This window comes from Lepidochelys kempii, chromosome 5 (assembly GCF_965140285.1).
Source record: "Lepidochelys kempii isolate rLepKem1 chromosome 5, rLepKem1.hap1, whole genome shotgun sequence".
In the NCBI taxonomy this organism is placed as follows: Eukaryota; Metazoa; Chordata; order Testudines; family Cheloniidae; genus Lepidochelys; species Lepidochelys kempii.
In genome coordinates this window covers 47,137,181-47,425,538 of record NC_136384.1, presented here as the reverse complement: position 1 = coordinate 47,425,538, position 288,358 = coordinate 47,137,181, and the positions used below count along the sequence as shown (strand labels likewise).

Genomic DNA, 288,358 nt, shown 5'->3' with positions numbered 1-288,358 from the left:
TTTATTAAAGCCAGGTAGAGGAAAATTACTGTGGTAAAACTCATTAATTTTAGTGGAAGAAAAAATATAATAATTTTTAATAATAATAAAAAGTTACTACTGGTAACTGCTCCATCTACTTTTTTACATGTCAGCATATATCCTAATGAGTCTGCATTACATCTATACTTAATCGTTGCTCTTTAGCAGTTTCTGCTAACACCACTTCTACAACAAAGAGTTTTCCTATTTGTCCCTTTAAAACAATTGACACACAATAACACTTGCCCACAGTTCCACCACAAAAGATGATTTCCAGCTGAAATTTATTGTACAAGGGCTCAACCAGAGAGCAAATATTTTTATATTACATAAAAAGGCTGGTTGGTAGAATCTGCTGATCTTTGACTGGCCATTCGCAATATATACTAAGGGCAAGATTTTCACAAGACCTCAGCTCCCAGCACCACCTGTAGCTGGTCGTGGGAGCCGTTGAGTAGGAACACTTTTGGAAATGTGGCCCTAACAGTGGCTTTCTGGGTTATTTATATGCAGGGCTGGCCCTATGGTTGCAGAGTTATGTGAAAAGTAACACTTGCGTGGACTCAATTTGCTGCTCCTTTTCCTGTAACTGGCCACCTCTTCCCCTCTCAGTGTGTTCCCGTGCCAATTCCTGCCTGTCTGTGATCCCTCTCTCCCTGTAGTGACACCTACCCTTTGCCTGTTTATGAGGCTCCATGGGCTCTGGGGTTCCATCTACATTGCCTAGGAAACCATGAGCAGAGAAGAAGTACAACTTCTAAAGAGGGACTATAGACCTAATCCAAAAACCACTGAAGTAATTAGACTCCTGTGGGAAGTAAGTGTTCTCTGAGAGTAGTTCCCAGAGAGTAGTTATCAGTGGTTTACAAGCCTGGTGGAAGGGCATAGCAAGTGGGGTCCCACAGGGATCAGTTCTGGGTCCGGTTCTATTCAATATCTTCATCAATTATTTAGATAATGGCATAGAGAGTACACTTATAAAGTTTGCGGACAATACCATGCTGGGAGGGATTGCAAGTGCTTTGGAGGATAGGATTAAAATTCAAAATGATCTGGATAAACTGGAGAAATGGTCTGAAGTAAATAGGATGAAATTCAATAAGGACAAATGCAAAGTGCTCCATTTAGAAAGGAACAATCAGTTGTACGCATATAAAATGGGAAATGACTGCCTATGAAGGAGTACTGCAGAAAGGGATCTGGGGGTCATAGTGGACCACAAGCTAAATATGAGTCAACAGTGTAACGCTATTGCAAAAAAAGCGAACATCCTTCTGGGATGTATTAGCAGGAGTGTTGTAAGCAAGAAGCGAGAAGTAATTCTTCCACTCTACTCTGCGGTGATTAGGCCTCAACTGGAGTATTGTGTCCAGTTCTGGGTGCCACATTTCAGGAAGGATGTGGACAAATTGGAGAGAGTCCAGAGAAGAGTGACAAAAATGATTAAAGATCTAGAAAACATGACCTATGAGGGAAGATTGAAAAAACTGGGTTTGTTTAGTTTGGAAAAGAGAAGACTGAGAGGGGACAGGATAACAGTTTTCAAGTATGTAAAAAGTTGTTACAAGGAGGAGGAAGAAAAATTGTTTTTCTTAACCTCTGAGGATAGGGTAAGAAGCAATGGGCTTAAATTGCAGCAAGGGAGGTTTAGGTTGGACATTAGGAAAAACTTCCTAACTGTCAGGGGGATTAAGCACTGGAATAAATTGCCTAGGCAGGTTGTGGAATCTCCATCATTGTAGATTTTTTAAGAACAGGTTAGACAAACACCTGTCAGGGATGGTCTAGATAATACTTAGCCCTGCCATGAGTCTACAGACTGGAGTAGATCACCTCTCGAGGTCCCTTCCAGTCCTATGATTCTATTATATGAGCTGCTGGTATATGTTATGGGAGTCAGATGGAACTACAGAGGAGCAATCAGAAACAGTGTTCTAGCTGAAAGATCAGGTGTGTGTTTGAGTGTGTGGATGAGTGTATGATTCAAAGAAAATATTATTACAGCAATTATTATTTATATAGCACCAAATATGTGCTAGATGCTGCATAATTTATTATTTTGTATTAGAAGTTGGTGTATAAAGACAATATTTTAATTCTAATAGTTCAAACTTTATCGGTTATTTAATAGATCATGTCTCACAATGTGGGTTAGTGCCCTGGGAATTTTGAGTCATCAAAAATGCACTTTCCAAAATGTTCTTCAAAATACAAGCTTTCAGGCTCCACAGAGCTCTTCTTCTTCTCTGTGGAGCTTGAAAGCTTCTCTCTTTCACAAACAGAAGTTGGTCCAATAAAAGATATTACTTCACCCACCTTGTCTCTCTCATTTACGGGAGACCAACACAGCTACAACAACACTGAAGACATCCAAGTACAGGCTGACACAATTGACACAACACAGGCTGACATACCAATTCTTTCTGTTATAGTCTATTAGGTAAATATTTATCTGTAGACTTCACATATACCCTTATCGTGTATCAGTCTCTAGATCATCATAAAGAGTTTCTTAACCTTTAGAACCTTCCAAATAATTGTTCTCTCATCCTTCCTTCCCCCGACTCTTCCATCCCTGCCTCCATCCCTGGTTCTGATTACCCTTTCCCTGTCCCTCTGAGACCTCTCAGATCTTCCTAATGCTCCTTTACTCTCACCTGACTGCACACTAGCACACAGGCCCAGTCCAAAATTGGCTGAGAGTCTTAAGGTACTGTCTTGCCTCTTCCTGATTGCCAGCCCTCTCCCCTGCATGGAGCCATTCTGTCCTATATTATCAGTTACTTACCACTACCAGCTGTGCACTGCTTTCTCTGCTGTTTCCCTGCCTGTAGGAGAGGTCAGGAACCAGAGGAAAGCAAGGTGCAGCTGGAGAGTGGGCTAGAAAAAAAGCAGGTGTTTTCCAGCTGTGGGAGGTGAGGCTTAACATAGGCAAGTGATCCAACCCAAGAACCCCTCCCTTCCTTCCAGCACAGCTCCTCAATAGGTCTTAGAAGCTAGCTGGACCCCACTCCTGACAATTTGCCAATGTCATGAGGGTTAATAGGTTAGATGTTTCATACATAAATTACTTGTAGTACAATTTAACATATTGGATGTAAATTTTTAAAATAATCAATGTACATGACATACAGTGACATCTTTTTAATTTTTCCCTGTGTTGGTATGACTACAGGATAGAGTGTGGGTTGTTTCAGTAACCTAACTGCATTTGTGAACCTTAACATGTTTAGATTTCTTTTAAGTTTAACCTTAACTGTGAGTTTCCTGGGTTTTCTAATGCTTGGGTTTGAGGTAATTACAATACTCCATTTAGTGCAGTTTGTCCTAAATGACTGCTATGTACTAACTCAATCTTCATACTTTTTGTCTGGACATACAGAATAAATCTTCATCAGAGCTGTTCAACTGCAAATATAAGAGACTACATAGAATGTGAAATAGGAGATACGCCTATTCTCTCATTAGGATTTTAAATGTACACAACAGTGACTGATACTTCTGGGTTTTTCTTTACTGCTTTATACACACATTTTTGTACAATACAATAATGATTAGCTGCATTAGTCCAGTTTATAACAGTTTATTTTCTGCATTAGTCCAGTTTCTAACAGCATAAAACAGGTCATTAAAGATAGTCACATGTTGAGCATTACCTTCCTTCAAGATGGGTTGCTCAGCCAAGAGACTGGTTCTAGAAAGCCTTTGATTAGTCTCAGACTCTCAGTCCCTGTAGTATCTGGCCCAAATCAACCTACAGCCACTTGAGGTCCTCCCAAACCTTCTCTCTTCCACACATTTAAGAAATATAGGTTCTGAACCCTTAAGATCTTCCCAGATTAATTGACAAGGAAAGTGCTGCCTTGTATTTTCATGCAATCTCAAAATATTTCTCCCTCTGTTCCATGAGATTTTTTCTTATCAGAATTGTATCTCAATTACACAAAATAAAATTATGTTAAAAGAACATTATTAAGGTTGCAAAGTCAAGCACTCACAAGTTTGGAAATGCCAGAATTAAGGTTGCTTAGCAACCTTGAATCTGCCCCTTATATTTATTTTTCTGATGGGACCCTGACTCATTCAGTGTACAGGATGGACAGTGTTCCCTCACTGAGCATGCTATCCAATATTTCTTTTATCTTTATTTAGCATGTGGTTCCAGGCATTATTTACTGCACACCATCCAAACCCTGCACTGCCTACGGAATTATTAATTTCCCCATGGTTTTTTTTCCCCTTAAGGTGCTCTACTGTAGTTTCTTAGTTCTTTGCAATCATTAATTAATTAATCTTCACAACATCCCAGTGAGGCACGGTGGTATTATTGTCCCCTTTTCACACAGGGGGAACTGAGGCACAGTATGGTCAGCAAATGAGGTAGGGGTCCTACAGACAACAGTGTCCTTCATTGTACAGCCCTGATTTATCTCCAGAGCAGGTCCATGTGCACTGTACACTGGATCGGGTAGGGGACCTGTGGGAAAAAATAGAATGCAGTCAAGTGATGAAAGACTGTACCATACTGCAGATGCACGACGAGGTAGAATTAGGGTTGCACAGGCAACCAGCTCTATTTGTAATACACATTTGAATGGAATAGGGCTAAAAGTCTCTTAGGAAGATTTTCTTACTTTAAAATTCAATTGCTACATTCATCTAAATGACAACAGCTTCTTGTGAACGAGTTTGGGGAGCACCAGGATTAGAAGTTAGAACTCTCACCCAGGAGTAGCTGTGACCAGATAAATAAGCCAAACCTAAGTGGACTTTGGAATAAGACTGATCAGTATGGTCATCTCATTGTACCTCCTTCCGGTCACATTAGATCAAGTAACCCAACAGTTCATTAACTTCACTAGAGCTGCCAGACATCTGGATTTTGATCTTGGCCAGCTAATTTAGAGTTCACAATGTACTTTAAAATGCAGTCATCACATCCTGCTTTTTCCCAAAGCATTTGAAAAGAGTGCATAGAGTTCGGTCAAAAATGAAAAATTACAGATCTACTTACTGCTCAGTGCACCCATACTTCGTTTCCCTTTCTGAGCCTGGAGAACTCCCCCAGAATGATAAACATCATCCACAGGATATTTTAAACCCTATGTTGTACTGTTGTTGCTGTCAGAAGAGAAATTTTGTATTCTTCTCTGACATAGCTTTGCAGTCACTGATTCACAGTACACTTCCTGGCAGTTATTTTCTACCGCCATCTTGTGGATGTGGTTCAACTGCACTCTGTTGAAACTCATGTTTGTTTTCTTATGACATAAAATGCCTCAGAAATTGCCCAAGTTTCTTCCCTCTTCTTTCCCAGTGGTGCAGGCATTCGAATAGTGAACTCATTCCTTTGTGTGTTGAACTGTAACTAATTCACTTCCTAATTACTGGGGTTATGATTCCTCATCAATTCATACTAAAGTCTCTTCCTCAATGCTGCAAAGATATCTAGTCTGCTATTCTCTGTCTGCTCCATTTATTTCACATCCATCACCAGAGTATCTGGTGGCCTTACAAAATTATAAAAGCACATGAATGATCTAAAACTATACTGGAATTTTCTCCTCTCCCCCACACTAGTAGCAGGTACAGTCACCTAGAACGTCTGTTCACCACTCTGACTCTTCTACTCATATTTTTTATTTGTATTCTGTTCTGCTCCACCCCAACACAGGCAGAGTAGTGGAATTTTTGAACCTGTTCTCCTGGCTAAAACCCTCACAAGTCTTTCTTTGCTGTCTTTATTTTTAGGCTACTGCTGTATGTTTTTGTTTCAGATATGATCTCAAGGAGGATTCATATGTAATATAATTCTGATCATTCCCTCTGCTGAATTGCACTTGTCCTGTCCAGCAGATGACTTCAGATAAACTCAGCTGGAAAAACTTTTTGTAAAAAGCACATGGATTTTATTAACTCACTTGATCTAGTTATCTAGGTACTTGTCAGAGTGTCTATCTCCTCCCCTTCCTCCCTCCCTCTCACTCTTTAGCATCAAGGATGTAAAAATCTAGGACCTCTAATTCTCGGACTGTAATTCCTTTTCTTATATCTCCAATTCTATACTTCCATGTTCAGTGGTGAAATGATCACATTTCAGGGATTTATAACCTGACTATACAATTGTCCTTGATGAACCATTAATCTGATGCAGAAAGGCAAATTCTGTGGTCCTACTTGTGGGTAAAATTTTGCACCTTGTTAGTCTAGGACATGAAACTGTGCCCTAATGTGAAAGGGAGGAAAAAACGGACATGCTTGAGTTGTTAACGTTAGAAGATTGGCCATAGCATATTGAGGAAAAACTGCTAGCTTCCATTATATCTTCTCACATATATTTCGGGGAGCCACGATAATGCTATTCATAGTCTTATGTGAAGACGTGGATGGAACCTGGCACTGGGTCTGGAAACTAAAGTGTCCAATCCCTAGCCTGTATAGACAGGTGCCCCTTCAAATGCTGCTGGGATTTCAGGAAGATACAGTCACTAGGTGCTACGGCTGCAAGGCCAGACCATTAAGTTTAATGGTACAAGTACCTGGCCCACAGAAGAATATACATGGCATTCAGGGAAAGAGCTCTGGTGATCTATAGGCTTGGGTCACTAACCTCCCATTTTTAGCCACTTTTTTCATTTGCGACTTTGGCTAAAGGAAGCCATTTCCCTTTGTCATGGCTTAACTAAACCAGGCCTCCCTTGCACCAGAATTAAAACCTACCTTCTAACTGCCACTGCATTGGCAGACCTGTCACACCCCCATATTGTTATTCTATTATTATTAAAAGATATAAAATAAATAATTTTTCAAGAGTTGAACAAATCCACCCCACTGCACTATAAGTATTGATGTGATGTGTTCCTGTCAATTTTCTAAGCTCTGCACAGGATTCTGACTAATAACTTCCCCGGTCCCTAATGGGAATCACACAGCTAATTCCTCACATAGAGTCAGAAAACAGGAGTTTGTGCCAATGATTTGCCCATTAACTGATCAATATAGTGCCGATTGGTACAATGTTTGGTAAAGACTTCATGCCTTCAGGCATCTGCATTTCAATCCACACTGAGTGCTTTGATGATTCACCAGGTTTCCTGAATGCATCTGATGAAGTGAGCTGTAGCTCACAAAAGCTTATGCTCAAATAAATTTGTTAGTCTCTAAGGTGCCACAAGTCCTCCTTTTCTTTTTGCGGATACAGACTAACACGGCTGCTACTCTGAAACAAGTTTCCTTGGTGATTCTTAGAATGTCAGTACATTTCATCTCTTTGAAGCACAGAAGCAAGGATTGCAGCTATACAGAGATACAGGGGCAAGACTGTGCCCTGTTGTGCCTGGGGATTAGGGCAGATACATACAACATTTCGCAGTGCCTCTGTCTTCCTAGAATGAGTTATGGGTGCAGTGAAGGGAAGTATTAATATGGGATATAATTGATTTGAATCTCAAATATTTTAACAGATACGTTTGTATTTTAAAGCTGTAGGGTCTGACTCTGCTTTCCTTGAGCATCGAAACTCTTGTTCATGTTTATTGGTGCACATGGCACGAACAGTCAGACCCATAGTTTCAAGGTTCAAGTCAGCGATCAGAGGTGATTGAAAATAGAACACTGTTCAGATGCAGCAAGAAAGGACGACATTATTCAGACATTTTTCTTCATTCTTTTGAACATCTTATTTTTGTTCCTGGTCACAATTAACAACATGGTATTTCATGCAACATTTTATGCATGGAGACTGCTTAAAGACCAAAAGATTGCATTTACTACAGGGGTCTTTGCTTTAAAACCTCGAAACAGTCAAGGACAAAGAAAAATGGGCTTATTTTAACCGTCTTATTCATCTCTCTTTATGATCATTTGACAACGTTAATGAGATCACAAAATTAGCAGCACCATCCAGTTGCGAAAGTTTGACTATGCCAATTAGTTTTTTGCAAAAAAAGAGCTGGGTTTTTTCAGTACCTGAATTCTGCACCAATTTAGTTCAAATATATGACATACCATATTTAAAAAGTACCTTCATGTCTGAGTTAAAATACAGAGACATCCACCTGATAACAGGCCCGGAATATACTGCAGGTTTGGAATGTGCTCGTTGTAGAGCACAGGATATGAAAATAAATGTTCCAAATGTTCAGGAAATTATATGCAGGCCCTTGTTATAACTAGATGATGTAAGCAGATATCATCTGTGAAGCAATTTACCTCTACAGAGTAATATAAAAAGTATCCCCATATGTTCCTTAGCATTGCCCTTCCAAAGATTTAATGTCTAGACATGTGTCTAAATTTGCATTAACTAGATCTATATTCTTTTGTTGGTTCTGTTAACTCTTATTCAGTTAGCTTTTACTGCATTTAGGCTGAGACCTGTTGACAGAAAAGGATTATGTTATCGCTTCATAAATATTGTTTTTCTCAGTGTTCATAATCTTTTGGGCAAATTTTTGGCTTTCGGACACTAGTGGAAGCTACAACAAGTGCATATGTGTGTGTAGGTATGCATATAAATATATATATAAAATTAGGGTTGTCAATTAATTGCAGTTAACTCATGTGATTAACTCAAAATATTAATTGCATTAATTGTGCTTATAGCTATGGAATACCAATTTAAATTTATTAAATATTTTTGGATGTTTTTCCACATTTTCAATATTGATTTCAATCACAACACAGAATACAAAGTGCGCAGTGCTCACTTTATATTATTATTTTTTATTACAAATATATGCACTATGATAAACAAAAGAAATAGCATTTTTTTAATTCACCTCATACAAGTACTGAAGTGCAATCTCTTTATCATGAAAGTGTAACTTACAAGTGCAGATTTTTTTTGGTTACATAACTGCACTCAAAAGCAAAACAGTGGGAAACTTTAGAGCCTACAAGTCCACTCAGTCCTACTTCTTATTCTGCCAATTGCTAAGACAAACAATTTTGTTTACATTTACAGGAGATAATGCTGCCTGCTTGTTATTTACAATGTCACCTGAAAGTGAGAACAGGCATTCGCATGGCACTTTTGTAGCCGGCGTTGCAAGATATTTACATGCCAGATATCCTAAACATTCGTATGCCCCTTCCATGTTTTGGCCACCATTCCAGAGGACAGGCTTCCATGCTGATGATGCTCATTAAAAAAAATAATGCATCAATTAAATTTGTTACATTCTTCCCTGCAAGGAGTACAGTATGTCTCCTGCTCTGTTTTACCCACATTCTGCATATATTTCATGTTATAGCAGTCTCAGATGATGACCCAGCACATGTTGTTCATTTTAAGAACACTTTTACAGCAGATTTGACAAAATGCAAAGAAGGTACCGATGTGAGATTTCTAAAAATAGCTACAGCACTCGACTCAAGGTTTAAGAATCTGAAGTGCTGTCCAAAACCTGAGAGGGAAGAGGTGTGGAGCATGCTTTTAGAAGTCTTAAAAGAGCAACACACTGATGCGGAAACTACAGAACCCAAACCACAAAAAAAGAAAATCAACCTTGTGCTGGTGGCATCTGACTCAGATGATGAAAATGAACATGCGTCAGTCCACACTGCTTTGAATCGTTATCAAGCAGAATTCATTATCAGGATAGACACGTCCTCTGGAATGGTGATTGAAGAATGAAGAGACATATAAATCTTTAGTGCATCTGGCACGTAAATATCTTGCAACGCCAGCTACAACAGTGCCATGTGAACACCTGTTCTCACTTTCATGTGACATTGTAAACAAGAAGCAGGCAGTATTATCTCCTGCAAATTGTAACCAACCTTGTCTGTCTGAGTGACTGGCTGACCAAGAAGTAGCACTGAGTGGACTTGTAGGCTCTGAAGTTTTATATTGTTTTATTTTTAATGTAGTTTTTTTGTACGTAATGCTACATTTGTAAGTTCATCTTTTATGATAAAGAGATTGCACTACAGTACTTGTATGAGGTGAATTGAAAATACAATTTTTTTGTTTTTTACAGTGTAAATATTTGTAATAAAAAATAAATATAAACTGAGCACTGTACACTTTGTATTCTGTGTTGTAATTGAAATGAATATATTTGAAAATGTAGTAAACATCCAAAAATATTTAAAGTAAATGGTATTCTATTGTTTAACAGCGCAATTAATCACAAGTAATTTTTTAAATCACTTGACAGCCCATATCTATCTATCTATAAGTACTGATCATAACAAATAAATTATATATCTTTAGGGTTATATTCTGTGCATAAATAAAGACAAAAATGAAACAATACCCACTTCTCTTACTAATCAATCCTTTTCTTCTACCATGATACTCTTCCCAGTACCAATCAAGCTCTCTGCCTTCACCACAATTGCCGCCAGCACCAGTCAGACTGGAGATACGGCTCGTCCAAAAGGTCCTCCTTGTACCAGTCAACTTCCTTCAAATACCACTATACTGATGCAGGAGAGGGATAGTTCAGTGGTTTGAGCATTGGCCTGCTAAACCTAGGGTTGTGAGTTCAATCCCTGAAGGGGCCATCTAGGGCAAAAATTGGGGATTGGTCCTGCTTTGAGCAGGGGGTTGGACTAGATGACCTCCTGAGGTCCCTTCCAACCCTGATATTCTATGATGCCCTATTTTGCACTATGGCACTCCCCTCGTTGTGAGCCTCACCTTACAACATAGACTCTCCTGGAGAGATAGAGAAAATCACATCCTGCTCTCTAGGACCCCTCTAAGGGTACATCTACATTGCAGCTGGGAATGGGCTTCCCATCATGGGTAGACAGACATGCACTAGCTCTGCTCAAGCCAGTGCACTAAATATAGCAGTGTGGCCGGCAGTAGTACGGGCGGTGGCTCAGGCTAGCTGTCCAAGCACGTATCCGGGGGTCCAGGCGGGTTTGTACTCAGGAGGCTAGCCCAAGCTGCTGCCCATGCTATCCCTGACTGTGCTGCTATATTTTAGCTCAGAACTAGCACCGGTTGAGCTGCCAGCCTCCCAAGGTTCCCATAGTCCTCCCCTTAATTGGTTTTTTCAACAGTTTTTAAGAATATAAGAATGGCCATATTGGCCAAAGGTCCATCTAGCCCCGTGTCCTGTCTTCCGACAGTGGCCAATGTCAAGTGCCCCAGAGGGAATGAACAGACCAGGTAATCATGTGATTATCATTCCTAGGGCTTCCTCAGTAGGCAGTGGCTTTAGCAGCTTTTCAGGCAACATTGCAGTAGATTCTTTGGTCCATCTCTCAGTCAGCGGGTTTCAATAGCTTCTTGGGTAATATATTTACAGGGCTTCCTCAGTTTCCTCACTTAAAAACTGAGTCTCACAGGTCTGCACTATTCCCTCTCTTGTGCCACAAATCTTGCAGCCTCAAAGGTTCCAAGGCATTTTAGTTTCTCCTCTCAAGCATAATTCTCAGCAGACTCTCTGGCTGCAGGCAATGCTTACATACCAGAGTAATAGCCACCTAAGGGACAAAAGGTACAATTCCTAGATTTGGTGGCCACTCGAAGTGGGCCTCCCAGGACTCTCCTGCTTACCCTCTCAAGCAGTATCTCTTGATAGCTTCTGCTTCCAATCCGCCTGCCTCTTTTCCCCGTAGACATATCACTGAGTTTTTTTCCCTAGTGTGGTATGTTAAAGGGGCACTATGTGTTGCATAAAAAAGAATAATCAATACTTTAATCAAATGGAACAATATTTTGCTAAAGTCCAAGTATTTTAAAGGTTGCAGGGGAATCATAAAACACAGCTGTTGGCTGCAAGTGACCTGTGGGCACTAGAGTACATGCCAAGGGTCTAATATAGCAATGATGGTTATAATCACACAGCAAGACTGATCGTGTGTCATGAGTTCAGAAAGTGCATAATTCACAGAGCTAATGTGGAAACAATAGATATCAACATTTATGATTTTTGTCCCATAAGAATTCTTGGAAAAGAAGATTGTTGACTTCAGCATTTGTACAACATCCCACTACAGTGTCGTCTTCTTGGCCATCAGGCTTCACCCTTGTGTTCCTCTGACTGAAGCCCCTGATGACACAGGACACCTCTGTCCAAACCCATATTAACTAACACTTCTGATACTCTTTGCCTTTTTTTGTTTCTATTAGAGGTTTTGTTCTCTTTGGGACATCCTGTGCAAAATTACCTAAGTAACAGTCTCCATAAGATATATTCATGATTAAACAAGGTTTATTAAAATCAAAGCAGTTTGCAGAACATATCTAGTTTTAACCTTGTCATCAGCTAAGCAGACTAGTTAGTTACTTTTGGACTTTGATACCGAATATTAATAGGATCATAGAATATGTTTCCATAAAGCAATGTCCACTCAGATGCATTTTTGTTAGATTCTCAGCTAGCAAACCACCTCCCTTCCCTGTCCTGCAGAATCTCTTGGGGCATGTCTACACTTCAAATTAAAACCTGTGGCACCAAATCTCAGAGCCTGGGTCAATTGACTCAGACTCCGGGGACTTGGGCTGCGGGGCTGAAAATAGCAGTGTAGAGGTTCAGGCTGGGGCTGGAGCCTGTACTTTGAGGCCCTCCCTGCTTGCAAGCTTTCAGAGCTGAGGTTCCAGGCCGAGCCTGAGTGGCTACACTGCAATTTTATAGCCGCACCCGCAAGCCCGGGTCAGTTGACCCAGGCTCTGAGACTCGGTGCTGTGGGGTTTTCTTTGCAGTGTAGTCATACCCTTACATCTCACCTCCAGCCCAAGACCCATTTTTCAAGCCCCCATTTGGTTCATGTCCAAAGTCTTAATGTTCATTATTATACGAGGCTGAGATCATATGAGCATTTCTACCAAGTACTGTTTGATCAGGTGTGCCAGCTGGAGGAAATTAAAGCTTTCTGTTCCCCATACAAAGATGATTGTCCCCTTGTTTTGTTGGCACACTATAAAATCAAGAGGCCAGATTCTCAGCTGATGTAAATTGGGATGGCTCCACTGAAGTTAATGGGGCTACTCTGATTTACCCCCACTCAGGATCTGTCCCAAAGGCTTTAATTTTTCAAGCATGTTTAATGTTATTCTTTTTTTCTTTTAGGGCAACAGGCTTTGGCTTTTTGAACGCACTATGCAAAGCAGCAGCTGTACTTGGAAACTTAATATTTGGTTCACTTGTTGGCATCACCAAAGCAATCCCCATTCTTCTAGCTTCAACTGTTCTAGTGTGCGGAGGTCTGGTGGGACTTCGACTTCCTGACACAAGAACCCAGGTGTTGATGTAAAACTGGAAAAAAGCCATTTATGATGTATTTCCCTCTCCTTTCAAGTGTCAGCTCTCCTAACTGAATGGTGCAAAGGCTTCAGATTTTAGAATGGTGATCAGATAGCAGAAATCTAACTCAAAACGAGATATTTTTCTGTGACAGAGGTTTAGAAACTTCCATAAGAAAGTTTTAAAGTTTCACCTTCTTTTGCATATTTTTTCTGTTTAATACTTTTTATCTTTCAAACTGCAAAGCTACCTCTTGAAACATTTTCAAAGACATATTCAGGAAGAGAAAACTGTGCTCATAGCTAGGTGTTTAAAATGCAAGTGTATTGTCACATCTAGGACATTAAAAAATAGGTCCTAGATTTTTGCCATGACACCATTGGCTTCCGTAGTGATACAGACAAGGAAGTCAATTATTTAACAGTATTGGTGCAGTAAATGTCAATCTTACACAGATCAATGCATGCAGCATTAAACAGGAAACTGCATATTCTGAATCCGTACTGAGAATATTAACGTTGTGTGACTATATTTAAGCAGTAGGGACTTCCTGCTTTCTCAGAAAAGGGCACAGCAGGCTTTGGCAGTGGCAATGCCTCTTTCAGAGGAAACCATCTTATGTAGATTCAATCAGGGGTAAAGAATAACAATTGCAATCATAACAGTAAAGCTGTCTATGCTGAGAAACAGCTCCTTCTACAGCAAAGCTTGTAATGGGTGACCAAAGTAAGAGAATAGGAAAAGAAGCACTTTCACTGCTTGCTGATCCTCAAGAGTGTATTTAGAGATACCAACACTTGGATGTCTGGAAATTTCTGAGCATTTTAGAAAACAAGGGCTTTGTCTGAACTGATTTGGTGAAACCATGAGTAGTTGTACTCTAGTCAATAGTTACACTAATGCAGGGGTCTCAAACATGCAGGGAAGGGGTTGGAATGGGGGCTGGGAAGAGGTGGGGCAGGGGCGGGGCCTCATGGAAGGGGTGGAGTGGGGGGCGGGGCCGGGGCAGCAGGTGGGGGTGGGGGGTCAGTGATGTGGCCCTCAGGCCAATGTACTAGTCCCCATGTGGCCCTCGTGGTCATTTGAGTTTGAGACCCCTGCACTAATATGGGGAGGGATAACTCAGTGGTTTGAGCTTTGGCCTGCTAAACCCAGGGTTGTGAGTTCAATCCTTGAGGGGGTCATTTAGGGATATGGGGCAAAAATTGGGGATTGGTCCTACTTTGAGCAGGGGGTTGGACTAGATGACCTCCAGAGGTCCCTTCCAACCCTGATATTCTATGATTCTATGAATGTGAAACTAGTGTGAGTTAAGGCAGAATAAAGTCCAATGACTGTATGAATAGTAAACAGCTTTAACAAAACTGCTTTTGCTATTTAACCTACTACTCTTACTCCCTTGATGACATACAATGTTTAGAAAAAATATTTTGTATCAAGAGTGCCTCCTACATGTTAACTTCGGCCTCTGTTTAACATGATCAGAATCTCCGGAACCAAATCATTTACCTACAACTGCTAAACTTTAAAAAAAAGTAACTTTTCTTAGTCCATCAATTTATACAATTGGCATGAATTTGCAAATATTAATCTTAACAATATCTCATCATTTAACACTTCCTAGTCCTCCCAGCCCTGCACACCTCCAAAAAAAACCAGAATGTTAGCCTTAGCTTTGAGTCTCGTGGATTTTATCTATTTGTCACAGCCTTAGCATTAGTGAAAAGCAGTTTCCTGTAATTAGGATAGTATCTAATTCTGGCCACTGTGTGCATCTCGCTCTCTCTCGCTCGCTTGCTCATTTTTCAGGGCACTCCCTTGTGTCATCCCTTCGTCAGATGACTGCCTTGTACTTATTGCACATCTCGTTTCGAAATCTGAAGCCTCTGTACAGATTTAGAGTGATGATCAACAACCAGTGGTAAATAGCATTTTTGCACCACACACTGTCTATTTCAAGCGGTATGTTGTGTTCAGTTCTGCATGTTACTTTAAAGAATTACTCAATTCCATATGTGCAGCGCTATGACCAGTGTGGGGAAGAGGGAACATAGGAAAGTAAGGATCAGTTACTGAGGGCTCCAATTCAGGGCTGCCATGCTAAAATCTCATTACATTCAAAAATGTGCTCAGTTTCTGTTAAAAAACAACAACTCCCCGCTATTTCACCATAATCCACAACACTGCTGGTGATTTTGCTAAATCTAGGCTACATCTCAGATCTCTTGCTTATAGCCACCTCATGCATGACTCAGCCTCGATACAGTGTAGCCAACATTAGAGCACATAGTGTGACTGGGCTATGGCAAGCAATATAAACTGGCCTACAGAAAAAGAAAATACCTGAGTGCATGGATGCAGCTCCAGGATACCAGTGAATGTTATAAGAGCCTTCCCCTTCCTCCGCCCCTCTCCCCCACGAAAAAGGTGAGATGGGGGGTGGGAAAAGAAGGGAGAGCAAAGGAAGAAGGGAGGAGAAGAGAAAGGGAAAAGAAAAGGAAGAATAGAAGGGAAGAGGAACAAAGAGAAAATAAGCGTAAGCCTTCCCTCCTCCATATTCCCAACGTGTTATGCTATGAGGGCCAGAGCAGAGAATATGATTGTAGCTGTGTACATACAATCAGAGGCTTGGTAGTACAGCCGCTTGGAGCACCAGTATTTGACCTTTGGAGGCTTTAGATCCAGGTGTTACTCTACTTCGTTGAAGAAGATCAATCACATGCAGCTTCATAGGAAAATGCCATATACTGTGTGTGTACATATTAGAGAAAACAAACCAAACTGGCTTAGGTTAATGTACCAGAGCCCACTAATGGATGAAAGCATAACTACTTATCTGTGTGTCATAGTCCTTATCCTGCTGTGAGGTAACAGAGATTCTCTTTCAGTTCAAGCCCTTGTTATTTGTGCAGGAAGATGCAATTTCTAGCCTTTTTTCTGCTTTAAAATTAAGAGGGTTCAACATAGTGATAATGCTTGTTCAAGGTAGTCAGAGATTTATAACTGTAGAAAGAGAGGGCTAGGACTAGAACTGCATGGGTCCTGCAGGGCGAGACTGAAGTGGGCTGGCACAGCGATGCAGGGAAGCCTGCCTTCATAGTGCCTGGTTCTAGCCAGTGCCTTCACTGAGGACAATCACACAGCCTTTAGTCACAGAAGAAAAGATGCCAGAGCTCCTTACCTGATAGCTCTTGCCCAGCCTCCTGCTCCCTGTTATTCCCAAGATTTCCAAACAGGCTATTAAATCTATCAAGTCTCCCTTCTTACTTTTTCCTTTCTTCTCCCTGATCCTACCATTCTACTGATTCCAAATTAACTTGCCTTCCAAAAATCCTCTTCTAAATTTCCTCACTTATTCCTCTCAATTGTCTTTAATTTCCTTATATCCTCCAGTAATAAGCCAATGCTCCACCCTTTGGGTTTGAGGTCAACACTTCTTTAATCCAGGAGGGAAAACAAGCTAAAGCAAAACAGCCCTTCAAGTTGACTCCATCATGGGAAGCAGATAGTCTCTGAAAGTTCATTTAATATCCAGGTGGCCTAACTAACACCCATAATCAAGGAATAAAGATCCTCCTGTCAGAAGCTCCACTTATCCCTTTAGATGTGGTGAATGAAGATCATGGAAAGTGCCCTGGTACTGTCACCAAGCTCAGCTCCACTTGGGAGGAAGTTTAATTCTTCTTTCCCAGAAGCCCCACCCTTTTTCTTTCATGGCGCCCCTGGAAACCTCACTTTCATATAGCTGCCAGCCCCGCTTTTGAGGCATATCTGGCAGCCCCACTTTCCCATAGCCTAATGGAGCCATAACTGTCAGCTCCTTTCTCTAGGCCTGACAGCTCAGGCAGTCTCTATTGGCTGGGCTTTAGCCCTTTCCCCAGTGAAGGGTTTTAAAACACTTCTTCATTCAGCCAGGAACAGTTACATACATCCTATCATAGCGCCCTTATCCAACCAAGGCAGCACTATTTTAGCCTAACTTGCCTGAACATTTTATTTTTTTATAACATTTTATTTTTTTATATTTAGCTGGAAATGGAACTACAGTTCAAACACAAGGTTAACAATGAATCCTCAAAACCATACAATCCGTGGGTCACATATACAGGAAGTGCAAGCAGAGCTGTTCCTCTTCCTCCAGAATGTGGGGAGAAAATGCTCAGCAATCAAATTCCAGAAGAAAACAAGTCAGAAGGACTACTTTCCTCAGCATTTCCTGCCTTCCTGTTCACCAAACTCACTGTCAAATGTCAGCCCGTGTTAATAAGATCCTTTACTATCAGTTCAGGAAACACAGCATGAAGAGAGAGCAGGTGGGTGAGGTAATATCTTTTATTGGCTCAACTTCTGTGGGTGAAAGAGACAAGCTTTTGATATCCAGAGAGCTCTTCTTCAGGTCCTGAAACTTTAAAGCTTGTCTTTCTCACCAACAGAAGATGGTCCAGTAAAAGATATTGTCTCACCCACCTGGTCTCTCTAATATCCTGGGACCAACATGGCTACCACAACACTGCAAACAGTATCAAAAGAGATACTTTAGCATGCAAATAAACACAAAACTGGATTTTTGCCACAATATGGCAAACACGTGTCAGACACGTGAGTTTGTAACACAAAAGCAGAATGACAAACTAATTAGAAAGCATTAGTTTGTAGTAGATCTTTTCAAGCTCTGTAGAAGAGAGTGATTAAATTATGGTCCTCGGGTTGACAACATCCTGCTGGTGTCTGCTACGTGGCCCAATTGATCTTTCTGAAAACTTTCAAGCATGGTGTGTGCTTGTGCAGTTTAACCAGTTTATGGAAAACATTTTTGGGCCTGTCACTGTTTTTATCCTTTATTTTTCTTACAGTGATCTGTTTTCCTCCACTTCTTTTCTTGGATCTAGGAGGATCCTTCAACATTTAACCCTGCTCTAGAACCTTAAAATTACTAGAGAGGACTCCAGGCCACTTCAGGACTTTTCTTTGATCCAGAGGTTCAGTAAACATGGCATAGGCCTAAGACTCAGTGTGCCTGATTGATTCTTCTCTTGCTTACACCAGTTTTACACTAATGTATTTCCACATTTACCGGCTTGTGCAGAGCTGCATCCAGCCCAAATAAAATAAAAGGAAGTAGAGTTTGTCTGCAGTCTTTTTTCACCTAAATTTATATAAAGTAGGGTGAAATTATCTGCTGCGCTGAGACTCCTCTAGTGCAGCAAAAATGTGACTTTGGGGAAGCCTGTCATGCCTCCCTTATTTTCAAGGCTGAGTAGATTTGTGGGACAAATCACAAATTCAGTTGCTTTCTCGGACTGGGGCTTTAATGATCTTCTCTATAGTGGAATTGTCTAGTACATGTTACTTTCTCCTCACCATACCCCTGTGGACAGTCTAGTATCTCAGGACGGGAAAGGGATTGCTTAGCCACGATGGTCATTGGATAAGAGTAACTCAGCACAAAATAGAACTGTCCCTCCCACCCACCTTCTCCATGGATATATATTTAATAGGACAGACTTCCTAGGGGGCATCTGGGAGTAGCTGACTTATGCATCTTGTCAGCTTCTCCCCCTTCAGTTCCTCCTCTGAGCTGCAGGCTATAACCAGGGACATCAGTCTAGTAATGAGAGGGAGGATCAACGTGGGGGACTGCAGTTTCACTTGATCTCTCCATGGCCAGTCAGCTCTGCTACTTTCTTCTTGGATCCTAAAGATCCCCGCATCTTCTTACTTCTAAGTTTGGCCACCTACCATAGCCTGGGCATCCAGGACCCCTAGATCTGAACCATGAGCCCCAGCAGTGCAACCGTAAACGGCAATGCCATAAATGGACACTGTACATCACTGCATCTAAACTGCTGAGAGCAAACCACTCTGCCAGGTGCTCTATGGATCTGTGTTCTGTAGCCCTGCTCCCATTTCATGGGTGTCTCCAGCTAGAACTGCCATCTAGTGCTTTTCTCTGCCAATCACTGCACACACTTTCTAACTCACTCCCATTATACTTGTCTGGCATCCCACTATCTACCTGGTAAATTCATGCCTATCTCCAGCTGAAGCAATGTGGCAGGATCAGTTTCTCATTCTCAACTGGACCACATTTGCTCAATTAAGAAAAAAAGATGGGGGAGGAGAGAAGAGGGGAGAGAGAAAGTGAGAGATTATGAAATAGAATAAAACAAAACCAAAAAAAGTCAGAACTAGTAGGTTAGAGACCTATGGTTCAGGTCCTAGTTTTTTTCTGCAGTAAATTTTCTTTGAATTCTAGTCACTGCCCTGATATAATACAGCTACGTGAGTATTGTTTATTGTAAAGGAGATGTACTGTACAGTGTTGGTGAAAATGCATGTACACACACACGCACTCCTCTGTGTGTGTACGAAAAGCGTAAGATTTTTATACACTATAAAACTTAATTCGAAATGTTTTTTAAATGCAGTTTCATTCTCAGGGCCATTGATTGCCATTTGCTGCATTATGCTTTGAATACACAATACACTCTACTCATTTCCTTGAGTAAAATTCTTTACTTAATCATCCATAATTTTGCTGTGGTGCCAAGTACTTTCTTAGTTTGCCATTCATTTTATGTCACTGAAAGAGAATGCCTGTAATTGTTTTAGGAGTAAGCTTTGATTTAGCTGCATCCTTCCCCCACCATGCTGTGCTAAACAGTGAAGCAACAAACCATGTAGAAGTATCAGTCACACGTGTTCCAGTGACTCAGCACACTAGAATATTCAAAATCCAGTATAAATTCTTGGGTTTTTTTTTCTTTTTCGAAGCAAAGTATGTTCTGAATAATGTTCCATATGGATCTCAACGTATTAACTTCTGTGTAATATATGGGAATATGTCTGTCTTCTTTCTGTACTGTATGTTTTTCATTGTTCCTGCAGACATAGCTGCTGCTGTTCTAATAATCTTCTTATGGCTAAATTGTTTGCCACTGCTCTTATCAGCATTCTTTGACCAACTAGAAGCAGAGCCATTGCCAGGGTGTCTTTCAATTAATCATTAACATTCACAAAGACCTAGCTCCCTAATGAGCGGTGTATAGTACTATTCCTGCTATTATTCAAGTGAAGCCAGTCTGAAAAAGCACACACACAAAAGGGAAGAGGGTGGAGAGAGTTCTTTCTAGAGCTCCGGCATTCATTATGCTTCTTCCCTAGATGCAAACCACTTCATTCTTTCCAATGTGTTTCCGGGGAGTGTGTGCCTGTGCATTGCAGAATTAAGGAGTCAGCAGAAAAAAAGGGCGTGCTATTCTCACAAGAATGAACAAAGCATGTTTGGTACAGGAAAACTAAGGCATTTTTAAAAGAAATTAAAACAGACAACACCACATGTCCATAGGTGGGAATCATGCGTATTGCCTGATTTACTTGAGACTCAAATTCATTCTGAACCATTTTGTTAAGTAATAACACACAGCAGTGCTGATGCAACAACATCATTGGTGAATAGTGGATATTCTAATACAGAGGGGGGGAAAATGTCAGTGGTGGGACACTGTAGCCTGCAGTTTCTTGTAGTTTTTCTTTAAAAAAAGAAAAATGCCTCTTTAGGTTTACAATGAACGTTGCTGACCTTATCATTATTGGAACTATGTAACAAACATGAAAATGAAATAATTTAGAAGAAAAAGTCATAGGATGTTAAACATTAACTTTAAATAGTTATATTTTTTAACAATAAAATGTTTTTGTAAGAAACTTAGAGCTCTCTCCTCCCTCCCTGTGTGGATCCCAGCCAGTGGGGTGGCCGGTTTCTGTAGCATTTCACCTATGACCATGAAGAATATACTTTCATTTTAAAAATTCCCCCAAAACTAGAGCAGCATACACCTACTGATTAAGGCCTTGATCCAGCAAGTTGGTCCATAAAGGCAAGCCTCTATGCCTATATAGTCAATGGAAATCAACGGAGCAGCTTACAGGATTAAGACCTGAGCTTTCGTATAATTTAAAAAAATTAAAAAAAAAAACAAAACAGTTAAATGCATGATCTTGTGTTACGCAGTATTGGAAGCAACTTCTTTACAGAGTCTTGGGATGAGAGGAGTTCTCTATAACATGTTGGTTTAATCTACCAATGTATGGATTGTAACTATTAATAATTTTAACCTTCGATGTCCTCATGCAAGTGACCGGGGTTTCAACCAATACACTGCATTGTAATATCATCCCTGGTCAGAAACCACATGAATCAACTGCTCACTTTATTTTCCAGTCATTTTATGTGTTTACAAAATGTGCATTTTGCTGTTATCATCTGTCTTGAGTTAAAAGTCTAACAAATTAAATTGTAACTTATATGTGGCCACAAATATATTTGACGTGTGAAGGCATGTAAACAAACAAAAATGGATGATTTCTTCTTCACACTTCACTGGGTTAATTTCAGGCCGGTGTATACAAAAATAACCATCCCACTGAAAATATAGTTCCATGCCTTGAATATAATTTACTGATATAGTCAAGGTGCTGATTCTTGGTAACTAATTTGTGTCTCCTAAATCCCAAAAAATAGCAAAAACAAAAGAAAAAATGTATGTGCTTTCTTTATGCTGAGCAAAATTCTGCTCTTAATTTTCCCCAGTAGACCTCAAGTAAAAGTAATGGAGTTGAAACAAGGCAACTGGGAGCAGAATTTGGCACACTGTCTTTAGCATACAAAACATGGTGTGTCTATGTGCCCTGATATTCTGTGTTTTGTAACATGACAACGTATATATATTGTATATAAAGTACGAAGATTTTTAAGTTAAATTTCCATTCCACACATTCATTTTCAGATCCACAATTTTGTACTGAGATCTTGGCAATGGCCCTGACCTTTTTGGTTTTTTACTGCTCTGTATGATCTCCTGTAATGTGGGTTACAGTTATCACTACTGTATATATGTGCTTGCATGTGTGTGCATTGATAAATTCTCACTTTCAGGTTTCTGGATTTTTCATTCCAAGTACAGCTGGTACAATTGTGAACTCATCTTTCTGGCATGCTCCTCTGTGTCAGATTGCCAAAATGCTTGACCAAGTGTATAAAGTCCCCTGAGAAAAGCTGTTTGTATAACTGTGAAAGGGCATGCTCTGTGTAGGATGACGATGTACAGTATAAATCTATAAAATGTGGAAGTGTGTATAAATTTATCTGCCAAATACCTATCATACATGTAACAAATGCAAAGATATTTAATGTACATCAAATTAATAAAGGGGCATTTTTTGCTCTACTATATTCCAATAAAGAGTTGTTCTTTGCAATGAATGTACACCAGGTGTATTGACAATTAAAGATGCATTCTTTGTTATAGCCACAAAATACTGAAAACAATGGCTTTGATTTAATCAGTGTGGTACTTTTAACATATTTTTAGTACTCTGTTGTTATGCCTGTGTATGTATTTCATCTTTAGTGCCCATTATATATATTGGGTGATAGAGATCCAAAACAGTGTTAAAAGAAAACCTGGAACAAGTTACTAACGTGAAAGAAATGTAAGTTGATATAACAAGGATACAAAATAAAAGCTAACGTTTGCAGGAGGTGAAGATCCTCTGTATTCAGCCATCTGGGATCCATATCTTTATACTATATAATGGCACAAAAGGAAGTCTGGTCTTATCACTACATAAACTGCACAATAGGGGTATGTGTTCATACAAAGGGCCCAGTCCTACCCTCTACTATGCACAGAGTAAATCACCAAAAGCTGTAATGATCTGTGCATTTGAAAGACTAACAGCAACTTAAACACTAAACTGTAGCTTCACAGGATCCTAGAAGCCACAAAATATCTGCACTTCAGAAATTACATCTCATTTTTGCCTCTCTGCTGAAAGAGCCTGAAAAAGAGCAAAATTTGGTCAAAAGTTTTGGTTGGTTTTGTTTGTTTTTTTATTGCTCTATTATTTATATTCTGGCATCTCAGATGGGTGGCGCAGGAATAAATTTCCAACTATAAATTATTCCAAACCGATGCTGGAATAAACCAAGCACATGAATCGCTTCAGCTGTGTAGGCAACAGAGAAAAGTCATTCTGTCAGTGAATTTATACCTTTTCAGCTAAATCCGACCACCTTCTGCAAAATCCAGCCGTTGAGGCTATGTGGCTTTGGACAGTCCCATGGCAACCACAGTTTATTCTGTTTGTGCCAGAATAGGAATAACATTCTTCACTTATGAAACAAGCCAAGTATAATGTAGAGTTATGAATGGAGGTTTAAAGCACTCTTCATTTTCATGAATGCCTTGTCTACATTTGAAAGGGTCTGCTGGTATAGATATACCAGGATAGTTATCCTGGCCAACCAATCTATGGGAGAGTGGGCCTGTATCACTAAAAGACTGCTTAAACCAGAGTAAGATGTACAGCAAAAGCACTATTTTGCCAGTATAACTGTTGTCTGCCCTAAGGCTTTTGCCAGCATAGCTGTGTCAGTTAACTGGAGGGAAAAAATCACGCCCCGGAACTGGTACACCTATGCCAGTAAAACTGGTACAGTGTAGAGCGGCCTACCTTTCAATACAATGTGTGAGAGTTCTGGAAACCATACAGTATGTAAGAGGAGGCTGCAGCATTTTGTGGCTTGGAATATGAAGTATTTCACCCCAAACTGTAAGGCATGGTACGGCCCATCCTCAGCAGGCCTTTCACTCCACTGCCCTGCTGACAATATTATCTATTATTGTTATTTTGTCATTTGGATTGTATGCATACACCAAGAGTGTGCATGGAGCCTTACAGAAACAATAAAGGATCCATGGTCAGGTTCTGAGCTCACTCCAGCCTAACGTGGCGTAACCCATTTGTTTACTGACAAATAGATGGCTGTAAGTGAGATCACTATCTGACCCTGGTCCCTGCCTCGTGTTGCTCATATTCTGCAACTCTTCCAGCTTTCTTTGGAATCTAACTTTCTGGTAACAACACTGAAAAATAACATTTGCTTAAGGGTCCCACATAGGAGATACAGGAGTTTCACAAGCCATATTGTGAATTGTAATAAATTGCAACTTACCCAGCAGAATCCTGGTCTTCTCACAGAAACCTACTTGGGCTTGAGATCACGGTATTTCCATTCGTTGAAGTGACTCAAGTTGGGGACCAAGTGAATCAAGAAGGTGTGTGTGCAGAATGACTGGGGGAGATTCCTAAGAGTATATGACAGAGAGATCACTAATGATATTGAATTGGAATGGGCAACAGAGCACAGGGAAGGAGCCCATTTACATCCATATCTGCAGCAGCTGAAACACTAAAATGGGTGGCCAGCTTGAGCCTGAGAAGGAGCCAGAGTTTACCATGTACATTGCTAAAGAGCCACAGTAATACATCAGCAGCCCCCCCACATTAGCTTCCCCCTCCCCAGCTCCCACCACCTCCTGTCCACTGGCAGCCCCACCAATCAGCTGTTTCATGGCACGAAGGAGGGTTTTGGGGGGGGGAGGAGTAGGGCACGGCAGGCTCAAGGGAGGGGGTGGGACGGCATGGAATGGGGGCAGGGCCTGTGGCAGAGCCAGGGGTTGAGCAGTGAGCCCCCCCCAGCACTTTGGAAAGTTGGCGCCTGTAGCTCCAGCCCCGGAGTCGGTGCCTGTACAGGGAGCCGCGTATTAACCTCTGAAGAGCCGTGAGTGGCTCCAGGGTCACAGATTGGCCACCCCTGCACTAAAACATCCAGGTGAGGGGGGCAACATCTGCAGCCCTGACAATGCTCAAACTTACCAGTCATCCCAGTTTTTCAGAGTTGTGCATGGCCTTCTCTTCAAACAGGCAGGATTCAGCACTTGGCCAATGCTTTCCATGTATTCATAATGGAACATGGACATAAAACTATGTGTTGTATTATTATTACATCATTAAATGATGATAAACAAGAATAGTTTTTAAGGATGTTTGCGCTGAGTTTGGATTGAAATTAATATTACTCCTTGTGAAGGTTCCTTCCCAACTCTGAACTCTAGGGTACAGATGTGGGGACCTGCATGAAAACCTCCTAAGCTTACTTTTACCAGCTTAAGTTAAAGCTTCCCCAAGGTACAAACTATTTTACCCTTTGCCCTTGGACTTCCACTGCCACCACCAAACGTTTATCTGGGTTCCTGAAAAAACATAGTTTGGAAACATCTTTCCCCCCAAAATCGTCCCAACCCTTGCACCCCACTTCCTGGGGAAGGTTTGGTAAAAATCCTCACCAATTTGCATAGGTGACCACAGACCCAAAGCCTTGGATCTAGAACAATGAAAAAGCATTCAGTTTTCTTACAAGAAGGCTTTTAATAGAAGTAAAAAAGAATCACCTCTGTAAAATCAGGATAGGGACTACCTTACAGGGTAATTAGATTCAAAACATAGAGAATTCCTCTAGGCAAAACCTTAAGTTACAAAAACAACACACAGACAGAAATATTCATTTTATTCAGCACAGCTATTTTCTCAGCCATTTAAAGAAATCATAATCTAACACATACCTAGCTAGATTATTTACTAAGTTCTAAGACTCCATTCCTGTTCTGTCCCTGGCAAAAGCATCACCCAGACAGACACAGACCCTTTGTTTTTCTCCCTCCGCCCAGCTTTTGAAAGTATCTTGTCTCCTCATTGGTCATTTTGGTCAGGTGCCAGTGAGGTTACGTTTAGCTTCTTAACCCTTTACAGGTGAGAGGATTTTTCCTCTGGCCAGGAGGGATTTTAAAGGGGTTTATCCCTCCCTTTATGACACTCCTATAGCCACTTGAAATGTTAGTTAAATACCTCATTAGCTTGGCTATATTATTCTGATTATATGTATTGATCTGACAGCTCACCCACTAGACTATAAAGGCTGATGGCTTTTCTATCTCAGAGTTTGTATTACAGGAAGGCAGTAGTTGGATTATAACAATCCACAAGCCTGTGAACCAGTGACCAGCATTGCACCATATTTACTTGCCTTATTCTATATTAACTATTCATCATTCAAACTTCATTAAACAAGAGAGAAAAAAAGGCCCCATATCAAAGAATGTCCTTGACGCACACAAATGAGACAAAAGCCAATAAGGAGGCAAAGGGCCAACTCAGTCTCAGTGTTCTCTCTCTCTCTCTCTCTCTCTCTCTCTTCTGCCGCTGCTTCTATTTGCTTAGGGGACAGGAAACAGAGTTTGGCATCATGGAGTGTTCCCCGGACTGCAGTGGCAAGGGTAAGTCTTGCTCTCTCAGCCGATCCTAGAACAGAAAGGGCTCTGGCCCCTGAAACCTGCCCTCCCATGCCCCATCCATGGATCCTGATCTCCTCAGGTTACCCCTGGAGGGGCTGTTCTGGGATTCAGAAAAATGGAGTCCTCTTTTGCTTTCCTCTGCACATAGAAACAGAGGAGAACACTTAGGTTGGGATTGTCAAAGCAAGTTAGGCATCTAATTCCAATTGAAATTCAATAGGAGCTAGGCAGCTAACACCCTTAGCCCCCTTTGAAAAGCCTTATTTATTTTATTTTAATTTATTTAACCTACGTGAAAGAAAAACTAAACATTCTTACAGCGAATAAAAATGTATTCCCCCCAAGTCCTGATTTTAAGCAGATTCATGCAGCTTTCAAACTCCCTTGCCAGTGTCAGGTGGTTCAGAATTTAAAAGGCAAACAAACAACAAACTTTGCTTCACAATCCAGCCTAGCTGGTGGACTTTATACAGAGTAGAAATATGATAAAGCTGTGAGTGATTCACCCGCAACTAAGTGGAGCCAATAGGAGCAACTTAGAGCAGAGGGTCTCAAACTTTTGTACTGGTGACCCCTTTCACATAGCAAGTCTCTGAGTGCAAACCCCCTTATAAATTAAAAACACTTTTTAATATATTTAACACCATTACAAATGCTGAAGGCGAAGCAGGGTTTGGGGTGGACGCTGGCAGCTTGCAACCCACCACGTAATAACCTCGCAAACCCCCCGCCCCTGGAGGGGTACCAACCCCCAGTTTGAGAACCCCTAGCTTAGAGTGACTGATTCTCTTTTACCACTGGGTGACATACTACAATAGGTTCCAACCCTGTGCTAAGTTTGTAACACTGGAAGAGGATGGGGGAGGGAGTCATTGTTTAGATGGCTCATAGAGCATTTTAAAGGAAGTAATATTTATGCAGTTATAGGGAATTTTATTTTAGGTTGTGTTTTAATATAGATGCATTTGCTGTTTGGTAACTTGGTGGACTTTTTTCTTTCTTTCCATACCCTTTGATTCTTGTAACAGGAGTTACAGATAACAGAATCTAAAAAAAAAAAATGAGGATAACTTTAAATGGAAAAATTAATATAATGGTCAAAAAAACACACCCTCACAGTAGCATAGACTCATCACCATGTCTCCTGAGACCCCAGATGCACCAGAAACTTGTTTATTGCTGAGACATCACTGATGTGACAATACTCACATATCAGACTTTTATATTAGAATTACAATGGGATTCCATTATGCAAAAAAGGACACAAACAGTACAATGGCCTATTGCCATTTAGGTTCTTGTTTGTAAAGATATAGAAAAGGGTCCAAGTAACAATACAATCCTGTTACTATTCTTTAGCTGGAAAGATGAATGTAGTCATGGTGAGTTTAAGCCATAATTTGCCCAGCCATCCCTTTTCTGTTTGGGGGACCCACGGCAGGTTGCAGTTCCAAGATCAGGCAATGAAGTTTTATGGTGCTAAAATTAGGTGACTGCATGAATCCACATAATAGTTCAGCACTGGACTCTTTAGATATGTGCTCTTTTACTCCCAGTAGCAAACTCTCAAATTTGAATGGCAAAGCCAACCCAGGAACATTGATTAACCAGAAACCACATCATCATTAGCACCAGGGTGGAGAATGAAGGAGTTGGGGGGACCAGGTGGTGTTCTCGACCATTCTCCCAGTTTAGGCTAAGGATCCAGGCAGGGCCACACGCATTCTGGCGATGAATTTATGGCTGCACAGATGGTGACAACATCCTCATGCCATGGCTTCCTCAACTATGGGATGCTGTTCTGGGAAGGAGGCCTGCTGGGAAGAGATTTCATCCACCTGACAAACCTAGTAAGGAGGGTTTAACTTAATTCAAAGCTTTCTGGATGGGGGGAAGCTATAGGCATGATATATCTTAATTTTAGTAAGGCTTTTGACACAGTCTCATATGACATTCTTATAAGCAAGCTAGGGAAATGTGATCTTGGTGAAATTACTGAGGTGGGTGCAAAAATGGTTGAAAGACTCAGAGAGTAGTTATCAAGGGTTTGCTGTCAAACTGGGAAGGCCTATCTAGTGGGGTCCCACAAACGGCTATCCTGGGTCCAGTACTATTCAATATTTTCATAAATGGGTTGGTTAATGAAGTGAAGAGTATGCTTTTAAAGGTTGCAGATGACACCAAGCTGGGAGAGGTTGCTAACAGTTTGGAGGACAGGATTAGAAGTCAAAATGACCTTTACAGATTGGAGAAGTAGTCAGAAATCAAGATGAAATTCAATAGAAACTATTGTGAAGTATTGCTCTTAGGAAGGAAAAATCAACTGCAAAATGAACAATAACTCTGTAGGCAGTAGTACTATGGAAAAGGATCTGGGGGTTATAGCAGAGCACAAATTGATAATGAATCTGCAATGTGATAAAGCTGTGAAAAAAGGATATAGCATTCTAGGATGTATTAACAGGAGTGTCGTTTGTAAGACTTGGGAGGTAACTGTCCTGCTCTACTCAGCATTGGTGAAGCCTCAGCTGGAGTCCTGTGTCCAGTTCTGGGCACCACACTTTAAGAAAGATGGGGACAAATTGGAAAAAGTCCACAGGAGAGCAACAAAAATAATAAAGGGTTTAGAAAACCTGTTTTATGAGAAAGGTTAAAAAAACTGGGCATGTTTAGGCTTGAGCAAAGAAGACTGAGAGGGGATCTGCTAACAGGCTGCATATATATTAAGGGCTGTTATAAAGAGAATGGTGATCAGTTGTTCTCCATGTCTACTTAAGGTAAGACAAGAAGTAAAGGGCTTAATCTGCGGCAAGGGAAATTTAGGTAGGAAAAACTTTCTAACTATAAGAATACTTTAGCTCTGGAACAGGCTTCCAAGAGAGGTTGTGGAATCTCTGTCACTGGAGGTTTTTAAGGACAGGTTAGACAAACACCTGTCAGGAATGGTCTAGATTTACTAGGTCTTGCCTCGATGGAGGGGACTAGACTTGATGACACATTACAATCCCTTCCAGCCCTACAATTCTATGGTTCTATAGTCAACATGAAGGTGAATCCCAAAGGGACATAGCTTCCTTGTATACTGACAGCTACCCAGAGCTATCTCTGGCTAGGTCCTTAACATGATCTGGTTGGATATTGTCTGTTTCAGTCAATGGTGATCTTATCACACCACTGAAGTTTTGGCAACCATGTGATCCATGTAGCAGCATTCCTTGATAAATGTGCTTCCTAGTTTGCTAATCTCCCACCCTAATAACATGTCTACACCAAGGAAGCTGCCCAAACCGAAGCTGTGCTGATGAAGACAGTTTCAGGATTTGGTTACAAATATTCTCAATGCTGATCTTGTCCTGCCACTTAATATAGAGCTGCTGACAAAGACAAGGAGAATTGAAAACATCAATCTGCCACTCTTCAACCTTCCTCAGGGTCCACATTTCACTGCCCTATGATACAGTTGGCCTAACCATAGTTCAATCGAGCCACAGTTTTGTGGTAAGCTCGATAACATGACATCTCCATAGAGCGCCCTGTGATGGGGCGTTCACCCCACACCAGCACAGATGGAGTTAAAGTGGCAAGAGAGGCCAATTAGCCTCAGGCTGCACCTGCTGGGTAGCTAAGGGACATTGAGACTGACTGAGAATGAAGCTCACCTGGGCAGGAACAGGCAGAGCTTCTATAAAGCCTAGAAGCCAAGGCTAGAGTAGGGGGCTGTGGTGAGGTGATGCTGCAGTCATGCTCCCTGATACAAGGGGGAGAGGAGGAGGCGGGGCGGGATAGGATAGGATAGGATAGGATGCAGTCCAGGGAGGGAGCAGTAAGGTCTGAGAGGGATAGACATGAACTGCAGGTTCAAGAGTCTCCAGATTGGAACCCGGTGTAGAGAGGGGTCCTGGGTTCCCCCACCAACCAGTGCAATAGAGCTGCAGTCAGCACAGAGGAGATGGCAACTGCCTGAGACTTTGAGGAAGCAGACTCTGATTATAAGCCAGCAGGGCTGGAGGACAAAGCCACAAAGGAGAGGCACTGCAGCTCCTGATGAGTGACAGAGGGGCCTCCGTGCGAATGACAGAGGCAACAGGCTGAGTGATTCCCGGATGGGGTGTGGAAAGTGGTGAGTTAATTCCCCAGATGAGCCATGAGGAGGTGCTGCCAAGCAGTGAGTAGCAGACCCTGTGACAGGCCCAGAACACAGCCATGGTTGCTGCTATAGAAAACCAGGTGCAAGAGACTATAACGCTAGAGTTGGAGGATTGACCTAACTTCAAAGATATTTCTCCTGTACAGTAGGAGGAGCAAGTTGTTCATCTAATTTAACTTATTGGGCGTAATCTGCATTTGATCCACCAGTTTGATTTGTGCACCGTAATTAGATTAAACATTTAATTTCTTGTAACAAATTACATCAGAGCCTTTCAAGAGTAATCCCCCTGATCCTGCGAATAGTTAAACATGTGTGTAACTTTACTCACATGAGCAGCTCCATAGAAGTCAGTGGTATTAGTTACAGGTGCAAGTTACTCACGTGCATAAGTGTTTGCAGGATCAGGGCCTATTGTAGAAAGTTGGTAGATTCAGGCCAGATCTTGTATCCTTTAAAGGCACCACAAGGCCTGAGTGCTAGCTGGAGCTCTTGGTGTTCCATCTAGCACTTACGGTAACTGTGTAGGTTATGGTTATCATAAAGAAATTAGAGCAGCGATTGTACATCACTGTAGTCAATTTTCAAAACAAAAGGTCCTAACCCCCATTTTCATAGAATATCAGGGTTGGAAGGGACCCCAGAAGGTCATCTAGTCCAACCCCCTGCTCGAAGCAGGACCAATTCCCAGTTAAATCATCCCAGCCAGGGCTTTGTCAAGCCTGACCTTAAAAACCTCTAAGGAAGGAGATTCTACCACCTCCCAAGGTAATGCATTCCAGTGTTTCACAACCCTCTTAGTGAAAAAGTTTTTCCTAATATCCAATCTAAACCTCCCCCACTGCAACTTGAGACCATTACTCCTCGTTCTGTCATCTGCTACCCTTGAGAACAGTTTAGAGCCATCCTCTTTGGAACCCCCTTTCAGGTAGTTGAAAGCAGCTATCAAATCCCCCCTCATTCTTCTCTTCTGCAGGCTAAACAATCCCAGCTCCCTCAGCCTCTCCTCATAACTCATGTGTTCCAGACCCCTAATCATTTTTGTTGCCCTTCGCTGGACTCTCTCCAATTTATCCACATCCTTCTTGAAGTGTGGGGCCCAAAACTGGACACGGTACTCCAGATGAGGCCTCACCAATGTCGAATAGAGGGGAATGATCACGTCCCTCGATCTGCTGGCAATGCCCCTACTTATACATCCCAAAATGCCATTGGCCTTCTTGGCAACAAGGGCACACTGCTGACTCATATCCAGCTTCTCGTCCACTGTCACCCCTAGGTCCTTTTCCGCAGAACTGCTGCCTAGCCATTCGGTCCCTAGTCTGTAGCTGTGCATTGGGTTCTTCCGTCCTAAGTGCAGGACCCTGCACTTATCCTTATTGAACCTCATCAGATTTCTTTTGGCCCAATCCTCCAATTTGTCTAGGTCCTTCTGTATCCTATCCCTCCCCTCCAGCGTATCTACCACTCCTCCCAGTTTAGTATCATCCGCAAATTTGCTGAGAGTGCAATCCACACCATCCTCCAGATCATTTATGAAGATATTGAACAAAACCGGCCCCAGGACCGACCCTTGGGGCACTCCACTGGATACCGGCTGCCAACTAGACATGGAGCCATTGATCACTACCCGTTGAGCCCGACAATCTAGCCAGCTTTCTACCCACCTTATAGTGCATTCATCCAGCCCATACTTCCTTAACTTGCTGAGAAGAATACTGTGGGAGACCGTGTCAAAAGCTTTGCTAAAGTCAAGAAACAATACATCCACTGCTTTCCCTTCATCCACAGAACCAGTAATCTCATCATAAAAGGTGATTAGATTAGTCAGGCATTTTAAATGCAAATTTTTGATTGATTTTAAAGGCAAATCAGTGGCAAATTGGCAGGTTTAAAAAAAATCAAAGCAACTACTGATTTACAGCAGCACAAAATATGTTTTTAAAAATCTCCACTAGACAAACATATTACTTAGCATTGCTGTTTCTACGTGCCTGTTGTATGTTAAGCCTAAGAAACTGTACTAGTTTATTCGACATGTTAGTTCACAAAATGTACCTCATGGACACCCTCTTGCTGGAGCACTAACAAAATTCCAAATGCTGGCCATGACCTGAGGGCTTTTTTTCATTACACTAGGTCTTGATTACACATTGCCTTGGGTCTCCAGCAAATCAGAATATTGGAAATATACAGATTCACTTACAGCGCAGTGCAATTTGCTGTCTGATCACCAGGGGGCATAGGGAAATACAGAAAAAAGTCTACCCGAGAAAAGAATACTTGCATTCAGCTTCCAGCAACCACTGAAAGTTCCAATGATCATTCACTTGTGCACTCAGGCAGGCTGCGATCCTCCCATAGACATGTCGGCATTTTTCAGCTCAGGTAACCACATGGGCTTTGTGAAACCTGCACACTGGCATTCAACACAGTGGGTGCCAACCGAAAGAACTCTATGCCAGCAGGTCAGCAGCCATCACTACTGCTGTACAATGAGCAGTCAGTTACTGCCAGGAAGCGTACTGTGCATAGAACCAAACTGGCGACTTCGACACACTCATTTTCAGAGGATTTATAGCTGCCAGAAAGATTTAGTGTTGAATGAAACTTTGCAAACATCTCTCAGCTAGTAGGAAAATCTTTAATAAATAAATCAATGATTCAAGGTGAATATTTTAAAATAAAATGCATGCAGAACAAATGGCTTCAGACCCTTTCATGCTTTTCTGCCATCAGGGTTGGCCACAGGCACATCTTGAGGAGTAACATGTGCAGCGTAGCAGCTGCCTAGAGAGCCTGGCTGGGGAGGTGGCAGCCGTCCACCCACCTGGGCCCGGCTGCCAGGGATAGGGGCCCAGCGAGCTGGACATGTCCTAGGGGAAGAGGGGACTCCGACTCGTTCAGCCCCTGTCCCTGGCAGCCGGGCCCAGGTGGGTGAACGGTCTGCCACCTCCCCAGCCAGGCTCTCTCAGGCAGCTGCTGCGCTGCACAGAGCAGCAACCCGGGTGTTCGGTGTGAGCAGTGGCTGGTCCCACCACCCCTTCAGCTCCACAACCAGGCCTGGCTGCCAAGGACAGAGCCAAGCGTGCCGGGAGGCAAGCACAGAGGGAGAAGGACAGAGCTCCTCTCTCTCTGCCCTGCCAGGCCAAGCAGAAATTGGGGTGGGGGAGCATTTGATCGCACATGCCCCCCCTTCACGTCGCCTCTAGGCTGGCTGCTGATCAGCTTCCATGTAGAATTTAATGTGTTATTTTTAACCTGAAAAGGTCTGAATGGTTTGGGACTTGGTTATCGGAGCAACCACCTCTCTCCCCAGCCAATACTATCATAATTGCTATAGAAGACACACTTTTGCTGAAGCCTTCTGGACTTAAGTGGGAGGATGCTGCTGGCAATGTGTTCTCTGTGAAGGATCATGGACTCTGGAATCTTCTTCTCTCCTTTGGCTTCCCAAAGTCTGGATTTGGGACATGCTGTAAAGCCCAGCTCTTTTCTCAGCCACTGGGGAGAAGGTAAACTGAGGGATAGAGTGGGCAAGGTCTGCTGAAAGGCCTGATCTAACTCCCATTGAAGTCTTTGGGCACACTTGAGTTGGGCCTGATTCTCCTCTCTTACACCATTGAAAATCAGGAGGAGCTGGACAAGTTAACGGAGCTACCCTAATGCAAACCTGATGTAAGCAAGGGAGATCAGAATTAGACTGAACTGAAGTCAATGGGAGTTGGATCAGGTCTACTTCGTGGGGTAACTTATTGCATTCATTTGGCATGCAGGCAGTTAGAGTTGTCTTTTATACAGTGTGGTTTCAGTGTTGCAAAGTGCCTACAGCATGGGTTCCCCAACTTTACTGGTTCACTTACCACCTTCTTAAAAGGCTGACGTTTGAAGGACCTCATGCAAATTTCTCCTTTTTGTGCCACATTTATTTTAGGTCTTAATAGGCTTAATTTTTATATTTCCACACTCTATAGTAAAATGAATGCCCCAGGAAACCTAAAATGTTTGCTCGTAACTAGTGTAGGACTGGAAATCAAGAATTCAATTTCACAAAAAGGTTTGAGGGTTGAACATTTGGTTTTGTTCCAGTGTGGAACAAAGCCAAGACCTTTTTTGAAATATTTCACCAAAAAGAATTAGAGAGAGACTAATCCCAGATTAGCCAAGCCCAGTAGCAAGGTCACACACCTGGGGTGCGAGAGAGTCAGGTTCCTGTCCTTGCTCTGGGCATCATGCAACTTCAATGCCAGGGGATCTTTTGTCTCTCAGCAGATCTATCTTCCCCCCACCCCAGAGCAGGGTCCCTGGATGCCTGCAATGCTGGGGAAACTGCACAGTGGCTCCCCCTGCTGGGAAGAGAATCAAATTCAGCCAGCTGCTCTGCAGCTGAAGAGCCAGCTGGCTTTCTTTAGTCCTGCCAGGCTTTTATCCACTGGACCCAACCAACCTCCATTAACTTTCCTATGGAGACAGGAGGGAATTCACCATGTAGCCCCTGGCTCTCAGCCCTGCAGTGGCCAGGCTGCACCCTCAGTAGGGGAGAGGGAGCTCCTGCTCTTTAGTTGCTTCCTGTTTGGGGCTCTTTGATCTTGGGGGGGTCACTGAGGCTGCAGGTTTTGCAGTCACTCTGAACAGCCCTGGATGCCTGTGTCTCATCAGACAAGAGACGTTCTGGTGGCATAACACAGAACTTTGTGAGTTTGCCTCAGTAGCTCAAGGTGTGCAATTCAGCACTAACTGAAGGCGATGTCTAGCAGAAAGCCAGCCAGGGTTTGCCAGATGAGAGGACAGCACCCATCTACACAAACATAGCGCACAACACTCCACTAAATAAAACTATGCCAGCATGGTTGATGAATGTTATCCACCTTTATGGCTGAAAGCAGCCAGGAGAGTGATTGACGTATATCTTACTGATTTTTCCCCCCCAAAAATAAGGCAGGAACAAACAAAGACAAAAAAGTAAAATAATGAAAAGGGTGAGAATAGAAAGCAGGGAAGAGGGCAGGGAGGGGAAAAGAGAATGACATCTCAGTTTCCATTCACTAGGAATTAATCAAATGGCTCTAAAAAGTTAGACCAAATCTTCTGAAATCTGTCTGAGGTCGCGCTTTTCTGAAGCCTTACCCAGTCTTTAGTAGCCGCCTCAGCCAAGTCACTGAACCAAGCTTCTATCCCTGGAGGCAGTCTGCTCTTGCATCTAAGCGGTAAGAAGTTGTTTGGCTACAAGCACTGCGCTACAGAATTTAATTTTTCTGTGAATCATAGAAATATAGGGATGGAAGGAACCAGGAGAGGTCATCAAGTCCAGCTCTCTGCACTGGGGCAGGAGCAACTAAACTTAGACCATCCCTGACAGGTGTTTGTCCAACTTGTTCTTAAAAGCTTCCAGTGATGGGGACTCCACAACCTCCCTTGCAAGCCTATTATAGAGCTTAACTCCCCTTACAGTTAGAAAGTTTGTCCTAATACCGAACGTGCTGCAGATGAACCCCATTATTTCTTGTCCTACCTTCAGTGGACACAGAGATCACCATCCTCTTTATAACAGCCCTTAACATATTTGAAGACTGTTAGCAGGTCCCCACACTTCAAGTCGTCTTTTCTCAAGACTAAACATGCCCAATTTTTTATAGGATAGGTTTTATAAATCTTTTGTCATTTTTGTTGCTCTCCTCTGGACACCCTCAAATTTGTCTACATCTTTCCTGAAGTGTGGTGCCCAAAACTAGATGCAGTATTCCAGCTGAGGCCTCACCAGTGCCAAGTAGAGTGGGACAGTTACCTGCTGTATATTAGCCTTTTTTTGGAACTTTGCTGGCTCCTCGGTTTTGTCTACACAGCAGTGTAAGACCAGGGTTTGAACTCAAGCTGAAGCCTAGCCCCTCTTCTGTCTAAATACAAATCACACCAGCCCAGGGTCCTAGGACCCCATGGGTGTGGAGGGTCCAAGCCTGAGTCAAGCTGGAACCTAGGGTTCAAGCCCTATTACTCTGCAGTGTAGACACAGCCTCACTAGATTCGCGCTCTGGGAGTCTGCCAAAGTATCACACAGTCTGACTTTCTTTGTCCTCTGGACTGTCCAGTTTTGGTGGGCAGTCAAGTTTTTCCACTCTGCATCATGAACAAAGGGCTAAACCAGCCACATTTTGGGAGGATACTGAATCTGGGATAATGGTGGTTGGACTTGGACTCACCTAATGCAGTGTAGACACGAGAGCCCCAGGCTGGGTCACACAGTTCAACAATTCCTAATGTGGGGTTACAAATAAGTGTAGATGCTCAAGCCCTAGGTTAACAAAGCCAGAGCATGCTAACTCTACTTCAACTAACCCTGGGTTTACATTGAAGTGTAGACAAACCCATAGTCAATTTGTGATCCACTATAGCCCTCAGATCCTTTTCAGTAGTACTACTGCCTACCTGTTATACCCCATTTTGTATCACTACAACTGTTTTTTCCCATCCTAAATGAAGTACTTTAACTTGTCTCTATTGAATTTCATCTTGTTGATTTCAAACCAATTCTCTAAACTTCAAGGTTGTTTAGAATTATAATCTGGCCCTCCAAAGTGCTTGCAACCTTTTCCAGATTGGTGCCATGTGCAAATTTTATTAGCGTAATCTCTACTCCATTAGCCAAGTAATTAATTAAAATATTAAATAGTATCAGACCCAAGACAGACCCCATCGGGGATCCCACTAGATCCATCCTCTCAGCTTGACAGTGAACCATTGATAATTACTCTCTGAGTACGATCTGTCATCCAGTTCTGCACCTACGTAAAAGTAATTTAATCTTGACCATATTGCCCTCGCTTGCTTATGAGAATGTCATTTGGGACTGTATCAAAACCCTTTCTAAAATCAAGATATATCACCTCTACAGCTTCCCCTCTATCCATTTGGTCAGTAACCCTGTCAAAGAAGGAAATTAGGTTGGTTTGGCATGATTTGTTAATGACTATTCCTTGTAACCCTGTTATCCTCTAGGTGCTTACAAATTGAATATTTAATAATTTGTCAGTATCTTTCCAGGTATCGAAGTTAGGCTGATTGGTCTATCATTCCCTGGGTCCTCTTTCTTCCCCTTTTTAAAGATAGGTACTATATTTGCCCTTCTCCAGTCCTCCATGAGATGTCAAAGATAATTGCTAACGCGATTGCTTCAGCTAGTTCTTTAAATATCGTAGGATGATTTCATCAGGCCCTGACAACTTGAATACATTTAATTTATTTAAATATTCTTTAACCTATTCTTTCTCTATTTTGGCTTGCATTTCTTCTCTCTTCTTGTTAATATTAATTGAAAAACTGGAGAGTGTTTAAGCTGAAGAGATATATCTCAAAACACAGTTCTAGGGAGTAACTTTTCAGGAGGTATCCATTATCATATTAATCCTCCTGCCTACTTCTAGCCAAAAGAATCATAACCTGGGATAGTCTCAAAGCATGTGAGCCAGAACAGCTCTGGGAGATCCATCTCGAGCAGCAGTCTGTTTTGCAAAGCCCAGGCCTGTAACTTACATGGGGAACCGCATGGATGAAATATAATTTTCTGATGAGTCAGCCTGAAACATAGATCAATAGTAGAATTTTTAACGTTTCATAAGATGCTTCCCCATTGGTTAGGGTTCCAGGATACACGCAAATCTTTGTCTGCACCAGGTCTGGAACAATCTAAATTAGGAGGGTCACTTGGCCAGGAAGTTGTCACAGGCTGCAACCTATGGAGCTCTCTCCGCATACAACCATAGTGTTAGAAGGGACTGCCAGGGTCATCTAGTCTAACCCTGGGGCCAAGACACAGAATTTGCTGGGTCTAAACCGTCCAAGACAGATGGCGATCTAGCCTCCTTTTAGAAACCTGTAGTGAAGGAGCTTCCACAACCTCCCTGGGCAGTGTGTTCCACTGTCCTACCATTCTTACAGTTAAGAAGTTTTTTCTGAGATTTAATCTAAATCTGCTATGCTGGAGTTTGAACCCATTGCCCCTTGTCTGCCCTATGTGGCAAGAAAGAACAACTTTTCTCCATCTTTTTTTATGGCAGCCTTTCAAGTATTTGCAGACTGCTATTGTGTCCCCCCCTTAATCTCCTCTTTTCCAAAATAAACATACCCAATTCCTTCTGCCTTTGCTCATATAGCTTGCATCCCATCCCTTTGACCATCTTTTTCTCTTGCCTCTGGATCCTTTCCAGTTTCATTACATCCTTTCTATACATTGGTGACCAAAATTGGACACAGTCCAATCAGACTACAGCTGAGGCCTAACCAGTGGCAAGTAACACATGATTCTCACCTCCCGAGATTTGCATGCTATGCCTCTGTTAAAGAAACGTAAAATTGCATTTGCTTTTTTTTGTTTTTTTGTTTTGGAAAAGCATCGGATTGTTGACTCATGTTGAGGTTGTGATCCTCCACAACTGCCAGATCCTTCTCAACAGTGCTGTATTTGTGCATTTGTTTTTTCTTCCCTAAGGGTAGCACCTTATATTTGCTTTATTTGAATTTCATTTTGTTGCCTATAGCCCAGTTCTCCAATTTATCAAGATCCCTTTGAATTCCAGCTCTATCCTCCAAAGTGTTGGCAACTCCCCTCAGCTGTGTGTCATCTGCAAATTTGATCACTGCTCTGTATTCCTACATCCAGGTCATTAATAAAGATGTTAAATAACACTGGACCCAAAACAGAGCCCTGTGGAACCCCACTTGAAACCTCCTTCCAATCTGACATCATTCCTTTAATAGATACTCTTTGTTTGCAGTTGTTTAATCAATTAGGTATCAACTTATTGGTAATTCTGCCAAGCCTGCATTTCTTCAGCTTATCAGAATGTCATTTGGGACTGTGTCAAAAGCCTGGCTGAAGTCCAGGTATATTATGTCCACTGCATTCCCCCTATCCACCAAACCAGTTATCCTGTCAAAGAAGGAAGTCAAGCTGGTTTGGCATAATTTGTTCTTAGTAAATCCATGCTGGCTGCTAGTGATTACCCCTTTGTCCTCCTGATATTTACAATCTGAATGTTTTATACACTGCTTTACTAGCTTTCCAGGTATCGAGGTCAGGCTGACTAGTCCATAACTCCCCTATTATTGCCAGTGACTCCGAGATTTCTTCAGCTCTTTCCTTCAGCCACCCTGGGGTGCATAGCATCACCAACAATTCTGGAGACTCTGGTGCTTCCAGTACATCAGGATCAAACATGTCTTTCAAGAAAAGCTTAAATTGCAGGTAATGCCATGCAGCTGGATCAGGTAGATTGTATTATTGTTGGGGCACTGAGAATGGCAGAAACTGATCCTCTGAGATCAATTGAGAAACGCAAACTATTCTCTTATCTATTCGCTCTCTCCACATGAGCGGCTTCTTGTGGATTTTCTTCTTGTGGGTTACTCCAAAATACAGCATCAATGTGTGAGAGGAGAGTGTATTGCATTTCTTGGGCATTTTCTGGTGTGCTGCAATGTATATGATGACTGTTTGAAACTGAAAGGTGTGTTTGTTCATTTGTTTTTGTTTGAGTTTTTGGTTTACCACTTCCCACAAGCTCATGTACTGCAGCGTAGATGTACCACAGTTTAGAATCCCCTGGCCTAGAGCTGTCCATAGGCACTAATATAAGTCCAAATAAATAAATAATAGGTAAATATTGTGTGTGGAGGAAATGCACATGTACATCATTGGACACATGCAGATCCTAAGACATCCAGGAACCACAGAAAAAAAGAAACAATAACAAGACAGTGCCTAATCCCCAGATAATGTGTAAGGAAACAATCTAAATCTCACCAAATCCACATGCTACTTGGTAAAGGGTGGTTCTCACTGACTGTGCTTGCAGCTGCAGAGCACAGATGTCCCTCATTATGCTCCAGATCTCGGTATTCAGTCATTCATCATGTCTTGATCTGAAGGTTTCTTCAATAAAAAATATTCTTTTAAATAAATAAATATTTAATCCAGGTGACAAATGCTTGCAGAATTCTCTGAAAAACACCATCAACTCCTCCTTATAAAACACTGCCACTATTACAGGATACTGGGCGTTTGTCCAAGACATTTTGAACAAATACTTTATATTAAAAAAAAAAAAATGCTTGTTCAAGCAGAGAAGTTGGTTGTAAGGTCCCTGGCAGACAGGAGTTGTCAGACCCTGCCGGGATTCCAGCTTTGTTCCGGGAAAAAGCTGAGGACAGTGGAGATCTGGGAGTACACTTTATACAAATTGCTGTTGGTATCTTCGCTCAATATCCGCTCTTATACAACACTATCTAAATAATACGAGTGCATGGTGTAAAAGTTACAGATTTAAAAAGAAGAGTATTATACCCGTAGTGCTCCTTTTTTCAGCTGAGCCCACCTTAGAAAAAGAACATAGCATTCCATTCTAATGTCTAGGGAACATCAGCTTTCCAACGAGCAGAACATAGATGCCACTTGAAGTTAGCCTTTCCACACAAGTTTTCTCCCCCCCCCCCCCATTCTAATGTGCAGTACAGTGCCTGGGCTGAATCTGGAGGGAGTCATTTAGCCACCATCACAGTCACAGTATTGCCATGTGTTCAATAGTCATGAATTGGGTCCTCCCAAACCATGAGGGTGGATTAAAAATCATGAGATTTTAAAAATGTTGGGTTCTTTTTATTTGTCATTTGGTGCTGGAGGTATAATAGCACTTCCCCACCTCACAGGGGTGTTACGAGGATGAGTACATTAAAGACTGTGGGGTGCTCAGATACTACAGTGATGGCGGCCGTAAAAGCACCTAAGCTAGATAGGCTTATTTAACTCATGACAAAAGATAATGTATAAAATAAATGCCATGTGATGCTGCTGCAATCTAACCTGGCTGTCTTCTCTATGCTAGTCTCTGCAGTTGATGCCTATCTCTTTTTATGTGAGAGAGTCCATGAGAAGCAACAGGGAGTGTGGTACTGCTGTGTCCTGCAGGATGTGTGGCAGCTTTAAACTTCCTGCTGAAGGTTAAGCCTTCATTGCACTCTAGAAACCCTGGAGAGTGGGGTGAAGAGGGTGCATGGCCATTGCTTACCCCTTTCTGCAGCAGCTGGGAAAACGTTGGCAGTGGATAGCAAACTACACCCTTCTATGGTGTGTAGCAAGTACTGCTCCTCCAGGTAACTAGGGAACAAAATGAGATTTGATTTGGAAAAATATATCTGAGAAAAATAATCCAAACCACAGATATTTGATGGGAGGGAGAAACCTGGGAAGAAGGAAGGTTGAAGGGGAGGTAGGAGCCATAATAGGCAGCAAATTAAACAGGAGTTTGATTTTTTTAAAAAAGTTAATACTTTTTTTTTCATATGCATCCCAAAACTGTATCACTTCACTGGAAAGGGAAGTCATATTCTCTTTCTGTGACCCAGATCCAACTCCCATGGAAATCAATGGTAAAATTCCTCTTGATTTACTAGTGCAGGATCAAGGCTTCTGTGCCTGGAACATCTTGTTCTGCTGAAGTGGCTGCCTTGATTGTCCATGGGCTTTCTTCACTACAATGTCAACTCCAGATATAACTTAAGTGTTGACCCAAACCTGACTCCTGTTGACACAAACAAATCTCTAACGCCAGTTAAGTGGTGCCTTTAACTCAAGCTAGCTGGAGAGACAAGGTGGGTGAGGTACTATCTTTTATTGGACCAACTTCTGTGGTGAGAGAGACAAGCTTTAGAGCCACACAGAGCTCTTCCACAGGTCTTGTGGGTTACGGGTTGAAGCTTGAGTACTGCTGATGCTGGAGCTGATGCACACTACAACTGGAGTTAGCACAATCAGATGCTAATCCAATCACTCTGTGAAACTGAAGTATTGTTCACTTGGGCTGCTCTCGTCAAGCTAGTCTGAGTGGAGTAATCTGAGCTATAGCTGGTTCAGTGAAGACAGGCCCCAGGTAATGGTAAAGCAGCTTTGATGGTGTTGGGGGGTGGTGGGAGGAGGGAAGTTCAGCTTTTGTTCTTCCTGCTATTGCTTTACCTGCAGATTTCATTTAAAAATGTACAATAAAGGTCTTTTCTGTCAAGAATATGCAAAATTGTAAATCTTGGTCCAGATTCTGATTGCATGTTAAAATTCTCAGCACCAGTGAGAGCAACAGAAGCTGTAGGTGCTCAACAGGGCCCAACCATGACTCATGTGAGAAATCCACAAACGCAACTGGACTACTCATGTGAGTAAGGGTTACTGGATCAGGCCCTAATGCTCAGCACGTCTCAGAATTTAGCTGTATTCTAGTTCTTAGGAGTGTTATTGTATTGCAATTTGTTTTTTGTAGTTATAGGAGTAGAAATGCTGCCAAAGTTGGTTTTGTTCAAATGCATTGTAATTTAGTCTGCATCAGGGCCAGCATGGGAAGAATAACTTCATCTTGCAACACTTTAATTAGCTGAAGAAAACAATCTAAAAGTTTTTTCTGAGAGCTGAAAGCTTGAATTACATTAATTACATTCCTTTATTGTTTTGCACAGAATCAAACTGGCCACACCTAGAGAGCAATTCTACAGCTCTGTTTACCAAACAAAATTACTGTATCTTTCTGCCTCAGGCTATGTCTACACTAGCACTATTGTCAGTAAAACTTTTGTTGGTCAGGGGTATAAAAAAACCCACCCCGACCGACATACGTTTCACTGACAAAAGTGACAAGTACTATGTTGGCGGGAGACACTCTCCTGCCAGCATAGCTGCCAGTGTTCACTGAGGGTGGTTTCATTATGCCAGCAGGAGCCCTCTCCCCTGCTGGCAGAGAGCAGTTACAAGGGAGACCTTACAGCAGGGCAGCTGCAGTGGTACAACTGTGCCACTGTGAGGTTCACAGCGTAGACATAGCCTCAGTCCCAGTGTCTTTCCCTCTTTCTCTCATGTACAAGTTAAAGCATAACCAGTTGCTCTGTAACATTTTTGACAGATCTCATTTAAAATAGCAAATGGAGTTTTCCTTTCTGTAGGACAAATGCAACTAATCCCAGCACATAATTTACAAATAAAAGAAATGTCTTGTCACAGGAAAAGTGACATCAAAGCAGCTATTTCCAACAGAAAGCCTAGTCTCTCTAATTACGTGCATGCATTTGCGTCACTTCTACTTAAGCCACCCAAGAATTTCAACTATCAATATCCTCGTTGTGTAAAATCCCTTTGTACACAACAGGACTGTCAAGAAACACACTGTAGCATAGACCACTCTGTTTTTAGACTTATGTGCCTACAGTGGGATTCTTGACTCTGATACTTGTATTTTCCCTCATCAATTTTCTGTTTCATATTTCTTCTGTTTTAACTCTTATCAGTTGCAGCTAAAAAAAAAAAACCAGAATAATTGGTGAACCTGTTACAATTTGTTCTCTATCGTTAAGTGTTGCTTCACATACAGCCATTTCTGAGCTGGAACATGAATTAGAAAGCAGTGAGAAATGTATGATCTGCAATATTATATTCTTGTAATACAACTTTTACATTAATCTGATTCTCATAGTCCTAAATTGTGAAACATTTACACTAGATTACTGACCAAATTGATATCTAAAGTGTGTGCTTATTAGACATGTAGGCCCAGATCTTCAAACATATTTTAGGTGCCTAATTGCATAAATAGTTTTGAGGAACTGGGCCATAGTCCTATATCTGAATCAGGCAGAATAAGTCTGTGACTTATTTATTTTATTTCATTTATTGTAATATGTTCTCTGTAGTACATTGGTATGATGTGTACGCTGCTGCCCTCTGTTGGACTAGTCTATGTGTAGACCCTATGATGATGTCCCCCTCTAGTGGCTGGTTTACAAAAGATATGTAAATCTTACTATGACATACACCTTAAGGGGTTTTTCACTTCTCTGAAAGCACAGAAACTATTCAATAGGCAAAGGGAATATCAAATTTAATGAACGGAACAAATATTGGTGAAATAAACTGCACCAATATTTGTTCTGTTTATTAAATTTGATATTCACTTCACCCGTTTAATCTACCACTGTGCCTAGTAATGCCTTTCTCTCACACATTCCCCCTCCTTCCCACCATGGGACATCTGCCTGTCCACCACACCTCACCACATACACCCTGGGTACTGCCTGTCTCTACCCAGGGCACTGTCTCCCCATCCCATTCCTGCTGCTGGTGCTGTCCTGGGCATTGACCTCACCATGTAGAATGTAGCACTGGCCAGATCAATTCCGCTGCCACCCTGTGGTGAACCCACAGCTGGTACCTGCATGGTGGTGACTGGTTGCTGCCAGCCGCACCTTCTGCCTGTCCCACTCACTGGTCCCAAACTGCCCCCTCCCTGTGGCTCCGAGACACATTGGAGCCAGAGCTCACTCTGTGCCAGTTATACCACCCTGCGGCTCCTGCCACTACAGCCATGTGGGACTAGAGGAACCAGCAAAGGCGTGACTGACAAAAACTGGAACTTAAAATGTCCTGACTAGACTCTCAGATTTTCCGGGATAGCTACCTAAAAATAGGGACGATCCTGGAAAAACTGGGAAGGTGGCAACCCTAAACCGTGGAAGGGATGGGTGCAAAGAACCTCACCCAGGGCTGGCACATTCCACCCAGGCATTGCTGAAGACGGAAAATAAGTCCCCAGTGGCATCTTTCCCGTAGAGTTCTGGGAGGTTCTTATTTATATCAAGTGGCTGGATTAAAATGTTGCTTGCAAAGAGCTTTACAAAAGAAGCCATTTGTAGTGCACCACAAGAAGTGTTATTGGTCCCACAAAACCCAGGAACAACACAACATATTCTTGAGCACCACCTACGAGAATCTTAGCTATTAGGAAGCTAATTACAAATAGAGAGACATCTTTTTTTATAGAACACTCTGTAACTATAAAAAAGATGTTTCTATGTTTGAAAATAGTTTCCCAATAGGTAAGACTGGTGTTCGTGGAGCAGAAGCTCTTGACTATAAAATCAGGGTACCCCCAGAATCATTTCAAGAGGTACACTATAATGCTGTTTGTGTACCATTCTTACCGTGTCCCATTGAAATTGTTATGCAAATGTTCTATTCATTTCAATAGGGCATAGAAATTAATATGTTTTTGCCTGAAAAATGTTCCATTTATCACGGTTTAGCTCTGCTAACTCAATATGTCTTAAGATAGCCAAAAAACTTTGTTTTAAACAAAAAGTGTTTAGAAAAGAAGTATATTTGAAAAGAAGATGTCCACATCAGATTTTAGACTGGCGCAATGGAAAGGGTTGAAACAAAGTTTCTTTCAATTAAATATTAAATACATTTTAAAACAATTCATTTTCTGATAGGACTATTTTTTCCATTTGGAAAAATGGAAGGATACATGTTGATGATTATTGAATATTTATAGTATTGTAGGATCCAAATATCCCAGTCAGGGTTGAGGACTTGGTGTTCTAGGCACTGCATAAATACATAGAAATTCATGGTCCCTGCCCCAAACAGTTTACAATCTAAAAGACAAAGCTGGACAAAGGATGGAAGGAATGGGATAACAGTTACGCAGAGTGGTAGAGGTGATCTTAAGTGCACTTTTTTGTTCTTGTTTTTCTACTCTATCCTCCTTCAGCTTTCCCATCCTGTACATCCCCCATGTTAACCAACATTAGTTATGTCCTTTGCTTCAAAGAATCTCTCTCCTGCCAAAGCCAGTCACTGCCTAGCCCAGAGGCAGGGAGTGAGGAAGCTAGAGGCCACAGCAAACAATGAAAAGACATCCTCAAATTAGTGAAATGTCTTTTGGAAAACACTGGACAGCGTCTCATAATCCTCACATCTGGTTTATTAGGAAATTAATTATTCAAATACAGATGAGACACAAAAAATAGGTTTAAAAACCTACTGTTCATAATAAAGTAGGTGCAGTACATTTCAGATTTCATCTGTGTGACCATTGGCCTCCGAAATGCAACAAAACATGAAGATTAAATCCACAATTTAATGTGATATGGTCTGGAAATCATGGTGCTACCAACTGAAGCTGTAAGATGCCTAAGGGTATATCTACACGGCAATTAAAAACCCATGGCTGGCCTGTGCCAGCTTACTAAGTCTATGTCTACACTACAAAATTAGGTTGAATTTATAGAAGTCGGTTTTGTAGAAAGCCTTTTTTATACAGTCAATTGTGTGTCCCCCCACACAAATGCTCTAAGTATATTTAGTCAGCGGAGTGCGTCCACAGTACCCAGGCAACCGTCGACTTCCGTGAAGCTGCCGCCTGCTTCTCAGCCCTCCCCAGCTTCCTGCACAAACAGCTGATTCACGGGAAGCTGGGGGAGGGGGCAGAGAAGCGGAGCAGGGCGGCACATTCAGGGGAGGAGGTGGAGCGGAGGTGAGGTGAGCTGGGGCTGGGCACGGGGCGGGGAGCTGCCGGTGGGTGCTCTGCACTCACGAAATTTTCCCTGTGGGTGCTCCAGCCCCGGAGCACCCACGGAGTTGGTGCCTAAGGCGCCACTTTTGATGTGATCAGTGGGGAGAGCGGCTGCTCCCCCTATTCCCCACCTAGCTATGCTCCCCTGCTCCTAGGAGCCAGAAGGAACCTCCAGATGCTTCCTGGGAGCTGCCCCAGGTAAGCACCGCTGGGACTTCCAACCTTGCCCCCTGGCAAGTCCCTCTGGCTCTTTGGGGCAGGGTGGGCACCCGTTACAGTGGCCCACGAGACCCTCCTACCCAGTTCTGGGGGCAGTCAGGGGACAGGGGAGGGGGTGGATGGGGCAGGGGTCCCGGGTGGATGTCAAGGAACGCGGGGGTTTGGATGGGGCAGGAGTCCCCGAGGGACGGGGGTGGGCCACAACCCCCTCGTGGGGTGAGGCGGGAACCGGTTGTTAAGATTTTGGCAGCTTATCACTGGGTGCAGGGTTAAATCGAGATAATGCTGCTAAATTCGACCTAAACTCGTAGCGTAGACCAGGCCTAAGGCTCACAGTCTGCTTAATTGCAGTGTAGATGTTTGGGCTCAGGCCCGGGCTCTAGGCCCCTGCAAGGTGGGAGGGTCCCAGATCTTGGGGTGCAGCCTATGCCTGAATTGCTATGCCACAATCAATCAGCCCCTGAGAGCAAGCCCAGGTCAGCTGGCCCAGGCCAGCTGTGGATGTCTAAGTGCAGTGTAGGCATATCCTAAGTCACTTTTAAAAATAGAAATTAAGCTCCTAGGTCACTTAGATGCTTTTGAAAGTTTTACCCTTAATTTTAAGTTGCAATATCATGAGGAAGCCAGTGCCATGTAGAAGTTTTATGGTTAACTTTTATACCGTCTCATTCCTTGATTTTACAAAGAGCTCGAAGTATTAAAGAGGTAGCAATGTTTCTTATGCCCCAATGTGGCCCAGTGACAAGACATTGGTTATTATGGTTTTTTGTATTATAGTAATATCTAAAGGCCCCAGCACTTTGCAGGATGAGTCCCACGTGGTGTCACACCTGTGTATGTTTGTGTAGGAGGATGGAGGTTGGGAGGCACAGTGCCTCATCTAGAAAAATGTTGAAAAGTGTATACAAATCTAGATTTCAGTGCTCTCTAGACATTTATTTTCAGTTCTCTTGTTTGGCCCTTTCTAGTTCTTGGCTTTTTTTGAGTATTATTATTATTGTAGTGCTTCTCAACAAGCTCTCCTTGATGAAGTATCCCTTGTCTTCAGCTGAAAAAGAGCAAGTTTCTAGATGGATAGGTATCTCTTTTATGCTGTGTTCTCCTCCTCTTTCTCCCCTCCTCCATATTCCTCCTCCATCCTCAGACAGGTAGACCTGCTTGTGTGTCTGCACAGTGTGGTAGCAGCATCTCAGTGCAGCATATGTCTCTGCCTAATACATGTGTAGAGGATGGAGTGCTAATTAGGGCCTGTATTGTAGGAGCAGCATATGGTAGGAAACCTCCTAGTCCCTAGCCTGGTGCACCCGCAGGATCTTTGACAGGGAGATGGATCATTGCTCATTTAAAAAATAATAATTTGTTGACTGCACCACTACCTGGTCCCCAGGATTGTAACACAAAAGACCCATAAAAAATGTGTTATGTGGCATTTACAAACCAGATTGTAACAGCAGGGTTTTAAGGTCCTGATTCCTAAATCAATCTCATGAATCCAAAGTGCAAAGTAAGAACATGGGGTCAAATTCTGCTTTCACTTACATTGGCATACAGCCAGTGGAGTTATTCTAGATTTGTACTGATGTTACTGAAAGCAGATTTTTGACCTGTGGAAATTAAAACCCTATTGGAATTTATTGTCACAATTTCCAAAACTGTTTTAGGATTTTAAATCTGTTTATTACCTTATAAATTAATACAATATTTGAAAATTAGGAATGACATCATTTCAAAGCAAAAAGGTTGCCCATTTAACCCAGTCCCATTAAAACCACAGGAAGAATGTGACAAAGTCACACTCCTGAGGTGCTGACTCAGGTTTTATTTTGTTCTTTACCTTTAGTCATGCAAGTTCCCATTAATTAGTCTGTTATCTTAGGTGAGCATTAGAAGGTCCTGTTAGAAAGATGGCATCTTGCAACCTCCTCTATTGCTTTACTTTTTTACTATTGTTGTTGTTATTGTTTTCCCAAAATGTATAAAACAACGAGATTTTAAACATTAATAAATAAATTTTGAATTAAAGTGTAAGTAAGTAGTCTCTTAAGAAATTTTGACCATAGTTTTCTAGTGGGCTTTGTGATTAAGGGCCAGATCCAAAGCCCATTTAAGTCAATAGAAATCTTGTTATAATAGCCTTAGACTTTGGTTCAAGCTTTAATGTCCCAGTTCAACACAGCCCTTAAGTACGTGCTTAACTTTAAGCACAAGAGTAGTGCTTAAAGTTTTAAACATAGGCTTAAGTGCTTTGCCGAATAGGAATGGGACTAGTCACATGTTTAAAGCCAATCACATGCTTAAATATTTTGCTAATTGGGGCCTATGGGACCAGTTCTGCTGTCTATTTGCAGGCAAAAACTTACTGAACTCACTGACTTTTATTCCTGAATAAAAACCAGAGGATTGCACAGTATCATTCTTTTGTAACTGAAGCGACAAATATTTTAGCAAATAGTGTCCTCTCTATGGTTCCAATCCTGCAATGACGCAGATGGACCCCCATTGCAGTCAATGGAGTTTTGTAATAACATTTTTAAAAACTGCCTTTAGCATGTCTAGAATTTTTCCAATGTCATCCCTTTCTTTAAAAAACAAACAAACAAACAAACAAACAAACCTTTTTAATGATCCATTAAAAACATTTCTTGCTTGCTGGTCTCACTTTTTATTTTAATACTCTTCTGGCACAGTTTCAAATGGAGGAAATGAAACTGGCACTTTGCCTGGTATTTATTGGTAGTTGTTTTCCACTGTCAAGCTGTAACAGAAAAATAGAATAGATCTGTCTTTCCACATCCTTCTTCCATGACAACATGACACCTGGAATTTAAACTATAGCATGATACTTACAACTTATACTGTGCTCCTGGGGATAAAAATCCCTGAAGGCATACAAGATGAATTCCTCCATCTATCATGAAATATGGCATATTTCTCAATGGTCTTTTGCATTTTTATGAGCAACTTGCAGTGGAAAGCACAAATAAATCACATGTTCTTTTAGGTTAAACTTTTTAAATTTAAAGTAACCGGTTTGTCTTTCTTCTGTCAGAATGTTGCATTTAAAATAAGTTGAATATATACTAAAAAAAACATTTAGTCAGAAAATAAAACTTCAGTGTCAGATATGTTAAAGTACAGTGAGGCTTCATGATTACAATGAAAACCAGCAATAACCTATAATATACATTCCATATTTGTATTTCCAATGACGGGGGGGAAAATACTGTAGGTGAAAGATTGACCCCCTTGAAGTCAGTGGAACCAGGATTTCACCTTTTTATGTCAAACAGTTTCTAGTGGTGTGTACTCTCCAGATCTTGGTCCACATCTTATCCTTTATGCATATTTGTAGATGCAAAATAGAAGACCAAGGAAATTCTGAAAGGTTCACCTAACCATTTCCTTATGCTCCCCTGAGGTTATGTCTATACTGCACAGTTAACCTGGGTGCTTGACACCTAGGTCTGAGCACCCAGGTTAGTCTAGCATGGGGGTGAACATCCCCATTGCAAAGCATTAACTGCATTACTGTGTCCTCCCTGTTTCTGCATCACGTGTGATTCTTTTTGCTGAGACACTTTAGGATTCTTTCCCAGTCAATTATGTCAATTGCAGTAGAACTTGTCTGTTCTTTGCAGGGAGGAGGGGGAATAGTGGGAAGGCATTGGAAGACTATCAGCCTGAATCCTTACTACAAAGTGGGTGGGTTCCAACCCAAGTTACAGTGGAGCCCTGGCTCTAACCTACACCGCCATCTGGATAAGCTAGCTCAGGCTTAACATACTTCCAGATCCGGGGCAGAGGATTTTGTGTGTGTGACTGTGTGGTAAGAGCCTGGGTTAACTTTGCAGTGTAGATACCCTCAGAAGTGAGAGATTTGGGATGGGAGGCTGCAGAGAAGTGGTGTTGCCTTTAAACCATGGGGATTCTAGAGCTCTGTGGAGAGAGGAAACTATGGGTGTGTCTATACTGCAAAAAATCACCCACTGTTGCAAGTCTTGCAGGCCTTGTGCTACTGTGCTAAACTAAAAACAGCCATGAAGATGTTCCCACTTGGGCTGTGGACTTGCTCGCTGAAACCTGGCAACAGGAATGGGTCTAAGAGCCAGAGTGGGAATGTCTACACTGCTATTTTTAGCGCTGTAGCATGAGCCCAAATCCATAGATCCAAATTCTGAGATGTTCTGCCACAGGGTTGGGGTTTTTTTGGTCATGTAGATGTACCCTGTACGTCTAGAGGGAGTCAGCTTCTCACTGGTGATGGCTGGCCCTTCTTCCTTTGCAAGCTGTGCTGCCATTTGCTCTTTTCACAGCACTTGGGCCTGTGCAAACAAGATTGCAAGCTTGAAGCTGGTATTAGTATTACTTGCAGCAGCTTAAGACTTATATAGATCTCTGCTGGGCTGATAAGGAACTACCTGGCTTGGTATTCTACAGAGCTTCAACTCTAGCTGCTGACTCACCCCCATGCTTTCCCTCTTCTGTGGTCCACACCCAGATCTGCCACTTTCTGCTCCCTCTGGCTGCCTTAATGAAGGGGAGAACATAGGCCTTAAGTAAGTCAATGGAACTGCTATGATATTAGTGAATGCACATGTATCTTCCCCCTGCCCCTGTTTACATTTTCTCCATAGGGAAAAAACAAGCAGATAAGACAAATCAGTTACACACTGTACTAAATAAGTGGCTTCCAGCAGCAAGGCCTGGCCCCAATACAGACAGGTAGGAGAGGTCACACATTCCTCAGAGCCATTTCTTACTCCCAAACAGTGCAAAAGAGAAAACAAACTTCATAATGAATAATAAACAAAACCTAAACCTACCTTTTAACAACTAAAGTTTCTTTACTCCTTTAACAGAATGGATGGTGTTGGAAGGAGTTTACAGGTTTTGGTTTGTTTGTTTGTTAAAGCGTGTTTTAGTTTTCATTTGGATTCTCCTGACTTTTGAAATAACAAAGTCTTTATATTTATTTATATAAACACCCACAAGCAAAAATACACCTACTAAATACATTAAATTTGAAACAAAGTCCAGCTCCCCAACTTTCATATCATCATTGCAACCCCAACCACAGTGTGCATACTGGCAAATGGGAACACTGGAAATGTAAATGGTGATGATTACACTCATCCAAACATGAAGGACTTATGATGAGTTCTGGCAACAGTTACAGAGGTGCACTGGCTGGACACATTCTCTGAGAGTTCTACAGGTGGGTTCCATTGCCGAGAGAGCCCAAATCAGACATTCTGGGGACTCTGATAAAGGACAACCCAACTCATCCGAGTTACCTTGGTGGGATGAAATATATTCCTGCAAGAACCCTGGTGTTAGTACCTGTATTTCCAGAGATATCCAGGACTGATTGTCAGTTACACTAAGGCTACCAGTCTGGCAGTATAAAGGGACTTTAATATGAGCACATATATAAGTTCCATCTACTTTAAGATCCCTTTGCTCAGTCAGTGCGGTGCTGAGTATAAATGACAACCAGGCCCATCTATGGGGCAAAACACATTATAATATGGTTTATTATGTATTACTTATGTGGATGGAAAATGTTATAAACATTTCAGGGAGCCATGCTTTAGCCTACATTTCTGCCATGGTTAAAACATGGCTCTCTACTATGTTTTTCCCATATTGTGGGTATTTTTTTGTCCATGCAGCCAAGGATAAATAGTATTATAACATGGGTTGTCCACCAACATGTTTAAATATGCTTATTTACACATGACACAACTCAGTAATGATTGTTTCAGTTGGGGGGTTTTGTTTTTTGGAAAAATATAACTAGAGAAGCCTGGTGTTCAATGTTTACAAGCAAACAGACGCTAATTTGCCCCTCCTCTCTGGGGCTGCAACCTCAACAAGTGAGCTGTAGCTCACGAAAGCTTATGCTCTAATAAATTGGTTAGTCTCTAAGGTGCCACAAGTCCTCCTTTTCTTTTTGCGAATACAGACTAACACGGCTGTTACTCTGAAACCTTTCTAATAAGAAGCGCTCACGTGCAAGAAAGGGCTTTGGAGGGAAGGGCCCCAAACGGAGAAGCAGGGTGTTTGCCTCTTTGTATCCGAGCGACAACCTGGGACAGAAATAGGCTGCACGTTCCTTTGCTCTTCTGTTTCCTCTCTAGTACTTTTCCTCTGTGCTGGAAACCGCACAAGCCGCAGGCTTGTCACCAGCAGGCTGTCAGATCACTAAGGGACTGTGCGCGGGCTGCAGCTCTGCCGCAGCTGGGGATGGCTGGTTCCTGCCGCCTCCTTCAGGACTCGGCTGTTGAAGTGATTGTGGGCGGACTGGAGGGCGGTGGGGCGGGGACCAGAGGGTTGGAGCCGGGGTGCGCTGGCCGGCTGCGGACTGTAGGGGTCGCTGCCCGGCGGCTCTTCCCCTCGGGTGAATAGCGGAGCTGGCAGGAGAGAAAGGAAACGGGGTGGGAGTGGGGGAGGAGAGCGCCGAGTAAGCGCACAGAGCAGCCTGGGCAGGAGGGAGGGTGCACCCAGGTGAAGGGCCGGCCCTCTCCGCACAGAGAGAGCAAATCAGAGCGCGGGAGGGAGCGGATAAGACAGCGGCGGCCAGGCATCAGGAAGGGCTGAAGTTGCACGGAGCAGCCTGCGCGCCCGAAGTTTAGGAGGCTGCGGCGGGACGCGGGACTAGACACAAGCCCAGCCCGAGCGTGCCGGGGAGCGGGGCCAGGCAGGCTCCCGCTGCAGGAGGGGGCAGGGCCGCTGTGGGGTAGCAGCTCCCCGGGCTGTGTACCGGCACCGCGCGCCCCCGTAGGCTCGCGCGGCGTGTGTGGGAGCCGTCTCCAGGATGTACCATGAGGAGCTGCAGAGACCCCGCTACGGCTGTAAGTGCCTGCACGCCGCTCCCAGCTGCGGCCGCCGGGTTATGCGGGGGGCTGCGGTGACCCCGGGGTGCGGGGTGGGGGCTGGGGCCGGAATGTGGAGGCTGGGGTTTAATAGCCGCCCCGGAGCTGAGGCAGCAGCTCCAAGCCCAGCGAGGGGAGTCAGGTGAGGGGCGGCCCCCTGCAGTGCCCCAGAGACGGACACGTGTGAGGGGAAAGCGCAGCTCCCTGCGCGTGACGGGGCAGGGCTGGGCTCGCTGCTTGGCTGCCGCCGAGGTACGCACCTGCTGGGGGAGGCGAGTTACCTGCATGTCGGAAATAGCCCCCCCCCCCTCCCCCGACCGCGGCTGTAGCAGCGGGGTGAGTCCGCCCTGTGGGTCAGGGAGTCCCGGGCGGATTGCACAGGTGTCAGCCTCTCGCCCGGCCCCAGCCAGCTGCCGTGCGCTCTGCTCTCGCTGCAGCCGCGGCCGGGGCAGGCAGCGAGCGCAGCCCAGCGCCATGCCCCCGTGCGCTCTGGTTTCGGTGGCATGCCGGAGCTGCCCGGCGCTGGGCAGGAGCTCTCTGACAATGAGTGACTGGTGGGATTACAGAGTGAAGCACGTGGCCCCGGGCAGGGGTTCAGAGTCCTTCCTTCGCGTGAGCCAGGAAGTGGCTCGCAAGGGGGAAGAGCAGAGCACCTTTCAGACTGACGGAGCGGCCGAGGGAGGAAACAGCAGGGCGAGAGTTAACGACGAGTAAAGAGGGCAAATCTGCAGGCGCTTAGACCTGCTGCTAGGGCTGTGGTCACATGTGCGTGAGGCGTGGTGTTGGCACTGGGGGAAAAGTGATCTGGAAGGGCCATAGAGTGAGTGGGGAACTGCTGAAGGGACCTGGAATCTAGTCAGATAAAAAGCACAAAGTTAAAACCAGTTTTGATACTGTCCCTGCATTATCCTGCCAACTTTCCTGGGTTTACACTACATTTTCCGGTAACTTTTTTTTGGGGGGGGGGGCGGGGAAGAAGTTCTTCACACCACCACATGTGGGTGGGGAGAGTTGACCATGCACAAAGAGGGTGGGGAGAACTGACTATGCACAAAGTAAACAAACTGGGCAATTTCAGATACATGTCTTCTCACCTTTGTTTCAGTAATCTTAGGTGTTCTAGCAATGGTAGGTAAAATAATTACATAGACGTCTCTGAATTTCTTTTATGTGATCATTGGCCCTATAATTGAAAGTACTACTGTTCTGCTTGTATTGATGTGCTAGATATCACTCAAATACGAGAGTGCTAGAATTACCTTGGTTTTATACATCTGTCTTCTCTAACAATCAGAGATTTCTCCTTTTCATTGAAGAGTGATAATATAAAAACCACGGAACCTCTTAAGGTTAGTTTCGTAGTCCAGTTTCACCGTATGAAGTGGTGGCACTAGTGCTATCCCCTTTCCAGAATTAAATAATAAATGCAAAAAAAAAAAAACAACAACTTCAAACTTCTGAATTTTATTAATTTTGTTTTGTTTCAGTTGCCACACACAGAATCAGCTCAGTTTGGCTGGCTTGCTTTTCTGCTCTTTAAGAGCTGGATGGTTAGTGTTAATATTTAAGAAAAGAAAATAATGCTAAAGGATAGATTTTCATTTGTCTGTATTTAGCAGTTTAATATTAAAGTGTGGGCTTTAAAAAATATAGCACGGCAGCATTAACCATAAACTGGAAGAATTACAGTTCTGTATGGGTAGTATTTTGTAATTAACTATTACATGTTTTGAACGCTTTATAATACAGTTGCTTTTGAAATTTTCTGATTTGAAGGCTAGTGTTGGCCACAGGAAGAGTGTCATGTAGCCTGCAAAGATTTTTTTTTTTTTTTTAAGGGTTGCATTAAAGTTAGGCTCCCAATTGAATACTTTAATGTACATAATGGTACATTCTGGTGTTCATAATGGTTCTGATCTTTGTTTCAAAGGGAACTGCTGGTGTTTCAGAATTTTTGGAAATCAGATCACTTATTTACTGCCTAAATAAGTATTTGGGAGGGTAACTTTAAGACAACCATTTCCAAAAAAAACTTTGGAATAATATCACTCTTCTGCATTCAGATTTTGTATTCTGTTCTATTCTCTTCCCTGCCTTCTGAGTCAATATCATTATTTTCTTTTGCATCTTTTCAGAAATCTTTCATAGTATTTCAGACAAATACATGCTAATGTGCAAATAATTTGCACAACTCAAAACACTAAGCAGACCTAGCTTTATGGTCTGATACAGCTTTCCAGATTTTAGCATGGCAGCTCTGATCTGTTCTGTGGTCTGCAATATCTTAACTGCACAAGGACATGAAAAACTTATCAGTCTCTGGCTAGAGGTCTTTTGACGTCTGTGTCTAATATAAAAAGATGGGGTGGGGTGATGACCTTCTGCCAAAGATGTAATTTGGCAGTGTCCTACTGAGAGCTGAGCCAGCTAAGCCGTCATGATTTCTACCTGGGAGCTGTCATTGGATCGTTTTTGAGAGCTTCATCTTTCTCTTGCATTAGCCTCTAGTTAATAGGTGTCTGGTAAACATTTTAAGCCTTTTTCACTGTTGCTGATATTGATGTGTTTTGGAGTGATTGCCAGTGGTGGGGGCAAGCCTGGGACTTGGGCACATAAGTTGAATTCTCTTCTCTGCCACAGGCTTCCTATGTGTGACCTTGGACAAGTTGTTTATCCTTTGTCTCAGTTTCCCATCTGTAAAATGGGAATGAGTACCTCTGAGGGGTGTGCAGATAAATTAAAGATTGTGAGGTGCTCAGTCACTGTGGCAATGGGGGAGGGGACATATAAGTACCTTGGCTATAGATAAGAAATGAAGCTAGTCCTACTTCCTTCTGTAAATTAACTTTCCTGGGACAGCTAAGCACCATATACTGGGCAATGGATATATTTACTCTGATGGGGAGGCAGTTCACTGCTTTGCTTACTGCTTTCTTCCACTCACGTGGGTAACTTGCTTTAACTCTCCCAGGGGACTATAGTGGCTGTGCAAAAGTGGAAAAATAAGAGTGTTATAGTGACAGGCTTCCAAGCCCTGCTTACCTTGTCTCCTTCCTGGCCAGTATTTCCTACTTCTTTTGGGTTTTCTGGCCCCTTATAGCTCTTCCCACACCCAGTGCAAGGGGGTGTTGTGGCTGCTTTATGGAGCTGCAGCTTCCTCTCCCAGGGGATTTTCACCACTGGGTACAGTCAGGATAGACCCTTAAGAGAATCTGTCCTATTTATAATCTTTAAGAATGTGAGTGAAGGCTAATGATGGTGAAAGGTACCAGACTGATATCTATGGTAGACTACCTGTTAGACGGCTAGAGAAAGTAGGTATTGCAGACAAACTGAGCAAGCCCTTTGAAGTCAACAGGAGTTATGGATGTTCAACACATTTGAAAATGACGCAATTTATTAAATAACTTATGTTAGTACAATTTTACTGATGTTTTCATATATCATTGTGAACTAACATTGCACCTTTCAAAAGCATACTTATTTGTAACATATGCGAATATAGGTATAGGACTATGTGTTGTTGTTTTTAGCTATAGCTATTACATCAAAAAGCAGAGAACCAAAATTTTCAACTTTAGAGCTGATTTGTCTGTGGAAGGGAGGGGGGAGAGTAACTTTAAAAAGAACCCACTAATCAGAAAACCTGGTCTGGCCTTAGCAGAACTTGGATACCTCCATTGTAACACATGGGCTGCCTATATATAAATAAATAATACACACAATGCTGATGAGTCTCTGCCCAGCACTGTTGACTGCAGTAAAAACAAATCTGACACATCTGCACAGGCCCACTGACAGCTTTTCCGGGCCCTAGGGCTGTGCAGGGCCCAGGGCGGAAGTGACAAATCCGTCACTTCCGGGACCGACCGGTCACTTCTGGCACTGACCGCGCTGGCCTATCGCAATGGTGCACGGGGCCTCCCAAAGCACCAGTCCTGGAGCAGTTGCCACCCCACGTGCGCCTAGAAGCCCTGCAGCCTGCCTGGGTGTTTTAAAAGGGCCCAGGGCTCCTGGCTGCTGCTTCAATGGTGGGGGGTCAGGGGCCCCTGGGCCCTTTTAAATTGCTTGGGTCCCTGGGCAATTGCCCCCTTTGCAGCCCCTCTTCTTCCCCCCCCATCAGTGGACCCGCAGTTGAGACTGCGACAGAGGCTAGAGTTAAATTATATAATTTATTAGGCAAGCAAATCACCAAGACTTTTCTTTCTGCTAGTGACATTTTGGTGCTTTAAGCATTTGGCCTAATTATGTCTGCATTAGCACTTTTGCTGGTAAAACTTGTCACTCAGGGGTATGAAGAAAGCTCCCCCTCCCCTCCTGATATAAATTACACTGATGGAAGCACTCTGGTGTGGACAGCACTTTGTCAGTGGGAGATGCTCTCCCGCCAGTATAGCTATTGCCACTCGTTGGGGGATGGTTTAATTATGCTGATGGAAGAGCTCTCTCCTGTCAGCATAGAGCAGCTACACAGGAGACCTTACAGCAGTGCAGCTGCATCGGTACAGTGGTGCCAGTGTAAGGTCTCTAGTGTAGACATAACCTTAGACTTTTGACTTCAGGTTTTTGGCAGAGGTGGTAATCTTACATTTTGCTGCTTTCAACAGATTGCTTTCAACAGGCTCAGTTTTAATGGAGACGAGAGTTCTCTTGTCTCATATATGTGGGCGGCAGGTGAATGAGCTGTTGGGGGAGGCTAGCCCCTGGCCCTTCCTCCTCTGCCTGAGGCCCTGCTCCTCCCTCTCCCCCGCTTGTGGCAGAGCATCCCCAATGCAGCTGCTGGCCACCCCGGCCCGCCCCCAGGCCTTGCGAGCACTGGCCCCAGCCTTCCTGCCCCAGCCTCTGGGCTATGGAAGAGCAGGAAGGGAGCAGGCAGGAGGGTGTGGGGGCGGAGTGTAAGTGGCGCCACACCAGGCTGTTTGGGGAGGCTCAGCCTCCCCTGGCCTATGATACCTGTGCCCACGCTTGTATGGAGTTGAGAATAGATGGATCTCTTCCTGCATATTGTTAGTAAGGCAGTTCCACAACTAAAAGAGAGACTTGTAAAAATACAGGTAGTCTATTGCAGCCTGACTGATATTGTGAGGGGGAATCCTGCCCTGGAACATTTGAGTGCTAATGAATTTCTTGCTAGTACTGTAAAAAGAAAAGGAGTACTTGTGGCACCTTAGAGACTAACCAATTTATTTGAGCATAAGCTTTCGTGAGCTACAGCTCACTTCATCGGATGCATACTGTGGAAACTGCAGAAGACATTATATACACAGAGACCATGAAACAATACCTCCTCCCACCCCACTCTCCTGCTGGAAATAGCTTATCTAAAGTGATCACTCTCCTTACAGTGTGTATGATAATCAAGTTGGGCCATTTCCAGCACAAATCCAGGTTTGGATTGGCCCAACTTGATTATCATACACATTGTAAGGAGAGTGATCACTTTAGATAAGCTATTTCCAGCAGGAGAGTGGGGTGGGAGGAGGTATTGTTTCATGGTCTCTGTGTATATAATGTCTTCTGCAGTTTCCACAGTATGCATCCGATGAAGTGAGCTGTAGCTCACAAAAGCTTATGCTCAAATAAATTGGTTAGTCTCTAAGGTGCCACAAGTACTCCTTTTCTTTTTGCGAATACAGACTAACACGGCTGTTACTCTAACTTGCTAGTACTGTGAAATCTCAGGTTGTTTTGAGAGAGTAAGTTATGTCTCTAGCGTGTTTTAAATAACTAGTTTTATTTTACAATTCATTCTGCAATGCCAATAACTTGGTCTGCACTGATATAAGGGAATCTTCTCTAGATGTGTTGGCGGGGGGGTGTGTGTGTGTAAAAACACCCTGTGATCAATGACTTCAACTCTGCATGCTACCAGCAGTTTAAAAAGAAATAGGAAAGACTTCCATTGCCATTTCATTGGCTTCCATAAGACAATCATGAAGCTTCTAATCCATAAACTAATTTGAGTGGATATGTTAAGTATGCACACAATGTTTCTATCTCTGTAAAGCATCGTCCATAAACTACATTATAACAGCCTCATGGCAACTGCATGTACAGTAACTGTTTTCAGTATAAATATTTCTGCCATTTAACTTTTTTCTAAATCTCAAACAGATGTAATCTGTAGTGAAGAATGGCAGTAAACTGTCAGTTCACAAAATTATGCAGGATCAACTCCTAAGATTTAAACTCCCTTTTTTTCCTTTAAAAAAAAAAAAAAAAAAAGAGGTGGTTACAGTAAAAATGCTGATTACTCGTGACACAACTGTGAATGGAGGCTATAATTTTGGATGTGTTGAACTTGTCTTTCATATTAAATGAAGTCGTGATGAAGACCGCCAAACTGGTAAATTATGCAGCTGTTTGTCTTTGAAAAACCTTCTTCTGAAATCTCGATCTTGACAGAACATATGTACAGAAAATAATGATATCCAGGTTTTATAAAAGAGGTTGCTACTAACAAGTTCCCACTTCAATTGTGGGTTGTAAGATTTTAAAATACTGTAACATGTTTTATGTAATTATAGCGAAATCATAAAGTTCTAAAAGCCACTAGCTTAACTCTTTGCACCTTGCAGAAATCTGCCATTTCTCAGTTTTAATTTCAGAACCTATAATCTTGTCTGCATATAGTTCTTGTGGTGGATGTTGGGGGACAAACAGCTGTTTCTCAAGTGCAACTAGTAAAATAAATTCTTCGTAAAATTTCTAAAGGGTCTACTGTGTGAAAAGAGATGGGTAAATACACTCCTTCAAAAATATTCTGTTAACTGTATCCTACATGTGTATGCTTTATGGGTGTATGCTTTGCCTCGTGCTTGTGATGATTGTGGATTTGTGCAAACACTTTTCTGCAAGGCCATTTTTATTAATGGATGCAATTTGGCAACCAAATACAATGTTTCTCAACCAGTCTTTTGTACATTGTTAATCATTAACTGTTGAACAAGGACTTGAAAAGTTAAATGCTTTGTTTAATCAAGTACACACAATCTGTGTTTAGTTGTAGGAGCTCTTAGCTGCATTTTATTCTGTACAAAATGGGCTTGTTTCCCTGAAATCTTATGTGCATGGAAGATTGAATAGTTACAGCATATCTAAATGGTACTTGGAATGTGATTGAAACAGGAAGTGCTGATATTGCACTGGAAACATTACTTCAGTTATGCAGTACTCATTTTTGCTGTACAAATGAGTTATGCAAATCTGTGTGTCATTTCCTGTTCTGTGCCATACACACTGGATTTTTTCTAGGTATCACAGTGGTGTGTGCAATATAAATAACTACAGTGCATCCCAATATTTGAGTTATGCATTTGATGACTTAAATTGGCTCTGATAGGCTGGATTTATTGTAGTGCTCTTAAATTTGTTGGCAAGGGATTTAAAAAATTGGTTATTCAGTCTTGAGTGATAGGCAGATCTTGAGGGGTCATGTTTCATTTGAATTATAAGCAAGTGGAATTCTCAAATATGTGGCTGGGTCTTTGCAGGGCTTGATTAGTTTTCTGTGGGTATGTCTACACTGGCACAGTTACAGTGCTGCTCAGAGTACTGAAGGGAAACTAGTGTTGTGTGCTCACATGGTCAGCTGCCAGCACAATAGCGTGTTCACGCCTGCAGCGGTATTTAGAGTAGTGCACTCTGGGCAGCTGTCCCACAAAGCACCTTTTTCCTCTTCTGCTAAGACTTGTGGGAAGGTGTAGGGGGTCGTGGGACACTCTGGGTCCTGTCCCAATGCCCTGTGAGGCATTGGTTTGCATCCCAGCAATCCCTGTATTTCCGTTCGCATTCGGTGCCATCTTTCAACCATTTGTATACTTTGCGCTCTGCCTCTTCAGTCTGCAGGAATGGATCCCAAACTGCTGCTCGCTCTGACTAACACGTCTGTCAAGGTTCCTTCCCCACTCTGAACTCTAGGGCACAGCTGTGGGGACCTGCATGAAAGACCCCCCTAAGCTTATTCTTACCAGCTTAGGTTAAAAACTTGCTCAAGGTACAAACTTTGCCTTGTTCTTGAACCCTATGCTGCCACTACCAAGTGTGTTAAAGAACAGGGAAAGAGCCCACTTGGAGATGTCTTCTCCCAAAATATCCCCCCAAGTCCTATACCCCCTTTCCTGGGGAAGGCTTGATTAAAAATCCTCACCAATTTGCATAGGTGAACACAGACCCAAACTTTTGGATCTTAAGAACAATGAAAAATCAATCGGGTTCTTAAAAGAATTTTAATTAAAGAAAAGGTAAAAGAATCACCTCTGTAAAATCAGGATGGTAAATACCTTACAGGGTAATCAAATTCAAAACATAGAGAATCCCTCTAGGCAAAACCTTAAGTTACAAAGACACAAAAACAGGAATATACATTCCATTCAGCACAGCTATTTTACCAGCCATTGAACAAAAGGAAATCTAATGCATTTCTAGCTAGATTACTTACTAACTTTTTACAGGAGTTTTGAGCTGCATTACTTTTGCTGGGAACAGATCAGGATCAGACAGACCCTTTGTTCCCCACCCCCATCCAGCTTTGAAAGTATCTTGTCTCCTCATTGGTCATTTTGGTCAGGTCCCAGCAAGGTTATCTTAGCTTCTTAACCCTTTACAGGTGAAAGGGTTTTGCCTCTGGCCAGGGGGAATTTTATAGCACTGTATACAGAAGGGTGAGTACCCTTCCCTTTATATTTATGACAACATCATAAGTGGCAGTGGAGTTATTCCTTAAACTACAAGCAAGAGGAGTGTGACATTGATCTCACCACATGTAGAAGCTACGACATGAGATGCTGATCACAGTGGAATGCTGCTTTTGGGCTTGGGAAACAAGCACTGAGTGGTAGGATCACTGGGATGATGAGCAGTGGCTGCAGAACTTTGAGGAAAGCTGTATTCATAGGACTATGTGATTAACTTGCCCAGCCCTGTGACACACAGACGTGAGAATGAGAGCTGCCCTATTGCTGGAGAAGCATATGGTGATTGCACTGTGGAAGCTGGCTACTCCAGGCTGCTACTGGTTGGTCGCTAACCAGTTCAGAATAGGAAAGTCAACCACTGGACTTGTGTTGATGGAAGTGTGCAGGGCCATTAATTGCATCGTGCTCTGAAAGACCATGACTCTGGGCAATGTGCATGACATTGTGGATGGCTTTGTACAAATGGGCTTCCCTAACTGTGGAGGGGCGATAGATGGCGCACACATTCCAATTTGGGCACCAGACCACCTAGCCACTGAGTACATTAATTGGAAGGGGTGTTTCTCAATGGTTCTCCAGATGCTTGTGGATCATTGTGGACGTTTCACAGACATTAACGCAGGCTTGTCCGTAGAGGTGCATGGCGCATGCATATTTTGGAATACTGGCCTGTTCAGGAAGCGGCAAGTAGGGATTGTCTTCCCAGACCACAAGATCACTGTAGGGGAGGTCAAAATGCCCTTTGTGATCCTGGGAGACCCCATCTACTCCTTAATGCTGTGGCTTATGAACCCATACCTGGGGCACCTTGACAGCAACAAGGAGCAGCTCAACAGGCTGAGAGCATGCAGAATGACTGAGTTTGCTTTTGGCTGTTTAAAGGCCCACTGGTGCTGCCTTTATGGGAAGCTGTACCTGGCCGATGACAATATACCTATGCCTATAGCCATGTGCCGTACGCGCCATAATATTTGTGAAGGGAAAGGTGAGAACTTCACTCGGGTGGATTGCTGAGGCTTAGCACCTGGGGCTGAATTTGAACAGCCAGAGACCAGGGCTATTAGAGGGGCACATTGTGGGGCCACAAGGTTCAGGGATGACTTGAGGCAGCAATTTGAAGCTGAAAGCCACTAATATTTGTTGCTAAGCTTGAGAGTGCAGTGCTTGTAATGCTAGGAGGTGATTGTGACTGGTGCAGACAATGTGATATTAAGGTTTAAGATAATTTTTTGTTGCTTTGCAGGGCTCTGTTTACTTTCAATTAATAGAATAAAGATTGCTTTCAAACCAACACAACACTTCTATTAAAAAAAAATCTGGAGGAAAGAGTCAAAGACATCAGCACTGAGAGGGATGGGGGAAGGGGGGGTCCCAGGACAGTTAAAGATTTGTGTATATCCAGGGATCCTATCCTGTCTTCTCCTTTGGAATACTGTGCAGCAGGTGCTGTACTTCAGCAGGGTCAAATTGCAGAGGGATGGGTGTTGAGTGTGGTGGGTGCTGGGGGACAAGTGGAATGCTGTAGGTACAGACTGGAGCCAGGAGATTGATAAGAGGGACTGGTGGAGGGGGCGCATGGGAAATAGTTCTGTGACAGTGACCGTGCAGGGGAGGGTGGGTGCAGAGATGCTTGGTTTGCAGTGCTAGTAGAGCCTGGAGTATGTCTGCTTGGTGCTCCATAATGTTTGAGCTGCTCCGTGGCTTCATTCTGCCATGCTGTGTTCTCATTTTGGTCCCTCTTCTCGCTGTCCCACCACTCCTTCAATTCTTGTTTCTCGGCTGTAGAGAGCACCATGGCATCACGTAGAAAGTCCTCTTTAGTTCTTCGTGGCTGCTTTCTAATTCTGCGCAGCCGTTGAGCCACCAATAACAAAGAGGGAGGCTGTGGTCCCAAAGTCATATCTGTGAAGCCAAAACGCAACCTTTTACAGCAGCAGTATTGTTTGCAAAGCACAGACCACTGATTCAGTGATTTTAAAACAGTGTTCACATACCTGTCACTAACTGGCTGACCCAAGGCAAGCATTCATGAGCCACAAGACCCCCAAAAAGGTGAATTGCCGCAGGGAAAATTGGTGTTCCAGGACTGTACTGTATGCTGGGCACATGGCTCTTGGGGAGAGCCAGCAGAGTGTGTGTCTTAGTCTTATAATCATTCCTGTCCCCACATTGTCCACAGGCTATGTTCATTATGGAAGATATTTCGCTGCCAAGGGTGAGCAGGGAATCAAGGAAGGGTCCTTTTCCCAAGACTGCAGATTTTCCCTGGCCCTTATGCGGCTCGCCTCCCCTCCACTTCTGTGATGGCAGAGTGGCATGGGAAAGTTACTGTTAATGGGGCAAGAAACAAAGCAGCTGTGCCAAAGAACCAGCAGATTGCCCAGTATCTCTTGGAGATCTGAGGCAGATTCCTATGAAGTGGGGGAGTCCAACAGGTTGTTCCACCACTCAGACAAGGCATGTGGTGGTACATGCATCAAACAGGAAACAAGCCTACTGCTACCCTCCTGCCCCCAACAACTTGCTTAAGCGAGTCCCAAAATCAAATCCACTTACCAGGGGCCTCCTCTCTTGTTTGTGCTTAGCTAAGATCCAAAAGCTGTGACTGGCTAGCCTCCTCCAGGGTAGAAAAGAGCTCCTGGCTGCATGCATCTCTGGCCTCCAAGTAGTCATCTGCTGCTGGGTCCCCCTCCCGCTCCACATCCTCGTCCAAGATTTCCTCCCCCTGACTCAGTCCACTCTTGACTGGCATGCGAGCCACTGAAGTATCCACAGTGGCCTTCGCAGTGGAGGGGGGGGGGTCGCCACAGAGTATTGTGTCCAGCTCTTTGTAGAAGAACTCATGGGCGCAGCACCAGAGCAGTGGTTTGCCTCCTGCACCTTGTGGTAGGCATTCCGAAGTGCCTTCATCTTGACCCTGCACTGCAGTGTGTCCTGGTCATGGCCCCTTTCTGTCATGCACTGTGAGATCTGTCCGTAGGTATCCTAATCCCTATTGCTGGAGCGCAGCTGGGACTGGACAGTCTCTTCTCCCCAAATGCTGATGAGGTCCAGCAGCTTGGCATTGCTCCAAGCAGGGGATCGCCTGGTGTGTGGAGCAGGCATGGCCACCTGGAAAGATGTGCTGAGACACTGCATGCATCACTGAGCAAACAGGAAGGGGACTTGCAAAATTCCAAAGGAATTTACAGGGTGGGGATGTTGATGATGATGATGATGGGTCACCTGAGGGCAGGGCTGTAGAGTTCAAACTGATGACCAGAGAGTTGAGATCAGGCATTGTGGGACGCCTTCCAGAGGTCAGTTGCAGTGCTGTAATCGACCAGGGTGTCTACACTGGCACCGCAGCGCTGTACCCCCAGTACAGAAAGCTGTATCCTCTTGTTGGGGTGTGTGGTGTGTGTGTGGGTTTTTTACAGCTCTGCAACTGTGCAGTTTCTGCACAGTAAGTGGCTTGGTAGTGTGTAAACCTTGGGAGTTACAACATGGAAAGCTGCTTAACTGTGCAGAAACTTGCCAGTGTAGACAAGGCCTGTGTCACTTGTTATACTGAAATACAACCCTAAAAAGTGAATTTTCTCTTTGGAATGTATAATCCTTGTATGTGCTTAGAAAAAAGTTTTCTAACTCTTTTGTGGGTCTGTACCACAAAAGTATGGAAGTTGTAGAAAGGCCTATAAAGGGATAGTTCGTCTTTGAAATATTAGGTTTGATTCACCTAGTCTTCATGAAACAGCATTCAAATCCTGGTAGGGCTTAGTCAACCCTCACTTCTGCTGTTCTAGATTAAGTACCTTGCAATTTACTATGGGTAGGACCCTGGCTTGTCAATCGGTTTGGTCCTCCTCCTGTATGGAGATTAAAGATCCTGTGGCACTACTCCATAAGATGGAAAGTGTTTTAAGGTATCTGTCCAAGAGCTGTATTCTAAATCCTGATATTTCTATGGGTTTGTCTGCACACACAGAGTAGTCCCGCAGCTGCGCTGCTCTAGCGCTTAGTGAAGACACTACCTATGCCAATGGGAGAGCTTTTCCCATCAGTGTCTCTTAGAGGCAGTAGCTATGTCAATGGGAGAAGCCCTCCTGAGGGCTGTCTACACCAGGAGTTTGGCTGGTTGTCCAGGAGTGTGCGTTGTATGCCCCTCAGCGATGTAGTTATACCAACAAAGGCTTGGTCCACATTAGACTTACGTAACTGATCAATTCTTATCACTTTTAACAAATATTATATTGGTAATTTGCTAACTTAATCCAGCGAAGATTTTATATTTTCTTCTTGATCATGATATCAAATAGTTTTGGGCCAAGAACAGATTCCTGCAGGACCTCATTAGAAGTATATCCATTTTATAGGATGTTTGATAAAACTTAGAAAACTAGACCTTGATCCAATAACTTCATTGGGGTAGTATGCGCCTTACACTTAGGTAGAATCCCACTGAAGTGAAAGGGGCTGCGCATGGGGACAGGGATCTTCACTGAGGGATCCGATTGCAGAATCAGAGTCTTACATCTGCACCCTAGATAGCTTACAATTTGGGTTTGCATGACTAGGTGTGTGTGTTTGTAGATTGGTGCTAACTATGCTAAGCAATCCTGATTGTGGCTTGTGGGAATTACTGCAATATACATGTGTTGGTAGAGGCTGAAAATGTCAATATTTCTATAAAAATTCAGGCCATTTTAAAGAATGTGTGCACATTTACCAAAAAATTAATGGGTTTGTGTAAAATTTAAATCTTTAATCATGTCACTTGACAAACCATGACTCTTTTGGTAAATCATTTGATAGGACTGCTTACTTGATGCAATATAAAGATCTTTGTTATTGCCACCGCCTATTTATGAATGTACATTATATGAACATAAGTGTGTATAGTTGCTGTATAAATCTGCATGCTACCGTAGAAATATATTGTAATGAACTGTGTGTGTGTACGCACGCGCGGAGGTTATTTTTTTCTTTCCAACTTCATTAGCAGTAAACCCAGTGCTCTGAGAACAGGTTTTTGATGGGAATGCTGAGTGACTCTAATCAGTAAGCCTGTCTTTTTTGTGTGTTAAGGCTCATGAATAGAAAGCCCTCTAAAGTCTTTAGAGTTTTATTTTTATATATAATCTTGATATGCAAATTGGATTATGTATCTTTAAATGAAATTCACTTTTTTTTTTTTTTTGCACAGAACTTCACCTCCCCAAAACTGCAATACAAACAAACATACAATACTTAGAGGTATTTCATTCCTCTCTTCTCCCCCCCCCCCCCCCGCCTTTTGCACACTGACTTAAAAGTATTTCTCAAGGCACTGGAACAAATTCTGCTTGCAGCTCGCAGAGAAAAGAGCACTCGTGTGGGCTAGTGCCATACATGAAAGGTTGGAGAATGGGTATTTAGTCCACTTCTTGACTCAAAAGTGATTACAGCATGTGATGGAGGAAGGTGTACTCTTTGTGAGAATTCTCTAGGAAGACTGGAATAAAGGCCTGTTTGTTGCCAGTATCTGTTCTGTGCCTTGCTGTGTGATATCTGCAGACCTTGCGAGATGATTCCTCAGGGACTGCCATAGCTACTCACTGCAAATTACTGAATTTTTTTGAAAACCGAGTGTAAATGCAATGAAAGTAGCGAATTTATATTTTGTTTGAATAATTTGTAGGATATTTACTAAAGTTCTAGCAAATATTTATAAATGTGCACATACGTGTATAGTATATATTACTAATAGATCTTTACACCTTCTCTGCTGTTACTTTTCGTGAAACAGCAAAGATGTAACCAAACAGGCTAATGATATCTGTAACATAGGGATAATGCCTTATTTAAGTGGGATAGTGTAAATCTTAATATTTGTGAAAGCTTTAGAGATCTCTGGGAAGGTGCTGTATAAATGCAAATGTCTTAAGAGCTGTGGTGATATCAGTACTGCATACATTTTCCAAAAAGGTTATTTTAAAACTTTTTAAACTCTTGACAAAACTGCCAAGGGCCATCAAAGATGGGAAATTAATCTCCAATAAACAAATCTACAAATATGAAACCAAAATGTTGATGCTTGGTTGATTCCAGAGTTTGGAGTGGGGGCTTGTAAAGAATTTCCTGATGCTTACTAACTATGGCCCCCAGACGCCATGCCCACTGCAATTTAAGGAGCTAATCCTGTGGAGGGGAGACATGCTTAATTTTACAGATTTGAAATTATCGGAATTATTTATGTGAATATAGTTGAGCCTGAAGGTTTTTTTGGGGTGGGGATGGGGGAGAATCAGGACTTAAACAGTTATAGGAGCGTTGTCGGCAGAGTTTGTAAGAACATTGAAGGAGCTTAAATATGAAGTGGCTGAACTGCTAACAAAATATGCACTGTCATAAATATAAAGGGAAGGGTAAACCCCTTTAAAATCCCTCCTGGCCAGAGGAGAAATCCTCTCACCTGTAAAGGGTTAAGAAGCTAAAGGTAACCTCACTGGCACCTGACCAAAATGACCAATGAGGAGACAAGATACTTTCAAAAGCTGGGCGGAGGGAGAGAAACAAAGGGTCTGTGTCTGTCTGTATGATGCTTTTGCCGGGGACAGAACAGGAATGGAGTCTTAGAACTTAGTAAGTAATCTAGCTAGGTATGTGTTAGATTATGATTTCTTTAAATGGCTGAGAAAATAGCTGTGCTGAATAGAATGAATATTCCTGTCTGTGTGTCTTTTTTGTAACGTAAGGTTTTGCCGAGAGGGATTCTCTGTGTTTTGAATCTAATTACCCTGTAAGGTATCTACCGTCCTGATTTTACAGAGGTGATTCCTTTACTTCTATTAAAAGTCATCTTGTAAGGAAACTGCTTTTTCATTGTTCTAAAATCCAAGGGTTTGGGTCTGTGGTCACCTATGCAAATTGGTGAGGATTTTTACCAAACCTTCCCCAGGAAGTGGGGTGCAAGGATTGGGAGGATTTTGGGGGGGAAGTTTCCAACCTATGTTTTTTCAGGAACCCAGATAAAGTTTGGTGGTGGCAGAGGAAGTCCAAGGGCAAAGGGTAAAATAGTTTGTACCTTGGGGAAGTTTTAGCCTAAGCTGGTGAAAGTAAGCTTAGGAGGTTTTCATGCAGGTCCCAACATCTGTACCCTAGAGTTCAGAGTGGGGAAGGAACCTTGACATGCACTCATTTAAAAACAGCCACTGTTCCAGAAGACTGGAGGGTAACAAATATTTTATTTGTATTTAAAGGCTTTGGGTGATCAGTAAGCCTTGCGTCTTTCCCTGGCAAACTGGTGAAACAATAATTAAAAACAGAATAAAACACTAAAAGATCATAATATGATAGGGTCTAACAAGCACAATTTCTGTAAAGGAAAATTGTCTCTCTAATTTCTTAGAGTAAATCTTCTCTAGGGAAAAATTTGTTCTTGGATTAGGTAACATGAGATGAAAATCCTAGGGCAGACAAGGAAATATCTAACATGAGTTAGGCAGAGGTAGAGACTATAGGGAAGCCCTGGGTTTACACCAGCCTGCTAAACAGTGTTAAAACTACAAACTTCCTTGTCTTCGCTAGGGTTTGATCTCATGTTAGTTACTGTGTGTTTGCTAGCATGAATTAAGAACATGATTTTCCTAGTGAAGGCAAGGCCTTAGAATTCTTTGAACATGTTGATAAAATAGCAGGTAGAAAAATGGTTGACATGATTGTTGGAGACCTTTTGGAAGCCTAAATCAAAGTCCTGGACAAGAGGCTATCAGATAAGCTAAGTATTCATGGAGTGAGGAAATGCATGATCATGGATCAGAAACTGACTAGGAGACAGAGCAAAGAGTAGCATTATGTGGTCAATTGTCACAGTGGCAAAAAGATAACCGTGGGATGCCTCAAGGTTCTGTACTCGGTTCCATTGTGTTTAATGTAGTGGGGTAAATAATGAGGTAGCAAAATTTGCAGGTCACCCAAAGATACTTAGTTTAGCCTGGACCAAGGAAGACTGGAAGTTCAGCGGGACCTAAACAAGTTAGGAAATTAGGCAACACAATAGCAAATAAACTTCAGTGTTGATGAATGTAAATCTTTTTTCCCCTCCTTGTTCTTGATCATTCTTGTCAGTTTTCTCCAAAACCCTTCTGGTTCTGCAATCTCCTTTTTGAGATGAGGTGACCAGTATTCCAGGTGAGACTGCACCATTGATTATATAAAGGCATTGTTTCTGTTGTTCACAGTCCCATCCCTGATGTTGGGAAGCATATTGTTTCCTTTTTTTACAGTAGCAGTACATTGAGCAGAGAAGCTCACTGAGATGTCTACTGTGATGCCAGCATTGTTCTCTTGAGCTGCTGCTGCAGTTAACTTAAAACTCTGTAAGGTGTACAAGCTTAATATTTTTCCCATCTGATGTCCATTACTTTTATATGAAGAGAGATTGAAAAGATTAGAATTGTTTACCTTGAAAAGGAGATGGGATATGATAAAAGTATATAAAGCGAATGGAGTAGAAAGATTAGATTAAAAGTCCCCAATCAAGAATATCCAGAGTTCATAATTTAAAAGAAAAAAGTTGAAGGGATATTAAACATTATGCTTTAAAGTATAAGCCAATATCTGTTAAAGATATGAATGAGACCTGATTTTGGGGGAGCTGAGGTGGTGGAGGTGGAGGGAGATTGCGACTGCCTTATGCGGTGGTTTTGCACCTTCCTCTGAAGCATCTGGTGTCCTGGCCTCTGTCTGAGATTCTGGTCTGATGCAATATAGCAATTCCTGCGTATAATCTGTCGGATGCTGTATTTAGTTATAACATTATGTATCAACACTTTTTTCATTTAAAAGTACCTTCATTTTCATTTGCCATGTTTTTCTATATCTTGTAGAAAATGCTTTATGTATTTGTTTTGTTTTTGTTTCCTTTTCAGTCTCTCCCGTCACCTTTTTTGTCCTCATAACTATATTTGTTATAACCCTATTGTATTTGTCTTTACTTCTTTCCCTTTCAAAGTGTATCTAAATCCATCTCTTGCAGTGTGTAGAAGTTCTTACTGGACTTCTAAATTTGGTCCTCTGTCTATCATGATCCATAAAAATAGTATAAAATATGACCGATTAGGGATGTATCTGCCAAATGGTAAACTCCTTTGTCTTGTGAATGACACTTTTGATTTATAACCTTCATTGTGACCTTCATGTTGTAACCTCCATATTGGATTAAGACATCCGATTTGTGTGGGGGAAAACCAGCCTTGTCTTGACCAGGCCAGTCTATTCTAGACATTGTCCTCTCTCTGCTTGGGTGTGGAACACCTCAGATGTCTAACAATGAAAGCCATCAACTTTGAATGTCTCTCCCCTACTGGAATAATGGGTAGTGCCATTGATTTTGAATACCTCTCTAAAAACCTGACTGGGGAAAGAGAGGCTTGAGCCTTGAATTCACCCAGCTGAAGCATAAGGGTAAAAAAGGGATGGACTATCCAAGATAGGCACACCTGAGCAAGGGGCCAGACCACTGCCATGTCCACAATGACCGGGCTTTGGAGAAAGCAAGAAGTGCTACCTAGCCTCAGAACACTGGCCAAGCCCAGGACTCCAAGGAGGGGTGAGATCAGGCTTGTGGGGGCTGCATTCAGGATTGTTTTCTCTAGCTCTCTGATCCACATCATTAAGAAGGAAGCATCTGTGTTTAAAAAAAAAAAAAAAAAAATTCTTTGCTAAGCCTGTGTTCTTTTCCTGTCAAGTTTTCCCTGAAGGGTTAAACTAGAAACCAGATATCCACAGCCAGGTGGACTCTGGAATAATGTATCTAAGCAACTGGGGATTTGGGAAGCTGAGCCACTGGTTTTGGGGTCTAAGGTGACTAGATTGCAGGGTCCCACAGCCCAAGGAGTGTATTTTACTGCATCTGCACATGGGAGTGCACCTGACAATCCCAGAGCTAGAAACCATGATCAGTTGTTAGCTCTAGGGAGGATTGGAAGCACTTGAAGTTCAGGATTTGGATCCACCTACAGCAGACTCTTCACTGCCCAGAAGAGAGTTATGCTGTACCAAAGCTTTGGAGAAGGGGAGGGACTGGTTCTACTGTCTGGGGCAGAAATAATTATGAAGAATTGGTGGGGTAGGCCTCTCTGTCCAGGGACTCCCCAGCTGTTAAGAATATGGCAGATGTTGGAATTCGTATCCTGCTGTTGTCCCTGGACCTTGCTTATTGGTTTCATCTTTCAAGTAGATGTTCCATTAAAACTTGAAGCCCCTCTTCCTTTCCCCTTTCTCTCTGTGTGCGAGGAAAGGAGAGAGGACTTCTGGGTGCTGCCTTAGAGCTATGGTTCTGCTCTTCTATCCTGCCTCAAATTTCTGGCTGCTGGGTTGAGGTCTCTCTGCTACTCTACCCTTTCTGTTTTTGGGTTGTCCTCTTTTTTCCTAGTGAATAACTCTAGGGACTTCATCTGCTGCTGGTAGCTGTCCCAAGCAGCCACAGAGTGAAACTGACCAGATTGTTGTGCGTTTCCCTGCTGCCTACTGAGTTTTGAATTACAGATGTGACAATTGCCAGGATTTGGTCACTTTTTAGCTCTGCTGTTGTAAGGCAGCAGCAGAGACACTGGTGTGATCTGTCTACAGACTCTGGCCGACATCACTGCGTGGGTTTGCGCTTCTTCAACATTGTGAAGAAAGTCTTCACAACCTTAAGGGCAAAAAAGTTAAGGTGGTAGGCTTCTTTAATATGGGCTTAGATCCTGTAGAAGGTGACAAGTCTTACACTTATTCACAATGAGTAGGTTTCCTCTAATTCATTGCAAACAGCTTATAAGATACTAAACAGTAACATTAACTGGAAAGGGAAAACTTGCCAAGTCATGGGATTGTCAACCATAAAACTTGCCTTTAAAATAAAAATATAGTTCTAGCTATTTGAATAGATTTTTACAATATTCCTCTTGTCTCTAGCCTTATTGGTTCTTCTCAGAAGTGTACACCCAACAAAATGGGGTAGAGCGGTTAGAAATTGCTAGAGGATGTTACCACTGAAAACCAGAGTAACACTTCAAACTGTCCTTGAAATAGTCTAAAGACTAAAGGACTTCCATTGGCAAGTTCTGTGACAGTTAGGCATAATACCTGTTGATTGTGACCTGAATAACCTGTTTGCTTGTGACATACCTTTTAAATTGCACAGCATGCTAAAATATTTTTCTCAAAATAAAGAACTGTTTTGAGTACTAGATTGCTTGAAGACCTGAAACATTTCTAATTTACAAGTAGGGTTTAGTACAGGTTTTTCTATACTGTTGTCAATGACCTCACTCTCAACTTGGAAGGCTCATAACATATTTTGTAAGGGTGAGATTGGATTTGATGTGCATGCTAGTTTAGCTGTGGGCTTTTTCATCAGAGGCCAACTGTTTTACTAAATTATTATTTGAATAGCTGACTGGGCTCTGTCCAATAGCAAATAGCCCTAATATATGTAATCATGGTCTAATAAGTTGATGAAGATAAGAGAGGAAAGGCCAGTGATTATCAGTGTGTATTTGCTCCACAGGATGGAACCAACCTGAAGATACAGAGACCCTGGATGAGATGTGAGGAATTCAGGGTTAGAGCATCAAGAAAATATGGCTCTCTTGAGAATTACAAATTGAGAGAGGCTCATAATATGCTCTAACTAAACCAGGCATAAACTTTTCTGATATGGCTGACTCTTTTGTGTGTGTGTGGGGGGTTAAATACTGTGTTTTGCTGCCTGATAAATTCTTAAGTAACAAAACTGTTGGAGTCCCACAACTTTCTGGGTGGCCTTGAGTATAAGGTTATAGGTATGTAATTGTCTACTGCACCTCATGAGGGTGTGGTGAGGATTGCTTTGATTAATGACTGTATAGCACTTGGAAATCCTTAGATGAAAGTTATGCTTAATTGCACCTATCATAAACATGAACTGTGTTTCTCTGGAAGTTTCACTAACATTGCAATTCACATGTTTGTTGCGCATTGAAACAAGACCTGAATTGGAAATATCTGGGCTAACAAGTAGGTTTAATCAGAATTTGAAAAACAAGTTTCTAAACCAAGTCAGTGGCTCAAAATGTTGCAAGTCCATCAGGGAAGTGCAAGAGTACATAACCCTGAGCCACAGACCCATACTGCTCTTGCCACTGGACAAATTTGTCATAGTTCTGTTGTCCACATGGAAACAACTGACACTTGTAATTAGCTAGGAAATATGCCTTAATCTGTATAAAACTGCCTTCCTCAAACAGGAGATTAACAGATTTTGGACCATTCTTAATAGTAAATTTCAGCCTCTTATGTCTGGGACACCATTTTAATATAGAGCAAAACAAACAAGTTGCTTCCTCCTGAAGCAATCATGTTGACCTGCCCACCTTTGCAACAGTGAAACTGAATGCATAGAAGAATAGGAATATATTAAGCACAATCAGGTTTTTGTTTATGGTTTTTAGGATGCTTTGGTGTAGAGTTCTTTAGTTTTGCCCATTTAAAAAGTCTAGGGAATAGACTTGTAGGGGTCAGACACAATTGAATGCCTCTCTGAATTCACACCACTTTTAGAAAGGCAATTCCAGTTGATATGATAGAAGTAATAAGCTGATTAGAATGCCTGGAGAGTGTCCAACTTCAGACTTAAAAGTAGATTGCTCAGTTACCTTCTGAATCCCAGCTTGACATGCATATTCAGATTCCACCTGAAACATGACCATGGAGCATCAATGGTATCCTAGATGTCTGTAAAAAAAAATATAGGCATTGTTAAGATGAACTATTGGAGAAAGTTAGAAAATCTGTACCGTTAGGGTTGATAACAGGGGAACCATCCAAGAGCTGGAGTTTAAAAGTTGTCAAAATCCTTATTCTAACTGTAGTAAAGAAGAGGGAAGAACCATTCATTCTTTTTCTGTAGCTCCGTTGATGTACATAGCTCTCCAATACAAATACAGACAGATTTCCTGGTCTTGGTATGTTTTTCTCTCCCCTTTGTTCTGAAGCCTCTGAGAGGGGACTGCTGATTAAAGAACTACTGGCTCTATTAAACATATGACTGCTCCTCACTTTGACAATTTAAGGCAGATCTGGGAGTTATGATTGGACTAAAAAGCAAGCAGTTGGGGTGGCTGCTTTCCCATGCCACTTGAAGAATTAGGCTAGATAAACTTATTACCGGTGATTAAGAGCTTTAAATTAGATGTGCACACTTAAGACTTGTGGACATGGTAAATTAAACTAAAATAACTAGATCAGTCACAACACTGTAAGTTACATGAAATAGGGCACTGTTTATGAAACAAGTGTCTGTACATGGGCTTGCACCAAAACTACTAAAGGTGTCACGTAGAACAAATTGAGTTGTTTCTGTCCCAGCTACTATATAGACAAACCCTTAATACAAGCTTTTAGTGTTGGGAGAATGAGCCCTGTGGTGGCATTTGATTGACACAGAAAGAAGTATCATATAAGCATACTTGCAAGGCAGGATGTGCTCGTCTGCAGAAGAGAGACTGAAGTAGTAGTTTGAAATCCTCCCACCAGTTATTGTAGCCGCTCCTAAGTGTGCTAGCACAGAGAATGAGATGTGGAGCTATATACGTCTTTCAGAGGAAAATGTGCTTCAAATCTGTAGCAAATAGTTTAGTTGCATAAAACATACATTTCTTCTATTGAAACTAAGGAATTGAACTTCCTTATGTTGCGAAAACTATTTGCCTCCTAACAGCCCTACACCTGAGGCTTTGAATCCACCCACTAGAAGTGGCTGTAAAAATACCTCCTTCAAATTTAAGTTTAATTTTGTTAAATCTAAATGCATAGTATGCCCTGCAGTTGCCATAGCAATGTCTGAAATCTGATCTTGCTTCCTGTATTTTAGTGGTCTTGGTAATGTTGTTTCAAGCAGACAGAGCTCTTTTTTTAAAATTTTAAATGGCTTCAAAATCTTTAGACATCTGTCTCAATTTGTTTGCTGAAACTTCAGTCATGGTAAATAAGCCATATTTAAGTTTTTAAAAGGAAATTAGTGTCACTAGTGGTAATAATTTTGGGGTAGAAGACAGTCTGTCTAATCATTATTACACTAATCTTGAATTTCAGTTCATAAAGTGGATTGTGGAGGTAGACACTAGGGATGACTTGTATATCTGTCTTGAAATATTTAAATACACAATAAAAAAGAACTTGCTTGTCACCTAGTTGGTGATATTAATTTAATGGAAACTATACACTAACGAATTCCTAAACATGAGTGTGTAACTTGAGTGAAAACAGCATGCCTTGGTAGGATATGCAGGTGCAAATGACTGGTCCTACAACTGGAAAGCTGTTAAATCCTATGGATGCACAAGTAGGAATAAAATCTGAATCTCTCCCATATCCCTGTTGGCACTGCAGTGTAGAATAGGCAGTAAAATCTTATTTTTGTCACTCTAAATAGATAGAATTGTGAGTACGAGGGCATTTTTGCATAGCCATACTCCTAAAATAAGGTCAAGAGTGTAAATTCTAAACTCCAATTGCTACTGATGGCTGTGGTTCTCTAATGTGGTTTTAACTATTTCTGATTTGGAAAAATGAAGCTGCTCCTCCTCCGTATCCCTTCTCTTGTTTATATATGGGGGATTAAAAAAGGGGAGGAAGAGTACTTCTCTGAATTTACAGTTCAGAGAAAGGTGCTACTTTTCACTGGGAGATTGGTAGTGCCATGTCCATTTGAGCCGCAAGGCATGGGCTCTCTTGCAGCAACTTGGAGGTTCCCAGGCAGTAACACAACACCTGGTAAAGGTGACAGCAAATTCTGCCGCCTCTCATCTTCTTTCTAACAGCAAGTTGCCAACGTGCAAGATTATGCACTAGGAGGTTCAGTGGGAATTCCTCAGAAACCTTCACCAGTGTCTCCACTCTCCTCTCCCTACTCTGGGGAGATCAATGTTGTGCTGTTGGAAACCAAAAACCAGAAAGCTGCTGGGGTTGATGGCATTCCTCCAAACTTTCTCAAGAACCTGGGCAGACGGGGATGGGAATGGCTAGCAGTGATTTTTTTACTGCTGGGAATGGAATCAGAGAAGTGCCAACAAGCTGGCAACCGGCAACAATGTTTGCCCTACTGAAGCCTAGGAAAATCACAGAGGATGCAGACAGCTACTACCCCATCTCTCTCCTCTCAGCCACCAGGAAGGTCATGAAACAGGTGCTGCTCTGCTGATTCTGACATTATTGAAGACATCCTCCCAGCAGAGCAGGCAGGATTTTGCACAAAGAGGAACTGCTGTGACCAAGTAGCTTTGCTCACTGGCCACATTGAAGCAGGATTCCAGCATAAGTTGAAGACAGGGATTGCCCTTGTTGACCTGTCCTCAGTATATGACACTGTCTGGAGATAGGGCCACCTTCTCAAGATCTCACATGTCATTCACTGTTGGTGAACAAGCCATCTCTTGGTGATAATGACCAGGGACTGCTGCTTAAGGTATACCTTAATGGCCAGATCTGTAGACCAAGAACTCTTGATTCGGGCGTCTCTGAGGGCTCCACCTTGACCCTGTACTTTTTAATCTATATACTGTGGATATACTAGTGACAGAGTCAAGGCAATTCATGTATGCAGGCGAAGTGCCCTAGCTGTGCAGCACATAAGCCTTCATACCATCAGCTCCACCCTAACCTGAGATATTAATACAATGGTAGATTATTTCCAACACTGAAAACTTAGGCCTAAGCTGAAAAAACCCATGGTGACCGCTTTCATCTGAACAATAAAATGGCTAATACCAAACACTATGTGCAGTTCTGCATTGAGTGCTTCAGCCACAAGGCTAACCCAAAGTATCTCTGTATGACACTGGACCGGAGTTTGACCTTTCGACAAGACCTTGAACACCTGTAATAAGGTCAAGTCTCATGTTGCGCTTATCAGGAAATTGGCTGGAACATCATGGGGCTTCAGTCCACGGACCTTACGACTGCAACAATTCCCTTGGTATATTCTGCAGTTGAGTACAGTGCACCAGTGTGGTCCCATGGCAGTCACACTAAACTCCTTGATGCTCTGCTCCATAACACCATGCACATAATGTCTATTGCTCCTGGTCTTATTGCATATCCAGCCTCCAAAGATTAGAAGAACTATCCAGACACCTTGCTTTCTCAACCATGTTAATGTAAACGTGAGGATCCCGTTGCATGATGACCTATAGAACTCACCAAAAACAAGATTAAAATCTCTCAACCCTCTATGGAACTGCATCAAGATCCTTACATGCAACTTTGATGCTGAGGCTCAATGGAGAGCCACACAGATTATTCTGACTGCTCAAAATAAACAGCTCATCAATGACCCTGCTGAAGAACCACCAGATTTTGATTTATGTCAGAAAGACTGGTGTAAATTGAATTGCATCAGGACATCTCATGGGAAATGTGGACAAACCCTCTTTAAATGGAAAATAAGGCAAACACCTGTATGTGACTGGCACAAACCATGGAGCACATCCTATCTGAGTGTCCCCTTCATTCTTTTACCTGGGGCCTGAAGGACATTCACTAGCTCACTGCTGTGGCAATGTGCTGGCTATAGAATCTAGAAATAAATTTTGTAATTGTTGCTACCTACCCAAGCCATACAAAAGAAGTAGTAGTCATGCAAGGTGACTAGAGAATATTGATCGCAAAAAAAGTACAGCTGCAGTGCAAGGCCTATCCGCATTGACTTGTACTAAGCAGTTATTTCCAGAAGATCACTAGTAGGAATTAAGAGGGCACAGTCTCTCAGACTTGAGTGTGAATTTTTTTCTGGTAGGTCTGTGGACGCTTGGCAACTAAACATTGAAGTGAGGGCTCTCACCAGCATCAGGTAACAATTTCTGTCATTACTCATATGATTGCCTATGAGGCTCTGCAACTGTTACCATGCCTTTTTGCCATTCCCTTGCTGAGAAAAGCATTAAGACCCCAGTAGTTCAAATAAATGCAGATAGCATGTTCTTGGCCCCATCGTACCTTTCTGCACTAGCTTATGTGGGCCAGGATAGAGAGGGTCACCTCTTTGTGGCTGCTCTGCCTGCACTTCCCCACTGTATCCCTTATGCAAGGTTGTGCTGGGTACAAAGAGGGGAATTTGACTGAATGCATAGCAATGCCCAAAAAGATGCAAGAGGATTTACTTGTACAGTATAGATTAACGGTTCCGTTCTGCACTTCACCAAAACACCTGCGCAGTGCAAGTTAAAATAGAAAAATTTCATATGGTTAACTCTTTCCATTGACTTTCTCAAACTATCATTTTGAACGAAAACTCTTCCTGTTTAGTCTTGTCCTCTAAGTGAACTTACTTGGTGGGCTGGAACTGAACTGTTTCAGCTGTTTTATGAAGGATTTAAATTAACCTTTCTAGTTTGAGTTTTGGACACAAGAGAAGAAAATCCTAACAGCTAAAAATAGGAACTTCAAAGCTGCCATGATAGCAGTACTTACTGAGGAAGGAGAAATGAGCCAATTTTGGGAGGAAATCTGTTTTTAAGTTGTAAAGATTTAAGTCACTGCATACATTTTAACTTTTTTTTTTTTTTCAGTTGGTTTCATTCAGTGATCCTTATTTTAAAAAAAGTTTCTGTTAAATTTGCTCAAGAAACCTGGGTGGATGCTGAAGCTCCTTTCAGAATATCAAGCCAGGGAAGATAGAGCAGAGTTCTAAAGTCTAATCGAGAACCAGATAAAGAGTTGTAGGGTTGGGAAGGAGACCCTCTGGAGCAGCTTTTCACCTAAGTTTGGGGGGAGGGGGGGGAATGACCTGCAAAGCAAAAAAACTTAAGAACAGACAGCACTGCTGGTTGTCAGTACTTCCCCACCTGGAGAAAAGACACTGCCATTTGCTACCGTGGGAATCTCTCTTGGTCTAGGCTGTGAAAAGTAGCTGACAAATTCAAAGTCAGGCTACAGGCTGTTCCATTAGCTCTGGTATTTTAGTCCACCCTTATCACGCCTCTCACTTCCTGAACGAGAGACTGGGTGGTTGTGGTAATAACTCACTTTCCTTGAGCCAATCAAAGAAATTTCCTCCCCCATCTTGTCTCTAATATATGCTGGGACCAACACAGCTATAGCAACACTGAAGACTTCCTGAACTAGCTTTAGTGGAAGCAGGACTCTTTGTCCGAGCTGATCAGAGACTGTCTCTGGGATGGAAGAGAACTTTTTCTGTCTCTTCTTCCCCAGTTCTGTGAACACCTTCCCAACCATCTTCTTGCCAAGCTCATTCTCTTTGTTCTTCCTCCCCTTATCAGTTCCTCTGGCTGCTGCTTCCCATGCTCCCCTCATCTACTTCCTGCACTAAATGTCTGCTGCAGGTAGCATTTCTGGTGTACAGTTCTAGTGAAAAGACCGAACCTCCTCCGAGGGGTGTCCAAGACCATGGAATGAACTCCCCCAGGCACTAAGAACCATCACAAACCTCACCACTTTCTGCTCCAATTGCAAGGCATGTTTCTTTGACCTTGCCTTTTCTAACATATACACCTAGGAGAAGGTATATTAAAAACCACCAAAACAAGACACTCCACCCTACATGCTTTTTCCTTTGAGGAGAGGATGAGGAGAAACAGTATGTGACAGATGTTAATCATGTTGCTTAATGAACTACTCAAAGGTGCTCAATAGTAGGGTGACAAGTGGCGGTATAAAAACCTACGCAGAATAGAATGCGAGCACTACACTAGGGTTGCCAGGTGTCCAGTTTTTCACTGGAAAGCCCATTTGAAAACAGCACCTGACAATGTCTGTCAGTGTCACCTGCAGGAGTCCCTCTCTCCTGGAGTGGCTGGTGGGAGAAGTAGGTGTCCTGCCTGGGCCTGGCTGCCAGGCCCAGAGGCTGGTTGAGTCAGAAGCATGCCAAGGGGCAGGATCACCCACTTCTCCCACCAGCCACTCCACTCTGGGTTTGCATGAGAGTCCAGTGTAGCAGCTGGGCTGCTTGAGAGAAAGAGAGAGCCTGGCTATAGGAGGCAATGGCAGCAGGCCACCCCCCCACCACCCAGCCCTGGCTGCTGGGATCAGGGGCTGAACATGCCAGGCTCCAGGTGCACCGGGAGGAGAGAGATCCTCCTCTTCCCCCCCCCCCCCCCCCCCCCCAGCCTGCATGTTACTGGTGGGGTTGGAAGATTACAACAGTCCCTGGGCTGGGCGTAGGGCAGGGCGGGAGAGGTGTGAGCAAAGGGTGGGACCTTGAAGGAGGAGGGTGGGGCCTCAGGAGGGGGCAGAGCAGGGGTGTCCCATTCCTGGAAATTGGAAAGTTGGCAACCCTGCACTACACTAAAACTGTAGGATGAGCAACTGCTCCATGCACAATCTTACACTAGACTTCTCCAGGTGACATGGTGGGTGGGTTCTTCTGCCCAGGCCTGTAGGTGGAAGAGAGGAGGAGAAGGTCAGTTATTTCTCCTCTTCCTCATGTGGCCTTTGTTCACTGCTAAGTATAGTCCCCTACTAAAAGCACCAGAAGTTTTGCTAAGGATTTTCTACAAGGACCACATATTGGCTGTCCCCTGTGGGGAAAAGAAGCACTTCAACAAAGATTCTGGAAGCATCCTAAAACAAATTCTGTTGTGTGAGGGGTTTGCATACTTTTAATTCTACTTGCTTTACTCTGGCTTAGCTGACAAATGGTTTGTTTACAAGGAAAAATGTAAAGGTACCTACAGTTCATGATCATTCTCTAAATGTAATATGGCTAAGTTTTAAATATTTTATGGGTCAAAAAAAAACCAAACAAGACGCTGTTTTAGCTAAAACTGTTACGCTGTGAGGGATTATTCTAGTAATATATTTGTGCTCTTTGGTTACCTCTTAATGCTTCAGAACTCTGTTCTCTTACCAAAAACTAAACAGCAAACCTCTAAAAAATGTTTCTGGTGAAAAGGAATGTTAACTGGCTTGTCTATCAAGAGCTGTGAGACAGTTCATGAGAACATACTTTGCTTCTTTCGTGCTTTCATGCTTCTTTACTACTAAAATATGGTAAAGCACAAGGTTCAACATAGCTTGGTCCTGTGTTTGTGGACTAAGACACATGGTAAACAACCTAGCTTTAATCAAGTCAGCTTATTAGTATACAGAGAACGCCTAAGTTCTGTTGATCTTTGAGCTAAATTTTAGTACTTGTACTGTACATGTGTCTAAATTGACATCCTTGTAAACAAAACTCTATCCAGGGTCTTCATTTATTAACATAAATTGGGAATGTGGAACTAAGTTTAGTTAATATCCTTGTCTGTCAAACCTGATCGATTTATTTGACTTGTGGCACTATCTCCGAAAGGAAGCTAACGTTGAGCAAGAGTACAGCTTAGCCACACACTTAAATGTCTTCCTGTTACTTTTCTTTCCTCACTGTGATGTCTTCTCAGTCTACCTAGTGATTTTAGTGATATTAAAGTGGGTAAACTAATCTAACCTAACCTAAATGTCATATGCCTCAAATGAGAAGTGGGTAAACTCTCTGTTTACACTGCTACACTTCTGGATACCTTTCCTACTAACTTGCTGCCTCTTGGTGGTGTCCTTTCTTCCTATAGCACTATTATCCTTTCCCCCCCCCCAACTTCAGGACCTTTTGCAGTGTCTTACCTTCCTTACTCACTGAGCCACTGCTGTTGATGGAGTTTTGCCTATACGTGGGCTAGCTTTTGGGGTTTCCTGTAATAAAAAAGAGTTCAGGAGAAAGTGGTAGATGGCATGTTTCCTACTGCATGTTGCTCTCCTCTTCCCCTCTTCTCCCCCCCTCCCCCCCCTCCCGTTCCCCTTGGTGCATGGGTGATTACTTTTCAGATGAACTCTTCATGAAACTGTCATTGGAAAAATTCCAGTGCCACTTTTATTCTTAATATAGAATTCTTTTAATTCATGTGTAATCTGTGTGTGCTAGATTGTATCTAACCCTTTAGCTGAAGCAGAATCGCCAAACTTGTATCCTGTAAGTTTTCTAACAATTTAGAAAGAAACTAGATGACATTTGTAGTGTAACTTAAAATTTGTGTCTTGTGACTAAACTAATAGCTTACCAGTCAGTACTAACTCCATGCTGAAGTGGAGTTGATGGCTTGAGTTCTTTCATGACTTAAGGTGAAACTATTTTTTAGATGTGTTCAATGTACATTCTGTCTATACTGTTATAGCGAATGAAGGTTTACATTTTATCTATATGTAACAAGTGTGATCCCTATAGAAAAATCATGAACACTGCTAGAAATAGGAAAAATAAAATCAAACTGCTTTTCCTGGTAAGCACAGTAACACGTATAGTAATTCCAGACAAACAAAGAACACATGGTAAATGAGTTTAAAATAACACAAGATCAAATTGCTAGCTTCTTCAGGAAAACAATGTTGATAGAGGGCACATTGACTAAAGAACCAGTACTTAGCCTCTCCTGAGAGGCTAACTTCAGAGGAAACGGATAACAAAATCTCATTCAGAATTCCTGCTGGAATGCTCTTTTGAATGTCTAGAGTCTGCTGTGATGTGTCCATCTGAGACAAGTTTTCCACAAAATTGCTGTTTGTGTAAAACCAACATGAACAAAAGTCATTGTAGTTTTTTCAAGTGTATTAAACCAGAACACTCTCCAAATGACTTCTAAGCATTTTCTCACTTGGCATCAAGTTTGACTGCGTTATGGCTGGTACAGATTTCTAGGCTGCCTGGTACAGATGGTAGACTGAGGGGAAGAATGAAGAGATAACAGCTGTAGTTCACTTGCTTATCTGTTTCCAGCTTATTCAGTGTCAGGTCAGGACTGTAATTGTATAATTAGCATAGGTTGAGCAGTGCCTAGTGATAGTATGATGCAAACACAGCATTAACACTGGGGAATAGCTTGTGGAGAGGAAGTGCAATTTCAGGGCACAAGTCTTTAGCACATGTACATTTGGGTATCCCAAAAGCTGATTTAAGAGCAAGTATCAGTGTGCAACAGCACAGAGCAGTAACCTTACTGAGGCTTTGCTGAAGATGTTTGCCAAGGCAGTCCGCCTGGTAGAAATACAAAGGTGAACAGAATTGATCAAATTACGTCAGGTCTGTGCTCATTGGGGAGAGTAGTATATTTTTCTTGTTCCTCTTTCCCTGCCTCCTAAAGCTGATGGAATTTCAGATGCTTGGGGGCTTGGCTCTCAAATGTTAGTTTCCCACACTGCGCCTCTTGCTCTTCTTAGTGTCTTAAAGTTAAAACTAGACCTTCTGTGTAGGATTAAGTTCTCCTGAATGAGAGCCATACTGTCTTTTTTTTTTTTTCTTTAATTATTAATTGGGCAAATTTAATTCCAGAACACTCTAAAATGTCCCTTAGAACAAATTCACCTATGCTAAACTGCTCACTTTGTGGGGAGGCAGTCGCAGATTAAGGGTAGAATCTTACCCTTCCAAGGGAGGTCTAACATAGTGTATATATTTAAAAAAAAAAAAAAAATGTTGAAGGCTCTGCCAGTATTTGTGACTGTGTTGAATCTCAAAGCCAGCTTGTGTCTGTAGGGCTAAATATGACTCTTTTTTTTTTTTTTTTTTTAAACTTTGTGGGAATTCAAGAATTAGGCCACGTAAGTTGAGACTTGTTCCAGAATCCCAGCACTTTCCTGCCAATGTTGACACTTGACAGACTCCATAAAATATAGCAGCGTTGATGCTTGGCTCCAGAACCACAGGCTGTGGCCATTGTTGCATCACAGTTCTCTGGTGTGATAGCCCTACTGTTTTTATATATTGGAAGCAATGCTAAATCTCTGAAAATGGTTGTGGTTGAACATGTGGTAGCAGATACAGCAGGCTGCAAAGTCTGGTTTTATTTTTCTGGTGCAGGAGAAGGGTTTTTCTGGGATTTAAAGTACTAGTGTTTGCAATAAGATAAAGGAGGGTTTTTTGGGAGGGAGGGGAGACATGAAAGGGTCCAAGGAAGAAGTGGCTTACAAAACCTCTCTAATTTTCCCCCTTCCTCCCTCCCCCTCAGTTAACAAATTCACACTTAAATTCAGGTGCAACACAGTCTTTATTCTCTTTTTGTATAGTGCCTAGCACAGTGAGGTCCTGGCTCATGACTGGGTACTACTGCAGTAAAAATAATAGACTAGACTTGATCTTCTTGTCAGAGATGTGTATACTTCTATTGTGCCAGTCTTCCAAGAGCTCTCAAGCTGACAGTCAGACATACAGTAACTTGACCAGGTCAACTTATTTCTTTGCATGCATGTGCGTGTGTGAATTTGAGAGAATAGTTACGTACTTATTATTCAAATCACACTTTTTTTCAAAAATTCCAGTGTCTCTTTGGCCTGCATTTTCTCAGTAGTAAGTTTTGAAAGCTTGCTGTGTGTCAGCTGGTGTAGAGAACTTGTGGGGCATGGATTGGAGCCATTTTAAAAAAACACACAAAACACCCATGCTGGGCTAGCCACTTTTATTATCCAGGGACTTGTCCTACTCATTTGCTGCTGTGCTTTGAATATGGAATTCTGTAGAAGGCCTATAGGATCAGAGAATGAGAACTTTGGGAGAAAGTAGCTTTTTTGCAGCAAAAATAAATACTTAAATACAAAACAACCATTTTACAGAACAGAATGGTCCAGAACAGCTTCTAATAACTTTTCATGCAAGCTCATGAATTCACTGACATAGCCAAAGTTAAAATAACTTGGTTTTGTCTAGGTGGTAATTAAATCTAAACCATCCCTGACAGCCTTTTGTCCAGCCTGTTCTTAACCTCCAATGATGGGGATTCTACAACCTGCCTTGGAGGCCTATTCCAGAATTTAACTATCCTTGTAGGTTTTTTTAATATCTAAACTTGATTAAGCCCTTTACTACTTGTTCTACCTTCAGTGGACATGGAGAACAATTGATCACTATTCTTTTTTTTATATATTTATATAAACAGCCCTTAATATTTTTTAAAACTGTTCTCTGGTCCCTCCTCCCCCAGTCTTTTTTCCTCAAAATTAAACATAGCCAGGTTTTTAACCTTTCCTCACAGGTCAGATTTTTTCAACCTTTTGTCACTTTAGCTCCTCTTCTCTGGATTCTCTGCATTTTGTCCACATCTTTCCCAAGGTGTGGCATGCAGAATTGGACACCGAACTCCAGGAGCTGAGGCCTCACCAATGCCAAACACAGCAGAACAATTGCGTTCTTTTGTCTTATGTACAACACTCCTGTTAATACACCCAGGAATGGTGGGTGGGTGGGTGTGTGTTGCAACTGCAGCACACAGAATCATTCTATTTGTGATCCACTATAATACCCAGACCTTTTTTGGCAGTACTACTGCCTAGCCAGTTATTCCTCATTTTGTATTTGTTTGTATGTTTTTTTTCCTTCTTAAGTTAAATGCTTTGCACTTGTCTCGACTGAATTTTGTGTTAATTTTTTTCAGACCAATTCTCTAACTTTTCAAAGTCATTTTGAATTCTAGTCTTGTCCTCCAGAGTGCTTGCAGTCCTCCCAGACTGGTGTCATGTGGAGATTATGAACATACTCTCCACTCTACTATCCATGTCATGAATGAAAATATTGAATAGTCCAAGTGCTTGCTCATGTCCATTCCATATTAGGTGTATGTGCGCACCACATGCACTTGTGCCAGAAGTTTTTTCCTCAGTGGTATCCATAGGGGACCAGCTCTGGTGCCCCCTGGACAGACCCCATGGTATACGGGGAGCCACCAGCTCCTTCCATTCTCAGCTCCTTCTTGCCGCCAGCGACTGTGCTGGAACATCTGTTGCTTCAGCTACTTTTCACTTTGTTCACTATGCTTCATGAATGAGTCTTCCTGTAAAATAGTTAGTGTTAGTTCTAGTTAGTTGGTCCCGGACGGGACTCAGTCTAGAGACTCCTCTCATGCAGGAGGTGAAGAGTTGCTGCAACTGGGTGTGGTCGAAAAGATTCCTTGTGAGTGCAGGAACAAAGGGTTCTATTCCTAGTACTCTTTAATTCCCAAAGGCCAAGGGTGGTCTACAGCCCATCTTGGACCTGTGAGACCTCAACAAATACCTATAGAAGTTGGTCTCCCTGGCTTCCATTATCCCCTCCCTGGATCCAGGAGACTGGTATGCCTCCCTTGACTTGAAGGACACATATTTCCACATAGCGATCTTTCAAGGTCACAGATGCTTCCTATGTTTCACAGTGGGCCCTGACCATTGTCAGTTCACGGTCCTCCCATTTGGCCTCACAACCACACTGAGGATGTCCACTAAGTGGATGTTGGTAGTAGCCGCTTATTTTAGACATCGAGGTATTCAGATCTACCCGTACCTTGATGACTGGCTCATCAAAGGCCACTCCAGGTCCCAAGTTCAGAGGGATGACGTGGTGCTGCAGGCCATGTGCTGATCCCTGGGCCTGCTGGTAAATGACAAAGTTGATGTTCGTTCTGGTGCAGAGGATAGAGTTCATTGGAGCAGTCCTTGACTCCCCTTGCTCCAGAGCTTTTCGATGATGCTGGACCTCATTGCGGGAGTCTGCGTTCCCCCTGACCACATCCAGGGTTTGCCTGCACCTGCTGGGCTACATGGCAGCATGTATGTATGTCATCCACTGTGCCAGGCTCAGGATGCGGCCCTTACAGTGGTGGCTGGTGATGGTCTATTCCCAGTCCAGAGATCACCTGGAAAAGGTGGTTACCATACCACCGACGATAATTACCTCACTACAATGGTGGACTGATCCCAGGGTGGTCCTGGAAGGAGTTCCATTTGACAGCCCTTGTCACTAGATCAAGTGACATCAGATGCCTCAGACCTCAGCCAGGGGGCACATCTTGGTGGCCTCCAGACACAGGGCATGTGGCCCCCAGGGGACATGACATTGCATGTAAACGTCAAGGAGCTTAGAGCAGTACGCTTGGCCAGCTGAGTCTTTGTACCACATCTAGCAGTCAGGGTGGTGAGAGTGACTTACAATATGGCCTCAATGTTCTAAATCAACAGGCAGCCAGGGGGGACGACAATGCTCATCGTCCCTCTACCAAGAGACACTTCGACTGCAGGTTTTCCTCATCGACTATGCAATCCAGCTGGAGGCCCTGGCATCAGGAACATGTTGGCAGATCGCCTCGGCAGATCCTTTTCCTCTTGCCACAAGTGGTTGCTATATCCAGAGGTAGCCTGGAGCCTCTTCCAAAGGTGGGGAACTCCCCAAGTGGACCTGTTCACCATCAGACAGAACAGGAAATGTCATTGCTTTTGTTTCCTACAAGGTATGGGCAAAGACACCCTCTCAGACACCTTTCTCCTGTCATGGGGGGGGGGTGGGTCTCATGTACGCATACCCACCGAATCCACTCAGCAGAGGTCTTTCAAGTGTCAAAAGTGACAAAACCCAAGTCCTCATGATTGCCCCGGCATGGCTGCGGCAACATTGGGTCAGCATACTGATGGACCTGGTGGTGGCCATTCCCTGGCCCCTTCCTGACCGACCGGTTCTACCCTCACAGGATCACAAACGTCTCATACACCCCAAACTCACCCCCCTCCATCTCACAGCATGGATGCTGCATGGTTGAACTTGGAAGAGTGGGCCTGCTCTAATGAGGTCCAGCAAATCCTCTTGGAAAGCAGAAAGCCTTCCACTACAGTGACATACCTGGCCAAATGGACGAGGTTCTCCCACTGGGCATCTGAGCATAGCGTCTCTCCAACACACTCCTCTTTACAGTCTCTCTTAAATTACCTGCTCCATCTTAAGAACCAGGGGCTGGCCCTCTTCCATCAGAGTGCGCCTTGCAGCTATCTCCACTTTTCACCCGCTGATCCAAGGTCAGGTGGTGTTTTCACATGACATGTCAGTCTGATTCCTGAGAGGCCTCAAGAGACTCTTCCCACTGGCCCGGGCTCCTGTCCCACAGTGGGACCTTAACTTGGTTCTTTCTAGGTTCATGGGCCCACCCTTTGAGCCTATGGGCTCCTGCTCCCTCTCCTATCTGTCATGGAAGGCCTCATTCCTCGTGGCAATAACATCAACGAGGCGAGTGTCGGAGCTTAAAGTCTTGACATCGGCGCCGCTGTATATAGTGTTCAAGGACAAAGTTAAACTGCGACCCCATCCGGCTTTTCTGCCGAAGGTGGTGTCTGTCTCCTATGTTAACCAGGTCATCTTCCTCCCTTGTTTTTTGTCCCAAGCCGCACACCACTGGGGAGGGGAGGAGAGGCGGCTGCGTGCCCTGGACATCAGACACACCCTGGCGTTTTAACTGGAGTGTACAAAGCCCTTCCACAGGTTGACCCATATCTTCATCGTGACAGTGGACAGGATGAAGGGCCTTCCAGTGTCCTTGCAAAGGATTTCCAACCGGATCACCTCCTGCATCCAGACCTGTTATGAGCTGGTACAGGTCCTGCTGCTGCTGATCATAAGGGCCCACTCGACCACAGCTCAGATGTCCTTGGCAGCCTTCCTGGTGCACGTCTCCATCCAGGACATTTGCAGAGCCACAACATGGTTTTCAGTTCACATGTTCATGGCGCACTATGCCATCACTCAGCATGCCAGAGACAACACTGGGTTGGGCAGAGTTTTTGCAATATACATCTGTGAACACCTACTCACCTCCAAGGGTACTGCTTGGGAGTCACCTAATATGGAATGGACATGAGCAAGCACTCGAAGAAAAGACAGTTACCTTTTCCGTAACTGGTGTTCGAGATGTGTTGCTCGTGTCCATTTCATAATCCACCCTCCCTCCCCATCTTCGGAGTTTCCAGCAAGAAGGAACTGAGGGTGGGGGGAGCCGGCAGTGCACCTTTATACTGTGGCATGTGTGTGCTGCTGCAGGTGGCGCCAGAGCCGGTCCCTTACAGATACTGCTGCCGGAAAAACTTCTGGCACTGGCCCATGTCATGAGCGCGCACACACGCCTAATATGGAATGGACTTGAGCAACACCTCTTGAACACTAGTTACGGAAAAGGTAACGGTCTTTTTCCTGACCCAGGACTGACTGCTGCAGGACCCCACTAAATATGCCCTCTCAATTTGACAGCAAACCATTGATTGCTACTCTTTTGAGTACAGTCTTTCAACCAGTTTTGCACTCACCTTATAATAATTTCCTCTAGATTTCCGTAGCTTGCTTATGAGAATGTAATGTGGGGTTGCCTTAGTAAAATGAAGATCTATATCTCTATTTATAGATACATATATATAATGTCTACTGCTTTTCCCTCTGTACTTGGCCAGTAACCATGCCAAACCAACCTAAATTTCTCTTTGCATGATTTATTTTTGACAAATCCATGGTGGCTATTCCTTATAACCCTGTTCTCCTTAGTTGCTTACAAATTGATTGTCTAATGGCTTGTTCCAGTATTTATCCAGGTATCAAAGTTAGGCTGAGTGGTATAATTCCACAGATCCTCTTTCCCCTTTTTAAAGATAGGTACTATGTTTGTCCTTTTCTAGTTTTCTTGGACCTCACCCATCCTCCATGAGTTCTCAAAGATAATTGCTAACTGTTCCAAGATTGCTTCAGCCCATTCCTGAGGTATGCTAGAAGAATTTCAGCTTGGCAGGGCCTCATGAATACATGTCTCTTTCTTTCAAAATATTCTTTAACTTTGTTCTTTCCCTATTTTGGCTTTTGTGTTCCTTCCTCTTTGTTAATGTTAATACTGTTGAGTATCTGGTCACCATTAACCTATTTTTTAGTGAAAATTGTAGCAACATAGTCATTAACCCCCTCAGCCTTGTTTAATGTCCTCAGTTATTAGCTCACCTTCCCCACTAAGTAGAGGACCAACACTTTCCTTCATCTTTCCGTTACTCCTATTATATTTAAATAACTTCATATTGCCTCTAATGTTCATTGTTAGGTTTAACTCCTCCTTTTTTTTATACGTGTGTGTATTTTTTGTCCTTCCATGTTTGTGCTGTTCTTTTGTACTTCTCCTTACCAATTTCTTCATGTCTCTTTTTTTCATAGGATTCTTTATTTTTACTGCTGCTATATTTCCTGCTGGAGTCATATTGGCCTCTTAATATTCTTCCTATATTTCCTTCACATTGGATGGTTAGTGGTTGTGCCTTTTTAATAGTGTCTCCTTGAGAAACTGCCAGCTCTCCTAGTCCTGATGTCCTTTACCTCTTCAATTTTCTTTCCAAGAGATCTTACCTTACCTTCCTGTTTTCTGGGTTTGTTAGTCTGCTTTTTTGGAGTCCATTTTCCTTAGCCTAAGGAGTGATGGCAGCAGAATCATAACATCATTTCATGATCCCTTTCACCCAAGTTGCCTTCCACTTTCAGATTCACAACCAATTCCTCCCTGTTAGGCAGAATCACATTTAAAATGGCTGTTGTCCTAGTTACTCCCTCCACTTTCTGAAACAAGTTGTCCCCAACACATTCCAAGAATTATTGTAATATGGCAGAGCATAAAATTTACTTTTCCAACTGATGTCTGGGTAGTTTAAGTCCCCCATTGCTACCAGTTTGTGTGTTTTGGATAGTTTGTTCTAGAAATGCCTCCTCCACCGCCTCTTCCTGATTTGGTGGAAAAAATAGGAATGACATCCCCTTCTGTGTTCCTCCTGAAACTTTAAACTGGTCTGCCTCTCACCTCCTTTTAGACCTCAAAATTAGTGTATATATTCTTGATGTACATAGTGCAACATCTCATTCCTTCCCCCCCACTCCCATTCTTCTTGAACAAGCTATACTCCTCTAGACAAATATTCCAGTCTGAGATTTATCCCACCAAATCTCCATGCCAATTAAGTCATAATTTAGCTGAATACTAATACTCCCAGATTTTCCTGGTAGTTCCCCATATTAGTTATGTTGAGAACACCTTGTACTTGTTGCAAGAAAAAAGTCATGAACAACACACACACCTCTATGTAGAATTCATTGACCTACAAAATGCCTTCAACACAGTTAGCAGGAATGGCATCTGTAAGATCCTGTAGAGAATTCAAAAGGTGCTCTCCCTAGTCAAGGAGTTCCACAAGCATGGATCCAGTATGAGAATGAAACATCACCCAAGGTTCGTATTGATACTGGTATGAAGCAACACTGCATCTTAGCGCCCACCGGCTTTGGCTTCTTCTCAAGTACGCCTTTGGAAATGATCAGTCTCGCATACTAATTGAATCGAGGCTGGATAGCAGCTTGTTTGACATCAGATGATTCCAGAGCAGAAAGCATGTCACCCAGCTTGCTATTCAGGCTCTGCTTTTCCCACACGCTGCTGCATTAGTCTCTAATTCACCTGATGAATTACCTGATGCATGCACCAAATTTGGCATGGCAATCCATATCAAGAAACAGTTGTCACATAACAGGTGTCACATAACCGACATTCCACTTAAAATCAGTCCATAATGAAGCTCCAGATAACGTGGATCACTCTTACTATTTTGGCTCAATTCTTAGCAGCTCAATTAACTTTGATGGGGAACTTGATGCTAGAATCTGCAAACTTACCTCCTGTTTGGAATAACAAGTTACTTACCCTGAACACACAGGTTTCTATCTATCAGGTTTATGTCCTTTGTACTCTCCTTTATGGTAGTGAGAGCTGGGTTACGTATTCCAAGCAGGAGCAGAGATTGAACCGTTTCCACCTCCGCTGTCTTAGAAAAATCTTTGGTGGTCCCTTGGTCCCAAGTAATTCCAATACCGAGATCCTTGAGATAATCTGTCTACAGTCTATACAGACTGTGCTAGATGTTCACAGGCTTTGGTGTTTGGGACACATGGAGCTCATGCCTCAAGATCATCTGCAGAAGGCTGTGCTCTATGGCCAACTTAAGAACCGCTCGCAATGCAGAGGAAGGCCAAAGCTCCAATACAGTGACAAGGGTCAAGCAAACTCAAGAAATTCAGCTTTCCCACTGTCAACTGGGAAAATCCTGTCCACAATCACTGTTTGGAGAAGCTGGGTTAAGGCTGGTGCAGTCATCATGGAGCGCCATCAGAGAGCCCAGGCTGAGGCCTGCAGTTGAGCCAGAAAGCGGAGTATGTTTCAACCTCCATCTGGCAAGTTGTTGACCTATATCCACTGTGGGAAGGTTTGCTGCTTGTGCATCAGGCTCTTCTCCCCCTTCCCCCCCCCTCCCCCCATACCATTGCGAAGCACCACTGACTGTCGCATCTCCTTTAATCTGCCAAAATGTTGGATGGCTAATAACACCTTGCCCATCCCCCTGTTCCCCTCCTCCCCCAAATCCCTAGCTACCAAGCTTTCACTTTCCCACTGAAGCACTAGCATGACAGCTCAGCATTCCCCTCCTTCCCAAACACACCACCTGGATCCAGATTCATACCTATTAAGGTGTAAGCTCCCTACAAACCTCTTCTCTTCCTCCTCCTCCACCCTCTCCTCAGTATGCCAGACAAAAATCTTCAACAGAAGGAGCTGTGAGGGAAGGTGCTCTGCCAAATGGTCACTTGCTCTCTTCCCCTTCTTTGTCCTACTCAGTTCTCAACACAACCCGGTAGCTGCCAGAAGAGTTCAAGACCTGAAATTCAGTATAAGCTACTTCCAGCAGGCAGAGGCTCAGTTCTTGCAATCACATGTAATCATGTGCCTGTGCACACATCAGGATTGTAAGAAGACTTTCATTACTGTATGTGCTGCAGTAGGTTTTAAAGCATAAATGTTTTAAAATTGCATTCAGGCTGTTTTGCAAATTTTGTTTTATACCAGATGACTTGACACTTTACCTTCTTAAATAGTCCCATAAAACTGAAACACACAAAATAAACTTGACTTTCTTTTTCATGCAGTCCTCTAGTTATTTCTCATTGTAGAAATTTAATTATACTAAAAAATAACTACAAAAATGAGATCATGGGATTCTGTGTTTTGAAAGCCACTACTTCTATATCAAATTAACTCTGTTTTCAAGTAAAAGGACTTACTGTCTTCACTACTATCCCACAAACTCAACCTGAGTACTGAGCAGCTTCTTGCACATTACCACCAGTAATAAAGATTTTGTACATGCAGTCATGCTGTCAATTACCCGTGTGCAATATCACTTGACTTGCAGAATCTTTGTGGTGGTATGTGAAAAGGAAAGAATTGGCTGAACTCTGGGTCTAGGCTGAGTATACAGGTCTGGTACTTAAATTGATTTTATATTTTTAGTTACTTAACTCATGTAAGATTAACACATTTTTGATATGGAATACCATGTGGGTGGTGGCTTTTGTTTTTTAGAATCACTTTTCTGAGTGGAAACCAATACTTCAAATACTTTTGTTACTAAGTTCCTGTTTATCAGGTATGTTTCCTGTAAATTGGTTAAATAAATTGGTTAGTCTCTAAGGTGCCACAAGTACTCCTTTTCTGTTTCCTGTACTGTTAACTTCCCTCTGTCCCCGACGCTATATAGTGGAGTTGGGACAGCTATTTTAAAAGGCTCTTAATATAAATGCAGTTTTGTAGATTTCTAATATCAAATTAAAGTTGATTTTTGTCTTGACAGGAGGACTACAACATGGGGGGGAAAACGACTTTTATGTGAACTTATGAACTTAATGCTTAGATATTCTGATATTTTATAGCAGGTGTATGTATGGAGTTGTCTTTCTGGATCAGATTCTGATGTTGTTCTAGTATTAATCCAGAGGATTGATCATAATCTTCCGCATAGTTTGTGATTCTTACTATGTAACTGTGCTCTAAAGAAGTGTTAAATCAAGTACTACTTTGGCTACAGATTTCTGGTTTTTACAAACTCTTGAAAATCTTTGTTCAGACGGTCTAATTAATCTACCTAATCTTACTGCAACTTTGTGACCATCAATATCGTTTCTGCATCTTCTTCTAGGATTAAATGATTCTGTTTTCTTCTAAGTTAGACTCAGATGTGAACTCCCAATCCCATTTTAGGCTGTCTCTACTCTATGGGTCTGAGTGTTCTGTTAGCTCAGTTGTATGAGCTCTAGTGATGATTAGAGTGCTAATTTAGACAAAGCTGCAGGCAGCTGCCAGTGTTTGGAGTGCAGATCTTTGCAGTGTGCCTCTCTAAATGAATTAGTGGCTTTAAATTCTCTCCCTCTCCCTCTACTACCTTGTCTGTACTAGTGCTCTTGTTGCTATCCCAGATGCCATGGCCAGAGATTCTTCTCCTCCCCCCAGAAGAAAACAGACAAGGGTAGTCCAGAGTCTTTGTTTCAGCTGAGACATGATGCTAAACTTCATTACAATTGACAAATGCCCACTTACAGGGTAGACTTTAGGTCACAAGAAATATGTGAACAAACACCCCCACCTCCCTCCAAATCCTTTGGTCCTTAAAATAAACTCTTTTTGACTCCATAAGGAGTTTTGCTTACAGACTGCAAAAGAAGGCTGTCATAAATATAAAGGGAAGGGTAAACACTTTTAAATCCCTCCTTGCCAGAGGAAAAACCCTTTCACCTATAAAGGGTAAAGAAGCTAGGATAACCTCACTGGCACCTGACCAAAATGACCAATGAGGAGACAAGCTACTTTCAAAGCTGGAGGGGGGGAGAAACAAAGGTTCTCTCTGTCTGTGTGTTGCTTTTGCCAGGACCAGAACAGGAATGCAGGTCAGAACTCCTGTAAAGGGCTAATAAGCAATCTAGTTAGATATGCGTTAGATTCCATTTTGTTTTAAATGGCTGATTGGAATGTTTGTTCCTGTTTTTGTGTCTTTTTGTAACTTAAGGTTTTGCCTAGAGGGATTCTCAATGTTTTGAATCTGATTACCCTGTAAGGTATTTACCATTCTGGTTTTACAGAGGTGATTCTTTTTCTTCAATTCTTCTTTTAAGAACCTGGTTGCTTTTTCCTTGTTCTTAAGATCCCACGAAAGGTGGTGTAAGGTTTGGGAGGATTGGGGGGGAGGGAAGAAGTTTCCAAGTGGGCACTTTCCCTGTTAAACACTCGGTGGTGGCAGCAATAAAGTCCAAGGGCAAAAGGTAAAATAGTTTGTACCTTGGGGAAGTTTTAACCTAAGCTGGTGAAAATAAGCTTAGGGGGTTTTTCATGCAGGTCCCCGCATCTGTACCCTAGAGTTCAGAGTGGGGAAGGAACCTTAACAAAGGCCTGTAGAGTTTAATAAAACAAAATCAAAATTAGAGGGTGTAATTGTTTCCTGATAGTAGATCAAGCATATGGTGGATTTAGATAGGCTATTGTTCTGACGTATGTGATGCAACAATGTGATGTAATTTAGTACATTAGCTTGTTTAAATTTCAGTATTGGATTTTAAACTTTCAGATTTTAATGCTACTTTTAGTTCATTTCATATTTTATTTTTCTGCACATTTTAATATGTCTTACAAATTCCATGGTTTCCAACTCCTATGCCCATAAAGTTAGTATATGTAAATATATAATATGTAATTTCTGGAGTGACTAACTTTATGGTATAATCTACAGGACACTAACTTTTTTTACTTGAATTACTTGTCAACGCTCTTTAGAAAAGTTCTTCATTTACAAGTAGCGTTTGTACGGTTCTATTCTTAGCATTTTGGGATATCTTTTAGAATCCTAACAAAACCCACAACCTGGCAGCTAAAACTCACTTGATCACAAAACCATATTTAAGGGACCTTAATCTGTGTAGCTTCCACATATAGTGCATCTGTATACCCCATGCATGTGAGATTGGAACCTTTGACCAGTGAGGATGTGCAGGCACATGCCCCCACCTGGTAGCATAATGGGCAGAGCTGCCCCGAACCTGTCCGTTCTCCCTTACCATTCCATGGCAGTGAGAGGGAGCTGTAGGGTGCCTGCCTGCTCCCTCAAAGGGCCCTTTCACCAAACCAATTTGTGAATGTTTAGATTAGTTCAGCTCCATGACAGATTTCTGCCCTGTTGGCAGCCCTGTATATCTTCTTTAAATATCTTTTCTTCTGACTACTGCTTGGTAGTCCTGACTACTGTAAAGTGCCTTCCCACCTAAGAGCCAAGCTTAACCACTCTGGCATCAAAGCTGAGCCCATTGTGATGGGGACATGTTCCTTAAATTGATGTAAACAGCTGGTGTCTTTTGTTTTCATTTTGTGTCTGTCTCTCCAAACAAACACACTTTCTGGGCCTGTGCTTTATATGTCAGCCCTTCTCCACCTGAACTTACTGCTCCAGAGAGATACTCTGCTAAAACTACCTCCTGGAACAGCCTGTGAGGGAAGCATCTGACTTGGACAGTAGTTCCTTCAACTCCAAAAAGGGATGCTCCGTCCAGCAATTTCTCCTCTTTCCAACCCCCTTGCTGCTCCAGTGCTGTGAGGGAGGAGTCTACATACAGAACTTGTTCTGAGGAGAGCCAAGAAATTGAGTCATACACCCTCTAAACCCTGAGTCTGGAGGCCTGATGAACCTGGACAGGATAGCAGGGCCAAATCTGTACCTCACCTGGCTCTGAGTGGAACTGAAGCCCATTACTGGCAGACTTCTCCCTGGCACCAGCATCCACAGTACCAGACCGACCTGTACAGGCAGACCTGTCATTGACTTCCAGCATGGAGTCCCTCGCACTGGCCTTGGTACTGTTAGCTTGGGTTCCAATCTTCCTGGTTCCAGAAAGGAATTAAATCCTCAGTACTGATTAGTATTCTAGTCTACCACCGAGGGCGGCACCAACTCTAGAACAGATTTGCTGCTGCTCCCCTTTGTTCACCCAGTCTCTCCCTTGAATCAAGCAGAGATCCTCCTCCAGGCATCCATCCATCCGTCCTCCCTAGTGATTCCCCAAGCAGTGCAACTCCTTGTAATTACAGGACAACTCCCATGGCCCTTCACCTATGAGGAAAAAACAGTATGACAGGTTATCTCTGCAGGCAGTACTCAGCCAAGCACAAGTGGTTGCTGAAAGGGTTGAGAAAAGAGTCTTCCTTCCTCAGATATGGGTGGGGATTGGAGAGGATCTGTAGCAGACCTATTTGCCACCAAGATAAGCGAAGGCCCTCTTCTGCTCTCGAGCACTCATTAGCCCAGATGCTTTAATCTTCCCTGATCTGAAGATCTCGCTGCTTTTTCCTCCCATCCCCCTGAAATCCTAGGTCCATAAGGAAGATCAGGCAGGATGCAACCAGTGTTACTTGTATAACCCAGTAAAGGGTGACAGAGTACTGGCTCACAGACTACTCAATCTGTCCGCAGAACAGCTGATCTCTCCTCTGTCTGCCAGACTTCCTCTTGGAGTTAAGGAACTATTTTCCACCCAGACCCTACCTCTCTACAACTGATTTCTTGAAAGTTGGCTGGCTGAATAAAGCAGAAATTAGAGATCCCAATACAGAACAGGAAACCCTCTCTACAGGATCAGTTTGCAGATAAAAGTGGAAGAGATTTTTTTCCATCTTGGCTTCACAAGATCTTGACAAGCCTGTCTGTTCTCATAGTTCAGGGCAACTGTACTTGTGTTCAAGGTCACCCATTCTAGGTTCCTGGCTCTTCAGCTGTCCCCTCTGTTAGGCGGAGACCCACATCTCTCTCCCTCCTGACCAGGGGTTTCCCAGGTTGTATGGTTCCCTGCTTACACTGTGATATGCCCAGTTAGCCAGACAGGTAATAGTCTGTGCTTTGCTTTCCTTCCAAAGGCTATGAACCGCATATTGGCCTGCAGTATAAGTTACCACACAGGTCTTACAAGAAAGTAGATTTATTCTTAAGGTGAAAGCACTATAGAGAAAATGTATTAAAGAATAAAATCTGCATGCATTCTAAAGCTTACTACAGATTACCCGAAGCCAACTTTGGCCTCTGGTAGGCATCAGTCCTTCAAAACCCACCACTGGGTTTTACTTGCTTACAAGTTCATAACTGTCTCCAATTCAGAAACAAACCCAGGCTGAGCAGCTCACTTTATAGAGCTCCAGCCTTTGATTTTGGCCTTTGGTAGCAGGTGATGAGAGACAAAGATCCTCTCCTCAAGGTATAGCTTCAAAAAGCTGGGTTTTTTGCTTTACTGGATTTGGGGAATTTGCATTCACCTTCTCCTAGATGTTCCCCAGGAAAACCCACTTAACGCTTTTTTATTCCAAACGGCCATTCTTATCTGGCACATTCACTATAGTCCCATAAACCCCCAGATCTCACATCTCCTCTCTTCCCCCTCACCCCCCGAGGGTACATACAATTCCAGCCCACAGTAATAGATAAACCATTCATTTAATACAATGGATCCCAAAGATACCTTAATTTTCTTCAATAAGGTCTCCTTAGGAAATGTCAGAAAATTTCATTTTCGTCACAACCACCTTTAAACCTCAGAAGTCCCCTGATACATTTAACATTTGCATAAATTATAAACTGGGGTGTCTTCTCAATGGAGCCAACAAGCTTCCTGGAGCCCTAAAATGAGGATTTGCACTTGTTAAGTATCACCACCCTATGGAACTTGTCCATTCTTCTTGACTTCAGTAGCTCATAAAGACAACTCCACTAGCTCCCTTGGAGAATTTAAATACTTACATTCCTTCCACTTCAGAGCTTCATATTATAACACACATTATGGATGCTCCTTTTTGGATGCTGTAGTAGCTGGTCTGTGCCTGGAGAAAATATCAGGCTTATAATGGAAACTTTACCAACCTGAACTAGAGAATCAATACTGTCATATCCACGGTTAGTCTGGGATACCGATATCTCACTGACTGGCTCATGGTGAGTAATTTTAACAGGTGACTTGCTTTGTGCTAATAACTCTCTCAAACATCCAGTTTTCTCTCAATAATGCTCTGATGACACTGTCGGTGCTTCAAACTAACAGTGCCTTTCTTCAGCTCAATAAACATCAGACAATAGAAAATATCTCTATAGAGAAAGCACAAACTATTTATATTAACAAATGGAAGCAATCCGATGAAGTGAGCTGTAGCTCACGAAAGCTCATGCTCAAATAAATTGGTTAGTCTCTAAGGTGCCACAAGTACTCCTTTTCTTTTTACAACAGAATAAACATACTTATAATATTCCATACCATTATGTTTAGCAACAGACTAAATCTTTTTTTAGATTTGATGGATTATTGCAGAGAAAAATTGACTTGAGATTTTTTTGCAGTCTGTAAATTAGTGTCATGCTTGCTGGAGTTAATGGACTGAAAAAAGTCAGAATAAAGCATGAATTTGATTTGAGTGGATGAAAATTTTAGTGGCTGTTATAGGTGCAATCTTAAAAGTTGCAAGAAGAGGAGACATGCAGAGAAGGATAGATACATGGAGGTGGCTGAAATGGCGAAGCTTGACATTTCAGTGTAATATAGGTGAATGTATTATACAGAGTAGCAACTCTAGGTCAGAATTTTAGGCAAGTCACTTCAACTTGTTTTAACTGCACATGTGCTTAGTAAGGATGCTCTTTAAGAGTTCTGTGATCATCAGGGAAGTGTTGCTGTATAGTGTATGTTGCTATCAATTGTGGGCACAGAAGCATCTGTCCCACATGTATCTTCAATATGGAGGAGCTAGCCTGTTTCTTTTAACAGTTGTAAATGGCATATCATGGAATTGGAATGATGTCAAATTTACTTACTAATAGGGCTGTTGATTTAATCTCAGTAAACTCGTGCAATTAACTCAAATTTATAGTCATTAATTTTTATCACACTGTTAAACATAGACTACCAATTGAAATTTATTAAATATTTTGGATGGTTTTTCTGTTTTCAAATATATTGATTTCTATTACAAAACAGAATATGAAGTGTATAGAGCTCACTTTATATTTCTTATTACAAATATTTGCACTGTAAAAAAACAATTATTTTCCAATTCATCTCACACAAGTACTGTAGGGCAATCTCTTTTTGTTGTGAAAGTGTAATTTACAAATGTAGATTTTTGTTACATAACTGCACTCAAAAACAAAACAATGTAAAACTTTAGAGCCTACAAATCCAGTCAATCCAGGGGTGGGCAAACTTTTTGGCCCGAGGGCCACATCGGGGTTGCAAAACTCTATGGAGGGCCAGGTAGGGAAGGCTGTGCCTCCCCAAACAGCCTGGTCCCTGTCCCCTATCTGCTCCCTCCCATTTCCCACCCCCTAACTGCCTCCTGGGACACCCTCCCCCCAGGACCCCCTGCTCCCCGCCCCTTTACCATGCCGGAGTCTGCCGCACCACCTGGCAAGAGCGGCGGGCCAGAGCGCTGGCGGTGTGGCGCGCTCAGGCTGCGGGGGAAGGGGGGGACAGCGAGGGAGGGGCCAGGGGTGAGCCTCCCCAGCTGGAGCTCAGGGGCCAGGCTGGATGGTCCTGCAGGCCGGATGTGGTCTGCGGGCCGTAGTTGGGACTGACTCAGAGGTGGGCCACTTATTGTTCAGCCAAACGCTAAGACAAACTATTTTGTCTACATTTATGGGGGGATACTGCTGCCTGCTTATTTACAATGTCACCTGAAAGTGAGAACAGGTGTTCAAGTGGCACTTCTGTAGCCAGCATTGCAAGGTATTTACGTGCCAGATAATCTAAACATTCATATGCCCCCTTCATGCTTTGGCTACCATTCCAGATGACATGCTTCCATGCTGATGATGCTCATTAAAAAAGTGGGTTAATTAAATTTGTGACTGAACTCCTTGGGGGAGATTTGTATGTCTACTGTTCTGTTTTACCCGTATTGTGCCATATATTTCATGTTCTAGCAGTCTTGGATTATGACCCAGCACATATTCGTTTTAAGAACACTTTCACTGCAGATTTGACAAAATGCAAAGAAATGTGAGATTTCTAAAAATAGCTACAGCACTTGACCCAATGTTTAAGAATATGAAATGTTATCCAAAATCTGAGTGGGGCGAGGTGTGGAGCATGCTTTCAGAACTCTTAAAAGAGAAACACACCAATGCGGAAACTATAGAACCTGAACCACCAAAAAAGAAAACCAACCTTCTGCTGGTGGCATCTGACTCAGATGATAAAGATGAACATGCGTCGGTCCGCTCTGCTTTGGATCGTTATCGAGCAGAACCCATCATTGGCAGGGATACGTGTCCTCCGGAATGGTGGTTGAAGCATGAAGGGACATGTGAATCTTTAGCGCATTTGGCACGTAAATATCTTGTGACGCCAGTTACAACTGTGCCTTGCGAACACCTGTTCTCACTTTCAGGTGATATTGTAAATAAAAAGCAGGCAGCAGTGTCTCCTGCACATGTAAACAAACTTGTTTTGTCTGAGCAATTGGCTGAACAAGAAGTAGGACTTTGTAGGCTCTAAAGTTTGACACTGTTTACTTTTTGAGTGCAGTTATTTTTTTTGGACATAATTCTACATTTTGTAAGTTCAACTTTCATGATAGAGATTGCACAAGAGTACTTGTATCAAGTGAATTGAAAAATACTATTTTTTACAGTGCAAATATTTGTAATCAAAATATAAAGTGAGCACTGTATATACTCTGTTGTAATTGAAATCAATATATTTGAAAATGTAGAAAACATCAAATATTTAAAATAAATGGTATTGTTTAACAGCACGATTAATCACAGTTCAGTCTTTTTAATCGCTTGACAGCCCTATTTACTATGGTTTAATTTTCTTATTTTTCTGGCTTGGGCAGTGTGCTTGCTGCACTAATGGCTGATCGAGAAGTGAAAAATTTTACTAATACAGAATTTTCTATCCACTATCTTGTGTAGTGTTTTTCATCCTAAGTGCTCTTGCAAACTCTAGAGCTAATTTTACCCACACAAAAATGCAACCATCTCTGGGGTGCGTCTGAACTTCTTGACAAGACATAGCCATACTACCCCAACTGCAGGTTTTAGAACTGAAATGGAGGTTACCTTCTCTAGTGGAGACTGCACAGGGGGGGAATTAATTACTTATGCCAGGGTAATGGCCATGATTGGAGGCATGTTGTGCTGGGTGCTGAATAAACTGCAAGTCCCCACTCCAGCGGCCTTACAATCCAAAAGATACAAATAGATCAAAGGCTGGTGGTGAGGAATAACGTCCAAGCAGATAAGTGTGGTGACTGGCACAGTTTTGTTAGTTATGGGGGGCGGTTGGGTTTTTGGTTTTTAGTAGGCAGAATGTAATTGCAAGACTTACAATTTTTGGCGAAGTTTAATGCCATAGAAGCTGTAGACCTAAATTTTCAGAAGACTATGCAGGAAATTATCCATGCAATCTTGGTAACTGTACCCACATATACTGGCGAAGTTGTCCTTTGATGGTAAGGACTTGAATTTTTACAAAAGAGGGAGGTTGGTGATGGGGATTGTATATAATGGAGTAAGGAACAACCCAGTTAGGCCTATTGCCTGTTATCTTAATATTTGCCTGAAAAAGTGGTTGTTGGGGTGTTTGTCTTCCCTCCACTTATTAAAAAAGGTGGTGGGGGGGAATAATTGAACTCTGCATGCCCCCTCAGATAAATAGTACGAAGAAGCTAATCAAAGCGGGGAAAGTGTGTATGTTCAGATACTGAATGTGGTGCATGGAAGAGTGTTGGAGGAAATTTCCCCAATACTTTTATAAAACTTAGATCTTAAGATGTTATAGTTGTAACACTGTTTAATCTTTTTTATTTGGTGTGGTAAGAGTACTTCTGTATTTGGCAAATGTTTCTCAGTGAAGTCCTATAAAGAGCATTTTCTCAACTGCAGAAGTTTTTTTGTTTTTTGTTTTTGTTTTTTTAAGTAAAATTGCGTTGTGGGTCACCTCTAATCCTTTATAATTTGACCTATTTTTCTTTTTACAGCTATTGTGGATGATGAAAGGCTTTCAGCAGAAGAAATGGATGAGCGGAGGCGTCAAAACATTGCTTATGAGTATTTATGCCATCTAGAGGAAGCAAAAAGGTAAATAAATCAAAATATACTCTAAAAAATCTCCAATACTGAATTTTAATTTGTTGCCATCTCAAGATTATAGCTCTGAAAAATTTTCCTGAATGACTCAGTCTTATTTAGTCACTGATCTTGAAATTTTATAGAATCTTAAATAATACCAAGAATCTTGTGGTGAAGGGTGGCTTTTATAATTCAGCCAGATAATAGTAGCTTTTTATGAAGTAGAAATAATAATCTTCAGAAACTAGTGGTAATTTTAAATTAACACAAGCAATGGGCACTGAAATCCAACTGTGGAGTACTGCCTGCATAGACCAAAGGGTTTTATGAACAACATACAAACATAGAATGCAGTTTGTGCTTGATTCTTAAACCAGCAGTAGACCACTCTTATCATTATTGGACTGGGGGGACAAGGGAAGGTGGCAAAATCACCTGCTGATGGAGTAGCATGATGTGGTACTTAATGTCATGAATAAAAGCATTTTAACACTTAATGACTACTCTTCATGTAAAAGTTGATATCTAAGAGGCTCGTTCTGCTGCTGTGTTGCCTTTCTGATAGCTCCATAAGGGTCTCTTCCCTTTTTGTGCTTTTCTCAGGATAGAATCATCTGTGTGTGAGGAAAGGAGATTCTCTTGGATGTTTTTATTCTCCTGTATACAAAAAAGATTTCTAGATGATTTAAACTTTTTCTGATTTTTTTTCTAGCTTTAAAAGAATAGAAATATTCTACGCATACAGCATATTGAGACTAAGATTCAGTGTTTCTCCCTAGAAACAATTTTTAAAACTTCAAATTTTTTTAAAAGTTTGTCTCCTGAAATGTCCCCCTCTCTAATCTTAATTGACACTTACACTTGTATCTCTTTTTTTGCCGGGAGTCAACGGCCAATTAGAGAGACAAGGCGGGTGAGGTAATATCTTTATTGGACCAACTGAGGGAGAGAAGTTTTTGAGTTTACACAGAACTATTCCTCAAGTTGGTCTAATAAGAGAGATTACTTCAACCACCTTGTCTTTCCAATATCCTAGGACCAGCATGGCTGTAACACGGTATACAACTGCCAATTATCTTGCACTGGAGACATTGTTATGACTTACCTTGTCCTAAAGGCTCCTGCCCTTCCTCATTCAACATCCCCTTCGTTATGCTGCTGCACTAACTGCAGTGCACTCTAGCTGTCTCATTCCTCACCTCCCTCTCTTTGAGCCAGAGTTGTTTCTTTTCCATCTATAGCTTAAAATTAGTAGTGAAATAGTGGTGACATGTCTGCATCTGTTCACGCTCGGCTCACGTTTTGACGTTCTCCTTGCACAAATAAGGCTGAAATGGAACCTTAGGTTCTGGAGCACAACCTAGCAGCCTCTAACAGAAAATAAAAGTCCAATGAACCACAGCAAATGGGGCAGAGTGACCTCTGCTGATCACAGGGTGCAGGACAGCAGTCTCTGGCCTCTTCTAACCTTGCTACGCATACCCTGCACGCCACTGCTGCATGCTGCAGTGAAAGGCAGGCTGTGTTCACACTTCAGCGTATAAGCTACAGGTGGCATTGAGAGGTTGTGGTGGGAGGAGGCAGTGAGGAAAGGCTCCAACAGTGGGGAGCCTCTCCCTTCTGCCTCTCGCTGCTGGAGTCTTTCACTGCTGCCCAAGTCCTTCACTGCAGTGGGAAAGGGTTCTGGCAGCAGAATATTACACTGCTAAAAGTATCGGTGTCGATGTAGAAAGCACTGCTTGAGCATGTAGCGAGCCATATGGGGTATATACGCTAGGGTTCTGGCTTGTCTGTACTTTACTCCCCAAAGCAGTGCCCCACCAGCTACACTCTCCTGCCTATACCCATGCTCGCTGGACATGCAGTGTCTGTGTGCTATACGCAGCTGTAAGTGTAGAGCTACCCTTTGAAATGCCTGCGACAGCCTATTACCAGAGAGACTGGTAAGGGTGCAGCCCTCTAGCAACAAAACAGTGGAAGAGCGGCAGACGCAATGGCAACAGAATTCAAGCCTTAACCCAAATAGGGTGTTTCCAGTCTGGGTTGTATGCGTGTGTGCACCAGTTGCATCTTCAGTAAAGTCTTTGCTGCTGTCATGGAGCCCAGAGTCAGTTCTCAAAGTCCTGCAAAGTAAATGATCCAGAAATTACCATGAAAGGGGGGGAAATGACTCTTTCCCTTACTGAATGTACAAGATCACTCTGCTCTGGATCTTTTGAGTCCATGTTTTCCGTTGCAAACTTTGCTTTTATTTTCGGGGGGAGGAACTTGAATGCTAGTATTTTTCAGCATTAGGACATTATTGAAAGTAGATCTTTGTCTTGTCAGTCTATGAAGAATTTTTGCGGAGGTGGAAAAATAAGTGTTCACACTTCGTATAACTAAATAACAGTTGTCTGAGAACCAACACACATGCTCAGCCACTGTTACAGAGCAGTAAAGATTGGTTTAAAGGTAGGGCTATAGTTCAGATACCGGGAGGACAATTTTACTGCTGCTTCTCTGCAGCTCCAGAAACAATAGCAAATGCTCTGCTGCAATTAAGGAGTGGTATTGTGCAAATACAACATATGCTATTTTGGCCTGTTCTGAAGGGCTTAGTAAAAGTGTCAGTGCCTAAAAGATTTGGGCCACGACATGGCTGTTGGTATATCAAGGAGTTATGCAGTGCTGGAGCAGTGTGTTTTCTTTTCTAGCAATGTGGTCCAGTCTTTCTGCGCTGTTTATAATCAAAATGTTGTGTCCTAACAGCTGTGTGTTTCAAAATGCCAGAGTTAATTAAAAGGTGAAGAATGTGTACCGTCAGACACTTTTAAAAAATTGTTTTCATGCTTACTTTCTCTACCGCAGCTTTGAGAAATCCTCCTGTGTTGAACCTGAAAGAGGAATCTCTTGTTGTTTTTTTTTCTGTACTTCTGTAAATAGTGCCTTCCTGTACTGAGGTACAGTGTCCCTATGCTACATGAGTAACAAAATAGGAAATTGCTTTTAAATATAATCAGCAGACTTGGAATGTCTACAGAGATCAGCAGGGTTTGCACAGGGCGTTATATTTGATAGTCAAAACTTGTTTGTTCCATTGCGTTATACTACCAAAAAAAGCTGCCACCTGCTAATGGCAAATGTAAATCATAAAATTTGTGAATTGAACCATTTGTCCTCAAAATGTCAGCCACATGGAAATGATGTAACGAAAATATTTTTCCACAGTGTTAAATTAATATTCTCAAGTGTCTAAAATTTATCAAAGCAATAAAATTGAGATTAAAGCTGTCAGACTTCAATCTTTCTCCTCTATGCAGTGTAGCATGGGTGTGTAGAATGGAAGCACACGTGAGAGGAAGCAGAAAGGTTTCCTCAGTGAGTTTTAAAAATCCTACAGTAAAATACTGTATGCTTCAGATTAGTATTAAGCTACTATACATAAAGAGCAGTATCTGTATCATAACATTTCTCAGTAAACATGCTAGTCTTGTCCTGCAAAGTGTTATAAGAAATTGTGCTGTACGCTTTTTAATTGGGTGAAGTTAATTGAAATAGTGAGAGAAACTCTTCCAAAGAGTATTTCATGGTGGTATCCTTGTAATACCTAGAATTTCATACACCCTGCTCCCTTCCCTCCCCCCCCCCCCATCCACTTGGCTTTCATTTTTGCTGGTCTTTCCACAGAGCTGTGTGCAATAACTGTCCTTCTGGACCGTAACATAGATTTGAGTTTTGGTAGCTGTCACTTGAAATTGTGGTATGCTAGTTGCTTATTACAAACTCAATGTATGCTAGCATGGTTGGCTGTGGGGATGAACTTGTCCATAGAACAAGATGGTACAGCTCTGATTGACTTGATGGAAATTACACCCACTTATGCTAGGGCTGAGTTTAATCCATAGCATCTGTATTTTATTACAATTTCTGCTTCTCTGTCAAACTGATGTATTTCATTATGGAGGTATCTGTTGTAATTACGTTGTTAAAATGGATCTCTGGGAGCAACTTTAAGCCTTGTTTTTGCTTCCTCAGTCTCGTCCAATTTTAATAGGAACAAGATATTCCTGTGAGTTATTGTCCACTGCGAGATAGGCAGACTTCCCCGCCCCCCCCCCCCCCCCCCCCGGAGTTTTGCAGGTGTAGGAGAATAGTTAGTTTGGAAGTGTTTCTATTCAAGATAGTTGAGGTTTTTGGTGTTCAGGGCTTTTGCCGCCTCTCCTGTTAGAGGGAACCCAGATTCTCAAGTGTAACTCTCTCCAACTCTCATGCATAGTATAACTTTAAGTTGGATATGAAATGGTCCTTTATGACCGTGGCTGGATCAGTCAGCAAAGCAGCAGTGTAAAAATGTACACAGTTTAGTACTTAAAAGGTCAAGCACTGAAGTGCTTAACTGGTTCAGGCATAAGCTAATGGTGTGATTATTTGGCTTGTCATGCAGAACCTCAGACTATAGAATTTCCTTGAACTAATTTCTGCCTTCAGAAAGGGGGAGGAAAAAAAACACCCCCAAAGATATCCTTTAATTAAATGTTGATTTAAAAATTGCCAGTGACTAAGAATCCATCACAACCCCTTGCTGGTATGTCACTTCCACTTGCTCTTAACTTTTTTGATACGCCTTATTTCCCATCCAAATTTATCTAGCTTCTAGCCATTGCATCGTGTTATGCTTCTGCCTGCTTGACTGAAGAGCCCATTATCAAATATTTGTTCCTTACATATATACAAACTGATCAAGTCACCTCTTCCTCTTCTGTTTGTTGGAGTCAAGGGGCTTAATCTGTTCAATTCATCACTATAAAGCATCCTTTTCTAATCCTTTAATCGTTCTCATGGCTCTTCTCTGAACCCTCTCCAATTTATCAACACCCTTGAATTGTAGACACCAAAACTAGGCACCATATTGCAGCAGCAGTTGCACCAGTGCTAAATAGAGGTAACATCCTCCCTGTCCTCCTAGGGATTCCCTTATTTATGCATCTAAGGATTGTGATGGCCCTTTTTGGCCACAGCATCATATTGGGTGCTCATGTTCAACTACCAAACCCCGATGCCACCCCCTCCCCCAACCAAGTCTTGTTCAGAGTCACTGCTTCCCAGGATAGAGTCTCCCACTCACTAAATATGGCCTGCATTCTTCCTAGATTTGTCTTCACATTTGGCAGTACTGAAATACATACTGTTTGCTTATGCCCAGTTGACCAAGCGATCCAGATTGCTCTGTATCAGTTGATCTGTCTTGTCCTCTTTGTGGTCTCATCTTAATGACCACTGATAAAAATATGATTTCTTACAGGTTTGATAAAAATGTTAAATAGCCTAGGGCCAAAAAGCAATCCCTTGGGGACCCCACTATAAATACACTTGCTTGAGAACGATTCACCATCTAAAACTGCATGTTGAGGCCATCACTTAGCCAGTTTTTAACACATACATTTATGTGCAATGCTAATTTTTGTATCATTCTAGATTTTCATCAAAATATCGTGCAGTATGAAGTCAAATACCTTACAGAGGACTAAGTATATTATACCACTATTACTTTTATCAACCAAGCTTGTAATCACTTTTTTAAAAAAAACCAAAACCCTCAACTTAGACTGGATCTGTTTTTCCATAGGCCCATGTTGATTTGACATTAATTATACTACCTTTCTTTAATTCTTCATTAATAGACCCATATCAGCCCCTCCATTTTTTGGGGGGGATTGGTGTCAAATTGGTATGCCTATAATTATCTGGGTCATTCAATTTACTCTTAAATATTGACACAACATTAGCAGTCTTCTGGAACTTCCCCCATGTTCCAAAAGTTATTGAAAATCCACATTAATGGAGTGCTATGGAAACCAACGTCTATACTCGTTGACTTTTGACGCTTGAGAATGGGTGTGAATAAGTCCTACACAAAGGTGATTTAAGCAGCTCTAAGCTTGGATTTTTATAAGGATTTAAAGTTAAACACACAAAATGATAGGACTGGAAGGGGTCTTGAGGTTATCTAGTCCAGTCCCCTGCCTCATGGCAGGACTAAGTATTCTCTAGACCATTCCTGACAGGTGTTTGTCTAACCTGCTCTTAATCTCCAGTGATGGAGATTTCACAACCTACCTAGGCAGTTTATTCCAGGGCTTAATCATCCCAACAGTTGGGAAGCTTTTCCTAATGTCCAACCTAAACCTCCCTTGCTGCAATTTTAAGCCCATTGCTTCTTGTCCTATCCACAGAGGTTAAGAAAAAAATTTTCTCCCTCCTCCTTGTAACAACCTTTTATATACTTTGAAAACTGATATCATGTCCCCCCTCAGTCTTCTCTTTTCCAGACTAAACAAACTCAGATTTTTCAATCTTCCATCATAGGTCATGTTTCCTAGACCTTTAATCATTTTTTTGCTCTTCTCTGGATTTTCTTCTATTTATCCACATCCTTCCTGAAATGTGGCACCCAGAACTGGACACAATAGTCCAGTTGAGGTCTAATCACCGCAGAGCAGAGTGGAAGAATTACCTCTCGTGTCTTGCTTACAGCATTCCTGCTAATACATCCCAGAATGATGTTCGCTTGGGGCAACAGTGTTACAGTGACTCATATTTAGCTTGTGGTCAACTATGACCCCCAGATTCTGTTCCGCAGCACTCCTTCCTAAGCAATCGTTTCCCATTTTGTACATGTGCAACTGATTGTTCCTTCCTAAGTGGAGTACTTTGCATTTGTCCTTATTCAATTTCATCCTATTTACTTTGGGCTGTTTCTCCAGATCATTTTGAATTTTAATCCTATTTGCCAAAGCACTGACAACCCCTTTCAGCTTGGTGTAGTCCAAACTTTATAAGTGTAGTCTATGCCATTATCTAAATCACTGAAGATATTGAACAGAAGCGGACTCAGAACTGATCCCTGCAGGACCCCACTCATTACATCCTTCCAGCATAACTGTGAACCACTGATGATTACTCTGTGGGAATGATTTTGCACCCACCTTTATAGTAGCTCCATCCAGGTTGCATTTCCTTAGTTTGTTTATGAGAAGGTCATGCAAGATGACAGTATCAAAAGTTTTACTAAAGTCAAGATCTACCATGTCTACTGCTTCCCCCTATCCACAAGGCTTGTTACCCTGTCAAAGAAAGCTATCAGGTTGATTTGACACAACTTGTTCTTGACGACAAATCCATGATGACTGTTTACTTATCACCTTATTATCTTCTAGATGTTTGCAAATTGATTGTTTAATTTGTTCTATTATATATCTGGGTACAGAAATTAAGCTGACTGGTCTGTAATTCCCTCGGTTGTCCTTATTTCCCTTTTTATAGATGGGCACTATATTTGCCCTTTTCCAGTCTTCTGGAATCTCTCCCGTATTTCATGACTTCTCATAGATAATCACTAATGGCTCAGATATCTCTTCAGTCAGCTTCTTGAGTATTGTAGGATGCATGTCATCAGACCCTGGTGACTTGAAGACCTCTAATTTGTCTAAGTAATTTTTAACTTGTTCTTTCCCAATTTTAGCCTCTTCTGATCCTACCTCACTTTCACTGGTATTCACCATGTTAAATGTCAAACAAAAGTCATTAAGCACCTCTCCTATTTCCACATTTTCTGTTATTGTTTCTCCCCTCCCCCCCCCGCCCTCCCCCATTGAGTAAAAGGCCTACCCTGTCCTTGGTGTTCCTCATTCTACAAATACATTAGAAGCAAATTTTCTTGTTACCCTTTGTGTCTAGCTAGTTTGATCTCATTTTGTGCCTTGGCCTTCCTAATTTTGTCCCTACATACTGTATTTGTTTATATTCATTCTTTGTAATTTGACCTAGTTTTCACTTTTTGTAGGACTTTTGATTTTTTAGATCACTGACGATCTCCTGGTTAAGCCAGGGTGGTCTCTTGCCATACTTCCTAGCTTTCCTATGCAGTGGGATAGTTTGCTGTTATGCCCTTAATAATGTCTCTCTGAAAAACTGCCAACTGTCTTCAATTGTTTTTCCCCTTAGACTTGCTTCCTAGGGGATTTTACCTACCAACTCCCTGAGTTTGCTGAAGTCTGTCTTCTTGAAATCCATTGTCTTTATTGTGCTGTTCATGATTCTAAAGGATGGTAGGAGGGAGAATGCTACCATTTCATGATCACTTTCACCCAAGCTGCCTTCTACTTTCAAATTCTCAACCAGTTCCTTCCTATTCGTCAAAATTAAATCTAGAACAGCATCTCCCCTAGTGTCTTTCTCCACCTTCTGAAATAAATTGTCTCCACTACATTCCAAGAACGTGTTGGATAATCTGTGCCCTGCTGTGTTTCTCCCAACAGATGTCTGAGTAATTGACGTCGCCCATCACCACCAATTCCTGTGCTCTGGATGATTTTGTTTTTAAAAAAAAAAAAAAAGCCTCATCCACTTCTTCCTGGTTTGGTGGTCTGTAGTAGATTCCTACCATGACATCACCCTTGGTTTTTTTACCCCTTTTATCCTTACCTAGAGACTTTCAAGAAGTCTGTCTCCTATTTCCATCTCAACCTCAGTCCAAGTGTATATATTTTTAATATATAAGGGAACACCTCCTCCCTTTTTTCCCTGCCTGTCCTTCCTGAGCAAGCTGTATCCTTCCATACCAATATTCCAGTCATGCGTATTGTCCCACCAGGTCTCTGTGATGCCAACTATGTCATAGTTGTGTTTATTTACTAGCATTCAGAGTTCTTCCTGCTTATTCCCCATACTTCTCGCATTAGTATACAGACGGCTAAGACCTGGGTGGGGGAATCAAATCTGTATCTATCTTCTCTCCTTTATCCCTTCTATAACAGTCCATGCTCCCCCCCCCTGTTTTAGAACAGACCATAGAGATAGCTGTGGAACAACAGACTAGCTAACATAAGTATCTCAACTGCATATAGTACTTTTAAAGGACACTTTTTTTTAATTTCAGATACTTATTGTACCTGGGCCTTTTTTTTAAAAGGGCTTTCACACATTTTGTAATAGCTGATAGTTCCTGGCTTGGTGGCAAAGACTTACATTATTATAAATAGGAGGCTCTGTAACAAGCTGGAGGAGTGACTCTTTCTACTTTAATCCATTTGAAACTAGGAGTGCTGACAAATGAGTCTTTACTATGGAATCACTTACAGGTTCATCTCACGGTTTATGGAGAATTCTATTGTTAAAGTACTTCTTCTACAGTAACATCCAAAAATAGCTAGCATGCCCTTCAGTACAAAGTATTAGATTTTTATTATGTGGCTTAGAGATTGAAGGCTACAGTAGGTACAAAGTAGTGTATATTAGAATGCCTCAGTGGCCCAGTTGTAATGTTTTGTACTGTAATTTGGAAGACCTGACTTCAGATATTTGCTCTCTTGTAACCCTCTTGGTTACAAGGCCTTGCTAGGTAATAGCATGTGTGCTCTGGTCTGGGGGGGGGGAGGGCGGGGGGAACCTCTGAGCAATGAGGGTGTAGTATTTGATGTTCCTATCCCATTCCTGACTAGAAGTAAGGTGCCTGTGGTAGAGTAACCCCTCTTCCTCTGAGGATGGAAGAGTACAGTGTGAAGTTCAATGCAGATACTTTTCAAACCCTGGTTGGGAATTAACTCCAGTAGTGAGTATTTTAGGGTTGTCAACTTTCTGGTCACACAAAACAAAACACCCCTGCCCCGCCCCTTCTCCAAGGCCCTGCCCCCTGCTCACTCTATCTCCTCCCTCTCCCCCCCCCCCCCATCGCTCGCTCTCCCACACCCTCTCTCACTTGCTCATTTTCACTCGGCTGGGGCAGGGGGTTGGGGTGTGGGAGATGGGGTGGGGTTGGGGATGAGTGGCTTGAGGTGCAGGAGGGGGTCAGATCTGGGGCAGGAGGTTGGAGGGTGGGAGGAGGTGTGGGTTGCATGCTCTGGCCAGGCAGTGCTTACCTCAGGCAGCTCCTGGAAACAGCTGGCATGAGCTAGGCATGGGGTGGATACAGGAGCTCTGCGTGCTCCCTATGCCCACAGGCACCACCCCTGCAGCTCCATTGGCCATGGTTCCTGGCCAATGGCAGCTGCAGAGCCGGTGCTCGGAGCAGTGCACCAAGCCCCCATAGTTGCCCCTGTGCCTAGGAGCTGGATGTGCCGTCCGCTTCTGGGAGTTGCTCGGACCCAAGGCAGGCAGGAAGCCTGCCTTTGCCCTGCTGACTGGACTTTTTTAGTGCCTTGGTCCGCAATGCTGACCAGCGCTGCCAAGGACCCTTTTAGACTGTGTGTTCTGGTCGAAAACTGGGTGTTTGGCAACCCTGGTGCATTCAGGCACCAACTGTGGCATCTAAGCTTCTGTCCTCTTTAAAAACAATAATCCAAATGTGAAGTAAGTATAAACCAAAGCAGTGATGTTTGCAGACTGTTCCAGCATGTAGTTTTGTCAAGCTGCAGGTGACTGAAATTGCTGTGATACATGTCAGTTTTCATTGGAGCATTTTGTAAACTTGGAGCACTAATGAAACTGATACTCCAGTATCACTCACCTGATGATGATTGCTGATTATGATAAGTAGGGTTGGAAGCATGCATGGGCTCTTTCCTTGCTTGAAAGAAGGAACCAAATGCAGAGATTGAACAAAAGGTAGAATAACAGAACTTATTATTTGCCCCCTCCCCCAAACATGCCCTGTCCCTGCTCCTCCCCCTCTGTCCCAGAGCCAACCTGCATACCATGAAACAGCTGTTCACAGCAGGCGGGAGGTGCTGGGAAGGACAGGGAGGAATGATCAGCAGGGCTACCGGCATGGGGGAGGAGGTGGGGAGAAGGGGGAGCTTGGCTGCCTGTGAGTGCTAAGCACTGCTAATTTTTCTCTGTGGGTGCTCCAATCCTGGAGCACCCACGGAGTCAGCGCCTATGTCCATGTCCACCCTTCTGAGCAGTACGGAAGCTGTGGGTGCAATGTGGAAAGGGGGAAAGACATAATCCTCACAGGAGGAGGGAGGGAGAAGGGGTGCCTTGGATCTCAGACCCCCGTTAGCCAGAGGCTAATAGGAAAGGAGCAAGGTCTGTGGGCATTGCCTTGGTGTTTAGCCTCACACCTTGGGTAATGCCCCTGCACAGTTTGTCCCCCATTTTTCATATCTCATGTTATCGAACAGCAAGATGACTAAACTTAATACCTTTTTGGGTAAAATTTAGCAGCCCTGTGTGTGAGATGTGAATGTCCTAGTAGGTAGAAGGGAGTAGGAGGAAGAGTGTGATGACTTAAAAGTATACAAGGGTCAGATTTTTCTGGGGAGGGGAAGTGAGAGGATTTTTGGGGGAGAGCGGAGAATATGGGAAGAGACCGTTTAGATAAGAGGGCGAGAAGGAGGACAAGTGATAAAACAGCAAATCTAACAAAGGCCCTTTTTTAAATTTCATTGGGATTAAAATATCCCCGGAATTTATCAGTGGTTTTTATTACAAAAGTTAAACGGATGAAAATCAGTGCAAATATTAGCACCAGTTTTCTGGATAAACATCCAGATTGATAGTGGGGAATGGAAGGACAGGAAGAAAGCAACTAATAAAGAAAACTAAGAGTATTGAAATTAGAAGCAGTTTAATGCTGTTAGTGTACACTTTCATGAAATTAACAGTAGATACATGCAAGTGTGTAGATTCTACTACATGATTTTACTTTGAGACCGTGTAAATGCAAGGCAACTTATTAACATAAACACATCTACCTGATGTATTGGATTTTCTTAACATAATCTATATTTTCTTCAGTTTTTACTGAGTTACAGCTGTTGCAAAATGCAGGAGTTTTAATTAAAAATCAATAAACTGAAAACAAAGGGCCTTAAATATAACCTACAGAAAACTAATCTGTTGTAGGGGAATATTTTTCTCTACAAAACAGCCTAATAATCTCCAACTAATCTCCATTTAAGAAAGATGAGGAGAATACTGATTGTACCAGATGCCTACTAGCCATCATGAAAAAAGGTGATGTCGAATATCCCCTCCTACAGCCACTTCGCCTGCAAGCTGAAGGAGTAAAACAATGGAGTATTTAATGCAGGGGTGGGCAAACTTTTTTGGCCTGAGGGCCACATCTGGGTAGGGAAATTGCATGCAGGGCCATGAATGTGGAGCAGGGAGTTGAGGTACAGGAAGGATGCAGTGGGCGCTCAGGGCAGGGGCAGGAGGGGTTCGGGGTGTGGGCTCCGGCCCAGCGCCGCTCACCTTGAGCGACTACGGGGTGACAGTGGCATGCAGTGGGGCTAAGGCAGGCTCCCTGCCTGCCCTGGCCCTGCACTGCTCCTGGAAGCAGCTGGCACCATGTCCCTGCAGCCTCTGGGAGCTTTGGGGGAGGTACCCGCGGGCTACAGCAGTGTGCGGAGCCCTCTGCATTCCCCCTCCTCCAGGGGCCGTAGGGATGTGGTGCTGGCAACTTTAGCCCCGGGGCGCCACGGGGGTGGCAATCCCACAGGCCGGTTCCAAAGCCCTGATGGCCTGCAGGCCATAGTTTGCCCACCCCTGGTTTAATGGGTACTGTAGTTAAGTGAAAAACTGTCAGCTTTCTAAGTGTAAATTACTACATCTCTTGCTTGTTGTACATCTCCCTCCCCTGGGCCTTCCTGGCTTAACTCATTTTCCCTCTCCTTTTCATGGTGGAGATCTTAATTCTGAAATTTTAAACTTATTTAAATAAATGTGCTTGTGCTTACATGATATAAAGATGCTAAATATTAATTTGGAGCGTGTTTGGTGGGAGAGAACTTCAGTTGTCCGCCTCTACTGTGTTCTTCCTAGGCTGGTTGTAGTTAAATGTGACTAGATTCATGATTGGGGTTTGTGGATTTTAGCCATATACCTGAAAACAGGAAGTCCCCAGTATAAGGAAGCATTTTCATGCAGCCATTAATCTGATGAGTTTTGCCCTTGTTTCAGCTTTGTCCACGTCTGAAACAGAGAATGTGAAAAGAGATGTGAAACTATATATTTTCTGAATTTCTGCAGTTGGATAAGAAAAATACATGACATCTCTCTGGAGAAAATGGTGGGTCCTTTTTAAAAAAAGGATCAAAACATACAAATTTATATGAATTTTAAGTAATGAAACTTTTTTTATGGCACTTAACTTCTCCTGTTTCCTCTGCTGCTGAGATCAACCTGCAGTAATATGAAGTCTCAACTTTCTTATTAGCTTGATATCAAGCACTGAAATTTAAAAGGTAATGACACTTATCTGGGAGATTCTGCTGGAGCCCTTGATGATCTGAAGTAAAATGTTGCGGGGGGGGGGGGGGGGGGTGTTTCGGATATGTTCAGCGTCTCATTACCAAATTGATTTAAAAAAAAAAAATCTTGTTGCTGTGTCTCCTTGGAAAACAGACTTTGATCTGCTGTCACTAAATACACATACCTGTGACATTCCATTTCAATATTTATTCCCAACTCCTCGAGGTCAAAGTGGTATCACATGATGATTATTTATCAAAGTACTGACTGGCTAAGAACCAGAAAAGAAAATAAGTTGCACACTAACTAGTACAAACACAAGTTTTTAAGGCTCTATACTGCCCTCAGATGGAATGTAGGTAAACATTGGGTGTGACCTTATAAATAAAATATTGGAAATCTTTTCTAGACAGGTATCAAGGATTTACTTCCCTACAGAAGATGTTCAGATCCACTAGTTAGCTGTACTCCAAATATAGGTTCATTGGTTGTGGGTGAGAGAATCCTACTACAGTGCAGTTAATGTTTTTACAAATAGCTTGCTGTGGGTATGTCTACACAGCCGGCGAGAGCAAGCCTCAGTTTGGGTTGATAAACTTGGGTAGTGAGGCTCATGCTAGCACTCTTTTTTGAAGTGCTGCATAAACAGTTATTTGAACTTGCAGCTCAGGCTCTGAAGCCCACCACCTTCCCTAGGCTTCAGAGCCTGGGCTGCATAGACGTATGCTATGAGTCTGGCTCCTGGTATGGGCTGAAGATTGTAAACTCCTTGGGCTTTGGGTTGTCTGCTATATTGTACAGCACAGAGCATGCTCTTCATATATGTTCAACACCCTGGGTCATATGCATGTGCCTAACTTTAAGCCCGCGTTTCCCAAAGTGTGCGGTGCGCTCCCTTGGTGTGAAGGACTAGTCAGGGGCTATGGACAGACCTGTCAGTTGTTCTCCGGAGTCTGGTTCTAACTTTTTAAAAAGGCTGGTATAGTTAAGTATGTTATGATTACAGTGAGTAACTGATGCAGTGATGTCTTCCTGGGTTTGCCCAAAGCTTGAAACAGCAGCTCTAAAACCTGAATTGCCCTTCTCTTTCAAAGGATCTTAAAAATATTATGGGCATCTGAGTTAAATGTCAACATTAATTTATTTCACTGATCATCAAAGCATCGGGTGGGGGAAGAATCCACTACCTGTAAGAGAGTGGACCAAAAATACTTTATTCCTTCCAAGGGCTTAGAATTCCTTTTTACTCACCCAGTGCTAAACTCACTGTTGGTAGACAGAGTTAACCAAAAGAACAAACACCAATTTCCCTGCTCCACCCCTTCCGACAAGGACAGTAAGCGATTAGATCTGCTGGGACATGAGGTGTATGCTGCTTCCACATCGCAGTTTTGCATTGCTCGAACAGCTGTATAATTAGCAAAAGTGTGACCACAAAAATTACAATAAATTCATGTCAAGTCTCAGAAGGGTAGCTGTGTTAGTCTGGATCTGTAAAAATGGCAGAGACCTGTGGCACCTTATAGAGTAACAGATGTATTGGAACATAAGCTTTCGTGGGTGAATACCCACTTCATCAGATGCACGTAGTGGAAATTTCCAGAGGGAGGTATAAATATGGAAGCAAGAATCAGGCTAGGGATGACGAGTTAAGTTCAATCAGGGAGGATGAGGCCCTCTTCTAGCAGTTGAGGTGAACACCAAGGGAGGAGAAACTGCTTTTGTAGTTGGCTAGTCATTCACAGTCTTTGTTTAAAATCCAAAAATTCATGGACTTTATTGATCACATTCCAGAAGAAAAACAATAATTTACAGCCATAGTTTCTGAGGGACAAATAGTCTCCCACACTGCTCTTCAAGCTGCCCTCGATGTGGCCAGTACTGTGGCACGGTCCACTGCCACAGCAGTCGTGATGTGCCGAGGGTCATGGCTCTCGTCCTGTTCCTTTCCCCGGGAGGTCCAGGGTACCATTGAGGATCTCTTGTTCAGTGACAAACTATTCGCCTCCACCACAAATGACATACTCCACTCCATGAAGGACTCCAGGGCAACTCTCTGGTCGCTAGGAATTCAAACCCCTATGACCAGAAGATGACAATATAGATACCAGCGACCTTGCTACCCCACGTACACCTAGCAATTCCATAGATCTCATGAGCAACAGCAGTGTCAGAGATCCAGATACCAACACCGCCGTCTCAACCCCCTCTGACCAATAAGCAAATCTGAAGTCTTGGTTCAGGGTATCAAAAACAATATTCCCACTTCAACGCCGTCACCGCCTATGCCCATTTCCCCCATCAATGGCGCAATATTACCACCGACCAGTGGGCTTTAGAGGTCGTCACAGTCGGTTATTCTATCCCTTTCCTCTTCCCATCCCTCTTCAGGGACCCCTCTCATGAGCAACTGCTCCTCCAAGAAGTACAACATCTCCTTCAATTGGGGGCAGTGAAAATCGTGCCCAAACAACACAGAGGGAAAGGTTTCTACTTCCATTACTTCTTAACAGAAAAGAAAATCGGGGGATGGCGACCCATCTTCGACATCAGGCGGCTAAACACATTTATCAAAAAGCAAAAGTTCAGAATGGTTACCCTCACCACCATAATCCCAGTGCTAGAGCAGGGTGATTTGGTTTTCAGCCCTCGACTTACAGGACTCTTATTTTCATGTGACTATTCACCCAGCCCACAGATGTTTTCTTTGTTTTACCCTCTGTTCACCACATTTTCAATACAGAGTGTTGCCCTTTGGCCTTTCTACCACTGCCCGAGTTTTCTCCAAGCTCCTAGGCATGGTTACTACCCACCTCAGGAAACGGGGTTATAATATTTCGTTACCTCGATGGTTGTCTCCTCAAAGCCTCAACGCTCGATGAAGCTCTTCGATCCCTGCAGCTTACAGTCGCTTGCTTCCTTTCCCTTGGCCTGCAAATAAAAACAAATCCACCTTATCTCCTACCCAACAACTGGAGTTCACAGGAGCACACCAATTCCCAAATGGGAATAGCATCTCTCCTGCTCGATTGTTTCAACACCATAAAACTCCTGGTTACAAAACTTTGCAACAGTCCCCAGGTCACTACACAAGACTGCCTGCAACTATTAGGCCACATGGCCTTGTGTACTTTCATGGTAAAAAATGCACGCCTATACATGAGGTGCTTCCAAACTTGGTCGGCCATGGTTTACAGACTGAACGTACATGCTCTAAACAAGCCTCTATCCATACCCTTGAGTCAGATTCCCTCTGATGGTGGACAGTTCCCTCCAACCTCTGCTCAGGAGTCCCTTTTCTCCAGGACTCCCCATCACTCTTGACTACTGATGCATCCCTCTGGGATGGGGAGTGCACATGTCCCACCACATAGCCCAGGGGCTATGGTCTTCCACCAAAGCCTCCCTACACATAAACATCCTAGAACTGTGAGCCATACACAATGCCTGCTGTCACTTCCTCCCATTTATTCAGAACCAACATGCTCGGATAATGACAGACAACATTGCATGCTTGTTCTATGTCAAGTGGCAGGGAGGGGCTCCATTGCAGAGCGCTCCAAAGGGACACCTATTTCTACCCAGAGACTTTCAAACCGGATTTCTGACTGTATCAGAGTGTGCTATCAAATAAAGTTAGTTTCGCCTCCAGCCAGCATCAGAACTCACTCCACTAGATCTGTGACTACCTCCATGGCTTTTCTACGCAAAGTTCCTCTGGCTGACATCTGTAAAGTGGCCACTTGGACTTCTGAACACACATTTGTTAAGCATTGTGCCGTTACTCAAGGCCCTATCTCTGATAAACTATTAGGCAGAGCTGTATTATCTACTGCATTCCTACCCAATCCAAAGTCCCTACCTCCTTGAGATGCACTGCTTTTAAGTCACCTGGAGTGGAGCACCCACAGGGACAGCTCTCGAAGAAAAGGAGGTTACTCGCCCTGTGCAGTAACTGACGTTCTTCGAGATGCGTGTCCCTGTGGTGCTCCACTACCCACCCTCCTCCCCTCTACTTCGGAGTTGGGGTAGCCTCTGTTGTAGAAAAAGAACTGAGGAGACCGGTTGCACATGTGTACTATTAAGGCACACTCAGAGTGGGGGGCAGGGGCAGGCTCTGCACGTGCGTGACGCGTACGAGTACTGCTGTAAAAATCTACAAGCGACGGCTCAGGGACGCACCAACACCTGGAGTGGAGCACCCACAGGGACACTCATCTTGAAGAACGTCTGTTACTGCAGAGGGTGAGTAACCTCCTCTTTTTTTGGTTTCATGAATGAGGACTTGCTTAGGTATAGGAGTAGTCTCATAGACTGCAGTGAAACTACTCACTGTGATGGGTTTGGTCAGAGAGACCCCCTTGGGACTGTCACCTGACGTGCTGAGACTAACTCTGAGCCCATTTTGCCTTTCAACTTGGGACTTCAGAACCCTGCCTTGTTTCGCCAGACACACTAGCCTGCTGCAAACACAGACCCAGGTCTGAACCACGTCCCCCAAAGCTGCAGGCTTTAACTGAAAACTGCTTCGCAGGTCTTCCTGTCTCCAGCACCCAGCTCCCAATGGGATCCAAACCCCAAATAAATCCGTTTTACTCTGTATAAAGCTTAAACAGGGTAAACTCATAAATTAATCGCCCTCTATAACATAGATAGAGATAAGCACAGCTGTTTGCACCCCCAGGTATTACTTACTTATTCTGGGTTAATTAATGAGCAAAAAGTGATTTTATTAAGTATAAAAAGTAGGATTTAAGTGGTTCCAAGTAATAACAGACAGAACAAAGGAAGTTATTAAGCACAATAAAACAAAACACCCAAGTCTAAGCCTAATACATTAAGAAACTGATTTACCAATGCAATCTCACCCCCAGAGATGTTCCAAAAGGCTTTTTTCACAGACTGGATTCCTTTCTAGTCTGGGTCCAGCAATCATTCACACCCCTGTAGTTACTGTCCTTTGTTCCAGTTTTTCAGGCATCTCCTGGGGGTGGAGAGGCCATCTCTGGAGCCAGCTGAAGACAAAATGGAGGGGTTTCCAGGGCCTTTTATGTTCCCTTGTGGGCCGAGACCCCTTTGTTCTCCTGTGCAAAATCACAGCAACAAGATGGAGTTTATAGCCACCTGGGCAAGTCACAGGTCCATGAATTATTCAGCTTTGTTTGAACGTTCCCAGGAAAACTCAGATGTGGATTGGCGGCTCCCAAAGTCCATTGTCAGTTAAGAGTTTCTTGACTGGGCACTTACTGAGAACGGTCCTTTCTCAGGAAACTGACCAAATGCTTCACTCTGGCTACTTAGAATCAAACACATTGAGATACAAGTATGTAGCCAATATTCATAACTTCAAATACAAAAATGATACACACACACACACCATAATCATACCCAGCAAACTACAACATTTCCACAGACACCCCACTTGACCTCCTGTGCAAGACCTGGTGCAACCATAGGACCCTGATTGCAACAATGATCTATATGATCACAGTTCATGTCAATAACAACACTCACATGTTTAAAAACCTTGCTGAAGTGGGGTGAGAATCTAGAAATTTAACTGTTAAAGATTTTTTGGTGAATCTATTTCAGTGCAGAAAGAAATCAGATTATCTCCAGTAACTAAAGGTTTTTCCACTTAATACAATTTTTGATCAGGGGTGAGTTGTCAAGCTCCAGGGATGATCCTATATTTTGAAGTCTCACTCCAGCAACCATATGTTCAAAAGAATGTAGCGGGCTACCATTGCTCAAAGGCATTGCTTTAAAGTGTCTCCAAGAAATCTTGATAGACTTTAAACAAAAAATCCTAAATTACAGTGCAGTTTTTCCATTGACAGCAGTTGGTTTCTGACAAGTCAGGGATACGTTTATAAATTTTTTTTTTAAAGATATACCTCTAAACTTCAAAGCCATTAATATTTAACTGCTTGGCAAACGGTATTCAATACTTTCCACCCTTGTTAATGTCGAAAAGGTATACCCATGTTTCATTTGAAACAGAATTTTCTGAAGGTGGTGCATGTATGACTTACTCTGAGCTTACTTCAAGGCTGTACAGGAACAGCCTCTCTCCGGAGGAACCTTAAAGCTTTTATGAAGGCATTGCATAGCTGGTGCTTTTGTAACCTGATTACTAGAAGACTGTTAGTTATTAATAGCTGGTTAGGTGCATGCTATGGTGCCACTTACATAACTCAGAAGGATGTTAACAAGTAGATAATTGATGATTACAAAGTCATCTTGCATACTATTTATAAGAACCTTTTCAATTATAATAGAGCAGTTTGGGGAGGAAATTGTGTATTAAGAATTTTGTAGGGTTGGTAGGTCTGCCTTCATGTTTTGGACTTCCAGATAACTTTTCAGTGGGTAGGTATGTGTGCATGCATGTGCCACATTGGCTCAAGTTTCTTACCAGCCTCTCACATGGCTGCTGTTTCTTTCTGATCATTTGGAATCTTCTCTCCCAACAGTTAAAATTGGTGTGAAATATCTGTATTTGCAGTAGAATTAGTTAATAGCTCATCTGGATGGGTACAGCAGGCTAGAAAAAACTAAGCATGTTGGACAGTAACACCAGCCCTTCCCAAGAGAGCCAAGGAGTAGGAAAAACCAAACATAATTTTTCAGCTCCTATGGGAGAAACAAAAGGCGGAATGTTAGAGTAGGAAATGTAGGAATTGCCAAACTGGGTCAGATGGTTGGCCTGTCTAGTCCAGTATCCTGTTGCTGACAGTTGCTAGTACTAGATGCTTCAACAGAAGGGGGGGTGAGGGAATTATTTTCCTGCAGGGAAAGATTTTTTTATGTTTTATTTTTTTTTCCCCTCCTAATCCCCAGAAATTAGAGGGAAACCAGCACTTTGTACTTCTGTGGAAGGTCCTGAGTGAGAACATCAGCAATGGTTGGGGGAAAAAAAAAGATTGGTAAGAAATCTCTTTTGAACCAAGGCTGTAGCTTGTTAAGTCTTAGCTATGACAGAGTATTTCTTTTATTTGCTTCTATCCATTTGGTCTTTTATCCTTAGATTTTAAGTGAGTTCAAATGCAGTCTTTTTTTTTTTTTTTTTAATTTAAACCTTTCTGGTGCAGTGTATGAATTGAAGTGATTGTTAATGCCAGTAATGCAGGCTGCTGTGTGCCTCTCTAAAGGAGCAACACACCTTATTACTCCTCTGAATGTTCCAGGAGAGGGTTGGCCACTTCAGGGAAGACTGTTTTTGTGGATATTCAGGTGTGGGGATGTGTTGGAATCACTTGTGAGTTGAAATTTTTAAACCCAGGCTGGTGGAAGCCAGGGTGGGGCTGTTACGTTGTTGGCAGGCTGAGGTCCGAGCACCAAACTAGTGTGCGCTGTACACCTCACTCACAGAATTGTATGCGTCTCTGTTGGCTGTTGGCGTCTGGGCTGTAGGCAGAAGAGCATTTAAGGTACCCAGGGTTGCCGAGCAGGCAGTGGCATACCCTCTTACTGGTCTGGATTGCACACCAGAACACGACAGTAGGGCAGCTGGAAGGCCCAGGGCAGGCAAGCAGTAAGCTGTGGTGGCTCTGAGTTTCTGAGCTGGCTTGCCAGCCGTTATTTGGCAGATGTTAGTTGGCCAAAGAGAACTTCAGCTCTGCTGCCTAATTATATATCAATAGTGAGAGGCAGCTGGGTGCTGCCAGTGTTTGGGAAGAATGTGAAGAGTCTGACAAGTGAGGGAGGTGGAGATGTGAGCAGGAGTAACTGCAAAGCCAGCTGTAAGTGATCTGAGGGTTTCTGTGCTCTGGAGAGGCTGTAATGTGTTTTGAGCAGTAGCAGATGGTAATAAATGGTGCATTGGAATTAAGGGTTTAATTGTCATGTAAAGCTTCTAATCGAGGGTGTGGATTTTTTAGTTTGTGTATTTCTGGCTTTAATTACCCTATAATTTGATTTTTTTTTTATTTAATTAAAAATGTGGTATTTGCAGCCCAGTGGGAAGCATGCTCAGACCCAGGCAGTTTACCCCACAGATGTGCTCATTGCAGGAGTGCTTCTGGTCTCCTTTGTACATTAATAAATGGGCTGCATCTGTAGGGGTGAGGAGAAGGGAGAGTTGTGGCTGGGCTTTCCCTTCTCCCGCGATGGAAGGGGAGCTTCTGCTGATTTCAAGATGGGTGAGCATGGATTTTCAGAAATATAGGGTGCTTAAATGGTTAGTTATACTCTAACCAAATGCTGTGTCGTCCTGTGTCCAAAACATTCAGGCAAGTAGATGGCAAAGTTTGAAAATGACCTTCAGCTTAAACTGATTTCTTATACCTTGGGTTTCTCCTAATTTTTGACCTGGAGTATATTAAAGCATGGAAGTAAAGATACTAAAACTGCTTCTTTGTTTAGCAGAACAACTTTGGTAAGCTCTGAGAGAGCATGTCAAAACTATTGTTTTCTACACAATACTGCCTTTATTCTAGTCTGACACTTACATATTAAAATACCATTGAGTCAGTGTTTGTAGAATATTTTCAAGATGAGCATATTACTCTAAGGAGCCTCTGACCAAGGAGCCAAAGAAGTTTCTAATCTTGGGCATTTATTCCTCCAGTGCAACAGTTAGAATGTTGAATTGTGCTTTCGCAGCATGCATAGGGTTTTATGTCGCATCCTAAATTTTGTGCCTTCTGTTAACATGGTTAAAGCTTAAAAAACAAAACCCAGGACTTGGCAGAGAAGCAAAAGCATCTCTTCACTGAGCAGATCTGCTGCACATGTATACGTACAGTCACAAAAACTTGTGCTAATGATAAAAAGATTTGCTGCATTTCATTGCTGTTGACACAGCAGAGCCAGCACACCTAAGAAGAGGTGAGCTGCATTCTGTTTCTGTGTATCAGGCAGCTTTATACTACATTTTAATAATTACACCTGTACAAACACGTCGAGGGCAGTGGAGTTACACCGGTATCACTAGGGGCCTGCCAAATTCACGGTCCATTTTGGTCAATTTCACGGTCATAGGATTTCAAAAATTGTAAATTTAATGATTTTCAGCTATTTTAATCTGAAATTTCATGGTGTTGTAATTGTAGGGGTCCTGACCCAAAAAGGAGTTGAGGGGATGACAAGGTTATTGTAGAGGGGGTTGCGGTACTCTACTCTTACTTCTGCACTGCTGCTGGTGGCAGCTCTGCCTTCAGAGCTGGGCAGCTGGAGAGCGGCAGCTGCTGGCTGGGAGCCCAGTCTGAAGGCAGAGCCACTGCCAGCAACGGCACAGAAGTAAGAATGGTCTGGTATTGCCACCCTTACTTCTGCACTGCTGCTGGTAGGACACTGCCTTCAGAGCTAGGCGCCCAGCCAACAGTCACTCTCTGGCTGCTGATCTCTGAAGGCAGTGCAGAAGTAAGGGTGGCAATACCATGGCCTTTCCCTTTCCCCTCCCACCCCAATAACCTTGTGATACCCCCCCCGCAACTCTTTTTTGGACAGGGACCCCCAATTTGAGAAACAGGGGTCTCCTCTGTGAAATCTGTATATTTATAAGGTAAAAGTACCTAAAAGATTTACCATTTTTCACGGTCAGTGATGCATTTTTCATGGCGGTGAATTTGGTAGGGCCCTATATATCACTAGGGCCTACCTTAATCTGCAGAACGTTTTGACAATTGGCAGTGGTGGGTGAAAGGGAAAGATCCTATCTTGATTCTCAGAACCAAGGCTGAGGTCTCAAGCTTGATTTTTTTTTAAAAAAGTGGGGTGGGGGGGGAAAGCATCTTTACTTTATAGGTCTGTTGCATTTGCTATGGAATTGGACACAGGCATGGAACCCCACAGTACTATTTTTAGTCACTTCAGAGAGCTGCTCTTGAAACATCTTCAGACCTGTACGGATCATATACACATTTTTATCTTAAACTTCATGGTGTTTGTTATAGAATACCTACTGAATGTCAATTATATCATGTATTCCCTGCATGCTCAATGTTTATGGGAAGGGACAAGGGTGGAGGAGAAGGGCTCAGGTAATTTAGCTGTGTGGATTGCTCGTGAATTTAATGGAATCCAAGCTTGGCCCTTTTCCAGGATGTGAATGGTGAATGAAATGCACTCTAATTCAGAAGTCTCCGTTAAAAATTCCTTTACCTCAATGTTGAGGCTGAGACCATAAGCCCACATGTTAAGCTTGTGACAGTGGTGGCAATTGAAGAGGTTGCTTTTTACCTACAGTGCACATAGTGGGGTCTAGCATTAGAACAGGAAATAAACCGTGATCAAACATTGGAGAATGTGGAGTATTCCAAGCACCACTGTGTAGTGACTCTAGTATATGCTGACTTCTTAATGGTGACTGTAGAGCATATAGCGTTTTGAACTTTAAGACTGGCATAATAGAATAAATCAAGTATTAATCTAATAAAGTACCCTGTCTCTGCTAGTGCTAATGCGAAATGCTTTAGAAGTTGTAGAACCATAATAATGCATATAACATTATACTGTATGGAGGCGAAATGAGGTCATCTTCCTTACCCTTGCTGGTGACTGTTCATGCCCTCATACATGTGAATTCCTGTCTCTCTCTGCATAAAACTTCAGACTTTAGAGGAAGAAACAAACATTTTTTGGGGGTGGGGGCATCATTGTATTTGGTAAGATACATATGTTCTAAGCCTAAGTGACTACAGCATGATGGGGAAGATGAGCGTTGTTTTGGACATATGATCATGTTTCAGGGATTTGTACTGCCACCTATCACCATAGTATCGGAGCACCTTTCACTTACTATCAGTTAGCAGTAGGAAAGTCCCTAGTGGCCTTCATGTAGTTGATGGCAGAAACTACACAAGGAGATGTCAAATGGGGTGATACATGGGGTTGAATGGGAGTAAACCGGTCAAGAATAACACAGTAAGTTCTTAAATCTTTATCATAAAGATAGTAGCTGAAGCTGTATATAGATAAAATCACCTTTGGAGAGGAGGCCAAGGATGGAGCCATGTGACACCCACAATGGAAGTGAAGGGGGACTTGCCAAATGAGACCCTGAAGGAGCAGTTGGGAGCAGCAGGGCGCAGGGTGTGTCAGAGGAGAACCGGGGAGGACAGTTGCCAGAGCCAAAGGAAGACCAGATTTGTGAGAAGTGGTATATAATTAGCTGTCAGAAGTTAACCAAGAGGTCAGAGAATGGCAATGGAGTAGGGACCCTGAGATTCGGCCAAGAGAAAATTATTGGAGACTTTGAGAGGAGAGGGAGGAAGCTGGATTGGAGCATGGAGTTGGAGAGGATGGTGCTGATCTTGGTGACCCTTTAAAAAAGGGGGAAAAAATTTACCTGATCCTGTTTTGGGAGGGAGGGGAGAGCATGGGTAGTGTTTGGTGATGAGCGGAAGGATTTGATAGCCAAAGTGGTGAGAGAGTACTGATGGCAGTCCTAGCCAGAGCAGGAGTAATAATATGAGGAGGGAAACAAATGATTTGGGGGCTGGAACACGTGACTTATGAGGAGAGTCTGAGGGAACTGAGATTTAGTCTGCAGAAGAGAAGAGTGAGTGGGGATTTGATAGCTGCTTTCAACTACCTGAAAGGGTGTTACAAAGAGGATGGATCTAGACTGTTCTCAGTGGTACCAGATGACAGAACAAGGAGTAATGGTCTCAAGTTGCAGTGAGGGAGGTTTAGGTGGGATATTAGGAAAAACCTTTTTTACTAGGAGGGTGGTGAAGCACTGGAATGGGTTACCTAGGGAGGTGGTAGAATCTCCTTCCTTAAAGATTTTTAAGGTCAGGCTTGACAAAGTCCTGGCTCGGATGATTTAGTTGGGGATTGGTCCTGCTTTTAGCAGGGGGTTGGACTAGATGACCTCCTGAGGTCCCTTCCAACCCTCATATTCTATGGTAATCAGTAAGGGAGGGGAGATTAATACTGCCTGAAGAAGATGGCAGAAGCAAAGGAGGAGAGAACTAGCTTTGTGCTGAAGGAAGTCAGCATGGTCATGGGACTTTCTCCAGAGGCATTTGGCACATTGGGAGCATTGCCGTGAAGTCCTATTTGGAATCTTAGTTTTATTTGTGCTGTTTTTCTACTTGACAGCTGTTTGTGGATAAACATGTATGTCAGGGTTCCCTTATTTCTACCAGCTTAGGTTAAAACTTCCCCAAGGCACAAATCCCTTCTCCTTGGACGGTATTAGCTGCCACCACCAAGTGAGTTAGCCAAAGATTCAAGGAAAAGAATCACTTGGAGTTCCCGTTCCCCAAAATATTCCCCCTAACTCCCTGTCCTGGGGAGACTTGAGAATAATATCCTCACCAATTGATACAGGTGAGCACAGACCAAATCCCTAGGTTTTAGGACACTAAAACCAATCAAACCCTTAAAAAAACAGAACTTTATAATAAAGGGGGGGAAAAAATGTAAAAGAAGCACCTCTGTAAAATCAGGACGGAAGGTAATTTTACAGGGTAATCAGATTCAAAACACGGAGAATTCCCCTCTAGGCAAAACTTCAGTTAAAAAAACAGGGCTAAACCTCCCTCTTAGCACAGGGAAAATTCACAAGCTAAAATAAAAAAATAATCTAACGTATTTCCTTGCTATTACTTGCTATTTCTGTAAGTTTAGATGTACCATTCAGTAGGATCTGGATTACTTGCTTGGTCTCTCTTTGTCTCCGGAGAGAACACACACAGCACAAAAAACAAAGCACCCCCCCCCTCCCCCAGAAATGAAAGTATCTTCTTTCCCCATTGGTCAGGTGCCAACTAGGTTAATTGAACTGATTAACCCCTTACAAGTAAGGGGATTCTGTATCTCTGGCCAAGAGGGATTTTATATTACTGCATACATGAAGGTTGTTACACTTCACTTTATGACAACATAAATTATAAGATATGAGGAATAAGTTATCCCTCATTACTGTTAAAACCTGTTGTTAAGTGCTTATCAGCTTCTGAATTATTGCAGTTATTATTATTGCAGTTCTGAACATCTAACTCCTCCCTCGGTACTTGTGCTAATGAGTGTTCATTTCAGTATAGATAAGTAGTTCTTTATTATGTTCTGTCAAAATGTTGAGCTTTAAACTTAGGGAGTAGACAAAGTCCAAATCATTGCTTACAGTCTAACATACCAGGAAATGCTAAAGCACAATGTTCCTTGCACTCCTGAAGTAGCTTAGATTCACTGTAACATTATATTTAAGATGAGTGAGATGATGATGTATACATGTTAAGGGATACAGAATCTAGTCAATTCCAAAGATTTTTTCCAGGGCAGCAAGATCCACAGCTCTGTTAGTGGGTCTTCAGTTTGCTTGCATCTCTGGGGCCTCATCAAATCAAACCTGTCAGTCGTTGACACCCTGGTAAGCTTAACCTTCTGAAGCTGCCAGTTAAGTCAGCTTTGACAGCCTACGGTAGCTGAAGATTAAATGAATTGACGGTATACAATCTGGAAGAATGGAGAAATATTTTCTCTGAACAGTCTATGGTAATCTGAGTGATTCAAGCAAAAATGTTTTTTTTTTTAATAAGACTTAATTTTTGTCTGCCCTTTTAAAAAAGATCTGTGTCATGTTATGAGTTGAACTGCTAGGCCATTGTAAGAACGAGGGAATAAGAAATCTACCAATAACAAAACTTTGAAGGATATACATATGCAAAAAGTGTATGTCATAAATAAAAAAGGGAAGGGTAAACCCCTTTGAAATCCCTCCTGGCCAGGGGAAAGCTCCTCTCACCTGTAAAGGGTTAAGAAGCTAAAGGTAACCTCGCTGGCACCTGACCAAAATGACCAATGAGGAGACAAGATACTTTCAAAAGTTGGGAGGAGGGAGAGAAACAAAGGGTCTGTGTGTCTGTCTATATTCTGTCTTTGCCGGGGATAGACCAGGAATGGAGTCTTAGAACTTTTAGTAAGTAATCTAGCTAGGTACGTGTTAGATTATGATTTCTTTAAATGGCTGAGAAAAGAACTGTGTTGAATAGAATAGAATAACTATTTCTGTCTGTGTATCTTTTTTGTAACTTAAGGTTTTGCCTAGAGGGGTTCTCTATGTTTTGAATCTAATTACCCTGTAAGGTATCTACCATCCTGATTTTACAGGGGGGATTTCTTTATCTCTGTTTACTTCTATTTTTATTAAGTCTTCTTGTAAGAAAACTGAATGCTTTTTCATTGTTCTCAGATCCAAGGGTTTGGGTCTGTGGTCACCTATGCAAATTGGTGAAGCTTTTTATCCAACATTTCCCAGGAAAGGGGGGGTGCAAGTGTTGGGAGGATTGTTCATTGTTCTTAAGATCCAAGGGTCTGGGTCTGTGGTCACCTATGCAAATTGGTGAGGCTTTTTACCAAACCTTGCCCAGAAAAGGGGGGGTGCAAGTGTTGGGAGGATTGTTCATTGTTCTTAAGATCCAAGGGTCTGGGTCTGTAGTCACCTAGGCAAATTGGAGAGGCTTTTTACCAAACCTTGTCCAGGAAATGGGGTGCAAGGTTTTGGGAAGTATTTTGGGGGGAAAGACGCGTCCAAACAGCTCTTCCCCAGTAACCAGTATTAGTTCGGTGGTGGTAGCGGCCAATCCAAGGACAAAGGGTGGAATATTTTGTACCTTGGGGAAGTTTTGACCTAAGCTGGTAAAGATAAGCTTAGGAGGTTTTTCATGCAGGTCCCCACATCTGTACCCTAGCGTTCAGAGTGGGGAAGGAACCTTGACAGTGTAGATGGCATATTTGAGAAACTATCAACCCAGTAGTCTAGGGTGGGAGAGAAAAGGAAAACAGCATATGAAAGAGCATATGCGCGCTAGTATTGAATAATTTTTTTAAGCTCAGAACTATAGTTAATGCCACTATTTGCAGCATATCCCAGTGCAATCTGTTCAATGAGCCATAAACTAGATGTATCCCATCAGTCAGCCTCTCAGAACCATGATACAATGTAACATAGTTAACAATCACCCAACAAATCCTGCTTAGCCATCTACTTTCCTCCTGACCTGCTGTTTGAGAACTGAATACATAATCTCCCTTCCAAGTTTGTGTCCTGTTCGTCATGGGATCGCTTGTCTTAAATGTCCCGTGTTTTTAGTTCCTTTATATGAGAGAGAGAGAGAGAGACACACACAGAGAAATTAAACTCTTCATGTTTCAGATGGGATCAGTGCAAACTTGAGTAACACACTCCTGTAAACAATTATAGGAAATCTGGATTTGTGTATGAGAAGCAGACTAAAATATTGTAAGGCGAACACAATGTTTAGAAAAAAAATTGCTATTTTCTGTAAAAGAGCAGTTACTAAATATTCTTTTTGCACTTTCACATGAATATTTCTACTCTTTCCTCAAGATTTGTATTCTCTTAAAATAGTGTTTTGGTTTTTTTCCCCCCTGCTTGATCTGCAGCATACAGCAGCAACTAATGGTGGATATCTTGCTACCTTGTGTGAAGTGCAGAACAGGCTGGCAAATAACAATTCTGTATCCAGATTTAGATATTCTCTCCCCCCCACCCCCACTGTTCTTTATACTTTCCTTTCTACCTCTTTAACTTGGCATATTGGACCTTAATTGGCTTTGTGAAACCCAAGATTATTTAACAACCTGAATCTTACTGGTTTCAAAGTAACAGCCGTGTTAGTCTGTATTCGCAAAAAGAAAAGGAGTACTTGTGGCACCTTAGAGACTAACCAATTTATTTGCGCATAAGCTTTCGTGAGCTACAGCTCACTTCATAAGAAAATAACAGAACGCCACTAGCCGTCACCTTCATTCCCCAACTAAAACCCCTCCAACGCATCATTAAGGATCTACAACCTATCCTGAAAGATGACCCAACACTCTCACAAATCTTGGGAGACAGGCCAGTCCTTGCCTACAGACAGCCCCCTAACCTGAAGAAAATACTCACTAGCAACCACATACCACACAACAGAACCACTAACCCAGGAACCTATCCTTGCAACAAAGCCCATTGCCAACTGTGCCCACATATCTATTCAGGGGACACCATCACAGGGCCTAATAACATCAGCCACACTATCAGAGGCTCGTTCACCTACACATTCACCAATGTGATATATGCCATCCTGTGCCTGCAATGCCCCTCTGCCCTGTACATTGGTCAAACTGGACAGTCTCTACGTAAAAGAATAAATGGACACAAGTCAGATGTCAAGAATTATAACATTCATAAACCAGTCGGAGAACACTTCAATCTCTCTGGTCACGTGATTACAGACCTGAAAGTTGCGATGTTACAACAAAAAAAACTTCAAAACCAGACTCCAGCGAGAGACTGTTGAATTGGAATTCATTTGTAAATTGGATACAATTAACTTAGGCTTGAATAGAGACTGGGAGTGGCTAAGTCATTATGCAAGGTAACCTATTTCCCCTTGTTTTTTCCTACCTCCCCACCCAGACGTTCTTGTTAAACCCTGGATTTGTGCTGGAAATGGCCCACCTTGATTATCGTACACATTGTAAGGAGAGTGATCACTTTAGATAAGCTATTACCAGCAGGAGAGTGGGGTGGGTGGAGAGAACCTTTTGTAGTGGTAAACACCCATTTTTTCATGGTTTGTGTGTATAAAAAGATCTTCTGTAGTTTCCACAGTATGCATCCGATGAAGTGAGCTGTAGCTCACGAAAGCTTATGCTCAAATAAACTGGTTAGTCTCTAAGGTGCCACAAGTACTCCTTTTCTTTTTGCTGAATCTTACTGTTTGTCTTGCTAACGCCTGCAATTAATTGAATTAATTAATTCAGTTTGTGATTCTCACTTGCAAGATTTGGGGCAACATCCTGGTTTGAAGCCTTCCACTCAGCTGCTGGGAAAGGAGGAGGAGATTTTTCAATTTCTGCTAAGGTCCTGGCCTTTGATTCTGCTTTTGGGACTCCATATTTACTAACTGTCTGTAGCTAGTAGCCTTGTTTGTTTTGTTTTTGTTTTTGTTTTTAAAAGGCCCATCTCTTCACTCTGCCTTTCAGAATCAGCAGGGGGAGTGAGACATATTTTTGTCTACTTTCCCCATTCCAGAGCTTCCTGGCTGTTGCTAGTTATACCTATCCTCAACTCTTGGGGAGGGTCTGGGGATTGTTGCTTCCATCTCACAGCAAACTCAACTCTCACCCAGCAGCTGCGGTATGAAACATACATTCTCAGGTTTCACTCTTGCCCCCAAGATTCTGAACATCAGTCATGAAACTGACCCAAATCAGGTCTGTCTCTGCTTGGGAGAATTGCGGTAGTGTAATTGCAGATTCAAGATGATGGCACTATGTTGGTTTATGCTTGAGTCATGTTTGGAAGGATACCTTTTCCCCTCTTAAGGGCTAGAAATATATCTATATTTTTTTAAGTGAGTTTAAATTCTGTATCATGTAGGTCCTCTACCCACTTGCCAGGGATTGGTAGATGCCAAGAAGCAGGCCTTGAAGAATCACCGTTCAGTGCTGGTTTCCAAGACACCCTACCTACACATCAGCTACAGGATAATGATATTTTAGTTGTTCTTTTTTATGGCTATTCTATATGCTCTAATCTGCCTATATTTATTCTCACTGCTAAGTGCTAACTTCAAGTTGAAGTTATTTGTTTCTTGTGCACTGAACACAAGGAGGTTGCAAAATTTACTTTTATGAATGATCCAGACTTTCAGATTAACATCACTCTAACAGCCCTCACACCTTCTTGTAGGTTTTTGCGTGTGGTCTTTTTTATGCAAATGTGAGGATACTGTCTAAGCCTTTCTGTCATGAATAGCTTTCCTTCCCTTTCAAAGTTGTACTTCCACAATTGTGATGTAACCTGTGAGAGACTTTCTTTTCCCAAGCCCCTTATTGAAATTTTGCACTACAAGATCCTGTGGAATTAAATGGTTGCTATGGCATTGCTGCAGCGTGGGTGCTATGCTCACAGCTGACTGACATTGTTTATCCCTGAAAAGGAGGAGAATCAATTTGGCGTCAGTACAGTTGTTCATTATTTTCCACAGAGCAGATACTATTGCTGCTGTTGCAATTGATTCAGGCAAATGAATCAATTGTTAACCAAGAAATAAAGGTATGTGTCCTATATTTACTTCTGGCAGAGATTCGTTAAATTAACTCATGGGTGCAGTTTGTCTTATCCCCTCATTTCTAGTGCTTTTCTACTCAACATGAATCACTGTTTGAGGTGGGCTTAGGAATCTGTCATTAGCTACCCTGAACTGGCTTTTAATTTTTGAAATTGTCCCTACATGAGACTCCAGTGACAGAGCAGAAGTGCTCTTTCCTCCCTTCTGTTGGTTAGAAACTCTTTCAAAAGGGAAGATCGGGAGACTGTATGTAGCCTGTGGATTATTACTCTTTGTAAGCAAGCATTGCCCTATTAGAGGGAAAGATTTAGCTAGTGCTGCTTTGGTCAGAGTTCAGAGGCAGAAATATCAAATCCTTTTGGTTCCTTCAATGTTCTGCTGCGATTACTACATGACAACTTTGATGGCAGCCAGGTGTTGGGTATTGTTCTTCCTCCCATACTTTTCAGGTGTTAGAACAGTGAATGCGTGTTCTTGAATTTGGAAGCTATTGCAGTTCACTTGTATTTGTGCTTAGCATCTGAAGTAAGAGTGACTGGCGATTTAGTGCATCTATTCTCTGATGTAGCTCTACTCATGACTTTCATGCCTCATCAAGATCAACTTGATTTCTGAAAATATTTTTTTTTTCTTTTTAGGGTCTTATTTCCCCCTCTTCTTCCCACAACATAAGTTATATGCAAGCAAAGCACCACTTTGCCAATAATAAGTTGTTAGCGCTCAGTAACACAGTGGAAAATGTCTGAAGAATTCCTAATATTTGCTGGCTGCCAGGTTTTACCCTGGCCTGTTCTCAGATTGTAACAACAAGAGTTGTTTAGCTCCTTTCCTTAGGGGAACCCTCCTGTCCTTTTTCCTCTAATGCTGTGCAATGGAGATTAAACTGGAATTTCTAATACTAGGCTGAAGAGTAGTACAATATGTGAAGCACTGATCATAAAACATAAACTGCAATAAAGATGACTTTAGGCCTTGATTTTTGGATCCACTCCAGAAACTACTCCAGTTTTTACTGCCATTGTGACAACCTATTTATGGAGAGTAAGGGAAGCTCAGTAATCTTCAGGTTTATCTCCAACCATAATTCGCTAGATCTATTGAAGGAACCAGTTTAATTGAGGCATAACTGGTTTTGGTGTGACATATGGCTAGTACGCTATTCAGGGAAGGATTCATTCCCTCTTGCAGAAGGGAAAAGCTTCTATAGCATATCCATGAGAGCCCCAATAAGTATTTAAAAAATTAATAGGGGAGAACTTTTCACAACGGTACGGGGGGGGGGGAAATCAACACTCCCACCCTTCAGTTATAGAAATTTAGCTCAAAAAATACCCAGGTCCTGAAAATGCCACTTATTACATATGCACTGCACCCTCATTTTAGTTAAGACAGGGTTTTCCTCACATTAAGTATCATTTTTCAAATGTGTAGTGTCTCCCAGAGAAGTAATCTGCAATGGGCAACTTCTCTGAAAGCTTATCTAGCAAACCCTGCAAATCTTCCTTACCATAATGAGTATTAATTTCTTCAAATGCCTTTGATAAAGTGGAATGAGCTCTCAAAGGTTTAGATTACACAGGTGCACAGCTGGTGGTATCTGTCTATGACACATACTTTGAGAGCACTCTTTGCACAAGTAGGAAAAAAAAGTAGTGGTGATAAAACATTTCAGAAGATTCTATCTCCCAGACCCAGTCACTTCCACAGACTTTTGGGCATATGCTAATCACTCTTTCCAAAACAATAGCAGTCAAAGTCAGCTCCCCTGCCCCCCTGTGCGTGTGCGCGCGCGCACACACGCGCGCACACACACACACCTTAGAATATTCTTTTTCTGTTGGAATATGTTATCCTCATCAAGGCTTTAGGAGCAAATACGTCTCCATTTGCCTCTTTTGACTAACTTTGAGAGAAGTTGGGACAACATGGTTTCAGAATCGGATAACTAGTTATGCTCTGGATCCCTCCTTAGGAGAGAATCTGATTTTTATGGCTATGGACAAATTGGCCTTTAGTAGTAAAATGAATAGTGGTAAAGTTCACGAACATTTCTGCAAACCCCAGGATGAGTAGATTTCTTCTTTTCCTACTTTTTTCCAACTTCACTCACTCTACAGTCCTGCAGGAATGAGTCTAAGCATATCAGAGTTCCAGTATTAATTAACTTCGGATGTGAAGTGATAAATAGATTTTTGTACTTCAGTGCCATTGCAAGATGGAATACTTTTGAGCCATCAGTCGTGAGGGCTAATTGGATTTATTTTTCAAATTCTGAGTGAGGGTCAGATTTGGGTGCCCTTGTTTATGTTCAGTAGCACCTTGTTCCACAGATAATCTTACTGATTAATATATTAACAGTCCCCATGAGGTCAATCTGAGGAAGATCAGACTCTGGCCCTAAATATAGCATAGTAGTTGATGTGATTAGACATTTTTCTCGTTTAGTCTAAGGGTTTCCATTGGAGTTGCCGAAGCATGCCAATGATCTAGCTAGTCTGGTAGGATAGTGCCAGAGGCAGAAACTTTTTTTTTCTCATGAAGCTTGAGCAAAATAATCACTTTTACCAAACTGTACATTGCTTTATCCTGGGCCATAAAACTTCATTTAGGATTGCTGCAGGTCACCAACTTAATCTAGAAATAACTTCATGTTTCAAGACCTTTCTACCTTTGTAGTTTAATATAACACTTCCTCATGCTCATTATAGTACTCTCTAGTATCCCTTAAGTATCTTTTAACCATGATTGAGTAGATTTCCTTCTGCCAGTGAGCATTATCCAGAACATATGGGAAGAATTCAGGTACCAAACAGATTTCCTGAATGATTCATGCATCTTTTGGCCTTATCAACCCATGTAGGCTTGGTGACTCTCCTCTCCTGCAATATTTTTGTCCAGCTTAGTCACCCCTGGGAAAAGCTCCTGGATAAGCCCAAGTTCTCTTCAACCGCCTTACAAAATCCCAGATGTTTTCATCCAAGTGTACAATAACTTCAGGTAGCTGCTTCCTGGCTGCCACAGTTTAAGAGGGGGCACCAGCTGGTCCAGTTCATCCCTCTTGCCATACCAACTCAGAATCCTCTCACCAGTGAGACTGAGCTGTGAACCTCCAGGGAAACTGTCTGTGATCCCAGTGCAAAACAGTACCCATAGATCCAAATACCAGCTCTCATGAGCCATTCCCTAGTTCCTGAAAATTGGATTAAACAGCAAAATTAGCACATTTGCACCATTGTAGACTCTCTCAACTGCGAGCCTCACATCTGGTATGCATTTGAATGTCAGTGACCAATTGCCTCTTTGCTGCAAGTCCTGTGCAGTTTCATGATGGACACTCACTTAATTCAGCCACCATCTGATTTACTCATCTTGTGCCCATTTCCACCTGTTAATCTGTGCATGGGGGGAGGGGAGGCATCAGGCTAGTATGTCAGGGTTTATAGACCCTCAATCAGATGTGCAGGCTACAGTGGTTTCACTGAACCCTAACCAGCTCAGGTGATGGAAGCAGGGAGGAATGCATCAAACACTTTGAGTGGGGACCCTTAAAAGGAGACGCTAACCATTTTTCTCACTAGACAAAGTCTCCCCATCTTCAAGGTTGTGGGAGTTGAATTGTCTCTCACCTGGCTCATCTTCAGTTGCAGAAGCTCTCATCAAAGACCCAATCTGTTAGGCACTGAAACCAATTGATTGCATCATCCAGGCCCAATGAAACAGACTTTGGAGAGACACTTCCCCATTTACCCGTTTGAGACCATACACTGTCCTCTACTGGTTGTCTGGCTTACAGAAATGGAGTGGGGGCCGGGACCGGCTCTAGGCACCAGCTAAGCAAGCACGTGCTTGGGGCGGCATTCCGGCCACCCTTTTTGCTTGGGCTTTTGCGCGCTCAGAGCTTGGGGCGGCAAAAAACCTAGAGCCGGCCCTGGTGAGGGCTCTTTTTTCCTATTCTCCCCCTCCCTCCCCACCTACCATCCAGTACCACTGCAGGTTATATTATAGAATTAACTTCAGTGAATGAATTACGTGGCCAAGTGAAGGCTGTATAGCAATAGGTAGAGGTATCCAGCCCATATATGGACAGAAGGCAGAAGTGCACATAAAATTTAAGGTTGATATTGGAACATAGGTTCTGAATTTCCTGCTTTTTTTTCCCCAGAGGGCATTAGACGAGGGGTGGGCAAACTACAGCCAGGGGTCCATGTCTAGCCTTTCAGATGTCTTAATCTGGCCCTCGAGCTCCCGCTGGGGAGCAGGGTCCAGGGCTTGCCCTGCTCCATGCGTGTCACGGCTCTGCACAGCCCCTGGAAGCAGCAGCATGTCCCCCACTCCGGCTTCTATGCATTGGGACAGCCAGGGGGCTTGGCACGCTGCCCCTGCCCCAAGTGCTGCCCTTGTAGCTCTCATTGTCTGGGAACCATGGCCCATGGGAGCTGCAGGGGTGGCGCCTGCAGACGGGGCAGTGTGCACAGCCATCTGGCCACGCCTCTGTGTAGGAGCTAGAGTGGGGACATGCCGCTGCTTCTGGGAGCTGCTTGAGTTAAGTGCTGCCTGGAGCCTGCACTCCTGACCCCCTCCTGCGCCCCTACCCTAGCTCTGATCCTCCTCCTGTCCTCTGAGCCCCTTGGTCCCAGTCCAGAGCCCCCTCCCACACCCTGAACTCATTTCTGGCCCCACTCCAGAGCCCTCACCCCCTCCTGCACCCCAACCCCCAATTTTGTGAGCATTCATGGCCCACCATACAATTTCCATACCCAGATGTGGCCCTCGAGCCAAGAAGTTTACCCATCCCTGCATTAGAAGGAAAGTCAATACTTTATGTGCAAGGGTTGATGGCATTAAAATGTCTCAAGTTCCATTTTAAGAGGCTTGCTTAACTCTGTTTTAATAATTGAAGGTGCTACTTGTTACCCAAGCAGGTTTCAGAGTAACAGCCGTCTTAGTCTGTATTCGCAAAAAGAAAAGGAGTACTTGTGGCACCTTAGAGACCAACCAATTTATTTGATCATAAGCTTTCGTGAGCTACAGCTCACTTCATCGGATGCATACTGTGGAAAATACAGAAGATGTTCTTATATATACAAACCATGAAAAAATGGGTGTTTACCACTGCAAAAGGTTTTCTCTCCCCCCCCCCCCACCCCACTCTCCTGCTGGTAATAGCTTATCTAAAGTGATCACTCTCTCCTTACAATGTGTATGATAATCAAGGTGGGCCATTTCCAGCACAAATCCAGGTTTTCTCCCCTCCCTCCTTTTTTTCCACACACGCAAACCCACTCTCCTGTTGGTAATAGACCAACACTACAAAAAGGATTCTAGGTGGACTCCTCCTGAAGGTCGAGACAGCAGACTGGACTTCTACTTAGAGTGCTTCCGCCAACGTGCACGGGCTGAAATTGTGGAAAAGCAACATCACTTGCCCCACAACCTCAGCCGTGCAGAACACAATGCCATCCACAGCCTCAGAAACAACTCTGACATCAGAATCAGAAAGGCTGACAAAGGAGGTGATGTTGTCATCATGAATAGGTTGGAATATGAACAAGAGGCTGCTCGGTAGCTCTCCAACACCACTTTCTACAAGCCATTACCCTCTGATCCCACTGAGAGTTACCAAAAGAAACTACAGCATTTGCTCAAGAAACTCCCTGAAAAAGCACAAGATCAAATCCACACACACACCCCTGGAACCTCGACCTGGGATTTTCTATCTACTACCCAAAATCCATAAACCTGGAAATCCTGGGCGCCCCATCGTCTCAGGCATTGGCACCCTGACAGCAGGATTGTCTGGTTATGTAGACTCCTTCCTCAGGTCCTACACTACCAGCACTCCCAGCTACCTTCGAGACACCACTGACTTCCTGAGGAAACTACAATCCATCGGTGATCTTCCTGATAACACCATCCTGGCCACTACGGATGTAGAAGCCCTCTACACCAACATTCCACACAGATGGACTACAAGCCGTCAAGAACACTATCCCCGATAATGTCACGGCTAACCTGGTGGCTGAACTTTGACTTTGTCCTTACCCATAACTATTTTATATTTGGGGACAATGTATACCTTCAAATCAGCGGCACTGCTATGGGTACCCGCATGGCCCCACAGTATGCCAACATTTTTATGGCTTAGAACAACGCTTCCTCAGCTCTCGTCCCCTAATGCCCCTACTCTACTTGCGCTATATTGATGACATCTTCATCATCTGGACCCATCGAAAAGAAGCCCTTGAGGAATTCCACCATGATTTCAACAATTTCCATCCCACCATCAATCTCAGCCTGGTCCAGTCCACACAAGAGATCCACTTCCTGGACACTACAGTGCTAATAAACGATGGTCACATAAACACCACCCTATACCGGAAACCTACAGACCGCTATTCCTACCTACATGCCTCCAGCTTTCACCCTGACCACACCACACGATCCATTGTCTACAGCCAAGCTCTACGATACAACTGCGTTTGCTCCAACCCCTCAGACAGAGACAAACACCTACAAGATCTCTATCAAGCATTCTTACAACTACAATACCCACCTGCGGAAGTGAAGAAACAGATTGATAGAGCCAGAAGAGTTCCCAGAAGTTACCTACTACAGGACAGGCCTAACAAAGAAAATAACGGAACGCCACTAGCCATCACCTTCAGCCCCCAACTAAAACCCCTCCAACGCATCATTAAGGATCTACAGCCTATCCTGAAGGATGACCCAACACTCTCACAAATCTTGGGAGACAGGCCAGTCCTTGCCTACAGACAGCCCCCCAACCTGAAGAAAATACTCACCAGCAACCACATACCACACAACAGAACCACTAACCCAGGAACCTATCCTTGCAACAAAGCTCGTTGCCAACTGTGCTCACATATCTATTCGGGGACACCATCACAGGGCCTAATAACATCAGCCACACTATCAGAGGCTCGTTCACCTGCACATCCACCAATGTGATATATGCCATATGTGCCAGCAATGCCCCTCTGCCATGTACATTGGTCAAACTGGACAGTCTCTACGTAAAAGAATAAATGGACACAAATCAGATGTCAAGAATTATAACATTCATAAACCAGTCGGAGAACACTTCAATCTTCCTGGTCACGTGATTAGACCTGAAAGTTGTGATATTACAACAAAAAAACTTCAAAACCAGACTCCAGCGAGAGACTGTTGAATTGGAATTCATTTGCAAATTGGATACAATTAACTTAGGTTACCTTGCATAATGACTTAGCCACTCCCAGTCTCTATTCAAGCCTATTTCCCCTTGTTTTTTCCTACCTCCTCCCTCCCCCCCCCTTCCTCAGACGTTCTTGTTAAACCCTGGATTTGTGCTGGAAATGGCCCACCTTGATTATCGTACACATTGTAAGGAGAGTGATCACTTTAGATAAGCTATTACCAGCAGGAGAGTGGGGTGGGAGGAGGTATTGTTTCATGGTCTCTGTGTATATAATGTCTTCTGCAGTTTCCACAGTATGCATCCGATGAAGTGAGCTGTAGCTCACGAAAGCTTATGCTCAAATAAATTGATTAGTCTCTAAGGTGCCACAAGTACTCCTTTTCTTGTTACCCAAGCAAGGAATGTTCAGGCTGGATTCTGTTGTGATCCAGCAGCTTTGCACCCCTCCAGCACATAATCGTAATCAGCATGATGGATCTTCATGTACAGAAAATCTCTGGGTGGCACAGATGCTGTAACAGCTCTGCAGCCTTACTGTAGAGGGCTTGCCCATGGGAGAGGGGGGCCATGGCTGAGGCATTTCTACTACAGCAATCCCTTGCTACCAGAGTAGCCCCTACCAGCTGTGATTAGATGGGTATAAGTTAGTGTCTTTCAGGTTGCTCCAACTTAAACCACAGAGGAGATGGCACAGGATTGATGGGGCAATGAGCATATACAGTGGCTTCAAGCCACCGTTGTCCTGTTCCAGACCTGTACTGAGTGTATCTCAGTCAGACACAATCTGGCCCATGTATCTTAAACTGCCTAATTCTAACCTAATGTTTCTGCCTGGGAGACTTTCTGCTTGGGAGAAATCCAGATGCTGTGTGGCTGTAGTCCAAAAAACTTTAGCATGCTGTGCAGTGTTCTGGAGTTGAAAGGATGGAGTAGTTTTTGTTTGGTCTCGTTTTGACTAAAGGTCAGAAACGTGACGCAGCAGGTAAGTGTATTGTAAGTATAAAGAAATCTGTAGAATACTATAATAAAAAGAGTTCTCACTTTTTAATGGTCAACTTATTCATTTTTTTATTTTTTTTTTTTGTTTTACCAGGTTAATTTGTCCTTGTAAGAATGAGAGAGAAATCACCAGATTGGAGTGGTTTTTTTAACACTCTTCTCACTGCCTTGGAAACAGTGGACTACAGATTCTGTGGATAGAAGAAACTTAGTGTATTGTTGCTGTAGCATGGCAGAGTGGCTTACTTCGGCAGTAAACTGGGCAGGGGCCCCAGATGATGTGAAAATACAAGTGGAATAGAAGTTGGGCTGGAGTGCCAAGAGTGGGGAAAAGCTTTAGTATAAATACTTTACCAGGAAAAGTAGCGAGTTGGTAAAATGAATAGTTCATTATTGCTTTCTCTCGCCACTGAAACTCATGCTTTTGTGGCCATGAATTGAGCCATAACATGTTCTCCGCTTCTTAATTTGAGGGAAAGAACTCTTCTCAGTTGAAGGATTTTCCTCTTACCAATTTCACTAGAACTAGAAAATCTAACCAGAGTTTTCTTCAAGAATGTCTGTGTCTGTGAAACCTTGGCAACTGATAAATCCCACGGGTATGATGTTAACATAGTCTGCATAAAGATGGCTGTTTGACTGACTGTATGTGGCTAGCTCTTCCTGGCCAGCTATAAGGAAATAAGGGCTGTGTGTCATTGCAGGATTAAGTGGTTCTACCATCTCTGGACAAGCATTAGTACTGCGTCTTATCTACCAAGTAGAAATGAAAAGGAAGCAAACTGGAGTAAAGCCTCCACCCCATCTCACATGTGGAAACTCTTTATTTTTATGTCAGTCTTTTAAACCACCTATCCAGTGCTTCATCTCCATCCATGGACCAATCAACAGTACTCAGTCCCCAAGTGTGTAAGAGGCTCTGTTCACAATCAAACTCTGCTTCGTATACAAGTGGATTCTCATCCAAGGTGTAGGCCCTGATTAACTAGGGAATGTTCTTTGTACAGACTTCCTTGGCTCAGAGATGGCTAGGAAACCATTGAGACACTTAGTAATATTCCCAAAACAAAAGGAGTACTAGTGGCACCTTAGAGACTAACCAATTTATTTGAGCATAAACTTTCGTGAGCTACATACAGCTCACTTCATCGGCTGCATTCAGCATGCATTCAGATGCTGTAGCTCATGAAAGCTTATGCTCAAATAAATTGTTTAGTCTAAGGTGCCACAAGTCCTCCTTTTCTTTTTGCAAATACGGACTAACACGGCTGCTACTCTGATTCCCAAAACAATTACTCCTGAGGGCATTCTGTGTCTGCCCCGCCCCCCCAAAAATCTGTGCACAATATTTTAAGATTCTGCAAATGTTATTTGTCAAATAAATGAGGAGTCTTCAGCATGGCATTGGGGAACACAGGCCACTGACTTCACAAAGGTGGAAGATCACTGTGCAGCTACCCACAGGACAGACTCAGCAGTGAGGCTGCCCCCAACCCTATACAGCGCAAGGACTGGGCCTGCCCTTCCATGCCAGGTGCACCAGGTGTGGGCAGGCAGGCTCAGCAAGGCAGAATCCAAGGGTGGAAGGGCTTAGTGTGGGGATCCAGGTGTGATTTAAGAGGGTACTGTGTGGGGAAATCTGGGTGTGGGTGGCTCAGTGGGGGATCTGGGTGTGGGGGGGATCTGGATGCACGGAGGGTGGTTCTGGGTGCAGTGGTAATGGGACTCTGTAGGGGGTTCCAGGTGAAGGTGGTTGTGGCTCAGTGGGGGGATGGGTGTGTGTGGGGGGAATAGAGCTTGGTAGGGGGTCTGGGCATGGGGGAGTTTTAGGGGAGGGTCCAGATGTAACTGGTTGGGGCTTGGTGTGGTGAGGATCCGGGTGCAGGTGGCTCATCGGAGTAGTCGAGGTGCAGGGGGAGTGGGGTTCATGGGGGTGGGGGGGATTCTGAGTGCGGGGGTGTGACGCTCGGCGGGAGGGTCTGGGTATGAGGGGGTCTGGATGCACAGCAATTGAGCAGATCGGGGAGCAGCTCCCTGTACAGGGATCCCTCCCCTCTGTAGCTGAGGAGCGATGGGTTCAGGACGCAGGGGATGGTGGGGGAGGAAGAGTTTGCAGATCTTCCTTCAGCTGGGGGGGGGAAATCTGGGGGTGGGTCAGACCCACCCCCAAATGCTGTGCAAAGAAAGAGGAAGTCCTGTCTCCCTAGCCCAGCTGGGACTAGCGGCTGAGCCTGTCGCAGTGTAGAAGCCACTAGCTGGGTCTTCCCCAGTCCCGCCTCCTGCCCCACAGTGATTTACCTCTCTGCCATCTGACCTGAAGAACTGAAATAGATTGCTGGGGAGGGTCGCATGACCGCTTTTGTGGCTTCCCTGCAGAAAAATGACTTTCTGATGGGGAAGCACAGAAATTTGCAGGGGACACATTCTGTGTATGTGCCGTGGCACAGAATTTCCCCAGCAGTAAACAATCTGTAACGAGCGGTCGCTTCTGTGGTCTTTTGGGGGCATTTAGCTGGCATATCTCTTAAAGTACTGGAAAGGGACTATATAAAGACTGCTTGTAGCAATATAATGGTCTAAGGTCCTGGCTTGTGCACCATATTCATGGAACTACTTTCAGTACACAGACTTCCAGTCTACTCAGATAACAAATGCAGTTGAAATGGGTGATATTAATGTTGGTAGCAATTAGGCAGTTATGAGTCAAACATACCAGTTTTGTCATAGTGGCCTGTCTTTACAATGTCATAATGTGTGACTTCATTTTATCTCATTAGCGTCCGTTTGCTGCTATGTAACACCCGTTTTTTTTAAAGGTTGCTATTGACATTTTAGTAACTCTTCTGTATAGAGAAGCAAACTGAAATTTAGAGGACCCAGTTGTCCATTTGAACAATAGAAATCTTTGAGTCACACATTCTTTCTTGGTGTAATTATATTCTCCCGAGTTTTGGAAAGTGACTCACAGGCTATGCCTGTCATATAGTTAGTTGCCAGAATATGATCTAACTTGGATAAGTGTGATACTTTATCCTCAGTTTTGTACATGGTTTATATAGCAATCAGGCTGACATGGACAAAAGGAAAAGTTGTTACATTGGATATATACCTCAATTTTATTATTTTGAACATCCTTTATAACCACATTTCTCAATCTGTATATTTAGTATGTGGTAGTGGTTTGTGTTAGGAAAATATGAAGTTCTATTTTGTAACCTAGTCATTTGTACACTTTTTGTGTTGTACAATATAACAAATGCTTTCAAATATGGATGACCAAAATAAGGCACTGCAATAAAAGTAGCTTGACTTCTGCCGCTGGAGACGTGGATCACTCTCCACTATAATTCACGTGATGCTTACTCAGAGAGGGCCTAAAAGCTTTTGGAGACCTTTCTCTTCTTCACTTACCCAAATGCCTTCCTTCACCAACATGAATGGGGATCTAGTTCTGGCTGCGCATCCATATGTCTAGTCCTGTAATTCACTGGATGCTGATGCAATACTGTACCTATGTACAGTAAATGGCAAGGCTGGGGTGTAAATTTCTTAATGATGAGTTGATTGTAATGTTCCCAGAACTGAAACTCTGTTGATACTGCCTTTTTTGTTTTTAAAGCTTTCAGTCCTAACAAGCCTACAAATTATTGCACATTTAGGTATGGTTATATATTGGGGTTAAAAACACAACTGGTTGGATCTTATTCATACAGAATAGTGAAGGCAGAGAGGCTTTACTAACCAAAGGTTGGTAGGCAAGTAAGCAGAAAACCAACATATCATTAGTTCTCAGACCTTCTTTTCTTTTTGTTCATATCCTGTTTTTGCTTCCTCTGGAATAGATATGGATGTGGAGTTTCAATAGCTAGCTACCTAGTTTTCTGATAAAAGAAAAGGAGTACTTGTGACACCTTAGAGACTAACCAGTTTATTTGAGCATAAGCTTTCGTGAGCCACAGCTCACTTCATCGAAAGCTTATGCTCAAATAAATTGGTTAGTCTCTAAGGTGCCACAAGTACTCCTTTTCTTTTTACGAATACAGACTAACACGGCTGTTACTCTGAAACCTAGTTTTCGGATGTCTACTCCTTGCTTGGAAACATGGCACACAATGTATTCTCAAAGTAACAAGTGAATACAACACTGTTCCTTCAGCTCTGTCATGTGTTCTGCATAAAAATCATACTTTTGATCATATCTGTGTATATACACTAGCTCACCGGGAATAAAGACAAATAAACAACCAATTGGTATCTGAGAGGGAGTTAACAAACTTAAATGAAAATATCCACCGTGGTCTATACCTATCTCTGTACTCTATCAGGCACTGGTGGAATTACTTCCCACCCTTCTGTTGCAGTATGAATAATTCAGCATGCTATTTGCACCCTAGGTAAGATAACGTGTTTTATTTTCATGGCCAAAATTACTTTATTTGGCATGCTATATAATGGACATTTAAAATGGCACAGATGTCCATATAAAGAAAATGGTCTATTTACAGATCTCTGAATTGAGCATCAGACAAAATCCACTAAAACATCTTGACCTTATTTAAAAAACTGTGTATACAAATTGTAGAAGTGTCTTGGAGTCTTTATCATTGAATATCCTTAGCGCAGGTCACGTATGTGACACTTGTTTAGCCAAAGTTAATAGTAGCTGAAGATCATTTGCAGTCTGTTTTTTAGTTTTTAGAAGTGAGCCGTTCCTGGTGCTTCCTAGCAGACCGACATCCACATGACTGAAAACATCTCACCAATTGCTTTGGGGAGGGGGTCAGGTGAAGGGCAAGTTCCAGTAGTTAGAGGATTAGCCTATCACTTGGGAGATTTGGGTTCAATTCTCTGCTCCACAACATACTTCCTGTCTGTCCATGGGCAAGTCACTCAGTCTCTGTTCCCCATCTCTAAAATGAGAGTACTTCCTTACTTCACGGAGTGGTGGTTATGAGGAGAAATACACTAAAGATTGTGAAGCCCTTTGAGATCTGTGGATGAAAAAGCATTTTATATAAGAGTTAGTATTATTAGGTATTGGTGCTGATGGTGAGGAATAATTCAGCATCCAGTATGTATCCTCTCCCACTCAGAATTGTAATGTCTCTGGGAAGTATATTAATACTGTTTTTATTTTTAATATTCAGAATTATTGGTGCAAAAACACGTATGAAATATAAAATTAACAGCATTTGAGGAGGTTCTAAATCAGTTGTATGGGAGTGAACTCTAGCCATCTGACCTGGGCTTTGACAAACATGTTGAATTAAAATATATGTCCTCATTCTATTGTGGGACTTTTTTTTTTTTGTCTCAAGTCCTGTCCCACATTACCTGTACATTCTCCAATTTTTTAAAACTTTTTCTGACTTGTTTTGCGATAGTCCAACAAATTTTGAGTCTCATGGACTGATCCCCTTCCATCTGCTGCCATGGGAGAGGCTCTTTTGCTGTTAAAGCCAAAAACCCTTCCCCTCCCCTCCCAGCACAAAACTAGTTTTTAGGAGGATAAGCTGCTGCTATTGTGCAACACTCCTTTCCTTTGACCCACATAGTCTGCATGCTAAAGAATGACCTGTTGTTTATCCCTACACCACTGAAATCCCCAGCAATACTATACCATGTTTGTGAGCAAAACTGAAATAATGGGTCATCATTAATGCTGTCCGATTGGAGTCTAACAAGATCAACAGGCAGACTGCAAAAGCAAATAAAATAATCACTATGTAGCTCTATACATGTGCTTTATAAGAGAGTGGGGCTCAAATGTTGGGGTAGGGACTAGAATTACTTGTTTAACTTCTATTTCAAGGGCCTGAAGAGCCTGGTGTTGCAACAAAAAAATCCAGTTGAAAATTCTTTAAAGGCAAATGAAAAATGAAGACAGTGCTGATTGTTTCCGATTTCATGATTTCTATAGTAATGAAGCTCAATTCTAGCTTCTGTCATAAACTACAACAAAGCGGCCTTCTGTGAGGAGCTAGAAGAAAAATATGAAGGAAAACTCAAACTATTGTAACTATGCTCTCCTATGCTATCTTTCAACTCTAAAAGTTTTAGTTTCACTACAACATATAAAATGGCTATATGAGTATAAATGGTTGAGGATAGTTCTCACAATTCTCTCAGCATAAAGGCAGCACCTGCGCTTCTACTGACACATCAGCCGTTATTCTGAGGTTACTGCATTATAAGTTTTAATAGATTATACTAATGCAAGATGCTGCCCAATGGGTTCAGCAGGAAGCTGTCTCTTTCTAATTTTAATTCAGAAGAAATAGCATTTATGTTCCTTACACATTCCTGAAGCCTAATGTGTCCATTTAGGAGTAGTCCCATAAGGTTCCGAACAACATCTGGATTTAGGGTAGATCTTGTTGATCACATGACCAGACACTTAAATAATTCTTGAGTAGGAGTTTAATTCTCAGGCAATAGTGAATATATGCCAGCAAACTATTTTTATTATACAAAGGATAGTGTCTCAGAGTGAAATACACATACATAGCAGTGAGTTTACGCATGCTTTGCAGTTATTGAACTAATTGAAAGCTTGGAAATGCAGTGCTTGAACTTTAGTACGAATGTGTTCACTGCCATCTGCAGTTAGGAGACTTGTTTGTTACACTGCAGTATTTGGAATGATTCCCATTGGTTTTGTATGTAGGGTGCTGTTTATATAGTGTTTGGATAGGAATGGAGGGCTCTGTAGGATCAGAGAGGAAGTGGTTACTTACTTACATTTTTTTAGTGTCCTGAAAATGCCCACAATATGCTAGCTGCTGTTGATACATATCTGAAAGTACAGAGCCTACCCTGAAAAGCCAATAAGCTAAGTAAAGAGAGAATGCCATAGTACAGGGGTGGGCAAACTTTTTGGCCCGAGGGCCACATGGGGGTTGCGCAACTGTGTGGAGGGCCAGGTAGGGAAGGCTGTGTCTCCCCAAACAGCCTGGTCCCCCTCAGAATCCCCGACCCATCCAACCACCCCCCCGCTCCCTGTCCCAACCACCCCCCCGCTCCCTGTCCCCTGACTGCCACAACTCCTATCCATACTGCTGACCCCTGACAACTCCCCCCTGGACTCCCACGCCTATCCAACCCCCGCTGTTCCCTGTCCCCTGACCGCGCCCCCTGAACCTCTGCCCCATCCAACCGCTCCCTGTCCCCTGACTGCCCCTTGTGACCCCCTTATTCAACCCCCGCCTCCTTACCATGCCGGAGCCAGCCATGCTGCCACACTGCCCGACAGGGGTGGTGGGCCAGAGCGCTGCCCGCGCCATGGCGTGACTGCAGGATAGGGGGGACAGCAGGGGAAGTGCCGGGGGCTAGTCTCCCCAACCGGGAGCTTAAGGGCCGGACAGGATGGTCCCGTGGGCTGGATGTGTCCTGCGGCCGTAGTTTGCCCATCTCTGCCATAGTATAATATACATATTTCATATACATAATATTAAGTGAGTCAGGATTTGCTCGGACAAATTCAGCTTGTTCCTGTTTATTTTTAAGATTGGATTCAGTTACTGCAGCACTGTTAAGTAAAAGATAAGCTGTTTCCTGTACTGTGTTTGCAAAAAGATCAGTTTTGGGGGGAAGTAACTGATTTGTGTAGAATAAGTACTTGAGCTCTCTCCTGCCACCCATCAACCATACACAAAGCACTTTTGTGCAGAAATTTAGAAAAGAATATTTCAGGCTCCTCATGCCTATGTGAGAGGGTATTATGTATCTATAGGATACATTCTTATACTGGAACTGGAAGAAATAATGCCGATGATATTCTTATAGCAAGCAGTTGACAGACAAAAGGCTTTGCTGTCTGGGAATTCTTTTGATGTAGGTCTGCTGTATTACTGCATATAAACTTGATTACATTTGTTAAATAGTGACAGAAGCTTAGAAGTATTGATGGAAAAAATAAGTGCTATTAAATACTATGACTCTAGCATTTCCAGTAGCTATCAAGCCAGTTCATTAAACACTAAACGATTTACTGGTCTCTTATTTGTTATCCAGTTACCCCACCCCAATCCACTTGTTTAGCTCATCCACCAGTTAAGTTTTTGACTTTTTTTTATTATATAAGCTCTGTGGGCCAGAGACTGTTTTACTGTTGGTATAGTGCTTAGTGCAGTGGGGCCCAACTTGGTTGTGGCTTTTAGGTATTACTACAATATGAATGTTAAATTACAGCCAAAATTTAAGGCTTGCTGGTAGCTATTCAACCCTTACCCACGCATTTGCTACAAGTAATGGCCATGGGGGAGATTCTCCATGACGTTTGTCTTCTACATTGAGGCATTTTTAATATCAAATTATTTTTCACATTTCTTAAGCCAACCTAAAAATCTGAAATGTATCTAACTTTGCATTCTTTTCTTTGGTTTAAGAGGAGAATGCCTTGTGTGCTGTATGTATAAGTTAAATAGGGCTATCTGTACACGAGTTTATTCCTGTCACAAAGAGCCTAATGCAGACATATGTACAAATGAAATATTTCATGTACTTTCAAAATACATATCTCTTAGCATACCACTATACTCTGAGCCCCATGTATGGTAGCACATAAGGTCTAAAATATGTGGTAAGACACATAGATTTCTGCAATGCACCAATGCTAAATTTCTGTGGCAGTGTATGATTAATGGAGGAAATTATTTTGATTGTAGTAACTATCACAAAAATGTACCACTTCAATGTTTACTTAAAAATTGCCTTTTTTCTTTTACACTGCTGCAGAAGCTTCAGTTGGCTCAAGAATTTAAATACTGGTATCACCTGCCCTGTGGTAGTTGTTATGGGAGGCTTGCATTATCTGGATGGCTTTTTGGGTAAGGGCTGGGTCTACAAGCAGATGAGTATCTTAATTTCTTCTGCACAGGAGAAAGCTCACTGATCCATTACAGTAAGTTTCCCCTCCTTATACCTATTGGATTCTGGGAAGGGTGGGTACAAGTCCATCCATATAAGAAGGGCAGTCTAAGGGGAGAAGCCACTAAATCTAGGGTTCAACTAATTTGGGGGGACAACGAATGATTAAACAGGTGTGAGGGTTACAGGGCCATAAGCAGGGATTCTGAGGGGGACCCCGAGCAGAGAACCCCAGACAGTGCCCACTGCTCCTCAAAAGTGTATAGGGAGCCAGCAGACGTTGCCCAGAGGAACTCTGCCTGGATATGTGAAGCAAGGGAAAAATGCAAATAGGCCCCACAGTCACAGAGCATCTCCCCTTCTTACAGCTTACTGGAGACAGAAACCAGACCTCGGAGGCAGCCCGGGAGTGGCCGTACCCTTACACTGTCCGTTTGTGCAGCCTCCAGTAGTTGCAGGGGGGATCCAGTGCTTTGGAGACCACTGTTGTTCTGAGTTGTAGCAGAGCCAGGGGAAGATGAGTCATTCCATATTCCCTCTTCTCTGCCTGGAGTAGGGAATTTTTTGTGTGTTGTGGGGCTCTCTGAAAAGGGCAAAGTAATTGGCAATGGATTACATTAAGCCCTTTCTATATGGAACATGTGTACCTTTTTGGGGAGACAAACTTTGAACATGCATACTCTTCCCCTACGTTCTCCCCCCCCCCGCCCCCATTTGAATAGTTTCTTTCACCGTATAGTAAACAGCATAAAGTAACCGCAACAAAATCATGATTATTACAGGTGTAGTACTCCTAAAATCTAGTGAAATCTAAATATAATACATTTCTTGTGTGCTCAAAATTTAGGAGAAACTGAATTATTACAATCAAGATATATATCCAAACAATGCTATTAAAGAAAGCAACCCATTTTGATTGTTTCAGCTTGCCATATGAACAGGATGTATGGTATTTTTAATAAAAGATCATGATAACGAAATGAGTAATCAAGTTGCATCTGAAGTGTGTGAGTCTTACTTTTTTTAACCTGTCAGACGAGGCAAATGTTGAACAATACAGGCAATTTATGAAGGAGTTAATAATGTATTTTTCAGCTTTGAGTTAATTGTTGACTGTTGGTATAGCTGTGTGTGCTCTGCAAAAGGGGTGCTCTGATTTCAGCTTCTTGCCTCTTTTTAAAGATCTTGTTCTACTTTTTCCAAAACTACTTCATAAAAATTTGCTTGGACTTCAGACAAATAGTCTGTCTAGATTTGCAAGCTGAGACTCCTGACTGTAATTACAGCCACTCCTTGATAGCAGGCATTGCTGAGGCTGTATTAGTAAAGAGACTGTGCTTCAATAACAGGGGTGTGAAGATCCTTCCCTCCCTTCCCCTCAAGTTCAGCACAATGGCCCACTTTGCTCCTTTCCTCTGCTGAGGCCCTCTTCAAACTCCTGACGGTAGTGGTAAAGTTTCACATTGCCCAGTATAATTCATATCCTTCTGACACTTCACCCTCTGAGTTCCCCTTATTTATCTTCTGCTGTGTTTGGCTCTTCCTGCTCCCCCTTCCGTTGGCAGAAGTGATAGTAGTTAGACTCCTCTTCCTTTTGGCAATAACGGATGGTTCTTGCAGCCTGTTACTTCTCCCCAGCACCAGTGGAGGTGTGGGCACCCCCATGCTACCTCTGTCACCACTTGGCATATAATGTTTCATGCTCTTTGAAATTGATGGTATTGATTTAGCGTCTGGCAGATCTCCTGTACTAAAGCTAGCAACTCTGATTCTAGCAGAGGCTCCCTTCCCTTTTAGGTGTGTCTATACTGCAATGTAAGCCGAGGGTTCAAACTCAGGCTTGAGCCTAACCCTCCGTCCCCACCTTCTGTCTACACACCAATCTTGCTAACCCAGGACTCACACCCAGGCTTACAGGGGTGGAGAGTCTGAGCTTGAATCAAGCCAGGACCCAGGGTTCAAGCCTTGTTGGTTTGCAGTGTAGACACAGTCCCACTGGACTCATGCTCTGGGAGTCCACCAAAAGTATCCCACAGGCAGGCTGACTTTGTTCTTGGGACAGTCAGTTTTCTACCATGAACAAAAGGCCAGAGCAGCCATGTTTTCGGAGGGTGCTAGGAAGTCTAGGATATGGGCTGTTGGACTTCATGATGCAGTTTAGATACAGGAGTCCCATGTTAAGACCCAGGGTTCAACATTTCCTAACCTGGTGTTACAAGTAAGTGAAGATGCTCAGGCCATAGGTTAACAAACCCAGGATCTGCTAACTTGAGTGCTACTGACCCTGGACTTACATTGCAATGTAGATGTTCCCTTTGTTAGTAGCTCTCATGGTTTGAAACAGCCAGAAGGTGTTCTGAACCTCTCTCCGACAAAGCCCGAAAGCTCTCCTGATTGGCTAACAGTCGGTTTCCTCAGGCTGCAATTATATTGTTGAGGGTCTCTTTAAAAAGAGACAAATATATACTCTGACTCATTAATAATACAGGATAGTGGATTACAGCTTTTGTGGTGTTTTTAAAGTTATATCTTATTAGTATTACAGTAATAGATTCTAGCCTTATTCTGCTAGATCCCGTACAGATGTATAATAAGAAACAACCCCTGCCCCCAAAGACCTTACCATTTGAAGGTTAAGTGCTTGGAAAAGAGACTACTAAGGGGGGATATGATAGAGGTCTATAAAATCATGACTGGTGTGGAGAAAGTAAATAAGGAAGTGTTATTTACTCCTCATAAATCAAGAACTAGGGGCCACCAAATATATAAAGTATCAATTCTGATCCTTTGTTGTCAAATTTCCCCAGAAGGTGATGCCATCTGAAGGAAAATTAAACTTGTAAGTTTATGGAGGGGAGGGTATGATGAGACTGCCTATAATGGCACATAGCCAATCTGTGATGGCTAATATCTCCAGTGGCTGGTGGATGGGACACTAGATGGGGAGGGCTCTGAGTTACTGTAGAGAATTTTCCCAGGTGTCTGGCTGATGGGTCTTGCTGACATGCTCAGGATCTAACTGATTGCCATATTTGGGGTTGGGAAGGAATTTTTGCCCCAGGACAGATTGGCAGAGACCCTCTCTTTTCCCTCTCCCCCCCCCCCCACCCCATTTTCCTCTGCAGCATGGGGCACAAGTCACTTGCAGGTTTAAATTCATGTAAATGGTGGATTCTCTGTAACCTTAAATCTTTAAATCATGATTTGAGGACTTCAGTAACTCAGCCAGAGGTTAGGGATCTATTACAGGAGTGGGAGGGTGAGGTTCTGTGGCCTGCAATGTGCAGGAGGTCAGACTAGAAGATGATCAAGATGGTCCCTTGTGACATTAAAGTCTTAATCTGTATCTTACTGTAATGTAAATAATATTGCTCAACAGTAGTAGTGTAGTTGTAGATGCTTATGGGTATTCTGAGACAGGCTGGAGGCCAAGCACCTTCAGCAACCTGAGAAATATGGACAACTAGGAATACATTAAACATGTACCTCTTTACTTTATACCTGCATACATAGATCTTTTAAATAAATATTTTTAAATTAAAACAAAAAACTTGTCAATGAACACTTTGGTCCCGTATGGCTGGTTCTAAGGTTTCAGCTCAAACAGCTCTGCTTCTTCTATGTAGACTGAAGTTCTCTGCTAACACTAGTACACTCCAAGTGCAAAAAGCTGTTTTGGGTCTTCTGAATAGAAGGTTTCCTGATTGGCAGATTTGGTTTCTCCAGTGGGTTTATTCAAAATACATTATATTTGGGACCTCCTACCAGCCTTCTCTAAAACCTTATTTTCAGCAGATTTTGTTAGTCATTCTTTATTACCTATATAGTGTCCAGTGCAATTGGGTACTCTGCAGAACAAAAAGACACAAACGTACCATCTAATTTTAGGTGTGATATGAGTGTTAACAATAGGGGAACTTGAGTGAGAGAGGCATAAAGGTTGGTTATAAGATCACGTTCCATTTATGGTATATGGACATGTTAATGGCTTGTTAAAAATAGAACTTTTTTTTTTTTCTGCTACTTTAGTTGACCCTGAAGAAGCTGGTTTTTTAGAAGGGCTTGGAATGACAATAGGGTTGTGGCCTGGCAAATTTACCTAGTGTGGTTAAGTGTGAAATGATAACTGATTTTTTTCCTGGGGGTGTGAACCACATTATACAAGCCAGTTGCACAAATCAGTTTTAGAAAAAATTCAAACTTCAGTAGCACCTATAAAAGGGGCATGAGGCACAGACCACAGTGCTGTGGTACTGGATTCTTTGCCCACACTGGATCTGTCTCTTAGGCCAAGTCTGTGCAAGAAACTTTTTACCCATATAGCCAAACGCAACATTTCTGTACCGGTGAAAGCACTGGTATAGATGCATTTATACCAGCATTAAAGTGCTTTTGTTGATATAGTTTGTGTTTTTGCTCGTTGAACTAGTATAACTATACCAACAAAACTTAAGTATAGACTAAGACAAAGCTGCCCTCCAATCCAAATTTAAGGTGGTGTTTTTTTCCTTCAGTTTAAGCTAACTTGCATAGCATCCTCATGTGAAAATTTGAGGTTTATGTGGATGCTGCTGGTTAATTAGAAAGCCACTAGATCAAATTTTGGTGCTGTCAGACATTTTGCAAATAAAGCCTTCTGGAGATCGCTCGCCATCCAGTGCCAACACAATGAAGGAAAGGCTTGAGCTTCTGCTGCCGCTCTTTGGCTTCAATCTAGGTTGTTCGTAAATACTCCTTAAAAACAAACTTAGACCCTGAATGAAGAGGCATGATAAAACGTGCATTGCAACCACTGAGCCTTGCTAACTCTGTTACATGCACCCTACCTTTCTAGCTGCCTGGGATATGATCAACTTGGCTCTGTCCTTGGTACCCTTCTTGTTTCCAAGCCCTCCCTGCTACCTCCGTTCTTGGGTACTGTGATATCGCCACCATCCTTCCTGTCATTCGAGCCCATAACTTGCGATCTTCTTTGGCCTTGGGCCTCTCTACATCAAGGCTACATATAAATCTTGCAGATTCTTTCTGCATAAGAAATAAGATATGGGCTTTCCTGTCCATCCCCGTACCTAAAACTCTCATCCAAGCTTTCATGATAACACATCTATGTTACTGCAAATACTCTTCTTTGACCTTGACAGTTACAATCTTGTTTAACTTGACAGTTTAATCTTGTATCCATTGAGTCCTGCTGCAGAGATCATTTTCCTAGCCCATTGCTTTGACCATGTCACCCTTCTCTTTGCATTCCTCCACAGGTTCTCCCTTCTCTATTTTATCAAACAAAAACTGTTTGTCTCTCTTAAGGCCCTTCTTTGGCTTAATCTCATTTTATGTATAATCTCTTATTTGCTATCAAAATGTCAACTCCCACCTGTGACTAGCTCATGCTCTAGGCTCTATCAAACATGCATCTTCATGCTTTCTTCCATGCTGATCTTCAGTAGGTCCTGTTTCTCTCCCTCACACCAAACCATCCTCCTCACATCCCTTCTTGAAACTCTCCCATGATGCCTACAAAGTACTTGACATCAGTTAGGCCGGTGGTTTGCTGATACCATTGCCTATCATGCTGACCAATGCTGTCTCACTGTTTTAGTTGTACTCCCCTGTCTGTATCCATCTACTGTCTTATACTTTGATTGTCAGCTCTTTGACACAGGAACCATCTTCGTTGTTTATATAAGTACTTAGCACAGTGGGGTTCTGATCCTTATCGAGGGCTCCTACTCGCTACAGTAATATTAACAAATTATAAGTCTCCCCAGTTCCCCCGAAGAAACCACCCCAGATTTTTAAGATCTTGAAAATAAGTTGCCTAACTCTCCTTCCAAAATGTTGCTGTGGCATCTTAATATTTAATTTAACATAATTTCATTGATGCTACTAACTCCATCGTGTCTGATCAGCTGGCCTGCTGACTGCTATTCTTGCAGCTAGGAAGAACTAGATAAGGCTTCCTCTGGAGCTACTCGTGGTTTCTTTATCTACTACTGCACTGTGAACTCCATTCCAGTCCCCCTCCCTCCTTCCTTTGTTTCCTCCCCATGGTCTTTGCTTCTTTGCCAGCATTTCTTCCCAGCCCTTGGCAGCTTGGAGTTAAGCCAAGGACAAGAAAGTAAGAGGGGCCTCCCTCATGATGATGCAGACTCATGGTTTGTTAGTGTTGGACCCTGTTCAATGTCTTATCTTTGAGAACTGTTGCTGAATTTGATGGGCGTGATATGAAACACTAAATTTTAATGTCACTGCATATCTGAAAAGGTAGCAAAATGAAACCTTCTTCAAGAGTTTCATGAAAGTGCTTGTTTAATTATAGGGATTGGAGAATGATGTCTGGGTGCAGTGAAATGCGCCAGTGCATATTGCTGTAAACTAGAATGGTGAGTGCAGATGCTAGAAGGCTCTGTACCTTTTAGCTATTAGAAGTGCTGAGTAAACAAGGCTTTGTCAGATGACTTGCTGATTGAGACAGCAAACACAGGCCTGGATGGGCCATCCTAAACTTTAGAACAGTATTCTGAGCGGCAGTTTACATTTTGAACTCTAATCACTAATTAACCCACATAGAAGCACAGTGGGATAAAACAGATTAAAATAGCAAATAGTTTCTGTGCTGTCACCTTGTGAACTTGAATTTTGTAACAGTATCAAGATTCAATTTGATTCAAAAGCCTGGCATGAAAAAATAGTGTGTATAAGTTACTTTTAATATACTGCACACAGGGCCATATTGATCCCATGACCTTTCCCTTCTCCTCCTCCTCCCCCCACCACCAGTCTCCTCCTTTTCACTAAAAGAAAAGAAGTACTTGTGGCACCTTAGAGACTAACAAATTTATTTGAGCATCAGCTTTTGTGAGCTACAGCTAAGTTCTGAGCAGCTGCCATGCCCTTTTTATTGATTGGAGATACCTTGCACGCTTTTTGGCTGCCTGTCAGATTCCAATGACAGTTCTGTTTGTTCATATTTATCTTAGTGTGTGTTTCCTCTGTTGCCCTGCTACTCTTTGTTCTAAAGATCTTTTCCATTTATCCTCTGCCCCTTTCCTCTCGTGCTCTTGCTGGTGCTCCTTTCTGCCCCATTATCATTGCTAGGGGGACTCCCCAGAAGCAACAAGATGGCTCCCAGAGCACTGCGGGGGATCTCATCTCACTACATAGGGCATAGATGAGAGCCAAAACTATTTGGTCCTTGTTGAACAGTGGGGACTAAGATACTTTAAATGTTGTACCAAGCTACAGTGTGTCTCAGTGCACTTCAGTGTATCCTCATATCTTGAGAAATGTCAGACATTTAAAACCGATATTAGTCCCATTCAGACTTCTTTCTAAAATAGAAAGAGGAGTGCACAAATCATTAAGACCCCAATTCAGGAATGCACTTAAGCGCATAGTTAAATTGCATGGACTTCCATGGTACGTAAACAAGTGATTAAGTGCTGTTCTGAATAGGGACGCTTTCCTGAATCACAGTCTAACAGTACAAAAATAAGGAGTTGGGGAAAAATCAAGATAGTGGATGTGAATTATCACCTTGAAACAGTTATGCTGCTGTTTATCCGCTACCTACTATAGTACTGCAGTTTCATAGAATATCAGGGTTGGAAGGGACCCCAGAAGGTCATCTAGTCCAACCCCCTGCTCGAAGCAGGACCAATTCCCAGTTAAATCATCCCAGCCAGGGCTTTGTCAAGCCTGACCTTAAAAACCTCTAAGTTCTTTATTAATGCTAATGAAATATTTGGTACCACTCATTACAGTGAAGCAATTATTGACTAAACAGCAAGTATTTTCTTGCTGTTTCCATTCAAGTTATAACGTTATGCCTGGTAAATACACACAGCCAGCCATGTAAATGTCATGTTCCCGAAGAACCTCAACTGTAGTGGCTAAATAGTTCAGTGGTAAACATTGTTAAAGTCCTTCCTCTAAAGGAGATGATGATGTTAAATTAGTAGGCTTGGAAAGATTTGATATTTTTTTTAAATCGGTAAATGTTTAACTGTTAATTTCACCACACTCGTGCAAACATACAAATACTTCCATTGATAAAAATTGAAGTTTACAGAAGTAAGAATCATGTGCAACATCATCCTGGTATGCATCAGGAAACAGCCAACTTAGAGAGGAACAAGCATTTTTAGACCACTGAGGTCATGGGCAGACCATATTGTTGTTAGAAATACTATAAAACAAAGTAAAAGCAACTAGTGATAAATTTTACAGATTTCGTCAAGGCTTTTGACGGCATACCCAGGCGGTCTCTGGAAAATGATGGCACTCTAATTAATTATTTTTGGTGGTGTTCCGTAAAGTAATCAAGGATGTATATGATAATGCTGAATACAGTCAGAGATTGTGACAATATCAGCTAATGGTTTTGCAGTGACAACTAGAGTAAGGCAAGGATGTATTATGTCCCCACTATTGTTTTTCACTGTCATGAGGAAAGTAACCACAGAAGGCAATCAGGGAATTTTATGGACAAATGAAGCACAACAGGATGGCCTCGTTTTTGTTGATGATATTGGCCTGCTTAGTCTAACCCAGAGGTTCTCAAACTGTGGTCCGTGGACCAGCTCCATTCAGGTTGTCCATGGATAGTTCCTGGGTGGGCGGCCGCACATGAGAGAATGAAGGGCCACCCACCTAATTAGTTGCACGGCTCCACTAATTAGGTTCCTGGTCCCTGAAAAGACACACATGTATGTGAGGCGGCAGCCTTGGGGGAATAGTAGGTAGGTGGGAGGGGGGAAGTAGGGTGAGAAGAGGGGGTGGGGGGAATTTGGGACGTGCAGAGAAAGAGGCGACTTTCCCCCAGCTCTCTTCTTTTATGGAACAGTCATGGAAATAGATGAAGAATTGAGAAGATCAACTCATTCCAAAGTAAATGCCTGAGGAAGCTCTTCACAGTCCATTGGAAAGAACATTCTTGCAACATTAAAAATTCAAAAAGGAGAGCAAACCCAACCTACAGCAAATATGGAAAGATAACAATGGACCTATTTAAGACATGCTTTAAGGACGTCACCAACATGACTTCTGTGGCAAGTTATAATATGAACATCACTTGGAAAGGGGGGAAAAAAGAGGAAGACCTAGAGAAACATTATGTAGAATAATACACAAAGAAGCCAAATCCATTAACATGACACTCAGAAGCCTGAACAGACCAGAAGAAGACCAGAATAAATGGTGGAAACTGGTGAACACCCTTTGCAACTGAGGTTATGAGAAGATAAAGGAAAGAAAAATTACACTAGAGTTTAAGAATATTAACTTTGTATATTTTGGTATGTGATATTTGACAATTTTTGTTTTAAGTTATGAAGTTTCCACTCTGAATCTCAATGTCTACTGCTATTAAATAGTTGTCTGACACCCCTCAATTTCCTGTGAAAATTTAAAGATCATTAATAGAAAAGCTGAAAAACAAAAACATTGATATCAAAAGTATATAAAATCAAATTTTGCCAACCCTAATAATCAGTTATTGCTCTACACCTAGTTTATATTAAATCTAAAACGTTAGAATTAAACCTCATGAAGTTTCGAAACTAATCTTTTAGCTAATTTCTACCAGAATAATTAAAATACGTAAGTTACAATTGACATGTAGTACCCCTCGGAACATTTATACTGAAAAACTAAAAAGAACAACTTAGCATAGAGTCTTGAAAATCAGTACTCAGGTTAGACCAGAGGTTCTCAAAACAGTGTTCCATACAGCACTGTTGGTCTGCAGCAAGCTGGCCAGCCCTGTGGTACTAGGTTCCCTGTTAAGTCACATTAAAATGAGCTGCAAATACATTCAGTACTTAAGGAATTCCCGTTGCCATAGGGATGTTAACATGATTACAGATAGGAGAGGATGCTTTGGACATTGGTTTGTGTCACTTTCTGATAACTAAGGCAGTCACAGACCAGTTCACACATACTGTACGACAACCTGTCCACCAGTGGTTTATATGCTCGGAAAACTGAGGTTGGAATCCAACATTCAAAAACCGCCAATTTCTCACCCCAGAACGGAAAAAGCACACTTCGTCATTATGTCTTAGGTTAGAAAGGCTCATGAGATGAATGATGTATTCCGTTGCACTTTGATTCATTACAGGATAGAAGAAAGTGGTTTCACTGAGGCAAAGACTATCCAAATAGTTCTTCAGGAAACTACTCACAATAGATCTTGGACAGTATCAGACAAAACTGTATGGAACCAGTGTCATTAAGAAGCACTGCTGCCTGCAGCGCAGAAACGGAGTGGAAAGTATGGTTTCACTGGCATGTCTCCCCCTGTTCCACCCCATAGATTTATACTGTATGGATGTATGCCAAGGTTTTTTGAGTTATGACTTTTTAATGACCACGGAAAAATATACATGCAAGAGCAAAGTGTCATCATATTTGTCTTCTCCAAAGCATGAGAAGACAATAAGAAAAGCTAAATTTTCCTCAGAGTTAGTGTGAATCCAGGTTCTACTGAAGTCAATTATTTCCATGGGTCATTTTTGCTAGTCCTTGACTTATGGCTTCTAAAACTGTTGTAAAAGCAGCAGATAGAGCTGGCCAACTGATGAATGGGAGTTAACAAAGGGTCAAATTTGAACTTTTACTCTAGTCAGCTAGCACTTGGGAAGTGACTAGTCCAAAACATAGCATGCTTCCTCAGCAGCATGGGTAGGCTTGGAAGAATTTGATTTTCATCAGTAAATGTTTGTCCATGATTTTACCATGCACACACAAACAAACAAAAAGTGTTTCCATAGACAAGCAAAATTTACAATCAGGAAAAGAAAAATGCTGCTTGAACTTGAAGTTTGATTTAAGGATAATTATTTTGTATATTTTTGACCTGTGATGTTGACAATTTGTTTTAACAGTTATAAAGCTTTAACTTTTTGAATCTCAATATCTACAGTCACTAAATAATTATTGGGTAACCCCCCCACACACACACTCACACTCAATTTCCTGTGAAACTGGAAACTGAAAATTAAAATAAAAAATAAAAAATACTTAAGAATAAATATCGATATCTGTTGAAATTATATAACAATAAAAATGGAATTCTGCCAAGCCTAAATATGGGTTACCATGAGTACATCAAATGTATCCTCTGTTCCTTATACTGAGTCCCTATATAATATCACATCAAGTTCTAGGACTCAATCCTTCTCTTCAAGCCCTGGTCTACACTAGGAGTTGAGGTCGAATTTAGCAGCGTTAAATTGGTTTAACCCTGCACCCATCCACATGACGAAGCCGTTTTTCGACTTAAAGGGCTCTTAAAATGGATTTCCTTACTTCACCCCCAACAAGGGGATTAGCGCTGAAATCAGCCTTGCTAGGTCGAATTTGGGGTATTGTGGACACAATTAGACGGTATTGGCCTCTGGGAGCTATCCCAGAGTGCTCCATTGTGACCGCTCTGGACAGCACTCTCAACTCAGATGCACTGGCCAGATAGACAGGAAAAGGCCCGCGAACTTTTGAATTTCAATTTCCTGTTTGGCCAGCGTGGCAAGCTGCAGGTGACCATGCAGAGCTCATCGGCAGAGGTGACCATGGAGTCCCAGAATCGCAAAAGAGCTCCAGCATGGACCGAATGGGAGGTACAGGATCTGATCGCTGTATGGGGAGAGGAATCCGTGCTATCAGAACTCCGTTCCAGTTTTTGAAATGCCAAAACATTTGTCAAAATCTCCCAGGGCACGAAGGACAGAGGCCATAACAGGGACCCGAAGCAGTGCCGCGTGAAACTTAAGGAGCTGAGGCAAGCCTACCAGAAAACCAGAGAGGCGAACGGCCGCTCCGGGTCAGAGCCCAAAACATGTCGCTTCTATGATGAGCTGCATGCCATTTTAGGGGGTTCAGCCACCACTACCCCAGCCGTGTTGTTTGACTCCTTCAATGGAGATGGTGGCAACACGGAAGCAGATTTTGGGGACGAGGAGGAGAAGGAGGAAGTGGTTGTAGATAACTCACAGCAAGCAAGCGGAGAAACCGTATTTCCTGACAGCCAGGAACTGTTTCTCACCGTGGACCTGGAGGCAGTCGCCCCCGAACCTACCCAAGGCTGCCTCCTAGACCCGTCAGGTGGAGAAGGGACCTCTGGTGAGTGTACCTTAAGCAAGCATGTTTAATGATTAATTTGCCCTGGCATTCGTGGCTCTCCTGGATATACTCCCAAAGCCTTTGCAAAAGGTTTCTGGGGAGGGCAGCCTTATTCCATTCACCATGGTAGGACACTTTACCACTCCAGGCCAGTAGCACGTACTCAGGAATCATTGTAGAACAAAGCATTGCAGTGTATGTCTGCTGGCATTCAAACAACATCTGTTCTTTATCTCTCTGTGTTATCCTCAGGAGAGTGATATCATTCATGGTCACCTGACTGAAATAGGGTGCTTTTCTTAAGGGGACATTCAGAGGTGCCCGTTCCTGCTGGGCTGTTTGCCTGTGGCTGAACAGAAATGTTCCCCGCTGTTAGCCACGGGGAGGGTGGAGGGACTAGCCACGTGCTGTGGGGAGGCAAAATGCGACCTTGTAACGAAAGCACATGTGCTGTGTATGTAATGTTAACAGTAAGGTTTACCATGAAAGAGTGTAGCCATTGTTGAAAGGTAGCGGCAGCGTGATGAGAGGAGGCTGAGGCAGCTGGAGGATTAAACTAATATGCTCCAGCGTACGGTTGAGCTGCAGGAAAGGCAGCAGGAGCACAGACCGCCGCTACAGCCCCTGTGTAACCAACTGCCCTCCTCCCCAAGTTCCATAGCCTCCTCCCCCAGACGCCCAAGAACGCAGTGAGGGGGCCTCCGGCCACCCAGCCACTCCACCCCAGAGGATTGCCCAAGCAACAGCAGGCTGGCATTCAATAAGTTTTAAAGTTTTAAACTTTTAAAGTGCTGTGTGGCCTTGTCCTTCCCTCCTCCACCACCCCTCCTGGTGCTTCTCTCCTCCACCACCCCTCCTTGGCTACCTTAGTAGTTATCCCCCTATTTGTGTGATGAATTAATAAAGAATGCATGAATGTGAAGCAACAATGACTTTATTGCCTCTGCAAGCGGTGATCAAAGGGAGGAGGGGAGGGTGGTTAGCTTACAGGGAAGTAGAGTGAACCAAGGGGCCGGGGGGGGGGGGTTCCATCAAGGAGAAACCAATGGAACTTTCACACCGTAGCCTGGCCAGTCATGAAACTGGTTTTCAAAGGTTCTCTGATGCGCACTGCACCCTCCTGTGCACTTCTAACTGCCCTGGTGTCTGGCTGTGCATAACCAGCGGCCAGGCGATTTGCATCAACCTCCCACCCCGCCATAAACATCTCCCCCTTACTCTCACAGATATTGTGGAGTGCACAGCAAGCAGTAATAACAGTGGGAATATTGGTTTCGCTGACGTCTAACCGAGTCAGTAAACTGCGCCAGTGTGCTTTTAAACATCCAAATGCACATTCTGCCACCATTCTGCGCTTGCTCAGCCTGTGGTTGAACAGCTCCTGACTACTGTCCAGGCTGCCTGTGTATGGCTTCCTGAGCCATGGCATTAAGGGGTAGGTTGGGTCCCCAAGGATAACTATAGGCATTTCAACATCCCCAACGGTTATTTTCTGGTCTGGGAATAAAGTCCCTTCCTGCAGCTTTTGAAACAGACCAGAGTTCCTGAAGATGCGAGCGTCATGTACCTTTCCCGGCCCTCCCATGTTGATGTTGGTGAAATGTCCCTTATGATCCACCAGTACTTGCAGCACTATTGAAAAGTACCCCTTGTGGTTTATGTGCTTGGTGCTCTGGTGCCAAGATAGGAATATGGGTTCCGTCTATGGCCCCACCACAGTTAGGGAATCCCATTGCAGCAAAGCCATCCACTGTGACCTGCACATTTCCCAGGGTCACTACCCTTGATATCAGCAGATCTTTGATTGCGTGGGCTACTTGCATCACAGCAGCCCCCACAGTAGATTTGCCTACTCCAAATTATTCCTGACTGACCGGTAGCTGTCTGGCATTGCAAGCTTCCACAGGGCTATTGCCACTCACTTCTCAACTGTGAGGGCTGCTCTTATCTTGGTATTCATGTGCTTCAGGGCAGGGGAAAGCAAGTCACAAAGTTCAAGGAAAGCGCCCTTATGTATGCGAAAGTTTTGCAGCCACTGGGAATCGTCCGAGACCCACAACACTATGCGGTCCCACTAGTCTGTGCTTGTTTCCCGGGCCCAGAATCTGCTTTCCATGGCATGAACCTGCCCCATTAGCACCATGATACCTGCATTGCCAGGGCCCATTCTTTGAGAGAAGTCTGTGTCCATGTCCTCATCACTCTCGTCACCACGCTGACATCGCCTACTCGCCCGGTTTCGCTTTGCCGGGTTCTGGTGCTGCATATACTGCTGGATAATGCGCGTGGTGTTTAATGTGCTCATAATTGCCAAAGTGATCTGAGAGGGCTCCATGCTTGCCGTGGTATGGCGTCTGCAAAGAGAAAAGGTGCAGAACGATTGTCTGCCGTTGCTCTGACGGAGGGGGGGCAACTGATGACATGGCTTACAGGGCTGGCTTACTGGGAATTAAAATCAACAAAGGGGGTAGCTTTACATCAAGGAGAAAGAAAAACAACTGTCTCACAGAATGGCCCCCTCAAGGATTGAACTCAAACACCTGGGTTTAGCAGGCCAATGCTCAACCCACTAAACTCTCCCTTCCTCTGGTATTTCAGGCAGGACTTCACGGAGGGAGTGGGGAGCAAATGAATACAAAACAAATCTGTTCTATTTCTTGTTTTGATCCACTTCATCTATCTCTTACATCTTTGGCTGGCAGCAGACTGTTCAGAAGGACTGCAAGCCATCCACATCTACTGGCTGCCCGGCAGAAGATGGTACAATAGGACTGCTAGCCATCCTCATCTCCTGCCTGCTCACCATAAGATGGTACAATAGGACTGCCTGCAGGACTAAAGAGAGTGATCTGGTTGAGTCACTCCTAATTTAGTCCCTGCACCCATATCTGGGCCAGAAGCACCTCGGACATGATGAGGATGGTTTTCAGGCCTATTGTACCGTCTGCTGCCACAAGGCAATGGGTTGCTGCTGATGTGTAGCAATACAGTACCGCGTCTGCGAGCACTCAGGAGGCATATGATGACAGTGAGCTGAGCAGGCTCCATGCTTGCCGTGGTATGGCGTCTGCACAGGTAACTCAGGAAAAAAGGCGCAAAACGATTGTCTGCCCTTGCTTTCACGGAGGGAGGGTGGGCCTGATGACAAGTACCCAGAACCACCCGTGACAATATTTTTTCCCCATCAGGCATTGGGATTTCAACCCAGAATTCCAATGGGCAGCAGAGACTGCGGGAACTGTGGGATAGCTACCCACAGTGCAACACTCCGGAAGTAGACGCTAGCCTCGGTACTGTGGAAGCACTCCGCCAAGTTAATGCACTTTAATGCACTTAGAGCATTTTTTGTGGGGGGACACAATTGACTATATAAAAACGATTTCTAAAAAAAGACTTTTTTAAATTCAACCTAATTTCGTAGTGTAGACATACCCCAAGTCATTTAATGATCGGGACCCAGGATACCGAAAAGATCAACCTGAATTTTTAATGCAAGGACCGCATGTGACAACTCCCTTCCTCTGGCACAACAGAATTGTCTATTTAAAGGTAACAGTCATTTGTGAGCGCAGCAGAGCTTTCTTGGGGGAGTGGCTCAAAACTGGAGAAAACACTGGCAGGATTCAAGAATTACCACAAACCTCAGCACTTTCTATTCCAAGGGCAAGGCACACTTTCACCTTCCCTTCATTAATACATAAATGAAGGGGACACCACCATCAGGTCAAAAACAGCAAGCAAGAAGAAAAGCTCACCCAAGTAGGGTGCAATACGCATTGCTTAATGCACTAATGGAAGGGACTCTGCTCTGGGTGCAGCATAAGAACTTGAGTAAAGACTGCGCCATTGAAGCCAGATTAAAGAATTTTGGGGCCCTGTGCACTACGGAAATTGGGAACCTACCACCTCCCATAAACTTAGAGCATGTGACAGCAGCAGCAGCGGGCTACAGATTCCACTAAAACCCTTTGGTGGGCCAAAGGTCTTTCTCTTCTCTCCACCCCAAAATAGCTACATACTCATCCATGGGGTAATAACAAGCAGCGCCAGCTCTCAAGGCGGTTAGTCAGCAACAGTAGCCAGACCATGCGTGCTTCTAAGGAAACAGCTCCTGGGGCAGTTATGTAGTGCCATCCCCTACTAGAGCAATAGAGCACACTCACAGCAGCAGCATGCATTATGGCCAGCAGCAGGTCCACACAAAGAATGCAGGAGTAACACAGTGGGGGGAGAAAACTTCTCCCTGCCCACCTTCCGCTATGTGGGGTAATAGGCCAAATAAAGTGATCTGACGGGTTAGATGCGGTCCCCGAGCCACCAGCTGCTCAGACCTTTTCTTTTCTGTTGGTGGTTGAGGGACCCATCCTGAGAGCTGTGCAAGTACACATTGGTTAACTGGGTCTGGAGTCACTTCTATAGACCTATAAAGCCAGCCTTTGAGTAGGAATAGGTAATTATTTATATTCTTCATAAAGACTCTGCTCTTATGACTAGGGGTAATAGCAGCCATGGGTAATGGGGCTAGAAGTTATCCGTGGGTGGAGAGTGTGTAAGCTTGGACATCCCAAGACTTGCTAAACCAGGGACACTGGGAAAGTAGTGTTTAACTCCTCCCCCTCCCCACATGCTCTTCCCATTCTTTACTTATTATTCTGAGTCAGAAGGCATAGTTCAGGAGCTTTGACTCCGTTACCAAAGTATCCCTGAGACCAAAGCTGTCATGGCTCGTTTTGTAATAGTTTTGATTTGTCGTGCCAATGAGCACATGGGGACCTCTTCTTCTGTTGCTCTGTGCATGCGTCGGTGCTTTTACTGACATCTAAGGGGTGTGGAGTTGTTGGGTGGTGGTTACTCAGAGTGCGAGCATATAATGGCATCACAGTTCTAATATACTGTACCATGTTAAAATTGCAACCAACAGAAACGGTAATTCTTGGCCGTGTGTTTTGTAGGTGGATGGAGGTCTGTTTGGCTGAAGAACTGCCACCCACTACTGAACTGGAAGAAGGCTTAAGAAATGGAGTTTACCTTGCCAAACTAGCAAAGTTCTTTGCCCCTAAAATGGTCTCTGAGAAGAAAATCTATGATGTGGAACAGACACGGTATAAGGTAACTAAGGTTTCGTTGGCAGCTGATTAAAACCAAAAGTTAAATATTTGTTTCTCTATCTTTCCCACTCTGTTTAAATGTTTTAGCACTGGGCTTTGCAGAAAGCTAATGAGTGCTTATGTCATGTTAAGATTTTCTGCATCAGCAGACTGTGTTGTGTCCTAATACATCTGGAATTCTACTCCTCTTGTTTCACTTTTTAAGATCTGTGTTGTACTTTTAGTTAGGAAAATTACTCTACCTTTCTTTCTCCCGCCAGTTGCACACACAAATTACTGTATAACTCCCCATAGTCCAATGAAGGACTGACTGTGGTCACCAGCTGGGACATGAACTTGTGGCACTGAAGAGCAGGGAGGCAATATGATAAAATATGAATAACCACTATACAGAAAAAAACATGATAGCTGTACTTAAGGGTTTTTTAAGACCAAAAAAAAGTACTTTCAGCTCCAGTGAAAACTTTTTGGTAAGGACACAAAGCATTACCATTTGTAAAATTACAATCCATTAGGAAATAGGGGCCTAAAGCTCTATGAGACTATTTTTAAAAACAATTACCAAATTCTTACATGAACTGCTGTATAATTTGTTAGCAAATATCCCCCTTATGAGATCTGCATGTTTTTGTTTTAATATCAGACACTTTATCATGGAGGAACAAAAATCAGTCAAACAAATCAAGCTCTGCTGTTAAATTCACAAGCTGCATAGTTACTTGGTGATGATGGAGAATGCGTGTATGTACATTAGTTTATATTTGGGGACCTCCTTTAAGAGCTGCTTTATTTCAGTTTGCGTAAGGAGACAGCTGGAGAATGCAAATTTTAAAGGTAGATCTGTTTTTTGGGGTGTTCTCTGTGCAGGTCCAAAATCTGTTCAGGATCTCATGAGATTAAAAAAATGTATATAGCTTAAAAATTGTGTTTATACTTTTAAAAGATTAAAAATTTTCTCTTGCTTACCTGCCACATCTGTAGTTCAGGTTTCTGTCTCTCTAGTGGCCCCTAAAACAGGAGTATTTTTCTTCCCTTTTTTTGTTTTGTTTTTTAAGTGGTGGTCTTGTCAATTGTTAGGGGAAAATAAACCTTGAGTCCTGAATTTGAGGCTTGAAATGTAGTGGTGATCCAACTGATTTTATATTCCATATGTTTTTAGATTGTAAATATTTGTGACTTACAAGCTTGTCTACATGAACACATATGGCATGACGAGCTGTGGTGTAAATTTATAGCTTTCTAGTGTGCTGAGTTTGCACATATGAGTTTTGCACATTGACTGTCTGTGTGGACACTGTTGCTGTGCAATAAAAGTTCCCTAGTATGTACTGAAATGACCTTGGGAACTTTTAGTGCATAGCAGCAGGCTCCACACAGACAGTCAATGTGCAGCCCGCAGGAATGCTATAGATTTACACCACAGCGTGCTGTGATGTACATGCTTTGTGTAGATGTGTCCCAAGTTACATGCACGTCCCGTTACTGAGTTGGAATCTTGAACGGTTTATCATACTGCATTGCAAATTGTATGTGTATTTCAGAAGACATTACAAAATACTATGTTTTTAATTTATGAAAAACTGCAATCTTTCGAAAGAAGTCTGTACAGGTGTAGACCTGTCTTGTTGTTAGTTTCATCTCCATAAAAACTAAGTAATACTACCAAATATGAAGTCCACTAGAAACTTTGTCATTGCTATTGATCTTAAGGTGGAAGGAACTCCAGATACCACTACAACAGGCAATTGTATATAACTTTAATGTAGATTTACCTTTAGAAATGCCTCATCTTAAATTTTGGTGATTAGTACAGAAAGTCTATGGTGCAAATTTTCTCATGTGTCATATCTTTTCTGTACAAAGATACTGTTATGTGGTAACTGAAGTGATGTATTCAAAGCCAAAAATGTTGAAAAACTGCCAGTTCAAGCTCTCTTATAAAACACAAAAACCCCTCATTTTCAGCAGTTGTGTGGCTGAAAATAGGATAACTGATTACTAGTATAATTCACAAACTGGCATGTTTGTGCCTGTTTTCATCATAACTTTTATATGAACTTAGTGTGAATTTTTTACATGAATTACAAACCCTGAGTGTGAAATCCTCTTGCCATGTGAGTAGAGAGGTGCAAGCTTTTTGGGAAGTCCAAGAACAGCAAAAAACCAAAATTCTCCATACTGCTTCAGCACTGAGTCAACTCTGACCTAAAGGGGCCTCTCCCATGAAGGAGAAAGTAGTTATTTCCCTATGCTTACAATCCTGCTACTGCTGAGACTACAAAACCAGTGCCAGTTGGTGCCAAAATTTTTGTGATGTGGCCACGTGCCCACTAGGAAACTGAGACAACCAGACTCAACTTGCATAGGTCATTGGACAGCAATCAAATGGTATTTTTTAGTCACAGTTGACCTAGACTGGATCTGAAAAGCTTTTATTTCATACCATTATGACTCATAAGACCTTTCATTCAAAGGAATGTGCTAGTGGGGAGTTACCTTCAGACTGAAGCTTGGAGCAGCTCACCAGCACATCTCCAGCTTCACATAGGAAGTAGATTCAGGTTGATGTAATCTACAGAGGGGTGGACAGGCCGAACCTGAGTGGTGCTGTGACTCCACCACGTCGTGACCCTGCTTGGTTTGGAGACATAGTCAAATGTGTTTTTAACAGCTGTTTCCAAGATTTCACATACTTTTTTCAAATTCACGATTTCAGTGACCAAATTTTGGTATAGTTGGTTTCTTATAGTGGTGAGACTTCTAGAGTTGCAATCAAGGAGTTACCTGGAAATGCCAGGTGGGCACTTGCATGTGGAATAGGTTCTCAGATATTGCCTGTTGAAATTGGATGGAGGGATGAATGGTGCTTAGGGAGGCTTTTTTCTGTTGCTTTTTAAGCAAGCTATAAGAAGAGGATATGAGTTTTGCACATGCATATGTTCATGTGACGCTTTCATTGGGAAATTATGCCTCAGAAGATTGGATTCTAGGACTGTCAACTTTGGAAACTGCTTTTTTCAAAGTGAGAACTTGTACTGAAAGAAATCATTTAAAAAAAAAAGTTCTGGCTTTTTATGGGAAATTTCTTTTTAAATGGTGAGCTTTAATCGTGAAATTAAAGAATTTGAAATTTTTCTGTGAATTTTTTGACCAGCTGTGATTAAATGGCACTTTACAGAACAGAGCTAAACATGTTCACAGCTCTCAAGTACTTAACATTCAAATGCATATATGGCATCTTAAACTTACATCAGTAGCAACTAATAACTAATCTATTATATATTTTCTTGCATACATAAGTAAAGGATGGAAAAACAGGCTTTTCTGGTCTCTTTTCAAGGTACCTCTGCCTCTTTCCCCTGGCCTCCTTTTCTGGAGATGGTTTGGAAAAAATATAGAACCAAGAGCACCAAAAGTCCAAGGTCAAACTCAAAAGAAAGCAGAGCTTTGTCTAATTTATCCATACCATAGTCGTGTCCCATGAAAAGGGAGGGATTTCTGAATCCACACCTGGCAAGCTGGCCAAATGCTGAAATGCTTCTTCCAATAGTCTTGAAAACTGTTTGCAATTTCAGGAAATTCTGCCTTCTTCAAATATTGCTTTTCTACAAAACTTAATTAAATGTTTTGCATTAAAATCATGGATACTTCAAATTTCCAACTTAAGATTTTAAAGACTACTTGTGCTCAGAATGGACTTTAAAAAAAAAAAAAGGAAATGAGTGAATTTTCAGTGGAATAAGGCTTGTTCTTTTAGTGGAAAAATTAGTATGATATTTCAGTTAAGTGGGCCCACTTCTCAGATTCTTGGCAAAAATGATTTTCATGGGCTCTTTTCTAAATTGCACACACCTCTAATTACAAATCACCTGAACTCCCCGGTTCTCCTGGAGACATTAATGACTAAACATCCCTTTTTTGTAACAGCCCTGTCTCTCATATTTGTATTCAGGCTTGCCTTGCCCAACCAGAACAGGAGTTCTGGAGTTCTGGATCTGGAGTACTGTGTCCAGTTTTGGGCCCCACACTACAAGAAGGATGTGGATAAATTGGAGAGAGTCCAGCGAAGGGCAACAAAAATGATTAGGGGTCTGGAACACATGACTTATGAGGAGAGGCTGAGGGAACTAGGATTGTTTAGTCTGCAGAAGAGAAGAATGAGGGGGGATTTGATAGCTGCTTTCAACTACCTGAGAGGTGGTTCCAGAGAGGATGGTTCTAGACTATTCTCAGTGGTAGAAGGGGACAGGACAAGGAGTAATGGTCTCGGGTTGCAGTGGGGGAGCTTTAGGTTGGATATTAGGAAAAACTTTTTCGCTAGGAGGGTGGTGAAACACTGGAATGCGTTACCTAGGGAGGTGGTAGAATCTCCTTCCTTAGAAGTTTTTAAGGTCAGGCTTGACAAAGCCCTGGCTGGGATGATTTAATTGGGGATTGGTCCTGCTGTGAGCAGGGGGTTGGACTAGATGACCTCCTGAGGTCCCTTCCAACCCTGATATTCTGTGATTCTATGATAGGAGCCTAATAAGCAAGAAGGCATCTAGAATGCCTCTTCACCTCTTAACAATGGGACTCTTTGAACAAACTTGCTTGGAAACAGGATTTTGGGCACAGGCATTGGGATTACAAAGTCCACCTAAGAGGATGAGTTAAATGGCATGTAACTGCCTTATGATTTGGCACGCAGCTGAAACACTCTGGTTTTAGGGTCACATATTGAAAACTTAGAATGTTATTCACAGGAGAAGTGTAAAATTGTTAAGCAAAGGCAGGTAAATAGCAAAAGAAAATAATCATTCAAAATAATAATCTCTTGTCTTCCTCCTCCCCTCCTTCCATATTAGAGATCGGGCCTTCATTTTCGACACACGGATAATACTGTGCAATGGCTAAGGGCAATGGAATCCATTGGTCTACCTAAGGTAAGTATTTAAATGACATGACACAACAATTTAAATGACATGACCCACGGACAAAGTTAACTAAAACAGTGAGATTATCTTCTCCTTAATTTGCTTAAATAAAATATTGTTGAAAGCTTCAGTACGGGAAGACCTAGTTCAGGAAATCTAAAGTTTAGAAATGTTTGTTTCCTTTCAGTGTCTTTTGTCCCCTGTCACCTTCCATCTGCTACTCATTATTTTGTCCTATTTTCTTCCTATTTATTTCCAGTGACTTTTTCTAGTCTCTCCTGAATCTTCACAGTAGATCCCATGCTGTCCTTCTATCTGATTCACTCTTAATGAGTTCTCTGGGTTTCTTTCATGTTACTTCCTGTCCTCCTCCCCTTCTCTCTTTGCCCCCACCTTACACATTCCCTTTGCTTTTCTCTCCCTTTCTGTGTTGCCTGTCAACAGTTTCTCCTGATCAAAGATATTTAATACAAGGCTGGGTGGAAGCCTTTGCTGTGGCTGTTTTCGGAACAGTGCTTGGTGCATCTCAGTCACTGGGGACCAATGACACTTCTGCACCTTTATGCATTTGCTGAGGCAGCTTGTTAGCCAGCAATGTTTCTTAAAAAGCTCTTTTGCCTCTTCATATCTGTAGAATATTAACTCTTATTTCAGACCCTATTGCTTGCTTTAGGCTTGTTCAATTTATTTGGTGGCTGGCTATGTCAGTTCATCAGATATCTAGCTTCTCTTACTTCTACTCTGTCTCCCTCTCTGAAAGGTTTCACTCATGTCATGTCCCCTCTGTGCCAGGGAGGGTCTAGAAGGGCCAAGAGCTTGCTGAATCAGCCACAGGCGTGGTGACATAATGATATGGAGTGTTGCCTATGACTCTCCCTGTGGGTATTCCAAGTTGTGAGGCACCTCGTTATCACCTGCCTTTAGCTTGAGGAAGTTTTGTCTGTACCTAATGGGAGGACAGCTCCCCAACTCCACTGAACATGGGCAACATAAGCACTTCACTCTAGGCCTTGCAGGCCTTGCTGCTCTCTACAGCTGCTTAGGCACAGCCCAACCCTTGAGCTTTCCAAGAGTCTGCCTGGCCTGTCCAGGCCTGGGTCTGCTGGACACTCACAATATTCACAATTTGCTGCTTCCAAAGAAGCATGACACCCCAGTTTACCAGTTTTGCTTCAGATCGCTGCTTTGCATAACTCACTGCACTTACACTTTTTTACTATAAACATATCTAAGTTTGTTTTAAAAAGCTTAGAGAGTCAAGTAAAAGCAAGTAGAAGTGTGGGAAACACATGGTTACAAATGAAATTAAATCATAACATGCATTCTAGAACCTAGACTTAATTAACTAATCTCATGTCCTGTAGAGTATTGCTCCCCCAGAATCATCGCAGTGCTTTTCAGCCAGGCTGCTTATAACCCTCCTTACATGAGACAAGCATGCTGTCAGTTTGCCTCCTCAGTAAAGGACCCCCTGTATTTCTTTCCACCCCAGGATATACCAAACTATCCTTTGTCTGTATTCATAAACAGGCCCCTCCTTCCTGTTCGTTTAATCTCGTAGAATTTGCAGTTTCTTAGTTTTTGGCTCTGGCTCAGTATGCAAATAGGCATACATTGAGAGGTGTATAATATACAAATGACCAGACAGCAAGATAGATGGCTGTTACCTGTTGCCTGAAAGCAACATCTCCTAGGTAGGTCACCTCCTGGTGACCTGCTTAACACCAAGACTGTAAGAGCATAATTTTCAGTATAGATACCGAACTCCTTAAATATTACCTGTACATACATTTTTCAGTCATAATGATGACCACTGGGCTACTGGTTTTCAGTGGAGACCTCATATGCCTTCCCTCCCCCCCCCTTCGGTGAATGGTTGTCCAATATTTGACCCAGGGGATCCCTGTAAAATCCTCTGTGCCCTCTGCCAGATCGCACCAATGGGCCCCTGGTTTACACAGCCTCCATAGTGCTCCCAACCTCTTCTGACCTGGAAGCATGGGGTTGAACTCATTTTGAAATTTAGCTCTCCGCATGGAAGCATGCACCACTAGTGCTAGGTATCTTGGCAGAGCACTCTTTTTCTTAATTTGAGAAGCAGTGTTTTGTGAGTTGAACCCCAGGCTGGAATTTAGTCGTTCTAAGTTCTGATTCTGGCTTTACTGCTAATTTATGGTGTGGCCTCGGCCAAGTCACTTAATTTCTCTGTATCTCCGCTTCCTCCTCTGTTAAATGGAGACAATGCCTTCCCTGTCAGGGTGTCAAGGATTAGTTTGTACGGTGCTCTGAAAATGTAAACTTTTATATATACGAAGTATTCGCCTTTTGTCAACATTGGTTCACAATTAAGCTTTACAAGTTGCAGTAATGTCCTTAAGTACCTTGGATTTCTGTATGACGTTTACAAAATCTCTGTCCTTATGAGGTTCCAAACAACATTGTATCTATATACTTATTCTTTCAGTACTTCATTAAAATGAAGAGCAAATTAAATAAAATAGGCAGATGTTATATAATGTGTTTTTCACTTTAAAAGCATGCTCAATGGATCATGGAATAATGCTCATAAATGTTAAATATGTAATGTTGATAAAATTAAACTAGTACAGCACCTTGACACTGCTTGCAGTTCTAGATATCTAATATGTCTAGTAATGACCATTTAAAGCTATTGTAATGTAGCATCACTGTTCTCTAGGGGGCCCAGTTGGACTAATGAGAGAGTAAGAATAACAATTCTATTCTTTATTTTTTAGATCTTTTATCCCGAGACTACAGATGTCTATGATAGGAAAAACATACCTAAAATGATATACTGCATTCATGCACTAAGGTAACTAGTGATGGGGTGGGAGGAAATTTAGATTTGGTGACCAACTTTCAGGCCTATAGTTTCAAACTGGCTTCAAGTAACTGGTGTTCTTAACAAAAGGTAGTACTTTAAAACTTTAGTGTGTTAAGTTTATTGACTTTGTTCTGGGTCATGGGTTTTTGAATACAATGTAAGCCTGAATGAATTTATATTACAGCACTATTGGGCAAATACTTCTGAAATCGAAGTTTTTTTTAAAAAACTACTGAAATACATAGGAGGGCTGTCTGCATGAATCTCCTACAAACACACCATTTGGAAAGTTGAAGCATTTGTTTAAAATAAAAAAGCTGTTTGTGAGACCTCTTAATCTTGAGACCCTAAGTAAAAATCACCTTTTTAGAGCGATGGGAACTTCCTCCAGAACCTGATTAAAATTATAGGCTGTGCCCAACCTCTTGAAACTGTGTCACCGCACTAATTTCCCATTTCTACAAATAAGTGCTGGTACACTTAATTGAGCTTCCATGTTAAAACAATGCCAGTACAAATGTGTTGACCAGGGGAATGAAAATGAGGCACTTGAAGCTGTGCCTTGACACCAAATTAGAACTGTTGCCTTCCAAAGTGAAGTACATACATTCTTAATCATTCATACCCCCAATCTATTTTGCCTCAGGTTTTAAATGTTGGGCACATTTCTCTTATAGATATCTAGCTAGTTTAGTTGTAATGCAGTACAAAGCCAGGGAAGTTTTGGTTACATCACTATAGTGGAACTAAAAGCTTTTTCTGCCTTAAAAATTCTTCCTCTTGATGTTTAAAGTGTAAAAGTCTAGAACCTCTGTCTCTGACGTTCTGTCCGTGGTGGTGGTATTTGCAGACTAGACTCCTTCCTGGTTCTGTGAAGCTCTCTTGCCATCTATGGAAGCCTTTTCCTTCCATAACTTTTCTTAGTGTCAGGATTGTAAAGATGAGTTTTGGGCATCATTTGACTATTCTGTTTTGTCAACATTCATAGCTGAGCCATTTGGCATGTCAGTAGCCCTAGGAACTAGTAAATGTGCCATAGGTGAAATGTTTTACTTATAGCATAATTGTTGAAATCCTGCTCCTGCAGTCTTGTGTAAGAAGTGTGCCTAATACCAGTAAATAAGGTATACATCCAACATTTAATGTTTCTTTCCAAATGCTGGAAGTTTGGCCTTAGCAGTCATATAAATTCTTTTGCAATAAGTGTTGCCATTTAAATTATTGCATTTGGTGTAATATTAACTGGACAGCATCACAATGGTTACATAAATACAGGAGGGTAGCTATAGTCTAAAACTATGGAGCTGGTCTTTCTGTCAGTGAGTGTCTTGTGTAAGCTTGAAATGATTTCCTGAAGTGGACACATGGGGCTCTTAATATTAAGCAGCTTATAAAGAAATGGTGGGCTAAGTTCCATTTCGGTGATGTCATGATCTTTATTCAGATGTTCTCCAGACCAGGCTTTCAAATGGTTATATTTGCTGAAAGTAAAGACTTAATCAATTGTGGGATTGACTAATACTTTTTACCCATATTTCCTGTATCTTTTTTTTAAACATTTGCTTCAGCTTTGCATGTTGCTTGCAATAACAGTGTAACAATTAGTATTTTCCTTCTTGAGCTGTGTTTTGCAACGGTTTGGTTCTTGAGGTATTCATTTTCCCTTCTGCAGCCTGACCTTGGTCAGGATGCATGCCAAAACATCAGAGCTGATCCGTGTGGTTTCTTGCCCTTCATTCTCAATTTGTTTACATTTCACTTAAATCCTCCTTGCTATGGTACATATCAGCACAAAGTTACCACACTCAAATCTTAAAAACAAACAAAAAACAAAATGGTACTATCGGCTGGTGATTCTGTACCATGAATTGCCCACCCTTCCTTTTGACAGCATTTAACCCTTTGCTGCTTTGACTTGATGTGTAAGACGCAGGCATAAAGTCACTGCACTCTGTCCACATTTTCTCTGACCTCTTCTAAAATGCACCATGACCATGTGGTACATTTCTCTACTGTAATTGTCTTGCAGCTTAAGCCCCAAAGTCTGTCTTGCATTACACACACAGCTCCATTAAAATAACATTTAAATGCTTGAATTTGCCGCATTAAAGTTAAGAAATGCCAGAATTAAGGTTGGCTGTGTACCCTTAATTCATCCTCCTTGTGTATGCGCATTATGATAGTCTTTAATTACATGATCATATGTTTTTCTCCAAGACCCTTGATGGATTCAATACAAAAGGTGGATGGTGATCTGGGGGTAAATCATGGTTAAGGTTAAGATTTTTGTCACCATGACTTTTACTAAAAATAACCAACAGGTTGCAGGCAATAAACAAAAAATCACGGGAGCCTGTGCCCTGTCTTTCATTTTTAGTGTAAAAAAAAAAACTGGGAGTGAGAGGACTTGGGAGCAAAGGTAGAAATGTCAGCTGGAGCCCCATGGTGGGGGGACTGATAGCCTGAGCTCCACTGCCACGGGACGGGGGTGTGTGTGTGCGCGCGCGCGCGTGCATGGCACAGGCCAAAATCTGTGACTAAATTGTATCCGTAATCATGGTTGTACAGTGTGACAGGCTATGTTCTGTAGGACCCTATAGCCATTTGCTTCAGAACTTGGAAGGCATGTTTGAATGAGGCAGGGGATTGCAGAAGACAGGATGAACTCTTGCCTAAGGCAACTGAATGTTGCTCTGGAGTAGAACTGGATTCTATCCCTGCCTGTACTACAGCCCTCCTATGTGATGCTCGTCAAGTTGCTTAAACTAAACATTTCAGACGTGGCCACTAACTGTTGCTTGTTTTGTGAGAATCCACAATGTGAGATCCTAGTGTTTGATTTGCAGAAATGCTGAGCACTCTCAGCTGCTCCTGAAGTCAATGGGAGCTGTGCTTTAAAAGAATAATGCTAAGTGAATCAGGATCTCGTCACTTCAAACTGAGCACCCAAATTAATGGATGTTCTTGACTTTAATCTCTCTGTGCCTCGGTTCCCCATCTGTAAAATGGGATTAATGCCACCTCACAAATGTTGTGAAAATAAAATATTTGTGACAGCCATACTATAGTGATGAGCCCTACCAAAAAGCCCATGAGGAAACTCTGAATTCTGTATTTGGAGCAGGTGCCCAGTGATTTGAACGGTGCCCAGTGGATAAGGACTGTGACCACATATTGAACAATAAGGAGAAAACAAAATATTGACCCGCTGCTCATTAAGCGCATCCAGTTAGCGCATGGAATAAAGCAGGGGTTCTGTGGGGCGGGAAATGTGATCACGTAATTAAAGACTGTACCATAATGCATATGCACAAGAAGGCTGAATTAAGGATGCTTGTGCAACCTTAATCTGGCACTTAACTTTTGAGTGGTTGACTTTGAAACTGTAATAATGTTCTTTTAATATAACTTTTAGTCTCTCTAAATTCCTAGCTTTTAAAAAAAAAAGTCCAGTTGATGGAATTTGATGGTTTTTTGTTTGTTTTTGTTTTGTTTTGTTTTTTTTCGGGTTTGTTTTTTATGTTGATACTCACATGGCTAATGAGCTGGGTTTGAGTCTTTAGATCCGCAGCACATACCTCTGCCACTTGAGCTAATGGAGTAACTGATAGCAGTAGTTGGTTGTGACCATTTCAAGTTCCAAACTGCCTCACTTGAATGAAATGCTATGAATATTGATTCCTGCTCCTTAATAGGAGTACTCACTAATAAGGTTCCCAGTAAACATATGCCCCATGAGTAATCTATTAAATTGAGCCATTCCCACACAGTAAAATGTTTTTAAACTAACTGGCTTTAAGTCATTGTTCAGATGCACGTTTGTTAATATTCACATTAAAAATTAAGCCTTATTACAAAGAACATGCATTAGATATGCATGTTTTCCAGCGAATGTATTCCTTAATACAAAAGAAGGCAGTTGCATTCCTGACTACCCGTACATTTTTTTTTTAAACAAAATGAAAAGCAAGCTCCAAGCACCACCTTGTGGTAAACTCCTCCAAGCCGAGGAGAATAGACCATAGACCACATTACTCAACCATGTACAGTAGAACTGTAGTTTGCACAAGAGATTGAAATCGTACATTTATCTGCCATATTCCAAACCACTTCTGTTCTTTTGCAGTACTATATATTATACAGTGGTGACTGCTAAAAAGCCAGCATTTCCCCGGCTATCATGCCATTTTTTTATTGGACACTTCAGACAAGACAGAGGGCCAGTCTACACCAGAATCACTACAGCGGCTGCTCTGCTGTAGTTCTGCCCGTGCAGGCGCTCTATGCTGACGGGGGAGAACTTCTCCCGTTGATGTAAGGTTGCCCACAGGGGGCCTTAGATCAGTTTAACTGATGTCACTTGGCTTTTCCACACCCCGGAGCGACTTAAATTATACCTAAGTAAGTGATAGTGTGCACAAGCCCATAGTCCTGGCCTTAAAGAGGTTACAGCAAAAACCTTTCAAAACATGGCAAGGGAAGACTAACAAAAAAGCAGTTTGTGGTAAAAGGGAGGACTGGGCTAATGCAAAGAGACTGGGGTAGTTTGGGGCTTTTTAGGTGAATTTTAACTTTTTTTCATTTAATTGTTAATTTATTTAAGGCATTCTTGTAAATTGAGGGTGGCAGATGGAATGATTCCAAGTGTTGAAGCAATCTGAAGACTTCTGTGTGATGAGATATGAAGGTGGGATTGGATGTTGCAGTGACACCTGCTTCCTCTGTCCCAGTGGTGGTGGTGAAGAGGGGAGACGAAACCAGTGGTGTCCCTCTTAATTAGAACAGAAAATGTCTGTGGCCGCTGTTAACAAATACACTTAATAATGTCGTCTCCTGCAATTAACGGGCAACTGAAAAAAGACCGAATATGCTTGCTGCAATGTGTGGAGATGACATGGGGGTTGGGGCGGAGGTGCCTTTTTTAAAGGCAAAATAGCCTCCCCCTCTTATAAATATTTAGAAGTAAAGTGCCTTGTTTGAAATTTGAGCTTCACCCCACCAAAAAAATCACAAAAATATTAATTCTGTAGTCAAAATAAATTCTGGCAACTCCTGACTTTTTACATTAAAGGCCTTGCACATGGTCAGAAGATATGAATAAAGATGTGAATTTACTCAGCTGTTATCCAGATGGCACTATATAACTTTAAGAATAATTAATATGGGTTTTCTTGTTACACCAAAATGAAAATAATGGTTCCTGGAGAGCACTCAATTGCACTGAACTTTTTTCAGCTCTCTAAAAGCATAAGAGCACTTAGTAAGCTGAAGAGTTTGGTTGGGCTTTTTAAGGGGCTATTTGAGATTGAAATACTGAGCTCGCACGCTCGCGCTCTCTCGTTCTCGCTCAATATTAAATATGCTTAGTCTTAGGAAAACTAAGGTGAAACTTTTTCTTTAACTAAAAACATGTGGGTTCTGCAAACAGTATTCCTAATTTTGAATAGTGCATGTGAAAAGGACTACTATGTCTTCAATGCTGAGTGTCCAGACTTGGATTTGAAGCTGAATGTTGGAAATACCATCCAATATTTGCTGGTTACTGCATTCCAGCTTATATGGAACCATGCCCTTCACCTATTACTGTTTATATGGATCCAATAATATCTAAATTTCCTGTTGCAGTACATAAACTAGACAATAGACTGATCCCAAATTGTAATTATTAGTTATAAAAACTTTCACTTAATTTTCATGTCATGGGATTCCTGATATATTAGCTTTTGAGTTTCACTTTACTAATTCTGTATTTTAAAGGGCTATTTTGTATGAATCCAGCATCAAGGATTTATCTTTGTGTGTACCTGTACCTCTCCCTTTCCATACAATGAAATATTTCAGTACAGGCAAAAAGTCTTGCATTCCATCTGTGTCCTGTCCCCATCCAAGAGAGCTCCTTGGAATATCTCCATCTTGTGAAGATTACTTCTCCTTCTCTACGCTCACACAGTTTACGATGCACCATAGAAAATAGTCTGATGGTCAAATTTATCCCATCTCTGTCCACAGAAGTCAATAGTTAAAGATGTGTTTAATGTAGTAACATTCTAATTCATAGATTCATAGATATTTAGGTCAGAAGGGACCATTATGATCATCTAGTCTGACCTCCTGCACAATGCAGGCCACAGAATTTCACCCACCACTCCTGCAAAAAACCTCTCACCTATGTCTGTGCTATTGAAGTCCTCAAATCGTAGTTTAAAGACTTAAAGGAGCAGAGAATCCTCCAGCGAGTGAACAGTGCCCCATGCTACAGAGGAAGGTGAAAACCTCCAGGGCCTCTTCCAATCTGCCCTGGAGGAAAATTCCTTCCCGATCCCAAATATTGCGATCAGCTAAACCCTGAGCATATGGGCAAGATTCATCAGCCAGATACTACAGAAAATTCTTTCCTAGGTAACTCAGATCTGCTGATCATCATCATAAGCACTGATTTGGTTCTATAAAAAGCAGGCATTTTATTGAATATGCAAGTTTCTGGCATTGTGACTTTAGTATTTTTCTTCTTTGCAGTTTATATCTGTTCAAACTAGGTATTGCACCACAGATCCAGGATTTACTGGGAAAAGTAGACTTTACAGGTAAGTCTGTTTTAATTAGTCATATTGTAGCTAATCTATTGCATCGATGAAACCTGCTAATGTTACTGTTTCTAACAACCTACTCTCTCTCTAATGTGAGTTTTTCCCTCTCCTCTCCCAACATTCTGCACACATCCTAATTGAAGCGATTGGGAGGCTGCTATTTTTTAATGAATGTCAGCCTTTGAAAGATGGTGGGGAAGGAATTTACATGGCACATTTGTTACGGTTTTGAAACTGAGTTTTTTTAGCCAAATGAAAAAACTAAGTTAACAAAGTCTTAGCTTTTAAAATTATAAATCAGTTTTAGTTCTGAGTGCTCGTGAAGTTCTGAGAACTTCATTCTGTTAATCGTTTCCAACTTTCCTTTTTTAATGTATAAATAGAGGAGGAAATCAGTAACATGCGAAAGGAGTTGGAGAAGTATGGTATACAGATGCCGGCTTTTAGCAAAATTGGTGGGATTCTGGCCAGTGAATTATCCGTGGATGAAGCTGCATGTAAGTCATCTTTACCATGTTTTCCACCTAATACCTGAATTGACCGTTTTTGCATAAGCTGTTGATGGTTTTGAGTCATTTCATTTAAAATATTACTTGGAAGTAACAGTTGTAGGTGGTAGTTAATATTTTTGATTCCTTGTCTAAATTACCATCATTTCCCATATTTGTTACCTTTTTAATAATTGTCAAGATGTGCACGTCTTGACTGAGTAACTGTTAAGTTATTATCATGAGGGTTTTTTTAATCTGTTTGTCTGAGAGTTCTTTGGAGCAGGGAATTGTACCTTCTTAGGTCTGTCTGACAAAAATAAAAGTTCATAATTCTTTTATTAACAATACAGATATCTAGCATTGGGCAAATTGGTTAATCTGTCTGCATTTCAGTTTTTTGTGAAATGGTATAGGCCAAAATCTTCTAACAAATTCCTAAAGGTAAAGTGTGGACTATAACATAAGCCTATATTTAACTTCAGACCCTTGTTAGAACAATTTTTTCTATGCCATTTCAGAGATACAAAACGGAGAACAGAGAAGTTAATTGTCTTACTCAAGCCATATAAGTGAACCAGTGATAGAATGAAGAATAGAACTAGAGGTTCTTCAAATGGCTCTGCATAATTCCATATATGGGTGCTGCACCACCTTATGCTGCCTTGCGGTAGAACAGTCTTCTAGCTCTCATGCTGCTCCTCCCCTCAGCATTACATTATTCTGAAAGTGAGGCTATATAGGGGGTGGAGCCCCCTCACCATGCAGTTCCTTCCAACCGAGTGCCATGAACAGATGTGAATCTCTAGTTTCTTTGGAACCAGAGCCTCTTTCTTCTTAGATAATTAGCATTCGCTGTTAGTGATTCCTTTTTAGGCCTGTGTTATGGTGGAACTTCAGAAGCAGAAAAGGCTGGATTTTAAGAAGTGCATTTCCTGCCTGGGCAGTGCCTCAAGTGCCCAGGCGAAGGTTGTTTGCCTTCTATCTGTGGGACTTGTACTCACAGAGCCAGAAAGGATAGGGAAACTCATTTACAGCTCCATCTCCTGAAGGAAACCCTTGACCCTAGACCAGACCGTCTGATTCTGAGCAACTCTACAGTCCAGGGTTGAAAAAAAACGAGTCTCTCCACCAGTTGGCACCAACAAAGGGCCAACAGGTTCCAAGAGGCTGCACCCACATCCAGGACTGGATCTGATCCCTGCCAATCCCTCAGTTAAGCCTCTGAGGCTACATGTGGCTGAACTGAGGGCCACATGGCCAGAGACCACTGCACCAGTTCCAGAAGAGAGCAAGAGACAGTTCAGCTATCCTCACTGGTGCTGTGCCTCATGCCTCCCACTTCTCTGACCCTGGTGGAACCTCTGCAGCTTCAGGACCAGGATGAGCTTCAGCATCCCCTTCCAGATCTAGGGGTCATTGATGCACCAGAACTGGGGTCATCAGTGCCTTTGGTGGTGGTGTGACAGTTGGCACTGAAAAGAGAGGCAAAAGGACAAAGGGCCTGTTAGCAGTGCTGGTTCCCATGCATTAGAGCTATCTGATCCAGACAAGGTGTCTACAGCACTGAAATGCAGACTTGATCTGCCCTTAGCATCAGTAGTGAGGGAGCTGGACTTGCGTATAACACTGGATCCGATATCATCTCAATCATCAGTTCCACTGTCTGTTCCTGCTTCGGCTTCCATTTCTGATCCAGCTACATCATTGGTTCCAGAAAGTTCTGTCACCATGGCAGCCCAGGTTCACCTTCCGACATATTGAGCAGTGTGTGAAATGCAAGAGCTCTAAGAGGTGTCATGTTTCTCTGATTCCAAGATCCTCTTTTTCATCTCCTGCTAGGAAGAAGAGGCTAGAAGATATTGAGTCTCCTTTTATGGATCCTTCTATGATCTCTCCTCTTAGGACCCCTGCAGGGTTTAGACAAAGAGCTGGTTCCTCCATATCTCCCACTGGACCTCTTGTTCCTGGCTCATTCTATCTCTGATCTGGATTTCTAACAAGGAAAATAGAGGAAGAATGCAGAGACTGATAGCATGCTTTGGACATCCCTTTGTCCCTCCTATGCCCAATGTTTTCCCAACATTTTCCCAAATCCTAGTTACTGGGGAGACTGGTGGTCCTGGGGCCCGTGATCTTATTGAGGGCCACCTCAGGAACTTTTCAGGTACCTTTTGCATAGATAGAGGGGTAATGTCTGAACTACTAAGGATTTGGCAGCCCAGAGGTCCTTGAAATTGATTCTTCCTGATCTGCTGACTTTTCAGGCAATTATGCCTAAAGTTTTGTCTGAGGGAGGAGATGGAGTAGCTCTCCTTTTTGAACAGGAGCAGATGGGTATGGATTATGAGCCAGATCGGTCACCCAAAGAACGCTTCAGCATCGCCCTCCACTTGAGTACGCTATGTAGTTCCACGGTCTGGGGTACCACATACTTTCCACCTTGAATCTGCTTGCAGTGCCTGTGAAAGGGACTTCCCATTCAGTGTTTAATTATCCTTGGTGCTACAGTTAAGAGTAGGATATCCTTACGCATTTTGGATGGACTGTACAGGCTGCTCAATCAGTGTGTGCCTCTCTGCATCTGGTTAACTCCAGAGAAGGTGAACAAACTGTACCAGATAACCTTTGGAGGTTTTTCTTGCTTTCAAACCATCCTATGCCTAATTCCCTTGTGATGGCTGCTACAGTAATAGGGAGAAATCTGGACAGAAACACTTAACACCAGCTGATAAAGAAGGCAAAAATCAACTCACTGGGGGGAAAGGTGTTCTCCTCATCCCTTGGTATTAGGGAGCAAATTACCGAGTGTCTGGATGACTAGAGAAGGTTGGCTAATGCCATCTTGGCCCTGGGTCAAAGTGTGGCTAAACGTTCCCTCTGAACCTCTTGTGTTTCAAACTCTTATGCAAGAGCATTGGCATCTACTATGCCTATTAGGAGACATTCATGGCCTCATTCCTCATCCCTAGCTATGACACCAGATTGAAGCAGGAGGAGATCTACTTTAAAGGTGAAGGTCTGTTTAGTGAAAAAGCAGACACAAATTATTGGAAAAATTTGAAGGTCATGAGATTGACACCTCCATTCTCTGGTCCTAATTCCCTCTGCAATAAGGTGAGCCTCTGCTCCCTCCTTTCTGGTAGCAGATGCAGTCCTTCCTCCTCCTATTTTTCAACAGATCAGACACAGCAGCAGCATGCAGTTTCTCAGAGTCAGTATAGAAAAAGGCCTTTCACGCAGGTCTAAACCTAAACAACTTTCTTCCTCCTCGCGCAACCTCAAGCCCTAGTTTTGATGAGATGATACACAGTCAGGAACCAGTCAACCAGGACTGACCTATCCCTGTATTTCGAGACAGGCATTAAACAAGTACATTTGGAAATTTTGGTTCCGTAAATTGGCTCCAGCTACCATAATCCCTTTGTTGGTCATGATTGATTCTTGGCTCTCTAAGACATGTATTTTTATACTTTAAATTCATCATAATCATCACAAGTGCCTTTGATTTGTGGTGGCCAGATGCTGCTTCCAGTATCAGGTGTTCCTGTTTGGCCTTTCCTTGGCTCCCAGAATTTTTACAAAATGCCTCTTTGCAGTAGCGGATCATCTGAGGAATCGGGTTATTTTTGTTTACACCTGTTTAGACAATGGCATACTGAAGGCCTCTATGTACGAGGGTCTGTTAAACTAGATTATCTTTGCGACCAACCTTTTTTCAGATCTAGGACTCTCTCAATCATCCGAAGTTGATCCTCTGCCCTTCACAAAGGCTTCGTTTTATAGGTGAAGCTTAGTTACTTGTAAGGCACTAAAAAGATTTCCAAGTATTTAACTGCAAAGTAATATCATGACAAGTTGTTCCATAATTAACTTAAACTTTAAAATTCTCAGACCCTAAATTTTAAAATACTAAGAGTAAAAATTCTTTTTGGGGTCTTATGGTAGCCACTACCTACGTGACCCCATTTGCCTATCTAAGAATGAGAGGTATGCAGCACTGGATGTCTGAGTTCTACAGAACAACTCACTTGTTGATCACCCATACCTTAGACTATCATAACCTCCCTAGATTTGTGGTCAGTCCAAATGACTGCTCAGGTGCGTACAGTTAAATCCGCTGGGACCATCCCAGTCAGTGACTTCAGAAGCATCAACCAAGGGCTGGGTGGGATGCAGTGCATTGGAATTATTTGACGACTCAAGGGCACTGCTCTGCTTAAGAGAAAACCCTGCACCTCAATGTATGGGAATTTAAGAGATGTTCATCTGACTCTCAAGTTTTTCCTCCCCCACCTGCAGCAGAGGGTTGTGCAAGTGATTACAGACAATACATCATTAATGCAGTCTACCGACAAGCTGCCTGGGGGGGTGGGATACAAGGCTGTGGCATTGGAGTATTTTATCATGTCATTTACCTGTGGCCCTACATCTAGCATTGGTGCAGCTGCGCAGGTGTAAATTTGTAGTGTAGACCTGCCCTGAGAGTGCTCTAGCTCAGTGGTTCTCAAGTTATCTGATATGGGGGACTGGCAATTTTTTTTCTCCAATGTGCGCGCAGACAGGCAGCCGATGGCTCGTGGACCGGAGCCGGTCTGCGGACCCCACTTTGAGTAGCACTGCTCTAGCTGATGCTGCTAGAAGATTATTCTACCTCAAGGCACCACAAGGTGGTGCAGTTACCCATAAGTGTGAATATGCAGAGCCGTCTCTAAGAACCCTGCTTATAGGTAAGTAACCTTCATTTAAGTTTACACACGCACACGGTAGAAAATTTTGGCTAACTAACATAGTTAATACTTTGGCCCAAGTATTTCCTGCACCAGTCCCACGAGGAGCGTGAGCATGCTGAAAAACTCATGAAGCTGCAGAACCAGAGGGGCAGTCGCATCATTTTGCAGGACATCAAGAAACCAGATCGTGATGATTGGGAGAATGGGTTGACAGCAATGGAGTGTGCCTTGCACCTGGAAAAGAATGTGAACCAGTCACTCCTTGATCTGCACAAGCTGGCAACTAACAAGAATGACCCTCATTTGTCTGACTTCATTGTCTGACTTAGTTATTTGTAAGGCACTAAAAAGATTTCAGATTAATTAAGTGCAAAGTAATATGACAAGCTTAAATTTTAAAACTTTCAGACCCTAATTTAAAACACCCTTTCCTACATTTGTATTGGCTTGTACTGTGTATTTTGGTACATGATTCTGCAAATGTAGCTTTTAAAATATAATCTATAGGGAGAAAAAAAAATCTGGATAAGTAAGTCTATCAGCCTTACACATTTTCTGAGGTTCAGTTACGGTCAAACCTGTTGGATTTTTTTTTAACAGTAAATTTCCTTCCTCCCCTGGAGATAAAAGGGCCATAACTTCCTTTCCCAAAAGCTTTTTATAAAGTGTACTCTTTTTCCTCTTAATTCTGAGGCATGTTTCTTAAATTCTTTGAAGTAGTCTTTCCTGATGCTGGCTTCTGTTCCCTAGGCTGGGAATGGGCTCCAGAGAAGCACATTCTGGTCAAGAGGAGGAAATAGTTGCTGTACAGTGGAAACCTCTGACAAATTAAGTCTATTAACAAAAAGTTCAGTGTAGAATTTAATTGCGTTCTTAGGAGGAGGAGAGTAGCTAATGTGGTGCCCCAAGGTTTAGTATGCAAAAAAGGGAAAAAATGGAAAGATATTCAGGGCTCAGTCATGGATGCTGAGGGCTCTTCTTGTGCTATTGGAGGATCATAAACATTAGAGACTGAAAAGACCAATTAAGTCTCTTTCCTATTAATGCTGGATTATTTCTCTGGAGAAGATTTTTCTAGTATTTCTTTTATCCAGACTATTTTAAAGTTAAGTGGGGCTTCCACTTCTTTGCTTGGGAACTAGTTCCCCAGTCTCTTACTTGTTTATCTTTCTGCTATCTTGAACAGTCTGGGACCAGACAACAATAGATGAGCATTGGAACTTCTACACAAACCTTTTTTCACAAGGCTATGTAATTTGAGGAAGGTTTAAATCCATGACTTCCATCATGACCAAAGAGCTTTTTTTTAAGTGCTTTTTCTGTTGAAATAAGATGACAAAATACTCTTCAAACCTCTGCAGATTTAAACACTATCCTGTCCTATACTGGTGATTACAGCTACATTCTGACTTTTCTGTAGATTGGCGAGTCCCAAAAAGTTAAACTATGGTGAAACATGATCAAATACAGTGGAACCCTGATTATCCAATCTAGTTGGGACCGGGGCCAGATCATGTAACCCAAAATCCAAATAAACTGGAGAATGGGTGGTGGGTGCTCTGGCCCCGCCACCTGGGACTGACAGTCTAAATGGGCTTCTACTGGGTGATATTCTAAAAAGCAATAAATTAAGCCTTAAGAACAGAGAATTGGTAACACTAATTTTTGTGTGATCCAGAAACACTTTCTCATTGGCTCTCCTTTTTAAAGTTTTGGATCTTATCCATCTTTTTCAGTGCATGCTGCAGTCATTGCAATTAATGAAGCTATTGAGAAGGGAGTAGCAGATCAAACACTTGTAACTCTGAGAAATCCAAATGCAATGCTGATGAATGTGGATGAGGACCTTGCACAGGAGTATCAGAAAGAACTCCTGGAAGCTAAAAGGAGAAAAGAGGAGAATGCAAGACTGAAGGTATTGAAACATATTTGGAATTAATTGACATTCTTAATTTTGTATTGCTGTCTAAAAAGTGTGTATGCAAACTTCTAAAAAGGATTATTCTAGGATTGCATTAATAAGCTAGTGTATTCAAGATAAACTAGGTGAATGATTGTCAGTATAGAAAATGATCACAATGGTCCCTTTGGTCTTGGAATCTATGAAATAAACAGGCTGGAGGCAAATGTGTTCCAGGTACATTCGTGTGTTATGCGTACAAACACAAAATATTTGAGATGTGTAAGGATTATAAAATTCTTCTATTTTAGAATCCAAAAGATGTTTATTTTTTTTCCTTTACATACTGTGTAGAAACAAAGTTTGTTAACCAAAAGTTTATATAAAAATGTAATGTTTTAAAGGTACCTTTTTCTGGGAGTAAAACATAATTAAGTATAGCATTCTATTCAATAGAATTTTCCATTAATACAAAATTGCGCTTGCATCTTTCATTTCACAGCAACAGTTTCAATTTGAGAAGAGAGGCTTTGATCAAAATATACACAACGTTTTACAATTAGCAGAGGATGCTTTAAATATAACTCTTTTCCTAGGGAGTGCAAATCTTCCTATTGTGGTTGATAAAGTTTAACCGCTCATACTACAGTGGCTATTCTACCATCTGAAAATATCTGTGTGTTCAACTTTGTGAACCAGTAAGGATTTTGTTTTTAGAATGGCTCAATTTCAGAAGAGGAAAGAGATGTGTATGAAGAATTGCTGACACAAGCCGAGATCCAAGGCAATATCAATAAGATCAACAGTAAGTAATTCTAGTTTCTTCTGGAAGTGGGCATATCGTATCTACCAGTTATGTATTTCTTTGTGTCAAATTCCAGATAAAATTATTACTTTTGCAGACAGAGCTTTTAAAAAGTGGCAAATGTTTGGCAGTGTTACAAGGGGTACTTTCAGTGTTGGGGGGCATCTTGCTGCTTTTTTTCCCATTATTAGTCTTTTGGAATAATACCTTTTTTTTCTGTTGTTGCTGAGATCAGACTCCTCAGTTCAGAAGCCAGTTGGTTTCACCTGCTTTGTTTCCTTATGTTTTTGTCCATTTCCACTGGCTGCAGAATACGGTACGTTTTGACCCCTCTTTTTAGATAGACTTGAGATTCAGGCTTAGGCCCCGACCCTGCAAATGATGAGTGTGGGAGGACCCTTATGCCTGCTTGCACTCCCTGTGGACTCTGTTCGAGGCTTTTGTAGGATTGGAGCCTTAAAATAGAACCCTCTGCTGGATAAAAACTGCAACTGACTGGCTTGTACAAAGAGAGGTAGATAGATAACAAGCAGCAATTGAAATTTTTTTTGCACAAAAAATGTTTTTTTGCCGTTTGTAAGCATTGTTTTCCTTTCAGTTCACGTAGCTTTAGTCCAAGTGAATGAGGCTATTGACAGGCAAGATGAAGTGGCATTGATAGCAGGTTTGAACCGTCCTGCTTTGAGCTTGTCTGGAGTTCTGCAGCAAAATTCCTCATGGTACCTAGCACAATTGTGTGACTGTAAAGAGCAGAAAATGCAGGTAATTGAATGGAATGTATGCTAGTATGATACTTGAGTTTGCATTTTTCTCTACTTTAAAATAGAAGTGACGACATCCCAAACCCTGCAGTCTGAACTCTACTGTTTTATGAAACAGTAAAGAATTTTGTAAAAGTATTTTAAATTAATATTTTCCTAAACGATACAAAACTAGATGCATTTGCTGTAAAGAGCATGATGCATGGGAAAAAAGCTGCTAAGTGAGAGATAAAGGAAATATATATGTATATATAAGTCCCTTAATACAAAGCTCATCTTGGGAACTAAACGTCTTACGAGTTTAGTATAGCAAAAAGGTAACGTTGACCTAAACAATGGTGAATGAAGACCATTATAGAGAACATCTGGATTAAGGCAAAAATCTGTAATTTTAAAAGTGAGTTGGAAGTTTATGGAAAAACAAACACTATTCTTCAGTACGCCATTGTATTTGGTATTCAGCCAACATCATGGTCAATTCATAGTGGAATATTTTCCCTTCCCCTGCAAATTTAAAAAGCATAATGAAGTCCTTTTTTTTTTTTGTCTATCTGTTAGCTAGCAGGGGTTCCAATTTTGCTCGACAAAAGTGAGATACAGAAAGAAGTTAGTGTTGCCAATGAGGAAGCTGAGGCTCTCAAGCTTAGTGAGTAAATGTTTTAATACTTGTTTTCATAATCACCATTTCATTACTCTTAATCAAACTGAAGAACTAAATCCACCTTTTTTGCATGCAAACAAGATTCCTTTATACGTTGAAACCACATTGCATTTTATTTTTGCTACTGCTCTTTTCAATGTCACAATTGCCAAGTCACCAATCTGCCACTTTAGACATGCATTATTTTATCTGAAGTAGCTAACGCTTTTCTTGAATATTTTCAGCTACTAGTGGACAGACATGGCTAAAACGGAACATAATGCATGGCTTGTGTAAATACTCTTTTTTTTAAATAGTCTTAATCTCTCTCAAAAGGAAATTTATTTACATCTCATCTGGGTTAAAAGTAAAATGATCACATTGAAGAATAGCTTGCAGTCATATGCAGCAGAGGAAACTAGATTATTTATTTTTCATTTTAAAATATTTTACACTTTTTAAAAAATCTAGTCTGTCAGCCTTCTTAATGTTTTAGTACACAATGGATCTACAATATGTTGACTAATGTTTTATTTTTGAAAAATTATAGTTAAGGGGGTTCTAAATTTTCAGCAACACATCTATTGGCAATTGCCTCTCTGGCATTCTTTGTCTGCTAGGAGCTTCAGCTTTGAATAAACTGCTGTCATTTCATGTCTGTGGCATGTATTAGGGGCTGTTTTGTCTTCTGTCATTTAATATTTTTAATTCAGTCAGTCTAATTGTTCTTCTGATGCTATGCAAAAAGGTAGTTATAAGCCTAGTTTGTTATGCTATAATATGTAGACATGCATATTTTATATAGCATCCAAGTCTCTTTTATAGCTGGTGATTTGGATTTTAGAATGATCCAGACATGATGTATAGTATTTCCTTCTAGGAGACCCTTGCTCTTCGGTAATGGAAAACTATGAGAGGTAGTGCTATTTATTAGTATAGCTCCATCAGTGTCTTGGAGTAGGAAAAATGGGTTTGTTTCCTCTGGATGAAAAAAATAAATGCCATGACATCGTGCTACCCACACAAGTTCATGTGGCAGGGAGAATTTCAATTCAGTTTTACTTCTAACCCATATTGATCAGTTTTCATTAGGGGAAAGCAGGTAAACAAATAAAACTAGGACCTTCAAGAGGAGCCAATTGAGGGTACCTATTAAAGAATGCCGAGAGCAGAGGCAAGCTGACCAAGGTACAAACTAAATGTGACCGTACCACTGAAGCTGCAACATGCATGATAAATGTCCAAGAACTTGGTAAATGCATGTCATAAATATAAAGGGAAGGGTAAACCCCTTTGAAATCCCTCCTGGCCAGGGGAAAGCTCCTCTCACCTGTAAAGGGTTAAGAAGCTAAAGGTAACCTCGCTGGCACCTGACCAAAACGACCAATGAGGAGACAAGATAGGGGCATAGCGAGCAGATCGAGGGACGTGATCATTCCCCTCTATTCGACATTGGTGAGGCCTCATCTGGAGTACTGTGTCCAGTTTTGGGCCCCACACTTCAAGAAGGATGTGAATAAATTGGAGAGAGTCCAGCGAAGGGCAACAAAAATGATTAGGGGACTGGAACACATGAGTTATGAGGAGAGGCTGAGGGAGCTGGGATTGTTTAGCCTGCAGAAGAGAAGAATGAGGGGGGATTTGATAGCTGCTTTCAACTACCTGAAAGGGGGTTCCAAAGAGGATGGCTCTAGACTGTTCTCAATGGTAGCAGATGACAGAACGAGGAGTAATGGTCTCAAGTTGCAGTGGGGGAGGTTTAGATTGGATATTAGGAAAAACTTTTTCACTAAGAGGGTGGTGAAACACTGGAATGCGTTACCTAGGGAGGTGGTAGAATCTCCTTCCTTAGAGGTTTTTAAGGTCAGGCTTGACAAAGCCCTGGCTGGGATGATTTAACTGGGAATTGGTCCTGCTTTGAGCAGGGGGTTGGACTAGATGACCTTCTGGGGTCCCTTCCAACCCTGATATTCTATGATTCTATGATTCTAAGATACTTTCAAAAGCTGTGAGGAGGGAGAGAAACAAAGGGTCTGTGTCTGTATGCTGGTTTTTACTGGGGATAGACCAGGAATGGAGTCTTAGAACTTTTAGTAAGTAATCTAGCTAGGTATGTGTTAGATTATGATTTCTTTAAATGGCCGAGAAAAGAATTGTGCTGAATAGAATAACTATTTCTGTCTGTGTATCTTTTTTGTAACTTAAGGTTTTGCCTAGAGGGGTTCTCTATGTTTTTGAATCTAATTACCCTGTAAGATATCTACCATCCTGATTTTACAGGGGGGATTTCTTTATTTCTATTTACTTCTATTTTTTATTAAGTCTTCTTGTAAGAAAACTGAATGCTTTTTCATTGTTCTCAGATCCAAGGGTTTGGGTCTGTGGTCACCTATGCAAATTGGTGAGGCTTTTTATCCAACATTTCCCAGGAAAGGGGGGGTGCAAGTGTTGGGAGGATTGTTCATTGTTCTTAAGATCCAAGGGTCTGGGTCTGTAGTCACCTAGGCAAATTGGAGAGGCTTTTTACCAAACCTTGTCCAGGAAGTGGGGTGCAAGGTTTTGGGAAGTATTTTGGGGGGAAGGACGCGTCCAAACAGCTCTTCCCCAGTAACCAGTATTAGTTTGGTGGTGGTAGCGGCCAGTCCAAGGACAACGGGGGGAATATTTTGTACCTTGGGGAAGTTTTGACCTAAGCTGGTAAAGATAAGCTTAGGAGGTTTTTTCATGCAGGTCCCCACATCTGTACCCTAGAGTTCAGAGTGGGGGAGGAACCTTGACAATGCATTTGTGCACTGTGAACATAAATTCATAATATCAGAGTTGCATGCTCAGTTCCTTAGCATGGAAGTCATCAAAGCCAGTTGATGGCTGCAGATTTTGATGCCATTTTTTGCTGGCTTTCTGGAACTTTTTTATTTTGAAGCTGCTATATGCTGTCTGCAAGGCAATAGCCTTTATTTTTTTTACCTCAAGAATGGCTAAAATATTTATCATACAGAACAAAATGCCCACTAGGACTCCTCCCCATTTATTTCTAGTGTCCTGGGGCCAATGTACTCAGGCTCCAGGGGTTTGAACTGCTCAGTGTCTTCCAATCAGTCAGGTTCTCCCTATTGTGGACAGAGCCCATTGCTAGCATAGACCGGAGTAGATGGTGGTGGAAGCAGGCCCTGGTTACACACAGACCCAGGTGGAGGGTGGGCCTGAAGAGTAGCAGGGTTGGGGAGGACATGTGACTAATTTTAAACTGCATCTGACATTGACATTGCCTGTCCCAGCATGACTGCTCTCATCATAGGGTTGGTGAAGAGATCTACAGAGAAGTCATAGTTCAATCCCACCTGTCCCTGGTACTCAGACTGAACTAAGAGAAATAAGTCACTCCTCCACTGGGAAGCATTCAAAGGGGGATAAGCCCCTTAAACGTAAAGATCATTCCTCAGAGGTTGATAGCCTGCTGTCTGTGAAGGACACTGCTGGACCAGAAGTCTAGCTTCCACTAACAGCTCTGCCCTCCTAAGATCATATAGTCGTGGTACCTAAGATAGCAAGAAAAACTTCAAGATCAAGAACCTGGCACCTCACCTTTCCTCCTCCGGGCTCCAATTCAGCAAAGACCTTACGTAACATCTAATTTTAAGCGTAAGAGGAGTCCCACTGAAACCAGTGCCATTACTGTGTTTATATTTAGGTATGTGTGTAAGGTCTGTGCTGAAGCAGTGCCTAAAGTTCCCAATGTCTATCATGTTGGAAAGAGTCCTAAGATACAGAGAGAGAAATCCCCAGAAGTCTTAACTTTCCAAACCTCTGGGTGGCCATATCAGTGAAATGTCGTTCCAGAGTGTCTCTGGGTTTTTTTGTTTTTTCAAGTGGTCTTTTTTGTAAAGAGTTGTAGACTGGGTACTTGAACTCACAAGCCAGACTGAAAGCTGATGGAAGAGCATAGGCAAAGTCTGAATCCTCTTCCTGCTATTCTGGAAGCCACTATCCAAAAAGCCTAGATAAGCTCTCTTGTATTTGGGGTACATACTCACTTCAAAAGCCATATAATAGAAATTGCCTGTTGCTACCCTATTCTCTGGCATCACAGCCTCCCCTACCAGTTTGTTTTCCAGCCCTCTCACCCAAAGTAAGCAGTGGGTGAGTCAGAAGAGCATGGCTTGGTTGAAGATGGAAGAATGGCTGTGATTTTTCTCTTACCCCCTTCCCCGCCACCAGCAGCACATCTCAAGTGCCCTGTCTTGCCTTCCTTGGAATAGGCACCCTATTTTTTAACCAGAGCTGGTTATCCTACTCAAAAGACGACTTTACACGTTTTTTTCCCTCTCTGGGATTTTAGCCTTTTTTTTTTAAAAAAAAAATTAAAGACTGAAGTCAATGTGCTTAACTCTTCCATGGAGGATATGTTACGTTTCCTTCAGGTTAGCCTCAACCAGGTTTGTGACCATCAACTCCTTCAAAGTTGTGACTGGTGCAGTTAGGAGGACTGTAAGTTACAGTAATTGCAATTTCTTTGGCCTACAAGATGAGATCTCTTGGGCATCGGTTGTGTGGCCCTAGGTGTGTGTTTTAACCCACAGGTTTTGTTATTGTTGTTATTTTAGAGGCCAGTTCTGAGCTCACTCAGGGATATACTTCACCTGTATTGGAGGAGGAGGAATACATTAAATGTCACTAACAGTTTTCCTTATTTAACAATCTTTTAGATTGGCTTTCCCCCAAAGTAATTTAATACCATTTTAGTTACAGTGCTTGTGGTGGCTATTGAAATTCAGTCATGTTTCCTTATGAAAAAAATTAGACAAGTGCACATAAAAAGGGGAGAGAATAGCAAAAGATAAGATGAAGCTTCTGTTTCTGTTTTACTCACAGTTTAGCTGATGGAGAATTCCAGTCCCAACAAGTGAGCCACTATGGAACTTAGCCTGGTAAAAAGTTTGCCATTAAGGCATTGCTTTTAGCTTGTCTTTGTTGGTCACATTGGTGCTGCAAGTGTAGACTTGTCCTTCCTAGCTGTGTTGGACTCTTACTAAAAGGGGGAAAAATGGGAAGACAATGGTGGTAGAAATGAAACAGAGAAGGGAAGTAACATAGGTTGACGTTCCAAGGTCACTTTGGATTTTGTCAAACTCAATAGAGAGGACATGGCAATCCTTGGACTAGTCAAGTCATCTTTCAGGATAAGAAGGTCTAATGCGTTGATCACTGACGTATGTTAAGCTGTTGACTTCCACATGCTTTTTTTAACAAAGATCATTTTTTGCAACAATGTTAAGTGCGGTAGTTTCAGTGAGTTTAAAAGTGCATCTCTTGCAGGTATACAGCTATAGATTTCTTGAGCAATGACAGCATAGGATGTAATGTTGGGATACTGTTTGCATACACATTTTTAAAAAAAACAGATGACAAAAAAATTGATAGGATTTTTTTCTTATTTCCCCCAGAACTTGTAGCAGTTGACCATATCAATACTGCAATTCGTAACTGTGATGCTAATAAAACACTTGTTGCACTGATGAAACCAGAGGCCCAGTTGCCTGTCATTCACCCATTTGCTGCTGCTGTCTATCAGACTGAACTGTTCAACCTTCAGCAACAGAATGCTGTGGTAAGAGTGAAAAACTTATGAATTGCTGTTTAATAGTGAAAACAAAAGGAGGACTTGTGGCATTTTAGAGACTAACAAAATAAATGTGTTAGTCTCTAAGGTGCCACAAGTCCTCCTTTTCTTTTTGTGGATACAGACTAACACGGCTGCTACTCTGAAACCTGTTTAATAGTGTGCAGTCAAGTCATAAAGAATCAGGAATACTAATGGATTTTCATTTGATGCAGTTTACTTAGAACGATCAGGCCATTTATCATACCAGATTCTTCTAATTCCTGTCTTGAGGTGTATTGTATGAATATTCCTGGATTTTAATATAAGTGCTTGCCTATTCAGATTATATTTTCTTGACTGATTTAGCCTGTGCTAACTCTTGTGCTGCAACAAGGTGACTGACCTTCACTTTTTTTGCATACACTATCTCTCATTTTAAGGTTGGCTGTGTTGTATGGAAAGTGATCAGCCGAACTGGGGGGGTCCACATTCTGATTAAAGTTAAACTAGGCTTGACTGGAAAGACGGTATTATGTAGGACAAGCGAAGAAAAGGCTGACGAAAGGGAGACTATATAACAAGTGCCTAGTGATTTTAGTTCTACTACTCACATTACAGTAAGCTGACATTTCTATAGCTATGACATTGTCTCCTATTAATATTTTTTTTAAATCAAATCCATGCCTCCCTCCTTTTGGCATTTAGACTTGAATTAAAACTAGTTACCCCTACTTGTTTAGCTTCATGACTGATTTATTCTATCTTCCTATAGAGTTATTTGGCACATGACGAACTGTCTATTGCTGTGGAAATGTTGTCAGCTGTTGTGTTACTAAACGAGGCCTTGGGAAGCAAAGACATCCTGGCAATAAAGAGTCATCTCAGAAATCCATCCGTTGGCTTCAATAATCTGGAAGAAGAAAACTTTCAACGGTAAAAGTTCATTTTGTCTTGTCCAAATGAGCAACGAAGACTTCTGCAAAGGGATGAGTGGGAGTATTATCAGCTATTTTTCTAGTGTTGTGAGATGAAGTTAAAAATATTACAAGCTAAACATTTGCACTATATTAACAGGAGCGAGTATTAGGGATGCTCAGCTGTAATGCCGCATCTGCAAAAGGATAGGCCATCAAACATCACTGAACATTTGAAGATACAGCGGTCGGAGGGTGGGATGTTCTTGGAAGCTAAACATTATGAGCTGAGAGGAGTTGCTGTTGTGGCAATGGATATCTGGACTTAGTTGGAATCCGCTAGTCACTAGTGTCTTACTGAATCTTTGAGAAAGGACCTGAGAGAGTGTGTGTGTGTGTAATGTAAGGCTATCCTAACTAAACTGTCTTGCTTAAGAATGGTAGAAGCCTATGTGGTAAAAACCCCATTTGCTAAATAGCTGGGCACAACGTGGTGGTGTAGATACATGTTCCATTCAAGTTTGTAAATTTAAACTCGAAATTAGTAGCTTTTGTTGTTTCGTGTTTGACTTTTGTCACACCTTGTGTTCTGATCCTGTCATATCTCACATGCAAAAGGACAGTCAAGTTGAATCAGTACTTGTATGGGAGACCTCTAATGAACACAAACAGTGCTACAGTAAGGAGTGTTGGTGAGGCATTAGAGGATACTTTTTCACCACAGTTGTGCTTGATGGAATTCCCTGGGCACTGTGCAGCTGGACATGCTGCTGCTAGATGAGATGAAAGAGAAATCCTGACCACTGAAGATAGCTCAAACTGAAGATGTGGGCTTGATATAGAAATTACTGATGAAATTCTGTGGCCTCTGTTTTGCAGATCAGACTAGAGGATCATAATGGTCCCTTCTGGCCCTAAAAATCTATAATTTCATGCCATTTTTAACAAGAATGGGGTCTGGTTCTTCCAGGCTACAAAACCTATACTTGCAAGGGGCCCTGAGTTGAAAGGGGTACCTCCAGGGTAACAAAAAAAATTTGCATAAATCCTACTAGCAATGAGTAGAGCACTGCTCTCTGCTTCATGGACAGGGCTGCTGCCAGCGATTAGATAAAAATTTTTTTCTGGACTTGGTGTGTTGCAGAGCTGCCTAAGGGGTCTGTCTTATGGTGCATGACACTGCAGGCAGCAATTTTGAAGGGGTCCCTGAATCTCTCAACTACCTCCCACTTCTTCGTATTGTATTGGCTGTTGGGGAAGACCCAAAGGAGAGAGGTGTGGAGCCTGTGTTGAATGTCCTCCCTGTCAGCCCACCAAACCCCCAGGACCATTTTTGTCCTTGGCACACCTAGGAGAGAATAGGGCTCCCTCTCCCTGTGACCAAAAGCAAGACTTTAATGTTTTGAGGGTGAGGGAGGAGAATTACATAAGTGGATGCTACAGAATGGGGAAGAGAAATTAAGGGCCACAAATGAGCAGATTACTGGAGGAGCATTAGATGTGCTCAGAACAGCCTTGGAAAAACTTAATGAGTTATCCCTGGACTCCTTGCCAAACTCCACTTCTGATAATTACACTCTACCTACCTTATATATCCCCTGCAGCCTTAGTTGGATGAGGTGTTCTTCACTTCCAGTTCTAAGATGCATAGCATTGCTATGAGCTGTTAAAACACTCAACAAATGGAAGAATTTCACTGATGGACTAAGTCAGTGGTGGGCAACCCGTGGACCGCCCACGGCCCATCAGGGTAATCCTCTGGCAGGCTGCGAGACCGTTTGTTTACACTGACCATCTGCCGGCTTGGCTGCCCACAGCTCCCAGTGGCCGTGGTTCACTGTTCCCAGCCAATGGGAGTTGTGGGAAGCAGCATGGGCCTCAGGGACGTGCTGGCTGCCGCTTCCCGCAGCTCCCATTGGCTGGGAATGGTGAACCGCAGCCACTGGGAGCTGCGGGCAGCCGGGCCAGCAGATGGTCAGTATAAACAAACTGTCTCGCAGCCTGCCAGAGGATTACCCTGATGGGCCATGTGTGGCCCGCGGACCTCAGGTTCCCCACCACCGGCCTAAGTGTTTTGGGATGAGGGAATATGGAAATGTTAAATATCAGAAATATACAATTTAACTTTATGATGTGATTTTTAAAAAAAAAAAAAAAAAGACTGTACCTCCTTAGTATATTTGACTATAGTGTAGTTAAAAAAAAAACAACAAAAAACAAGCAAACAAAAGGAATCATGGCTGTTGCCATGAATTAATATAAACTTTACAGAGATGTTCTTTGACATTAATTTCTTCGGTAAGATGTTTCGGTCTTCTATTAAAATCATTATTTACTTGACACACTGCATCTCCTTGGAATGTTTTTATATCTATTAGTAGTGTGGCGCTACTATAAGGAAAGTGCTTTGGGGTGACATGATATGGAATTATTTCAGATCCAAATTTGAGCTCACAGTACGACGCTTTGGCCAAAAGAGCTAATGCAATCTTCGGCTGTATAAACAAGAGAATGTCAAGTAAGGGGTTGAGAGGTTATTTTACCTCTGTATTTGGCACTGATGGAATACTGTGTCTAGTTTTGGTACCCACAATTCAAGGGTTTGGAGAGGGGTCAGAGAAGAGACTGGACAATGATTAAAGGATTAGAGAACATACTTTGTAGTGATAAATAGACTAAGCTCTTTAAGTCTAAAGAGAAGGTTATGGGATGACTTGATTAGTCTAGAAGTTTCTACATACGGAACAAATATTTAATAATGGGCTCTTCAATCTAGCAGAAAGAGGTATATCACTATCCAGTGGTTGGAAGTTGAAGCTAAGCAAATTCAAACTGCAAATAAGGCATAAAATTTTGACAGGGAGGGTAGTTAACCACTGGAACAATTTACCAAGGGTTGTGATGGATTTTCCATCACTGACTATTTTTACATCAAGATTGGGTGTTTTTCTAAAAGCTCTGCTCTAGGAATTATTATGAGGAAGTGTTGTGGCCTCTGTTATAAAGGAGGTCAGACCAATGATCACAGTGGTCCTCTCTGCCCTTGGAATCTGAGTCTGACATGCATGTGTAGAGCCACGTAAGGCAGCTTGCATGTTGCCAGTTTACATGGTACCTGGCTACAAACACTTACAATCAAGTTTTTCACTTTCATGTGCACTAGATTTGTCCAGTAAAAAAAAAAAAATTAAATACATACAGTAAGTGACGGACAATATATTTAATGACTCTTTATGATTTATATTTTATATCTCCCTACAGTTATGCTGACACACTCTTGTCTATTAAGTCAGAGGCTTCATCTCAAGGACAAGATTATTTAAACTGGAATGATATCCAGAATTGTATTGACATGGTTAATATGCAAATTCAAGAAGAAAATGACAGTAAGTAATTCTAACTTTCTGTCAGAGGCAGAGGTTACTGTGGTCCCTGGAGCACTTGCTGGAGGTTTTATGGAGTACTGGCTTGCCACATAGTGATGCTTTTTTATTTTTAGAGGTAAAATTGCAGGTAGACAGCCAAAAACAAACAACCAATTGCTTTTCTAATAGTTTCAGTACGAAATTGTGGTAGCTGCAATTACGAATGAGAACAGAGGTGTATCAGACACCATAATAAAATGTATGCTATAAAAGTAATTGAGTTTCTATTTTGTAGTAGACAATAGAGATTTGTATTTTGACCTATAACAAAGATTTTTGTTTTTTTTGTTTAAGTAAATTTGAAATTAGTAATTCCTGTTCCCCAGCATAGCATCTTGATGATGATCCTAGAGAGGAGGACTAAAATAGTCATCTCATTTTAAACAAAATTGAGCGAAGACTAGCAGGGGCATTCAGCACAGAAGAGTGTTGACTGGAGAGAAGGGAGCATTCAATGCAGTAGTTACTTGCATTATACCTCTTCTGTCTTTAAATCCTTTTTCACCTCTCTGAAATCCTCTTGATGTTTCCTGATTCACTGAAGGGGTTGCTGACTACATCACTTCTCTGACATCACAAATGCCATAGTTCTAGCAAATGACAATTAGACTTATGTTCATCTGTATTCATATTGGGCCAATAATTCTGGTACTTCATCTCATTTTGGGACTTCATTGACTAAGTTAAGTAAAAGAAAATTTTCAGATGGTAGCGGGGGAGGAAGGTGGTAGCGGGTGGCATTTTACATGCTTTGTGTGTTTGAATGTCCCTCACATAATCCTTAGTGGGGGCAGTCAGTACATAACTGTGTCAAAAGCAATTCTTTTCCTGCTCTCCTTTAAAAAACAAAATGTTTGTAATATAAAGAGAAGCTCATTGTGCTTATTTTTTCTTATCCTAAATTATTATCTAGCAGTGTATGCCTTAAAATGTTTCCAGGTTGAAAAATAGTGCATGTTTCTTAAGTGGGTTTCAAACATTTGGGCTTTAAAAGTGTCAGGGAATTGAGTTTTGGATGGTGTAACGCCTTTGCTGCTAGACAAATGCTTTTCTGCATGGTCTTTTTGACAAAACATCAAGCTGTGATGTGTATACTTCAGCAAAGAAGGGTAGTGTTCGGCAAACAGAGCGGTTGTCAGTAACTAAAATAGTCTGCCTTTTTACATAATCAGATTGGTGTCGGGGGGGGGCAGGCTGTTAAGCACATGCCGTGCTGCTTTAAGTCTATAAAACTTGAGGTGCTCGGTGTCTCAAACTTGGGCCTCATGTTAGCAACTTTAGTCCTAATGAATAGTAGCTGTTTTCAGATTGCATTGCTCTACTACTGCCGCCTGACAGGGGGCAGCTCTGCCTGGAACTGTACATAGTACCAACAGAGCGTTCTGAAACTTGCTGCATCCAAATCAGGCCATGCTTCCCAGGGCGCAGAAATTCCCTTTCTTCACTGGTGGTACACCCATGGTTGTCATAAAAAACCCAGCTTACATCCACCTGAAGAATAGCCAGCCTCCTAAGAGGGTAAGGCCTTGTGAGGTCACATGACTATGACCTCACCAGTTCAGTTTTACATACACACTATGGAAAAACCTCAACAGATCCCAGGCAGCCATCAACTGGAATGCACTCTGTCACAGGTGATGGCAAAGCAATCCGCAAGAATTTATACTCAGTCAGACTTGGTGTAACGGGGTTCTATGAAAAGCCCTCAGAACAGTGTGTTTCAGTGCTTTCTGTTAACTAGGGTCAATTTCTATACTGAGTTAGCTAAAGATAGCTACCTAAATACACTTAAAAAATTTTTTTTCTTTTCTCAGAGCTGCTGGGCACCCCATAGGTCAGTTATTCTGTGGGAGCTATGGGTGTGCAGCAGTTTTCAAAACCAAGGTATTTTTCCTTTAGGCAGCCAAGTTTGACTTAGATGCATGTTCCAGATAAATTGTTCCATGACATTAAAGTGGTGATGTTGATGACTTGAAAAGATAATAATCTCCAAGTTCAGGGGTCAGAATATGTATGTGTATTAGGAAAACTAATATGTTAAATTATTTGGAACGGTCAGACAGGAAAATCACTTCAGAATGATTACTTGAGCACTGCAATGCAAACAAGCCCAGACCTTTACACTCGGGTGTTGAGTCTGTTTGTTTGAAGATATGTACATGGGTCATCCTACTGTAGAACGAAATGCGGAAATTTTTCCTTTTTAGAAAAGGATATGGGTTTTTTGTTTTTTTTTCTTTGTTTTTAAATCAGATTCAGTTAAACAATTTGGCTGTCAGAGGAGGAAAAATCTGGTCTCACTTGCTGGCTTGGCATGAGCTGCCAATATCTGAGAAGAAAGATTTTAGAATTTGCTGCTGCTTACCATAACTTGATGTTCACACTTATTCATTTATGACACTATCCTTTTTTTAATAAACCTGATATGTGATTGGGCTTTTTCTGTTATTACATCTTTAAACGTTAATTTCCCTTTTTTCTTAGGAATTGTTGCGATTAGCTACATTAATGAAGCTATTGACCAAGGCAATCCTGGGAAAACTCTAGAAACACTGCTGTTGCCTACAGTCAAACTGCAGGATGTGAACCCAACAAATGCAAGGCATTATCAAGATGTTCTGCACTATGCCAAAGTGCAGAAATGCAAGGTAGAACCTCAATTGACTCATTGATACTTGTCAGTTTATTAAATGTATGGGTTTTTTTCCCCACCGTATTTGCAGTGGTTGTGGTGTCTCTCTCCTATGCCAATTAAAATGTTATCTGAGCGCTAAGTAATTCCACCTCCCACTGAAACTTTTAGTGTGAATGGGAGCTGGGGAGGATAAAATCTATTAGGGCTAGTTTTAAAAAATCCGTTGTGCATGCTTGTCATCGTGCACGTGATGTTTCTTACTTTATCTCATCCTGTCATGGTCACTTCAGATATTTAAGAATGTGGTATTTATGCCATAATTGTGCTAAAGCGGTTATCTGAGCTGAGCAGGAGATCTGGCCTCTTGTTTTGGGGACTAGGGATGGATGGGTATTTCACAGCTAGAAGGAAAGCTGAGGCTTTTGTCACTAATGGGAGGGTTGAAGCATTGACAGTTTTCAAAAGAAATTCCTGGAAATTACTCCTTCCTGGACCCTCACATTGCTTAAAAGTAAACTTGGTTTTTTTATGGTCTTTATGATCCCTTTAGCTTTGACACCATTCTTTTTTTTTTTTTTTTTTTTGGGGTCATAATATTACAGCTTGCTGATTGTCTTCCTGATATGCTACTTAGGTTAAACCATCTTAGTGGGATACAAATGTGGGCTTCCACATAAAGCTGTGCCTTGGCTAGCATCAATTTTAGGGATTGTAAACAGATGAGCATAACTGCTTTCAGAATGTAATTGAACACAAGATTAACTATAGCTTTTGGCAAAGTGTTTAAAATGTATTCTCAAGTACTGTATGTCAATCATGCTGTACATTCCTAAGCTAAATTATGGGAGCTTTTTCTGCATGGTACTTAGTTTATAGCAGCATATATAAATACTTATCTGGCCATCTGCAGTAACTACAATGAGGGCAGGTCTTAATGTTTTATGGAAGTTGTATTGGCTTTTGAAGTAAACCTTTCACTTGTCCCAATTCTTATAAATTATGGGGGTATTCTGATTAAAAACTTCATCGTAGTTCAGGACAAGAAATTTTAAGAGTATTCAGCTTAAAATTTAGTCATCTTAAAAAGGCACTGAATGTAATTTTCAAGTACTTACAGCTGACCTACTGTCCCCCTTCTATGGGCAGATCTACATTGTGGAGTTAAGTCAACCTAAGTTACACAACTCTAGCTACATGAATAACATAGCTGGAGTTGATGTAGCTTAGTTCGACTTATTGCAGTGTCTACACGAGAAACTCTCCCATCAACTTACCTTATGTTTCTCATTCTGGTGGACTATTGGAGTCGACAGGACAGTGATCGGCAGTCAATTAAATGGGTCTTCACTAGACCCGCTAAATCGACACCCCGGTGGATCGATTGCCATAGCATCGATCCACAGTAAGTGTAGACAAGCCCTATCTTCTTTTCTTGCTTTTTGAAGTCCTTTCTCTGCTACTTTAAATGTGCTTTTTCTCTCCTTTTGCTCTGTGGAAAAACTCTCAAAAAAGCAACCCAAATCACTAATTACTGCAAAGGAAAGAGTGAAACCTTTTTTTAAAAAGGTACGTATTTGAGAACGCAATGTACTCAGTCTCATAAATTACAGTAATTTTAGGTGTTGCTTGTAACAGTGGCAGGTAAACATTTTTAGACAGATGTGATTTTAAGTTGTCTTCTTTTTAAACAGAGAAGACTATATTCAGTTTCTTCAGCCATTTTTTATTTTATTTGGCCTTTTATTGGCAAAACCAAAGTTCAATAAAATGCAGCATACTCACCGCCCTTGCCCCTCCCCCCACCCAGAAGAGCTCCTGTTCATATAAGCAGATGTTACCTACAATTTAATTGTCATCCTTTTAAGTAAGAGATGTGGAGGTTAAAAGCAAGTGTCTGATTTGCAAGTATTAGGTTGGACTGTACCTGATTTTCATTACTCCAGTACAGTGGTCCTCAACCTGTGGGCCACCTGTGGCCCAGTTCGCACACAGTTGCAGCCTATAAGTCGCTTTTCTTCGTACTGCACTTCAAAAGTGAAAGTGTTTCTATAGAGGGCAAGATAGAAATCCGCATTGCTACACATTGATCATAAGTTAGTGGTATTAGGTATTTTCAGGGTAGCCAACCCAAAGTTTTCAAAAATAGTGATACTGGGTTAAAAATACCATTTGAGTCTTATTTGCCTTCTGCTGTTGGAGCTTTTAGGGTTCACCTATTTGGGCCTTTCTCCATAGCAGTGAGGGCTAGAAACTTAATATTTTTTTAAAAATGAAAACAGGTTCTCACCTGAATCAGGAGCAGTGGTTTCAAGAACAGCACCAAGACTTGTGGTAAAATTGCAAGAGTTGGCAAAGCTGTATTTTTAGAAGTCTTTTTAACATAAAATTTGGAAGCATGTAAATCTTAAGAAGATGCTTTTGAACTGCTTCTTTCTTTTTTCATTAAAAAAGACCAATTGGAATTTATAAAACAATAGTTAATTGAGGAGTGTGTTTTTTATTTTGATGAATTATCAGACATGTATATATCTGTCACAAAATAAAAATGTTGGACATTTAATTTAGCTCATTCTTCTCTGGATATTTTAACCATTGTGAGATAAACATTGGATTGCTCTCTGATTTTGGATGTCAGATAGTAAAGGAATGGATCAAGGCAACTGTTTAAACTGCTTAGAGATAAAGCAATAAGATAGAAAAAATACAAGCCATCTGTTTTGTTGTAGTAGTAATTAACATGATGGACAATAAGTATGATGTTACTTGGTGTGAAGCAAATGGCAAAAATCATAAGGATCAAGAGACTTATTTTAACATACCAAAACCACTTCTGGTCATAAGTATTGAGTGTTTGAATAATTGAGATGTAACAAAAAATAATAATGGTCAGTGGTATTACAAATCCAAAGATTGCTAAAGAGATGAAGTAGTAGAATTGGAATGGTGATAAAGTTTCACAAGCATTATGTACATCGTGGCAGGTAAAGATATTTAATTGTTCCAAGTAGTAGCTTTGCTTCATTATGCAGAATGGCAGCATGTACAGGAAAACAATTGTCCACACAATGCCACATACTAGTGTTGCATAGGTACGCTTTGGTAGACTTTTGTAGGTGAACGGATGAACAATAGCCACATAACGACTGATGCTGATGCACATGAGGAGTAGAATGGAGCAATACATATTGCCATAGAAAATGGCAGTCGTAGTTCGGCACATTATTTCTCCAAATATCCAGTTGTTTCCATTGAGATGGTATGCTATCTTGAATGGCAGTATGATACAGAATAGAAAATCTGATATGGCTAAATTTGTATAGAAGATGGCAGTACAAACAGATCTGATTCTGAAAAACAGCATCCACAGAGTGATGGCATTTGATGGCACACCTAATAAAACTACAAGAATATATGTTGCAGGTACTAGTTTGGTGCTCAAAGAACTACTAAGGTACTCCATTGTGGTATTGCTGACTTTCAGAATTGAGCCATTTGACTTCCCTGAAGAGCATTTGCGTTCTTTGTTATGAACAGTCTTTGTCCAGCCTTCTATATCAGAAGGGGGAATATAATCGTAAGTCCCTTGTGGCATTCCATGAAAGGTCTTAATATCAGGCACATCTTGACTTGTGGAGCTGTTCTCACCATGTTTAGAATCTAAGATTTAAAAAAAGAAAACAACTAAAACGTAAGATAAAACATAAAACTCTGGACAGAGTCATGATGTATACCTTTTTTCTGAGAGAAATTAGTGCAGCTCTAATCTGAAGAATGATTCTATAAAAATGGCATTGTGGGGTACTGTGGTGTCTCCAATTTCTGTATCGTGTGGTATGGCAAACCCCTCATAATTTTATTTATAAATGGACTCTCAGCCCTGAATACTCAGCTGGACTTGAGCAAGCTGCAGTCTTTCTGTTTTAAGAATAATCATCATTTTTTGATGACAGAATTATGCTTATGACATCTGTGCAACCTCATGTCGCTAGTGGATTTTCACAGGTGTAACTTCTTGAAATTGATTAACCATGCTGATGTACAAAGAGGGAATATAATTGTTGATTCGCATGCCCTGAACTGTTGGCTCAGCAGTGCAAACAGGAATAATAAACAGAAACTTTTGTCACTTAAGCAAGCACATATGACTATGTAAAAGGCAAATACGTTGAATAAGATGGTGCCATTTTTACATACCCATTTTTCAAATTAGAACTATACGTAGAAATGTTTGCCCTTTATCTTTACATACAAAATCTTCCTTATATGGTATTCAAACACCTAAGAGGCTTGTCCCCACCCTTTCTTTAAAACAAAACAAAAAAACTAGCTACTCTGCTCTTTACCTCTTGGCTCAGAAGGCAAACCAGATTCCCTTCTGTTAGCATGAAGAAGCAATGCTACTCTGAAACGAATGATATAGCTATTACTCTCCATTGTTATGGGGCAGGGTAGCTTTAGTCTTAAGTACTGAAAATGGAGCTGATCATCTGTGTTTTATTTCTGATTCTACAGCTGGCAAATCTGTCTGCTTCAGTTCCACCATGTGGTTATCCTTACTGTGCAAAGTGCTTTGAAAAAGAAAAAATATGTATGTGAAAGGTGCTATGATGGTAGCTATTGATTTACTTGCTTGCAATTCATTACACTTTTGCAGATAACTCTGAAAATGTCACTAAAGTAAATATTCTCTTACTATTTAGACGAAGATTAATGGGCATATTTAGCCTCTTCTCCTAATGTCAGCAATCCTGATAAGGCTTAGCATAGAATTTTGTAAAGAAGTGCTAATACCAAAAGTGTGCAAAACAATAATAATCCTACTTTGTACCTATATAACATCTTTCACTTGAATCATGTAGCCATAATAAAGTTTTTGCTATTGGTATAATTAGAATCCTAGCTCCAGAATTCTGAACAAACTGTAAGATGTAGAGCAGTCCTGTCTGAATCTTTGAATCCTAGTCTTTGTCCTAACGTGACATAACTAATTTCTTCTGGATAAAAAAAATATACAGGAAATATCACATAGGTCGAGGCATTGCAGACGGTTAGAATGGGCAGCCATGATAGAGTGTGCATAGGTAGCAGATTTGAGTAAGACTGTGCTATTTTTAGTCACATCTCTGGGCATGGCTGCCCTTTAAAGAGACGGGTGTCAGCATTTTTTAAATAAATAAATACAAAAACAATTAATCTTCATAGAAAATGCCTAGTTCTGCTCCCACTGAAATCATTGTGTTTTTCCCAGAGTCTCCAGTGAGATTCTGATTTAGGCCCAATGTTTTGGAATGGTGACTTTCCCTAGGTATTTAGGATACAAATTTACCCCCCTCCCCCCCATCAACTGAGTTTTTTCCTTCTAGTGGTACCTTCTTGGAAGTGTTAATCCTGTATTTATGATGCCCTCTTTCTACGCAGAGGGTGTGATCCCACAAATTCAGTACTGTCACATCACTGTAGGAACAAGTACTGTAGAGGAAGTGCATTATGTAGGAAATCACATTTCAGTAAACACAAAAACAATTGCCTTTTTTTTGTCAATTAGCAAAACTATCAAAGGCCACTGTGGGGAGAAATAGAGCAATCAAAATCTGCCTCAGCTGATGTGGTGCATCAGCCTGCTGAGGGTACTTGTAGCTGACAAAAGCATCTAAAAGATAAGCACAATGCTCATGGTACCACTGAAATATACAGATAATATAAAATACAACTAGAACCGGAGGGCTTACCTCTTTGCTGTAGACTTGAGGACAGAGACAGTAATCCAGTTATAATTAAGACCAATGTTTTCATTGTTGCAAGTTAAATCCAGTTGGAAAAATAAAGCCTCTTTAATTCAGTTGAAAAGGTTTTTAAATCCAGTTTTTTGCGTGAAAGACCTTGGAGTTTTACGTCTGCCATCCAGAAGCATTCTGTGTGTACAGGATCTATAGTAACTAACTAGTTTGTTCTTTCTCTAGTACAGCAATAGGGTGTGACATCTGAATGTGTAAATATACATGACTCAGTTTCAACCTCTGGCTGATACGGAAGAGATTAAATTACTTTAACTTCTGTAATTTAACTCCTAATTTACCATGAGCATGAAGAGGGGTAGTTATTTGGTTTTTTTTTTTTTTTTTTTTTAAGGTCTTTCTGTACTTTGTTGGAATTTGTACATAAAAATATTCAGAAGAAAATATTTCTGCTTAGAATATTCACAAAGTGTTTGACACCTGGAGTCCCCAATCAAAGATCAGACCCCTGTTGAGCTAATATGTACAGAGATGTAGTAAAAAGAAAGTCGATCTCCTAAAGGCTTACAAACTTGGTTAATTACAAGAGGAAACAAATGCATGGTGTTGGCAGGGATGGGGAAGGGAGGATGAGGTAACAATAGATACAACCATGTTTCACACAGACTAGGTGGGTTCTGCTCTATCTTGTCATCTGCCTATCAGTTACCAATTGACAGTGGTCTGTAGGCTGTCTGCCCTGTCCCATCTGCTTTGTTTAAACAGTTCCTGTCCCTGACCAGTCTACATCTTTAGGAAACTTTACACAAATTATTTTTTAAAGTTTCCTATGTGTCACATGATGAGTGACTAGCTTCCAGCAGACAACTTCAAAATGTCTTAGCAACATTGGCTGGCTTCTAACTTACTGGTAAGATTAGAATAACAAATTATTACCTGGCGCAGGAGCCGTATGCTTACCAGCATTATAATAATTCTGAAAAAATCTGAGATCCTGGGGAGTTAAAATATTCCATGCCTCCCTCCGCAGTCCCGAGGTTCCAGCTGAAGTTTAGTGACTCTTAGTACTGACTCACCCTTTAATAATACTCTGAACAAAGTAATTTTGATTTGTAATAGCTGCAACATACACCTCACAATGAGTGTGAGGTATAATTGATTCCGATCATATTTGTAAGGCATTTCTGTTCTGAAATTTTTGTCCTCCTGCATAGCTTGTGCCTAACTTGACAGTTTGGGAAGTGAAGTGTATTTTGAGTTTAATTAAAAAGTTTATTGTTTGGATGGAAGATCTTTGAACCTGATGCCAGAATTAAAATATTGTGAGACTAATGTGAGACTGTTGTATTGTAGTTTTTTATAAGAAAATAAGCAAGCAGTAAAGTGTTCTGCAAGCTTACAGGTGTTTCCTCTGTAAATCCTCATAGCAAACTTGGGGAGGAGAAGGAAGGAGAGAGAAAAATTACACTAACTTAAGAAAAGGAGTTGACTTTTTGTTCCTGCTGTTTAAGGCTCAAAAATGGTGGGAAAAGTGACCTGAAATGCAAATTGTGTTCACAAATGCTTTTTCTGCATCAGTTTGTACTCTTCCCCACTGTTATAATTGGAATCAAATGCAGTTTACTATAAGAAAATTCATGTGTAAATGCCAATGCAAAAACATTCATGTGTTCATGGATAGTTACATTCTTGTCACACTTACCACACACATATCTGTTCCACTTTTCTAATGAAAGAGCTTTTACACATCCTCTCTCCTCTCATTACCGTTACATTCGCAAAGTACAGATTCATTTGGGTTTTGGCTTGAAATAAAATAAATTAAAACACTGAGATCCACCATCAAACTAATTCACCACTCAATAGGCTATCTTAGCATTCCATCCCTCTGTGACATTTTCCTCACTTTCATTTTTTATAGGCATATATTTGTACAATTTTATGTCTTTGCTAAAGTGACATTTATGGGTTTCATAATCTAATGTAACTCGTGCTTTTGTGTTTCTCTATGGAAAGTCTCCCTGTGTTACATGAAAATTTTCAATTTTTTTATTAGCAGTTACCATATGTATCTTCATTGAGCAATGGAAGCAATTTACTTCTGCAGTGAGAGGTTGACTGTCCTCCAAACCAACTGCTGACACTGTAACATTGCTTTCCAGTTAGTTGTTAATAGGTGTGGACTTTGATTCCTGAACACTGAATAAGACCATTTAAGTACCTCCTAAATCAGTCTTCCCTGCGATAGCATCTAGCACTTTTAAGTTGGTTTTGGCAGTAGTGTCCTCTGGCTTTACTACTTCTCTGATATCCCAGGCATTAATTTAAGACTTGTGTGCTAGAAATTGTGCCATTCTTTGAGATTGCGGGGGGAAAAACAAAATCCCAGTTTTCTGGTGTACAGTTACTTAAGTGATGAATGCACTAGAAACACCTTAACTGAGCTTAACTTCAGTCTGACATTACTAGGGTCTCTTCTTTTGTGCTCACGATTCTGCATGTTAAATCATGCCTGCAGTTATTTACTTCAGTTTGTCTGTATATTTAGGCACTTAAACCTCCAAATGCCTAAGTTCGGACTGCAAATTTGAAGCACACAAAATAAGCTGTTTTTGAAAATTTGGCTTGTCTTGCGTATGAGGTAGAATTAGATAGTCTGTAGTTATAAAAATAATGCCTGCCCTGGTATGTACTTCATGTTTCAAAAAATTCAGGAATTAAAGCAATCTTCGCATTAGTAAATCTGAGCTCTTTCTGTGTGAAAGTTCATACTGATATTTTTGTCTTTTTACTTGTCTGTACATATGTATGATTTCCAATGAAGAGCTTTGAAAGAAAAGTTAACTATTTGTAACCTTCTATTGGATTGATGCCATGTCCTTGAGGAATCCTATTGCTGTCTGATGGTCTTACTGAATGCGCCTGTTCCTCTGTTTACTGGTGAATTATGGAAACTGAATTGTCACTCAATTAACTCTGTTCAGAAATCTAGGTCTGTCTTCAGTAGAATAAAACTACTATCCAAACTTTCACATGTTAAATGGAATTTTGCATTTTGGTGAACATATACTTACTGTGCTGAAGAAAAGTATGTTATCTAAACTTTAGCTTTTTTCTATAAAAAGAAAAGGAGTACTTGTGGCACCTTAGCAACTAACCAATTTATTTGAGCATAAGCTTTCGTGAGCTACAGCTCACTTCATCGGATGCATCTTTTTTCTGTGATTTTTTTTTAATTTGTTCATTGCTAGGTTCAATACAGTCAGATTAGGTTTAGTGTCCTCAGACTTTGAGGGGCTTTCTATCTAATGAAGCTTTAATAATGTGTGTTTTCAGACTGAGTTTGACTAATTGTATTTTATGTATAAATATTTCTCTATTCCTCTCTCCCAGGAATCTCATGATGAGTCAGCAGTTCTCTGGCTAGATGAGATACAAAAAGGAATCAGTGATGCTAATAGGAATATAGAAAAAGCAGCAAATTGTAAGTATCAAGCTGAATCTACATTGAAATACCTTTTTTTTTTTCCAGGATAAAGAGACCAGATTTTTAACTCTTTTTATTCATGTACACTTCAATATGTTGGCTAAGTTAAGTTACAGTAAATTATTTTTAGGAAAACAAAATATACTTTTTTCATTACAGTAAGATTGAGGATGTTTTAAAATAAGAATTAAATGTAAAATAATGTAATTAGATCTATCCAAAACAGTTGTCCTTGTGTCTTTAGTAATTTTGGAAATTAGTATTGCCCGAAGTAATAAAAGAGCAAAGGTTTCGAATGCTAATAATACATTTTCACAGAGCTGATGAAATACAGTATATTAATCTCCCTTGCATAGATATGAAAATAGATTCAAGGAGGGAATGAGACAAGTGAAGCATTTCATATGAGAGATTTTACTTGTTTGACAAGTTTCTATGTGGTGGTAGAAAACATTTGAAAGGAGCCCTGTGTATAAGTCGAAGTCCTGACCTATGTTGCAAGACTGAATTCCTACATGGTTACAGCCTTGGTTAGTCAGATTTCTTATTTCATAACAATGCCTCTTAACAAATGCCAGTAAATTCTCCAGCTTCGTCACATGCTTTAATTTTTCAAAGTATTTAAAAAAAAAAAGAAAAAAAGAAAAGCTTTTTTGGTGGCTAAATGACAATTATTTCAATTCATAATGCAACAGTTTTCTTTAAATCTGTAAAAAGATGGTAGCATAAGAAAAGTTGGTTATGCTATTGAACCCAGGGTATGTATAATGTCAAAACTTTTTAGAAGACAGAGTACAAACAAATCTGAAGGATTTATAAATACTTGTGCAAACTGTACTGGAATTCCAAATTGAGAATGCTCCACAGTAGTGAAAGACTCAACTAGAAACAAGAACATCAGTTTTTTGACAAACATATGGAAATGCTGTGTGAGAAATGTCTTGAAGGGACTCTTTCTTTACGGTTCTATTCCTGAACATACAGAATGTGCTGAAAAAGGCTTTTTTTTAAATTAAATCTCGAATCTCTTGGTAATGTGAAATGCACTTTGGTCACTCTTTGGCACAGTAAATCCCTTACAGTCAAACTTCCCCCAGCCAAAGAGACTTAAATGGCATTTTAGGGTGAAGCTTCCATATTTTTAGATAGTTTTAGTCAATATTTTTACTTAATTCTTGCAGTATTTTGACTGACTTGATAGGCTTTATTTATTCTGATTTGTCCTGTACTTTTGTGGTTGATAGAAGTACTGTATTTAAAGCTTTCATATAATAGCTCAGTTTAGCCCATTACTATAATTTTAATACTGAGGGTATGTCTGCACTTACCTCTGGAGCGATCGATCTACCGGGGGTAGATTTATCACCTCTAGTGAAGACACGATAAATCGAACAATCTCCCGTTGACTCTGATACTCCACCAGAGCGAGAAGCAGAGGTGGAGTTGACGGGGGAGCGGCAGCAGTTGACCTACCGCAGTGAAGAAACCACGGTAAGTAGCTCTAAATATGTTGACTTCAGCTACGCTATTTTTGTAGGTTAAGCTGTGTAACTTAGACCAACTTAGCTCGCGCCCCACCCCCAGTGTAGACCAGGCCTTAGTGTATCAAAAGAATAACTTCTAAATATTTTGATAGACTTCCTCCTGCTTTTTCTTAAGTTTTCTCCACAAAGACCACTTTCAAGTACTATGGAAAGCTTAAGTGTCATTTGCCTTATGAAAAATTATTTTCAGTCGCATTTCAGGTTATTTCTAATCTCTGTCAACTGGCCACATAGTGCAATTTGTGGAGCATTCTTTCATCTGTATCTGTATAACTAGGATTTTGCTGCTATTCACACTTATTTATTTTTAACTATACTATGTTCATGTCTCAATCAGTTTAGAATAGAGTAACTTGCTTTGAAATAATTTGTGTTATTCTGTTCTTCGAGTGCTTGCTCATATTGATTCCATTTTAGTGTGCACACGCCCACTTGCACAGTTGTTGGATACCGCTGAGGCAAAAATTTCCAAAGGACCAGCTGTGGCGCCCTCTGGAGTGCCACGCTCATGAGTTGGTATGAGGTGCCGCTAGCCCTACACTCTCTCAGTTCCTTCTTATCACCCCTGATGGTTGGCTGAAGCACCTTCCTCTTGCCTTACAAGAGGATAGCGGTTTCTAACAGCCCATTGACTGTCTCTTTGTATATAGTTGTTAGTACTTTAGTGATTTAGAGTTAAGTGTTCATAGGTTAGTCTCAGCAGGAACTTTGCCCCAGGATGGAGCATGCCCCGTTTCCCCGGGCTTCAAATCGTAATCATCCTGCAACAGGCCTATGCCTGTCAGTGACCCCCATAGCAGCTTCTTGAAGTGCTTGGGAGAGTCGCACATAAAGGAGAAGTGCAGAATCTGTGAAAACCTTCAACCGAAGACTCAGAAAGAGCAGGACATCCATCTAAAGGCCCTCCTCAGGAGGCTGCACTTCACCCGGCATCGGTGCAGAGCACCCCACCGGCACCGGGTTCCTCTTGGCACAGTTCCCCCTCGCTGCTGCCCAAGAAACGATAGAAGAAGCAACATGGCTCCCCGGCACAGACCAAGGAGGGGAAGGGGGCAGGGTGTTGGCTAAAAAAGCCAGTTCAGGCCATATACCTGCCCTGGAGCTACAAGGGGGTACCACTCTGGCTGGACCCCCCAGCCCACCCAGGATCCGCCTCCAACTCCTGGGAGTGGTAGGGGATCCCCTGCACCTACTAGTGCATTCGATGCCCAAGGCCTTCCAGGCAGCTAGGGCCTTCCGGTGGGCCTATGCCATGCCTGGCAGCAGGTGTGGCTAAGGTCCCTCAACTCAAGACCAAGCTAGTCATGGGGCCACTTCAAAGGACAGTGGAGCACTGCAGGTCCCCAGAGCAGAGTCATAGTTCCCTGGCTATGCAGCCATGAATCCCGACTCTGCAGCCTTGATCACCGGCCAGATGGCCCAGATCCCTGGCACCGTGTTCATGTGGATCACCTGATTCAAGGCACCAGTCTCCGTATTCCAGGTACCGGCCTGCCTCCCACCTGCAAATGCCTCAGCACAGGTCCTCATCCCTTAGATGGCCCTCAACGCATCGATCTTCACTGGTGCAAGACCATTCACTGCCACGGTACGAGTCCCCATCACCCCAGCACTGTTCCTTGGAAAGGCGTTGGTTGCTGCCTTCCAGGCACTGGTCCCCCGCCAGACTCAAGCCTCCCCAGCCCCACCATGGTCTCCAGAAGGTGACTGGTCTGAGTCGGAGCAGGAGTTAAACCCCTCGCCAAAGAAACACTGATCTTCTTCGGCTCTGGAGATCAGCAGGGCACCTATGGGGGCCGCATGGCAGCTGGGCCATTGGCCAGCCCAATGACCTTATTGGAACCCTTGGGCCGTGTACCACTGGCACCGGGCTTGGAACACTGTGCAGACTCTGACATGGGGTTGGAAGAGCAAGTGCAAATGCCAAGGGAGCCATCCCCAGAGTGGGAAGGTGCCCCAGCCCCTCTCCCGTGGTGTCTTCATTGCCAAACGAGGCGGTGGTGGGCACCTCCCATGCCAGCCCTCCCAATGACTTTAAGGGGCACTGGGCCCTACGCAAAAGGGTGGCTTCCGACACGAGACTGGAGGCAGAGGAGCTGGCAGAGCAGTCGGACACCCTCTTTGGCATGCTGTTGGCTGCAGTCGCAGCCCGGGTCTCACTGCCAGCCCATGAAGGGGTTCTCAGGATTGCTAAGGTGCAGTGGCAAAGCCTCTCATCCATTCTGCCCACTTCCAAATGGGCAGAAAAGAAACATGGTCTCCACTAAGGGGTTTGAATATGTTTATATGCACCCACCCCCTGGGTCACTGGTTGTATTGGCAGCCAACAAAAGGGACAGGCAGGGTCAGATGAGTGCCACACCTAAGAGTAAGGATGCCCAGAGACTGGACTTTTTTGGAAGGAAAATTTATTCAATGGCCAGTTTCAGGTGTCCAACCACGAAGCCTTGTTGGGGAAGTATAACTTTAATCTGCGGGACTCCCTCAACCAGTTTAAGGAAGCTTTGCCACAGGACCTTGACCAAGAGTTTGCCACAATCCTGGAAGGGAAGGCAGTGGTAAAGGGCTCCCTCCAGATGGCCTGGGATGCTGCCAATTTGTCCATCAGAGTCATTGCCTCAGTGGTGGTAATGAGGCACAGCTCCTGGCTACAGTCCTCAGGTCTGTCCCAGGAGATGCAGTACTCCATCCAGGACCTTCCATTGGAGGGCACTGGGCTTTTCTCGGAACTGACTGATGCGAGGCTGCATGGCTTTAAAGAGCCCTGCCATTCTGCACTTGCTGGGCCTCCACATGCCACAGACAGTGAGGAAGCAATTCTGGGCCCCTCTGCCCCTAGGTCCTGGGGTCCTCCTCAGCAAAGTGTCGACAAAAGAAAAGAAAGAGACCAGGGGAAAGGGTAAATGCTGTCGCCCCTCTTTCTCTAGTTTGCTGAAACAACTCGGCTGTGCAAGACACCAATGGGGCCACAGGCTGGCGCTTTGATGGTGCACTCAAGGACAGCGCCTCAATAGAATTCCAGGATCCACCTTCCTATTCTTTCCTCAACCACCTGCGTCCCTTCCGGACAGCATGGTCACAATTAACCTTGCACCATTGTGCTCAGTATAATATCTTTCGGCTACACCCTGCAGTTCTCGGCCACCCCTCTTCCCCATCCCTCTTCAGGGACCCTTCTCACAAGCAACTCCTCGTTCAGGAGATGGAGAACCTCCTACAGCTGGGGGCAGCTGAGAGAAATGAGAGGGAAAGGGTTCTACTCCTGCTATTTCCTAACCCAAAAGCGAAAGGGGGCCTAAGACCCATTCTGGACCTGCGACACCTCAACAAATCTCAAGAAGTTGAAGTTTCACATGGTCTCCCTAGCCTCTATCATCCCTCCCTGAATCTGGGAGACTGGTAAGCTGCCCTCAACATTCATATCTCCATCTTCCAACAGCACACGGTTCCTTCCTTTCATGGTGGGCCAATGCCATTTCCAATTCATGGTGCTACCCTTTGGACTCTCAATGATCCCAAGGGTATTTACAAAGTGCATGGCACCCAGTGGCTGCTTACCTGAGGTGTCAGGGTGTTTTAGGTCTATCCATTCCTTGACTGGCTCATGAAGGGTAGGTCTCAGGACCAGGTGCAAAGGAGCCTCGATATGGTAAATTCCACCTGTCATGATGTGGGCCTGCTGATAAACGAAAAGAAATTGATCCTGACACTGGTGCAATGCATAGAATTCATCAGAGCGGTACTAGACTCCATGCAGGCCAGAGCCTTCCTCCTGGAGGCCTGTTTCCAGGCTATGGACGACCTGATCTCACATGTGAGCGCCCACCCACTCACCACTGCTCGCACATGCCTGAGGTTGTTGGGCCACTTGGCAGCCTGTACTCATGTGGTGCAGCACCTATGGCTCCACCTCAGAACCCTGCAGGCATGGCTGGCGTCAGTCTATGTCCCCAACAGGTATGATCTAGACAGCATAGTCAGGATGCCGGATCATGCACAGTCATCTCTGGAATGGTGGTTAAACCATGGGTCGGTGTCGAAGTGGGGTCCCTTTCGTGGCTCTAGTCCCATCGGTGGCCATGGTCTCCGATGCCTCAGACTTGGGTTGGATGACGAACAGGACCAGGGCCGCAAAGGGGAGTGCCGTGTATTCTACTCGATTCGCAGGATCGACAGAGGCTCCCTGTCCAATCCCTTTTTGCTCCTGTGGTTGTGGGCTCTGCTGTACACCTTTCCACCAGTGCCGTTAATCCACAGAGGCCTCGTGACGATCAAGCAGGACAAGGCGAAGGTCATTCTGATCGCCCCAGCGTGGCCTCGCCCGCGCTGGTTCGGCACCCTGCTGGGCCTCTCGGTGGCAGCTCTGCTGCAGCTACCTCTCTGGCGGGGCCTGCTTTCCTAGAACCATGGCAGGCTTCTGCACCCGCACCTAGCCCTGCTGCGCCTGACGGCTTGGCTGCTGCACAGTTGAGTGTGGAGGAGCAGGAGTGCTCTGCTTATGTCCAATAGACCCTGTTGGGCAGCAGGAAACCCTCCACCAGGACGACCTACCTGACCAAATGCAAACTGTTTACTTGTCGGGCCTTGGACAAAGGTCTTCGGCCCGAACAGCCCTTGCTGCAGTCGATCCTGGACTATCTTCTACATCTCAAGCTCCTGGGCCTGTCTCTTTCATCCATCAAAGTCCACTTGGCCACCATTTCAGCCGTCCACCCTCCATTCCAGGGCAGGTCAGTCTTTGCTCATGACGGTCCAGTTTCTAAAGTGGCTCTATCCTCAGGTCCATGATCCCATCCTCCTTGGGACCTGAACCATGTACTGTCATGGCTCATGGGCCCCACTGTCATCCTGTTGGCCTCTTGCTCCCTTCTTCTGCTCTCATGGAAGGTCTCATTCCTGGTGGCAATAACTTCAGCTCATAGGATCTCTGAGATTAGAGCACTCCCCTTGGAGCCGCCCTACACAGTGGTCTACAAGGACAAGGTTCAGCTGCGGCTGCACCCAGTTTTCCTGACCAAGGTAGTTTCGCAGTTTCATACCAACAAGGACTTTTACTTACCGGTCTTCTTCTCAAAACCTCATAAGTCAGATGGGGAATGCAGACTACGCTCTCTGGACATCGAGAGAGTGCTAGCCTTTTATATCGAAAGGACTAAGTCATTCCATAAGTTGACGCAGCTCCAGCTCTTCATCACGGTGGCAGATAGGATGAAAGGCCTTCCTGTATCCACCCAGAGAATTTCATCATGGATCACTGACTGTATCCATTTTTGCTATGAATAGATGAAAGTGCCACTACCAGCAATTGTAACCGCCCATTCAACCAGGGCACAAGCCTCGTCGGCTGCCTTCCTGACCTACATACCGATTCAAGATATCTGCAGTGCTGCGACCTGGTCATCCATCCATATGTTCACATTCCATTACGCGATCACCCAGCAAGCCCAGGGTGATGCTGCCTTCAGTAGAGCAGTCCTGCAAGCCACACGACCATGAACTCCAAGCCCACCTCCAGGGATACTGCTTGTGAGTCACTTAGAATGGAATCGACATGAACAAACACTTCAAGAAAAAACGGTTACTTATCTTTTCGTAACTGTTGTTCTTCAAGATGTTGCTCATGTCCATTCCATTACTTGCATTCCTACCCCTCCTATTGGAGTTGCCAGCAAGAAGTTGCCAGCCCTACGGATAGTGCTGAGAGACAAAATTCCAAGAACGGTTCTGTGGGTGTGCGCATACCTAGAATGGAATGGACATGAGCAACACATCTCGAAGAACAACAGTTACGAAAAGGTAGGTAACACCTTTTTTTCCTTTACCTCTTGTATATTGTTACTTATTCAAATAAAGCAGCCTTCCTCAGGCAACAGAAAAGATCAAACCATATAAAATGCTGATCAACTATATGCAATAATGAGAATGGAGCACTGAGCCAAGCAAGAAAGAATAACAGATTACTAAACTCTTATATACAGGAATTTCCGAACTAAAATGTATAAATAAAATTGTAAATTACCCTGTCCTTATATGAAATGCTAAAGTAGCTTTCTTTTACCTTCAGCCTGTCTTGGGACCTGGAAATGATATCACTAGCAGTCAGCCCCCAGCTTGACCTGCTGCTCCTTACTTGAGAGGGAAAAAATTAGCTTTAAACGAGTCCAAGCCATTGCTGTACATGCCTGGGAATTTGCTCCCAGTCCAAGCAAAGGATCAACGAGCAAAGGTTTTAGAATAGGTATCCTGTAAATTTAATTGGCAACAATATACAGTCAAAGCTGGTTTATCCAGCACTTCACCAGCCGGAAAGCTCTCTAAAACAGCATTTCTGATCTTCATTGAAATTCCGGTTTATAGTCCGGTTGGGGCATGGGAGGGGGTTTGGAGCATGGGCTCTGGAAGGGAGTTTGGATGCGGGAAGGGGCTCAGGGCAGCAGGTGGGGGTGCGGGGTGCTGAATCTGGGGGGCACTCACCTCGGGCAGCTCCCTGCAAGCAGTGACCTGTCCCGGCTGCTCCTAGGCGGAGGCTCAGCAGGCAGCTCTGCACGCTGTCTGCGCCCACAGGCACCACTCCCACAGCTCCCATTGGCTGTGGTTCCCAGCCAGTGGGAGCTGTGAAGCTAGTGAGTGGGGCAGGGGCAGCACACGGAGACACCTGCCATGCCTCCGCCTAGGAGCAGCTGGGATAGGTTGCCGCTTGCGGAGAGCTGCCTGAGGTGAGCGCCCCCCTGGATCCAGCACCCTGCACCCCAACCTGCTGCCCTAAGCCCCCTCCCTCATCCAAACACCGTCCCAGAGCCCATGCGCCAGCCCTGCACCCCCTCCTGCACCCAAACTCCCTCCCTTAGTTAACCTGTATTTTTCACTTACTCGCACCCCCCATTCTCCCAACATGCCAGATAAAACAGCTTTTACTGTAATTACCGCTGATATGTGGTCATCAAATGTCTTGCCATGACTGAATTTTTTCGATTCCACCTTCAGTAGTTGTATTTTGTTTGCTAAAGATCAACCTACTGTCTTAAATTAAAATGTTCCTTGGATGTTGAAAGCATAGAATAAAACAAATCTTTGTAGTATTGAACATGTATGGCTAGCTACTGAAGAGGTGTAGCTCTAATGTTGCTGAATTTGATGCTGCTATTGTTTTTCAGATTAACTGAACCTAGTGCCTTGATTTAATCAATCAGATGTGCTTAAAACCTTGGGAGGAAACCTTAACAGATCAAACATCTGTGAAAAGCATCTGGCTTTTATTGTCTGAGAATGGCTCAAATGCATGTATTTACCCACACTGAACATTCTTGCACTTGGGAATTCTAATGTCTTCTTTGATGGGGATAAGTGCTTTTAATGAATCTGTGAGGCGAAGGCATGAGAAACATGAAGAAAAATCTATGCACAAAGAAAAATGGATCTTTAAAATTGTGAACAAAGATAAGCAAAAATTAGAGAATGAGACTGGAATAGACAAGATTGTGTTTACTCATTTAGGAGCAATATAAATATTGATGTTCTAAAGGTTATATAGTTAGTTCTGTGCTAATTAACACACCAACATTATATCACGTTGCTAGATAATACTAGAGGCATTATTATGCAATAAAAAATCTGACTAACCAAGGCTTGGACTATGTGGGAACCGGTAAAAAGATACAATAATGGACTTTTTCATAGTCTGTTTTGTTTTATGGCACTATGTTTGTATTAAATACATACCTTGAATGTTCATGAGCTTTGGCATTCAAAAAAGCAGGATTTTCAAGCAATAATTTTTTTAGCAAGTCACAAACAAACGTAACCTTTTTTTTAAAAAAAAAGTCATTAAGGCCACTGCTCAGCATGGAACAAAGGAAGTCAGTTGAACAAATAATATCCATATCCTGCGAAGGCAACTCAGTGTCGTCAATTTTCTGATGAGAAATGTTTGGGTTTACAAATTTCCCACGAGGAATGTGACCCTTTTAGAGCAAGCGTGCTTTGTTTGAAGATGCTAACACCCACTAAGATCAAATGATCTCGACTTGAACTCTATTTTCTTATAATCACATTGAGAATTTTCATTTTGACCCATAAACCTCAGGGAGGCTTTTTTAAGAAGGCAAACAAATTAAAGAACAGGGCATGCAAAAAATAAAGGCAAACTAAAAGTGTAATATTAGCCATTGTTTTGAACAAAAATTTAACTGAAGTGTTTGACACAATTTCAGTAAAAGGGATTTATGTAGAAAAGGAATCTATTTTTGAAGAGCGGGTGGAAGGAGGATGTCGGTAACAGCATAAAATTGAAGAATGAACTGAGTGATGTGACAAACCTAATGAAACAGGCATTTTTTTAGAAGTCTTGAACGTCTTGTAAGCTTAGTTTTGTGATTTTGTTTACAGATTTCCACATAGATGAAAGAGTAGTAAAATATTTTGATTTCACGGTATAATTTTGACAAACATGACATCTCACGTGAAACTGTCCACATTCACAAAAAACTTTGTGGAACTTGTGTATTCTCTTTTTATAAAACTGTATATCCTATAAAAATTGACAATTTTGGAGAGTGTTGGAATGGGCTTTACTATTCACACCACACTTCATCAGGTGCTTGGATTGACTTGAGTTTAAACCATTTTATTCTATTTTTGTGAGCGGGAGAGTCACAGGGTGAACTTGAATCACAGTTCATTTTGCTCCTATGACATGAACTAGCAAAGCAGGTTTTTTTATACCTGACATGCATTGCTAGCAGCCACAGAAATCCTGTGTTTTGGGAGAGTCCACATCTATCTTTGGCCCTCTTAAAGGTTCAGTTTCATTCTGTGATAGGACTGCTGCATTTTGTATATCTGAGCCAGTTGTAGGGTCAGGGGAAAAAACACTGGTGGTGGCTAGTCCAGTATTTGAGATTCTAAATACTACAGGAACTATGGGGTATACCTAGGAATCTACTTTTTTGCTATCTTCGAATTGGTAAGTTTTGCTGTTTAGCATAGTCTTACCATGAAAACAGTCCCCAAGAGGGAGAATTTTTTGTTGTTGTTCTAAAGAGTTGGAGGAGCAGCAGCAGCTCTTTGTTCAGAATCATTTCTCCAGAAGCAGCCCCCCTGTCAATGTGCTATAGCTAGGTGCAGGAGGGCCAGTCTCAAAGTATGGTATAACTGCCTCAGCTACCTGTCATACCAAGGCACTCCTAATGAACAGTGTTAATGTACCGTACCTAACCTACTAAACCAAGCAGTTGGGGACAAGGACAAGCCGGGCCGGATTAACCTTTTGTGGGCCTGCCGCCAAACATATTTGTGGGCCTCGATGGGGGAAAAGGAGCATGGCTTGGGGAAGTGGGTCCCTAGAGCAACGGGCCAGCCCAGGGGCAATGGGGCATAGCATGGTGGGGCCGGCCCCGCTCCAACCAGCCCAGTGCAAGGGCACTGTATACAAACCAGCAGTTGCCAGATGCACACTGGCCCGCCCAGCCCTGTGCTGCCAGCATGCCCCTTCCCCTCGCGGGTGGGCCCGTGCTGTGTCACACAGCCCCCGACTCCCTATGCTCAGCGTCCCCTGGAACTGCTATGCCCACCAGCCCCCCACACAGACCCTCCACCACAAATGCACGGCAGCCTGCACACCACCACCCCCATCCAGAACCCCCCCCGCCTCACCACTACTGTCCAATGCACTTCCCCACAGCCCACCACTACAACTACACAGCACCCCACTCAGACCCCCCTCACTGCCCCTCAAGAGACCCCCCCCCTACTGGCCAACAGCCCCCCCTCACACTCTGCCTCCTGGCCACACTCATCCGCCCTGCTGGAAGGTGACAGTGTCTGCCAGGCTGAGCTGGCAGCGCAGCCGGGGCTGGTCCAGTGGTAGGGTGGGGAATCACTCTGGACTCTCAGGAGTGGCGTGATTAGCCAGGTCAGGGTCTGTCCCCCGCCCTGGCCGGACTCCCTCAGGACCCACTTGCCTGAGGTAGGATGACCATACGTCCCTGTTTGGCCAGGACAGTTCCCTTTTTAAGCTGTCCTGGCCATCCTGACTTTTTTGACAAAAACGGGAATTTATCCCGTCTGTTGGCAAGAGCAAATGAACAAATGCCCAGTTTACCAAAAAAGGCTGGTGCACGCCCCTAGTGGGGCATGGAGGAACATGTGTGTTTCGGGGGGGGGGGGTGATGCAGGCAGCAGGGCTTGGGGGATCAGCCCCAGGTAGAATGGAGTTTCGGGGGGGGGGTTAGTGGTAGTTGTGCAGGGAGCTAGGGCGAGGGAGGAGTCGGCCCCTGGCTGTGGCGTGGGGAGCTGTGGGGGGGAGGGGTCAGCCCCAGTGGTGGATTTAGAGTTAGTGGGGCCCTGTGCTCAGCTTCATTTTTGGGGCCCCTCCTTGGGACCCAGCCAAGAAAAAGAACATTCTCTCTTCTCTCCCCCCCAACCCCTGTTTTTCATTTTTTCCCCTTTATCCTCCTCCTCTAAGTAATAGCAAGTAAATGAAAATAACATGAGGTACCTTGATTGTTTCTGTAGTCTAACTTATTTTTCCACAGACACTTGATAATTGCCGAGGGTCTCGGCAGACCACTTAATGATCTTTCCAAATATTGTTTGTACCATTAGCTAACTATTGTAAAGCGCTTTAGATAAGAGCGCTTTACTTTTTTTTTTTTTTTTTTAAATAATGTAATTTTGGGGTGTGGGGTCTGGCCAGGACTTAGGATGCGGGAGGGGGCTGGGGGTGCAGGGTCTGGGAGGAAGTTAGGGTGCAGGAGCAGCCTGGGGTTGGGATGCAGGGTCTCACCAGGAGTTAGGATGCAGGAGGGGGTTCAGGGCTGGGGCAGGAGATTGGGGTGTGGAGCGCTTACCTGGGGCAGCTCCTGTTTGATGCAGGGGGTGCAGGTGGGGATGTGGGGGAGGGGGGGTGGAGGAGCTCCCATTTGGTGCAAGGGGTGCAGGTGGGGATGTGGGGGAGGGGAGTGCAGGAGCTCCTGTTTGGTGCGAGGGGGGGAAGTGGGGGAGGGGGGTGCAGGAGCTCCCATTTAGTGCAAGGGGTGCAGGTGGGGATGTGGGGGAGGGGGGTGCAGGAGCTCCTGTTTGGTGCGAGGGGTGCAGGTGGGGATGTCGGGGGGGAGGGTGCAGGAGTCGGGGCATGCGGTTGTGGGGGGGCATGAAGGAGGTGCAGGAGTCAGGGCAGGGGCTGAGGTTGTGGGCTGGAGTTGTGGGGGTGCTCCCGTCCCCCCATCCCGTCCCGTCCCACCCTGCCCTGAGAGTGGGCCGGCTTGGTGCCCTTTGGAGCCTGTGCCATGGCACCAGCAACACCATTGTAAACCCCGTACTGAGGACAAGCCTGGCTACAGAGACCAGTGTTGCTGTTTTTGTTGGAGAAGATTTGTGTCAGCTTACGTACACAAGGACAGTTCCCAGAAAACATCAATGACAGTGAGAGGGACACAGGCTCAGATGAGGAATGGTAGCCAAAAGGCTACGGGTGGAGGGAAGCCCGCATCTTGACGTATTGGTAGGGCCTCCACTTCCAGTGCTCAGAGAACAGCAGCTGCAGTAGTACCTTCTGTACCAAGCTACTGCTGTTGCTGTTTGGATTTTCTGTCTTCTCATTGCTGACGTTCTGATGCCCGTCAGTGGCGGCATGGCAGACTAGGCATGATCATCTCTAGTCTTGGAAGGGTCTGTGTGCCATGCATAGGTCAGTTTCTTTTAAATTTAGACAAACAGTGGGCTCATACCTGGTGGAAAGGTTGGGTGTGTCTAATCTTGCTGTGGGTTTCTGTGTTGTCTTGCATACACTTTGCCTGCTCTCAACCGAATACTTACTTGTTTTCAGAGTGACAATGAACCTCTTTCTCCTTCCTAGCCTAAATTTCTTTATACCCTTTATATGGCCCTTTTCTATGTTTGTTTTTGTTTTGTTTTTATATATATCAAGTTTACAAAAAAGCAGTCTTTCAGTTTACCATATTTTCACTTGCTGACTTGGAGAGATGTCTTGTTGGGGGATTATTTTCTCCATCCTGTAAACTGTTAGCTCTGACACTGCAAATCCCTCCTGGGTCAGCTTTGTTTGGGGTAGAAGTATGTATGCAGAAAAAGGGCAGGGGAGGGGAATATCCTACTTCAGCTTTGAGCAGGACATGTGTGCAAGTTAAGAAAATTGAATATGCTACTTCAGTCTAATGCACAAGTTGTGGCAGGCAACAAGGGAGTTGGTGTCAATCACTCACTTCTCCTCCAGATTAATGGCCTCTGAAATTTGGGTCAACATAATATATGTGGCGGCATAGGAATAGATTTGCTCACACATGCTGCTTTGCATGTATCTTGAATTTAACTATTTGGGAATGCCATGATAAACATTGAAGCATGGACTGGTGTGTCTGTAACTGTCATAAACTTGAAAGCTTAAGTGAATCTACCTCTTAACGTCTTTGTAGGCTTTGCTATAGCTGAAATTCCATGGAAAATGACACTTTATGGGATACAAATTTTTCATTTTATTTCAGATGAGAAATTTCAAACTTTTGCAAAAAGTCAGTTGCACACAGCTGCTAGGTTTATCTAGTGCTGCATGACTGTCTTCAACAAAGCAGCCAGACTTTGTCCCCCGATTTCGCAATCAATATTAACTTATTCCTAACTACACTTCCAGTGCTGGGCAAGGTATCTTTGCAGCATTGTGATATACATTATACAGACTAGAAAGTGCACTGGCATTGTACGTCCTGAGTTTACTATCTGAAATAGTTGCATTTACAAATCTCTCACTTAAGAGAGTAGATTGCAAAAAGATACAAGGGATGGTGGTACATCATGTATATAGTTTCCAAAAACACCAACAGGAAAGTGCATTCTCTAGATCACTGAAATGTAGAACTGTATTTGTATGTTTGTAAAATATAAAATGCCTGACATTGAAATGCAATTTTGTTGTTTAGTGGCTCTTGGAACCTCAATGATTAACCAGTGTTTGGAAAAGCATGATTCGCAACCGGTCCTGGATATATTGCAGTCTCCTAAGTTTGGTTTAAGAGTTGTTCCAGAATGTGCTGAAACCTATTACAAGAACCTTTTAGAAGCCAAGAATTTAAAAACCAAAGAAGGTAAAACCAAATCTCTGTAGTACTGTAAAAGCTTTGAAGGATTAGTGTAAAATGTTTATATTTATATATAGTGCAAATGTATATAAATATTTATATACTGTAACTTTTAATTCTCTCTGTAAATTAAGGGAGAGTTGGAAGAAACTGAGATCCCCCCCCCCCCCCCCTTATTTGTCAAAGGCTATCTAAATCTCCAGTTTTGAATTTTAAGGTTTCTCTTAGCACTTATTTATACTAGGAAACTTAATCAGAAATGCATTATCTAACACAATGTTAAATGCTCCAGGCTAAATTCTGTGCTGTGCCTTACTCAGAGCACAGCACAGAAGATTGAGGGGTGCATACATGTCTTAAGCCATCTCTCCATTTCCCAGATTCTGGTCTTGGCTGGGGCCAAAGCATCTTCCGGGGCTGCTCTAATATATGGTAGCTTCTCCGTAGCTCCCTATAGGCTACTCCACAGCCCAGAATAGCCACAGTATGGAGCCTAACAGCTCTACTCCCTTTCCCACCCCCAGCACAACCTTACACCAGCAACTGTGAGAGGAAGGCTTCGGCCGCATATATTAGACCTATGCGGCTCCTGGGTTGGGTGAACTCCTAAGGCCATTGCAGCCCATTTTATGGCCTCGATGCAATACCAGAGCACTGTACAGGAGCTGCAGCTGGGGACAGAATCTGGCCCTCAGTGTAAAGGAGGACAAACATTTAAAGTAGCGTCAGCTATTCCGGGGTATTCATGTTAGCCATGACCAGCTGATGGCTTTAAATAAGAAACAGTCGTTTATTCTGTATGCCAAGTCTAGGTTAACATCATGTTAGTTAACACATTAACATGTTGTGACAATGCCTTTTTCCAGCATAGACATGATTATTTCAGCACATAAGACAATTTGTGGTATAGTTCTCTTGTACTCCTGTGGGAATTCTGTGCCAAAAAAATAAAAATTCTGCACACACTATTTTCAAATTCTTCAAATTTTATTTATTAATAAATGAACATGGAGGCCCCAGGATGGCAGTGGGGAGCACAGGCTGTACAGAGGTGAGAGATCACCCTGCCCCCCACCATCCCTCCAGGACAGGGGTTCTCAAACTGGGAGTCAGGACCTCTTGGGGGTTGCAAAGATATCACATGGGGGGTCGCGAGCTGTCCAGCTCCACCCCAAACCCCACTTTGCTTCCGGCATTTATAATGGTGTTATAAATTAAGAACACTTTTTTTATATATATTTAAAGGGGGGGTCACACTCAGAGGCTTGCTGTGTGAAAGGAGTCACCAGCAGAAAAGTTTGAGAACCACTGCTACAGGTCATGGATGCAGTGGTGAGGCTAAGACAGCCTAACCCAGAAATACCCCAGGGCCCTGCCCCTCTGTGCCAGCTACACCGGGTGGGAACAGGCAGGCTCAATCTGGCAAGATCCAAGTGTGGAAGGGCTTTGTGGGGGGCATGGGATCCTGGTGTGCGGAGAGAGGGTTCTGTGTGGGATAATCTGGGTGTGAGCAACTCAGTGGGGGATCTGGATGCACAGGCTCATTGGGGTGTTCCGTATGCAGGGACAATGGGACTCTGCAGGGGGTCCAGGTGAAGGGGGTTGTTGTGGGGAGGTCTTGATGTGGGGGGCTGAGTAGGGGGGGGCCTGGATGCTGGGGGAGGTGGGGCTTGGGGAGGTGGGGATCCGTGTATAGCTGGCTGGGGTGCCGTTGGGCAGGGGTACTAAAATAATTTGTATAGTGAGGGTGCTGAGAGCCATTGAAGCAAACTGTAAACCCTGTATATGATGGCAACCAATTCAACCCAGGGAGTGTGGCAGCAACCCCAGCACCCCTAGTTCTAGCACCTATACCGTGGGGTAGGATTCTAGGTGTGGGGAGCTCATCGGGGTGGCACAGAATTTCCCCAGGAGTAATCTTGGCACAGTCCATAGGGAAACTTACTCAAGACTCTTCCTGTCTCTCTCTCAGCTGATGGTGCTCAGAAGAATGATAACCTGCATTCCTGTGGTGTATACTGTGAGCCTATAAGGTCCAACCTACACCTGAAATGTTGCAAAAGCTTCCAGTCATTGCTAACACTGCTTCATATCCACCAGTGTTGGCAATGGTAGCAGCCTTAGTATATAGACTGACTGCTGCCAGCATTTTAAGTACCATGTTGACTAGGTCAACTCTGAGTAGAGATGGATAAGACAGTTTTTGAAAATGCCCATTCCAGCTGGTGGCCAGTCTCTACTATGCTCCTCACTGTTATCCACACCATTGGAACTGAGCCATTGTGAATATAGCAGGATATTTTTGCAAAATTTTTCTAGTTTAGGGTAGATCAATTTGTGCTGACTTTCATGTATGTAAAATAATTGAAAACATTCTTTTGCAGGGAGGAAAGGTGGAGGGGAAGGGGAGAAATGTATTAAGGCTCCTAAATGTACACTAACAGTATACATATATTGGTTTTAGATTCTAGTGAAGGTCCATGGCTCAAACTTATAATGAAGAGCAGATATGGTTATTATTATAATGTGGAAACTGGAGAGAGTACCTTTGTTCTGCCTGAAGGGTTTATACCAAAAACTTCTTGGCTAACCGGTGAAGAAATACAGGTAGAGTGCTAAAATGTTCAAAATGACTAATGCATACAACTGCAACATAAACACAGAAGTGAGTGCTTTAGCACTGTTGAATACAAAGGAAGTGGTTATGTTAAGATTTTTAGAACCTTAAAAATACAAGGGAAAAGAGGGAATTCTCTAATTGGACTTTGGTTTAGGCTGTTCATTTCCTCAAATACAGTAGAACTTAATCTGTTTATTTAATCAAACCCTTAGAAAGGGGCTGACAACTCACATATAGTATAAAGCACCTTACTTTGGCCCGTATCATATAATCATAAGTACCCTTAAATCTGCTTTTGAATAATCTTCCAAGTGTATGTAATTATGCTCTGTCAGTTATAGTACTGTGTTGCATATTGTACGTTACATAGGCCCCACAAATCATGAAAGCCCTTATCCACATCCATAAAGGCTTTCTTGAATCGGGGCCACTTTTAAGCTGGCCTACACTCTGTTGCTACACTGATATGTGCTGTTTCATGTTACTAGACTGCATTTAGCTGTACCTATGCAAACCACTACTGTACACGTGATACTCTAGCAGGATTCCTCACGTCCTGACTGGTTTCAGAAGAATTTTTTTTCAAATCATTCTGAAACTTAGAAATCCCTAAAGTAAGCATTTTTACACAGATGTATGGGTTCCATTTTTAGACTCCTGGCATCTCACTCTTGAGTTAGCAGGGGTTGGCAGTATTGCAAAAGCAAAGACCTCTGCCCCCTGGTATGAAAAGCTTTGTAATGGTTGAAACCAGTCCTTTCAGCTTTTTGATGATGTGATCTGAAGGGAGTTCGATCCTCCTTTAAACAAATGATGGTAATAACATGGTGGTTCTCGGTTTTGTGAGTGGTTAAAAATGTGGGGAGTAAATTGAAGGGGTTTTCATAATGAGTGTGGATGGAGAGAATGGAATCCAGACTCTGAAATGGTTTGCCTTCAGCTTTTGGTTAATTGCTTATTAAACACTTTTTACATGATCTCTTACCAGACTATTGTTGGGCAAGTTACAGCAGAATACAATCGAGAGCAGCTGTGGCTTGCTAATGAAAACCTGATTGTTCAGCTGCAAGCCCTAGCAAGGGGATTCCTAGTCAGAAAAAGTTATGAGGAGAGAAAAGGATTCCTTCAAAAACAGGAACCATCTGTGATCAAAATACAGGTATTGCTGTGTAATATAAAGGCAGGGTCACTTCTTCTGGGTGGTGGTAGCTTTTTACATGTGACAGACTGCATGATCTTTGGGGGGGTGTTGTTTTTTCCTGCCTTCTTTGGCAGAAAGGGCTTCTTGTGGCATTTGTTGTTTACAGAACTGAATTGTTGTACAAACACAAGTCCATGCGCTTATTGAAAGAAATGCTTTGTGTGTAAACTGGAGGTTTGTCAGTTTAAAATGGCTATAGATCATGTATAAATGTAGTATATAACAGTCCAGTTGGAGAAGCCCAGTGATTCTTACCACTAGCTTCTTCCTGAGTACTGCTTTGATGTTTAATTGGGAGTGCGAGGAAAAGAGTAGGAGGATGGAAGGTAATGAGTTTAATATTGAAGCTCTAGTTCTCTGCCAAGGCATGGATCATTCAGGAAGTACATTCCTTTCTGTGCTCTCCACCAGTCAGAAGCCGTTTGCTTCTGCTTTGCAAAGCAAATGCTCATATAATTGAATAGGGAGAGGCAACGTTAACAACTTTGCCTGATTCCAAGAGTATTACTTAGATTTGCTCAATGCACAATACTCTGAAAGGAGTACCTTTGGCTTTTACAGAGCATGTCATGCACATCTTGATAGGCCAGCAATGGTGCTTTTGTGTATGCTTTGTGGTTTTACATATTTTTACACTATTCCTGCATGTACTATAATAGTATAGTTTAATAGTAAACTTGCTCAATAAGCTTGACCTCTTTAGCATTAAAATTCAGTTTTTAAAAAAAAAAAATTCTAGAATGGGTGCGTACTGCAATGAATCAAAACTTATTTTTGCTGCTACAGATTAGTGGTAAAATATATATAATTATGCTGATGCTAGAGGCATTATTAGGATTGGAACTCTCTTGTGGTAGGTGCTGTACAGACCCAGTACAAAAACTTGCATGCTCTTTGGGAAGGAATCCTCCAAGACCAGATTCAGCAAGTATGTGTAGCTATCCTCAGAAACTAGATGGAGCATGTAGAAAGTGATAATAAAACATGCATTTACCCAAGATGCACAAGATAAATGTTCCAAGTCCCCACTGGCTATATCCCTAGCCAGATGGCAACTTCCTGTGGGTATCCCAAAAAAAATGGCTATTGAAGTATTAGGAGAGGTGAAGTCCAAATGGCTTGTGAGAGAAGCAGACAGGCGGATGATAGAGGGTGGCATCGGTAAAACAGGCAACACAATAAGATGAATGGGTGAGGAGGGAGGAACTAGACTGGCAGGGTCTTTAAAGGCAGGGACCAGCACTGGTATTTGATGGGATAGAGAACTGGGAGCCAGATGAAAGAATTTGAGAGGGTGGTGTGGTTAGAGAAGGCAAGAAGGTCTTGTCTTTGAATGGGGCCGAGAGGCTGACAATGGATGCCAGGAAGGCCAGAAAGGAAAGGAGGTTGCAGTAGTCAAGACTGATGATGAAGGGGGCGTGGACAAAGTTATAGCAGTGTAGACAGAAGATAGGGCAGCTCTGCGACACCATGGAAGAAGAGAGACAAGATTTGGAAACTGCCTAAAGGTGCAGGCTTAGAGTCTGAAATCAAAAATGGCATGCAGAGCGCTGGACTGAGAAGTTCCAGGCCTGAGTGACACAGAGGCTGACATCCTGGGTCAAGAATGGAGTGGTGAACTCATGAGTCATCAGCACAGAGGTGAAGGTTGATGCTACAGGATTGGATGAGGGCTTGTAAAGGACAGATGTGCCTCACTCACATTTTTCTCCTTACTTTTTTTAAATTGAACAGCGGTTTCTCTGTGGAACAAGATTATATAAACTTGGTTTTCCAAGTATATGCATGGTGAAACTAATGGGCACACTACTAACCTGCTTTTTAAAATAGGCTTTCTGGAAAGGATATAAACAAAGGAAAAGCTACACTGACAGATTGCGGTTGCTTCAAGGCAATGTTGCTGCTATCATCAAGGTAAATTTCCATCTATGATGAGCGGAATTAGGGTTTGCTCTAAGGATAATGTTTCCTCATTGTTGGGGGAATCCAAACACTTGAAAGCCCAAGGAATGTAGGGAGAGGGGCTGCTGCGGTAAAACTGCGAGTGTTCCTATTCCGTTGGGCGTTACAGGGCAGGCTCAAAGTTCTGACAGCAGCTAGTAATCCAAGAAAACTGATCTTTGAGTGATTAATACCTTGAGTCTTCCATTGAAAGCCCGAGACTGTCAAGTATGATTATTTGCAAAATGTGTTATCAGTTTATGAAATGCTGGTGGTGGTAATAAAAATGATACTTAGTTCTTATATACAATAACTCCTCACTTAACGTTATGTTCCTGAAAAATGCAGCTTTAAATGAAACGATGTTAAATGAATCCAGTTTTCCCATAAGATTTAATGTAAATGCGGGGGGTTATGTTCCAAGGACATTTTTTTGGGGCAGACAAAAGGCATTATATATTGTACTGTACTGTGTTTGGGAAGTGCCCCGGCTTACCTCACACAGGCACAGCCCGCTGCAGGCCAGGACACTAGGAAGCACAGTGGCAGCTTACCCGAGAAGAAAAGGCGCCGACTTTGCCGGGGGATGCTCCAGGCCCGCTCTTCCCATCCCCGCTCCACTCCAGGCCCACCTCTTCCCACCCCCACTCCACCTCCTCTCCGAAGCACACTACATCCCTGCTCCTTCTCCTCCCCCAGAAAGTCCTAAGTGCTGCCAAACAGCTGTTTGGTGGCGCATAGGACCTTCTGGGAGGGAGGGGGAGGAGTGGAGATGTGGCGCTTCCCCACTCCTCCTCCCTCTCCCTCCCAGCGCTTCGTGCTTAGGACTTTCTGGGAGAGAGGGGGAGGAGTGGAGAGGCAGCACTTCCCCGCCCCTCCCTCTCCCCCCGCCATTCCAAAAAGTCCTAAGTGCTGCCAAACTGCTTGGGAGGTGCTGGGAGGGAGGGGGAGGAGGTGGAGAAGAGGAACTTGTACAATGCTCCCTTGTAAATTCGCTGCCCTTCCACAAAATCTTACATGCAGTGGACAGAGCAGGCAGCGAAACAACGTTATAAGGGAGCATTGCACAATTTTAAACTAGCATGCTCCCTAATGGAGCAGCGACGTAACTTTGAAATAGCGTTAAGCAGGAGGACGTTAAATGAGGAGTTACTGTAGTGTGTTTGATCTGATCTCAAAGTTCTGTACAAAGGAGGTCATGTCATTATCTCCATTTTATATCCTGGGAAACAAAGGCTCAGAGAGGAATGTGACTTGGCCAACGTCACCCAACAGACCGGTGGCAGAGCCAGAGCCAGAAATCAAACCCAGGTCTCCTGAGTCCCAGTCCCACTGTCTAGTCCAGTGTTCTGACCATTAGATCGCAGAGTCCAATCATCCCGTTAGCTCTGCATGTGAATCCATTGACTTTGCTGAAATTGTGTGCTATGCAACTAACCTCATCAAGCATCTAAACTCGTTTTTTAAAAGAGCCAGATAAAATTAGCGAAATTCTTAGTTCTCCTACAATTCCTCTTAAGTTTTTATTTGACTTTTAGATTCAGTCGTGGGTCAAAATGTGGCTAGCGAGGAAGGCTTACAAGAAACGGCTGCAGTATTTCAAGGATCACGTAAGGCATTTCTCCACCCCACCCCCTTTTGAGGAGAGAACTAATGTAGTAGTAATGCATGTATTTCTTGAAATTATAGACATCCCCCATATGTCTCTTAACAGAAATACATTATAACTGTGAAGACATTGAAACTTTTTCTAATTATCACAGTGTTTGGTAGATGTCTATAGTACTCTTCATTATCTCTCTTCATAGAACATGAGCTGTTGTTGGAGGTTTCCTGTTCAATGCTTTCTAAAGTGTTTAGTCTTGGTCTTTCCAGAATGAAGAAATTGTGAAAATACAAGCATTTCTTAGAGCAAACAAAGCTAGGGAGGACTACAGAACACTAAGTAAGTGCTGGTGATAAACATTTGAGTGTAAATTGGTGTGGTAACATATACGTTTTAGAATAAGAGTGTTCAGTTGTGATTTCTAATATTTGAGTCTTGCATTTTTGGCTCTTCAGAAGCAGATACTAACATTTGTTAAACGGTTAATATATTTACATAAACTATTACACACAGTTCTGGTTACATAAAATATTCTACTTTTGCTCTCAGTGACATAAACTCCTTTCTGCAGTGTTGGCATTCTGACCATAGATGTCACTATGTACAAAAGGTACAAAAGAATTCTAAACATTGATATTTATAAATGTAAAGGTATACTGTGTCTGTGCATGTCAGACCAAGCAAATAAAATAACTAATATGAGCTCATTTACCTTAACTGCAGTTGGTGCTGAAAATCCACCCTTGAGTGTCTTGCGCAAATTTGCTTACCTCCTGGACCAAAGTGACTTAGATTTTCAGGAAGAACTAGAAGTAACAAGGTTAAGGGAGGGGGTGGTTACAAAAATCCGATCCAATCAACAGCTGGAAAATGACTTGAACTTGATGGATATAAAGATTGGTCTACTGGTGAAGAACAGGATCTCTCTACAGGTCAGCAGGCTTTATTCAAACTATTTCTATAGAATGCACTGAAGGCAACGGAGGTTTGTGTGCTGAAAGAATGCAGGATCAGTTAGGATGTTCCTGGGGATGACGCAGTTGCCTTTTTTATTTAGTGTATGCCAAGAAGAACCACAGTCAATACAACCTATGTAAGAAGTAGCTGTACTTTAGAAAGCTTTTGGTGAGAATTGACCTAGGAATGGTCTCAAATCATTGAGGACTGCTGCTGTTTAGACTAGTTAATGAATGGCACACAGTCACTTCCACTTTATTGCCTGCCAGTTAGCTTTTCTTAAAGTATTAGTGTCTCAATGGGGAGCAAAAGTAGGAATTGTTTAGTTCCTGGCACCATGTTACTTCACATCTCACTGAATACCAGGTGTTTTTATTACGATAGACATGGGCAGCAGTAATACACAGAAGCATGAGGTCATTCTTTGTGGTTTTTAAGCAGCTTTCTAACAATAGAGCAAATCTGACTTCCAATTTTAAAAATCATTGTAAAGAGTTGGCTCTTGTACAGGCTTTTTGACAACTAACATGAGCTTGTGACACCCTGACAGTTATCATTTAGTGGGCACTGAAATTCTACCCAGCAGCGAATTCTTCCCACTGTTTGGGAAGGGGATGCGATGATAGGGTTACATGGGGTGGTTGTTGGCATGCCCAAACTTGTGTTTTGGAGCCACGTTTGATTGAGCATGGGAGTTATGGGTAGGGACTGTGTGTTTAGACAGTCTAATATATTCTTATTGTGAATTTTAACTGGTGTGAGATGGCACTCAGAGTTGTTTGATGTTTTACCTTTTTATAAATCTAAATAAAACTCTAATCATGAGTAAGGTGATGTAGTAGTGAAAAATATTGTCTAGTTAATGTGCTATATTGGGCCTAAATATAAAAAGGGGTTGATATTAAAATCTTTGAATAAATAGGCCAATGTAGAAACATCCTATTTAAGATGGTTGAGAAATGGCAGTTTACCATATTGCTTTATATTTCTGTGTGAATATATATATATAATGGCTCACTTGTGTCTGTAGGATGTGGTACTGCACAGCAAGAAGCTAAACAAAAAAAGCAAAAATCAGGTGGAAGAGATGGTGACAGGTGACAAACAGGGCATCAAAGGCTTGAGCAAAGAGAGGAGAAAACAGCTGGAGGCCTATCAACACCTGTTTTACCTTTTGCAGGTAAGTCCTAATGTGGGGATTAATTTGCCCCCAAATGGCTTGTGTTAAGCAAAACTTTTTAAAGTGTGTTCATTTCTTGTTCTAATGAGAATGAGGGGGGAGAGAATTCTTTGCAGGTGTAGTGTACAGTAAACACAGTTACTACAGACCACAGCTGAGCACAGCCAGCAAGTGTTGTTTGCTGGATGATTGATTTTAAATGGGCTTGAAAATTAACGCTGTATAGTTTAAATTTGTTTCCCTAATAGAAAACGGCTCTATTGGCCTTAAATTGTGCACGAGATAATTCGTTGCTGTTCCCTTCCTTGAAATTATTTTAAATTCCCAACTCTTCTAGGCTTGCAACTGTCTGCAGTAATATGAGCCCGCTGGATTTTGTCTCGTCTTTTCTCCCTCCACCTCCATCCTGTTAACTCATTTTGGATGCATAGTTCAAATCTGAGCAGGAAAAACCATTTTCTTCCACATTCTTTCAAGTTTAAAAATACTGAAAATACTTTGTGTGTAGGGGAAAGAAGCTACTGTATGATTGACATTTTATTATGTAATGTGTTTCAGTCTGAATTTGGGTAAGTTTCTTTAGAAGACTTATTTGTTTGTTTTCCCTCCCCCACTTTCGTTCATGGGGGAAGGGAGGGGAGAGGTATACACTTTTATTTTTCCTTCAGATGTATTTTTAACTCAAAGGAAGTTAAGTTTTGGGTATAAACACCTTTTTGATGGTGAAATGGAAAAACATCAAAGTATGGATGTCCCAAAAATATCAGTTTTAAGATTTCTAAAATCTGATAACCTTGTAAAGTAAAACTTGTGTACCTATTATTCTAAGTGACATCAGTGTAGACATAATTTACGTATATTAGCACATTACATACAGCAAAACTTTGGAACATTCACATGTCCATGTCTGCTAATTACCTACAGTAGATCTTTAGTGTTATGAACACCAGAGTTACAAACTGACCTGGTTCCAAATGAGGTGTGTAGTTGACTGAAGTACACAATCAGTAGCAGAGACCAAAAAAAGGCAAATACAGTACGATACTGTGTTGAACGTGAACTACTAAAAAAAGGGAAAGCAGCATTTTTCTTCTGCATAGTAAAGTTTCAAAGCTGTAAACTTTTGAAAGAACAACCGCAATGTTTTGTTTAAAGTTACGAACGTTTCAGAGTTACAAACAACTTCCATTCCCGAGGTGTTTGTAACTCTGAGTTCCTACTGTAAATGTATATTTCAGGTAGGTTATATGCTTTTTTATATTTTTAAACTTGTATCCTAATAAGGACTAGTGATAAATATTTAGTACTGGCTTTACTTGGCTTTCCATTTGTGGAGGTAGTGCATAACGTACAGAACTTAGGGAGGTCGCCATTAAAATACTTACAATTGTCATTTGCAAGTAACTACTGCTGCAGCATTCACAGTATTCCCCAGGCTTAGTGTTACAATAGCCTAATGCTCAGTATAGTGAATACTGCATTAAAATTAGGCCAAAAGTGTAATTGTGAAGCTTTTAATAGTAACCGCTCTGAGAAGGTATAGCCTTAACAATGCAAACATAACTTTCATTAATGTTAATGAAAGCTATATGTGTGCATTCAAAGGCGAGCAGACTCCTTATGGCTTGTGCAGGTAGTGGGAAAACTTATCATTTTAGCAATATATAAATCACCCTCCATAATGTTTCTTTCCTAGACTAATCCCATGTATCTGGCTAAGCTGATTTTCCAGATGCCTCAGAACAAGTCAACAAAGTTCATGGATACAGTCATTTTTACTCTGTACAACTATGCCTCCAATCAGCGAGAAGAATACCTGCTTCTCAAGCTCTTTAAAACTGCTCTAGAAGAGGAGATCAAGTATGTACATTGTCTAGAACCTCTCATTCCTCTGAAGATAGGATATCTGTTAGACTTTAAAATTTTCTTTGAACTGCATTCTTAAACTTGTTTTTCATTTGATGGCAAATCATATTTTTATTTGTTAGTGGGGAAATTAGTCTTCTATCAGTGGAACTTAATAATAAATTGACTGAGAAGGTTATAAATGTTTTATACCTTAGATTCAGGGAGGCTGTCTGGTAGAGAAGCAAAGACTGCATAATCTTAGATTTTTACTTAATCTTGGAGGTAAATATTTACATGTACTAAAAGTACAACTATTTTGGCTTCTTTGTTCCTACTTTTTGCTTGAATATGCAGTTGAGTTTCAGAGCTTTTATTTTTCTTCACAAATGTAATTTGTAAATGTGTGTAATAAGCAGAAGGCTCATCCTGTGGTAGGTTCTACATTTTAATCTTCATTACAGTTCATGGATTAGTGATTTATCTATAAATGCGATTTTATTTTGATTTGATTTTAATCAGTACAGAACCAGTTAGGAACTTGGCAATTTTTCTAACTTGTATATAAAAAAAAAAAAAAAAAAACCTGAAAATTGGTTCCAGTGCAGTTAAGGACTGTTTTTTTTGTTTTTAATGCAGTTCCAAAGTAGACCAGATACAGGATATAGTCACTGGAAACCCTACTGTCATTAAGATGGTTGTCAGCTTTAATCGAAGTGCTCGTGGACAGAACACACTGCGTCAGCTCTTGGCCCCAGTGGTGAGGGAAATCATGGATGACAAATCCCTCCTCATCAACACCAGCCCTGTGGAAGTGTACAAGGCATGGGTAAACCAGTTGGAAATGCAGACTGGAGAGGCCAGGTAAGTGAGAAAATAGAATAGTTCATATTCATTCTGTTAATATTTGAGTGATTCCTCATGCCAGATCCTTTTCTCATTGAGTGAAGCTTTTTCTTCTCTTCCACAAGCAACCATGAAGATGCATCTGGGGTGTATGCTTGTGATACTCTAGTTCACTGTAATATAATAAGACTTAATGTATCTTTTTGTTGAGGTGTAATTCTTATTAGTACTGTTGTTTATAGCATAGTAGATTTCTCCATGAAGTAGCTTATAAACTTAAGCTCAGAACCTGCGATCGTATCTGCTAGCATGGACTCCAGCACCATTACAGAGCCTCATAGACTTCAACGGAGCTTTGCAATGGCACAGAGAGCCAGTGCTTGGAGTTCTGACTGAAGGATTGGAACCCCAATGATGGACTAGCTTATAACACTTCTCCACCTTAAGTACCCCATCACTTAATATATGAGCACCTCACAACACTCCTGTGAGGATTTTACATGTGGGGAACTGAGGCACAAAGAGACTGACTTGCCCACGGTCACAAGGGAAGTCTGTGATTGAGCAGGGAACTGAACCAGGTCTCCCAAGTGCCAAGCTAATGCCCTAACCTCTGGACCATCCTTCTTCTCAGCACATAAGCTAGTACATAAGAACCCTCACACTAGAATAATTATACATGGTTTTCCTCTTTGTATCTGGAACAGGTTAGTTCATATCACTTCCATGGTGTGTGTTTTTTTGTTTTTTTTTTCCATTTTAAAAAAATGAACTGATATTGGTGGGGTTTTTGTTTCTGGTTTTAAAAAAAATGCATTTGAAGAATTGGTTATATTAAGTCACTTGATTTTATGTGTTCTCTGAAATACACATGAAATAAGTAGTTGAGACTGTATAGCATTAAATAAACTGAGTTTTCAATGAATTTTGTTTGAATTGTCATAGTACACAGTTTACTTTCGCCCAGTAAATACCTCTCTTGCGTTTGCAGTAAATTGCCATACGATGTAACAACAGAACAAGCATTAGAACATCTGGAAGTGGTAAATAGACTGGAGTCGTCCATTCAAAGCTTGAGAACAGTAACTGATAAAGTCCTTGTGTCCATATTCTCATCTCTCAGTATGATGCCGTAAGTGCCACATTATGAGTCTGGTAACTTCAGTTCATTTGTATAATAACTTTTGATGCAGGATTCAGTATAAACAGCCATCTGTACTGCCTTAGATAACGATCTGTGGTACGTGCCTCTATAATAGCAATTCTCCAACAGAGGGACCAATTGCTTCATATCATATATTCCAAATATGATATAAAACCTAGTGAGCATCTGTAATATAAATCCTTGTTGTTTTCCCATTATCATCTTGTTTTGTGTGATAAATGTTTAGTCTGTGAAAATGCAGTATCTTGGTTGAATGGAATGATTTGTTTGTTTCATCTAAGTCTTTCCATTATTTTCCTTTTTCATCTGTTCTATATGTAGTTATGGAATGAGATATATAGCCAAAGTTCTGAAGAATTCGCTCCATGAGAAATTCCCAGATGCAACAGAAGATGAACTATTAAAGGTAGATTTGTGAGGATGATCTGTCAGCAGCTTGTTCTTTCTGTTTATGCCAGAAGCAAGATTTATTGCATATAAGCTTTCTACAGAATTGTTAACACTTGTATTTACAGAAACTTCTGGGGGTGAAGATGAAAGGAATTCCATGTGTTAATATTGTCTGACTTGGAAAATATAGTCAATGGTGCCCAGCATCTGTAGCACTTACAGAAGTCAGTGGGCCAGCACCATTGAAAATCAGCTCAATGGTACTTTGTAGGAAGCTAGAAATATTTGATTGCATGATTTTGCTTCAATAGTGATCTTCCATGAAGAATATGACTGTGATTTTGCACTTTTAACTCTGCTAAGGTGAAATTAGAACACTTGACAGAAATTGCTTCAAATGTGGTGGGTTTTTTTAATACTATAAATACACTTAGGCAGAGTTATAAGAGCAAACAGTGAGTTAATCCATCCTCTACACTTGTTTAAGGTGCTTGTAAAAGTTGTGGGAATGTGACATTTGTCTAGACTGGAGTGTGCGTGCTGTCAAGTGATGCAGAATGTTCCTGGCCCAGTGCCCTTCCCTTCGTCTGTCAGAACCATTGTATTCTGCAGAAGGCAATGTGAAGTCATTCTTTGTGCCTGCCACACAACTACAGGGTTTCTATCTGGCTTTAATTAGACATATTTGCATCTCAGTACAGTTGCCAATATCCATGTTGCATTTTAAAAAATTGAATTATAATGGATCCAGAATTACTTTGAGGATTTTTCTAGTATCCTTCAAAAGACATCATTTTTGTGTTACAGTTCTTGTCTGGAGCCGTTCTGAGAATCTAAATCTCCTCAGCTAAGTTTATTCTGCTTTTATGCAATAATAAACAATACCATTAATACTGTTTACAATAAACACCGTTTACAATAATTTCTTTGGGCCCATCACCACAGTGCCTGGGAATCTCTATAAATTTACATTATTTTAAAACTTCTCTGACAACTACCCCTAAATGGGTAGTGAACTGATTCCACCACAAGGTACCTCTACCCTGCCCGCTGACCAGCACAGCTCATCATTTGAAAACCCTTAAATTCAAAAGTCAAACATTCCACTGAGTGGTCGGACATGAGCTCTGGCAAACTAGCAAAGGAAGTAAGTACCAGAGGTCAAGAGTCCTTCACTCCTCACCCACAGGAGTTCAGCTCTTGGGTCAGCTCAAATATAATAGAAGAGGCAGTTTCTGAAAATCCACCAATAGCCCAGTGTGTAAAAAAGCATTCACCTGGGTTTTGGGAGACCCTGGTTCAAGTCCCTGCTCCAGATTGGGCAGAGTATGAACATGAATCCAGATTTGCCACATCCCATATATGTGTCCTGATCCTTGGGTTATGGCCTGGTTGGTCTCTCTACTGGCCATCCTGGTTTTTCCTCAAAAAAGTTCTGTTTTATCACAGTACTGAATGGGAAAATCTTCTCAACTCCCAAATATTCACAGGACAGGAAAACTGTTTCCTGCCCAGCTCTAATTGATAAGAGTAGAATTTATCATTAAATAGACTACTTTAAAAAAAAAATCTTCACTAAAATATTTGGGATGGGCTAGAAGTTTGGAATAAAGATTAAAGGAATAGAACCTCTTATTTCTGAAGTTAAATAATATATGAACTTACTTTAAAAAAAAATTATTCTGTCTGCACTTCCTGCTTTTAGGTAGGATAGGAAGTAGAAATTTTACAAATGTCTATCCTCAGAGTATTTCTGATTCAGTTGAAAAAGGATAGTAATGGAAATCTTATTTGAGTGAGAACAGGATTTATTATAACTTGATATATGCATCCAAAATTTTAGGTATTTAAACATTTTTTTAAAATAAGTGGTTTTTAAAAATTAGACCTGGCCAAAATGCTGATAAAATGAGAAATCTAGGGCACTCTTTCCCTGTTTAGTGGGACTTTTTGTTTTGTTTTTTAAACCAGTTGTTATAAATATACTCGTGGTGTAAGTGCCCATTACTAAATAACATCTTTTTTTATCTCTGTGGGATCAGTAGACTTTTCCGGTTTGCTAACTAGATAATACTTCCGTCAGAAGTTGTTTTCACAGATTGCTCTCTACTGCTTCTTAGTTAATGATTTCTTAAAATCTAAACCAGGAAATGTGTAGTCTTTGGTGGGCTTTCTAAGACTGTAATAAAGTGTACATTAGGGAAGAGAGAAATCTCAAAGTATTTCTCCTATAGATTGTTGGAAACCTCCTATACTATCGCTACATGAACCCAGCCATTGTTGCTCCTGATGGTTTTGATATAATTGACATGACAGCTGGAGGCCAGATACACTCTGACCAGAGGAGGAATTTAGGTTGTGTGGCGAAAGTCCTTCAGCATGCTGCTTCTAACAAACTCTTTGAAGGAGAGAGTGCGCATCTTTCGTCTATGAATACTTACCTGTCGCAGACGTACCAGAAGTTCAGGTGTGAAAAGCTCTTGCAAATGTTTATTCAATGTAAACTGTTTGTTTGGGGGTGGATGAGGTAGACCTACTCTATTTACCTGACGATAATTGCACAAAATCTCTTTAATCTGTGCTGTAACCTAAAAATTCAATGAATAATTCTTCATATAGCAATCGCTCTGTCTTGTTCTGTAATGGGAAAATAATGTGCTATATTTCCAGTTCAGTACTATTGTTTTTAGCAAGTAATTTTAGTATTGCTCAGCAGTATTCAGGCATCCTAATAGGAATTTTTAATGCAAAATGAAGTACAAGAGTCTAATGGAGCATTTCACTGTATAACACACACTAATGCTTGCTATAAGTAAGTAGAACAGCTGATCGTTTTTCAATCTGGTGGCTGAGATTACTCTTCTGTAAAGGTAAACTCTTTCCCAGCCAGGAAGAGCTGGGTGGCTTTTTGTTTGGTTTGGTTTCTTGTTGTTTTTTTACTTTAGCCATCTCTGCTGAGAGAAACAATTGTAGGAAATGATGACACTTTAAATATTTTGCTGAAAAGTGTTATGGGAAAATCCAGACATTCTGTGCTGCAAGGAAGTTGTTTGAAATTTATGCTCTTTACCTTGTAACTTTTTTGGGTGGTTATGATCATGGAATTATCATGAGACAGCAGAACATTTTAAATGTACATTAATTAATCCTTTTAGAAGGGTCTCCTCTATATGAAAAGAATTATTCATTGAATTTTTAGGTTACAGCACAGATTAAAGAGATTTTGTGCAATTATCATCAGGTAAATAGAGTAAGAATACTATGGGAAAACCCACCCATAGCCCAGTGTGTAAGGCATTCACCTGGGTTTTGGGAGACCCTGGTTCAAGTCCCTGCTCCAGATGGGGCAGAGTATGAACATGAATCCAGATTTGCCACATCCCATGTAAGTGCCCTGATCCTGGGTCATGGCCTGGTTGGTCTCTCTACTGCCCATCCTGGTTTTTCCTCAAAAAGGTTCTCAGTTTTATCACACTGCTGAATGGGAAAATCTTCTGAACTCCCAAATATTCACAGGACAGGAATGGATACTAAAGCAGTTCAGTCATTTTATTAATAACAAAGGCAAAGAGGAGGAAGACCTGCTCATTGTGTTTAATTTGGCTCTGATCTTTACAAAAAAGAAGAATCCCATATCTCGTTAAATTAACTTTTTGATGAAAATTGGTGATATGTCTCCAAGGAGGATGCTAACCTGAGAGGGTTAGAATCTGCTCTGTTACGAAGTAAGATGAGATATCTTTCCATTCTCTGTGCAGTACCTTTCTTAGTTATCATAAACATGCTGAGAAACTGTTTCCTGCTTTTGAAACACTGGATGGCTTATGTCTAGATATAGATAGTGGTATAGTCATAGTAACACTTTGTGTTAACACTTTTTGTGTATTTTCCCATAGTATTCTTACACTGTAACAATCCCATAATCTTGCCAGATATCCTTATATTTTGCACAGTGTTCCTGAGCATCAAACAGTTAAACATCGCAGTAGAGCAATGCAAGGATTTTAAATGTGTTTAAATTTAAGATATATGACTACCCTGTATCATTCAGACCGTGTATTATGACAACTTGTATTAGTGTGTATGAGATTTAATTACTGCTCCTAAACTTTGTCAATATTATGAGCTGCTTTCATACAATGAGGGTAACCATTTTTGCAAAGTATATTTCCTTTATATCTTCTGGAGGGTTATTTTTAATCCAGATGCTAGACTAGATCCCTCAGAACATCTAAAAGAGGTGCCAAATTCTTGCTTACCACTTTGTAGCTGAAAGGGAAAAATCTTATTTTGAATAAATAAACCTGCTGTTCTCTCTAGGGACAAGTAACGTTTAAGCACTCCTATTTATATTGTGACGTGCTGCTTATGATTTTTTCCCTGGCATTCCTGTGCAGATTTAATAGATTGCATCAGAAATATTCATATTCTTCGAGTGCTTGTTCATGTCCATTCCACATTAGGTGTGCGCATGCCGCCTAGGATTTGCCATAGGATTTGCAAGGTGTTCAAGCCAAGGACAAGGAAAGAAAGAGATTTTCGCCTACAGCAACTGTTGATGGAGGCCGCATTGCAGCCGCTGGGCCCAGAGCGCCCAATGCCAGCTCAGGCTTCCTCGGTGCGTAGTGCCCCAGAGCTGTTGGGAGATCTGGCACCAGCAAAGCACCGTAAACTGTCAGCACCAGAGCGCCAGGCTAGGCCCCGGCACCAATCGTCCTCCCTGGCACAGCCTAAAGGCAGGCGCGGTCATTCCCCACACAGGAGGCTGGCACCTCCCAAGGCACTGAGCGCCAACAAGAGCGGGAAGGCCGTGGTACCAGCGCTGACAGCGGCAGTCCTGGCGGCACAACCCCCACCGAGTCCAGACCTAAGTAAGCTCAGTGCGGACAATGGGCTCGAGGGCATAATGGATCAGCCCTCTACGCCTGGCACCTTTGAGGCCGCAAAGGACCTCACTGAGCTGTCGGCGAGCCCCCTCCTCTATGGGAGAACCCTCTGGCACCCAGGCCTCAGGCGCTATCGAGGGGTAAGCCGGCAATGGTGTGCTGCTCAAAGATACCATCCCGGCACCGCTCCCGGAGTTGGTCCCAGTCGAGCTCCAATTCCACAGACTCGCACTTGCCAGCGGCCCAGAAGGAGGTTGCGGCACCAGCAGCAGGTCGACGTTAAGAAGAAGCGCCAGGAAGGGCACATCGCTCTCCTGCACCAGGAGGAGTTAAGGCAGCCCTCGCCAGAGGTCTCCTGCAGACGGTCCCGGTCCAGGGAACGCTGGCACTGGTCCCGGTCCCGTTCCTGGTCCCGCTCAGCCAGGAGCCACTCATTCTCCTGCCGGCGCAGATTGTTGGCACTGCCATGGCCTCGCGATCAGCATTGCTGCAGGCCGGCTCCAGCTGCTATAGCTGCCCGCACCAGGGCCCGGATAGCAGGGACCCTTCTAGGGGAGCTGGTGATCTCAATGGGGGCTGCCAGGCCATTGGCCCTTCTGGACCCCCTCGGCCTATCAGGAGCACAAAGGGGCCCCGTCCAGGGTAAGTTATTTGGTGCAGCGGTCCCAGTCCTCACACCAACGCCAGACGGTGCCGGAGGCAACAGTATCCAGGCCTCCAGCATCCCCCCAGCTTAGACCGGAGAGTCCGGCACTGAGCCCAGTGCCATCCCATGGACTCCCGCCCTGGCCTGAGCCAGAGGCCTGTGCCACAGGAGATGGGGAGCAGGAGGACCAACCAGAGGGGGTTGAGCAGCAGCTAACCTCCACGTATTCCCCCAATGAGGCGATGGCGGGTACAGAGGTATCCAGCCCTCCGCCAATAGACCATAGAGCTCACCAGGAACTGCTGCGCAGAGTTGCCCAAAATTTGGGGTTGCAGGCCAAGGAGACAGTTGAGCAGGAGGACCCCATGGTGGATACTTTGAGCCTCGAAGGGCCATCCAGAATAGCGCTCCTGCTCATTAAGACTGGTCAGTCTAACGATAAGACTATATGGCAGACTCCGACCTCCAGTGCTCCAATGGCTAAAGAAGTGGAGCATAAATACTTTGCGCCATTGAAGGGCTAGGAGTTCCTATTCTGCCACCCGAGTCCATGCTCCCTAGTGGTTTCAGCAGTGAACGAAAGGGAGTGCCATGGACAGCAGGCCCCGGCCCCTAAGGCCAAGGAGGTGAAACACCTGGACCTTTTCGGTAGAAAGGTGTACTCATCTGGGGGCCTTCAGTTGAGGATTGCTAACCAGCAGGCCATCCTCAACATGCACAATTTCAACTCCTGGGCGGTGGTGGGGAAGTTTAAGGACAACCTCCCGCAAAGTTCCCAACAGGAGTTCACGGCCCTGGGGGACAAAGGCAAGGCAGTAGCCAAGACCTCCCTCCAGGCCTCCTGGGATTCAGCAGACGTGGCGGCTACAACAGTCACGTCAGGGGTGGTCATGAGGCGCTCTGCGTGGCTCCAGGAGTCGGGCCTGCCCCCCCGAGGTCCAGAATATGCTCCAGGACCTCCCTTTCGAAGGCTCTGGGCTCTTCTCGGATCAGACAGACACGAGGCTGTATAGCCTCAAGGACTCGCGAGCTACGCTCAAGTTGCTGGGTATGCACACGCCGGCGACCCAGAGGAAGCCCTTTAAGCTGCAGCCCCCCCCTTCAGCGCCAGTACCAGCTTCGCCATAGGCATGAGCCTTACTGTAGGCAAGGCAGGGATAACAGGCGACGGCGCAACAACAATAATAACAATAATGCGCCGGGCCAGAACCAAGGCCAGCACAAACCCCAGCCGGGCACTAAGCCAGGCTTTTGAAGGTGCGCTCGAGGACAGCGTACCAGACCAGTCACCGGATCCGTCCCTTTGTTTCCTGAACTGCCTGTCCCGTTTCTCCCATGCGTGGTCCACCATTACATCGGACCGTTGGGTCTTACGCATGGTGCGGAACAGGTACTTGCTGCAGTTCGCCTCCCTCCTCCTCTCCCCCCCCCTTCCCCATCCCTCTTCAGGGACCCCTCTCACAAGCATCTCCTAGAGGAGGAAGATCTGTTTTGCCACCAGGGCCAACGCCCAGTGCCCGCAGTTCTGCTCATTCCAGGGCTGCAGCCCGGGCTCAGTCATGGACGCGTTTGCGATCCCGTGGAGAGGGGGCTTGATGTATGCCTTCCCCCTGCTCCCCTTGGTGCACAAGGTCCTGCTCAAGGTGCGCAGGGACAGGGCGGCGGTGATCCTCATCGGCCCAGCCTGGGCCCACCAACACTGGTACACATCGCTCCTAGAGCTGTCGGTGGATGCCCCAGTAGTCCTGCCCCTACACCGGGACCTCATTACACAGGATGGCGGGCGGCTTCTCCACCCTGATGGCGTGGAGGCTCTGTGGAGCCAGTGCTCCCTTCCTGTGCAGCAGATTCTGCTTGGCAGTAGAAAGCCCTCTACCAGGGCTGCCTATATGGCCAACTGGAAAAGGTTCTCGTGTTGGTGTGAACCCCGACAGGTGCGGCCGGGCCAGGCCCTGTTGCAGGCCATTCTGGAATACCTCCTGCACTTCAAGCAGCAAGGGCTAGCCACGTCCTCACTCAGAGTGCACCTGGCGGCCATCGCTGCCTTCCATCCGGGGTTCTCGGGGGGGCTCGGTGTTTTCCCACCCAATGGTGGGGCGGTTCCTTAAAGGGTCCCGCCCCTAGTCCCTCCATGGAACTTTAACCTGGTTCTTTCTAAACTCATGGGACCCCCTTTCAAGCCCCTCGCTACCTGTTCTCTCCTCCACCTTTACTGGAAGATGGCGTTTTTGGTTGCCATTGCCTCGGCCAGAAGGGTGTCCAAACTGAGGGCCCTCACCTCTGAGCCACCATACACAGTATTTCACAAGGACAAGGTGCAACTCCGGCCACACCCCAAGTTCCTCCCTAAGGTGGTCTCCCAACTCCATCTGGGCATTTGTCTGCCGGTGCTCTTCCCGAAACCCCATACGGACTTGAGTCACCGCAACTTGCACACCTTGGATGTGCGTCGAGCACTGGCGTTTTATTTGGGGTGCCCCAAGCCCTTTCGCAAATCTGCGCAGCTGTTTGTGGCTGTGGCCGAGAGGTTAAAAGGCCTCCCAGTGTCGGTGCAGCAGATTTTGTCTTACATTACAAGCTGCATCCGGGCGTGCTATGAGCTTGCAGGTGTTCCGGCCCCAGCGCTCACGGGCCACTTGACCAGGGCGCAGGTGACTTCCACGGCGTTCCTGGCACAGGTCCCAGTCCAGGAGATCTGCAGAGCAGCCACCTGGTCTTCGGTGCACACCTTCACGACCCACTATGCAGTCAACCAGCAGGCCAGAGAGGATGCGGCAGTTGGCAGAGCGGTCCTCCGAGCAGTTGTTCCGTGACTGCTACCCTCCTCCAGGGGTAAGCTTGTGATCCACCTAATGCGGAATGGACGTGAACGAGCACTCGAAGAAGAAAAAACGGTTACTTACTTTCTCGTAACTGTTGTTCTTCGAGATGTGGTGTTCACGTCCATTCCACCACCCACCCTCCTACCCCTCTGTCGGAGTCGCCAGCAAGAAGGGACTGGAGGGGGTCAGGCCGGCGGGGATATATATGCGGGGCGCAGTGGCGCCACTCGGGGGGCCCGACGGGAGCCGCTAAGGGAAAAAGTTTCCAACGCTCGTGCCTGCGGCGCGCGCACACCGAATGTGGAATGGACATGAACAACACCTCTCGAAGAACAACAGTTATGAGAAAGTAACAGTTTTTATCTTGCATTTCAAACAAAAAGCTTATTCCAATTCACTACAGTTAGCTAAAACATGTCTTTCTTGTTGTATAATTATTTAACCTATCTTGCTCATCTTACTACTTCCTTAGGAATTTTTTTCAGACAGCATGTGATGTTCCTGAGCCAGAGGAGAAATTCAATATTGATGAGTACTCTGATATGGTAACCCTCAGCAAACCTGTCATATACATCTCCATTGAAGAAATCATCAATACCCATTCAGTAAGTGAATGGAAAGAAACTTAGCTACTGAGCAAAGGGGAATTGTTAAACAACTACTCTTTAATCTGTTCTTGGGAAACTTCTCAAATCACTTTTTGGGAGATGAGTAATTTTTCCATAAAATCACAGAATAACTGTGATGTTCTGTATTGGCTTTCCTAAAATGCCATGAAGGAATTCCTTTACTCTTCCTTTCTGATAGTCTCTTGTCCAAGTAGAAGATCATCTCAATGTCCAAGTGTATGGAATAACCTTAGAACCAAACTTTTCTTAACATTTATTGTAACTTGTACTGTATGTCGCAGGAGAGAATTGCATTTCCACCCCAATAGCCCCAATGAGAATGGTAGAGACAACGGTTTGGAAACAAAAGTGCTAACCAAAAGAAGAATCTGACAATAAAATGTAAAGTATTTTTCTTTCAGAGCGTTTAATTGAAAAGGGAAAAAAATTGCATAACTTCTTATTGGCATATAGTAGTGATGAACCATTTGTAGTTTATTTGAATTACAAACTTCCCCTTGGTAAGAAAGGGGACTTGTTGCTTTTTAAGAGTTAGTGTGACTTTGAGATAAAGTAAAAGCTTGTACATTTTATGACTTTGGCATTCCATCACGTGTTTGGCTGGAAGCAGATGTAAGAGTGTGATTTAGGCGGCAGTGGTATCCTGCAAGTATGTTTGTTCTGGATAAGGAACAGATGAAATGCAGAAACTGCAGTTTATAGTGTGATTCACTAGGACAAAATTTAGATGTATACCATATGGTCCTTCCACAACTAGTATACTAGCAGTCATCCACTAATGTGCAAACCCAGAAATGTTAAATGATGGATATTCTTTTAAAAATATGGAATACTTCACTCCCAAGACAGTGAGTTAAAAATCAGCCTTACTCATGCAAGAACTAATGGCTAAGGAAACATAGTGTTCGCTAGATTAAAGACAACTGCTACTTCAAGCTTGAATTGAGGATGTATTTGTTTCATTTCCTGTCTATCAACACTTAACTTGTTCCATTTAGGTGTCGAGCATGATATTCAACTCCTGTTATGCTATTGTCAAGTTTGTGACTTAGAGGCTGAATCTCAGATGGTGCAAATGATTATGGGGAACCTCTCATTTGTCACTTTGTGTAATCTGGTTTAGAGTGTTCTGTACTTCGTCAGGATTAACTGAACACTTTTGATGTAATTACTTATCATGCGGTAGAACACTAGTCAAATGGGACAGTCTTTTCTTCCAAGATTTCATGTAGTTCATATGTGTATGGAGGAAGTAGTTAAGACTTGAAGCAAGGCAAGATCTTTTATATCTAAAGATCCTAAATTTCTGTATGTCTTAAATTTGCAATTTCAGTGTGCGCATGTATACCTACACAGTGTACACTATATAAATGTCAGGGCATTCATGTAGATGAGACTGAGGGAAATTTTCAAAAGCAAAATGTTAGTTATGCACTAAACTGCCATTTGTGTCTTTGTGTGTCTCCCCCAGAATATTTAATGTGCCTTTGATTTCCCACATACAAAGTGTTTTAGTTGCCCGTACGTTTCAGTGAACACAGCTTTTGATTTGAATAGGTTTTGCACTCTCTAAACTATCAGAGTTCTGAAATTTATAAATATAGCATATGTTTTACTCCACTTGTATTTAAATTCAATTTAAACTGGTGGCCATGGGCACCATAACCTTAAAACAGACTTCCATAGTAAGAATCCTGTTTATGTGGAAAACAGACCTTGGGAACTAGCAAACACACTGTTATCAAACTCTGTACAGTGCCACTTGCTTCCTGAAGTAAATGCTAGTGATGGGTACAGAAATGAGCAGTCTAATTACAGGAAACTCATTCTTCAGGCCCATACCATTCGTGCTTTTTTTTATAGTGCAGCATATACAAGCTTGTTCTCAGAGGCTTTTTATGGACTGCAGAACCATTCCTCCTTGGAGGCGTGCACAGCTGCAATACAAGTTGTATTATGAATAGAGTTTGTACTTTCTGTTATCTTGGTGCCAGTAAAATCACTAATTCTGGCAATAGGAGCAGAATATTAAATTTCTGATTTTTTTAAAGTGAACTTAGTCCATTTGAAAAGTACCAAATTGATACCACAGGAGTCAGAAATCCTGTATTTAAAAAAAGTACAGCAATAAGCATCAGCAGCGTTAGCCTCCTCATTCTGCGTAGCATGGTGTGCCTTAACCATGCCCTGATGGGGTCACCATTATGAAGACCGTTCAGTCCCCTTGCCCATTAAGGTCCTGATCCAATAAAGCACTTCAGCATATGATGAGACTGTCAAGTGAAGTGCCAACTTTGAGTCTGTTTAGCGGTGATGTTTTGTTAATTGTTTAAGCGGCTGCTAAATTGAGCCTTTCCTCATGTGTGTTAATATTTTGAGGACTCACTCCCTTCAGTTTGTGTATATTTGCTGGCATTCTAATGTTGATCCAAGGGTGAGCCAGCCAACAGACTGGGCAATAGAACTATCAGTCTTGAAACCACAGCCTGTAAGCAAGCACTTTCTTTCCTTCTGTCCTCCATAATGCTTATTCATGTTTTACGCCCACTGTGGCTCTGAAAACTTTATTTTGAGCATTCTATTTGTGAGCATATAGCACCATTTGGAGAAATGGAGTATTTTCAGTGGTTTCACGGATAATCGTTTTGTTTGCCCTTGTTTATAGCTGCTATTAGAACACCAGGATGCCATTGCTCCTGAGCAGAATGACTTACTGAATGAATTGCTGGAGGGGTTAGGGGCTGTTCCTGATGTAGAGTCTTTCCTTGGTAAGTGTTCTCTCTCGCGCGCGCACGCTCCCACCCCCCACCCCCTTTGGTCCGTTGGTTATAGTAATCTAGGGACTGGCCCTAAATTGTTATATGGGGGTACTTTGTTTGGCCTCTTCAGTATCTGCAGAATTTAAGACTTTTTCCTAAAATGATTTTTGCAGCTGTTATAACTGAAAAGATATTCTAAAATGAGAATCAAAGGAGAACTGTTTCCCAGAGTCCGCAGTAGCTCTGAGAGGTGTGAGCTACTCACAGTGGGTATTTATTCCGGAGCATGATGATATTTAACACCCCAACATCAAAAATTTCAGCAGAAACATCTAGCTCTCTGGAATTAAATAGAGTATTATCACATATTTAAATAACCTGACTGAATGTATGGAAGGGGCTGTACAAACCACATTTCCATAAAAGTAGACAGACTTTAATTTTGAGAAGTAGTCCTCTATAAAATAGTGAAACAGGCAAAGGATGTGATACACCAATGAACACACTGGAAAATTTTCTACAAGCAAATTCAGCCTGATTATTGATAAGAGGCTATGAAGAGAAGTGAAGGTCAGTAACAATGAGTTTGGGTTTGTGCCAGACAAATCAATGATGGATGCTATCTTTACATTATGATTGCTTGTGGAAAAATAAAGAGAAAAGAGGTCTTGAGAAGGCTGAAGAGCATGTTCCGAAAAAAGTCATATAGTTTTTGAGGATGAAACAGATATCTGAAAGCTATCAGACTCATCCAGGACATGTATGAGGGTGCTGCTACCCCAGTTAAAAAGTCACGTCAGGTAATTGAACCGTTTTCTGTTAAGAGTCAGAGTGCATTGAGACTCTGCACCAAGCCTCATTTTGTTCACCATGGTGCTTGATGCGGTTACAGAAAACATTCAGTGTGGCATGCTGATGCATGCTTTTTGTAGATGATGACGTGCTTGTGGGAGCGAGCAGAGAGGAAGTGGAAAATTGAGTAAGATGGAAGGGCACACTTGAAAGAAATGGCACAGAAATCGGCAGAAAGTCTGTAGATTCAATGATAACTTCCAGGAAGGCAACAAGACTGTAAGTCTCGGGACAGCCACTAGCAAAGGTACAGAAGTTCAAGTTCCTAGGTTCAATAGTACAGGGTAATGGTGAACTCAATGACAAACTTACAAGCAGAATAGGAATGTCATGGACTAAAAGGAGAGAAGTGAGTGAAGTAATCTGCAGTAGGAGTTAGGAGAAACTTTTCTATTTGATAGGCAAAGATCTATACAATAATTATTAGGCCTGCGCTTTTTGTATAGTTCTGAATGCTCAGCACCAAAGAAGAGATTGGAGCAGATCCTGAATACAATGGAAATTAAAATGTTAAAATTATTACAAGGATGGACTATCAGAACAAACACATTAGGGGAAGTGTGAAGGTGAGACCAATTATAGGAAAGCTGAGGGAATTCAGGGTTAGATGGTTTGATCACATGAAAAGATGATTAGAAGAATAAACAGGAAACCGGTGCTCAACTTAAAAAGGAGAGTAAGAAAAGGGTTGGGATGCTAGATGGATGGATGCTATATAAAAAGGATTTGATCAGCTGTGGAGTTTCCAAGGAACTGCCTCAAGGCAGACTGGAATGGAGGAGGACACAAAGAGCTGACCCAACATAGATGGGACTAAGGCTAGAAGAAGATGAATAGAACTATTAATATTAGTGCAGGGATCACACCACCTTTGTTTAGAAAATGTCTAGCATATTTTGGGTGCCTCAGAAACTCGTTAATAATAAGGACACTATCAGTAATGATTACCCTACCCCAGGTCTATTTTTATTATTTTAGTTTTTTTCCTGACTATGGATGTTAAATAACTGCACAACTACTTTGGGAAAGAAACACACATTTGAGCCCTGTCTGGATAACTGTCTTGAAAGAAAAATCCGATTTAAGGTGGCAAAAATCTCAAGTTTTAATATTTCAAAAACCTTTGCCTAGATGTATAAATAGGTAACTTCTATTGGACATTTTCAGAAAATACAAAATACTACAATTTTCCTGTCCCTAAATAGAGGGAAGGTATTGATTTGTTTTATGGCTGAAGGAAAATTTTGAATTAAACAGTTATTTGTCTAGATATAGTACATGTTGATAGATCTTTGAGTAGTTTTCTGTTGCCTTTGACATGTTTCAGAGTATTCTGGTTCATGCTCCAGTTCTTGTCACACATCAGTGAACTGGCAGAGTAAGAGCCATATTTTTTCCTACAGGGGAAGGAGCTGTTGATCCCAGTGATCCTAACAAGGAAAACACATTGAGTCAGCTTGCAAAGACAGAGATTTCACTATCTTTGACCAGCAAATATGAGTTACAGGAAGGTGAAGATCAAGATCTCAAAGGGATGATGATAAAGTACGGTTTGTTCATAAAATATGTATCTTTTGGGCAATGTTTTTGTTAAAACAAGCAATACCAGTAACGTAAACTAACTTTATAACTTTATTCAGGTTTGTAATTACTTTTTTTTAAAATTTCCAATTAGAACACTAGTGTTTTTCAGACTGCATGCCCCCCACAACCATTCATTTGACTGGCAGTCTACAAAAAGTTAAGTCCATAGCTTGGGTCTTTTGATTGCTGTAAAGACAGTCCAATGCTTTGCCAGCCTCTAGCCAAATCCTGTGCTGACTCATACCTTGTGCAACCTCCTTGGCAACGCAGCATGAGGTCAAAGATAGGTCAAGAGGTCAAAGGTCAAAAAACTTAAAGCCAGGTTCAGCATGAAATTTGCCTCTTAAGAGTTTGGGATGTAATTCTGGCAAAACTCCAAGGCTAGTTAAGACTTAAACCGCTGTTTTCAAACTTCAGTGCTTTTGAAAAATCTACTTTAGACACCCACATGACTTAAGATCACAAATCCTCTTGGAAGTGAATGAGATTGATGCTTCTAAGTCACTTAGATGCATGTGAAAATCCCAACTCTAAATCCATATTTGAACTCCTAGATAAGTTTCTTGATTTTTCAGAGGTGCTAAGCACCAACGGCTTCTATTCACATTAATAGGAATAGTGATGCTCTGAAAAACACAACACACTTATTTAGATCAGGGAATTACAAACTCACTTAGTGTGGACCACATCTGGAATGTATCTCCTCCCTTTGCCATTAGCTGCAGAGGTTGCTCTTGGCTTAATAGCCAAGACTTGAGTGAAGTATGACCTGGCAAGAGGGAAATGGTGAGAAAACAATTTAAAGCATGAATACAACAGTAAGATGTGTGTACAGTTAGATTGTACCTCTAATTCATTATGATTTGTACCTCCTTTTTTGGGGGGCTGAAATGCCTTTTGATGCCTAAAGAGTTGATATTGTTGGATTTCATTAAATGAAAAGTAACATTTGAAAGCTTTAATGTTCTTCAGAAGTTTGACATGTTAGGACAGATTTTCCTCATTCATTAGAATTTAGTTTGTTCTGTGTACGTTGTTTTCTTGCATTAAGAAGGATCTGTTTTATAATATTGCTGATGTGCTTCACACAAAGGTTAACTTGTTTTTCAGGAGTCAGGTAAGCCTTTTGTTGTCAATGGTTTGGGCTCTTTTCCAGTTTGTAATATCCTTAGCATTGTAACAGATAATTAAACTAACTTTTAATTAAGAACATAAGAAGAATTTTAACTCCTATCAATTAGAAATGTAGAAATGGGCACATTTCTGATGTATTAAATTTCCTTAGCAAGCTCATTATATGGGTGTCAGAAAAACTACCAGCACATTTCACATAGGCCATCAAATGGTTTAGTTTAGGTCATTATGGACCTAGCTCAGATTCAGATCATTGACCTGAAAAGAGAAGGATCTGTATCAAATAGACCAGTCAAGTCTCCACCCTATCCAAAATCTTTCAAAGTCTGAAACACACTTTGTAAAACATCGATATTTTAGCTCTTACAAAGTTATGGCTACTTGCATTATTGCACACTGTGAAATAGGTACTGTCTTAACACATGCTCTTTTCCATAATTCAAGAGGAGTTGATGTCTAGACTTGAAGGCAAATCCAACTCTGCCCTCCTTCCTCTAAATTGAAAACACTTGGAAACGTTTGTCAGACCAGTATTTGTACAGGATGTTACTTTCCTCTCAGCTCACAAACATTGCATGACTTACACGGGGGAGAGAATAATATTCACTGGCTTCCTTTTTCTTCAGATGGTTGCAAAATACTATTGGTAAAACCTGTAGGCAAGTGCATTATATCAAAAGTTCTGCATACCTATTTTTATTTTTAAATTAACATCATCCCTGTTTCATTGGATATATTCACATTTAACCTACCTGCAAATTATGAGTTGTTTAATATCTCTTTTCACTATTGAAAATGGATGCAAGCGCTAACCTTCTAAAACTGCTATTTTCACACTTTTCTTCACAACCTGCTGGCTAGACAGTCTTAAAATTTAAACCTCCAATTCTGTGCAGGCCTGTAGTGCAGCTACAGTCTCACTCAGCAGTGCTCATACTGAACAGCAATACTTTTTATGTACTTAATGAATCTGAAAAGTAATTTAGCTTTATTAACTGGCAGCTGAAGCTTTACTTTGGAGGAAAGTCATTTTACCACAATGTTTACAATTGCAAGCACACACTCTACAATTCTTAACCTGAAGGGTGTTTTCCCAAAACAAATCTTCCAATTTAGCTGGTAGAGAGAATTTCTTCTAGAATTTCCCACACATTGATCATACAGTTTCATGGTCCAGGAGATAAAGATTTAAATGAAAAGGAGAGGGGTTGGTTTGCCATCAGTACAGTAGTTATTCTTGCTTATTGATCTGAATCGTAACTTTCAAACACTTTGGTAACTTTTTACATGTAGTTTGATGTAAAACTACTTGCATGAGTTCTGTAGTTTCTAAAACAAAACATTAGGTAAGAGTATAGGAACATCTCAACACATTTCTGTATTATTTATATGACATCAGTGTCTAGGCAACTTACAGACAGAATGACAAGGTCTCAGCCCTGAGCAACTTAAAGCTTACATAGGCAATGTAGAGATGAAGGCTGAGGAAAGGGATTGGAGTGAGTGGTGATATTTACCATATTGCTTTGTAGTGCCACCATTTTATTTGTTTTTTTTTTCTTTGTTTGCTCGTTGCCTTGAGTGTATTGTGCAACCAGTTTCTTCTGTAGTTGGGATCAATGGTGTGAAACTATTGTTTAAATTAAAGCTTAAGTTTTGTTCACCTGGCAATTTCTCAGTATCTATAGTTCATGCTCTTTCTTTGTTAGAGTTTTTTCTCAGTTTCTGCTAATCTGATCTTTAAAGAGCTTTTTCAAATTGATTTTATTCAGAGTTGAACTACAGTTTCAATTGTAAATAATAACAGCTGAGTTAGGATGTATGTACAATAACTCTTGCACCTTTTAGAAGAGACAGAATTATAAAAACTGGCCAACCAGTTGGTGTGTATAGTATTTGTGATAAATTGGTGGGTTAATATCTGTGGTTATGTGTATAATTGGACAGTGAATGTTTACAGGAACTTCTAGTTTGGAATGTGTGCTTGTTAAATGACTCGTCAGGCATGCACACTTCTCATAACAGTACTGCAATGGTGGAAATATACTGCTTCACACAAGTGAAAAGATGAGCTGCTAAAATGCTCAGAATCCTCTTACCTACACCAATCTGGGCCGGGGGGCCCATATTCCAATATTCATGCACTAATTAGGGCATATATTTCTCTCAGTATCTAACTTATTTCTCTAGAAGTAGCTTCTTTTGGGGTTCATGAACTGTAGCTTTTTAAAACTAAGGGTACGTCTACACTACGAAATTAGGTCGATTTTATAGAGTTGATTATGTATGTCCCCACTAAGCGCATTAAGTTGGTGGAGTGCGTCCTCACTACCGTGGCTAGCATCGACTCACTGAGCGGTGCACTGTGGGAAGCTATCCCAGAGTTCACGCAGTCGCCGCTGCCCATTGGGAGGTTAACCCAGAATTCCAATGCCTGATGGGACAAAAACATTGTTGAGGGTGGTTTTGGGTACATGTCATCAGTCGCCCCTCCATTTGTGAAAGCAACAGCAGACAATCATTTCGCACCTTTCTTTCTGGGTTACCCATGCAGACACCATACCATGGCAAGCATGGAGCCCGCTCAGCTCACCACTGCTGTTGTGAGCATTATAAACACCTCGCGCATTATCCTGGAGTATGTGCAGAACTGGGCTAAGAGACCCCAGCACAAGATGATTGTGATGAGGACGTGGACAGACATTCCTGAAAGCATGGGCTGTGGCAATTGGGACATCGTGGCAGCAGTGGGGCTGGTTGATACAGTGGAACACCGATTCTGGGCCCGGCAAACAAGCACAGACTGGTGGGACCGCATAGTATTGCGGGTATGGGATGATTCACAGGGGCTGCGAAACTTTCGCCTGCCTAAGGCCACTGTCCTTGAACTTTGTGAGTTGCTTTTCCCCGCCCTGAAGCACAGGAATACTAAGATGAGAGCTGCCCTGACAGTTGAGAAGCGAGTGACGATAGCCCTGTGGAAGCTTGCAATGCCTGACTGCTACCGGTCAGTCGGGAATCAATTTGGAGTGGGCAAGTCTACTGTGGGGACTGCTGTGATCCATGTAGCCAATGCAATCGCTGACATTCTGCTATCAAGGGTAGTGACTCTGGGAAATGTGCAGGTCATAGTGGATGGCTTTGCTGTAATGGGATTCCCTAACTCTGGTGGGGCAATAGACAGAACGCATATCCCTATCTTGGCACTGGACCACCTTGCCAACCAGTACATAAACCGCAAGAGGTACTTCTCAATGGTGCTGCAAGCACTGGTGGATCACAAGGGACGTTTCACCATGGGATGGCCAGGAAAGGTGCATGACACTCACATCTTTAGGAACTCCAGGCTGTTCGAGCAGTTGCAAGAAGGGACTTACTTCTCAGACCAGAAAATTACTGTTGGGGATGTTGAAATGCCAATAGTTATCCTTGGGGACCCAGCCTACCCCTTGCTCCCATGGCTCATGAAGCCATACACAGGCAGCCTGGACAGTAGTCAGGAGCAGTTCAACGATAAGCTGAGCAAGTGCAGAATGGTAGTAGAATGTGCCTTTGAACGTTTAAAAGCTTGCTAGTGCTGTTTGCTGACTAGGTTAGACTTCAGTGCAACCAACATTCCCATTGTTGTTGCTGCTTGCTGTGTGCTCCGTAATATCTGTGAGAGTAAGGGGGAGGTGTTTATGGCGGGGTGGGACGTTGAGGCAAATTGCCTGGCAGCCGATTTTGAGCAGCCAGACACCAGGGCAATTAGAAGAGCACAGGTAGGCATGCTGCGCATCAGAGAGGCTTTGAAAACTAGTTTAATGACTGGCCAGGCTACGGTCTGACAAGTTGTGTGTGTTTCTCCTTGCTGCAAACCCGCTCCCTTTGTTGATTTTAATTCCCTGTAAGCCAACCACCCTCCCCCCTTCGATCATAGCTGGCAAAGGAAATAAATTAACTGTTGTTTTGAAACCATGCACATTCTTTCTTAAAAAAAAAAAAAGTAACAAAACAAACAAACAAAAAAAACCCAAGTGAGATAACTGACAAGGTAGCCCGGGTGGGGTGGGGTGCGTTGCGGGAGGAGGGAAGGACAAGGCCACATTGCTTATTGTAGCCATACTACAAATCAAAACTGTTTGAATGACAGCCTTCTGTTGCTTGGGTCATCCTCTAGAGTGGAGTGGCTGGGTGCGCAGAGCCTCCCCGCCCATGTTCTTGGGTGTCTGGGTGAAGAGGACATGGAACTTGAGGAGGAGGGCAGGTGGTTATACAATGGATGCTGCGGGGGTCTGTGCTTTCATTGGCTTTCCTACAGCTCCAACAGATGCTTCATCATGTCCGTTTGCTCCCCCATTAGCCTCAGCATTGCCTCCTGCCTCTGCTCTTCGCACTCACTTAATGCTTTCCTGGCCTCTGCCACTGAATGCCTCCATGCATTAAGCTGTGCCCTATCCGTGTGGGAGGACTGCATGAGCTTGGAAAACATGTCATCGCGAGTGCGTTTTTTTCGCCTTCTAAACTGCGATAACCTCCGGGATGGAGATGATAGGGGAAGCATAGACACATTTGCACCTGGGGGGAGATAAAAAGGGAGACTATAATTAAAGATGATACATTTCCGAGAACAAAAGGGAGACTTTCACAGTGAATCAAGCAATTCACAGAAGACAGCACATGTGCTTTCGGTACAAGGTCGCATTTTGCCTTTTATATTGAGCGCCTGCCAGTATAGTGTAGACCAAGGCTAAGATAAAGATCATGAATGTGAAATATGATAAACCTGTATCATCTCTTTAAGAAGTTCTGATTACTAAAGACTTGTTTAAGCTCTGCTTGAACAAGACTAGTTTCTCCATTGCTTTGAGGGAGAGTCTCGCCTAGTGGATAAGGCACAGAGCTGAAGGCCTGAGTTCTAGCCCTAACTTTGCCATTCACCTGCTGTGACCTCTGCCAAATCATTTCGCCTTTGATTATTTCCCTTCCCAACCTGTCTGTTTTTTCTATCTGTTTGTACAGTGCATAGCACAATGGGGCCCCAAGTTGATTAGGCCCTCTAGTAGCTACTATAATAAACAACACTTCCAAGTTTATGTCCACTAGAAATGGGTGCATTAAAAACTGTCAGTACAAAGTTAGCAGCTGCATTCTATGCTGTATTCTTTAATTGCAGTAATCCAATTGGGAGGTTGCAAAGTCGTGGATGACTTTTTTTTGCTAGGTCCGCACTTCAGCGACAGATGCAACTGTGTCCAAACCAAGACTAAATATGCCACTTGATGACATCAGTGACCTAGAATGACTACCAGACCAACTTCTGTAACAGCAGGACATCACACCTGCCATGGTGACCATTGACTTCGCCCTCCCTACCAACATCCTTTCTCTTACCTGGTCTGATCCTCAACAAACTCACTTTCACCAGTTAAATACAAAAGAACTTTATGGTCAGTAGACGCAAAACACATTAGTTGTAACTAAAGCAGAGGAAAGGAAGTAAACTAGCTGTAAAAATAAGTATCTATATTGATCAGCATTAACTCAGTCTTGAAGTGATTGAAGAGCATTTTTCTTCTAATATTTCCACAACTAAAAATTACATGAAAATTAGAGAAGACTGGATCCCCCAGTCTTATACTTTCAGCCTTATGCTCTTAAATCTGTTCTTATATATAGCTTAAAACTTATGTACAGTATTATAAAAATTACCCTGTACACCTGGAATTCAGTTTCTTATCCAATGCTCAGAAAGTGGCTAATCATTTCTAACTGTAACTTCAACTCAGTTAAGATTAACTTGCCTCTTGTCCTGTTTCCTGTGGAGGATATTGGAATTTCATGCGCATGGAATGCTTAAGTATTTCTAGAAACTAGGTCAAAAGAAAACTCACGTTCTTAAATATCTGACGGACTGGGCGTGTGGGTGTGTAAATGACAGATTCTCTTGTTAATTCTCGTACTGACTTGCGCATTCCATTGAGTTTCATTTATGTGTATGTTGTTAATTTCCCTTCAGAAACCTAAAGAATCTGAGGAACCTATTGTGGTTTTAAGCTTATCTGGCATGACACATGAGGGTTTTGTTAATAGTTTCCAAGGAGCTGTCAGGTTTCCAAAAGTAGAATTAAACTTCCAGTGTACTTTTTGTTCAAGAGATGAAAATACAATTACCTCAGCTGACAACTAGCTTTCCTGTCTTAAAAGGAACATTCTTAGAAACTTGCTACTGCCATAGAATCGTAGGACTGGAAGACACCTCGGGAGGTCATCTAGTCCAGTCCCCTGCACTCATGGCAGGACCAAGTATTATCTAGACCATCCCTGCCAGGTGTTTGTCTGACCTGCTCTTAGAAATCTCCAAAGACGGAGATTCCACAAACTCCCTAGACAATTTATTCCAGTGCTTAATCACCCCGGACAGTCAGGAAGTTTTTCCTAATGTCCAACCTAAACTGCCCTTACTGCAATTTAAGCCCATTGCTTCTTGTCCTATCCTCAGAGGTTAACAAGAATAATTTTTCTCCCTCAACCTTGTAACAACTTTTTATGTACTTGAAAACTGTTATCATGTCCTGTCTTCTCTTGTCCAGACTAAACAATCCCACTTTTTTCAGTCTTCCCTCATAGGTCATATTTGTTAGATCTTTAATCATGTTTTTGCTCTTCTCTAGACTTCCTCCAATTTGTCCACATTTTCCAGAATTGTGGTGCCCAGAATTAGACACAATACTCCTGCTCTACTCCATGCTGATTAGGCCTCAACTGAAGAATTACTTCTCATGTCTTGTTTACAACACTCCTGCTAATATATCCCAGAATAAGATTTGCTTTTTTTGCAACAGTGTTACACAGTTGGCTCTCATTTAGCTTGTGATCCACTATGACCAAGATCTCTTTCCACAGTACTCCTTCCTAGGCAGTCATTTCCCATTTTGTATGTATGCAACTGATAGTTTCTTTCTAAGCGGACTACTTTGCATTTGTCCTTACTGAATTACATCCTGTTTTACTTCAGACCATTTCTGCAGTTTGTCCAGATCATTTTGAATTTTAATCTTCTCCTCCAAACACTTGCGCCCCCTCCCAGCTTGGTATCATCTGAAAACTTTATTGGTGTACTTTCTATGCCATTATTTAAATAATTGATGTTGAAATGGTATGCGTCTAGGTATACAACCAGATATACTGTATATGATTAACTGTTCTTGGATATCCTACAAATTCAATGATGCATCTCTTCTATAAAACTCATTAGAATATTTTATTTTTAAAAAAATCTTTAGAATATTAGAATTCAAGGAAACCTTTAGAACTTTTGAGCTTAAAAATTGCAAATATCTTTCTTCAAAGGATGATATTGGGTGTTGTCTTGTACCAGTGTTTTGTATGCATATCTTTTTGCATGAAAAAGTGGTACATAAGGTAAACTTCATCCATGGGTGGTTTTGCCCAATTCTGGTCACAGGACAGCACCTCTACTTGTGACTGGGAAGAAAATGGATATGTTTTCTATACAGCTGTACCCCGTGTGTGCATCTCATTCTCCTCCTAAACAGCACTTGGAGTCCATAAACTATGGCCCCAGTGCAGAAAAACATTTGGATTCAGGAAAGAACTTAAGCACATGCCCAAGACCCATTGAGTCAATGTTAAGCATGTACTTAAGTCCTTTCCTGAATGAATGCATAAAATAGTTGTAATAAATTTCTGTCTACTGAAATAAGTTCTAAGGAGATCACCAAAGGTTGGAGAAGGCAGCTTCAGAAGGAGACAAATCTGAATTGAGTATAGCTAGGGCAAACTCATTTTGAGAGAGCTTCTGCTTCACTGGCATATTGGAGTGAATTCAGGAGCAGTAGATGGCAGAAGGAATCCCTCTGAAGCTATTCTATGTGTCTGAGCAGCCACACACAGTAAAGAGGAGCTATGGACAGAGGGAATAGAACATTGCTGCCATGCCTCCAGTAGGTTGAGCAGACTTCCTGCTCCAGCTATATATGCATCCGAATATGGTAATTTGGTTTACTGACATTTCTGGAGTTATTGCCACTGCTGCCTTTTTCCTTATGTATGAATTTCTAATACATCAATAAGAAGTTGATCCAAACTCAAATGTTCTGTGTCAAGTAAGAATGCAAGTTTCTTGTGATATTGTCTCTTTCAGGGGCATATATTAGAAGACCATACAATCTTTTCTTACCATTTCTTGTTGGATATAAACGTTTAGTCTTGAAAATGAAGACAGTGGTTTACATAGATATAAAACAGTTGTTTGAGGACTTAACATAGAAGTTTCACTGCTCATACTTCAAAATGATTTTTTTCAAAAACCCTATTGTTAAATTTTCTTTGTCTTTGAAGCATGGCATTTACTATACATGACTCTTTATCCATTAATCTCTATGTATTATGCTGTTAGCCTGTAAAGAGATGTATTTAGTTCGTGTAACAATGTATTGTGTTGTAGTAGAGCTGTGTAACAGGATGTTCTTGGAACGAAAAGACAGCAGGAATTGTGATAACTTCTTACCCCAAGCACAAAAACCCACCACTTTAAATATCAGGATATAGCAATTTCCTTTTTGTTTAGAAATGTTGTTTGTTTGTTTTTTGCTAGTAAGAAAATGTATGTTCTCTGCTCCTTAGAGACACCTCTTTCTTTAAGCAGTACACAGTAATACACATTATTAATATGTTGCTTCTGAAGTTCAGCAATGTCTTTGTTTCTAAATATTCAGTATAAATCCAGGTGGCTCATAAAAGATTTATGTATATGTCAGACTTTGGAAAGATCTGTGTTTCCATCTCTCACTTTGTCAGTCCTAAGTTAAGTGATAGCTAAATACAGGTGTATTTGTATCTGGATTCTTATTATGGCATCTATCACCATGATGATTGAATCTCCCAAATAATAAAGGGAACACAAGCATATAAACTTTGATACAAAAATGTGCATATATCAGAAATCCATTATTTAGTTTAATACTGCTGTTAATAGAAGCTCTGAAATCTAAAATACCTTTGAAAAATACCATCGTTTTGCGTGTGAGATCTTTAATTTTTTAGTTGAGTCACAAATGAGGAAACTAAATGCTTCCTACGACAGCTGTCTTATAATACCCATTGTTTATTTCTCTGAAAAGGACAAAAAGACTTGTAGTTGATGTGATACGAACACAACCGGGAGATACGCTCTTAGAAATCTTAGAAACACCAGCTTCTGCTCAACAGGTAAATGTCAGGCTATTTTTGCTCTCTTCATATAATGTATCTTAATACCTTGTCCTGGATTTAAAACAGGTAACAGATTTCTCTGACCGTTAACAATGGAGAAAAATATTTTTTCAACTGAACCAGTCATAAAATTAAATTAGACATTTTTAAAATTCTTCAGATCTATCAGGAAATCAGTTTCTTATTTTGGTCTTTTTTTTTTTCATGTGGATAACTTGGAATTAAAATCAGAAATTAATATGCATTTTTTAAAAACTACTTCAGAGATAGCTATTGTAGAGAGTACATTATCTATTTTATTTCAGGAATCTTACTAAAATGTCCCATTTAGATCACAAGGCTTATTCCTACTTGTAAATGTTGATCTTTTTATACTAACACACCTAGAATAAGATTGAAGTTGTACTGTCATGTATCCATGAAATTATTTTTAACATAGTTTATGAAAGTGTCATAGTCTTTGATTTTTATACCATTAAATGCACCAATGTAAGTTATTTTACTACATATTTCATGAAAAAAATCTAGGATCTTAATTTCAAGCATTTTCTCATTTAGCTTCTTTGCTTATGCAATATAAACAAACAACTGTGTGGGAAACAGCCTTTCGCCTTCCTTTGTATGGGAATTGCGTGGGAATCTCTTGTCTTCTGCAGACTTCTCTCAAATGTTGAAGCCCAAAATATTTAGTGGATGCACAAACTATATCAGTGATGTCAAGAAAAGCCAAAGTGTTACCTTTTAAAAACAAAAAAAATGAGGGGGGGATGTCTTTAAGAACTGGGGGTCCTTTTACAAAGCCTATTGAAGTCCATAAGAGTCTTTCCACTGATTTGAATGGGTTTTGGATCAGGCCATGGGACTGCAATTCAAACACATTCCCTGTGTCCCAGCTAACAAATTTACTAATTCTTTAATAATGGATAAGGCTGTGTGTCCGTCACGGATTCCATGACTTTCTGTGACTTCTGGTGCAGCTGACTCTGGGCCTGCCTGAGCAGATCAGGCAGTACCTGGGGCAGAGTGGGTGTGGGGAAGGGGCTCAGGGCTTGGGGCAGGGCATCGGGGTGCGAGGCAGCACTTACCGGTGGCGGGAGAGGGGGGCCTTCCTGGAAGCAGCCAGCATGTCCCTGCAGCTCCTAGGCAGAGAGGTCAGGGGGCTTTGCAGGCGCTGTCCCCACAGATCCTGTTGGCTGTGGTTCCTGGCCAATGGGAGCTGCGGAGCCGGAGCTCGTGGTAGGGGCAGCACAGGGAGCCACCTTCCTGTGCCTTCCCTCCCCCTAGGAGCTGCAGGGATATGCGGAGCTGGGTAGGGAGCCTGCCAATCCTCCCTCTTCCCCCCCTCCGCACCAGCGGGGGTCCTGAGCCGTGCACTGCTGCCCAGCACCCTTTCAGCACCAGTGGGTGTCCCGGGCTGCGCGCTGCCACCCGACCGTCCTCCGCCAGCAACAGTGGGGGTCCAAGGTCACCCTCGCCACAGCGTCCCAGGATGCGCCCCATGGCGCCCCCCCTAACCCCACCCACGTTTTAGTTAGGTGTATATAGTACACGTCATGGGCAGGTCACCAGCTGTGAATTTTTGTTTACCGCCCATGACCTATCCATGACTTACTAAAAATACCCGTGAATAAAATGTAGCTTTAATAATGGACCTACTTTAAGGTGCCTTCAAGAGGCATGGTAAGAGTGAACTCCCTTAAAACAGTTTAATCAACATGGATATAAACATAGCATTTCTTTTACGCAGTCTTGTTCTGAGTTCTCAGTTGTCTCTTTTACATGGAGGTGAGAGCATCTGGACACTTTTTTTATATATATATATTTTTATGAACTGGTAAGCAACTAGGTTTTACTGTATTTTCTCCAGGAATCCGAGCACTTAAAAGTGGTAGAGAAACATGCCATCTTAGATTCCAAAACTCCTGAGAAAATGAAGCATAGTCAGTCTATGCTTGAAGATGCGCAGCTACCAATAGAACAAAAGAAAAGGAAAATACAAAGAAATCTTCGCACATTGGAACAGGCTGGATTAGTGTCTTCAGCAAATAAGTACCAAGAAATCATCAATGAGATTGCTAAGGTAATTGGAATGTGCTGTTTTAAGATTTCTAAAAATGCACCTACCCTTTCACCATATGCACATGTACATGTGATAAACATCCTCCTACAGAATACCAAACTGAGTCACCTAAAGTATGCAAATGATGATTCCATCTCAGTTTGAAAGAAAAATGTAGACCCTCAAAATAAGTGAGGAAATAAATTTAGTTGCTAAAATACTCAAATACATGATTGCTTGAGCTGAATAATGTGCAAGGGTGTGCACTTTTCCTCTATTATCCACACTACACAAGTGATGAAGAATAACTGGCCATCTCTAATACTCTGGATATTTTTATGTAGCTCTTTTATTGGTATCGATAAACATACACCACAAATGGCAGGTGCTAATGCGAGAGGGTAAGCTACTTTTTTCCCATTTTAAAATTAAACAATTCTTTCAAAGCACAATGTTTTGAGTAATCATTGGTTTTCATTTTTACAGAGCTTAAAAGTTATTAAGAAACCAACTAAAAATAGCAGTCAGAAAAAGGATTTCCTTACATACCTTTGGCATAAGGCAAAATAGCTGCAGCGATGATGAAAAACAGTAAAGGAGGGTGGTGTTCTCCATTATCTCAATAAAGAGTTAGGCTTGTAGCAACCAACCATATTGACCCAAATCGAAATCCCCATTCTTGCTCATATTCTCCATTTATAATGACAGGTTTCAGAGTAACAGCCGTGTTAGTCTGTCTTTGCAAAAAGAAAAGGAGTACTTGTGGCACCTTAGAGACTAACCAGTTTATTTGAGCATGAGCTTTCGTAAGCTACAGTTCACTTCATCCGATCAAGTGAGCTGTAGCTCACGAAAGCTCATGCTCAAATAAATTGGTTAGTCTCTAAGGTGCCACAAGTACTCCTTTTCTTCTTTCTCCATTTAGTGTATGTAGTTAATGTGAAAATATATTAATTTGCATCAGCTATTGTCATGACACATGCTTTTTTGAAAAGGTAAAAGGTTGATTATGATTGCAAATACACATAGCAAGATATGTTTTCTAATGTGATTTCTGATACCATAACTGAGGGATTTCCTCTCCCCATGCTGCCATACTGCCACAGTTGTAATCAGAAAGTTGTGGTCAAGCTGCAACCTCCTTGTTACAAAAGGTGTGGTAGGGGGCATCTGGCAGGGCATCATCTTTGAGATCCCGGAACTCGCTCCCTCCCTTTTCTGAAATAGTCCAGATCGGATAACTTTCCAGGCCTGCTGCAGAAGACATCTGTTTATGAGGGCTTTTGAAGTAGGTGTAGGGAATGCTTCCGAGACAAATGGGTGGGAAGTTTTTTTTTAGGTGGCTGGCAGAGCCCAGTCTGAATTGATCATTTTAAAGCTGCTGACATTTTTTTAATTATTAATTTGTGTTCTGGTACTTTAGTTTGGTTTTTTTAATCAACATAATTAATATCCAAGGTTGAGGGATGGATGTTTTTAAGAGTAATCTAGTTTTATCCTTCAAGTATGAACTGGTGCAGATCCCGCTGTAGGCATCTGTGTGCCTCTTGTGCAGCTGGAGTCTTTGAATAGCAGCATCCTTCAGGCTCTGCGTGGACCCTGTAACACCTTGAGCTCTCATGCGGTCTCCACCCTCCCGCAGTTCCCTCTTACTGCCTGTGATAGCAAGACTGAAACCAGTGAGTGCCTCAAAAGGATGGACCAAAATACTAGCCCTCTAGAGAGAAATCCTCCAAGTCCTCTGTTGCTTCAAGAGTGGGAGGCGCTAGTGCGGCACAGGGAAGGAGTGGCCTGGTACTGATCTTGGAACAGGTTGCATTGCGTGCCTTACAAACACACTGTTGAACTCATCACAGTGCTGACGTACATACTGGTAGAGGAGTAGATATCCACATCTGAGACTTCCTCCACACAGAGACAACTATTGACAGCACCTCCCTGGGCACCGATGTCACGTACACTATGGCACCCCCATTGGAGGAAATATACTCCTTGTTGCTGTCCCTGAGCCATTGATTCACAATGTCAAAAAGGGGGAGAACCTCACAGAAAGTGCTGGAGGCTCCCCATCATAGGCAAAACATGAATGGCAGTGAGTTCATCAACTTCAACCCAGCCAACACCTGTACAGTGTGCATGTCTCAGAGCAGATCCCCTTCTCATGTATCACAAAAGAAGAGATCTCACTTCCCAGTGGCAGCAATGGCCTGGCCTTCCATGCCAGAGACAGATAACCTCCACCAACAGATTGAGGCTAAACAGGAGGAACGCCATCAACCTCCTTCTCCATCAGAAGTCGTCATTGTCACTAGATGAAACAGTAACACTAGCCACAACATTCGCACTGGGCTACTTTAAAGTGTTGTAGGACCTTTCAACCCCAGTCCCACAGACCCTGGACATCACAACCTTAGTAATCTGGGAAAAGGCCCGTAAACTCCGACATCCTAAATTTATCATCCTCTACCAGGATTGTCGTCCTCATTAACAACAATATACACTAGCTGGTGAAGGGACTTTTTGGCAGACCTTGGCCGCTCTTCCTGCTATATCCAAGAGGATGGAGAAAAGGTACCAAATATCATGCCAAGGCTGTGAATTCCTTATGGCTAACATAACCCAGGGTTCCTTGTGGAACTGATCTTATACGCAAATTCAGATCTGCAAAGGGCACCCCAAAAGAGGACTCTGAGAAATGGAATCTCTTCAGGTGGAAGTCTTATTCCTTTGCTTCAGTACAGCTCCTTATCGTGAACTGTCAGGCCCCATTCACAAAATGTAACTATTACATGGAAGAGGAAGTTCTTCCTAACCAAGCTCCTACGGGACAGTAGGGAGGAACTGAAAGATGACCTAAAGGAAGTTGCAGGGGGCCCTTGTCACATTAACATTGCAACGAAATGGCCTTGTTGCTTCCTCTAGGACTCATAGAAGAGGTATCACAAGCTCAGGGGGGGAAAACTTCTTCTCCCAATATTTTCTTCTTCTGCAGAGGAAAGGTGGTCTTTGTCCTATCCTAGACCTGAGTAAACAGAACAAATACACACACCACCTCAGTTTCAGGTTGGTGATGCTTGCCACCGATCTCAGGGCCACGGTCCCTCAGATCCTGTCTCTGTTCAATGTCCTAGGCCTGAAATTGAACAATGAAAAGTCAACTTCTGCAGAGACAATAGAACTCATCAGGTCAGTCTTGGATTTGACCTCAGCCAGGTTTTCCTGCCTTATTCCAGATTTCGTACTATAGGGGAGCTCAGTGTGATCCTCAATGATCATCCTCAGACCACTGTGAGGAATTCCCTCAGACTTTTAAGTGATAGGGCAGCATTCACATAGGTCCACCCCTAATGCCAGGCTGTACCTGAAAGATTTTCAGGCATGGCTCAAATCATTTTATTGCCCTCAGATTCATTATCTAGACAAGCTGATGTGCATCCCTGACAAAGTACTGTCATGAGGCAAGACTCCCTGTGCAGGGGAGTTCTTTTCTCTCTCCCTATCCCTATCATGACTTTGGTAATGGATGCCTCAGCTGTGGGTTGGGGAATGCATCTGGGTGACCTTAGAGCTCAGGTTACACATAAATGTCCTCAAATTGCATGCATTATTCTGTGTATATTGGCAGTTCCTGCCACACATTTAGGGCAAGCCTATTCAACGCCAACACAGCAGTGTTTTATGTGAACAAGCATTGGGGTGCCATGTCAGACAGCCTCTGTTAGGAGGCAGTCAAGTTGTGGAACTGGTGCATTCAGAGCTTTGTCAATCTCAATGCATCACACCTGCCAGGCTTTCAGGTGGTCTGGCAATTACCCTGGGGAAGTCCTTCAATTTGGAACACTAACGGTCACTCAACTCAAGCGTTCTAACTGGTATGTTCTGTGTACAGGATTTCCTGTCCGTACATCTGTCTGCAACTCGAAGGAACAGGAAGTAGTCCTCCTTCTGTTCCAGGGTGGATCACAGCCCAGGATCAATATCAGATGCTTTCCTGTTTCTGAGAAACAAAGCTCCTCTGTGCATACCTGCCAATACCCTTTATTTCCAGGGTCATAGAATCATAGAATCTCGGGGTTGGAAGGGACCCCTGAAGGTCATCTAGTCCAACCCCCTGCTCGAAGCAGGACCAATTCCCAGTTAAATCATCCCAGCCAGGGCTTTGTCAAGCCTGACCTTAAAAACCTCTAAGGAAGGAGATTCTACCACCTCTCTAGGTAACGCATTCCAGTGTTTCACCACCCTCTTAGGGAAAAAGTTTTTCCTAATATCCAATCTAAACCTCCCCCACTGCAACTTGAGACCATTACTCCTCGTTCTGTCATCTGCTACCATTGAGAACAGTCTAGAGCCATCCTCTTTGGAACCCCCTTTCAGGTAGTTGAAAGCAGCTATCAAATCCCCCCTCATTCTTCTCTTCTGCAGGCTAAACAATCCCAGCTCCCTCAGCCTCTCCTCATAAGTCATGTGTTCTAGACCCCTAATCATCTTTGTTGCCCTTCGCTGGACTCTCTCCAATTTATCCACAAGGTCGTTCTCAAACTCAATCAAGATCAGGGCAGAATTATCCTTATAGCTTCAGCCTGGCCAAGATAGACGTATTTGCACCTCTGCAAACTGTCCACTCATGAACCTTCATTAGCAGTAATCTGAGACCTTCTGACACACAGCCAATGGGTGGATGTTGCACCCAGACTTGTAAGTGCTGCACCTTATGGCATGGTTGAATGCAGAACAGGCACATTGCTCAGTGGCACTCTAGAATGCGCTCCTTAATAGCGGAAAGCCATCCAGAAGAGCTATTTAGCTGAGTTAATGAAAATGTGTTTTCCATCTCAGCAGCCTTTGGTAATGTGGCTCTGACTCAGATGAAGATTTAATCAATTCTGGACTATCTTTTGTGTCTTAAGGAGTCAGGTCTAGCTCTTAGCTCCATTAGGGACATCTGATGGCCATCTCAGCATTTCACCCTCACATAGATCCGTCAGCCTTTGCTCACCTAATCACTACCAGGTGTGAATGTTTGTCAGAGACCCAACGTTTTTCTGGTTTTAAATCTAGTGGTGTCTGTGCTTATGGATCCTCCTTTTGAGCCTTTACCATTGTGCTTGTTTCTACACCTGACTGCAAAGGGAACCACCTTAGCAGCCATTACCTCTTCCAGGAGGGTGGGAGAGCTGAATGCACTGGTCACGAATCCACCCTACAGTGTTCTACCAAGACAAGGTTCAGCTGAGACCTCACCACAGATTCCTCTTGAATATGGTGTCCCATTTCAAGTTGAATTAGTCTACCTGCCTACCAGGTTTCTTCCCAAAATTGCTTATGCATAAGGAGGAGGAGGAGCTCCATACCATGGACATTCAAGCATTGGTGTTTTTAGCTAGGTCGGACAAAGCCTTTTGGGGGTGTCTTCCCAGTTTTTCATCTTATGAAGAACGTATGAGAGGCCACCTGATGACTACTCACAGGCTCTCAGAATGGATCACCAGCTGTGTTGTGTTGCCAAAGGAGTAATGTCTCCTGACATACTCAGTGCACTAGACCAGAGCTCATTTGACCTCAGCAGCATTTGTGGCAGGTGTCCCAGTTATGGACCTCTGTAGAGCAACGTAGTGGTCTTTTGTAGTCATACATTTGCCAGGCATAACTCACAGTCTGCTGCATCACAGGAAGATGCAAATGTTAGGCAAGTGGTCCTGCAGTCCCTTTTCCAGTGAGACTCTGTGCCCTGCCTCTTGGAGTATCAGCTTGGGAATTGCTAGTAGTGTAATGGACATATGTAAGCACTCAGAAGACAAAATGGTTACTCACACTCTCATAACTGTTCTTCAAGATATGTTGCATATGTCCATTATACAACCCACCTTCCTTCCCTGATGCTTCAGCCTTTGTATCCTGGCTTTGGAGTATGAGGAGTTTAGCAGTGGGTGGGGTCTTTATGCATACTGCTGGGGAAAACACTCCAGCACCAGTGCACAAAATGCACATAAATCTACAGCATAATGGACCTGTGCAACATATCTTGAACAGTTATGAGAAATCCTGCATGTTGTTAGGGGGTTAAACTGGATCAGTGGTTCTCAACCTGTGGTCCATGGACCCATCAGGGTCTGCAGGCTATCTCTAAGGAATCCACGGAAAGTTGTCATTACCCTAGAATAGGGGTTTTCAACATGTGGTCCGTGGGCCTCAGGGGTCTGCAGACTGTCTAAAATGGCGGGGCAGATCCCTTTGGACATTAAAAAAATTAAGGGGGCCCACAAATGAAAAAATGCTGAGAACCACTGGACTGGATGACCCTTGCGGTCCCTTGTAACCCTGTGATTCTATGCAACGGTGAGTAACAGTCTTTTTTTCAAGATGATGTCCATGTGGATCCTATGACCAGCTCTCAAACTCCACTTTGAGACTTTAGCAACGCAGGGTTTTGATTGTGGGGACCTGAGGGAGATTGTGGCTGTTCCACCCTTTATGCCCTTGCATGGGAGCATAGAACATAGTATGTGTGGCCCCAGGCACTGCTAATCAAGATTCCAATTGGACACACAAGGGACATGCGCACCTACAGTGGGATCCACACGGACTACAACATCTCGAAGAACCACAGTTGTAATAAGTAACAGTTTTTATTGTGCTTTAAAGACCTAAAAATAAGCATCACATGAATAGATAAATCTTTTATATTCTGCAATGTCCTAGAACTCTTGAGTCAGAACTATCAGTGGCTTTTCACCCTATCCCAAATATTTGTCTCTCTTAAAATCTGACCTGTTTACTCACTTGGTCCTCACCACTGTTTGTAAATTCTGTACACTGGAGTGAAGAAGCTGACTAAGTCTCTACCTGTAGCATCAGTGTATTGGAAGAAATAACATACCATAAAGTTTTTGTGGATTTTCTTAACTAATTTTCAATGGTCATCAAATAACGGTTTATTTGCTGGAACACGGACTCTCCCTTCAGCATAATAGGCAGAAATAATTATAAATGATAAAAGAAATATGCTTTTATAAGCAGCTGACTAAATTGCACATAAATGGATTAGGGATGTCATTATCCATATTGCAGAACTAAATTGCTATACTTTGTACACGTAGGTTTTGTATCAACACTTTAAAAAACCTGGGACATATGAGCAAGTGCAGTATTATAATTTATGGTTTTTCCCCAGTAAATGGGACATATGAGCAAGTGCAGTATTATAATTTATGGTTTTTCCCCAGTAAATGAGTGAGCAATAAGTTACTATTCAGTCATAGAAACATTGAACAGATTTTGGTGGTGGTTTGTGAGGAAATTTTATTTAAAAAATTCAAATCAATTTATTATTCAATAAAACAATTCAATTCAAAACTTTTTACCTTAGGACATACGAAATCAAAGAAGATACCGACATCATCGAAAAGCTGAATTAGTGAAACTCCAACAGACTCTGTCTGCACTTCAATCCAAGACAACATTTTATGAAGATCAAGTAAATTATTACAACACCTATATAAAAACCTGCTTAGACAACTTAACAAGAAAGTGAGTTGAAAGATTTCTTTTTAATATCTAAAAAGCGTTCCTAATGCCATTGATGTAAGTGGAGGGCTTCATCCTTCGTTGCAAATTTGAGTATAATTCACATGTAAAAAGTGAACCAGAATTGTCACTAACTGTTGAATAACTAACTACACAGTAAAAGGAGACAGTGATAATAATTTCTTTGAAGCCTCCTTTTAAAAAGTCTTTTTAAAAAAAAAAAAAAAAAAAAGTCTGATAGAGGTATGTTTTCAATTTATTGGTCTTAAATTGGAAAGTTTAATTGGAGTTTCAGTAGGAGTACTCATGTGCAAACTCCATGTGCAACATTGCATTGGGGCATCACTATTATTTTCCTCCTCACTCTGAGGCAACTTGCTTGAAGGTGGAGGGATATAAAATAGTACTAACTTATTAAAATATTTCTTTGCTAAAATGTGCTTTGTGATGCAAATATTTGGCACTTGTCTGGGATGATCTGCATAACTCACTTCTGGATTACTGCGTTACTCATGAGATAAAGCCGCAACTAAGATTGCACAATGTAAAGTTTTATTGACCTAAGTTGTGGGCTCTTTAAGGGAGAAAGATTTTTTTTTTAACAAGAAAATCTATTGTCACTTCTAGCACTTTACATCTTACTATAAGTTAAGTACAACCAGATGCTAAAATTTAAGCTTTCAGAGCTGAAAATCTTTACAAAAATATGTAATTATACAGACAAAACGTCTCATAATTTTTCTGTGTCTAATAGTAATTCCAGTAAAGCTCAGATCTGTTCCTTTTCTTTTTTCTTCCATTTTGTTCCTTTCTAGTGATGATTTTTTTTTTTTTAATGTGAAAGTTGGTTACAGTTAACAAGAGCCTTCAGAAGAACACACAGGAGTGAAGGAAGAACTAAACTCTTTGTTAGCCATTCCTTTGCAAAGAACTATGGAGAAAAGGAAAGAAATAAGTGTGAAAGAGAAATGTGTTTGGTGGTGGATTAACTACAAACTTTTTTCATCCACAGAAATTCTCGGAGGTCAATTAAATTAGATGGAAAAGTAGAAGAGAAGGGAAGCAAAAAACTTAAGCACACGTCACTAAAGTACACAGCAGCAAGACTACATGAAAAAGGCGTCATTCTAGAAATTGAAGATCTTCAAACCAACCAGTGAGTATGACAAGAGCCAAGGAACTTGACAACTCTTTAACCAGTCACTGTTTTGGTAAAAGTTCAGAAATGTCAGCATTCTTTTTTCCTCACATTACTGTAGAGGTTTTTATACATTAGGAAGGGAAATTACAGTTGCGTATCCTAATAAACTTTTTCCCTGCTGTCTTTGTAGTTTGCTACTTAATGACTTATTTTTGAGACTAGGCATCATATATTTTTGCAACATTATAGCTAACTTCTAGATGTTCCATTTAAAGTAATTTAATAAGCGCTGATACAGCTGACTTGCTGAACAGCTACTGCATTTTCATCCACTGAGTAATCATTTTAATAAACTTTTGAGTAAAGCAGGCATTATGCTGAAATTGCCATTAGTGAAAATAATTCAGTTTTGAAGCTTCTGGATCCTGTCCTCTACCTCCTCCTGAGACACTTGGGCTTCAGCTCTCTTCCTGCAAATACCAGAGACAGGTCACACGTGGCTTCTCTGTGCTTCCTTCCACCCTCGTCCTTTGGCAGTGCAAACAGAATTGGTTTTTGAAGTCTCCCACATTACCTAATATCCTAGGTTTCATAGCTCTGTTTGGGACAGCTGCAAGCAAAATATCTCACCTTTCTCTCACCCTTTCTCCCGTAGAGGACCAAAAAATTTTCAGGGTGCTTTCATTCCTGCTGAGTTCTATCATACTGAGCAAGCCAAGGAGAACAAACTGAAAATCAAGGAGTGCTTCATTTGTGAGGAGATCTTTTTCAGAAGCTATAGAAAAGACAGCTCTGTCACACTTTTCAAAGGTCCATGGGCCTTTGCTTTTCTAAAGAAAATGATGCAGCATTGCAATGACATGTTGAGGTCCCCGCATTCTTCCTCACACCCTAGTCAAGACTCCTTCAGATCCATTTCAGCAAGGATGGGTCAGTTCATATTGGTGGTGAGACTTGTTAGAACCCCTGTGGTATTAATCAGGGATTCTTTGAGGGAAATTGGGGGGGACTTGTTAATTTAACACCTCACAATCAACTGGTCCGGTCTACTTCAAAAAAGAAATTCTAGAGTTCCTTCCTGTTCACTTAAGTGAGTTATTGTCAAGAGCAAGGAGTCTGGCATATTTTCCAGTTAGCCTTCTTTTAAAGAGGAGAATCCAGTCCCTTAGGAGGATGCTTCTTTGCATTTCCTTTCCAATAATATATTCAAGGTTGAGGAGCGCAAAAGCTCAACCCTCCCTCCTTCCCTTCACATGAGCTAAACCTCAAAAGCCCCAAGTATAATGGGAGAGTGGGCCCCCAATCGGAATGAAACTTCATTCCGAAAGGCAAAATGAATACATATTTTTTAAAGAAGCCAAACACCAGAAAATACAAAGGACAAACCACAAAGCACCCTAGATCTTCATCTTCCATGAGCTCCAGTTTCTCCTCCAAAGAAGGAGCTTTGTTTGAAAATTCCTGGTTTTGTGAAAAACCCAAAGTTAAAACAGCATGAGAAGTTCTTTTTTTCAGGCATGTTTGAAACCATGGAGAGGAAGGTTGAGGACACCATCAAGATGTAGCCAGAGAAAGCCTTACTAAGCTAAAACTAAGGACAGCTATTACTCATCCAAAACAGAGAGAACTTTCCATCCCCCTACTACGTTGCTCCATTGAAGTCATTGGGGAAGGAGTGGGAAATTCCCAACAAAAGGGGAAAAGGCTATTTAAGTCCTGAAATTCTACCTGGTTCTAGCATCTTAACAGTGTTTTCTAGCTCCCCTGAGGCTGATGTAGCAATAACATCCTTGGCAAAGGACATGGTGTCTTAGCATCTCTTCCTAAGGGAAGGATAATTTCTCAAATGCCCTGGTAGATGGAAAGATAGAGGCCACTCTCAGAAGGACTTCAATGATTCATGTGTCTTCAGAGCCTCACTGATAGCCACCTGATATGCCAGGACCCAAATGTCCTGGTACATAAAGCTAAAAAGACCTTTTCGCTAAAGATGAAACGTGTTTTTGGCTCTACTTTATGTTACACGTACTAAGTTTAAGATCAGCAGTGGTTCAAGCTCCTTTGGCTCTTAAAAAGCTGAACAGATCAGAGAAGAGAGATCAGTTCAGAATGGAGACACTAACTTCCATTATTGCTTCAGTGTCTATTGGGAGATCCCCTGATGATGATGGATCTGATGGAAGCTAAATCTGTATAGTCAATAAGACCATGTCCTGTTATGGCAAAGAGAGTTAACAGCTTGCCGGCTAGGGGTCATTTAGGTACTTGTTACCTCTTCCCTTTAAGGAAACAGAACTTGTGTGTACATTTTGTAAATAAATTACCCTATAGCCATGCTACACTGCAGACTTCTTCTGGCATAGCACTGTTAGTCAGGGGTGTGATCCCTTACTGATGCAGCTGTGCTGGCAGACACCCCTATTGTAGATGCAGTTATACCACCAAAACTCTGGTATGCTTTTACTGGTATGCTTGTTCTACTCATGGGAGGTGGTTTTATTATACGAGTAGAAAACACAGCTTTGCCAGTGTTCCTGAATCCACACCAGGAGCACTCTGCTGGTATAGTATGCTTGTATTCCTATACTGTAAAGCACTTTGAGTGTAAATATAGCCTAAGAAAATACCCAACTCTGCGCTACTGATTTCTGCTCCAAACCAGAAGTTGTCCTGGAGTCTCCCAGATTCTGCTACTGTTGGGCACAGGGGCAGTAGTAATACCCATGGTTTCAGATTACATACTTGTCATGAGTGCATACTGTGCTCGGGAAAAGGAAAATGCCAGTGCTTATAGTACAGATTTTGTTTTCGTGGCTTTCTCTATTGTTTCTTAATCATGTGAAATTGTGTGGCATACATTTATATATCCAATTTTTTTTAAGGTTTAAAAATGTTATGTTTGACATCACACCTGGTGAAGAAATTGGTGACTTTGAAATCAAAGCAAAATTCTTGGGTGTTCAGATGGAAAAAGTGGAACTCCATTTCCAGGTAAAGTTTAAATTTGTTCTATTGGACCTAAAAATCTACCCTTTCTGATTGCTCATAAACTACTGGAGCAGTATAGTATAATGGTGGGGGGAAGTAACAGTGTTACTGAGGTAGGATATTTAGATCAGGTTGAGATTGGGTATGTAGATGGGGATAATTTTAGTTTGTATGTATGACTATACAGTAAGTGTGTCAAAAATTAGCTACTAAATGTCACTTCAGCTGTGAAGCCTCTAGCTCTTGAGGCTCTAGACTGATAAATAAATGCACCAGAATTGTTGCTTTTATTTTTCAAATTGAGAATCCTAAAGTGTGAACCCAAGCCAAGACTAATTTTTTTTTTATTCTTAATTGCAGGATTTGCTTCAGATGCAATATGAAGGTGTGGCTGTAATGAAAATGTTTGATAAAGCTAAAGTGAATGTAAACCTGCTCATATTCCTGTTGAATAAGAAATTCTATGGAAAATGAAGATTGCAGCTATTGTGGACTCTGCATCAAATCAATAGGAATGTCTGTTCAGTATTTTTGCTTTTAAACATTTGTTTGCGGTTGCTATCATTGGATGTTTTTGATGTTAAAAAAGACCAAACTGTTCAGAAGAATATACTTATGTGCCTTTTTAATCATTTGATACTGCAGTAGTAAATTAGAAAATAGATTAATTTAAACACTTCCAGATTTCACTGTGGTGTTGGAACTTTGATTGGAAAGTATATCATTATTTAGTGACACTCAGCTATTTCGGGGCCAGAGGGGAGGGCTGGTTTTTAAAGTACGCAGAAAATAAATTTAGTTCAATGGCATAAATATATACACTTCTTCCTATGAAAACATTATATTTTTAAATTATCCAAGTTGCATAATATAGTTCTTATTAGACTTCTGAAGTATTCTCTGAAAGAAATCCTAATTTGTTTCTAAGGGATATTTTTGGCAAATAGTTAAATGCTAAGCCTATTTTCTGGCAATTGTCAACTGTAAAGCGAACTCCTGTGCAATTTGAAATAAAATTTTATAGGTAATTATAAAGTTACAATAACATTTACTTGTACAAAATATATTTTGTGATTTTATTCCTACTAAATAAAAGTGCACTACTGCCTCGGGTAAGTAAAACTTTCTACTCCCAGCCTTTTAATTTAAGGGGCAAAGGGGCAAGCTGAATAGTGATCAGTTGTTTTTTTAATTACTTGAGATATTAGAATACTTAAATTGTGCCTGTCTTTTTTTGTACAAAAATAAATAAAATCAGTAAATAAATGCAATAAAATCCGTTTTTAAATGTATTCTTTGGAGATTGTTCTATGTAAAATAAATGTTACTTACTTACGCTGGTTTGGTTTCTAAATCATTTTCACCCTTTATTACTGTAACAATCCACATGGTGAGAGGGAATTCTGTTGCACAGCTTCTCTCCTCATTCATTACTCATGGACTAATACCCTCCATCTGTGAAATTTGGAAGTTGTCCAGTGTTGCTGGAGCCTCTAGAACTAAACTCTGCCCTTCAGTTCAGGGCACCAGATTTTCTGCCTCTGGCAGTGGAATCAGTTTGACAGTTTCTCCCAACCATTTTGTTCTAAAAGCTTTTATTGTGATTCGTTTTTGTGCAGTAGCAACTTCACCGCCTCCTCCCCTGGATCAGGTAAATAGCAGTGTTGTGGCTTCAACAATCTGGGTCTGCCACGACAGCCACTCCCTGCAGGACTACTCTGTCCCCCATTCCAGTATAGCAGAGCTATCCTGCAAATACCTGGCTTAAATCTAGGCAGTGTTCCCTGTGATGCTCTACAGAGAGTGAATTATGCCCTACCTGTTCCCAACCAGCTAACCCTTGCACTGCCAGGATATGAAGCTTCGAGTCAAACCAGCATGTTGGGTTCCCAGCCCGCCCCAAGGAACCTTAGTGCCAATGCAGAAAAATCTGATCAGGAATTCCTGAGCTTTCAAGGAAAGAGTCTAAGGATGAGGAGGAAGCTATCCAGCTTGCTCAGGGAGTAAATCCTGTAACAGACCTGGGCTGGAGTGGGGGGAAACCCTAAAAGGATCCAGAATTGTCATTCCTGTCCGTTTCCTCCCCCCACCAAGATACTGAAGTGGGTCCTCTGCTTGCTTGCCTAACGGCTTTGTTTACCTTGCATGTAAATATCCTTTTCATTGACTTTGGTCTTGTTTAATTTTCTCTGGAGACATAGTCAACCTGGCAAAATTGTCTAGGATAGGCTGGGCTTAGGCACTAACTGCCAAACACATTTTAGGAATGTATTTCCAGCACGTCTATAATTCTTTATACACTGCCAGTACATACATCGCAATAATAGTAATACCAGCATCTTACCAATTTGTATACAGCTTATATGACCACTTTTAGCTACAAATACTGACAGCTGCGAGTTCAGGCAATGAGTGTGTCAGGCCTAATGAAAGGTATGGTACGATATGCCCTCTACAAGTTAGCATTGATGGGCTTCCCATGTCACACAAGGGTAGCCATGAAGGGATTATTACTCTGGCAGAGGGAAAAATCTGGAGCAGAAGCTGCCCAAGGAAATCAAGATAAATTTTCCTCAAAATCCTCAGCATGACAGACAAAGAGCATTTGTGTACAAAAGTTCACAACTCCTGTACAAGACTTCCTTCTGGTCTAGTCTCTGCACCTAGAATTTTAGATGTCTGGTTGTATGTTGTGCACCTATAACCATGCACATACAACATGCCAGTCAGTACCCTTTCTGGAGAAACAGACCCATTCATAAATATAGGTGCTGGAAAAGATACAGAGCCACCAGCTCTTCAAAATCAAGAGGAGCTTTTGATCTCAGTGCAACCATAGCAGGAAAGATTTGCAAAGATCCAAAACTTCATTGCATCAATTATTTCCTGAGGGGTCATCGGTAACCAATTATTTACAATGGCTATGCATCAGATTTATAACCTGAATAGCTGAAATGTCTTCTGCTGACATAAGATCACATGGACTTGCAACATTAGGTGTCATTCTCCTATAACATTCAACTGCCCCTTTGTGGGCAGGTAAGTACACACGACATACTGAAAGCCAGCTCAACTTTCATGCTAGACCCTTGCATGCTCACTATGGATGCAAGCATCCTTGGAAGACAAATTTCCAAAATCTCTCCATATGCATCCTTTTAGTTCATTTTAATACCTCTATCCAGGGAAAACACACAAAACCCGCAAATGTGATCAAAGGGGATTGAACTAGGTGTCCATGTAATCCAGTATCCTGTCTGTGACCGTGAACAGTACCAGTTGCAGCAGTTGAAGGTACAAGAAATCATGTAGTAGGCAGTTATGGTACTCACAGAGGAAGTCTTCCACCTCCTGTTAGAAGTTGGCTTATGACTGAGGCATGAGTGACCTCTGGTTACTCCCTGGTTTTGGAAGGGATATAAAAACCAAAGTTTCTCTGTGACCATGGAAATAATGTTCTGGATTCAATACAGTTCACTTAAAGGATATGGAAAAGGGAGAGTTGTGGTTCTCCTTCTAGTTCTCCACTGGCCCACTTTGGACTTGTTATATGGCTAAGAAGCCTGCGTTACACCTGCAGAAAACACCAGACCTCTTGAGAAAGGGACTCCTTCATTCAGACTGCAAACACCTACAGTTAACAGCCTGGATAGCAGAAGAGAAGTGTAGTTCAGCATGAATTCTCCATAATTTCTTATAATTTGGTATCCGGACAGAACTCAACCAGAATATTTTGTTAGTTGATCTAGTCAAATTTACATTTCTGGTGTGAAGGAAAACCAAAAGCTTTTTTTTGTGTGTAGTGCCCAGCACTATAGAACCTTGACCTCCAGATGCTATTGTGACACAAATGTCACCATAATCCCAAAGGTCTGGTGATCTCAGTTACATATTTCAGAGTAGCAGCCGTGTTAGTCTGTATTCGCAAAAAGAAAAGGAGTACTTGTGGTACCTTAGAGACTAACAAATTGGTTTGAGCATAAGCTTTCGTGAGCTACAGCTCACTTCATCGGATGCATTACATATGGGTTTCTCCAGGAGAAATGGCTGTCTTACAACCAAACACCTTAGAAAATGTGGGTACCAGTCAGAGCAGCTCTTTACAGACAGACACATTGGGTCTTCCACTAGAGTATTGGGTGCCAAGTTTAATGACCATGACAAATTAGATAACCCCATGGCTGGCCTTTCTAGTTGCCTTTTCCTCCAACTGGCAAAGTTTTGGAATTACTTCCGATGGTCGTACAAGAACCACCACTTCCTTTGTCAAACAGAAAAGGTTGTTTTTATAGTTCCAGAAACCTTTCTGTTCAAGGTAAGCTCCTCTTTCCACAGTTCTTGGTAACCAGTTCTCATTTTGTTCTAATCCTTGGGAGGTGGTATTCCTAGAGCTCTAAAGCTATATCTCAAGCATATGGAGTACTTATGCTAATTTTATTTTGTTCATCTCATTCTATTCGAAATGCTAAGGCCTTAGGACCTCAAGCTTGCTGCAGATAAGAGATGAAAAATTCTGCAAACTAGGCATCTGGGAAACTATTCACAGAAGTCCCCAGAGGCACTGACGGAGAAGTGTATTAGCCTCATTTGAGGAAGATTTGCAAAATAAATTTCCATCCCTCTTCAATGGTATCCTTTGGTAGGCAGGTGCTACTGGGTTGGTGCCCACATTACTCCTTCTTTTATAAAGTGCTTACTCTATATATGGGGGAACTTCCATTCCTGCCTATTATTCTACTATAATAATCTCTGTTTATCCTTCCCCTCCCTAGTTTGAGGATTCACTGCTTGCTACTTTCCATAAGTAATGAATGAGGAGAGAAGCTGCATAATAGAATGAGAAATTTCTTTCTTGATCATTTAATTTCTGTCAGCAGCTTGTCTCTGAATTCAACCCACCCTATTAGTCTGGTAAAAAACTGAACATTTTCTGTCAAGGGACACTTAGACATAATGCCTTAAAGTTAATAGTAATATGTTATATCAAGTTGTCTTAATGCTAATGATTAGTTGCTGGAATGTTTCTATAGTTTTGGAAAAACTCTTCTGATGGGCAGAAGTTAGTCCTGGAGCCTCTGGCAACAACACTGGATCACCTTTGAATTCCACAGGTTGGGGGCATTAGTCCATGAATAATGAGTGAGAAGAAAAGCTGCTAACAGAGAAAATGATCAGGCAGGAAATTTCTCATTCCCTTTAATGTTTTTACTAAAGCTGATAAGTCCAATTTGACCTGAAACCTCTCATTATCTTTCTCATTTAAGCAACAGATGAACAGTGATGACTTTCATGTGCTATACGCCATTACATGTGATTATTATTTTACTGGTAAATGACTACATCTAAAGAGGGAGAGCATTCATCCAGTGGATAGTTATAAATACAGTGGGTAAAACAATTTTTAATAATACTTTTTTGAACATGACAAAGGTTTAAAAGGATGGCTGGACAATGAAGTTCTGTGGAATTAAAGATCCAGCAAATATTCATTTTTGAGAGTGAATAAAACTGTATAAAGCAGATGATATTGGGGTATCCTGACGGTCACACTGTTTGGAGTAGTTCATGACTGAGAGTGCCAACCTCAGGATAGACTGTCAAAAAGCAGGGCAGACATCCCAGACTGGTGCTTTGCTCTATAATTAGATTTTACCAACCCAGTAACAAATGTGAACTCTTGAAGTGCAATAAAAGTCTTACTATGGAGTCACAGACAGTCCCCTGGGGCACTCCAGCCTATTTTGTCATCCAGGCAAGCTGGTCTTAGTGATAAATGGTCACTTACACCAAAGATCACAAAATATTCAGGTTATTCCCAGTCCCAAGAGACCAGGCACTTATCCAAGATCAATTTGTATCTTAGATCTCACACCAAAGACAATGCTTGTAATCTATCCTATAGTAAACTAACTAAGGATTTATAAACTAGGGGAAACGAGAGTTATTTACAGGTTAAAGCAGGCAACGTATATACACAAATGAGTTACAGCCTATGGTTCCAAAAGATGACAGAGATGTAGTAATCCATCAACACTGAATGTCTTTTAGGGCTAACCTAGGTTGATCCTGGGCATCTCTGCTTTTATTTCCTAGCTCCAACCCTGTGACAGTCCAAAAAGCAAAGAGAGGAAGAATATTCATGTTGGGTATCTTTACTTCCTTCTTCCACAGTTCAAACTGATGGGATGAGCTTTCTTGCATGTAGCACCTTTATGGGTGTAAGAGAGGGTGGGAGAGAGTTAAGGTGCGGGGGGGGGCACCCCTGG

General features: G+C 42.3%; 3 protein-coding genes across 11 annotated transcripts in view; 2 read left to right on the top strand and 1 right to left on the bottom strand.

The window, feature by feature from the left end:
• SV2C (synaptic vesicle glycoprotein 2C) overlaps positions 1 to 22,474 on the top strand; it is a 214,726-nt gene extending 192,252 nt beyond the window's left edge. For 4 of the 6 annotated variants that reach the window (XM_073344195.2, XM_073344194.2, XM_073344197.2 and 1 more), the window contains 2 exons: positions 13,056 to 13,227; positions 17,259 to 22,474. In XM_073344195.2, coding sequence (XP_073200296.1) covers positions 13,056 to 13,227; positions 17,259 to 17,531 — 445 coding nt within the window. In that variant the 3' untranslated portion in view covers positions 17,532 to 22,474. Of the gene's footprint in view, positions 1 to 13,055; positions 13,228 to 15,038 lie in introns of all 6 variants that reach the window. The other 2 variants (XR_012158914.1, XM_073344196.2) reach the window with 2 other exon arrangements.
• A 31,177-nt stretch (positions 22,475 to 53,651) lies between these two features.
• Positions 53,652 to 283,421, top strand: IQGAP2 (IQ motif containing GTPase activating protein 2). 4 transcript variants are annotated; one of them, XM_073344187.2, is made up of 38 exons: positions 53,652 to 54,027; positions 104,396 to 104,495; positions 169,841 to 169,997; positions 174,841 to 174,918; positions 177,666 to 177,742; positions 184,271 to 184,338; positions 184,725 to 184,838; positions 191,299 to 191,477; positions 192,180 to 192,267; positions 192,866 to 193,029; positions 193,587 to 193,674; positions 199,113 to 199,276; positions 200,043 to 200,203; positions 203,446 to 203,570; positions 206,094 to 206,257; positions 215,373 to 215,463; positions 229,943 to 230,107; positions 232,566 to 232,708; positions 233,710 to 233,880; positions 235,753 to 235,836; positions 237,402 to 237,473; positions 237,739 to 237,808; positions 238,193 to 238,401; positions 239,457 to 239,606; positions 241,303 to 241,466; positions 242,091 to 242,315; positions 243,289 to 243,429; positions 243,784 to 243,868; positions 246,087 to 246,319; positions 252,679 to 252,811; positions 255,501 to 255,603; positions 257,850 to 257,991; positions 268,290 to 268,377; positions 270,248 to 270,460; positions 277,806 to 277,966; positions 278,976 to 279,119; positions 281,987 to 282,095; positions 282,453 to 283,421. In XM_073344187.2, exons 1-38 carry the CDS (start codon positions 53,991 to 53,993, stop codon positions 282,564 to 282,566), a joined length of 4,974 nt encoding a protein of 1,657 aa, XP_073200288.1. In that variant the 5' UTR covers positions 53,652 to 53,990; the 3' UTR covers positions 282,567 to 283,421. The 4 variants fall into 4 exon arrangements, with proteins under 4 accessions (XP_073200288.1, XP_073200289.1, XP_073200287.1 ...); XM_073344188.1 differs by lacking the exon at positions 53,652 to 54,027 and adding an exon at positions 54,369 to 54,384; XM_073344186.1 differs by lacking the exon at positions 53,652 to 54,027 and adding an exon at positions 55,161 to 55,176.
• F2RL2 (coagulation factor II thrombin receptor like 2) lies at positions 208,795 to 212,239 on the bottom strand. The gene is made up of 2 exons (XM_073344192.2): positions 211,974 to 212,239; positions 208,795 to 209,901 (listed from the first exon to the last, which is right to left on the bottom strand). Exons 1-2 carry the CDS (start codon positions 212,035 to 212,037, stop codon positions 208,811 to 208,813), a joined length of 1,155 nt encoding a protein of 384 aa, XP_073200293.1. The 5' UTR covers positions 212,038 to 212,239; the 3' UTR covers positions 208,795 to 208,810.
• Positions 283,422 to 288,358: the final 4,937 nt, after the last annotated feature.

Excerpts from the sequence above, each read along its gene's own strand:
- IQGAP2 (XM_073344187.2), top strand. The coding sequence starts at position 53,991 with ATGTACCATGAGGAGCTGCAGAGACCCCGCTACGGCT. Across the intron at positions 104,496-169,840 it reads CATCTAGAGGAAGCAAAAAG|GTGGATGGAGGTCTGTTTGG; the intron begins GTAAATAAATCA and ends TGTGTTTTGTAG. Across the intron at positions 270,461-277,805 it reads TCATCAATGAGATTGCTAAG|GACATACGAAATCAAAGAAG; the intron begins GTAATTGGAATG and ends TTTTTACCTTAG.
- F2RL2 (XM_073344192.2), bottom strand. The coding sequence starts at position 212,037 with ATGAAAACATTGGTCTTAATTATAACTGGATTACTGTCTCTGTCCTCA. Across the intron at positions 209,902-211,973 it reads CTCAAGTCTACAGCAAAGAG|ATTCTAAACATGGTGAGAAC; the intron begins GTAAGCCCTCCG and ends TTTAAATCTTAG.